Consider the following 247,267-nt stretch of genomic DNA (forward strand, 5'->3'; position numbering starts at 1 on the left):
AGTTTTAGGGAGACTTACATGTTGAAAAATATGTGTCTACCAGAATAAATTCAATGCCTCCCAATAGTTCAAATATTTTAATGAGCTTGGTGACATTAATAAATGCTCATTTTTGAAATTATAAAATGAAATGTGTTGACATTTAGAAAATCTGCATAACCCAGTGGAATAATGTTTTCTAAATGACCAATAAATGATATTACAAAATAGTCTACTTATTATGTAAGATAAAACCAATGAATTTTAGTGTAATAGAAAACAAAAAGTTTATTGATGTCATTTTGGATGTCATGCTGCAGCTACCTTTAAGAAATGATCTGCCATGTGTGTACCTATGCAACAATCTTGCATGTTCTTCACATGTACCCCCAAACCTAAAATGCAATTTAAAAAATCAAAATTAAAAAAAAAGAAATGGTCATTTGTCAAATTTTGGTGTAGTATCAAAGAAAAATATATACATTTATCTGAGAAGGATGTAAAAATATCCTCTCTTTTCTAAACCAATATCTGTGAGATGTTGAGATTTTTCTGTATGCATCGACCAAATGACATGTTGCAGTTGATTGAATGCATAAGTAAAAATATAATTAGTGTTTATATATATGTTATTTATATTAGCATGTAATGATCTATTAAGTTGTTATATGTCAAACAATTAATAAATTAAAACATGGGCTTTTATATTAGAAAGACCTGAATCAAAATCACTTGACATGACATTTGGCAGTTTATTTAATCTCTCTGAGACTTGGGTTTTTCATTTGCACATGAGGAAAATATCAGCAAATCCTTTAGGCTTTCTGTGCATTGCTAGATAACATGTAATCAGCATAACACCATTACAAGCATATAAATGGCACATTACACTGGTGAGATTATTTAAGTATTTCTTCTTTCCAAGATTCTTTAAGTTTTACTCCAGCATAATGTCAAACATTGGAAACAGTGTCTGCACTATGTTGTTTCAGATGTACCTTTATTGTATTATAACATATTACAGTATATTTTTAACCTTTATAGAGATTATATATTCCATATGTGCCAGGGAGAAGTGAAAAGGACAAAGTAATATCTAATGTATGCAACTGATTTAACACAAGGCTAAATCTCAAGACATGGGAGAATATGGTTTGAAAACTTCACTGATCAATTAGTAAATCAGTGACGGAGTTACAGGAGTTCATTTATTCATTCATTCACTTTTCAAGATGAAGTTATCGAGTACATAGAATCAAAACACTGCTAGGTCCTGGTAATCCAAAGGTGAGCAATACAATTTTCGTCCACATGTAATTTATGGTTGCTCAGTGGAAAACACCAATACAAACAAACCAATACCATGTTACACGTAGCATGATACACAGGTCTAGAGTAAAGAGAGAGAGTACCTAAGATAAGGTAGTTATTTTGTCTATGAGTAATGAAGGGCAGTCTGACAAGAGTCCCTAGGAAAGATGGTATTGGACTGATTCTGAAAACAGGATATACTTGCCTAGTGGATAACGGCAGTGGAGGTTGTAGGGGACCTTTCCAGGAGAGAGAACAATGTGAGCAAAGTCACAGAAGTGTGAAATAACATGGCATGTCTAAGGAGATGCTGGAAGTTCCGCATGATTGGAAGACGATTGAAAATAGGATGTGGGAAGAAATAAGCAGTATCCAGATCACAGAGTGCCCTTCCTATTCACAACTGAGTGAGTCACTGAAGGGTAAAATAAAGGTTTGTATCTAGCTGCTGACATTCATCCAAATTCATCTAGGATGTGTTTCCATGAATTTATAAGCAAGATTTCAAAAGTGTCTTTTAGATAAAATTGAGGAAATTCTGTAAAAATACTTCAAAACAATTGAATATCTTCTTCAGAAGATGCGCAGGTATGGTGAAGGAAATTTCTGAAGACTGGATTTGATTTTTATCTTTGTGACTTCAGGTGCTTTTCTGGCAGTTTCATGATAAATATCTGCTGAAAACATCTTCGTTCTTAGGAAAGTTTCCTTATCCACTGGAGAAACACGTACTGTTGGCCCAATTCCAACACACAATTTCTTCCTAAGATTTTGAAAAAAGAACAAAAGTTATTAAATGGCCAAGGTACTGAAAACGCTTTGAAAATATCAGTGAAGGGAATATCTAGGGTTGCATGTTTAGAAATACTTGGAAATTTCATACACAGTAAGACTAACAATTGCAGTAAGGATGGGCCCTTAAATTTTTGAAAGCTGTTTTTGATCATATTTTCCATTGAACAAGAGGCTAATCTTTATAGCAAAAAAAGAAAACAATAATAACAGCAGCAGTAAAACAAACTATAGAGAAATATATAATTCTCTAATATCTTTATACTTGAAAAGGTTTGCTAGGGCCTCAATGAAGTATATGTAAGTTGAGTTAAACATGCTTAGAAAAAAATCTCAATTATAGTTGCCAAAAGTTAAAAAGAAGAAAAAGGAGTCATGGAAAAGGACAAGACAAGTTGACACATGATGTCATTTTACATCTCTTTAAAACTATTCCTTTAGATCTGTTTTACTTTATCAGTGGCATACTGAGGTAAGAACTAGAAACATCAAGGTTTCTTATTGTGGAGAGAAAATCCCTTGAGATTACTGAATACCTAACTTGAATGGTATTTGAAATAGTAGGTTATACGTAGGCATAATGGGTCTCCTTAAAAATGAATGGTAGATGTTCGTCCATTCATCCATTTATTTATTCATTCATACATTTGCTTTAAGATATGTATCATGTATTTACTATGTGCTAGTTTCTGCTCAAGCCAGATTGCTTGAGCAATTTGATATATCTTATGCTATTTTATATTTTATTTTCTTTAAAGATCTATTAATATTTCATTCCTGTGTACAAAAATGAAATACCTAGTAATGGAACTAACAAAAGATGTATGTGACCTTTGCAAAGAAAGTTGTAAAACATTTTGAAACACAATTCCAAATAAAAACAGTGAAACAGCATGGATTACACATGGATTAAATGATTCAGCATACTAAAGATGTCAATTTCCCCCCAACTGGTATTTAGACTCAGTGTAATTCCACTCAAAATCTAATGGGTTTTCTTGTAAAGAATGTCAGTGTGAGCCGGGCGCGGTGGCTCAAGCCTGTAATCCCAGCACTTTGGGAGGCCGAGGCGGGTGGATCTAAAGGTCAAGAGATCGAGACCATCCTGGTCAACATGGTGAAACCCCGTCTCTACTAAAAATACAAAAAATTAGCTGGGCATGGTGGCACGTGCCTGTAATCCTAGCTACTCAGGAGGCTGAGGCAGGAGAATTGCCTGAACCCAGGAGGCAGAGGTTGTGGTGAGCCGAGATCGCGCCATTGCACTCCAGCCTGGGTAACAAGAGCGAAACTCCGCCTCAAAAAAAAAAAAAAAAAAAAAAAAAAAAGGGAGAGAGGACAATTGGAAATTGCGATGTCTTTTATTATGTAGGCTCTGGGATCTGACACCATCATTTTTGTGTATCCTGTTTATTATACTGGTCAGCCTTATTCAGTGAGTGGGGATACCACAGACAAAGTTATGAATATCAGGAGCAGGGATTACTGGTGCTATTGTGGAAGCTGGTTATCACATGCACAGAAATTAATGATAGGTAGATTAGAGAATTCTATAACATTTTATAAGACAATATGAGAAAATTTTTATGATTTCAGAGCAAAGATTTCTCAAAGAAGAAACAAAATTTTTACTCAAATTTCAAAGAATGACTGATTAATTCAGCTACATTAAGAATAAGGCCATCTATTTAACAAAAACAGCATAAAATAGAAAACAAATCACAAATATAATATTTGTAGCAAATATAATTTAAAAGTGTTAATATCCAGACTATATAAGGAAATGAAGATCAAAACTAAAGAGATAAATGATGCAAAAGAAAAATGAGTGAAAGCTTTAAGTTTCTGACAGAAGAAAGAGGAATGGTCGATAAATATATTAAAAGATGGTCAATTTCATTAGTAACCAGAGAAATGCAAAATACAGCCAAATGTAATACGATTACAGACCCATTTGCTTTGCAAAACCTAAGAAATGTGAAACAAAACTAAACAAAAAAAAGAAAAAGAGAAAAATATTAAAAACTTAAAGAATTCTGAGACGATGACATGGAACAGTGGAAAACCTTCCACATGGCCAGCATGAGTGTAAATGGTCCAACCACTGTGAATCGCATTTGGCATTATGTACCATAGTTGAGGATGTGCATACCCAACTATGCAGCAATTCCTCTTCTGGAGAAAATACAACATATATTTGTAGAAACACTGTATTAACAAAATGCTGAAAATAACTCAAACAATCAGCAAAGGAATGGACAAACAAATTGTAGGATACAATGAAATACCGTACAGCTGTGGAAGGGTGGGAGTAAGGCTGCAGGATTTTTTTTTTAATTTAGAGTCATTATAGCATATATACATGCCCATGAGAAGTAACCCATAAAGAAGGGGAGGCTAAAGATATAGAACAGAGAATAAAATAAATGAATAGTGTGAGATTCCTGAAAGGCAAATGATTACAAACATGGAGACAAGGGAAAGGTTTTCTTCATTATACATGATGGAAGAGATAAGGATGGATATGCATTTATTCCGTAAATCGATGGGGATCCTCCCTGCCAGGCCCTGTCATTGCTATGAAGGATGCAAGTAGATTTGAAAATTGGATGATAGGAATATGATGAAATGTCTATTTAATGGCTTTCATGTTCCTTGTGAAGTAGGTGGTAAAGTCTTCTCCTGGGGATGAGGCAAAAGCTTGGGGCTTCAGGTTTAAGGAGAGTGAAGATTAAAAATTGTGTATAGAACAGGAGAGGAAGCTAAAGAAGGAAATAAAACAGCATGGCTGGGCAGTGTTCAGAGCCTAGCAAGGTTAGTGAATTTAGGGACAGAATTCCCAGTTGTACAACTTTCTCCAGCAATGCTCAGTGTTGGTATATATATACAATTTTTTTTTGGCAGGTTCAAACAAGAGGACAACATAGCAGAAAAATGTAGGACATGTAGGACACTGGCAAGAGGTTGTTTTTTTTTTTTTTTAATGACAGATGATAGTCGCCAATGAGCTTGCGGATTAAAATCCTGGAGAGCCATGCGTGGTGGTGCGTGCCTGTAGTTCCGGCTACTCTGAAGTCCTCCTTAAGGTAGCAGCGAGCCATCACTGCACTCTAGCCTTGGCGACAGAGTGAGATCCTGTCTCTGAAAAAAAAAAAAAAAAAAAAGAATTCAGAATGAGAGTGTATCATTTGAGCGTATCCAGGAATCAAGTAATGCTATTACATATTTATTTGATGAGAAATATGAGTGTTTAAAACCACAAGTGCAGAGGAGTTAATGTCCTCTTGGAAGGAAGTCGACCGATGAAAGACAGGAGATGGGAAGGGTCCTGCAGATGTATTTTCCTGCCTCTCTCCCTGAGCTGTTTGGAGTCGCAAAAACTTCCACCTGTCCCGTGATACTGAGCCATCTTTTCTTGTAAAACTACGGCCAGTTCAGTAATGCACCACCTTGCATTTTCTTTTATTCTTTCCCTGCTTCACTTTGCTCTTTACCTCATTCTTGCTTCCCTGGGATTTCACTTCCCGATAAAACAACACTGCAGAAGTTTTGGTTAGGCTGTCTTTTAGGGTACTTGGAGGAAGACAACTTGAATTTCTCTGCTGAATTTGGATTTTTTGCTTTCTCACTTATTCTTTCAGTGACCTTGAAAAACTTATTTAGTATCTTCCTTGGCCACTATATGAGGTTGATGAAGTTCTCTAGATTAAAAAAAGGAACAATTATATAATCATCAAACAGCTACTTTAAATAAAAGTGTTAAAATACATATTGTGGAAGGACATCATACCACTTTGTAGAAATCACACAGATATTTCTTTCCTCTAGTTTTCTATTAAGAGCAAGTCGAATAAAAGTAACAAAAAAAAGTTATTCTTTCTGAGAAACAACATATTGAAGTGATGAATGAAGGTTAATCTTCAAAGATATCCCCTACAGAAAAACACTCCTAATATCTTTTTACTTGTAGAGAGACTTCCTCCAGAAACCCAATATGAACGTAACCATCCTAAGTTACAGTTCTATAAAAGCTGTTAAACTTCAACTTTTACAAACCTTCAAGAAATGAATAGTCTTTTGCCTCTGCCAGCTTAGAAATTAAGAGAAAGAAATCTCTTCAAAATATATCAGCATCCTTTTCTTTAGTCTCTAATCTCAAATTAACTTTTGGGAGGTTTTTCAGGCCCCTGTCATCAAGGAGTGTAAGCATAGGAGTATGTGCAAGAACTAGCATGTATGATTCGACAGAGCTTGGTAATTGTACAGGGACATTCAGGGTTAATTACGCATGTTGCCACCTCGCAGAGATCCACAAGGGGGCACTCTTTTGCTGAACTTTTCTATACATTTTAAGGTAAAAAGAGACTGTGATGAAAGGAATTTGGTGTATAGATATTCATTTCTCACAGTTCTTTGAATTGTATCATCTTAGTCAGTTTCTTCCTTTGCTATCTTTCTTCAAGTGTTTCTTTTTTATTGTGGTAAAATCTACATAACGTAAAATTTACCATCTTAAAGTGTGCAATTCAGTGGCATTAAGTACATTCACATTCTTTTATAACCATCATTACCATCCAGCTCCAGAACTTTTTCATTTTCCTAAACTAAAACTCTACACCCATTGAAAAATAACTCCCCATTGCCCCCTCCCCCAACCCCAGCAGCAACCATTCTACTTTCTGTGTCTATGAATTTGAGTCTAGGGACTTCATACAAGTGGAATTGAAAAATTATGTTCATCCCTGTTCCAGATAATTCTCATATGAACTTTTCTTCAATCTCACTAAGCATCCAAAGTTTTGGGTAACAGTAGGCCAAATGAGGCACATATTACTGGCACTTCTATATTTGTACTTGCTCTTTATTGATCTTTGCTTCCCCATTTGTCCACATTCCTCAACTTCCTAACTGACTCACCATTGTTTAGTGAGTCAGATTCCACCTTTTTTACTAAATTCATCACAAAAAACTCATGTCTTTCTTACCACGGGCTTCAATTCACATTTAAATGACCATTCATCGGACATTTGCAGCTGAACATAGTAGCTGCTTATTTATTTATTTATTTGAGACATGGTCTCACTCTGTCGCCCAGGCTGGAGTACAGTGGCACCATCTCAGCTCACTGCAGCATCAACTTCCCAGGTTCAAGCAATCCTCTCATCTCAGCCTCCTGAGTAGTTGAAACTCAAGGCATGAGCCACCACACCCAGCTTGGTAACAACTTTTATACAAAGTCATAGCACTGAAAAGCAAAAATAATTGAGTATAAGGTGCTTCCTGATCCAGTAATAATGACAATGGCTGGGGGCAGAGTGTAGTGGCACTGCCTGGATTAAGTTTGCTTTAAAGTTCTCTCACCTAATACTATATCCCCTTAGCCAAAAATTGTACATTTCCTTTTAAATTTTTTTTTTTTTGTAGAGATGGGGGTCTCCCTATTTTGCCCAGGCTGTTTTCAAACTCCTGGGCTCAAGGTATCCTCCTGTCTTGGCATCCCAAAATGCTAGGATTACAGACATGAACCACCATGACTGGCTGGTACATTTCTTCATATGGTCATAGAAAAAACTATCAACTGGGAATATTTTAACCAGCTTCACATACATTAAGCCCTATATTGTCTTTGTTATTATCATTTTCCTCTTCTACATTGATGATGTTTTGAAAACAAGGTGAACAAGCAATTAAACAAAAGACCTACAGTGTCTTTTAGGGTCCACTGCAATATGAAGAAAATGAAAGAAATATGTTTGGAATAGCAGATTATTACACTGTAATGAATTTGGCCTGAGAAGAACATAGCCATTTAGGGTATTTGGTGGCTACAAGTATGAGCTACAATGCCCATCCTACCAGCAACTTTTATAGACAGTTACAGATAACACCAAAATGCTAGCGTCTGCTAGTGTGCGCTGTATGCATAAGAGTCAGAGAAATTGTTCCAGAAGAAAGATGAAACATCTGAAGCCTGTATTTAAATGCTCTAATTGGTTGATCCAGACCCTCCTGATAGTCTGTTTTTACAGACATGGCAAATGACACTTGGAAGTCATTTGAGAAAATAGTCTTGGTATCACAGAAGTAAGCAAAAGGACAACTGAAGATCTCTTGGATATTTATGTTCACAATGATTGATTCTTTGAGGCTGAAGAAAGGAGTCTTCCTCCTCTCTAGGCAAAGAGAAGACAGCCATAGAAGAGAGCATCCAACATCCAAAGCACAACACCAATAAGTATGGCCAGGCCAAAGGGCAAGACTCAAACTGATCCTTTTTCTTAAAGAATCTAACCGCAGCCATGTTTTTGACTGTTATTTTAATGGTGGGAAAGAACCCCTGCCTTATTCTTTTTGAAAATCCTGATGGTTTGATAAAATAGTTTCTAAATTATTTCCTATCTACCTGCCCTGCTTTGTTCTGGCTATAATTACTAGGCTAGCCAAAAATAGTCTCTCCCAAGTGTTACATCTAGTTGATTGTTGATTTCCTAGAGGGGAAAAACACATTGTAATTAATCGTGGAAGCTTCTTTTCAGAAGAATGTTTACCTCATGGCTCAAGGCTCAAATTAGGCCATGTTTCTTATAGGGCATATATTTTTGTTCATTTCCTTCCCCTTTCCTCCCACCAAAGGAAAGAAGAAAACTGGTATCTGTTTTAAAGGCTCAAAGGAGAGTTTTAGGAAGAAATACAAACTCTTATTTCTTAATCCCACATTGTATGTGGTTACTGTTTTGAGCTGGTCAAATTTGTTAAACACTTAGAATAGTCATTCAAGAAACAGAGGGGAAAGGATTTTAAAGAAACCAAATAGTGATTTAGATATAGTTTTAAATTTTTAAAGTGTATTTGACTTTACAGTTCTATTGAATGTAGGATAATGCTTCATTCTTTAGAAGATATGACAGTTAGTTTGTTACTGGACCAAATTTGGATTTCCTAGATCACTGAAAAAAATTAATAATTGCTAAGATGTGCTTAACTTGCAAAAGGTGCAGTAACATGAATGCCATGTGGCTTATCTTATGTGGTTTTCCAAATGATACTGTAAGGTAGCATTATGGAAACTGAAATCCCTAAAAGTTAACCTGGTGGTAGTTTGTAATTAAGAACTAGAATGTAAAACAAGGTGGTTACACTCAATGCCTTGTGCTCTTAAAACGGTATCATGCTGCCTTCTTGGAGGAATCCTTAATTTAAGCAGGAAGATTTTTCCTTATTCTGTCTGTGCAACTAAGTTACTGTTTTATGACTTCAGGCAAATCAATTGACCTAAACAAGAAGAGTCTTAGATTCTGTGGGGTTTGTGTGTGTGTGTGTGTGTGTGTTTGTCTGTTTTGTCAAGGGAGTGTCCTCTAGTTGAGTGAAGTCTTTTTTCCTTGAAAATGTCCTGTAATTCAGTTTAGCTGAGCCAGTGTACTGTAAAGTCTGTTTCACTCCACCAGCCAACAAAGAGCAGGCAGCCATTGCTTTCTTATGTTCTGGGGGAAGCTATTTGTCAGTGATAACCTAGATAACTTTGGATGGCTGCAACAACATCTCTCCCTTCGCATACGGAGTGTGTTTAGATGCTAATCACTGCCTCATCTGTGAGCACTTCAGATTTTGTTTTTCACACAAGCCGGGTGAATATAAAAATAGAAGTAAATAAAAAGAAATAACCGAATCAGCAACCTGGAATTTTCTCTTCTCTGGATAAGACTGTTGTAAACTGAAAATGCTCCACTAGTTGTTTGGGGGTTTAAGACTGAAGAAGTGGGATGAAGATGTTTGATAATTTGGTTGCTATGCAACCACTTTACAATTATGTAAGCTCCTACCATATGAGGTGATACAGAAGGGGTGGTAGAGTATGCTGACGCAGTGAGCACACAGAAGACATTTTTCATGTGACAGAGCCAGAGTCTGAGATCTGGAGTTTCAGAATATATAGGTAAGAAGTAAATGTCACAAATTACAAAGGCCTTCATTTAGAGCAAGAATATGGGACTTCTATTCCAGAGTTGAATGGGCAAAAGTCACCAGAAACAGCCTAGTTTCAAGGAAGGAAGACTCACACGCTTGTGCTTTGAATCAGGACTTATTCTAACCAAAATTCAGGAAAGATTTTTTTAAAAAGGACATTAACAGTATGGTATACTTTATTATTATTTAATTAGCCTTGCCCAGTTGAATCTTTTTCAGTAATATTTTAAGGTAGGTGGTACTATTTTCATTATATAAATGCAAAACGTAGGCTTAAGCAGCATGCGGTAATTTGCTCAACATCATATTATAGTTGGGAGTAAATCTGGGCTATGAACACAAAACTTTTAGATCAAGCGCAGTATTGTTTTCATTACATTATGCTTCACAGATGATCATTTACTCTTAGTGTTTCTTTCATATTATAAGTTTTCTCTTTTTTTTTTTTTTTTTTTTTTTTTTTTTTGAGACGGAGTTTCGTTCTCGTTACCCAGGCTGGAGTGCAATGGCGCGATCTCGGCTCACCGCAACCTCCGCCTCCCGGGCTCAGGCAATTCTCCTGCCTCAGCCTCCTGAGTAGCTGGGATTACAGGCACGTGCCACCATGCCCAGCTAATTTTTTGTATCTTTAGTAGAGACGGGGTTTCACCATGTTGACCAGGATGGTCTCGATCTCTTGACCTCGTGATCCACCCGCCTCGGCCTCCCAAAGTGCTGGGATTACAGGCTTGAGCCACCGCGCCCGGCTTATAAGTTTTCTCTTTTATGAAATCCACTTATTCTGTTGAGAATCTTATTTTATTCATTTTTGCTAGCTATCAAGGGTTTCTTTCTGACCCTTCCTGGTGGGTTTACTGAATTTCAGAAGAGGCTACATAATTGATTTTATTGCTTATGTTGCAATTTATTTCATATGTCATTTTCTTAAATATGCAATTTATTGCATATATAATTTTAACATTAACGTAAAGAGAGAAAATGTGCGTAGTCTAAGAAATAAGACAATTGCAAGTTACTTAAAGTGGTCTTTACAATTTAGCCAGTCCAAATCTCTGACTCATGGATAGACTGCCAAGATGACAGCCTCACTAAGGAAATTTCTTGATCTTTCTGTTTATAACTTAGCCAAAGGGCAAGTGGACATTTCTTTTCCAAGGAGTGGTGTTATGCTCTCTGAATTTAGAAAAGATTATTTAACATCATAAAGCTAGAGTTCGGATCGGCGTGATGTTATGTAGAAGACAGTGTTCCCTAATCTTGAGTCACAATAAAGATTAAGTTTATGTGTTAGGACGATGGTTTATCACATTGTGTAACGTCTGTATGGCTTTCACATATCCCGTAGCCATTCATTCTCATTATGATCAATGAAGTAAAGAGGGTATATTTAGTCACTCCATTTTGCAGATAATTGAAGTAATTAAAGGAAAGGAAGCTTAGAGACATTAAGTGACTTACCTGAGGTCCCCCTTACCTGGGCAAGCCAGGCATCAGTTTTATTCTCCAAATAAAGTTCTAGTCTGTTTCTTGTCCCTTTGCTATTAGAATCACTGGTGGCCTTAACACTAACCTTCCTTCTCCTCATGCCTAATATTCAAGTTACTTATTGCAGGCACTATTTGTACTTTTGTAATGGGGAACTAAGCCCACTGAAACTGAATTTGTAATTACCTGCAATTAGATTAGGTTGGTTAGATTTTAAAATTGAACTATATGCAAATAAACATGGGCTTCTGTGTCAATTTCAAACACTTGAATGTGGCTTTCAGAAAAATCTTGGATGAGAATTCTAATGTAGAACTCAAAGGAATTACAATGTAATTATTTCATAATTGTCCAACTGAATTCAACAAACCACATACTGAGTGCTAATTTATGTACAAATCACAGTACTAGATACTGTGGGAGATTAAATAAATAAATAACATACTATTTCTGCTCCTTAGTAGCTTATTATGGAAAAAAGAAGCACATTCTTTACCTTCTATTCCTTGTTCCCTCCCTTGTTGCGTTAAACATTCAAGCAACTCACAATAATAAGCTTTAGTAAAACAAGGTCCCAGGTACTCTGGCCTTCTAAGGTTTTACCCCCTACCTTCTTTTAAATAACAAATACTCTATTTTGTGTCACCACACTACATTTGGCTATAGGAACTTTAGCGCTCTCCTTACCCCTAATATTTCTGAGAATTTTCAGGAAATATTTAAATGTCATGATGAGCACCTCTCAGTTCCTCTTCTTATGAAGTTCTTCTTCTTGCTCGAGATTCTTTTCTTATAAATCACTTCTGACACTCTCTCATCATTGCTTTCACTACAGAATGTTCCAAAGCTCTTCAGTTCACTTTATTATAAAACAGTGCCAACACAATGCTGATGTATCAGCTGAATCAGCTCTCTATTGCCACAGTAATGACTTGTAGCCAGCATGTCATTATTGTGGCAATAGAGAGCTGATTTAGCTTAGTGACACAAACCAATATATGTGTTTTCCTTGTGTGTCTTGGGTGGTCAGCTTTGTGGCTTTGCTGATCTCTTTTGGGCTTGCTGTTATGTCTAGGAGTCAACTGGCTGTCATCTGATTTAGTAGGATCTTGTGGCAACTAGGGAGGCTCACCTATGCTTTCCATTTCTCGTCTACTAGCAGGCTAGCTGGTGCATGTTCCTGTGTCAGAGGAAGAGGACAAGAATAGGCATGCACAGTCACATAGGTGCTTTTTAAGATCTGTCATATCCCATAACCTAATCTTCCATTGCCAAAATGCTGGCAGAACCCAGCATCAGAATGAAAGGGCACTCCAAAATCACATGGAAAAGGCTATGGAGTGATGGATAAATTTAGGAAGATAAGTATCTAAAGTTATAGAGGGGACCGTGTTCTTGACATTTTGAAAAATCTGCCACATACTGAGAACAAGTAAGAATTACTTTAGGAAGGCAGTTACCACCTAAATAACTCAAGTTTATAGTTTCCAAAAAGTGATTGTTCATAGGTGATCTGATATGTAATACAAATAAGATCAAATGTTTTGTTTCCATTTTGGAAAATGCCTAAAGTAACTTTTTTGGACTTAAAAAGTAACTCAAATGCAGTATGTTTATTTCTAATATCGAAAATACTAGAAGGGACAACTGGTTTTGTTTTGTTTTCTTTTACTTTCTTTTCCTTTGCTTTTGTTATTGTTGTTTTCTAAAATGTCAACTGAGAATTTGATATGAGAATGAATATAAATTATGTTCTATTAAGTTTATTAAACTTTTTGATAGAATGTTGAAATTGCAGATTGAATATAATGTGGGAAAATCTATAAAATTTGTGGTTCCAAATATCCAGTTAGATTTAGGAAATGTCCATAGAAAGCAAAATTAAAGTACATTTAGGAAAAAATATATTTAAAAATTTCTAAAACACTATTTCCCTCTTTAGAAAGAAAGATATGTTGTCCCTTTTCTTGTCACTAGAAACAAAGGTTTCTATCATTACTTGTACATAAAAACATATTGGTTCCAGCATCTATTTTTCTTCATTTTTTTTTTTTTGCTTTAAAAAATCTGTTGCCCAGTAAAATAGATACAATAGTAATGACATTTATGTAAATAATAGAATTCAGAATATTTTCTATCCTTAATTTTATTGAAGTGAATTTTGATTTTAAAAATAATTTAAAGATCAGAGAATAAAACCAAACTCAATGTCAACTATTTATTCTTTCAAAAGATTTTGGAAATTTTGTAATATTTAAAAAAATCAGAAATGGGAGAAGAAAATAATTTCCTGTGACAGGAGAGATCAAGTTATAGCAATGGTGTCCCTGGTTGTCCTGTAATTATTAATGTTTCCTGGGTATCATTAGAGTCTATTTAATTTGAAAAATACTTTAGATATTTGTTGTAAATTATGAAATAAGATAGTGGACATCTTTATGTATCAAGTGATAAGCACTACTAGTGACTTCTGTTTTTTAGACTTTTTTTTAATAGATCCATTTTACCTTTACTGTAAAAAATTTAGAAAATACCATGAAGAATGAAGAAAATGAACAACCCTCCTGGGCTGATTGCAGTGGCCCATGCATGTAATCCCAAAACTTTGGGAGGCCAAGGCAGGAGGACTGCTTGAGGCCAGTAATATAAGACCAGCCTGGGAGACATAGTGTGACCCCTTTGTCTTCTGAATCAATCAATCAATAATCCCCTGGAATTCCACATCAGGGAGCAGGAATATATCCTTCCAATTTTTTCTATGAATTGTGAACCCCCGTAATTTGAGACAGTTATCAGTTAATTTAGAAACTTTATTTTTCCAAGATTGAGGATGCACCCATGACAGAGCCTCAGGAGGTCCTGACACCATGTGCCCAAGATGATCAGAGCACAGCTTGGTTTTATACATTTTGGAAAGACATGAGACATCAATCGACATATGTAAAATGAGCATTGATTTGATCCAGAGAGGTGGGACAACTCAAAGCAAATGCAGGACAAGTCTAAGGGCAGAGGGGGCTTCCAGATCACAGATAAATGAGAGGAAAGCAGTTGCATTCTTTTGAGTTTCTGATTAGACTTTCCAAAGGAGGCAATCAGATATGCATTTATCTCAGTAAGTAAAGGGATGACTTTGAATAGAATGGGAGACAGGTTTGCCTTAAGCAGTTCTCAGCTTGAATTTTCCCTTTAGCTTCGTAATTTTTGGGGCCCAAGATATTTTCCTTTCACATTTCCCCCCTTTTCTTTTTAAAAATATTTTGGAGAAAGCATTTTAGAAGAAAACAAGTCTCGGGTCCCAGATTTCATCTGATTTTCAGTGGCGGTGATGATTTACTCCTAGACAGATACATCCTGAGTTACTAGGAAAGCTCATTTTTAGAAGGTTGTGAAGTCTCACATTCTATGAAATGAAAATAGGGGAAGGAAGGGAGAAAAACAGCAGCAAACAAAAGAACAATCCTAGAACGTTGATATAGGCCATTTTACTAGGAAGCCCATATAGCAGTAGGCAGGTTTGAAAGGAGCTTATGTATGTAAATATTTTGCTGTTATTTTCTTCTGAAGTTTAAGTTGCCTAGTTTCAATTCACAGGGCTTTACAAAAGAATAGTTTAGTTTTTAGTGACTCCAAATTAGGGAAATGGGGGAAAAGCACAGAAAAAAATTTTGAAAAAATTATTTTGAAGACTTGTAGCTAAAAATTTTAGAATTTGGTAAAAACTAGAAAATAACAAAAATTGAAAAATGTTAGGCAAGACTAGAATCTAACAACAGGTGTACTATAGTTTTTGAAACATGTTTTTTTCTCTCTCCAGTTTCCCATTTTTACTAAAGACAAATCCTGGTAGAACTGGTTTGCTTTATTACATTGTCCTAATTATTTGGATATAGTGCAGCAAGAAAAATTATTTTTTTTCATAGGCTTTTAAATTGGCTTTGATGGAACTGTATTCCATAGAAGGAATCTCAGATAAGACTATTTTTTCTTAAGCCAAGCCCAGCTATGGATTTGTGCCATTAAATACATATGAGTTGGGTGATCTTTTCCTCTTGATTTCCAAGATAACTTGGGAAAACTGGGCCTGTCAGAAAGTGACATTCTTTATCTACCACAGATCAGGGTTATGTAGACAAAGGTATGAGGCCAGTTTTTCCAAGTAGTTTTTATTGGTTCCGTAAGTCAAGCTTTGACTGGAAGGATGGAAAGCAAATCATTCCAGGCAAAGCCTTGGTAAAGTAACCAGTTTCTCCAGTTGTGTCCTGTTACACATAAAAACAGGTTCTTCTTTTTTGGTTTGGTTTTGTTTTGTTTTTAAAGAGACTAGTTCTCATTATGTTGACCAGGCTGGTCTCAAACTCCTGAGCTCAAGTGACCCCCACCTCAGCCTTCCAAAGTGCCAGGGTTACAGGTGTAAGCCACCACACCCAACCAACAGATTTTTATTGCACTTATGCAAATAACTGTATTGTCATAAATTAAGAATACTCACAAATAGTTTCCAAATTCTGGAGAAATCAGTAGAGAAAAACAAACATACTCCAAATTTTGTTCATAGGAATATACTCAATTGTTCAAAGCTGCGAATAGCTTAAAAGTTTTCTTGACTCTGAGAAACAAAACAAAGAATCAGTAATGTTTTAATCAAAAAGATAAATAGATTACTTCGTCTTCTATTGGTTCAGTTCATGCAGTTTACTCCTGTTCTACTTGATGTTTATGAACATTTCAACTCTCCGTGAGAGTCTTGAAAGGTTTTTCCTCTATTGTAATGTCACAATCTCCAAAGTTATCAGATACTTCCTTCTAAGGACAGTTAGAGTTCTATAGCTGATTATAAAACTACCTTCTAAGGAGAACCAAAACAAGACAACAATTGTCTATGGATGATAAAATGTTTTAGAGCAGCCATAGTCAAAAATACAATTGACAAGGAAATTTGTTACTTCTGTGGCACACAATAATTTAACACAACAATTATAATTATTACTGATAATGAACAGTCATATCAGAATTATAGGAATTTCCTATGACTTTGGACATGTAGCAATGACATATTTATGCAAATACAGCCTAAAGAAAAACAAACAGCATTTCATAGTGGACAATGTTTCCTATGTAATTTTTATACCAAATAAGCCAAATTATGTCATTTTTGGATGTTAAGGAACTCAATATCTTAAAGGATTAGTTAGATCAGAAAAATACATAATTTATAATTTGATTTTGGAAAGATTATCAAATATCAAAGGTGTAAAACACTTGATATCACAGGTCATTGTGAAATAACTCATTCATCTGATAAAAGTGATACCTCAAGGATTTCAAAAAAACTGCAAAAAGAGGATACTTAATTTTCCAAACAATGAGCCCTAATAAAAACAGCATCAAGCGGGTTAAATTTGTTTTTCAAAATTTTATAAATAATCATCGATAAAATTTTACCATGAGATATAACTTCCATATCCTTTCTTAACCTTTTTAACCCTTATTTAGGTATTAACTAATGCTTCGAGAAAACCTTGTTAATCTGAAACAGATTTACCATACAAGATTCTTTCTCATGTGAAATTATTTCTATTTAGGCTTTCTTCCCCCTTCCCACCCCCAAAACCCCAAAAAAACCCTTTTTATTTTTATAACTTTCTTTACATCTCTTCTGTTTTCTGGTTCCTTTTACCTTGTTTTATACATGATCTTGAAATAAGCTTTGAATGAGACAAAAATTGTTCACCTTTTTAGAAAGGACACACTTTTTTGTTTTAGAAAGAATGTTTTCCTACAACTATATTTTATTGGAAAATACCCAAATAATGACATATCTATTATCTAATGTAATATAATTTTAGATTCCAAGTTATGATGAGTTTGTCTACAAGTATTCTATTACATTTACCTAATTATTTTAATTTTTTTACCGAGATTATTTGTGAAAACTGACATAGTCGTCATTTAAGTTACGGAACTAACGTTGCAAAACTATAACTGATACAGTGAAAAAGATTTGACCTAACTGACTTCATCTTGCTTTTAACCTCCAAGCTGTCCTTGTTCATTCCTGGGTGTAGGACGAACTAACTTTGAGAGGAACTTAGTTTATAATTTAGCTCTGAAACAAAGGCGATAACATATTTTACTGCCTTTGGAGTAAACTGCCTAAAGCCACGAGATTAGAAGTTATGGTCATCTTACTAAATTCAAAGTGTAGCTATTTTTATTAACTCAATATCAATGTCTTATCTATTAAAGATTACACAAGCAAAGATAATTCTGTCTTGTTCTGAGTTTATAGTTTCTTAACCCCTTCACTGAATATTTCCACAGAAAATGGTGATGCCTTTTTTCTGCATTCTCAGTCCTTTGTCAACCTCAGGAAATTTTTCTTTAACTGTACATTTAATTATTGTTACTCTTCCGTATTTTCTGATCTCTTCTTTGGAAACACAAACATCTGCATGCTTATTGTCATCATAGCTATCATCTTCTCTTTAATTATTTTATGTCTGTACATTTCCAGTTTACTCTGCAAATTTATTTTTTACAGCTTCTACAATACATGGTGCTTTGACCAGCAGTTGTGACAGCTTGTTAGAAATGAACACTCTTGACCAGGTGTGGTGGCTCAAGCCTGTAATCCCAGCACTTTGGGAGGCCAAGGCAGGTGGATCACGAGGTCAAGAGATCGAGACCATCCTGGCTAACATGGTGAAACCCCGTCTCTACTAAAAATACAGAAAAACTTAGCTGGGCGTGGTGGCATGCGCCTGTAGTCCCAGCTACCCGGGAGGCTGAGGCAGGAGAATTGCTTGAACCCGGGAGACAGAGGTTGCAGTGAGCTGAGATCGCACCACTGCACTCCCACCTGGCACCTAGCAACAGAGCAAGACTCTGTCTCAAAAAAAAAAGGAAAAGAAATGCACACTCTTATACCCAGACAGACCTAATGCATTGGAATCTGTATTTTAACAGGAACTTTGAGTGATTTACATCCACACTAACCTGTGGGAAAACACTGTTCTAAAAGACTGATTACATTTTTATTTTGAGACAGTTTCCCTCTTGTAGCCCAGGCTGGAGTGCATTGGCAGTGATCTCAGCTCACCGCAACCTCCACATCCTGGGTTCAAGCGATTCTGTTGTCTCAGCCTCCCAAGTAGCTGGGATTATAGGCATGCAGCACCATACCTGGCTAATTTTTTTTATTTTTAGTAGAGACCTGGTTTCTCCATGTTTGTCAGACTGGTCTAGAACTCCCAAAGTGCTGGGATTGCAGGCATGAGCCACCACACCTGTCTGACTGATTACATTTTCCACAATATAAATTTTGTTGTTTCTGGCTGTTAGCACAGAATTTAAGTTAGTTGTTATATTTTGAGTTTCCTTGCAGAAACTTTATAACCTTAGCATTTTCCTTTCCATTATATTGCATTCACCCTCCCCTTTTCTTCTATTTTATTTTCATTGCATAGCATTACCTTTTGTTTTCTCTATTATTTTTCTTTGGCTTTCTTTTCATAGAAGCTATGACTCTTTTGATAATACTAACTTATTAAAACTTCTTCAGGCTCTTGTATTATTAGAAATATATTCCTTCTAATCATTTCATTATTTTTAATGGAAGAAACTACAATTACTTTTGCACCAACCTAATAGTTACTACTCTCTCATACAGCAAAATGTTCCTCCTAAAGGTCCAACATTTTCTGTGTATGTTACAAATTCCCATATAAAAGATTCAGTTATAAATCTCAGTGTTTGTTAACAGACTAGGGAATAAATGGCTAAGGTCCTACTCCTGGTAAATTTTTGAAATTTCTAACAGAAATATAGACTCATAGACACTCAGTTCAGCCTCATTTCTAAGTTTTTGCTGATATTCACCAAATGTTTTTATTGTCTTGTGAGATAGTTTTCTTCCCTAAATCCACTGGTTCTCTGATACTTTGAACTAATGGGACACAGGAAGAATTTTTATCTCCTGGTTTTTCCCCCTATCTGTAACCATAGTTTTTTACTTCTGTTAACAATAGATTGTTTTATTTTAATAGGGAAGGGGTCTTGCCATGATGCCCAGACTCGTCTCAAACTACTGGACTCGGGCAATCCTCACACTTTGGCCTTGGAAAATGCTGAGATTACAGGTGTGAGCCCCTGTACCCAGCCCTAGCAGTACATTCTTTGAGTCAAAGAGCTACTGCCAGTTGCCCCTATATAGTGGGAATCTTTGTGAACATGCTGGAAACAAATAGGGGAAGGGTTGGGTGTACTGTGAAGTTGGTTTGGCTGCTGATTTTATGCACAGAGGGGCAGTTGTAAAAGCTCTTTTTGGCCTTTTTTAAAAACAAAGTTCTCCATCTCTTTCAACAAAATGAAGCACATGCGTGGCAAACCTTGAATTATCTTCCCCTAATCATTTGCCACCATCCTTATCACTGGCAGAATTTACTTCAAGATTTAGGCACAAAGTAGTCCAAGATTCTTAGGTTTCATTGTTGTAAGTTTTCCTCTGGTTTTCTGTGTTTAATTAGCAGTTTAAAGGGAAACAGAGTGAGGCTTCCTTGGAATAATTAATGAATTATTCAGTAATTCCAATCCCTTTTACTTTATTTCATAAATTTCATCCAAGGAAAAAGTCAAGCTTTTCTTTGCAAAATTAAAAATTGTCTGCCAAATAGTTTAAGATATTTGATTTTAAATCCTTAGCATCTATCCATTTTATTCCAAAACAAATTGCAATTTTTACTGTGCATCACACTTTTACTTTGTAATTTAAAATTTTATTTTATATGAATCTCCCCTACATCACCTATAAAATTCAAGCTAAATTTATTATATTTTGTATCAATAAAGGTAAAGAAGCAAACATTAATACTGAGATATGAATTGAAGTATTAGAATCTTTTCACTCATTAAAAATACAATTTGTCTTTTAAAAATAAATATGCATTTATATGTACATTAATTTACTTTAGGACAACAATTTTAAACATTAAATTTCTCCTTCAATACAGTTTACCTAAAGTTAACATCTGATGACATGCTCACAACTCCATATTCGGAGTTGATTTCAACCTATGATGTTAGAATTTCCCACATGGAGACAAACATTGGGAAGCAGCTAATCATTCTCTCTAGATTTATAAGGGACAAATGGATAAGTGAAACTTTAAAACAATGGCCAGAATATTAAGAACTAAGGTTTCCTTAAGGAAACAAATACTTTTACTTTAAGAATAGAAGATAAAAGGCCAATGTTTTAATATTAGACAAATTATGGAAATATGTACTTACACATATAGAACCATTCCACTTTTTTTTTTTTTTTTTTTGAGACGGAGTTTCGCTGTTGTTACCCAGGCTGGAGTGCAATGGCACAATCTCGGCTCACCGCAGCCTCCGCCTCCTGGGTTCAAGCAATTCTCCTGCCTCAGCCTCCCGAGTTGCTGGGACTACAGGCATGCACCACCATGCCCGGCTAATTTTTGTATTTTTAGTAGCAATGGGGTTTCACCTTGCTGACCAAGATGGTCTCGATCTCTTGACCTCGTGATCCACCCGCCTCGGCCTCCCAAAGTGCTGGGATTATAGGTGTGAGCCACCGCGCCCGGCCCCATTCCGCTTTTTTAAAAAATCATGCTTTTAAAAGAATCATCTCGTTTCAGTGAGAAAGAAAGTTATCTTAAAAAACAAAAAGAATCTTGAAAAAGAAGCTTTCACATGTATAAGAAAGGCTATGAACAACTAAATAAGGAAAAAAGATCTCTATTTCAACCGTATCAAAGCTCTTTCATTTTTGTTATTTTACTCTAAAGGACCTCCCTGATCTTGAACTGATAATACAGTTAAAATAATTAACAAAAAGAGAGAGGGATAGAAAGGTCAGGTACAGAATCAAGAATAAAGGAAAATTTCTTTCTTATTTTTTTCCTAGTCTTAATTCAAATGAGCAGAATACTCATTTGAAGAGAGAGTGCTCCAAATTAGAACTGTCAAGCCCTAGAACTAATACATTTTGTCAACATATTTATAATTGAACATTTCAGTAGTCTTTCATGTAATGATTGATTTTATCAGTAATCATTTATCTGCATAATTGTAAGTTATAATTAATTTGCTACATGTATTTCATTATTCATAATCTATTTCCAAATGCAGTGTCAATAATCATCTATATACAAAACTTATTTGAGAATGTTTGATAACTGTTTATGAATGTAAAAAACCACATTGATAACAAAATTAACTCTATTTATGAATGTCCCACTGATATATGTAAAAAACCACATTGATAACAAAATTACTTTAAAATACAAACTTTATCATTGTGATAATAGATGTTGTTTATGACTCATCTTGTTTCCTTTCTATGCAATGAACTCTCAGACCTGCTTTTTTAAACTTCAGTTTGATCTCTGAGTTTGACTTTCTCCTCTCTCTTTCTTAAAAAGGACACTTTGACACCTACCAATAATGATACAAAAAAGAAGAAAAGGGAGATTAGCAGGTAATTTTTAAAGTTAAAAAACAGTTACATTTAGGCAGGGCATGGTGGCTCATGCCTATAATCCCAGCACTTTGGTAGGCCAAGGAGGGTGGACCACCTAAGGACAGGAATTTGAGATCGGCCTGCTAACATGGTGAACCCCTGTCTCTACTAAAGATACAACAATTAGCCTGACGTGATGGCACACACCTGTAGTCCCAGCTACTCGGAAGGCTGAGGAGGGAGAATCACTTGAACCTGGGAGGTCGAGGTTGCAGTGAGCCAAGATCATGCCACTGCACTTCAGACTAGGTGACTGAATGAGTCTCTGCCTCAAAAGAAACATAAAACCGTGGTATTTATTCATTATTGTCACAATAGCATAAAATTAATGCAGTCCCTGTAAATCTAAATTTATATATAAATGACACACAAGGAAGTACGTTTGAAATTAATTATGTGGCTTTCTTCCTACTCCAAACACTCCCCCACTCTCCAGATTCTTTAGAGCTCACTTTTCAAAAAGAAGAAAATAACATATTTTTCAAATTTTTTTTTTTAATTTAAGGAATTGAAAGAGCAGAAAATAAATACTAATGATTCTTTTTAAGTTCCAAGCTCCGTTTCATTTCCCAAAGGCATCTACTCTTAGCAGTTTGTTTTTGCTGTTTTTGTGGTTATGGTCATAACTATATATGGTAATCATTTACCTCGCTTTGTTGCTGCATTTACCTGCTATGAAGTATGAGGAATTTCATTTACTTGCACTTCTACTTTCAAAATTATTATTTATACCTGCAATATTAGTTCTCCTTGAATGATACATTTGAACTCCCTGTTTATATTGAAATAGCTACTATCTTCTAACTTGAAAGATGAAAAAATAAATGCACTTACTTTGGCCTTCTTTCCATTTCGCTCCTTGATTGTCTTTTAGTTATATAATCATTTTACACTGTCAAGAATTATAATTCTTACATTCTGCTGAAACTGTTATTCATATTATAAAATGACAAGTATTGAGTACTTGACTTCAATTTGTATAATCAACTTACGTACAAAGCATAGGAGGATTCATCCACTATAGAATTCATGGTGTCTTCTAATTAGAGTCAAAGAAAAGAGAAAATTTGATACTGTGTCATTTAAACTTTACCATTTGAAAAAAAAGTTTAATGAGTATCTGAATATAATAAGCTTTCTTTTAATATTGGTCTAACTTTCTTTACTTCTTTTGGGCCATTTTCAGGTTCTGGCATTTTTGGGGCACCACCTGGTTTTGTTTGGGGCTATATATTTTATTTTTCTGTAGTCTAGCCTAGTCTACTTCTACTTATGATGTATGGGTAGTTTGTTCTCCAAGTTCTTGCATGCTAAAAAATCTTTGATTTTGCTCATATCTGATTAGTTATGTGGATGAATAGAGAATTCTAGGTATAAATGGTTTTCTCAGAGTGTGTCTTACAGTATACTGACGAGGAATCTGGCCTCTCAGTTCTTGTGTTTCTCGTTTAGTGATCTTGTTCTCCACCTCATGCCAACATCCCACTGCTATGGTCTTAGACATTGCCATGACCACCCTCCCATAATTATATTCTCAGATATTTCATTCTCCCATCTTTCCAGCTAAAATCACCGCCACTGCCATCTTTCCACCTAAAATTGCCACCAACAATCCTTTGACCTCAGTTGACCTGCACTCCAATGATCCCCCAACGGTTTCATGGTATATCATTTCCACCCTGTCCTCACTTCTTACCCTCTTTAGATTCCATGGCCTATCAGACTCATCATCTCCTCTCTGCTTCTGCTGTTTACTTCCTTGCCTTGCATTTTTTCCAGTTACTTCTGGCAGAACTCCCAAAAGGGTTCAAACTGGATTCTTAATTCAATGCCTGTCCCCAAGCAGCTGAATGTAGCTGGAGAAAACCACATAATTATTCTGATTTTTCTCACTTTGCATTCATTGTCACTAATTCCAAGGGCCTTTATGTGGCCCAGCAGTCTGCCGCATTTAACTGGGTAATTCCCCTCTACTCTTCTACTCTTCCTTGTTTCTCTTTAAAAACTTTCAGCTTCCTTTGTATGTTCCACCAGTTTGATATTTACTTCCTAGTTTTCAGCATTACTGCATTTTCTTTTTTTCTTCCTTTCTTTCTTTTCTTTTCTTTTCTTTTTTTTTTTTTTTTTGAGATGGAGTCTTGCTCTGTCTCCCAGGCTGGAGTATAGTGGTGTGATCGTGGCTTACTGCAAACTCCACTCACTGGGCTCAAGTGATCCTCCCACCTCAGCCTCCTGAGTAGCTGGGATTACAGGTGCATGCCACTATTCCCACCTAACTTTTGTAGAGACGAGGTTTCACCATTTCACTTAGGCTGGCTCTGAAGTGTCCAAGCTCAAGTGATCTGCCCACCTCAGCTTCCCAAATTGCTGGTACTACAAGGCATGAGCCACCATGCCTGTAATTTTTATTCTTTTTTTTTTTTTTTTTTTTTTTTTTTTTTTTGAGATGGAGTTTCGCTCTTGTTACCCAGGCTGGAGTGCAATGGCGCGATCTCGGCTCACCGCAACCTCCGCCTCCTGGATTCAAGCAATTCTCCTGCCTCAGCCTCCTGAGTAGCTGGGATTACAGGCATGTGCCACCATGCCCAGCTAATTTTTTGTATTTTTAGTAAAGACGGGGTTTCACCATGTTGACCAGGATGGTCTCGATCTCTCGACCTCGTGATCCACCCGCCTCGGCCTCCCAAAGTGCTGGGATTACAGGCTTGAGCCACCGCGCCCGGCCTAATTTTTATTCTTTTTAAGCCTTTTTCTATATTTCTTCTCTCCTTTTTTTTTTTTTTTTTTTGAGATGGTATCCCGCTCTGTAGTTAGGCTAGGGTGCAGTGGCGCAATCTTGGCTCACTGCAACCTCTGCCTCCCAGGTTCAAGCGATTCTCCTGCCTTAGTTTCCAGACTAGCTGGGTCTATAGCTGCATGCCACCATGCCAAACTAATTTTTGTATTTTTAGTAGAGATGGACTTTCACCATGTTGGCCAGGATGGTCTCGATCTCTTGACCTCGTGATCCACCTGCCTCAGTCTCCCCAAGTGCTGGTATTACAGGTGTGAGATACCACACTTGGCTATATCTCTTCTCAAATCTTATAAAAAAGTGAGGAAGAAAGGAAGAGAGAGGCAAAAAAATGGATATATCAGTGTTGTCTACTCCATAATCTTATCTCTTTATTAATTTTCATAATTTACTAATATTTGTATTCATATAATTATATCTATATATAGATATAAATTATCATTATATATATCCATAACTTTCCAGGGCATACATTATAATATTTTTATAAAATCCCTTATTTCCTTTTATGAATATGACAGGAAATGCTAGATCCAGGAATCATTAACAAAACAAAGGAATATAGATGCTTCATGTACTTATTCAACATTTATTGAATGCTCACCAAGTGACGGACACAATGCAGACTCTGAGGCTGTAGAGGCAAATGATCGACCACAGCAATAACAATCTCAGGTCTCAAATTCCAGTAAAGAATTTCACAATCTAGTACATCAAATCATTAGTATGCTTAGCAACTATTGTATTCATGGTGCAAACAGATACAGGTCTCTACACTGAAAAACAATAAAATTATGAGAAACATTTTCCAGGATATATAGGGTTAAGTAAATTTGTTGAAAAAGTTTGGGAAAATATTTTGAGAATGAGATAAATCACCCATTACTAGAATGTTAGATTTATGTTAAATTTTCTTTAAAATAAGTAAGGGATAAAGTAAGTAATACTTTAACATTATGATTTAACAATATGTCCACATCTTTTTGGCATCCTTCCCTTCAATAATTGGAACCTAATTTTCCTTCTCTTGAAAATAATCTAGAATTAGTGACTGGCTTCTAACAAGAATGTGGTAGAAGTAACAGCATCGACTTCTGAGACGTCATAGATGACATTGCTGATGCTATGCCGCTCTCTCTTGGATTGTTTGCCCTAGAGAGAGTCAGCATCTGTGTCATGAGGACCCTCAAGCACTGTGTGGAGAGGCTCACATGGGGAGAAACGGAGGCCTCCTGTCAAAATCTAGGAACAATGTGGCAACCAGGCAAGTGAGCCACTTCTGAGCTGGAACCTCCAGCCCAGTCAAGTCTTCAGATGACTGACACTCACTTTCCGGGCTGCAACCATGTGACGGACCCAAAGTCAGAACTGCCTAGCTCATGTGTTCCCAGATGTTCTGACCCACCATAACTGTGAGGATGATCAACGGCTATTGTTTTATGTCATATAAGTTTAGGGATAATTTGTTATACTCTGATAAACAGCTACATACAAATTGAGGTTTATTAAATTAGAAGTTGAAGGAGAGAAACGTCAAATTCTAGTACTCAGTAAATTCTAAAAGCTTGTGATATTAGTTAGTTTTTATATCATAATTGCTTCTTTTTTTTTCTGAGCAAAATTGCAATGGAAAAACCCAACTCAGCAGTTAGTGAAAGAGAAATACAGTTTTCATTGAAAAGAGAAAGTATAGCTTTGCTGTAGGTCTTAGATAAAAATAGATTGTATAATTTGAACACCTCCCCACAGCTTCTTTTGTGAGTTTCTATTATTTTCTCCTTTTAAAAGATTATTAAACTGCTAACTAAAAGGAATTACAGAAGAGAACTGCCATAAAATAATTTTAACTTCTTGTATAAGGGTTAGTCTTATTTGCTATTTGTACAGTATACCTACTATGGAATATAATTTGCATGATTCAGAATTGTGTAAGTTTTTTGAAAATAACTGTAGAGGTATAAGTAGAAGCTTGACTCCAAAATGAGACTTTTCCTAACTCATCCTCTTTCAACTAACAAAACTGCCTGTTGGAACTGGGTGCATAAGGAAATATCAGACAGAATATGGAAAACTGCCAGGCCTTGTGGTTTTTTTTAAAGACTTGGACAATGACTATGGTTGGTTTCATAATAAAGCACATAGATTTCTCCTTTAAAAAACATTTGTAAAAGAGAGTGGATTAAAGAAGTTCTTTGATCTTAGAAATGGCATGTACCTACAAAGGTTGTTATTATATTTTTAGTTGGCTACCTTTCATACTCGGAATTCCCTCAAAGAAATGAAAGAAAGTTCTCTGAAAAAGCTTTTGGTACTTTATGAAAAATTCCATCATATGAAGAATATGAAATAAAAAGGACAATTGGTTGAAGTACCTGCATCTGAAAAAACACAAAGCAATATCTCTTAACAATAGTGAACTTGGCCGGGCGTGATGGCTCAAGCCTGTAATCCCAGCACTTTGGGAGGCCGAGGCAGGTGGATCACGAGGTCGAGAGATCAAGACCATCCTGGTCAACATGGTGAAACCCTGTCTCTACTAAAAATACAAAAAAAAAAAAACACTAGCTGGGCGTGGTGGCGCATACCTGTAATCCCAGCTACTCAGGAGGCTGAGGCAGGAGAATTGCCTGAGCCCAGGAGGTGGAGGTTGTGGTGAGCCGAGATCACACCATTGCACTCCAGCCTGGGTAACAAAAGCGAAACTCCGTCTCAAAAAAAAAAAAAAACAATAGTGAACTTTCAGCTGAGTGCAGTGGCTCATGCCTGTAATCCCAGCACTTTGGGAGGCTGAGGTGGGTGGATCACCTGAGATCAGGAGTTCAAGACCTGTCTGCCCATTATGGTGATACCCTGTCTCTTTAAAAATACAAAAATTAGCCGGGAATGATGGTGAATGCCAGTAATCCCAGCTACTTGGGAGGCTCAGATGGGAGAATCACTTGAACTTGAAAGGTGTGGGTTGCAGTGAGCCAAGATCATGCCACTGCACTCCAGCCTGGACAACACAGTGAGACTTCATCTCAAAAAAAAACAAAACAAACCAGAAAAATAGTAAACTTTGTACTTGATCTTTATTTCTTTGATACTTTCTTTAGATACTTTTAAATAATGATTTTACATAGACAAATATGTATTTGTACATCTCATAGAAAATGTTAAAGACAAGTCAGATGTGAAAGAAAGTCGTTCTAGCAAGAGTGGAAACACTTCAAAGCACAAATGAAGGAAGTCTTGTTGATAGAACTAAAAGAAACACAAACAATTAGGAAACATGTGAGAACTTAGAGGTCAAGCTGGAGAAGAAAAAACTAAGTTAATGAGATATGCCCATCCAACTGTTTTGAAACATGTTGCTCAGAAAAGGAGGTCAAATTTGTGTCTTGATCAAAATGTGTGACTGGATTCCCTCAAAATCAAACATGGTTTGTAAAGGCAATGTCTTGTAATCGTTAAGCCTGACCTCTGGAGCCACATTGCCAGGATTTGGACCTCAGCTATTGTTATTTGTTAAGTCTCTGTGCCATTGTTTCCTCATCTATAAAACAGGATTAGTAAGAATTGGATCTCCTAAGATTGTTGGAAAGATTAAATGAGATAAAATGTCCAAAAGTCTTGGACTAGTGCCTAAGCATAGAGTAAATATGCTATTATATAAACTATAATAATGGTAATATGACTATTAATTTTAACAATACTACTACTACTAATAATGTCAAGATCACAAGAAACAAATTAGAATGACTTCCTTGGAGGAACCCAGATTCAGAACCTCCTGAGTTGTCCTCTCACCAGTGGGACATGTGAGACTATGTTGGATTAAATCAACTCTTGAAAGATTGAAGGAAGTAAGCCATTCCAAGGGAAGGTATTTCTGGCCATAGGCACCATATAGACCCCGATGCTGAGACTGAGGGGAAAACAGCTTTAGAAAGGAAACAATATTAAGCTTCAATTTCTTTAAACTTAAATTTAAAAAACAAACAGAAACTTTATTTTTAGACTTTCATTTCTTTCTGGGATTTAATAATGGAAGCGAAAGGTTCATTTCAAAACTGGGCTGAGGATGTTATTTCATAATTAATCTCTGAAGAGTATTTTAAGACTAATGGCTGAGTATATTTTGAAATAGAAAATAGAAAACAATTTTTTGGCATAGGTTGCACCATGTTTATAGAATTAGATAATTTCTATCTGTTTCTGACCTATTTCAGAGATCACTGGGGTTCACTGCTAAACTCCCCAGTTCCCTTAGGAGAAGGACATGGGAACAGACATAAGCAGGCTCATGAAGGTGGGGCAGGCAGACCCGGATGTTCAGCTGGTCTCCCCAGGAGAAATGGATGGCCAAGCATAGTCTTGGCTATTTCACCCAGTGGGACAAGAAGCAAAAAATATTGGAGAGTAAGAACTTCTCTGTTTCTCTCCTGCATCTCTGCTTCTACCAACAAGTTTAATAAAACCTTTATAAAAACATATTTCTCCCACTCAGGGGAAAGTTGGAAGGGAAGGAACACTTCCATATTTTCTTTCCAATCCATTCCTTTTTCTAACCCTGCATTAGTTTATTAGGGCAGCCATAACAAAGTACTGCAAACTGGGTACCTTATTATTTCATAATTATTATTTCATCATTCTTGAGACTAGCATTCCATAATCAAGGTGTTGGTAGGGCCATGCTGTCTTCTGAAGGCTCTAGGAAAGAATCCTTCATTGCCTCTTTCTAGAATCTGGTGGGTGCTGGCAGTTGGCCCTCCTCGTTTGCAGTTGCGTCATACCAGTCTCTGCCGCTGTCTTCACGTGGTCTGCTGCCCCCCTGTGTATTTCTGTGTCCTAATATGTCTCTTCTTATAAGGACACAAATCATTGCACTAGGGTACACTCTAATCCAGTATGACCTCCTCTTATGTTGATTACATCTGCAAAGACCTTATTTCCAAAGAAGATCACATCCATAGGTACTTGGATTTATCACTTAAACATATTATTTAGTGGGACACAATTCAACCTACAATACTTTCTCATAGAGGAGATAGTAATTCTGGTAACTTAGAACTTGACATTCATTGGTGCATGTTTAATATTGGGTAGGTTCTTTATGCTTTATGGTTCAAGCTTGAGGATTTGCCATACTTAGTTTACTTTCTGTATCCAGACACAAGTGGCTCTATTGTGCATGGTGTGACTGACTGGTATATATACCTGTCAGGCCTACCCACATAGGAGACAGAACCACTGTTTTTGGACTCAGATACAACTTCCTGCAACTGGGTGATCAATTCATATTGAGCTAAGGCAGCCTCTCAGCTGCCTTCAATTGAGAGGAAAGAGACTAGGAAGTCTCACTTTTGCTTCACATCTAAACTGCATTCTATAATACAGTTTACTAGAAACACTAAATTTGGAGGGGTTGAAGCCTGCTGGTTTGGTTTAATCAGGTAGTGCTTCATTTCACATTTAGGTTGTACTTCTGTGTATGTTCCAGAACTACATACCCATAGCTCACTAATAGAAAGGATTTATGGAAGCAGTGGCACTTGAGCAGAGATCTGGACACAGTGAATTAGCCAGCCATGGTAAGGTGCTGAGAAAGAAAATTTCAGACAGGAAACATCAAGTGAAAATAATGAGAATTGATAATAAAGAGGATTTATGTGAAGGTCAGAGTTAACTGAGAAGAGTGAAGTGGGTTAGAAATGAGGTCATAGAGAGACCCAGGGTCTGGAGTATATAAGGCCTTGTAAGACCTAGCAAAATCTTTGTACTTCATTCTGAGTGTGATGGGGGGATTCAAACAGATTTTGAGCAAAGGGTGACATTCTATGATTGAGATTTCAGAGTCATCCTGGTGTAGTATGGAAGAGAGAATGTAGAGACAAACAGAGAGGTGATCGTGAGGAAAAGTCAGATTCAGAAGGCTAAGATGTCAGGCTGCTGTTGATTGGATGTAGGTGTGACAGCTAAAAACAAATATTGGTTGATTCCAAAGATTGGATGATCATTAAGTAAAAATTTTTGTTAACTATATAGGTTGAATAGCACAAAGTTGTGTCTCCCTGGAACTTCAGAATATTACCTTATTTGGAAATAGAGTCTTTGCAGATGCAATCAAGTTACATTGAGGTCATACTCAATTAGGGTGGTCTTTAATTCAATGACTGGTGCACTTATAAGACGAGGGAAATGTGAACACAGAGATAAACATGCACAGAAGAAAGAACATTGTGTGAAGATGGAGGCAGGAATTGAAGTGATGCAGCTGCAAGCCAAGAAGTGCTAAGTGTTGAAAGAAAAACTTCACACAAATTAAATGTAATACAATTTGTTTGGGCAAATAATGGTTAGTGAATTCGGCAGCCCCACCGCTTCAACCAGAATAAGTTCAGAGAGACGTCAGTGCCACACTACCATGTGGTTGGAGAGGATTTATGGACAGTAAAAGGAAAGTGACCTACAGAAATTGGAAGTGACATACAGAAACAGCTGGATTGGTTAGAGCTTGGCATTTGCCTTATTTAAACAGGGTTTGAACAGTTGGCTACCTGTGATGTGCTAAATCTCTGTGACTGATGCAAGAGTAGGGAACACATACAGTTTACACATTCAGTTAGTTACAGTTCACTATGTTTGGAGACACCTTTAGGCTGAACCTACGGTCACATAATGAGTTCTTCCTGCTTGCTACACTGCTTGCTACACAGATAAAAACCAGTTCCCTGAGATCATGGCATTGCAGTGAAGACAGAGTTTAATTGACACAAGGCCAGGCATGTGGGAGAACTGGAGTTATCATTCAAATTAGTCTGTCTGAGAACTCAGACGCTAGGGTTTTTATGGACAATCTGGTGGGTGAGGGATAGGGAATGGGTGCTGCTGATTGGTTGGGGATGAACTCATAGAGGTGTAAGAAACAGTCCTCATGCTGAGTCCACTCTGGGTGGGGACCACAATTCTGGTTGAGTTGTGAGTCACGGGTTCAGGCAGAGTCAGTCTGCATAACGTCCCAAAAAAACAATATTAGGTTTTACAATAATAATGATTTTTTAATAGCAGCAATCGGGGAAATGACAAATCTTGTAACCTTACTGCTCAGGGGTCTGGCCACATGACCCCTGAGCAATAAGAGATTATAGAAACTTTGCCTACATTGTAGCAGAAGTCAGGATCCTCCCATAATCCTAATCTTGTGGCTTTTCATTAGTTTTACAAAGGCGGTTTCGGTCTTGGATCAAGGAGAGGATCACTTTTAGAGAAGGCCTATTATCATCCTCACTTCAAAGTTTAACTATAAACTAAATTCCTCCTAAGGTTAGCTTGGACTTCATCCAGCAATAAGAAAAGACCACTTAGAAGTCAGAAGCAAGATAGAGTCAGCCATGTCAGACTTCTTTCACTGCTATAATCTTTGCAAAGGTGGTTTCAAAACAGTAAAATATGCCTTAAAATAGGCAACTTTAGGCTAGATTTAAGGCAAGGATTGCCAATAAACACTAGATGCAGAAAGAAAAGAGGATTTTGTCCTAGTATCTTTAGGAAGAGCATGGCCCAGCAGATACATTGACTAGAGATTTCTAGCCTCCATCCTAGCCAACATAGAAAAACTCCATCTCTTCTAAAAATACAAAAATGAGCCGGGCATGGTGGTGCCCACCTGTAGTCCCAGATACTCAGGAGGCTGAAGCAAAAGAATTGCTTGAATCTGGGAGGTGGAGATTGCAATAAGCCAAGATTACTCCACTGCACTCCAGCCTGGGCAATAGAGTGAGACTCTGTCTAAAACAAACAAACAACAACAACAGCAAACACCTAACATGCTAATTAAGGTGAATATTGACGTTTTGTTTTAATTTGCTTTTCTTGAGTGCCAGTGACATGAAGTTCTTAAGCCCTTAAGTCCTCTGAACAGCAGCTCCTCTTTCTAGTTTTCTGTTCGCACCCTTAGCATTTTCACCATTGTTGTCTTTGTGTTTTCTCATTGATATGTGTGAGACCTTTTCTACAAAAGGTTTAATTCAAGGCTACATTTCCTACAGTGTAGTAAGGTAGACTCTGTATGGTAGTCTTTTGCAAACTTTTCATATTTTGTTTTTTATTTAAGCGCAGATAAAAAAAAAAAAAGACATGGATATATTTTAAAGAAATTTGAAAGAAAGTTTCCCCAAAACTAGAATTGCTCATTTCACTTGCATGGCATTATAATATTGGAATGCATAATTGCAAAAATGCTGCTTTTAGTAAAACTAAAAAAGAGAGATTCCTGTGGAATATATATTTTTTCATACACTATACTTGCATATGAATTTTATCTCTTCAAAGAAAAAGCCATGCTTTTCTGGTGCTTCTATTCTGCATGTATGGAGGAGGCAGAAAAGAAAAAGAGACTTCAAAATTAGTGAGTTAGCGTAAGCACTGAATTTAAACTGAGACAATTTTTGGAATGAACTCTAAACTTAATAAAAATAAATATGTATTTAAAAATGGATAGTACATGATATGCACTTTGAAGCCATGTACTTTAAAAAGTTGGCATTTAATGTTTTAAGTATAGAAATCATGTTTATAGTTTTTCTGATTACTTGCATTAAGCTAGAACTGATTCCAACTACTTATACATTAAACTAAACTTCTTAAAACGTATGTTTGTAAATATCATTGGGCTTCATAGATGTGTATACACTGTCTTCCTAATCACATATGAAACCCAAAGTCATGGGCCATACTTACCTACTTCATTTGAATAGAAAACTCTCAACTTTTGGATGGATTCTGTTTCAAGAGTTATTTGTAAGCTGTTCACAAATGTGAGATAAATTAGCCATAACTTAAAGATAAGGCAAAAATGTCACTGAATGTGCTTTCATTGTCATACTAATCAGCTTGTGTGAGAGCATTTAAAGGTTGTAACTTTTGTTGAATTTACTCTTTTTTTTTTTTTTTTTTTTTGAGTCAGAGAGTTGGAGTCTCACTCTGTTGCCCAGGCTGGAGGGCAGTAGCATGAGCTCAGCTCACTGCAGCTTCCACCTCCTGTGTTCAAGGGATTCTCATGCCTCAGCCTCAGGAGTAGCTGGGACTACAAGTGTGTTCCACCATGCCTAGGATTTTTTTCTATTTTTTCAGTAGAGATGTGGTTTCACCATGTTTTCCAGGGGAGACTTGAACTCCTGACCTCAAGCAATCCCTCTGCCTCAGCCTTCCAAAGTGTTGGGATCACAGGTATGAGCCAGTGCATCTGGTCAGATTTACTGTTTAAGTTAACAGGAGCTCAGACTCTGAAAAGTGAGATGTTGCTTTCTCAAAGACTGTTAGATTGTAAGTTATTTTTGTCTGGTAGAGAAATAAATGTTATCTTTCTAGTGAAAGAGATAGAGCTCAAAGGTTGTGGTTTATTGCCCTGAAGGATATTAATCAGTATTTTAAACATATGATTTAGCAATCTTTTTTCAGCATTCTTTCTTTCATTGATTTATATATACCAGTCTCTCCTTTCTTCCTTTGAACCAGCTTTACTATTCTTCCGGTTTCCTCATTAAGCAGGTAAATATCTTTGATATATGCTTAGTAATATTTGTATGAGAGTCTTGTTTTTGATTTTGGAAATGCATACTTTCACAAAATGAGAACCTAGACATAATGGATACTGTGGTTAAGCCCGAACCATGTCTGCCCCAAGTGAATTTCCTCCCAGATGCATCTGGTATAACACACAATGACATTTAAAAAAAAATTAGACTGTTACGATGACAGTAATTTAAAAAAATATATTGAGAATTTCATTTTAATAAACTTTTTTTTCTGTCTTTGGGGATAGGGTCTTGCTCTGTCACCAGGCTGGAATGCAGTGGCGCAATCACAGCTCACTGCAGCCTTGACCTCCTGGGCTCAAGTGATCTTCTCACCTCAGGCTCCCACGTAGCTGGGACAAAGCCGTGCAACATATGCCTGGCTTGCTTATTCATTTATTTATTATTTTCTGGTAGAGGTAAGAGCTCCCTATGTTGCCCAGGCTGATCTCAGTCTCCTGGGTTCCTCCCACTTCTATCTCCCAAAATGCTGGGATTACAGATGTGAACCACTGAAATTGCCTTTGCAAAATTGATTAAGACAGTGAAAGAGATCTAACTTAATTTACTCTGTCTTGCTTCTAACCTCCAAGCTGTCTTTGTTCATTACTGGGCATACGCTAAACTAACTTTGGGAGAAACTTTGTTTATAATTTAGAACAAAGACAGTAACAGCACTTTCCTAAAGCAGACCTTCTTACTTGGGGACTAGATTGCCTTGGTAGGACTAATAACATTAGTTACACAATTAGAAGTTATGGTTGGCTGGGTGCGGTGGCTCAAGCCTGTAATCCCAGCACTTTGGGAGGCCGAGGCGGGTGGATCACGAGGTCAAGAGATCGAGACCATCCTGGTCAACATGGTGAAACCCCGTCTCTACTAAAAACACAAAAAATTAGCTGGGCATGGTGGCACATGCCTGTAGTCCCAGCTACTCAGGAGGCTGAGGCAGGAGAATTGCCTGAATCCAGGAGGCGGAGGTTGTGGTGAGCCGAGATCGCGCCATTGCACTCCAGCCTAGGTAACAAGAGCGAAACTCTGTCTCAAAAAAAAAAAGAAGTTATGGTTTAAGAGTCATGCAGCTGGAGGCTACAAGATTCTAACCCTCCCTAAACTGCTCCTGAGATCAGTCCTTGAGATATTTTGCAGACCCGGCACTTGATGGATCAGGTGGCACTACCCAGATCGAGTAACTGGACCATCTGATCTTGTGGAACTGACACAATACAAGAACACAGCTTCCACGCCCTATTATTTCATCCCTGACCAATCGGCATTCCTGGTTCACTGGCTTTCTCCCATCCACCTAGCTGTCCTTAAAAACTGCTCTGTGAATGCTCAGAAAGACTGATTTGGGTAATAATAAAACTCTGGCATCCCGCACAGCTGGCTTTGCATAAATTACTTTTTCTCTATTGCAATTCCTGTCTTGATGAATTGGCTCTGTCTAAGCAGCAGGCAAGGTGAAACCCTTGCATGGTTACACCACTGTGCCCAGCTTAATGGGTTTTTTGATGACAGATTTGATTAGAGGATGAAAATAAAGTAGTGTCAACTGGAGCTTGACAAGGTTCACAAATTTGGAAAAGAGAACTTTATTTCTCATAAAGGGCTGCAGTCTGCAGGGTGGCCATTCTGATAGGCTGGGAAGCATAGCCTCTGGCCAGAAGCGGGAAACCGCACTTCACAGGAGGAGCAAAAAGGATTGGAATTTTTGCTGAGCAGGGTGGCTGAATAGCCATATTTATTAAACTCTGGGAGGAGCCATTTACTAAACTCTGGGAGGAGCAATGAATATTTATGAAAGGCAAACATGCACATGTCCAGTTGAGCTTCCTGTCCAGTCATGAGTAGTATATACAGAAAATGGCAGCTGATGTCAAAAGGTGAATCACAGAACACAAACTCACTGTGCAGTCACCATACACTGGCTAGAACCTCTCTCTGGTCAGTGGTCTCCTGTCGCTAGAGGAGGTTGGTGGATTGTTTTGTTGAAATCTCAAAAGGGAAAGGTACCATCAGGTGGTTGGTTGAAAAAAGCCATGCAGTGGGTCTTTTGAGAGAACCAGTTTCTGTTTAGACCTATGGAAGAAAGCCGACTGGCAGTTAGTGAGGGAGCAGGGCTGTTCTGTCCTTTGCATCATGGCCAGGAACACACTGAAAGTTTCCCCAGTGTTCCCTTAGCCAAGAGGGAGTCTGCTCAGTCAGTGAGTGTGTGGTGGGGAAAGAGCTTAGGATTTTATTTTTATTTCTCAGTAGCATTTATGGTTATTTATTCTGATGGAACTTTTTAAACATGCTCAATACTTTTAGACATTTGATCCCATTGGTTCTTCATTGTTCACTCTTATCTCAGAGCTTCTGGTGTTTGTTCCTTGATACAGGTTTATTTTCACATCAATGAAATATTATTTTATTATTTTCAGTCACAAGCGGGGTTATTGGGCATAAATATTAACTCAGCATTATGAGGCCAGGGGATCTTATTAACACATCTGCTTTACAAATGAGGAAACTGAAGTATGATAAGCTAAGCAACTCACTCACAGACATGAAACTAGTCATTAAGAAGCAGAATATACACCCAGGCAGGTTGAGGCCAGAGTCCACCTACTTATACTCTCACAAGCAGACCTGACTCTCAATGCTGGCTTTGGAAATGGAATTCCATTATCCCAGGTCACCAGGAGGGAAAATTGAGGTCTAGGAGGCTTCAAGCAATTTGCTCAAGGTTAACTAGTTCATTAGAAGTGACTAGGATTATTCTGTTTCACAATAAAAAAAGAGAAGCAAAAGAGGAAGGCTAGGATACCAAGAGGGCGTGAGATCTTTTTGTGATAATTGAACAAAAGCTGGAAGTGAGTAAATTTAAGGGAGAGGAAATTACTAAAGTGAGTTTACATGTTTAACAGTTGCCTCAGGTAGAATTGACTGAAATGTGCATCAATAAAGGTAGAAGAAGCTGGGTGCAGTGGATCACACCTGTAATCTTTGCACTTTGAGAAGTTGAGGTGGGAAGATCACTTGGGCCCAGAAGTTCAAGACCAGCCTGGGAAACAGGAAGACCTTGTCTCTACAAAAAATTTTAAAAATTAGCCAGGTGTGGTGGCCTGCACCTGTAGCTGCAGCTACTTGAGAGCGGAGCTGGGAGGATGGCTTGAGCTTGGAAGGTCAAGTCTACAGTGAGCAATGATTGTACCAATGCACTACAGCCTGGAAGACAGAAAAAGACCTTGTGTTAAAACATAAATAAAATAAAATAAATAAATAAAAACGAAGGTAGAAGAAAAGGTTGAATGCAATGATAAGGCAGAAGGGAACGAACAATGCTGTGGAAACACCTTTCTTTAAGGCGTTCCCTGTGGTGAGGAATATTGTGCAGCAGTGCTATTCCATCACAGCAGAGGTATTGTGTTGAGACCCTACAGAACAAAGACTAGGGGAAGGTCAGCAGTGCAAAAGATACTCAGAAAGCCAGGTTTCAGGTCTTGAAGGCATCTTCACAGTCATCTATGTCTTTTCATAACTATATTGCTACAGTAAAGCACAGTTTTCATGAATGCTGTTGCTGATAATAAAACTGTAACTTACATAAAATAGGTCATTTTAAAACTACTTATTGCACAAAACATTTTACTTTATAAGCCTTTAGTAGGCCTTTATTAAAGTGTATGGTCCACAAAGCCCATAATTGCAGATTGGTAGCTAGAAGAGTGCAGAGATTTCCAACTCATGAAAATGAGTTTAGGGCATGACAACTAACAATTTGTTTACATTTACTTTTCCTGGTTGCTGTCTTAAAATAAATGAGTTCATTTTATATCTTTATTCTTAGGAAAGGCATGCTGAAGTATTTAGGAGTCAACTGTAATATTTTCAACCAGTTTCAAAAAGGTAAATATACGTGTGTTTGTGTGTGTGTGTGTGTGTGTGTGTGTGTGTGTGTGTGTGTTTGTGCATAGAGAGAGAGAGAGAGAGAGAGACTCCAAATGTGATAAAATATCAATTCTTAGGCCGGGCACGGTGGCTCAAGCCTGTTATCCCAGCACTTTGGGAGGCCGAGGCGGGTGGATCATGAGGTCAAGAGATCGAGACCATCCTGGTCAACATGGTGAAACCCTGTCTCTACTAAAAATACAAAAAATCAGCTGGGCATGGTGGCGCGTGCCTGTAATCCCAGCTACTCAGGAGGCTGAGGCAGGAGAATTGCGTGAACCCAGGAGGCAGAGGTTGCGGTGAGCCGAGATCTCGCCATTGCACTCCAGCCTGGGTAACAAAAGCGAAACTCCATCTCAAAAAAAAAAAAAAATCAGTTCTTGAATCTAGGTGAATGATTATGTATTCATTGTACCACCTTCAATGTTTTCGTAAGCTTGAATTTTTAATACAAATGGAAAAAGATGAAACAATGTTATAAACCAAAAATAAAGTTCTAAGCCCCACAACCAGTTGATGGACCCCCGCCACTCTTGGCCAATGGCATTACAAAGCAAACCTGAAAATCCAGTTCAGGCCATGATGGGAAGGGGTGAGGATGAGACATGCCTCATTATATCCTGCTGTCTTTGGAATCTAAGCACAACCAACCAGCATTAACATTAAAATAGAGACCTTAAGACTGACAAGGCAGACTTTTTGTAGCAGTAAGACATCAAGTATAGCATCACATGACAGATAGCAGGCCCTAAAAGAAAGTGAAATATTTTACCCCAAAATATGTTTCTTGGACATAACTGGAAATGGCCTTGCAAAGCTGTCTCTCATGGGGAAAGTCTTCATTCTGTAGAGAATTCCCCTTCCTTTCCAGGACTTTCTTCTCACCCAGGAGAGACTTAACTAAGAGTCTGGCATCTTCTTAGGTCTAATAAGAGCTCTCAAGCCTGCTACTTGGAGGCTTTATCTGCATGATAAAGCCTTGGTTTCCACAACCCCTTATCTTAACCCAGACATTTCTTTCTACTGATCCCAGGTTTTCAGGTAATAACTCCTTCAACCAACCCATTGCCAACCAGAAAGTCTTTGAATCCACCTTAGACCTGGAAGTCCCACACCCCACCTTCCAATTGTCCTGCCTTTCTGGACCAAACGAATGTACATCTTACATGTCTCCCTGAAATGTATAAAACCAAGCTGTAGCCCAACCACCTGGGCACATGTTCTCAGGATCTCCTGGGGCTGGGTCATGGGTCACAGATTACTCACATTTGGCTCAAAATAAATCTCATCTAATATTTTACAGAGTTTGACTCTTTTCATTTATGGTGCAATAAGTAGAAAAGATTCTTTCAGATTCTGGATTATATTTTATATCAAAAATTGTAGTCTTGAGTGATATTATTTTAAATCAATGATTATTCCATAATTTTTTTTTTTTTTGAGATGGAGTTTCACTCTTGTTACCCAGGCTGGAGTGCAATGGCGCGATCTCGGCTCACCACAACGTCCGCCTCCTGGGTTCAGGCAATTCTTCTGTCTCAGCTTCCTGAGTAGCTGGGATTACAGGCACGCACCACCATGCCCAGCTAACTTTTTGTATTTTTAGTAGAGACGGGGTTTCACCATGTTGACCAGGATGGTCTCGATCTCTTGACCTCGTGATCCACCCGCCTCGGCCTCCCAAAGTGCTGGGATTACAGGCTTGAGCCACCGCGCCTGGCCAATTTTATCTTATTTTTAAACATTTTCTCATTTTAAAATTATTTTTGATAATAGCTACTATTTATTTAATATTTATTAGGAATTTTATACATATTATCACTAAATCTCACAACAGTTCTGAAAGGTACATATTATTATCTCAATTTTTCAGATAAGAAAACATATTTATTTGTCCTTGGTCACATGCAACTTAACTGTTACTGCCATGATTTATGCCTAAGTGTGTTGGAATACAAACTGAACTCTTCTGATTACCTCACCTGCTCCTCATGCTAAGAAACTTCATTTGTAGATAGGTGGGCAGATGGTCCTTTGGAGGTGAGCCCTTTAGGCCAGTTAAAATCTATTAAAACTTACTATTTTATGCCAAATGACAAGGAAAACTACTTCTTGCTGCTTTTATCTGTATCGTAAATCCTTAACCACAAAGTTATCAAAATCTGAAACCCTTTTCAATATTTTCTAATGAAGGTTCCATGCCTTAGTTAATTGGATTAATTATCATAAGAGGTAATATACTAACTACGTGTTTAATAGTACTGTTTCAACATATATTGACATTTGGCTGTTTCTTCATGTTCCTAAAATTTTCGACTTTCAGACATGCATATTGTTATCATTAAGTGGTACTTGCTTCCCATAAGGCAAAGCATTAATCATTCATTCAACAAATATTTACTGAGCACTTATTAAGTTCTTAGCACACCATGTGTTCATTTTATGGAAAATCCTGTTGCCATCTAAACTACATTTTGTTCCTGTTAAAGATAATAACATTACACAATTTTCTTCCCCTTCATGATTTTGAAGTTTTCTGACAATAGAAAAGCTTTTATAGGATAGTTATCTGCTGGACTATTTTTTAACATATTTACTCATAAGCTCCAAATTAGACAATAATGTTTATGTGCACAGTTCAAGAAAATTCACAGAGTTTTTCAGAGATATTGATAAAGCCCCAGGATATTTTCAAATAAAGGATCCTGTAATCCAAGCATTTTGGGAGGCTGAGGAGAGTGTATCACTTGAGCCCAGGAGTTCAAGACTTGCTTAGACAACATGGGAAAACCCTGTTTCTACAAAAAATACAGAAATTAGCCAGGCATGGTGGCATTCACCTGTAGTACCAGCTAGTCAAGAGGCCGAGGTGGAAGAATCACTTGAGCCAGGGGAGGTGAAAGCTGCGGTGGTCTGTGTTCGTGCCACTGCACTGTCATCTACTAGCCTGGGTGACAGAGTGAGGACGTGTCTCAAACAATAATAAGCAAACAAATAAGTAAGGATCTTCTTCACTTTGGGATGACTTCAGTAGAAGAGGACAAATGAGATGATTCCTTGGAATCACCTCTAACACTGTGTGTTTAGATATTTGATGTGTAATAGTAAGTGCAGATAGTCTTGTTTTATTTTTACATTATTGGGGAAAAGTGTATTTGCTTGGAATTTTGCTCATTAAGCTTGGCTATATGACTGCATTCGAGAAAAAGAAGCTTACTTTACCTTGGTACCTAGCTTATCAAGGGATAATTTTCTTAAGCTCTATTTGGTGACGTGAGATGCTGCCAAGATTGTCTTTACCATCAGCCCAGGGGCATTTGAGCCCATTTATCTTCAGATCCTTCTCCCCACTGCAAAGTTAGATTCAATTATTGAATGTGCCTCAACCTGTGTTTGCATTTACTTAAGTTTATTTATTTTTGCTTCTTTAGAGTTTGAATCATAAACACTGCTTTATAAGTAGTATGAATCTTCTTCCCTCCCTCCATTTCATCCATCCCAGGAGGATTCAGAGAGCATTTTTAGAGGTGAATCTGTAAAGGGGAATTAAAGGCAAGCATTGATTCTAGGAAAGATGGAGCAACAACAGCTTTTGATTTTTGGGCTTCAGTGGCTTTGCCAACATAAGAAGAATCTCAGAAATCAAGCAAAAATTAAGAAATGGGTTATTTCTCTTGAGGCACATCATTGGCCACATTTCCAAGCTCTTTCTTCATTTTTAGTTATGAAACTTATCCTTTTCAATGACCTGGTGGCTTAAATCTCAAGGCACCCTTAATTAGGGTTAAAATTTTCGGCTGAGAAATCAAGTTACATCAAGATACTGTTTTTTTTTTTTTCACAGATGTTAGTCTTTTAAATAAATAGTTATGTTGAGAAGGCAAAGGATCGCATATAGGTGACTTTAAGAATCAAAAGGATCCTTTGATATGCTTCTAGTTAAAACATGTTGGCCATTTTCTACTTGATACATTGATTTACTATTGAGGTCATCACTAATCATTAAAAGCAAACAAATGGATGGGTCACTTCTGATCAAATATTGGAGAATTCGTTGGTATCTAGGTTGCACAATTTTAGAAAGTCCAGGAAAATGTCTCTGGCTCTCATTATTCCCCAGATCTGACAGCAGTAATATAGACATTTGATTCTTTGATTTGGGACTTTTACTCTTCAGGAATGATCAATAGAAATCCAAACACTGAGGATGTGATAAGGGATATGGCTATTGCTCTTTTAACCTTAGAATAAGTTACTTCATCTGTTTTCTGAAGGTAGTACTGTCAAATGAGAATGAATGGAACAAGAATGAAAGGGATTATATAGTAATCATCACTTACCAGCCATAGTGCCATATGAAGCCTCTGAACAGAGTTGGGATAGATGGTTGGATAGAGATAGAAAAGCCTACTCTCAGCTTTGCTGTTGTCAGCAGGGCATCCTTGGGAAAGTCACCTCTCTTCTCTGGGTCTCAATTTACTAATTTTTTAAAAACGTAGTAGATTAGAATGATCTCTCAGTTCCTGTATAGTAATGTGAACCCCAAAGATGTGAAGCAGATCTCAGTTAATTTAGAAAGTTTATTTTGCCAGGGTTGAGAACGTGCACCCATGACACAGCATCAGGAGGTCCTGACAAAATGTACCTAAGGTGGTCAGAGCACAGTTTGGTTTTATACATTTTAGGGAGACATAAGACATCAATCAACATATGTAAAATGAACACTGATTTGGTCCAGAAAGGTGGGACAGCTTGAAGCAAAGATGAGACAACTCAAAGCAGAGAGGGGGCTTCAGGGTACTGGTAGGTGAGAGACAAATCATTTCATTCTTTTGAGATTCTGATTAGCCTTTCCAAAGGAGGCAATCAGATATACATTTATCTCAGTAAGCAGAGGGATGACTTTGATTAGAATGGGAGACAGGTTTGCCCTAAGCAGTTCTCAGCTTGAATTTTCCCTTTAGCTTAGTAATTTTGGAGGCCCAAGATATTTTTCTTTCACATTTCCCCCATTTCTTTCTAAAAATCTTTTGGAGAAAGTATTTTAGAATAAAATCAGTCTCTGGTTTCAAGGTTTGTCTGATCTCTCATGGCAAGGATTGTTTATTCCTAGACAGGTAGGTCCTGAGTTATTAGGAAAGCTTGTTTTTAGAAGGTTGTGTTTCCTGGATGAGCCATTTTTAATATTTTTGTTGGGCATTTTCCTGCAAGACCACTGCACGTCACAGGGGGTCAACTCCCCAGACACTCCCATGAGGCCCCCCATCACCCATGGGTGCCTTTCAGGTGGGAGGAGCAAATGCCCTTTCTCTTCAGCAGAGAAAACTTAGTCTCTCATTTACTTATGAAAACAGCAGTTCAGTTTCTCATGTAAATGCACGTAGACAAATAGAATTGAGATTATTTTGGAAGAAAAAGCAATAGGAAAAACCCTTTAGAATGTGTTTCCAAACTAGAATTAGGATCCTTAAACAAACAACTTCCTAGGAGAAAAAAGAAAAAAAAAAAAAAGACAGCCAAGACCTCATCTTGTAAACTGCACTCAGCCACCTGTAAATTTGTAGCTCTCATTCACCATTATACATATTTGCATAAATTTGTTTAAATTTGCATATTTGTCAAGGTCACATCCTCTCAGAGTGCAAGGTTATCTCTGGTATTCCCAAATCCATAGAAGTCATGTCATACAATACAGGAAAACAGAGCTTTACACCAAAGAAGAATCTGCCCATGGCTTTTGAAACTCCACAAAGAAAACAGAACACCCCCAAAGGAGTGAGTGTCACCTTTGTTTTGAATTATTTAAAGGGGTTCAAGTCATTAGATGCCTTCTCTAGATTTTTTTGGTATTGCAGGAAGCAAACATAAAAACCAAGTGCATGATTTTTTTTTCTTTTGCAGCTGGAAGGAATTTTGACCAGATTAGAGAACTTTGTTAACTGTAATTCTGAATTCTCACTCACATTTGAACAAGTCAGGAAGAGTTGGTCAAATCCAATGGGAGAAAGACCAGAACAAACCACAAAACACCACCAGCAACAAAACCTCAACAATATGATCACTGAGAGCTCTAATAGTAAAGAGAAATTGAGACCAGCTTGTTGTTAAACTTTAGCCAAGACAAAATCCCAATTCAGCTGCTGTCTGAGGGATAGGTCTCAGGCTGAAGACTGCTTTCTACCATCCTAGAAGCAGAAAAAACTCAAACTCATCTTCCCTACTGGGAGTGAGCTCAAACTCCATAAAGGAGTTTGCCTTCCATTGTCATTGTCATGGAAACCAGAAATCTTGTCTTCCTGGTTGGAAACAAGTAAAACTCCAAAAACTAAAAAGGTATTGTACAGCAAAATTAGATTTCAACCAAATATGGGGAGATAAGGGATTCTCTGGAGGGTCTTGCCCCAGATTTCAGCAATTGTCCTATTGTTTTGAGCCATAAAGTTAGCTCATGTTGGTACTAAGCACTGATAGATTTGTCAAATGGAAACCCTGAAAATCTGAGACAAGTCTCAGTTAATTTAGAAAGTTTATTTTGCCAAGGTTGAGAACACGTGACTGTGACACAGCCTCTGGAAGTCCTGACAACATGTGCTGAAGATAGTGAGAGCACAGCTTGGTTTTATACATTTTAGGGAGACATGAGACATCAATTAACATATGTAAAATGAACATTGATTTGGTCTAGAAAGGTGTGACAACTTGAAGCAAAAGTGGGACAACTCAAAGTCAGGAGAGGGCTTCAGGACACAGGGGTAGGTGCCAAACAGTTGCATTCTTTTGAGTTTCTGATTAGCTTTTCCAAAGGAAGCAGTGAGATATGCATTTATCTCAGTGAGCAGAGGGATGACTTTAAATAGAATGGGAGGCAGGTTTGCCCTAAACAGTTCTCAGCTTGAATTTTCTTTTTAGCTTAGTGATTTGGGGGGCCCAAGATATTTTCCTTTCATAGTAATAATGTTCCATCAGTCTGTCCCTTCCTATTCTAAAACTTTGTGATCTGGTGAAGAAGTTTACATGTGTCCTATCTTCATCTGACGTCATATTATAATCTTTGATTTTACTTTAATTTGTCTGTTCAGACTAAAAAGTCATGAGTATTTGCTCCTATAGAAGCCACTTTATCTCCTATGCTACTTTAGTATTCTTCTTTGATCCTATCCATATTCATTAAGTCATCTTTAAGGTTTCCTGACTCGGAACTTCTTCTGACTGCCTTAGAGATAAGGTGGACACTAAAGAAGCTAGGCTAAACAATCTGTTTCACAATTTCCTTTCTTCCTGAAAAATGACTGGTGTTTTATCGACTCTTTTGACCGGATAATACACTATACTGATGTTTTGAAGGACTAACTATGCTCCTGTGTTTGTTAGGGGATACGTTACAGTCTCTGTCTTACTAGTAGAGTATGGATTATTTTTCCCTCAGTAGATTTGGTAGCTTTTTTCCCAGTTGAACCTTATTTGTTAATTTAAGTTCTGGCTGCATTGCCCAACCCGAAAATACTTTTCTGTTCTTCCTACCTCTTGGGCACCACCAAACTCTGAAGTACAATATAAAACAGGATGAACAGAACTCAGTGCCTCCCTCAAAGTAAATCATGCTTTTCATCTTTCTTCCTACTTCATGCTCAGGAACATAAATCTCAGTAGGTTCTCTAGAAGGCCTATCCCCCAGTGTAAGCTCTAGGGCTTAACCATTGATGTATACAAGCTTAGTAAATGGAGCCTGTGTTTCTGTGACCAGATTGGGGATGCTGTCTAAATGACACTGGCCCCAGTACATCAGACTCATGAGTCATAGATGACCTATTCTTATGCTGAATGTGCCACTGTCCTCAAGGTAAAAGCTATCCCGCTAGACAGTAGGAGAGAGAAGACCTATAGCCAATGTGCTTTCACCCCTGTTAGGCTGTTGTTGATGCCACTCAGATGTTTTTTCTATCTTTACCCAAACATTCTGTCATCATATTTTCGTAACTATTTCTTTTATTTCTTATTCAACATAATTCTGTAAGGTCAGTAGAAAGATAAGATTCAGTTCTGTAATCTACATTATATCCTTAAATATAATTTGTTGTTTTAAAGTAAATGGAACATGAATTTAGTGACAGTGGGAAAGAAGAAATGCTCAAATCAGTTGGCCCATATTTAGGAAAACTAATTTGGCCGAGCAGCTACATTGGTCATGAGACCTTCGTTAATTGAATAAACATTTATTTAGTCCATAATATGTTCAAATCACTTTTCTATTTGAACAGGCCATCTTGGTACCTCATTCTTTCAGAGGCTTACAAGCTACCAGAAAGGAAAAACAGTAAACTAGTAAATCTAATTACATGTAAGAATGAAGTGAGCTCTAAGAATTCAAGATGTACAAAAACTGAATTTTGATGGAAGCAATAACAATAAGAAATGTATATTGCCAGGCACTTTTTATATATTCACTTTTATCTTCATAACAACCTAATATTAGTTTGCTGGGGTTGCTGTAACAAAACACCACAAATTGGGTAGCTTAAAGAACAGAAATTTATTTTATCATAGTCTTGGATGCTGAAAGTCAAAGAAAAAGATGCCGGCAGGTTAGTCATCTTCTGAGCCTCTCTCCTTTCCTTGCCAGTGGCTACCTTCTCACTGTGTCCTCACATGGTTTTTCCTCTATACATGCATCATCTGGTGTCTCTCTCTCTCTCTCTCTCTCTCTCTCTCTCTCTCTCTCCATATACACCTCTCTGTGTGTGTGTGTGTGTGTGTGTGTGTGTGTGTGTGTGTAAGCATGCATAGGTTTATAAGAGCCTATGAGAGAGAAAGAGAGGAAGAAGAAGAAAGAAGAAAGAAGAAGAAGGGCTGGGCGCGGTGGCTCAGGCCTGTAATCCCAGCACTTTGGGAGGCCGAGGCGGGTGGATCACGAAGTCGAGAGATTGAGACCAACCTGGTCAACATAGTGAAACCCCATCTCTACTAAAAATACAAAACATTAGCTGGGCATGGTGGCGCGTGCCTGTAATCCCAGCTACTCAGGAGGCTGAGGCAGGAGAATTGCCTGAGCCCAGGAGGCGGAGGTTGTGGTGAGCCGAGATTGCGCCATTGCACTCCAGCCTGGGTAACAAGAGCGAAACTCTGTCTCAAAAAAAAAAAAAAAAAAAAAAGAAGAAGAAGAAGAGGAGAAGGAGAAGGAGAAGGAGAAGAAGGAGAAGGAAAAGAAGTAGAAGGAGAAGGAGAAGAAGAAAGAAAGAAAGGAAGAAGAAGAAGAAGAGGAAGAAGGAAGAGGAAGAAGGAAGAAGAAAGAAGAAAGAAGAAAGAAGAAGAAAGAAGAAGAAGAGACCAAAGCAAGATGAGTACCCTGTAAGAAAAGAAAAGAAGGGGGGGGCAATTAGCTCCAAGAAATAAGATCACTTACAGGCAATGACATTTAATACACTAATTTGTCTAGTAAAGAAACATGGGACAATAGATATCAGCTTCTCCCCAGTTTTCCTATTAAATAAATCTTTTTTGTTTTGGGAAGTAAAAGGGTGAAGAGAATGATGGCAGCTTTTTCCCTAAAACATCCCCAAGAAAGGGTAAGTATTGAAGGAAGGTCACTGGTACTTCTTGAAAGGCAAGAAGATTTGGTAAAATACAGTATCTGTTTTATGACCGAAGAAAGAAATGTGTGGAGAGGAAGAAAACAACTTCCTCCACATTTGTCATAGAGCATATTTAGACGTGCATTTATGAGTGCCAAAAAAAAAAAATCAAAGAAACACTAAGCCTTTATAAATCTAGAAAGACTAGTTACCACAACAAGTTAAAATATACTATGTTATGCCCTAAGGGGAATATATCAGAATCACCTGTGGGTCAGGGATGGAAGCTATGTAGTCTGAAAAACCTCTGCTAGTAATTCTGACAGGGCCCTTCAATTCTCCTTCACCCTCTTTTCCTACACACGTAAATTAAGAATCACTGGTCTCAAGCAAGAAGGGAAAAGTGTCAAAAATAAAACCTTGGGGAATATCAATATTTGGGATTTAAGCAAATGAAGATAAAATTATGAAATAGAAGAATAATTTTTTAGAAAATTAGGAGAATGCCAGAGCAGAGTGGATTCCTAAAAGCCAAAGGTACAGATTGTTTCAAGAAAGGAAGAATAGTTCATATCAAATGTTGCTTAATGGTCAATAATATCATTAATATTATTATGATTTCAAATAAAAATGTGGCAGGTGTTTTGAATCTGTTACCTCATTTGATCTCTCAACAATTGCGTGAGGTAAAACTAAAGATTATCAATGTTAAATAACTTGCTGGGATGCAAATTCAGGCCTGTAGAGTTCTAAAGCCCATCCTCTTTCCCCATTGTTCTCTGAAGTCATTGGTGGTCTTGGTGGAAGTGGTTTTGATAGATTATTGGGGATATTAGCCAGAAAGCTTTGAGTTGACACAGTTAATGAAATTGAAGAGAGGATAGGCTGTGAGGACACCTGAGGTTTAACTGACAAAAATGAGAGACATGGAACCAGAGAGGAGAGTTCATCCTATGTTTTGTTTCTATGATGCAGTTTCATATAGTGATTTAGAGCACATGGTCTTCATCCAGACTGCACCTGTTGGAATCCCAGGCTGCTCATCAGCCGTGTATTATTTAATCTATGAGTTATTAAGTGATATTGAGTTATTTTAAAATTTAATTTTCCCAAATGTTTTTGTTTCTTTGTTGTGTTTTGTTTGGAGACAGGGTCTTGCTTTATCACTTGGGTTGGAGTACAGTGACATGATCATAGTTCACTGCAATAAATACTACATTCACATTGTCTTTTACTTTAATTCTGAGTTAGTATCCAGAGACATAATATTGTATAGGATACTTAAGAGCTTTTATGTACACAATAACATTTTTTTTGTTGTTTCCAGACTAACTGTAGTTGACTTTTGCACAACAGAGGTTTGAGCTGCACAGGTTCACTTCTATGCAAATTTCCTTCCACTGCTGCCACCCCTGAGACAGGAAGTACAACTCCACCACTTTCTTCTTCTCCGTAGCCTGCTTAACATGGAGACAGTAAGGATAAAGACCTTTATGATGATCCACTTCCATGTAAGGAACAGTAAATCTATTTTTTCTTCCTTATGATTTTCTTAACGTTTCTTTTCTCTAGACTACTTTATTGTAAGAATACAGTATATACTACATATAACTACAAAATATGTATTAATCAACTATTAATTTTTTTTTTTTTTTTTTTTTTTTGAGACAGGGTCTTGCTTTGTCGCCCAGGTTGGAATGCAGTGACACCATCCTAGCTCACTGCAGACTTGAACTCCTGGGCTCAAGCCGTTCTCTTACCTCAGCCTCCTGAGTAGCTAAGACTACAGGTGAGCACCACCACACCTAGCTAATATTTAACTTTTTGTAGAGACAGGGTCTCACTATGTTACCAGACTGGTCTCAAATTCTTGGCTTCAAGGGATCCTCCTGACTCAGCCTCAGAAAGTGCTGGGATTACAGGCATGAGCCACTATGCCCGGACAACTGTTTATGTTATAAGTAACATAAAGGGTTACTTTCAAAAGTGGGCTATTAGCAGTTAAATTTGGGGGGAGTCAAAAGTTATACATAGAGTTTTTACTGCATAGGGAGGTCAGCACCACTAATCCCTTCAACCTGCATGCCAAAGAAAGACCCTGTCTCAAAGCAAAACATGAAAAAGAAACAAAAAAGAAAACATTTGGGGAAATTAAATTTTCAAATAACTCAGTATCATTTAGTAACTCAAACTCATATAAACAAAACGAAAAGTCAGCTGTACTCAAAATAGGTTTAAGTCTCCACTTTTTATCTTTCCAAATACATCTTTAATACTGCTAAATTCTAGGGCCACTTATTTTGGATAATTTTTCAATTATATTTTATGTATGCTTTTCAAGCATTTACTATAGAAAATATGTCATACTAGATGGTAAAGCCAAATTTCATGTTTCATATTTAAAACTGGTTCAAAGTGCTTTTGGTTTTGGGTTCCTTGCTTCAGTTACAGAGATATGAAAATAAATATACAGAACTTATTTGAAAATATTTCTTTGGCAACAAAGCAGTAAATCTTAAACTGTTGTTGAAGAACAATCAGGAATCAACGATAGATATGGTTTTTTCCTTAGATGCTGCTGAATCATAAAAGCCTATTTTAAAATGTTGCAATGCTCATACTTTACATTTCTTTTCTTCCAAAGATAGTAAAATAAATCAACACCCAAGCAATTTTCATGCATTTTTAGAAGAGTCTCCTGGCAATGGAATGACTGAAGCTGAAGGGAGAATAATGGTCAGCAGTTGAGACACAGGCAGGCCATCAGTGGATGAGCTGAAGCTGTAGGGAGAATAATGGTCAGCAGTTGAGACACAGGCAGGCCATCAGTGGATGAGCTCAGGGTGGGTTCCAGCCAGCAAAAACCAAAGGGTTCCCTATTCCCCAAGGACCAATGTAACTCCCAGTAAATGCTCTCTGCAGAAAGTGTTATAGTCTCAAAGTAAGTCCCAAGCACAAAATATGGTAGTTTCAAAAGAAATACTGGCCAGGCACAGTGGCTTGCACTGGCCCAGCACTTTGGGAGGATGAGGCAGAAGGATTGCTTGAGTCCAGAAGTTCAAGACCAGCCTGGACAAAACAGCAAGACCATATCTCTACAAACTAGAAGAAAACAAATTAGTCAGGCATTTTGGCATGATTCTGTAGTCCTAGCTACTTGGGAGGCTGAGGTGGGAGGATTGCTTGAGCCCTGGAGTTTGAGGCTACAGTAAGCTATGATCATGTCACTGTACTCCAATCTGGGTGACAGAGCAAGAACCTGTCTCAAAACAAAATATAATAAAGAAACAAACAAGAAATATTTTGGAAAATTAAATTTTAAAATAACCAATATAATTTAGCAACTTTTTATTGGAATTATAGAATTTCTGAAATAAGATAGTATCTTTATTATTTAAAAAATATTCATTGAGTATTTGACTTGTTTCATATACACATTGCTTATCAAATATTAGCATTTATTATCCAAATTTTAGAGTGGAAGAACTTAAATAAAGGTTGAATAAACTATTTGATGTTAAAAAAAAAAAAAGAGAGAGAGAGAGAGAGCGAGAGAGAGGGACAGCTGTGGTAGCTCATGCCTGTAATCCTAGCACTTTAGGAGGCGAAGGTAGGAAGATTGCCTCAGGAGAGGCAGTACTTAGCTCAGAGAGGGAACAAACTGAGCTGAAAGTTAGCAGAAGAAAGGAAATAATAAAGATCAAAGCAGAAATTTAAAAAAATAGAACCTAGAATAACAATAGAAAAAATTGATAATAAAAGTTGGGTTTTTGAAGACAAACAAAATCCACAAACTTTTAACTAGACAAAGAAAGAAGTCTCAAGTACAAAAAATCTGAAATGACAGAAGACAGTATAAAGAAATACAAATAATCAGTAGCGACTGCTATGAATAATCATATGCCAACAAACTGGATAACCTAGAAGAAATGACTAAATTCTTACAAATGTATGATCTACCAATGCCAAATCATGAAGAAATGGAAAATCTAGACAGATTTATAATTACTATAAGGAGATTTAATTACTAATCAAAAATCTCTCATCGAAGAAAAGCCCAGGACCTTACAGCTGTACTGGTGAATTCTACCAAACATGTAAAGAAGAACTGTTAATTTTTCTTAAACTTTTTCAAAATATTGAAGAGGAGGAAATACATCTAAACTCATTTTATGAGGCCAACGTTATGCAGAGACCAAAGCCAGACAAGTACACTGTAAGAAAAGAAAATTATAGGTCAATATCCTTGACAAACATACATGCAAAAATCCTCATCAGTTTCTAGCAAAGAGCACATTGATCAAGAGGGATTAATCACTGGGATTAAAGGGTTGTTCAACATACGCAAATCAATAAATGTGATATACAACATTAACAGAATGAAGGATAAATATCACATGATAATCTCAATAGATGCAGAAAAGCACTTGAAAAAATTTAACATCCTTTTCTAATGAAAAATCTGAACAAATTAGGTATAGAAACAATGTTCCTCAATACAATAAAGACCGTACATTACAAACCCACAGCTAACATCTTACTCAGTTATAGAAAGTCGAGAGATTTTCCTTTAAGATCAGAAACAAGACAAGGAAAATTATTTATGTTGTTTTGAGACAATCTTAGGACCTCTTCTAGCTTAACAAGGAAATTTTTTTTTTCATATGGCTTACCTTGGTTTGGAGTTACAACATTTAAGCATCTTTAATATGCTTATGTTAACTAAGATTCGTAAGCTTTCTTTATGCCTCATGTAATTTATTCATCTTTTTCTTTCAATTATTCATACAGCCTTTTAAAGAAATTTAAAATATCCCTTCCACTTAAAAGATATTATGTTATACAAACTTTCAAAACATATGATAAACCCAAATATTTCAATAACCCAGAATAATTATCAGTATTTTGTCACATATGGTTCATCCATCTATTTTTTCCCTTTCTTGCCTTTAACTGAAGCATTTAAAGCAAATAATAGGCATGTTGTTCCACCCTTATATATGAATTTCTAAAACTATAAAACTATAAGTATTTCTGTACATAACCACAGCATGTTCTTTCCATTTGGACAAGATAAAGATGATGTTAGAAACGATTGCTTTTAAAGCTGCTTAACTCCAAACATAGGGAGGAACATCCGCTTAAATAATTCTAAATGTTGTATTATGGTTTCAAGATTCTTTTAGTAGTTCTTTACATTGTTTTTCAATTCTAACTGTATCAGCACCTTGGAAATCTCCCTCTGACACTTGTTATGAAGTACCCATTGAATCACTCTGCTATGTTTTTTTCTTTATAGGCTCAAATCTCAAGAAAGTAGGATTTTTAGAGCTGTACATCATTTGTGAACAGCTTGCTGTTTTTTCTGAATGACTAATGTGAGAAAAAAAAGTTTTAAATAGCCATGGCTCACCACAAGAAGTATAGGGCATAAAGTTAATTGTGTAAAATATAGTATGCTTTTTTTTTTGGAAAGAGGAACAAACAAAAAAGAAACCCAATGAACTACTATTTTTTAGTATTTTATCTATATTCTTCTCCCAGAAGTTTAGTTTTAGGCATTCTTCAATTTTTTTTTTTCAAATTTGTTTCAATCTTTTTTCTACTGTGTCATTTCTTTTAATTGTAAAAATAGATGCCTATGCTACGAAAGTTTTAATGAGCAAAAAAATAAGGAAGAGATAAAAATAATCCACAAATGCCAGCACCCAGAAATAACTAATCTATATCAAGTGATATATAGAAATAAATAATACATTGTTTTTATATTTTAACATCATATTATGCAGTGTTTTGCACATATCATTCTAATTTATACTTGTATCATGATATTGTCAAACCATTTGTATATTTTGAGGGGGGTATTAGGGTTGCTTTTTTATTTTTTGCTATCATACATACTGTTTGCAAACAGCTATATTGAGACATGAGTCACATACTCTACAATTCACTCATTCAAAGTGCACTTTTTTATGTTTTTTATTATAGGTATAAATCTGTGCAACCACCACCACAATCAACTTACAAACATTTTCATCATCTCCAAAACAAACCCCTGTACCCTTTAGTTACCATCCCCCTATCCACTTATCCTAGTCTCTCCCTGTCCCTCAATCCCAAGCATCTACTTCTCTACTTGGTCTTTTGCGACTGTCTTCTTTCCCATAGTAAAATGTTTTCAAGAATTGTCCATGATGTAGCATGTGTCAAAATGCCATTCCTTTTAAAGACTGGTGATCATTCTGTTGCCTAGGCTGAAGTTCAGCGGTGCTGATATGGTTTGGCTGCGTTGCCAGCCAAAATCTTACCTTGAACCATAGTACCCACAATCCCCTTAATCCGGACACGTCAAGGGAGGGAAAAGGTGGAGATAATTGAATCTTGGGAGTGGTCTCCCCCATGTAGTTCTCGTGAGAGTGAGCTTTTTCTCACGCGATCTGATGGTTTTGTAAGGGGCTTCCCCCTTCTCCAGGCACTCACTCCGTCCTGCCGCCCTTTGAAGAAGTAGACTGCTTCTCTTTTGCCTTCTGCCATGATTGTAAGTTTCCTGAATCCTTCCCAGCAATGCATAACTGTGAGTAAATCAACCCTCTTTCCTTTATAAATTACCCAGTCTTGGGTATTTCCTCAGAGCAGTGTGAGAATGGACTAATACAGAGCCCATTGTAGTTAACATTAACCTCAAACTCCAGGGCTCTAGTAATCCTCCATCTTGGCCTCCCAAAGGGCTGGGATTACAGGCAATCTATGAACCACTGTGTTCAGCCTCATTACTTTTTATGGCTGAATAATATTCCATTATATAGATATACAACATTTAGTTTATTTATTCTTCAGTGATGGCATCCCTAATATTTGATCATGAATGCCTTTACATTTAATCTTTGCATTTCTATTATTTTTATTTGATACTAGAGTTTAAAAAGAATTTTAAAAACAAAGGGTATGAGTTATTTCAAGGCACATTATCACATATTAATACATATTATCAAATATTATCAATTTTATAGAAGAAAATTAGTATTGCCCTTGCTGGTTCAATTTGTGTTTATTTGATTACTTGAGAAGATAAATTTTTTCATGCTTTTAAGTTAATATTTTGTTAATATCAGTGTATTTTGCCTCAGTTTATTTTGTGATGCCAGTATTTTTTTATTGATTGCAAAAGCTCATTATGGAATGAAGATCTCACCTTGATACACATGCTGCTATGTCTCTATGTGCAAATCTTGCTCAATCTTAGCTTCTTAACTGAATTATCATTTCTGTCAACTACCCCTTCCGGCCCTCCTCAGTTCTGGTTAAGAGCCCCCTACCCCATATTGCTTTGCATCTTTATATAGTAATTGTTTAATTGACATTTTTGCCTGTTAGGTTGTGAGCAGAACTGGAATGTATCCAAATAGAGCCGTGCAAATTTATTGCCCAGGGGCAAAAACTGAGGACAGCTAGTGGGGTCTGAAATCCATTCCTTCTTAATTCCACAGTCTGCATTCAACAGGGGCGCCTTTTTCTCTAGTTCCCACAGAGGTACCCTGTGGACAGCAGCAGTCCTGGGAACTAAATCTTTGTCTGCCATTGAATGTTAATTTCTACACAGTGTTGGCCAAAACTTAATACAGATTTGTTGAAGAAAAGAAAGAAGGAGAAAAGAAAATAGTAGAAAACTTTTTACTCATCATCTGCTTTTCGAATACATTCCCTCTGTCCTTTGCCAAATAAATTTTAGTATATTTTTATGTACTGACCTTAATTAATTATTTTTTCTTTCATGAATCAGGCAGCCCCCAAAGCAGAATACATTCAGAGAGGCTCCTGGAATTTAATTTTTTAAAATTCAATTAAATGTAATAATCTTTCTGGTGGACTTCTAAGACATTCGTGCTCAGAAAGCAATTCCACATTTTTTTTTTTTAACAAATAGTCGCATATCCATCTGGAATTTAATGATGATGTTTATTTAATAAGATAAGTAAACTTGATCTCCTCTTCCAATAATTTATTGTTTCTTCAGAACTATTTACATAATAATTTGTTTCCCATTTATTCATGATGTTTATTAAGTTCTCATGTATGCTAAACTCTGTTTTAGATCTATTATGTTTCATTGCCTATCAATATTTGCAAAGATTGCCTATTATTTTTGTGATATAATATACCTTAATATAAAGAAAATCTCCTGTAATATTTTTTCAAAATTTGCTTTTCTCATAAACTTGCTTTTCTAGATGAATTTTCAAAATATCATGTTTAATTCCACTAATGATAATATAACCAGTGCCATTTATTTGGAATCATGGTAAATTTGGGATAAATTCATGATATTTTTATGCGTCTTTATCATATTAAATTTTTTGATCCAGAAATGTAGAATACCTACCTATTTAAACTTCACTGCATATTTGAATAGTTTTAGGATGTTTTCTGGGTGTGTATGTATGTGTTTAACAAACTCTGACATTTCTTGTTAGGGCAATTCCTAGAGATTTTTGTTTTGTCTTGCCTAGTAATTTTTTTTTGATTTTTGAGACAGAGTCTCACTTTGTCACTCAGGCCGGAGTGCAGTGGCACAATTACAGCTCACCACAGCCTCAACCTAAAGAGATCCTCCCACCTCAGTCTCCTGAGTAGCTGAGGCTACAGGCGCATGCACCATGCCTGGCTAATTTTTGTATTTTTTGTAGAGGTGGGGGTTTGCCATGTTGCCCAGGCTGGTCTTGAACTCCTGGGCTCAAGCTATCTATCTGCCTTGGCTTCCCAAAGTGCTAGGATTACAGGTGTGAGCAATCATGCTTGGTGTTGTTTTGTATTTATTACTTTGTTCCTATTCATATAAATCATTTTTTCCTTTTTTTTTTTGCAAACTATTGTTGTTATACTGCAAATATTTTAACATAAAGCTTCTATTCTACAGCTTTATTCAGCTCTGTTACTAATTCTAAAATTTTTGTAATTACTCTTTTAGGTTTTCTAGACTCACAAAAATATTAGTTACAAATGATTAAGCTCTTTCAAATAATTACTGCTCCATCTCTCTCTGTTAATCTTATGCCCTTACCAGAATTTCCAAAGGAAAGCTAGGTAACAATCGCTGTTTGCCTCATTAGACACTGAAGCATGCTCCTAATGACAAATTGTAAGAGTGTCTGAGTTCCTTGAGAGCAGAGCTCATGCTTTTTCCTTTTTGGAATCTTCAGCACCTGTCACAATGCCTAGAATAAAGGAGGTGCATGATAAAAGTGTATCTCATCAATAAGCTGGTTCAAGTGAACAGAAATATCTCTAAGGTTTTCCCATTAATTATGATCCATGTTAAGGGTATATCTCTTATTCACAAATTCATGAATTTGTATTTTAATTAATGCTACCTAATTACAAGAGCGAGAATTTCCTAATACTGATTTTTTAAATGTTTCTAGAGGATTATTCTCACTAAATATAGATATTCTGTATGTTCTTTTTTAAGGATATACTTTATAGTAAGAATTCATGCCAATAAAAAGAAACCTAGTAAATACTGTGTTCATGATGTATTCAGTCTTTAAAAATATCTATATTAAAATGGAGGCAAGGAACTGTATCATTTAGTCAAGTGACACAGGTATGTAAACATTCGCTTTTCTTGGAATTATGCCAGACATAATAAATAACCAAAACCATTTTAAGCCTATTTTTAAGACATTGTACTAGGTATTTTACTCATGTTACTTTTTGTTATTTTTGTTAATTTCATCAAAGTACTGTGATAAATCCATTAGACCCACTTTTGTATAATTGCCTTCTAAGGATTCATAATTTCCCAGGTGGCCAGGCACGGTGGCTTATGCCTGTAATCCCGTTACTTTGAGAGGCCAAGATGAAATGATTGCCAGGAGTTCAAGATCGGCCTGGGCAACACAGTGAGATCCTATCTCAAAGAAAATTCCCAGGTAAATGATACTCTCCAAATCTGTCTCTTTTAGACAACTGTGTGGTATGGAATTGTGACTAGTGTATTAATTTGTGATCTCTTTTGTTACCTCCTTAGTGTTCAATACAATTTTTGCTGAATTTGCTTTAAATCTGAAATTCTGCATTTTAATTCAGTTCCACAAATAATGCTTCCTTTCAGTAAAAGACACAAATAATATTCTAATATTGTTATTTATTTCCATATTGCATTAATTTCTATTAAGTCTAACTTCACAATCTCTTTTCTCACTTTTCTGTATACCTCTAGTTTTGCCTAGAGACTCTAAGGCCTATGACTGTCAGAATGAAAGATTGTTACCTCTTTTCCCTTGCTTATTAAGGTAGAGGCCATGAGGATGAGCTCTCCTCAATCTCTTGCTTTAAGTGGATCTTACCTTGGGAGAGTTACAGTAAAGGAATGAGTAATTGCGGTTTGAAGCTTTGCTTCTGTGTCACATAGCAATGCTGCATGATAAAATGTTCAGTCTTGTCTCTTTTCCTGGCAGATGACCAGAGTGTGTGATGGCTCCTACCTCACTGATATAATTGAAATCAAAGACTTGCCAAGTTATACCAGCAACTCCAGCAAAACTGAGCTTACTGGCCTTGGAGGACTATGGATTGAAACACAAAACATCTTTGGCTGTGCATGCCCTTCCCACTGGCTGCCTAGTCCCCTCACAGAAGCCTGTACCGTGTGGTAGTTGATGTAAGAAACCATTCTGTATATGAATTTTGTCATGAGGACCACTCCTGCACATTACAGAACCAGGAAAATACAGTATTTATAAACTCTTCAGCAATCCCTCTTATGGAGCCCAAATTCAATTCACCTAAACTGAAAAGTTCAAATGTAATGAAAGATTAGATTAATTATCAAGCTAAATGAACCCCAAAGCATATTGCCTTCTAAACTAATTTTATTCTCTATACAGCTGTAACATTACTGTGTAGGTGGACTTTGTTTTTTAATTAGCTTTGTGTCACTCAGGAGTATAAAAAATGTTTGAAATATCTTTTTGAATCCATTGTTTGTTCCTAAATATTTACAAACTTCTTTCAATTTTAAGCTATAATTCTGTGGCACACTGTGAATATAAAATCTGCTGAATCATAATGGTTTGTTCATCCAACTTCTTTGAAGGTAGGCATTCAATGGAATCTTTCTAAGCCCTTGGAAATGGAAATTTTAGCTATTGGTTAAGGTAACACTCTTTGCTTCTGAAGTAGTGAATATGATATTAATGCTTAAGCTATCTTAATTTTCCAAATGCTCATGGCATAGTTGAAAGTTTTAATAATATGACTGTATCAGATCTTGACTTTCGGGGGCTTAATTGATCCTATCCTTGGGCAAACCAGCTGGCATTGCTAAGCCCCAAGTTGACTGGGCCTGTGTAGTACTGGGTGGGTTTTAACTCTTTTGTCTCAGCTAGTAAATCATTCAATATGGCTAGTTTTTGAATGTTGGCTTGTTTTCAAAACTGAAATATTAAAAGCTGATGATGTAAACCAAAATTGAAACTAGAAGTAAATTTCTCCTTCCTTATTTTACACAGAAGTGGGCTGGAGCTGCTGCAATCATGGGGATGTTTGATATTGCAACAAAGGAAGCAAAACAGAACTAAATGAATCCTGTACAGTGAGGAGGCATTCTCAGGTAGTGGCCAGTAACTAGAAACTGCTCTTTTCTGGTTAAAAACATTTGTGAACCATAAAACCTTCTCACTGCTTACTGAATGGCACAGTTCTGAGATATAAACCAGCAAGTGTACAAATCACAATGCTTTTCCTGTTGAACCAATAGCTGTAGCCAATATATGTAAAATGCAATGAAGAATGAAAACCTCTTTAAAAGCCTGATGAAAATTTATACTAGGTATGAAAGTCTGAGGAATCACTTAAAAGCCCTAGTCCCTTAACATTGTTGTTAAGGCCATCAGTGTCCTGGATGTTGGTGACTTCCCAGGACTCATTTCTCTGCTCCCCACCTTGAGCTCCATGTTTCTCTTTATTTCTTCCAGTACTTAGTGAACACTCGCTTCTCTCCAAGCCTTTTCCTAGAAGATCATTCTCTTGTCTGACTTCCTAAGTCTGAGTTAAGTGATCTCCTATGTTTCCTCTAAGGAACTTATTTTACCCTGTCATTAGTCTTAGCACACTGTATTTAATTCCCTATTGACTAGCTTATCCTGCTTCTCGGCTTCAAGCTCTGGCCTATCTGTCCAGTTCATCATGGTATCCCGAATGCCTGGCCTTTAGAAAGCCTTCAATAAATACTTGAGTGGAATTCATTGCAGAAGCACTAAAGAATTTTTGCATTTCTTTACATTAAGAAAAATCTTAGTAGTAGGATCAGATCTCAGTCATATAGTAGACTCAGTTGTGCTCACATAATTCCTGTACTTATATTCTTTAAATAAACTAAATTCGAATTCCAAACTACGATTTTACTAGGATGTCAAGAAATTTCATCTCAGTCATTTAGGGGCTGGATCTCACAGAATCAGGGAGCTTCATATATGAGATCCACAAAATGGCTGAAAGGTCTCCACTGTCTTTCTGGCCCTGCTCCTAGTCCATGCATGAGGAAGGAAGTCCTGTCAGTCTCTGCTCCTGAGCTACACAGGGTTTCAAGAATCTGAGCTGCTTCTGAGAAGCGCCTTCCCAGGGCCCCACCTTCCTTGTTATTCCTGGAAGAAATTTGCTCTGAAGCTTGGTCACTGCCCCGCCTTCTCCAGTTCACCCCACCTCCATCAATTCTGACCTTTTTTTTTTTTTGCTCTTAAAAAATTCTTACCTCCTCCACTTCCTTCTCATTTCTTCCCCAAATACACCTTCCACCTTTCATTGACACTTAACCGCTCAAAATAGGACAGGCCTTAGAATAACATATGCCAGGAAGGCATCTTGTTCTCAAGTCCCATAAATCTTGAGCAAGAAACATAAAAGGCATGAATAATCAGTTAGAAATGGGAAGTGGAAGGAAATATACAGAGAAAAAAAAATCCAAAATAATTTTTTAACAGAGAAGACAACTACAAAATCCTGCTACTTCATGATTTCCTTATGTAAAGATTTGGCCGGATGGCCTAAGATGATAATAATATTAGATACAGGATTGGAGATACTGCAGATGGGCAAAGATCAGGATCACTTTCCTCAGGCACAAGCTAAAATGGGCACCAGTTTCTATAGACATTTGGAAATTAATATCTAAAACACGCTGTTTTATTTAGAGTTTATTTTTCCTCTTTTTAATTCCCTTTCAAATTTATATATACACATACACATATATATCAATCATATGTGTATATATAAGTGTGCATGTAATATATATATATATGCATGCATACATATATATAAGTATATAGTATAACATGTTATATTTTGTATTTGTTTATATTAAATTATGTATTATAATACATGTTAATAATATCATTAGATACAACTTGTATATTATATAATATTGTATGTTATATAATATGAAAGAAAAATATCTTGAACCCCCAAAATCACTAAGCTATAGGGAAAATTCAATCTGGGAACTGCTTAGGGCAAACCTGCCTTACATTGTATTCGAAATTAGCCTTTTGCTCACTGAGATAAATGCATATCTGATTGCTTCCTTTGCAAAGGCTAATCAGAAACTCAGAAGAATGCAACCATTTTGTCTCTCACCCACCTGTAACCTGGAAACCCCCCTCCCTGCTTCCAGTTGCTTAGGAAAAAAACTAAAAATTTAAAAAGGTAATAAAATTCAGATTATTACATCAGTGTATCTCTTTTTATGCACTTTCAAAGTACTTATGACATTGAGTTACAGGGCTTTGACTCCGGAGTCTACAAAGAGACAGTAAGTCCTGCTAAATTTTAAACACTGACAGTAATTAAGGCCCCATCTTCAGGCCCAGTACAAGATGCCAATCAAAATAAACTGTATTCCTGAAACACAGAGCCAGAAATTAAAGCTATTCAACTCCTCAAGGCCCAGGGACTATCATGGATAAGGTAGGTGTGTGAGAATGTAAGGGTCAATTTTAAGACATAAAATGAGTTCAGTTTCCGTACAAATTAATCATTAATGTCAAAGGCACACTGATGCAAGACCAGAATATGGGTCTATGTCAGATTAACAAGGTTTTCTTGAAGCATCGACTGACTCCTAAATAAAGGTTATAAAAGGCTTATGAAAGTTGTATCTCAGCTGGGCATGGTGGCTCATGCCTATAATCCCAGCACTTTGGGAGGCTGAGGCAGGTAGATCATGTGAGGTCAAGAGTTTGAGAACATCCTGGCCAACAGGGTGAAATCCGTCTGTACTAAAAATACAAAATTAACCAGGTGTGGTGGCACATGCCTGTAGTCCCAGCTACTGGGGAGGCTGAGGCAGGAGAATTGCTTGAACCCAGGAGGCAGAGGTTGCAGTGAGCCAAGATTACGACAACTGCACTCCAGTGTGGGCAAAGTAGCAAGATTATGTCTCAAAGAAAAAAAAAAAAGAAAAGAAAAAGAAGAAAGTTATATCTCATGATTAAGATGAAAATTTTATAGATTGTTTATAAAATTTTGAAAACAATTTTAATTGGCTTCATGCAGTTTTTATTAGCAGTTATTGTTTGGAAAATTGTCTCCTCTCTCAAAGAATGAAAGTTTTTGCTTCTTTTTTTGAAATTTCTGAGTTACTACTTTTGTCAAATTAATGACTTATTTTATAATGACCTGTGATATCAAGTGTTTTAAACCTTTGATATTCAACAAACTATCCAAAATCAAATTATAAATTATGTGTTTTTCTGATCTAATCAATCCTTTAAAATATTAGGTCCCCTAAAGTCTAAAAATGACATAATTTGGCTCATTTGGTATAACAATAGTACAGGAAATATTGTCAAATATGAATAGTGTTTGATTTTTTTGAGACAGAGTCTCTCTCTCTGCTGCAAATGTAGTGCAGTGGCACAATCTTGGCTCACTGCAGCCTCTATCTCCTTGGGTTCAAGTGATTCTCCTGCTTCAGCCTCCTGAGTAGCTGGAGGTGTGCACCATCAAGCCTGGCTAATTTTTTTAGTTTTAGTAGAGACAGAGTTTCTCCATGTTGACCAGGATGTATTGATCTCCTGATCTCATTATCTGCCTGCCTCAGCCTCCCAAAGTGCTGGATTAAAGACCTGAGCCACCAGGCCCAGCTGATGTTTAATTTCTTTAGGCTGTATTTGTATAAATGTGTTATTGGTATGCATCCCCAAATCATGGGAAACTCCTATAATTCTGATATGACTTAGTGTACATTATCAGTAATACTTATAATTGTTATGTTAAATTGTTGCGTGACACAGAGGTAACAAATTTTCTTGTCAATTGTGTCTTTAGCTATGGCCCTAAAACCTTTTGTCATCCATGGACAATTGTCTTATTTTGGTCCTCCTTAAAATGTGGCTGTATAATCAGCATAGAATTCTGAATGGTGTTCTTAATTACAAATTTCTGTTAACTTTGGAGACTGTGACATTAGAATAGAGGAAAAAACTTTCACAGCTCTCATGGAGAGCTGAAATGTTCATTAATATCAAGCAGAACAGGAGTAAACTACTTGAACTGAACTAATAGAAGACTACAGTAGTCTTTTTACTTTAAATGTTGCTAATCCTTTGTTTTGTTTTTCAGAGTCAAGAAAACTTTTCTTTTAAGCTCTTTACAGCTGTTAACAATTAAGTATACTTCTATAAGCAAAATTTGAAGCATATTTCTCTCTACCTGATTTTTCCAGAATTTAGAAACTATTTATGAGTGTTCTTAACTTACAATAACACAGTTATTTGTATAAGTGCAATAAAAATCTGTTTTCATTTGTAACAGGACACAATTGAAGAAACTGGTTATTTTATCAAGGCTTTAACTGGAATGGTATAATTTCCTTTTAGGAATCAAACTTGACTAATGGAGCCAAAAAAAGCCCCTTGGAAAAGTGAGCCTCATACCATTGTCTACACTGTCACTGAACAGGGTTCCTCACCACTGGTAGATAAGGAATATCACCTTCCAACAGGCCCAGGATCCCTGGTTTATCTTGGAACCTCAAAAGGAAAGGATCACCCAACTCACAGGTATTTAATGGCACAAATCCGTGGCTGGGATCAGCTTTAGAAAAGTCTTATCTGAGCTCCCTCAAAGCCAATTTAAAAGCATATGTAATAAATAATTATTTTTGCTGCACTGTATGCAAATGTTAGGCCAAGAATAACAAAGCAAACAAGTCCTACCATGATTCGTCTTTAGTAAAAATGGGAAACTGGAGAGAGAACAAATACGTTTCAAAAACTATAGTACAGCTGTTGTTAAATTCTGGTCTTGCCTATTGTTCTTCAATTTTTATTATTTTCTACAGCTTGGACAGAATTCTAAGTTTTCTTAGCTATAAGTCTTCAAAATAATGTTTTCAATTTTTTTTCTTTTCTCTCCCATTTTTCCTTATTTGGAATTACTAAAAACCAAGATTTGCTTTCATAAAGCCCTACAGATTGAACTTAAACAACTTAAACTTCAGAAGTAAATAACAGCAACCTATTTACATATATAAGCCACTTTCATACCTGCCTATCAATGTATGGACTTCAGAGTAATGTCACCTACGTTTGTCTCTCACCTCTCCGTGATCTGGAAGCCTTTTCCCTGCTTGACATTGTTCCACTTTTACTTCAAGTAATTCTGCTTTTCTGGTCCAAATCAATGTTCATTTTACATACGTTGAATACGTCTCATTTTCCCTAAAATGTGTAAAACCAAGTTGTGCTCTGACTACCTTGGGCACATGTCATCAGGACCTGACCGTGTTAGTCCATTTTTGCTGCTGTAATAAAATTTCTTAGACTGTATAATTTACTGACAAAAGTAGTTTATTTTTCATCGTTCTAGAGGCTGGGAAGCCCAAGATCAATGTACCTTGTTGCTGTGCTCTCAAATGGTAGAAGGTGGAAGGGCAAGAAGCACCTTGGTTAATTCCATAGCCCTTTTATAAGCCTACTAATCCCATTTATGAGGACAGAACCCTCATAACTTAATCACCTCTTAAAGGCCCCATCTATTAATACTGTCACATTGGGTCTTAGAGTCCAATGTATGAATGTTGAGGAGACACATACATTCAAACCATAGCACAGGCCCTGACTTTCTACCAACTGACTCGTGAACCCTGTGGGCTTGCTTCAGCCCACACCACCCCTCTGTAATAGCTCTTGGCAAGAAAACCATTTTCTCCCTGCCACTAACACTAAGAGACATGGTGACACATAAGCTCCATGAGCTTATTTGTCCTTATAAATGTCCTTTTCTGTCCATTCCTTAAATGTTGGTATTTGCTATGGTCTGAACGTTGGTGCCCCCTAAATTCATATGTTGGAACTTGATACCCACTATGATACACTGTTAATAAGTGGGGATTTGGGAAAGTGATTCATGAGGGTAGAGCCCTCATGAACGGTATTAGTGCCATTATAAATGAGATTGAAAGGAATGCACTAGTTTTTTATACCCCTTCTGCCATGTAAGGACACAGCATTTGTCCCTTCTACCATGTGAAGACACAATGTTCACCCCTTTTGCCTTGTGTGGATGCAGCAAGGAGGCATCACCTAGAGGAACAGGTCTTGACCAGACAACAGATCTGCTGGTGCCTTACTATTGGACTTCCAAGCTTCTAGAACTATGAGCAATGAATTACGTTGTTTATAAATTACCTATTCTAATGTATCTCGTTATAGCAGCCCAAACAGGTAACACAGTATTTCTTAGAGTTCTGTTCCAGGTGTTCTTGTCCTACTCTATAGCTTTCTCTGAGAGATTTGATTTTTTTCCTAGAAATAATTTATTATTTCAAAATTGGAGACGAACCTGCTGGAAGCTAAATTTTATTTTTTCCCTTAACTCCTGACCTGCAGGTGTAGCCGCATACCACTTGGATATGTCACTGACATGTAATATCCAGGATTTTAAAATTGGACTAGTTACTCCTATCCCTTTCCCTCTTCCACTGAGCCTTGTTCCATCTCTGGTGGTTTTTGGCTTGGTGAATAGCACCACTGTCACTTAATTTGTAAGCATTCATATTCCTTCCTTTGCACTCTCACATAAAATCAGAAAACCAATTCAATCCATTCGGTGACTGAAATTTCTCTCAATCCATCAACTGTTTTCCAATTCTATTGCCATAGCCCCATTCTGGCTGCCATCATCTCTCTCCTGGATGTCTTCAGTAGCCTCTTAACGTACCTTCTTTTCCTCCGATCTTGTCATTTTAGCCTCTTTTCCCATCCTAAAAGAATATACACTGACATAGTGATCACTTAAAAGTAGAAATATTTACACATCACTATCTTAAGCAAAACTTTGCAGTGGCCACCTTGTTTAGGTAAAGTCCAAAGCCCCTAACATGACTTAGAAGACCCTTCATGATGTGGCCTTGGGTCACTTTCTCAGCTGTATCTCCCCTTTCCCTTATCATGCTGTCATCCAGCTACCAGATCTGCCTTCCAGACTGAAAGGTTTATTCTGACAGCTACTGGCACTGCGGTGAGTAGTCAGCCCTCAGCTGTCATCCCTTTTCAGAACTGCATATATCAAATGGCTGATATATGTGAAGTTTCTGTAGAGAGCTGGTCCTGTCGTTTCAACTCAGGATAGCACTGAAGGGCCAACTCAGCTTCAGAGCTACTGGTTGGGGTTTGACTGAGGCCTCTGTGGAGACTATCACAGTCCACCTTGTCTCTCCTCTCAATCTTATTTTGTTCCTTTCTCTGCCATACTACCTAGTGAAGGTAAACCTTCTGCTTACTAATTTCTCTCTCTGGGAACCTGCTTCCAGGGAAAAACAACTTATAACAACTCTAGGGTTTGCATTCCTGGATCCAGCTATACTGAATATTATTGAGTTTCTAGAATAAAGTCTTTCTCTCTTTTACCTTCAGGCTTGCGCCAGGAATGCAAGCTAGAAGAAAGCCTTCTCTCATTTATATCCTATTGTAAAAATGTCCCCTTTTGAATGTATTCTCATAGTAACCTCATTTTAATGTATTATCATTCCCTCGTTGCAACACCTGTATTAATCAGCACTATAACATCCCTAGATCATAAACTCTGTGTTAACTTTCGTATCCCTAGTGCCTGGCAAATAACAGATTCTCAATAAACAATTGCTGAATTCATTTATCCATTAATTTTGGTAATAGGGTAGCTTTACCCAAGTGTCCCAAATCCAATAATGAAGACATGCTCTCTAACAGTGCAGTCTCCCTTCTTCCACATTTTTACCAAAATTTATGTTAATAGGGACGTTTCCTAGATGGAAATTACTTGTTTGCTTGTTTGTTATTTTTCTGTGTTTTTGTGGCCAATCCCTTTCAGATAATACACTTGTTCTTTAGATATGTTAATATATTTAATTTGTTAAATATAGTGTTGCCTGCCTGGGTACAGTTGACTTTCTTCAAAGTGATTTTAATGTATTAGTTTGCATCTGATCTGCTTTTGTTGATTTTATCCTTCAATATTTTCCCCAGATCTTGTGGGGGTGAGGAGTTTCTCTCTTTAGTTCCCATATTCTGGCTGCCAATTACAACATACCCCTGTGGTGGAGGGGACTGTGTCAACATTCTTGTTGGTTTAACATTCTTGTTCTTTGTCTGGTATACAGTAGAGCAAGTATGTTTTCGTTTGTTTATAGCAATTAAATTGTTTTTTAGCAGGCTTGTTGCTTATACTTGGAGAGAAATGATCATTTTATGAAAAAGGATCAATGGTAATGTAGAGATGATAAAAAGAGGCAAGGAGTGGATTCAGAAATACTCTTCTTAAAGATAATTCACTGGCCGGGCGTGGTGGCTCAAGCCTGTAATCCCAGCACTTTGGGAGGCCGAGGCGGGTGGATCACCAGGTCAAGTGATCAAGAACATCCTGGTCAACATGGTGAAACCCCGTCTCTACTAAAAATACAATAAGTTAGCTGGGCATGGTGGCGCGTGCCTGTAATCCCAGCTACTCAGGAGGCTGAGACAGGAGAATTGCCTGAACCCAGGAGGCAGAGGTTGCGGTGAGCCAAGATCGTGCCATTGCACTCTAGCCTGGGTAACAAGAGCGAAACTCTGTCTCAAAAAAAAAAAAAAAAAAAAAAAAAAAAAAAAGATAATTCAGTGGGAAAAAAGCCACTTCATTAATTTAAAAAAAAAAAAAAAAAAAAAACACCTGAAGATTAACTTTACCTGTAAAACAGTCATCCATTTCCATTCACAGTCCAGTGAGCATGCTACAGTTGGATTTCAGAGCTCACCACTGTGCAGAATTGTTCTCAGTAAGGTCATCACCATTACCCAATCTCAAGGGCACTTTTTAGTTCTTCCTGCTTTTGACCTTACTGGTAAACACTTCCCCTTTTAAGTACCTGCCTCGGCTTTCTCCTTTTTTCTCCTCTCAGCCTGTCCCTGTACCTCCGGAGTCTCCTCTTACTCTTTCACTTCTTACATTCCTGAGCCCCTCTCTTTCTTCCTTGCTAAGCATGGTGAGTCCAAAACTCAGGTCTTTCTAGGCATGCTTAGGAAACTTTCCCTTTCTCCCCTTATAGCAATTACTTTTATATACTATAATGTAACAGTGTTGTATTGTTTCTTAATTGTTTATTTGTCTCATTAGATTGTCAGCTGCTTCAGGGTAGAGATTAGGTTTTTGGCATTCCCAAGACACAGAGAAGAGTCCACAAACAATAGGTACACAACAGTTGTGGACTTAATAAGTAAATACCCTGGAAGATACTTGTTTCTACATATAAATATACTTCTTTCTATATAAATTCTTGTCAGAATTTGCCTTCTTATTAATTTCAGAAAGTACTCTATACAAAGTAAACAATCACATTTAATATACTGTAGAAAGATGTGTGCTTCTAATAGGTTTAATTAAAATAATCCATATGATAGCAAAAAAAATCTGGATTTTTCAGAAATTCTAGTACCAGTGGTGAAGGATAGAATCCAACTATAGTTTTTTCATTTGGAAAATAAGCATATTTGTGTTTTTATTTTATAATTACCTTTGGTAAAGCCATAAAACTATGTTCTAAAGATATTTTAAAGTTACTGACTTGAAAAAACAATGTTTCTGCAAAAAGAAATTTCAAGTTACTTTTTTTATAAAGATGTGTGATAAAAAGATTCATCATTTTATTCTCATTCTTAGTATAATAGAGATTAAATACCATGCAGAGATTAAATAGCATGACTAATATTTTAATTTAATTTCATCCAATGAATATTTCTTTATGTATAACATAGCTAGCAACATAGAGGCAATGATCTTTTTTGGATAAAATAGACAATGGCTGGGTTTCAGCACCATTCTAGTTCTTTCTGATACACTTACTATACCCATGCACTTTTAAAACTTTTAAACTAGAATATAATATTGCCACATAATTTTGGAAGACTGCTTTTCTGAGGAAGCCAAGCATGAAGACTGTGGACACTCTGCTGTTCTAATCTCAGAGTAACTCATATGTGACTTTAATGAGAGATTATTTCAACTGATATGATAATATCATACCACAGCACAGTTGTAATTTTTATCTCTAGTTCAGAAACTAGCAAATAAGTTTTTTTCATGTATATAAGGCACAGATATAAAGGATAAGTGCAGTTTCAGTGATTTAATAGCTTATCTCTGGTTTAATGAAACTTACCTAAGACTGATAAAGTAATAGAAAAAGTTTGAACCGGGAAACTGGCATCACACAGTATGGTTCTGCCTCTTAGTGATGCCTTTGGGAAGATCATTTTATTCTTTTGGTCTTCCATTTCCATTCATTCAGTTATTCATCTCAGTAACAACTATTCCTCTAATGGCTTCTGTGTGCCAGAAGCTGTTTGAGTTGGTACAGAAAAAAATCCAGGATGTCTTCATGGAATTTTCACTTATCAGTGAAGTACAGTTGACCCTTGAACAATATGAGATTGAATTGTGTAGCTCCACACATAAGCCTTAGATGTCTTCACTAGTGTGCTTCCTCTTCCTTCTCTACCTTTTCCACCTCTGTCACCCCTGAGAGAACAAGACCAAGTCCTGCTCTTCTTCCTCCTCTGCCAACTCAATGTGAAGATAATGACGAAGACCTTATGATGTTCCCCTTTCACTTAATAAACAGTAAATGTGTTTTTTTATTCCTTATAATTTTCTTTATAGCATTTTTTTCTCTAGCTCATTTTATTGTAAGAATGCAGCATATAACATGTATATAAAACTACTTTGACTGGTTTATGTGCTCATCTAGCACAAACTATTGTTATGTATGTGTTTTATCTACTTTCAGTAGTTTTATTAGGCATGCACTTTTTTTGGGTGTTTTTGGAAAACTCGAATCAAAATTCTGGAATTTTATAACATTATTTTCCCATATATCATGAACAAGTTATCATTTCCTTATAAGAAACTCCTGCTTGGCCGGGCACGGTGGCTCAAGCCTGTAATCCCAGCACTTTGGGAGGCCGAGGCGGGTGGATCACGAGGTCGAGAGATCGAGACCATCCTGGTCAACATGGTGAAACCCTGTCTCTACTAAAAATATAAAAATTAGCTGGGCATGGTGGCACGTGCCTGTAATCCCAGCTACTCAGGAGGCTGAGGCAGGAGAATTGCCTGAACCCGGGAGGCGGAGGTTGCGGTGAGCTGAGATCGCGCCATTGCACTCCAGCCTGGGTAACAAGAGTGAAACTCCGTCTCAAAAAAAAAAAAAAAAAAAAAAAAAGAAACTCCTGCTCAAATTTCAAAGACTTCTTTAATAATTTGGTGAATAAAAAGGGTTAATTTGTTGATGTATTACTTTGAGCACCAGTGAAGTTGAACATATGTTTAATTATTTTTATTATTAAATAAGTTAGAAACAGAATATGGGTAATAATATAATAAATACTCATGTACCTAATGACAAGCTTAAAGAAAAAGGAAGTTACAGATACACTTGAAGTCTATAAAATATCCTTCCCAGGTAAATTTCTTCTTTCTTCTCCCCAGAGACAACCACTAGCTACAATTTGGTAAATATTATTCCCAAGCGTAATTTTTACACATACATATATATCCCTAAAGTATATAAAATCTTGCATATTTTATAGCATTGGAGTGCTGATGTCATGCTATATGTATCCTCTGCAACTTTTTAAAAGCCCAATATTACAATTTTTGCTATTTAGCCACATTGATATGGAGCTCTAGTTCAATAATTTTTATAAAAGCCCATTATATGAATATATGCACTTTAAGTGTTGATATTCATATGGTCTACATTTTCGTTATAAGCAAAAAATGATACACTGAAGATTCTTACATAAATGTCCTTAGGTACATTCGAGAATTTCTCTAAGAAATAGCCGTAGAGTGAAAATGTCAGGTCATAGAATAGACATATCAGCTTTCCTAGATTTTGCCATTTGCTCTCCAAGGTGCTTGCTCTGATTTATACTTTTACCAGTTTATTAAGTTTATTGGTCTTTACTCTTCTACATATTACCATATATATATCATTTTTTCAGACAAATTCTCACCCTGTTACCTAGGTTGGAGTACAGTGATGCAATATTGGCTCACTGCAACGTCTGCTTCTTGTGTCAAGCAATTCTTCTGCTTTAGCCTCCCAATTAGCTGGGATTCCAGGCATGCACCCTCACAATTAGCTAATTTTTGTATTTTTTGTAGAGACAGGGTTTCATCATGTTGGTCAGGCTGGTCTCGAACTCCTGGCCTCAAGTGATCTGCCCGTCTCGGCCTCCTAAAGTGCTGGGATTATAGGCATGAGCCACTGTGCTCAGCTATATTTTTGAAACTCATATAGAAACTAGGCTACTTATCTTTTTCTTTATAATTTGTGATAGTTTTTTTAATATATTCTTCTTATTAACTTTTATTTGTTATATGCTTTGCAGAAACCTTCCAATCTATGGTCATCTTTTAACTTTGTTGATTGAGTCTTTTTTATACATAGTCTTAAATTTCAATGTCTCTAAATTTAATAATTTTTTCCTTTGTGAACTGTGATTTTACTTTTTTTTAATTTAGAGACAGGGCCTTGCTCTCTCCATCCAGCTGGAGCACAGTGGCACAATCATAGCTTACTGTAACCTGCAACTCCTGGGATCAAGTAATCCCCTTGTCTCAGCTTCCTAAGAAGTTAGGACTACTAGCACACACTACTATACCTAGTTAATTTTTAAATTTTTTATAGAGACATATAGAGACAGGGTTTCTCTGTGTTGCCCAGGATAGTCTTAACTCCTGGCCTCAAGTAAGTCTCCCACCTCAGCCTCCCAAAGTACTAGGATTATAGTTGTAAGCTATAATGCCTTGCCTGAACTGTAATTTGTGTCTTGGTTTTTCCCTCTTCATGTCAGATAATTTTTTATATTTTTTTCTTTTTTTTTTTTTTTGAGACGGAGTTTCGCTCTTGTTACCCAGGCTGGAGTGCAATGGCGCGATCTCGGCTCACCGCAACCTCTGCCTCCTGGGTTCAAGCAATTCTCCTGCCTCAGCCTCCTGACTAGCTGGGATTACAGGCAAGCGCCACCATGCCCAGCTACTTTTTTGTGTTTTTAGTAGAGACGGGGTTTCACCATGTTGACCAGGATGGTCTCGATCTCTCGACCTTGTGATCCACCTGCCTCGGCCTCCCAAAGTGCTGGGATTACAGGCTTGAGCCACCGCGCCCGGCCCAATTTTTTATATTTTTTTTCAAATGTTTTGTTTTCTTTTTTTTTGAGATGGAGTCTCACTTTGCCCAGGCTAAAGTGCAATGGTGCAATCTCATCGCACTGCAACCTCCGCCTCCCCGGTTCAAGCAATTCTCCTGCCTCAGCCTCCCCAGTAGCTGAGATTATAGCCATGTGCCACCATGCCTGGCTAATTTTTGTATTTTTAGTAGAAATGGGGTTTTTACCATGTTGGCCAGGCTGGCTAGAACTTCTGACCTCAAGTGATCAGCCTGTCTCCGCCTCCCAAAGTGCTGGGATTACAGGTGTAATCCCAGGCCCAGGTGAGCCACCGTGCCTGGCTGATTTTCATTTTTTTATACAAAAATGTTCAGTCTATGTGGAATTTATTTTTTAATATGGTGTGAGGTAGGCATATCATTTGATGCTTTTTCCACAAGCAGTGGGCTCAGATTCATTTATCAAATTGCCCTTTTTTTTCCACTGGTACACAATGTAACATCTCTCATATATCATTTCCATATATGTAAAGATGTGTTTCTGGGTTTTCTATACTCTTTGGCCATTTTGTATAGCTGTATCAATAACATGCCAATTAATTTCTATAGTTTCATAAAAATATAATGCTTCCTATATTGTACAAATTGTGTCCTCCATAACAACACCAGGATGAAGAAATGGGTAGAGGCTGAAATCCAAATCCAAATCCTGCTTGATATACCCAGACACAAAGCTCTATCTACCTTGAATGAGTGGCACCATTTTCTAATTCATGGAAAGACTGCCTGCTGGGTAAACTTTGTGCTTTCAGGGTTCCCCTCTTTCATCCTAGGGGTACATTTTCCTTCTTGGGAAATTGATAGAGAAACGCTACTGCATACTCTGAATCAATGTCAACTGTATGTCAATTGACATTCCAAGACGGAAATTCTCCCATCTTGTCCTTCTTCAAAAGTGTCTAGTCTATATTAGGCCTTTCGATCTTGCTGAAACTTATGTAAATCTTGTTGAGAATTTCACTAATCTTGCATTGTTTTTTATTATTTTGTGGAGAATTGACATCTTTTTGATATTTAATTTTCCCATTAATTCATATATACTATCCATTTATTCATACCTTTTTAATGCCTATTAACATAGTTCAATAATTTATTCAAAAAGGTTTTGTAAATATTTTTTAGATTTATTTTCATGGTTTTTCTCTCATTGTCACACACACACACACACACACACAATTATACTTTATACTTGTGTGTCGCTCATGCTTATGAACACAATTTTTTATAATTATGACATTTAAAAAATAGTTATTGGTTATTCAGAGTGAATTTCCTGTTGAAAACCTTAGTTTATTATATTTTTTTTCCTGGTCTATCTGTGGCATAATACCCTCCTCCCAGTGATTTGTAAGAACTTTTGAAAGCTGAAGGCAAATTGTGTTTCATCATATGTATTACAGCTTTTTTCTTCCAGTTTGCCATTTGACTTTTTGTTTCATTAATGAGTATTTTTTTCGTTGACTGCAGAAAATTTAAATTTGATGGAGTCAAAAATACCAATCTTATGTGATTTCTTTCTTGTTTTTATGTTTTCTTATTCAAGATTAAATAACTATATTTTCTTTTTGAAATTATTTTTAACTTTTTAATCTATCTGGAGTTTGTGTTGATATTTGCTGTAATTAGTATTGTCAGCTTTATTTTTTTTTCTTTTCAGAAAGGTAGTCAAATGTTCTAGCACCATTTTATTCTCCATTGAACACTGCTTCAATCATAAATTTGTGCCTGTAATCTTCATTTTCAGTTTTGTTAACTACCTGAAGAGTTGATCAATCTTGGAATTTTTGCAATCAATTAAACATTTTTGAAAGCTAAGAGAATGCTTTGCCTTAACACTGCAGTAGTTCATGGGAGAATGCTCCCAACAGAGAATTCATATTTTCATATTGCCTACTCACAGTCTGGCTAATATAGAGTAGATGATAAATAGGCAATAGATCTATGAATAAATTGTGGAAATTAGGAGACATTTTAAAATTTAGATTTATTTATATTTTCGAAGGGAGGTAGGTTTTAATTTCTTGCAAGGTTGTAATTAAGTAGAATAGGAAGGGAGAAACTAATGCAGAGGAACAGAAGGAATGCATGAGATGGAGAATTCCCAGAAATATTTGAGACACTGATTAACTCATCAGAAATTTGAAACAAGGTCAGAAACAACTTAGAAAAGAATACACTGTAGGTATGATAAATATTATAAGATTGGGAGTTTTTTGTTAAATTATGGCAAATTTTGTACGGACAGAATAGCAGAACAGACCTCATGAACCCATCTCATTATCTTCAACAATTACCAGTTCAAAAGTTGTTGTTATTATATCTACCTCCACACATTTCATCTTTTCCTCCACCACTGGATGACTTTGAAACAAATCCTAACCATTCTATCATTTCAACTGTAAATATTTCAGCAAGTCTCTGCAAAAGCTGAAGACTCTACAGCAAGACATAGACCCAATATCCAGGTTGAGTAGGAATTTGCTATCTTACTAATCTAATGAATTAACAAAGTCTAGAGCATTCTTATTAAAGTGGTAGAGCATAAGAACCTCCTACCTGGTGTTTTGAGATTTGCCTGGGTTGAAATCCTGGCTCTCAGCTTCCCACTTGTGTGACTCCAGCAAAGCTCTTCACTTATCAACTCCAAATCTCAATTTCCTCATTAGTGAAAGAAGGATACATAGTAGCAGTTTTATCCATTTCAGAATTGTCATAAGGATTGAAGTAACATATGTGAAAACAAATCTAAAATTGTGAAGTACTAACTTCCAGCCCAATCCTCTTCCTTGTAGATGAACTTGAGGACAGACACATCACCTGAAGGACAGATCATCTTTGCTTAGCCTTGTCTACAATGTTCTTGCTAGGTTTCTCCTCCTAGAAAACACATTACTTAGGTACTTAACAGAACAAAAAACAAGCATCAGAAAACAAAAGCAAAAAAAATTTGGGGGTGATAGACACTCATACTCGTCAGTAATTCTGGATACCAAGAGAAAAGTACTTAGGTTTGCTTCTCTCACCTTTTCTCCTTTCATTTAATGTACCCTGTTCTTCGCCTTAGTTCTAATAGCTCTGAGAGCTGATTACTTTTCGGTTGTCCCAACCATCAGGATCCTGCCTAGTGCAACTCAAATTTCCAAAAGTTAATTTAGTGGCCTTGTGGTGACCAGAGCTTCAGATAACTCACAGAGAAACAATGTCTATTTCCTCTCCCACGAACAGTCACCACAATCATAAAAAAGACAGTAGCGGGCAAGTTTTGTTAGCTAACCTCTCTCTCCATCCTCTGGGGGAAATTACTCGACTCCCTATAGGGAGAGCGCTAAAGAGAATGTTTTCCTAAAAGGGGACATCTGGGCGGTGTCCTGTTTTCCCAACGCCCTGATTTCTATTCTTAGATCTGGAGATAGGCGGCTTTCATTTTTCCTGCTCCCAGTTCCCAGACCTTCCGTGGGGCCTCGGGGCCTCAGGAACCCCGGCCAGCGGGCGGCGGAGGGCGGCCGGCCGGGCTGCGCACTGCGCGCCTCCGCTGCGGGGCTCGGGGCCTGGGGCCTCGGCGGAGTCCGTTTTTCTCCTGCGCGACTCGGGCCGCGCCGCCGCTGGGGTGGAATCTGGTCCCGGGAGGCGGCGCCAGCCCGGGGTCCGGTTTAGGCGGGCGTGGGGGCCGCGGTCACGGGCATCCCGGCCAGGCCGGCTCCGGCAGCCGCCAGGGTTCTGGGAGGCCTGGGCCTCCGCCGAGCTTCAGGCAGGCCCTTGAGCTCGTTTTTGGGGCCTGGGTGGGGGAGGAGGAAGCCGAGCAGGAGGGCTCCGGAGAGGGAGGCGGCGCGGGGCGGGGAGCTTCGCCTTCCTCATAAACAGCAGGGCGTGGGTGCCGGGGGGTGGGGGGTGGCCCGCGGGCGGCGCGGCTGCGGGCGGGGAGGGGAGCTGTGGCCGGCGCCCCCGCGGCTCCGGGAGGAGCGCACGCTCGTGCTGGCAGGGCTGCGGGCTGGAAGCAGGGGCCACCATGGCTAGTGGCAGCAGTCAGGGGTGCGAGGAGGACGAGGAAACTCTGAAGAAGTTAATAGTCAGGCTGAACAACGTCCAGGAAGGAAAACAGATAGAAACGCTGGTCCAAATCCTGGAGGATCTGCTGGTGTTCACGTACTCCGAGCACGGTAATCACTTGCAAGGAAGCTGTGCATGTATTTTTGCAAACTTTCACCCCCTCCTCACTTTTGCAAACTTTGTCCTCCTTCCCTTGATGCTGCTCAAACCCGGACTCTTAAGGAGCCTCAAACTCCCATATCCTTTCCTTAGGGCTGAGAGGAGTTGAGAATTCCAGAGAGGTCTTGGCGTTCACCTTTTAGACTTTTTTTCTCCCTTTTTCAGACTTAAAGGAAAGGGGGTGCTGTGGGTTGTGACTTTGCTTCTTTTCCCCGCCCCCTTGTTTTCCAGCCTCCAAGTTATTTCAAGGCAAAAATATCCACGTGCCTCTGTTGATCGTCTTGGACTCGTATATGAGAGTCGCGAGTGTGCAGCAGGTAAAGGCATTGTTTTCACTTCAACTCATTCCCCCTTCTGTTTGGAAGGAGACGTTTTACTGGCAGTGTTATATACCCGGGAGTTCTTGGTTATTCCTGAAATTTGGCCTGAGGAACCTCTGACTGATTTTAAGATGGGAACATTGTTAAATCATTAGACAATGTAAACTGGTAAAGGGCCCCGGTATGTGTTCCCTAAGTGTCTTTCAGAAGTGACTTTATAAAACCCACAAAATGGATAGTGTAGAAAGGGGATAAAAATGGGTTCGTGTTTAGTCCCATTATTGGCAAGAATTCATTAGTGTTTAAGAGTTGACTATTCCAAGAATCTTCCCAATGTAGGGCGTGTCCTAGATGAAAGAATTATGAACATTTTGGAAAAGGGGAATAATTAATGGTGATAAAATGCAACTTAGTCGCTGGCAAACTCTTGTAGAGCTCAGGACTTTTTTTTTAAAACTCAAAGACAGATTCTAGCCTTCAGTTACAGTATACCCTGTGGTCTCTAAAGAAAGCGATGCCTTATGAGTTCCTCATAATTTGCAACTGTTGTCATGTAAAATGCATGTAAAAGTGGAACTTTCACAGCATGTACTATTGGAAACTCAGAAATCTGCTAAATACCTTGGATATGTTTTTTTAAAGGGGCCTTAAAATGGTAATTAAGAATGATTTCCAGTCAAAACAAAATTATAGGCCAAGGTGATAACTTCCTTTGGAGTACTTTGAGATTTGGGGAACTGAAATCAGTTTTGTCATCTACATGTTAACTCATGCAGAGAAAGAGAATTGAACTTTGAATGCCACGGAGGTGGAGTCAGAAAGCTAATGTTTCTTAATGCTTGCGAGGCTTGACTGATGTAAGACATGTCAATCTTTAAATCGGTGTGCGTTTATCTTCATGCTTATCTCTATAGCTAGCTGTATCTAGGCTGAGTGAACCATCTAGCTTCTTTGATACGAGTACATTTATACCTGGAAGAAATATTTTAATTTGTTTTCAACTGTGAAATATTTTCCATCTGACTATTATAGATTTTCCTGCTGATATCAAAACCAAACCAAGAAAAGATGGAGGCGTAATAAAGATGCTGTTCTTTTAAGACTCAAAGTCGGAAGATTGCCTGTGGAATATGACTCACTCTTTGGGCACTGGCCTATTGTGCTTCCTGCCCTGCACTCCCATCATCCCTTCTTACTTGCCTCTGCTTTGGTGTTCAGAAGTGCCTGATTCCGGCCACCTTCATTCCCTAGTCTGTGTACTTGGTAGAGTCACTCCTGCTTGATACCACTCAGGACAGTCAGAACCTGAGTAGGCTTTGGTCTACAGGGTCCAGATAAAGGCAGTGCTAGACTTGAGAACCCAAGAGTGCCTGGAACATACTCACCACCTAATTCTTAATTTAGAAATTGCTCAAGCCTGGGCATACTTGTCCAGAGTAGTTACGAGTGTCACTCAATATTTCTGCCAAGAGGGTATCAGAGGCAAAGTATGCTGGAAAACAAGGAAGAATCTTTTTAAAAGTAATTAATTAATTCATTTTTTGATATATCATAGTTATATATATTTTGGGGGTACATATGATATTTTGATATATGTATACAATGTGTAATGTTCAAATCAGGGTAACTGGAATATCCATCACCTGGAACATTTTTCTTTGTGTTGGCAACATTACAATTCCTTTCTTCTAGCTATTTTGAAATATGCAATAAATTATTAACTGTAATTTCCTTACTATACTATTGCAAATGAACTTATTGCTTCTATCTAATTATATTTTTGTGCTCATTAACCACCTTCTTTCATCCCTCCCCATCCTTTCATTCCCAGCCTCTGGTCACCACCATTCTGCTCTCTCCCTCAATGAGATCCACCTTTTCAGCTCCTACATATGAGTGAGAATATGCAATATTTTATTTCTGTGCCTGGCTTATTTAATTTAACCTAATGACCTCCAGTCCCATCCAGGCTGTTGCAAATGACAGGATTTCATTTTGTATGACTCAATAATGTTCCATTGCATATGTATACCACATTTCCTTTTATTTTTAATTAAGTAATTAATTTAGAGACAGGGTCTCACTCTGTTTCACTGCAGACTTGAAATCTTGGGCTCAAGTAGTCCTCCTGTCTCAGCCTCCTAGGTAGCTAGGAGTATAAACATGTGCCACCATGCTCAGTTAATTTTTTTAAAATCTTTTTTTACTTTTTGTAGAGATGGAGTCTTGCTATGTTGCCCAGGTTAGTTGCAAACTCCTGTCGTCAAGCAATCCTCCTGCCTTGGAGCAACCCTCCATATTTTCTTTATTAATCTGTTGATGGACCTATAAGGTGATTTTGTATCTTAAGTATTGTGAACAGTGCTGCAATAAATATGGAAGTTCAGACATATCTTTGATATACTGATGTTTATTTATTTATTTGTTTGAAACAGAATCTCACTTTGTCACCCAGGCTGGAGTACAGTGGCGTGATCTCAGTTCACGGCAACCTCTGCCTCCCAGGTGCAAGCAATTCTGCTTCAGCCTTGCAAGTAGCTGGGACTACAGGCACACGCCACCACGGCACGCTAATTTTTTGTATTTTAGTAGAGGTAGAGTTTCACCATGTTGCCCAGGCTGGTCATGAACTCCTGAGCTCAGGCAATCCGCCTGCCTTGGCCTCCCAAAGTGCTGGGATTACAGGAGTGAGCCACCGTACCTGGTGTCGTTCTTTTGGATATATACTCAGTAGTGAGATGACTGGATCATATGAAAGTTCTATTTTTATTTTTTTAAGGGACTTCCATACTGCTTTTCTTAATGGCTTACTACTTTATATTCCCATCAACAGTGTACCACCATTACCCTTTCTCTGCATTCTCGCCAGCATTTGTTATTTTTGCCTTTTTGATAATAGCCTGCCTGTGGTGAGATATCTCATTATGGTTTTGATTTGCCTTTCCCTAATGATTAGTGATGTTTAGGATTTTTTTTTCATATAGCTGTTGGCCATTTGCCTGTCTCCTTTTGAGAAACTTCTATTTGAAACTTTTGTCCATTTAAAAATAAGATTTTTATTTCTGCTAATTGAGTTTTTTGAATTCCTTATGTATTCTGGTTGTTAATCCTTTGTTGAATGCATAGTTTGCAAATAAATTCTCCAGTTGTTTAGGTTGTCTCTTCACTTCCTTGATTATTTCCTTTTTTGTGCAGAAGCTTTTTAGCTTGATATAGTCCCATTTGTCGATTTTGGTTGTTGTTGCCTGTGCTTTTGAGGTCCTACCCCAAAAATCATTGCACAGACCAGTGTCCTGTAGCATTTCCCCAATGTTTTTCTAGTAGTTTCATAGGTTCAGGTCTGAGATGTAAGTCTTTAATTCATTTTGAATTGATTTGTGTATATGGTAAAAGCTGTGGATCTGGTTTCCTTCTTTTGCTTAGCAATATAATCCAGTTTTCCCAGCACTATTTATTAAAGAGACTGTCCTTTCTCCACTGTTTGTCTTTGGCATCTTTGGAAATGCGTTGCCTATAAGTTCCTGGATTTTTATCTGGGTTCTCTATTCTGTTCTATTGATATGTGTGAGGAATAGTCTTTTGATTTGGTAATTTAATGGAACAGAATTATTAACTGCAGCACTACATGTGTATAAGCCTATAAAGGACATTGCATATTATGGTATTTGATTCTCACTGAAATCTCACTGCCTTCTCGGGAACTTTGCTGGATGTTTTACTCATAGCTCAGTGAGAGTGAGCTGCTCACTAAGGATCAAATAGCTTGTGACAGACCGAAGACTCAAGTCTTCTCACACCTTCAAACTCTCTTTCTATCATACAGTCTACTGGCTGCTGAATTCAAAAGCTTTTTGTGCAAGCTAGTAAAAAGCAAAATGGTTTGGTACAAATACTGTGGCCATGCTAAGTACAATGACATCCATTTAAATTATTGTTGGTCTTACCAAGGGGATGTAGAAAGGAATTTCCAACTGACGTTTTAATACTGCACTTGAAAGCAGTATTTTTCCTTAAGATTTCTTCATATTGCTAGTATAATAACTGTAGGTACCCTTTAATGCTTTATATCTTGAATTAGCTGGAAGTGCCGAATTAAAAACTCTTAATGATGAATTTAAGGTATTAAGGTAAATTACTCCTTCATTTAATTTAATAGTAATTCTTAATTACTATTTAAAATAAAGATTAAGGTTTGTTTCTAGATGCCATTTAACGTGGTATTCCAGACGGTCAGTTTTATTTTCAAAGTTTATTTCATATTTTATTAATGCTTCTTCATAAACGACAATCTTTAGAAAATTGCTAGTTAGGCAGGCTGTGTTATATGTTTCTCTTCCTGCCCATTATTTCACTATGCTCCTAAATTTTACATCTTTTGGTTCTCACAATTTCAACCTTTGAAGGAGGGAAGCAAAATAAATGGCATTGGCTAAAAAATTTTCTTTAACCCCTAGACTCTTTCCTGATGTGCATTAATTACATGCTTGAGTTTTTACAATAATTATAATGAAGTAAAACTACCCGTTTAATGGTATTGTAACTGTGCAGGATGGGAACCTTCTCTCTTTGAAAGATAAGCTTTTAATTGAATATATTAATGGATCAATTGTTACCTCTGCTTTGCTGCCGGAGATTCTATTTAATCACAGAAGTTCCATGTAGTGCTGGAGAGCTTAGTTGCCTGAATCTTTTTGCAAAGCACTTACTGATGCTGTTGCTTCACCAACCAAAACAAAACAGGATTTTTCCTTGAGTCAGCTTTGTAAGTATAGAGATGAGTTTGGCATCCTACATGATTTAAAAAAAAATTTTTTACCACCAAAAGCTGTTCAGAGTGTCATTTTCTTAAATAGTTTGAAAAAACGTCTTGATATATTTTATGAAAGCACAAAAATGGTTGGTTTCTATGACAGCTGGATTGTCAACGTCTGTTCAGCTTATGTGGAGGAGGATGTACTACTTAAATAGTATAGGTAGAAATAGCTGTCAGAAATTGCTGCCTTTTAAAGCAATTTGAAATTATGTAAAAGGAAGTAATGACGAAATAAAGCAATTTATGTTTAATCTGGAAAAGATCCAAAAATAGTATTGTAAAAAGATCTTGAGTAATCATTTTTATCTTCCTGACATATCTCTTGTTTACTCCTGTAAACACGTAAGAAACTTGTGCCATTATTCCTTATTGGATGCATACAGATTTCTCACCTTGTCATTCAACTCTTTGCAACATTTAACTTAACTTATGCATCCAGTCTTATCCCAAAATAGCCTCTTCCCTGTAGCAGTTTTCTTATCATGTAGCAGCCTACTCTCTTCACCACTCATCAGTTCTTATAAAATCTGGCTCAAGTTCTACCTCTTCATAATATATTCTTCTCTGAGTAATTTCAACTCACATTGAGTCTTACTTTCAGTATTGTTATTATATTGGTATTTATCACACATCACACTTAGGTACTTTTCCATTAATCTCTAGATTGTACATATATATGCATTTTCTCTTTTGTTTTTTATGACCATGTCAAGTATATTTCTATAGTATGATGAAAGAATTAAAGATCTTTTACATTGAGAGAGAAGTCTACAGTAGGAAGAGTAGGTTCATTTTAATCTCTCATTTGAAATCAAGACTTCCCGTTTTATTCAGAGGTAAAGAGCAACTTAGTCAAGTTGGCATCATGTAAACAGTTAGTGAAAATATACTTAAAATGCATCCATAAGTTCAAACTTTATTTCAAAATATGAAAGAGCCTACACCAGGGGTGTCTGTGATCTCTAGACCTTATCAATTAATTCTAGAGAAAGCTAGAGGGAGCCATTGAGTTCTACCTCCTGTCTATATTATACAGCCTTTTCTCTTTTTCTCCTACCAGATGTAGTTTCAATCACTTAAAATGCTATATTGCCTCTATTAGTCCAGCTTCATTACTTGGGGAGCAGCCATTTAAAACTGCTATTAAAATTTCCAACTTCCCCTAATCTTTCATTCTAAGCCACTTCGTTTTTTTCTATAACTAAAATTTTAAATATGTGGAAGAAATTCCGTCAGGTAGATATGACTTAAAACCTATTAAGGGCCAAGTGTGGAGGCTCACATCTATAATTCCAGCACTTTTAGAGGCCAAGTCAGGAGGACTGCTTGAGCACAGGAGTTTAAGACCAGCCTGGGCAACATAGGAATACCCCTGTCTTCACAAAAAATAAAAAAAATTAACTGGGTGTGGTGGCACATACCTGCAGTTCCAGCTACTTGGGAGCTGAAGTGGGAGGATCACTTGAGGCCAGGAGTTCTAGGCTGCGGTGATCTATCATTGTGCCATGGCACACTCTGCGTGACAGAGTGAGACCCTATCTCAAAACTAAAACCAAAACCAAAAACAAAAACAAAAACAAAAAAACAAGAAAAAAAAGTACTAAGGATTCAATAGCCATTCTTGCACTTAATAAACTTGGCACAACCTAAAACTATTTTTTTGTAGTTTATTTTATTTTGCCTTATTTAGACAATAGGCATGTCTATGTCCTTCATAATTTAGAAACGTTATGTTTTTTATATGCCCTTGTGGTATGATTTTTGGAGAAAGGTGTATCCTAAGGATATGGCTTGCTTTTGTTTCTTGGTAAACATTTTAGGATATCATTTTGTTTTATGACAATTATTTACAAGTAAGATAAGCATCTATTTCACTAAGAATGAAGAGATTCACAATTGACTGGGTATGTTCAATGAACATTCTTTAAAACGTGAATATATGTCTTTCTTGTTTTCAGGTGGGTTGGTCACTTTTATGCAAATTAATAGAAATCTGTCCAGGTACAATGCAAAGCTTAATGGGACCCCAGGATGTTGGAAATGATTGGGAAGTCCTTGGTGTACACCAGTAAGTATGATAGATATATAAAAACAAACTGCCTTGAATATTTATCTATACTTACAACAACCTCCCCCTAATACATTGTATTTGCAATTCAAGGCTACTCTTGTAAAATTCTTTAAAATACAGATATTTTTCCTTGATTCAATGATTTACATTTATAGAGAGCTTTAAACTCGGAAGTTTGATTTAGAAAGCTAACATGTAAGGTAACATGTCAGGAGTTATTATTTTAATAATATAATCATACAATTATACAACTGATTAAGTTGTAGATTTTTTCCTTTTTTTGAGACAGAGTCTCGGTCTGTCACTGGGCCAGTGCAGTGGCATGATCTCAGCTCACTGCAACCTCTGCCTCCCCGGTTCGAAGGATTCCCCTGCCTCAGCCTCCCAAGTAGCTGGGACTACAGGTGTGTGCTACCACACCCAGCTAATTTTTTGTATTTTAATAGGCAGTGTTTCACCATGTTGGCCAGGATGGTCTTGGTCTCCTGACCTCGTGATCTGCCTGCCTTGGCCTCCCAAAAGTGCTGGGATTACAGGCGTAAGCCACTGTGCTGGGCCAAGTTGTAGAGTTTTGTTGAGTACTTTTGAATTCAGACCATGAAGACAGTTTGCTTTTTAATAATAGAACTGATACAAACCACTAGTTCTTAAAAAATACGGGAACTGAGAAAAGTTAGTTTTATAATTAGTAATTTGAAAGTTGATGTTCTACCATCTTTAAATAGTATGTTTATATGTTCATATATATACAGTGAGTTTAAACTATGGCTTTCAAAAAGAGGAAATTACCTTTCAATGCATCTGCAGCCAAATCTTGATGGCAATTTACCAGCTATGTTTTTGCAGTTTGCAGCATAATATCTTCTTAGATGAGACTACTTCCTTAGCCAAAATTAATTAAGAAAATGTTTTCTGGAGAATATGTTTTCAGGCAAATACATTTTGGATAGCTTTGTTTCTTGACAGTTAAAATATCTTCTCAGCTACTCGGGAGGCTGATGCAGGAGAATCACTTGAACCTGGGAGGCGGAGGTTGCAGTGAGCTGAGATTACACCACTGCACTCCAGTGTGGGTGACAGAGTGAGACTCTGTCTCAAAAACAAACAAACAAAAAACCTTCTGTCATTAACTTTAAATCTTTTTTATACTGAATGTTACTTTTCTTTACCACAGTAAAGGAAATTGTGAATATTTTTGGCTTCCAATTGTATATGGTTTATGAAAATTTAAATTATGTAAACCTTTTACATGTTTGTATTGCTTGTCAGTATCAAGTAGTGCTGTAAATTTAGACAAATTAGAGCTATGTGTTTGTCCATAAGTGCACATATCTGTGCCTGTATATTTTCCCTTGTTTGATAAATATGTTGCTCTTCTTGTTTTTAGCACATAAAGGATGTGTTTTGGAAAGAATGCTATTTATAATTAATTGGAGTGCTCCTGTCCAATCTAATCTCTGTAATTCTGTGTGTCATTTCTAAAGTGTACAGCATTTGATGAGGAATTACTCAAAATACACCAGTAATTAGGAATTGTAACTTTAAGTGTCCCTTGATTTGGTTGAGAATTTCCAAGATGTCCAAAGATGAACCAACCTATAACCTCAGGGAGTGTTTGGAAAACTCATCTAGTCATATTCCTGTACAAATCAACTGTTCAAATTAAATTACATAAATGTTTATATAGGAAATTTCACTCACTCATTCACTCCTTTGTTCATTCAGTCATTCATCTTCCATTAATTGAATGTTTTTTAAGCCCTCCTCTAGGCCAGAAACAATGCAGTCGTGAAGAAGATAGACACACTGCTGTCTCCAGTGGAGTGTATTAGATCACTCCCAGCAAAAATTGATTTTAAAACATATTTCTCTTTTTTCAAAGTCTTTTTCCCTCCAAAGACTTTCCAGTGCTGAAGAAAAATTTCTTCTGTGGTTACAAAGTCAGAAATAGTGGGAATGGTACAGGGAGAGGTAGGGGCAGGGTGGATAGGAGGAAGGCTGGCAGAGAATTGAAGACCAACTTCATTCAGTTCCTGCAATTGCCAGTGAAGATTATTCAACATTTCTTGAATACATACAAAGCCCTAGATGTGGCCAATTCAGTGTTCTCCCAGCAATGTGAAGCCAAACAATGCTGTGCAGGAATAGACTAGAGATTTTATTTTGGAATTGATAACTTAGGGATTCAAATCTCATGAATTGGAACTCACTAAACATTATTGATATGCTAAGTTCATGTTCTAATATATATTCTTAATTTCTCTTGTAAAAATAGTAGCAACAAATAATTTAAATATTCAAATTAATTCTTAATTTATACACAGAAACTAACCTCTTAATTATATCTCTCTATATTTTACTATATCAACATGTCTAAGATAATTTATAAATTTACACCACATATAAAAATGGGCTTGCTCTCTTGATGAATATAAGGCTTCATAATCTCTTGAATATGGAGTTGGATGAAAATAGTGAATCTGAATATTTGAATTTGAATATTTATAGGAAAATAAGTAGTGCTTCTAACCTTTGAAATGAGACATGTAATAATTCCCTGTTGACTTTTTAACTTTACTGTAAAGTTTAGCTGACAATTAAAAATTATTTATATTTAAGGTATACAGTTGATTTGATATATGTGTACATTGTAAAATATTTACCACAATCAAGCTAATTAACGTTTTCTGTTAGTTTGTATAAACCTGGTTCAGGTTTGTAGAAAGAAAAAAACACGCATGGCTAGGCATGGTGGCTCACACCTATAATCTCAGACTTTGGGAGGCCGAGGCAGAAGGATCACTTGAGCCCAGAAGTTTAGACCAGCCTAGGCAGCACAGCAAACCCCTTGTCTACAAGAAAAAAATTATAAAATTAGCCTGGTGTGGTGGTGTATACCTGTATCCCTAGCAACTCAGCAGGTTGAGCTGGGATGATTGCTCACTGGAGCCCAAGAGTTTGAGGTTTCAGTGAGCTATGATTGCTCCATTGCATTCCAGCCTGGGAGACAGAGCAAGACCTGTTTCTGAAAGCAGAAATAAAAAACACATAAGCTCCACTATAGGAAATTAAATACAATGAAGGTAATAAAAAATAAGTGAAAAAAAAAATTTAAGCAAACTTCTGGGTATGATATTTCATTCTTATCTTGATTTCTGTTTTTAACTCTAGATTGATTCTTAAAATGCTAACAGTTCACAATGCCAGTATAAATCTGTCAATGATTGGACTGAAGACCTTAGATCTCCTCCTAACTTCAGGTAATACCTGTATATGTTTTTTTCCTGTTGATTAAAAAAAAAATAATACCATTAACTAAATGTGTTTTAATTTTTTTAAGGATCAGGATTAGGGTAGCTTGATTTAATGTCCTAAAATTGCATCTATTTTTAGAACTAGTGATGGGACAGCCATAACATAACCTAAGTATCACTTATTTCTGAAATTCATTCTGTTTCCATCTTTTCTCTTTACCTCTTTTCTCTGTATTTTGCCTCTCAAAAATCTCACTCAATACCTTGGTTTTAAACATTACCTTATATATTATCCCGAAATCTCTATTTGTAGCCAGATGTTTGCTCCCAAAATCTGATCCCACATCTCATATTTCCGTAGGTTGGTGGTCATTCATGCCCTTGCCATTATTACACCTTTCTCCATATATGTCTTTAATATGTTTGCCATAATACATGTTCTGAAGTATGGCATCATAGTTACATTTTGAAAATATGTGGCATTACTTTGTGAGTATTTGCTAGATGCCAGGCTTCACAAGTAAAGTGCTTCACGTGCTTTTAAATACGTAAACCTGAAAATACCCTTTGAGATAAGGATTTTTTCTCAGTTTTCTAAGTGAGAAACACTGAAGGGCAGAGAAGTTGCTTCAGCCACTGAGCAGTAGGAACAGTGTCTGATTCTCCATGTCTTGCCTGAGAAAACTTTTGCCTGGAAGATAACAAACCTGGAAACAAAAAAATCTTGAAATGATTCCATGGTTGTTAGCATTGCTGTGCTGAACACTGGCTGTTGTATAAGGTTCAGAGAAGAAAGGCTGCTCACAGGGAGCTAATCTTCAAGGGCTGAGAGGAGTTTCCTTCCATGTAGGGGAGGGCTTTTTAGGTTGAGAGAAGCATGGGTGCAGAGGCCTGGGAGGACAGCATGGCAGAGGCTGGACATGTGGGTGGGAAGGTTTTAAATGTTCTCATCAGTCCTCATCAACCCGGCTAAGAGGTGAAGACCTTGTGGGAGAAAAAGGAAGGAAGACGAGAGCATGAGGGAAAAACAAGGTGGTACTCAGCATTTCACCACAACTTTTCATGAACGTGTTGTACAGCATGCACTCATCTTAACCATCATTTAGTCTAACCTGATCCTTGGGAGGCATTTTTTTTTGTTTTGTTTTGAGGGGGATTCATTCTCCATTTGGCAGTGGACAGGAAGGTGAGGATTTATTAATCTGAAAATCTCCCAACACTGGAATATATCGAAGTTAGCCTCATACAGTACTGTCACTCCTATTCCGGTATTATTATTTTTATTGACAGAATAGATGTTATTTGTGTTATGTTTTGGATTATGATAAAAGATGTTTGGTCTAGCAAAAGGCAAGGGTATGACATGCAGTTCATCCAAGTACAAAGAGATACCAAAGAAAGTGTTTATCCAGCAGAGTGTAGCGTATTTGGAGTGAAGACAATGTGTGGAAGGATGAAGGGCTGAGGAGATACATGTACTGTAGTCACTCGTGTGAAGGGTCTTGTTTTTCATACTAAGGAGTATGGGAAGATCTTAGATTTCAGCAATGGATTTGCAAGTTGCGCATTTGTGTTTTAGAAATACAATGCAGGCAATAAACTAGTTGGGTAGAGACTGGGGCCTGTAGAGCAATTAAGCAGCTGTTTTTGCATTCTAGATGAGAATACAAAACACATTGGGAATGAAGGTGCTTTGTTCAAAAGGAGTTTTGTTGAAAAGGAATTTTCAAGATAGGTAGAATATATACTTAAAGGACTTGGTAATGAATTGATTTGTTATTTGGATAGAGAATGAGAAGAGAAAAGGAGGGTGGAAGAAGGAAGATGACTCAGGAGTTTCTCTTGGGTAGCTATTGGATTATGGTACCATTGATGAAGATAGGGGACCTGAATAGGCTAGGTCTGGGGTACCTGTGGAATATTCAGATGTTGTCTAAGAGGCATAGGAATATATTTCAGGAGTTTGGGACAAGTTGTCTAGGCTAGAAGTACTGATTGGGACTCATAACATTATAGTAAAGTGAACTGGAAGTTTCTCTCATTTAGAAAGATCTAGAGCTTAATAAGTCTCACATCCAGGGCAGTTAAGTGATCTATCAACAAACAAACAAACAAAAACACAAAAACCCATGGGTCTACAAACAATTCACAGTCTTCATGTAAAAATTAACACATTAAATGTTAAAGCAGCTGTTTACTGAGAACATATTAATCTCTTCAAAACAGGTAAAATCACCTTGCTGATATTGGATGAAGAAAGTGATATTTTCTTGTTAATTTTTGATGCCATGCACTCATTTCCAACCAATGATGAAGTCCAGAAACTTGGATGCAAAGCTTTACATGTGCTGTTTGAGAGAGGTATTTTAAAATGTCAAATTCCTTATTTTAAAGTATATATAAGGAAAAAAAACGTATACTGGGAAAAGTAGAACACAGTTATAATAAGAATAAGGTGTCTAAAATCCTACTATTTATTAAGAAGTGGGAGTTGTCTGTCAAAAGTGAGGAATGGGGTTAATTTAGAAGTATTGCTTGTTATTGTGGAGTGAATTTCATTCATGGGTTATAAATCAGGCAATTGGAATAGACTTTCTTAAATTGCTTAACAAGGCATAAGGTTTACTTTGAAAACTGGATGTGTGGGTGTTAGGAAAGAAAAAATAAAACTGTTAAGCCAAGCCTGGGTTACATTGGGTTTATGATGTTGAGTCATCATCAGAAATCTTAGAAATTGCTAAAGGCTCTGCATAAAAAGCCAGGAGGTTTAGGAAGTGTCCCTCAGGAAAAAGACTAATATGCATTTCATAGCCTGGCCCTAGATTGATAACTGAGATTATCATGTAATTTTAGAGTTAGTTGGAGTCCCTGTTTAGCCTTTCCAGTGGCCTGAGAAGGAAGCAGGTCAGAACAGTGAAGTGAGCAACCTGCCTGAGGGCACAGAGCTTGTGACAGTGCAGTTCAATTACCAATTATTTTGAGAGCCCCTTTTGTATCGTTATGAGAGCCAACTGTGCTCGGGGTTTAGGATAAGAATGATTTATGCAGGCCCTGTGTCAGTTATCAGTTTACCAGTCTAATTTCTCGTAGTTTCCAGAATGAGATAGATCACCTGATAACTCTTGAATTCCCTGTCTCCTTCCTGAAGGATATTAAACAGCTTATAGATAATTATAATACACAATAGTAAACACAATGGATGAATGGATGAGAAAATGGGTGAAGGGACAACAGTGTAAAGCTAGGTTAAGTTTACTGTGTTCTTAGGGTCCTGCATATTTGCAAAGGGGTGGGCCACAAATTTGTCTGTTTGCTTCCTATCTGACAAAAAAAAAAAAAAGAGGTTAATATCATTGATTACAAAGTTCCTTAAGATAAAAGTAAATCTGTTACTCAGGAGAAGCAATTTGTCTCCCGGGAGATCTGAGAAACATCTTTCCATGGGTCTCCCTAGATGAGACAATAAAGGACATACATTTTGCAAGGAATACAAAGCATATTGCAGTGAGAGTGACTCTGTCAAGAGTCAGAATAGCATGGGCCTGGTACCCAGCTCTTTGATAATCATACACCGTGAAGTAGAAGATAGTTTATTGCAAGTAAGGAATGTCTTTCAGGCTATCTTGTATGAATGTTATATCTTGCAACTGAGCTTTTAATGACCATTAGGATGAAGTTGAGGTTCTTTTGTTTTGCAGGGCCTATAACCTTGTGTGTGGAAGCTTAGGGGCACATTCTTATTCATGGAAGAAGGGCTAACATCACTCTCTCACCAGTGTTGTTTAGTCCATCTAGGACACTGGAGATAGACCATGGAATGTTACAAAGAAGAATGTTTCTCAGTAGAAAAATCATCAGTTCTGAGAGGGTTATGCTTGTAAATGTAGAGGAGAAAAATTTCTGATTTTTTCCAGGAGATTCAAGTTCTCCAGGACTCAGGGGCAACCATGTAGTTAATTTTCAGAATTTGGAAGTGTACTGTGGAAGCTAGACCATAAAGTGAGAAAGTTCCCTTGATATCCTTCACTTGTTAGAAAAACTTAACCAATTTCACATTACGTATATAAGTATATAGGGACACTCTGACATAAAATTAAAAAAATTAATGTTAATCGCTTAGAGTGCTGCATTTTCTAACATATTTCTGGCTCCATTCTCAGGCTAGATAAACTAGAATTTTATACGTATTTTTGAGGTTCTTGCCCAGTAACAATGATTCCAAATGGAACTTACTGGCTTGATCAAATGACTTTAATCGTGAAAATCAATGATGTGTATTTTACTGTCTGATGGAAAACCGGTAAGAGAGTATTTCAAAGTTTGATTACTTGCCATTTGCTCAAATTCACAATTCTTGCACCGACAGGTTTAGCTGAGCTACCCTTTAGCAGTCTACATTAATGCCTCCCTTTATGTATTGCAATATGTCCAGTTCCAGGTGGCCTTCTTTATTAGTCACTGTCAGTTTTCTTTAGAATTTCCCAAGTGAGGCCGGGCGCGTTGGCTCAAGCCTGTAATCCCAGCACTTTGGGAGGCCGAGGCGGGTGGATCACGAGGTTGAGAGATCGAGACCATCCTGGTCAACATGGTGAAACCCCATCTCTATTAAAAATACAAAAAATTAGCTGGGCATGGTGGCGTGTGTCTGTAATCCCAGCTACTCAGGAGGCTGAGGCAGGAGAATTGCCTGAACCCAGGAGGCGGAGGTTGCGGTGAGCCGAGATCGCGCCATTGCACTCCAGCCTGGGTAACAAGAGCGAAACTCCGTCTCAAAAAAAAAAAAAAAGAATTTCCCAAGTGAAATTGTAAATAATTTTGTTTTTCTGAGAACTGTTTGCTGACTAGTACTTTTACGTTTGAAAACATAGAGTAGCTAGCATAGGCCAAAACAAAATCATTTTCATCTTCATAGCTTGTTTTCCCATTATATCACTCTTAGGAAGGGCTGTTTTTACAAAAATGTATTATATTATTTAAGGAGATCATACTTGATATATCTTATACAACTATCATGAATATTGTAATTTTTGAATAAACTTTTATCTCATCTTTAAGCTTATTCAGTATTTTTGTCTTTCATTTTTTAGTCTCAGAGGAGCAACTGACTGAATTTGTTGAGAACAAAGATTATATGATATTGCTAAGTGCATTAAAAAATTTTAAAGAAGAAGAGGAAATTGTGCTTCATGTGCTGCATTGTTTACATTCTCTAGCGATTCCGTGTAAGTAGCATTTATTTGTGATTTCTTTTTTGTATCTGAAAAATCATGGTATTTCTCTTTCTGAGTATATTTTAACAATATTTTTATTGTTTAGAAACTTGTGGATGGCAGACCCATTCATTCATTTATTCATTTAATTAATTTACATTCATTGACAGTATACTGAAGCTGGCTGTGGGCTTGGTGCTGGGGAAACCATAGTGGAAAATACAAACATGTTCCTTACTTTTTCAGAGCTCCTAGTACAATGTGGGAACACATATAAGTACAGAGGTGATTACAATGACAGAAGTACCTAGAGTTAGAAGAACAAATAGAAACTGAGGCAATGTCTCTTAGCAAAGATTGAATAAGTAGAGTTTCCTGTGCAAGGAGGTATGAGCTGAAGTGAGAATGCAGGCAAAGTGGCCCAGAAAGTGGGCACAGTTAGTGTAAAGATGCTGGCTCAAGAGAAAGCAGAGTACTTTCAGGAAGACAAAAATAACTCTGTACAGGTGTGGGGTTATGAGTGTGAATGTGGCATGCATGTGTGTGTGCCACTGTGCATGCACATCCCCTAATATCCATTTGTGTTTCATTGATGGAGGCAAGGAGCTTGATAAGAGGCAGAGGATGAGGCCAGAGACATGGAGTGGAGAGCATGGAGGGCCTAAAAAGCCAATGAAGGCGTTTGAATTTTATTTTGATTCTTGATGAGCATTTTAATGATGTTTTGAAATCTAGCCAGATTTTTCACCAAAAATATTAATCAGAAGAAACTAATTTGATGTGTATGCCACCAGTGATTGCTAATAGGCTAAAATAATGGCTCATATTCTGTTTTGTTTTCTAAGTGCCCATTAACACTTTGTATTTCATGTGTTACTTGTGTGGGTTTGTACAGAATATATATATGCATTTATCTAGTGATATTTTTATCCTCACACATGTGAAGTTTTGAGGCTTAAATGAGTTAAACAATGTAGAATAGTACGTGGTATGTAGTAAGTATTCTAAAATCACTGACAGGATTATTACAAAATATATATTTTATTTGTATGTTGTTTACTATATGTAATATGCATTTATGGTTTCAGATATGGAAATTACTATGTTAGTCTGAAGGTGTGAGCTTTCAGTGTAGGCAGGGTAAAAACCCAATGCCCTTGTGAAAGAATGCCTTTTTTTGGTGATGTTTATAAAATCACAAAGTTTTCTTATCCAAAGGAAATTAAACACTGGAAAGTGGGTGGGGCTGAACAATAATAGAGAAAGGACATGCTTTTATATCTCTCTGAGTCATCACTGCAAACAAACTGAATGTATTTTTCATTATACTTTTCGTTGGCTATATATATTCATTTATTTATTTATTTTGGGCTGGCGGTTTTAGGAATCCATTGTTTTTCACCCACATCTGACATAACTCCAGTAAAAATGTGTTGATTCATAATGCAAAAGTCAAAGAGAGTAGCAGCTAAAAATTAAGAAGTCAAGAGTTTTTAAAACACTCATTCTAACTGAAAAACATTTGCTTTTCAGTCTTTAAGTCTATTGTTCTGAGTCAAAGCAGATAATTGCTTTAACAGACCATTTCCTTATGTTATTAAATTTTTTTCTAGGTTTAAGCATTATAATACACTTTTTGTGAAAGCAGTTGATTAGTTGGGGCTATGCCAAAAAAGAAACTAAAATGTTTTGCAAACAGCCTTTAAAAAAAATAGTTAACATTTCATGCAGAGATACACCTATTTTCTCTATGTAGGTTCATGTCTCACTCCCGTTAATTGATTAATCGCTTTTCCTGGTAGAGTTTTTCCTTTCTCTCTGTTTCACCTGTGTTTGTCCTTTGGATACGTATTTTAATATTATGCCTCCCCTCTTTCCTTCTCCCATCTTTTCTCCATCTATTTTGGAGCCTTCAGGAAACTTGATTTTGCTGCCTTGTACATTGGTTGCTCTTCTGGATTGGAGGAAATGGGTCATAGTTGATTTTAAATGTTCTGTCTGGTGACTTATTCCTGATTTTATTTCTGTGGTTGGGGAAAACAAACAATGCAAAAGTCATTATCCAATGGGATCGAGCCTCATTAAGAAATAGACCCTCCAATTTATTTGAATATATTTATTTGAAAACTTATGACCAATACATTACATTTTCAGACTTTTATCTCCAGTACTTTTCATTTCATTTTCAGTACTAAAAGTACTCTGAATTTTTTCTTTTTTTGGTCTTAAGGCTTTATGCCAAGAAACAGGAATAGGGCCGGGTGCGGTGGCTCAAGCCTGTAATCCCAGCACTTTGGGAGGCCAAGGCGGGTGGATCACGAGGTCAAGAGATCGAGACCATTGGTCAACATGATGAAACCCCGTCTCTACTAAAAATACAAAAAAATTAGCTGGGCATGGTGGCGCACGCCTGTAGTCCCAACTACTTGGGAGGCTGAGGCAGGAGAATTACTTGAACCCAGGAGGCAGAGGTTGCGGTGAGCCGAGATCGCGCCATTGCACTCCAGTCTGGGTAACAAGAGTGAAACTCCATCTCAAAAAAAGAGAAGCAGGGCCGGGCGCGGTGGCTCAAGCTTGTAATCCCAGCACTTTGGGAGGCCGAGGCGGGTGGATCACGAGGTTGAGAGATCGAGACCATCCTGGTCAACATGGTGAAACCCCATCTCTACTAAAAATACAAAAAAAAAAAATTAGCTGGGCATGGTGGCACGTGCCTGTAGTCCCAGCTACTCAGGAGGCTGAGGCAGGAGAATTGCCTGAACCCAGGAGGCGGAGGTTGCGGTGAGCCGAGATCGCGCCATTGCACTCCAGCCTGGGTAACAAGAGCGAAACTCCGTCTCAAAAAAAAAAAAAAAAAAAAGAGAAGCAGGAATAAAATAATTTTTCCTTAATGATAAAGATGAGTCCTACATCCCATTATGTTATCAATAAACAGCATAGCATTTTTTACAGCTGCTGACAGAACATGATGTTTAAATTTGGAAATGCAATCATTATGTTGCCCTCTATTTATAATCAATATAAGATGTCTTTGTATGCAGATTTGAAAGGAGAAAATGGTTACCTTATTGATAATTATGATCTCTTCAAATTCAGGCAATAATGTGGAAGTCCTCATGAGTGGCAATGTCAGGTGTTACAATATTGTGGTGGAAGCTATGAAAGCATTCCCTTTCAATGAAAAAATTCAAGAAGTGAGTTGCTGCTTGCTCCATAGGCTTACATTAGGTGAGTTTCTTAGTTAATCTATCATCACAATCTGTATGATGTACATATAATATATATGTTTTATATATGTAAACATATATGTTGTAACATATATAAAACATATATATGTTGCATAATGATAGATAAGTAGCATATTGACATACTTTGAATGAAAATATTGTAAAGTCCCAGAAAATGTAAATTAAAAAAAATACTATATAACAAACTGTTCTGCTATGCCTAGATGGTATTTTAAAAAGAGTGTCAGAAATAGAAGTGTAGAATGTAAAAGAAGTATTATCTTGGCTGGGTACAATGGCTCACGCAGGTAATTTCAGCACTTTGGGAGGCTGAAGTGGTTGGATCACATGAGGTCAGGAGTTTGAGACTGGCCTGGCCAACAGGGTGAAACTAAAAATACGAGAAAGCTATCTGTGCGTGGTGGAAGGTGCCTGTAATCCCAGCTACTCAGAAGGCTGAGGTATGAGAATCTTGAACCCAGAAGGTGGAGGTTGCAGTCAGCCATCATGCCACTGCATTTCAGCCTGGGCAACAGAGTGAGACTCTGTCTTAAAAAAAAAAGAAAAAAAAAAAGTATTATCTTAATCTTATTTTTATAGAGGTAGTTCTATAGTTGAGTTTTTTATTGTTATGGTTAAATTTATAATATAATTATGTAAGAATTGATATGTATAAATGTAAAGCATAATGCAAAGAACTCACCATCCAACTTAAATATTGCGTATTCCCAGTAGTGGAAGCTAAACTGGTCTTCTTCCTGCCTTTGCTGTCTCCATAGAGGTTAACACTCTAGAATTTTGTGTTTACAAATCTTTTGCCTTATAAATATGATTTACTACATTTTAATGTTTCTTTAAGTAAAATTGTTATTGTTTACCTGCTTTTGCTTCATCAAAATGTAATCATACTGTATATTGTCTTCTGTAATTTTCAAATATCAATACTATGTTTATAAGAATCGGAAATATTTCTACATGTGGTTGCATGTAGTATTCTATTATTTGGATATACCACAACTTATTTTTCCATTTGTTTATCCATGGATATTTGGGTTCTTTCTTGTTTCATTCTACTACTATCTGTTTTTATAAAAATGTAAATAAGGGTGAATATTAAAAAATATTTATTTGCCATTGGTATGTCCTTCTTTGTTGAAATATGCAATCTGTCATTTATCAATAGTTTTCCCAGGATAGTCTGTCTTTTTAAAACTGATTCATAGATTCTGGATAATAATGTCTTGGTGGTAGATTATATGTATTGAAAATACCTTCCCTTGACTTATAGCATGTCCTTTTGCCATCTTTATGGTGGCTTTTATAATATAGTTAAATTTAATAATTAGTTACTTTATTTAAGGAATCTTCCCTTTCCCTAAGATAATAAATGTATTGTGTATTTTATTCTAACTCTTTCTCGTTTATTAAACTGTTGCAGTTTCTTTTTGTAAAGTAAGAACCCATTCCCCCTCTTTTTTCAATATGGAGAGCTAGCTATCATCATAGCACAATTTATGTTAGAGAGTCACCCATTTCCCAGTGGTGTGGTACATCAAATATATATTTATGTTCTGTTCTTGCTGTTCTGGTGCATTAATCTGATTTGTCTGAATCAATATAACACTATTTATATGAATAGTTATATAAGTCCTGATATCTGAAAAGCTAATAGGTCAAGTCACTATACATTCTTTTTTAGGCACAGCTTGACTTTTTTCTTGGGCCTTTACTATTCTATACAAATTTTAGGATTAACTTGTTCAGTTCTCTGTAAAACACTATTGGGATTTTGACTGGAATTGCACAAAATATGTGGATTATTTTAAGAAGAATTGACATATTTATATTATAATTTCTTCTATACTTGTACATCTTAGTTATTTCTACATATCTTATTTTTGTTATTATAAATGTCTCTTTTAAAATCATATTTTTGAACTGTGTTTTCATGAAGAAACGCAAATGATTTTTGTATATTGAGCTAACCTACCTTTCTGAACTCTTTTGTTAATTCTGACAATTTGTTTCTAAATGCCCTTAAGTTCTCTATGTAACAGTTATATAATTTGTAATAATGACAGTCTGAGTTCTTCCTTTCTGCTTCTTACATTCTTTATTTCCTTTTCTTCTTACATGTTAAATAGAGGCAGTGATAGTAGACATCCTTATCTTACTCTTTCCTGATTTTAAACAGAACATTTTAGTATTCTCCCATCCAAAATAAGGCATCTCATAAAGTTTAAATTAAAAAAAAAATTGTTAAAAAATTTTATTTTATTTCTTGTTTGCTTTTATTTTTACAATGTGGGCTTTAAAAAAATCATATATGAGTATTAAATTTTATCAAATATACTTAAAATGTAGTAAGTCTTTTTTTCCCTTTTCATTTCGTTAATATGAAAAAATACATCTACAGGTTTTCTAATACCAAGCCACTTTGCACTCCCTGATAAATTCAACTTGGTCATTTATTAGATTTTTGAAAACATTTCTAAAACTTTTCTCTCTTTGTTTTCACACATACCAGGTGAGTTTTGGTAGCCTCTTGTTTAATCTTGTTTTTTTCGTTTTTTTTTTTTCTTTTCTATCCTTTCTTTTTTGTTAAAAAAATTCTTTTATTTCTTTAATGATTAATACATAGCTATTTTGTGTTTTGTATCTGTTAACTATATATAAAGTTCTGTGGAGTCTAAACCAACAGCTTCTAGGCCTACTGCCTGTCAGTCATGGAGCCTTGATTTCTTGTATGCTTGTGAGTTTCTCTTTGGTTGAGCTTAATATTTGAGCATCCTGAGGACTTAAAGATGCTCCTTCAGAGGTGTTTTCCAATAGCCAGAGCACAGGACTGACCTGGTAGCAGTTTAGGGTCTTAAGATCCAGGCTTACTGTGGTTTAAATTACTTTACTTTGGAGAGAGTCTGAAACTAGTTTGTTTAATGCAGTGCCAGAATTCATGCTTTCCCACAAGGCTACTCTGGCTTTGAACTCAGAGCTTTTGATTCAACTTCTTTTTTTTTTTGAGACGGAGTTTGCTCTTGTTACCCAGGCTGGAGTGCAACGGTTCAGGCAATTCTCCTGCCTCAGCCTCCTGAGTAGCTGGGATTACAGGCACGCGCCACCATGCCCAGCTAATTTTTTGTATTTTTAGTGGAGACGGGGTTTCACCATGTTGACCAGGATGGTCTCGATCTCTTGACCTCGTGATCCACCCGCCTCGGCCTCCCAAAGTGCTGGGATTACAGGCTTGAGCCACCGCGCCTGGCCTGATTCAACTTCTTTTTGAACTACCCCTGCCTCTCAACACACACACCTTGGAAATTTCCTTGATATTTTTGTGAGTGAGCAAAACAATGCACTTAAAAGTGAGTGGTTGGTGAATAATAAGAAATGATTGTTAACTGTTGGAAATTGCTTCTGATGACATTTTCCCAAAAGAATAACCAGGAATATTTTGTGCAAAATTAGGATTATTATAATAGGCATTTAGTTTTTCATCATTACTATCAGGGAAAATTGTTAATCGTTTGAAAAAACTAATTGGCATGTCTCCATTTTAGCAACTTGTATTTTCACTTCTGGTATCATGACTATATTCCCTGTATAATTTGGAAATTGATTTTACCATTAGGAAAGTTCCTAGTTTCAGTTAAAATGAATTTTTTGTAAGTTGAATTCTATTTTACATGCACAACTTTGGTGGTTTCTTTCCTTGATATGCATTTCTAGAATGTTATTATATGACTAAAACTGTAAGATAATATTTTAATATTTTCACATTTCTTTCATAGTTTCCAAAGTATATGTATACTTATATACTTCATATATATGAATCTACTTGTATACTGTATGTATACATATATATATATACATTGTATATAAATGCATATAAATATATATTTACAAATGTATAGAAATATACATAAAAATATATATCCAAATGTATATAAATATATAAAGGTATATAAATACACATATATACAAATATGCAAAAGTATATATAGATACATTTATATATACAAATATAATATATATACATGTATATATATACAAATATAAATACTTTGTTTGCATATATGCATATGTACACAGTATTTTTAATCCATGCAACAGTCTTGGGAGATGGGATATGGTTATTATTTCCACATTTACGGAAGAGGTCCTCTGGTTCGACAAGTCTTTGTGTTTTATTCAAGATCATCTAAGCAGTAAGGGCTGAAATTAGGCTGATAACCCAGATTTCTTCATCCCCAAAGAAGTATTTCTTCTAAAATATGGTAGCTGATTATTAGTTTATCTCTGTCAGGTGATACTTTCCTCGTTACTTTTCAGGAAAAGGCTGTAGTGGTACAATCTGGCTGATTTCTGATAATTTTTTTTTTTTTTTTTTGAAACGGAGTTTCACCCTTGTTACCCAGGCTGGAGGGCAATGGCGCGATCTCGGCTCACCGCAACCTCCGCCTCCTGGGTTCAAGCAATTCTCCTGCCGCAGCCTCCTGAGTAGCTGGGATTACAGGCATGTGCCACCATGCCCAGCTAATGTTTTGTATTTTTAGTAGAGACGGGGTTTCACCATGTTGACCAGGATGGTCTTGATCTGTTGACCTCGTGACCCACCCACCTCGGCCTTCCAAAGTGCTGGGATTACAGGCTTGAGCCACCGCGCCCGGCCCTGATAATGTTTTAATTCAAAGTCAATTTCTTTAATCTAGGTTTCAGAGTAGCACACTCCTGTACAATTCTCTGTTTCATGTTTTACAATTTACCACAGTCAAATTATAACTTGCACATGTTACATTAAAATGTGAGTTCACTTTAATTTCTTGAAATGAGCCAGAGGAAGAAGTGGTTTTGTTTTTGTGATTAGGGAAATGTTACCTTACTGCCAAATTGGTCTAAAAAGACACATTAAAGGTGCTTGATATCATACTGTAAAAATTAAATAAACCATGGCAACTGTCATGTTATATGTAACTTTTGTATTATTCTGTAACATTTTTTGAAAATAAAAAGTGATCAAATTGATCTTCAGGTAAAGATACTTTTTTCTCTTATTTATTTCTTAGTGGATTATTATTTGTTCCATTTAATGAGTAGATAATTCATTTTTGCTTTATTGTTTCAAAAGAAGCTGAATAAAACTCTTAACTTTTTCTTCATAGTTAAAATTAAAACCTCAAGCAAATAAATAAATACTTAACGTTTTGCCAAATTATGTCATCTAATTATGGGCTTAATGCATTTAAGAGCTTTTGTACAGTTTACTGTGTATTTTCACACAAGTTGTCTGAACATAAAGTTCAGACAATCCTGCCGTTTTCTCGGAGTCACACAGTGAGACAATGACAGAACAGCTCCCAGCAGTGGAGTGGATATAATAGGGTGAAGAGAGTGATGGGGACAACCCAAGTTTAGACAGGCTGGTAAAAGTAGAAGAAAATCTTTTTGAAAGCACTAGTGATCACTAAGGGCTGTGAAGCACGTCTGCTTGGTGGGTGAATGTGGAAGAGGCAACAGCTCGGGCAGACGTTGGTAAAGGCGCGCTCTACTTGGTTCAACTGCCTTTTGACTGCGAGCCCATTGATGAATATTTGGTTTGGGCTTTAGATTTTTTATGATCCAGGATTTTTTCCATTTCTGGCTTTGAATCTCACAGGTCACTTAGTTACACTTATAGCTGAATAAGAGTTTCAGTTTTTTTAGAAAAAAGCTTGGTGACTGTTGGTGAGTTACAAATAAGCCAAATGGAAGAAGGTACATATTTCTGGGATATCAGATAAAGTTTTTCCTCATAAGGATTTAGATTATTGGATATCATATTAGTTCTCAGAAGAGTGGGTATAAATAGATATGGCAGTTCTTCCTGGGCTGAGTTGGAGGTGGTGAAATATCTTGTTATTGTTGTTGTTTTTTTTTCTGAGATCATCATAGACAAGATCAAATAATGGTAAGCATGACAATGAATTTTCTGAGCAGTATTCCTTTAATTGAAAGAAGGGTTTTTCAGCAAAATGATTTAATATTGCCTCTTCTAAAAGATGGATTTAAAAGTTTCATCTTTAAAAGGTAGAAAAATTAAGTTATTTTATACAATGGATATTGTGGTGCCATGTGTAACAGACACGACATGAGAGGGAATCAGACAACATGCAGCTAACACAACCCCAACTAGTCTTATTATTTTTGCTCAGTCACTTCCATTGCCTAAGTAAGATAATTAAATGACAGCATAAAATAAAATTTCAAAACTTTACTCAATCATATTAAGCTATTTTAATTAAAGTAAATGTTGAAATGGCAATAAATATTCATCACTATTCAAAATTATTGATGTAAATAGTGTTATATGTTAAAGGTATTTAACTTCCATGGGTGAGAATTCAGCTAACGTTTCATTTAAATTTTAGGTAATTTTTTTAATATTCTGGTATTAAATGAAGTCCATGAGTTTGTGGTGAAAGCTGTGCAGCAGTACCCAGAGAACGCAGCCTTACAAATCTCAGCACTCAGCTGTTTGGCCCTTCTCAGTAAGTAACTTCACTAAAAAGGAGATTCTCACAGATGCATTTGACATCAAATATGAACATTGTAACAAGAGAATCGTATGTACAGAAGGAAGCATTCAATGCCTTTTCTGTACTGTGTAACTCATTTTCTATGAGAAGATACTTTCAAGGAAACTTAACAGTTGTGACAAGTATACACATCTTGATGTAGAGTTTTACTTTTTATCATTCTTGATTTAGCTTTGTTATTAAGCAGCTGCTCTTTTTTTAAAAAAAATTATATTCGTATTTTAAATTCTGGGGTACATGTGTAGGATGTGCAGGTTTGTTATGTAGGTAAATGTGTTCCATTGTGGTTTGCTGTACCTATTAACCCATCACCTAGGATATTATGCCCAGCATGCATTAGCTATTTTTCCTAATGCTCTCCCTCCCCAAGCCCTGCCCCCCAACTGGCCCCAGTGAGTGTTGTTCCCCTCCCTGTGTCCATGTACTCTCATTGTTCAGCTCTCATTTATGAGAACATGCAGTGTTTGGTCTTCTCTTCATACATTAGTTTGCTGAGGATAATGGTTTCCAGCTCCATCCGTGTCCCTTCAAAGGACATGATCTCATTTTTTATGGCTGCGTAGTATTCCATGGTAGATATGTACCACATTTTCTTTATCCAGCCTATCACTGATGGGCATTTGGGTTGATCCCATGTCTTTGCTATTGTGAGTAGTGCTGCAATGGACTGATCTTTTCAAATAATCCTCCTTTAGTTTATTAGTTTTTTTTTTGATACCCTCTTCCTCATTTTATCATTTATCTGTATATAATGGTAGTATTATGAGGTGTGTAATATATTAAAATTGACCTTTGTAATTGACCAAGGCTTCTGCTAAAGCTTCATTCTTTTGGTAATATTTCAAAATAGGGACTTAAAGTTGGTCAAACTGTTAAGTAGATAATATATATAATATTTTTATTTAATTTTTTTCAAGCTGAGACCATTTTCTTAAATCAAGACTTAGAGGAAAAGAATGAGAATCAGGAGAATGATGATGAGGGGGAAGAAGATAAATTGTTTTGGCTGGAAGCCTGTTACAAAGCGTTAACGTGGCATAGAAAGAACAAGGATGTGCAGGTTAGACTCTTATAAATATTAGTGTTATTCAAAATTATGTTTGCCAATCATTTATATTTTGACAGATTTCTTTTTTCTCTCTTAATTTAGGAGGCCGCATGCTGGGCACTAAATAATCTCCTTATGTACCAAAACAGTTTACATGAGAAGATTGGAGATGAAGATGGCCAGTCAGTAGTTTTGATTACATATGATAGAAATTTTCAGTTATATTTTAAATCTATACCTATAAAATACCTTAACCATAACTTTTATTGTTAGAAATATTTTTGATATGGGTATTTATGTTTTAGATGTTGCTGCAAAATATTAGTGGATATGTAGTGTTTTGATTTTATTACCTTCAGTAGTTAGAAAAGGTAGAATGTTTGAGAGTTATTATTGAGAGATTTAGAATCAAGAGTCATTCAGTAATTCATGAATAATGGCAAAAGACTCTTTCTGGTTTTTGGCTAATTGTTTTTAAATGCTGTATTAATTTATCTTGGGTGATAGAAGTTGCAGAGCCATCTGTGATCTTTTCTTCTGTGGTGATTAGCCAGCAGGTTGTCAATATCAGGAATTAGATTTGGTTAGAGAGCTTCCGATGATAAGTTCCCATCTGATGTGACAAAGTTGACCTGTCTTTTTTGAGAGGGCTATTTGAAACTGCTGTCTCCAGATAACTGTTTCATAAGAATGCTATTCAAATATTATAAGACTGACCCTATCTCCCAAAGATAAAAACTGTAGCAAGGAGTTTTGTGTATATCCGGTTTGTTTCATATCCATGGGCCTTTGTGTTTTATGGCAAATGATTATACTTATGCTATTTGCAGTGGGTATCCTCTGGGTTTTATATTGTGAATGACTTATTTTGGAAACAAGTGGTAGTACTTTACATCTGAAACCTTTACAGTCTATTTGTATAATTATGTATTGCTGATAAGGGAATTAATAACACAAATGCTAGTTAACTAAACATTTTCATTTTGACAAGAAACTGTAATTCTAACTGTGCTAAATTGGCATCTTAATAATCTCATGTTGAGCAAGGATTTTGGAGATTAGGGTAAGGGAGATTCATGTTGCAGTTTTTAGTTTAGTTTATAGGATGCCTATTTCTTGATATCCGTAAGACAACTTTAAAATAAATATAGTATTAAAACAAAGAAAACATATTTATGTTGTATATCTTTAAAACCTACCTTATTTCTTTACAATTTTTTATTTTTCCTTCTTGTTTCCCTCTTCTTTTTTTCCTCACTTACCTTTTTCCTCAGCATCTCTTTACATATCTGCTGAGCTTTTTTTTTCCCTCTGCTATTTATTGGCTTTTGAAAACACATAAAAATACTATTTTGTTAGTATTTAATTGAGTCTTAAAAAATGAACTATAATTCATATAAACAATAAAATATTTTTATATGCTCTTAATTGTTGTTAAAGATATTTCATAATAGTAAGTGAGAATTTGAGATAATTATTTAAAAGATTACTACTAACGTTTTTCTTGAATTTTTGAAAGTTTCCCAGCTCATAGGGAAGTGATGCTCTCCATGCTGATGCATTCTTCATCAAAAGAAGTTTTCCAGGCATCTGCGAATGCACTGTCAACTCTCTTAGAACAAAATAGTAAGCAGTGTGCCATATTTTCAAATAAAGGGGAACACATTTTTGTGGTATTTTAAATTATAAAAGCCATATAGTGTGAAAAATTTATGTAATTAATACAGTTATATATTATGAAAATATCTCTATATGTATAGAGATATATTGACATATGGATTATGAACATATAGGTAAAAAGATGAATAAAATAAACATTTGTTGTATATTTTTCAGGACTTCTTTGTGTAAACTCACACATAACATATACAAAAATTTTATGTATTTTGTATAAATGGGATTATATTATACTCTTTTATAACCGAATTTTATTTTTTTTCTTTTTTATGTTGATAATGTGTATTCTCACATTATCTCCTTTTATTTTTAATGTTTTAAATTAATTTTTGTTTTTAGACATGGTCTCATTCTGTCACCTAGGCTGGAGTGCAGTGGTATGATCATGGGTCACCACAACCTCAAACTTTTGGACTCAGGTGATCCTCCTAGCTCAGCCTCCCGAGTAGCTGGGATTATAGGCGTGCCCCACCATGTCTGGCTAATTTTTTATAGTGGGGTTTTGCCATGTTGCCCAGGCTGGTCTTGAACTCCTGGGCTCAACTAATCCCTCTGTCTTGGGCTCCCAAGTGCTGGGATTATAGGTATGAGCCATTGTGCCCAGCCCAGATTATCATTTTTAGTAGCTTGTAGTTTTTCAATATATGCCTGTATTCTATGTTATGAACCAATTTATTATTGATAAAGTTTTAGTTTTTGTCCAGTGGGATGTTTCTGGAACCCATAATAAACACTAATGATCACTTTCTTCCTCTGTTTTCCTTTATACGTGGTTCCTATTATTTTCTTGGGAAAACTTCGTAGAAATGGAAATAGGTAGAGAGCTATTCACCATTTCAAAATCTGGTAAAATTATCTATTATAAATTTTCACACTATACTTTTTAAAAAATGGTTCTTTAATATGATTCTTACAAGTCTTATAGCTTTGTATAATTAAGAAGAGAAAAATGCCTCATATACCTTTAGAAAGACGTGAGTTCTAAGATGATGGCTCAGGCTGCTCAAATTTCTTCCTCCATAAACAGGAATACTGCCAGAAATCCTTAGGTAAAAACTCGTAATAAAGGCATTGGGACTTGGCAGCTTTTGCAGGATATTTTAGAGGACGAAAAATAGAAACACTGAAAATCAGAGAGAGACCAGTGTAAGCATCAGCTTTTAATAGCGAACCTGGGGAGGGTGGAAAAGAATAAATAAACCACCTCATGCATGTTTCTTTATATTATTATTTAAGTCAAATAAAGAGGAAAATTGTTTCGTCTTCCTATTCTTCCTTTTTCACCCCACCTCGCCAATGGCACTTTAGTAAAATGCTTGGAGTGGCAAGGGGACTGTCAGACAGACAGGGGCTGCTCTCCAGGATAATGAGTCAGAGAAGGAGAGGGAATTGCCGTTCTCAAATCTCTCATATTCTACTGTGTGGTTAAAGAGGTCTGGACAGGGATTTCACTCCTGAAAATGAGGACTGGACTTCGTGGCTTCTGTTGGGCACCTTAGAGTGAAGATAGACTTTTAGTATGTGTTGGTGACATCATTCATAGCCACCTGTAAATCTCCTTTGATATGCAAATCAAACAACCATAATTTTGTGAAATTTGGACTGCTTCTTATTATGGTTCTGAGGTCTGGTTACATTCAGAGTTCACCCTGCTGTCTGTTCAGTTCTCTGCTCTTTCTAGTTCCTTACTTCTTTGTTGTTCCTGACCATCTGTCGTAAAATATCCTCAGATTCCTTTGTATTGTCTTTGGAGTTCTGCCTTAATAAAATATGAGGAACTTGAGCAGCTCATTCATCAACTCTCTTGGGCAATTTCTCATTGAAAGATACTTGGGGTTTGCAGAGTTGGGCATGGCTTTTTTCCGGGCATGGCTTATTTAGAAACATGACTAGATTGGCAGCCAGAAGAACTTGATCCTTGGAGACATGGAGGTCCCAAGATTGTACACAGCTTGTGTGATATTTTCCCCATTCAATTAATTAATTAATACTTATTGAGCTCCCAAGTGTTTAGTGTCTTGGGGTTTGCAGAGTTGGGCATGGCTTTTTTCGGGGCATGGCTTATTTAGAAACATGCTTGGAGACATGTAGGTCCCAAGGTTGTACACAGCTTGTGTGATATTTTCCCCGTTCAATTAATTAATTAATATTTATTGAGCTCCCAAGTGTTTAGTGTCTGTAGGCACTTGTGATACATTCGTTAAGTAGAAATCCTGGGTTCATGGAGTTTAAATTGTAGTGGGGAAGATAATAAGATTAATTAAAATATGTAATATTTGAGGCAGTTAAGAATAAAAAATGAAGCAAGGAAGGAGAATATGTTATGTTAGACATCAGAGGCGATGAAGTTGTGAGTGGGCAGCCACGAAAGAAGGTGACTGTTGAGTAAGACCTGCAGGGAGTTGCATATTGTTTTTTGCCTCTTAAAGCAGATAGCTTCCTGCTAAAATGGAGTGGATGAGATCAAGAGTATTATGTAAATAGCTGATAAATGCATTAATGTGTAAAATATTCTATAAAGTCTAAAGTGACGTTATGATGAAATTTCTTCTCTTAGATCTGTTGCTTGCAGTTTTCAAGTCACACATTGGGTAGCTGTCTAGGACAGTGGTCCTTAAAGTGTGGTCCCTGGACCAGCAGCATTTTCTGAGGAACTTGATAAACAATGTAAATTCTAGGGTCCCATACAGACCTTCTGAGTCATAAACCCTGGAGTTGAGACCCAGCAATCCATGTTTTAACAAGCTCTCCAGGTGATTCTGATGCACACTAAAGTTTGAGAACCACTGATCTATGTCATTTTTTTCTTTTAAAGTGTCTTGTTGGTTAGAAGCTAGCCACTTTGGGAAAGGTTATTACAACTTCTGATGTGATCCAGCAAAGTGACCAACTCTATTGTGTCTCAATGTGTGATATGTGTTTAAAAGGTATGAGTTTTTCAGGTTCTGGCAGTATTTTAGAATGTGTATGTGGTTTCTATTTATTTCCGTGTTTTGTCCTATCTTTTCTTCTTAAAATAGACTACTCATTTTAAAAGCAGTGCTTAAGTTAAAACTTTCTACATTTCTTTTTCTGCCACTTTCAAAGTGTTGAATTGCAGTGTATGATGTTGGAACTATTTTTATAGAGGCTTCAAGACACTTGATATTTATGTGGAAACTTGAAGACAATAAATTTATACTTAGTGAAGGAAGTTTATTACAAAGAGGAAAATTGGCCAGTTGTGGTGGCTCATGCATGTAATCCAGCACTTTGGGAGGTCAAGGTAGGAGGATTGCTTGAGCTCAAGAGTTCAAAACCAGCCTGGGAAACATAGTAAGATCCCATCTCTACAAAATATTTTTTAAAAATTAGCCAGGCAGGGTATCACACTTGTAGTCCCTGCTACTTGGAGGCTGACAGAGGGGGATCACTTGAGGCCAGGAGGTTAAGGCTGCAGTGAGCTATGATCATGCTACTTCATTCCAGCCTTGGCAACAGAGAGAGATGATGTCACAAAAAGCAACAACAACAACAAAATAGGAAAATTATTCCTTAATCATTTTTGCTGGAATATAGTTACTTTCCACAAATGATAAAGTTGTAAAGGATAGCTATCTATTTCTTTTATTTATTTCTTCTTATCTATTTTTTTTTTCCTGCAAAAACACTCCTTTCGAAATGGACAGAGACATGGTGATTACATTAAAACCATCTACTCTATGAATAAAAATGTTACAACCAAAACCTCAACAGAGGGTTAATAAATGCTAAAAAATTGGAAATGACGTGTGTTTTAAAGAAAGAAGCATGAATTATCTTTGAGCTGTCAATGAACTATAAATTATGTGTGAATTTGGACTATATTAATATTCTAAGTCTTATGGTAAAATTATGTAAATATGCTTTCATCTCTGTGAGTAACATTTTAAAAATCTCTCAGTTAATTTCAGAAAGATCCTGTTGTCGAAAGGAATATACTTGAATGTTTTGGAGTCAATGCAGAAGCATATACATTCTCCTGAAGTGGCTGAAAGTGGCTGTAAAATGCTAAATCATCTTTTTGAAGGAAGGTAATACAGATTCATTAACTTGTGCAGAATATATCATAACAGGTCAAGTAGAATATCCATATTTCAAGCATATTTCTAATAATGAAAAGAAAAACATAAGACAGTTGAAAATTGAAGCATTTTGCAATGTAATCTCTTGCCACTAATATCATAGACTTACTTTATCTGAACACTGAAAGCAATGGCAAGATGGTAGAAACAATCTTGTAGAAAGATTGTTGAGGTTTGCTTTTGTACCTGATGCTTGGTGTTGGCTGTGTTTTGAAAAGTGGTAATTGTATAGCATATAGCATATGGCAGTTTTTCTAATTATTGTGTGTGTGAAGGTTCTAAAAGATAAAATCAGCATATGGCTTCTAATTGTTGCTCTTCCACAACAAATATGTTATTTATTATTATTTCTTCATTTGAATTAACTTTGTCTTCTCTTTCTGCTCCCAGTCCTTAGTTAGGGAAATTTTTAACTATATCTAGTCCAAGTGCAGAGATGTTAAGATTATATAGCTGCTGGTTAATGGCACAACAGAGACCAGATCCTTTTATCTATGTGTGGTTGGTGGTGGGGCAGGGTGGGATGAGGGGGGTTAAGGGTGGTAGGAGGGGGCAGAACTTGTGTCTTAAAAAAAAAAAAAACCTGTTTAAAAGACTAAAAATGATGCAGAAGGTGCCTGCTGTAGAATAGGCTTTGTGCCCTTATGCATTTTAAGCCAAAAAATGTGATGTAAATTTGGCCTTGTCTGAGTAAATTTCAAACCAAAAGAGGCTATATAGGAAACTCTCATGTGTAAAAAAATATAATTGGCCCAGAAGTTGCAGTAAAAACTAATTATGTTCCTGGCTTTGCCACTAATTTGAGCCAACTGTTTCATCTCTAAAACTTCACATTCCTCATTGGTAAAGAGGAATGATAATAACAACCTTGAAAGTTGTAAGCTTAGACTGTAAGGATCAAATAAATTAATTTTATAAAGGGATTAGGATAATTCCTGCTGCATTTTAAGCACTCAACAGATTATATCTATTGTTCTTATACTATTATTAAAAGTGAATAAATGAAGTGCATATAGCATGAAATGTAGCATAACTGCAGACTTGTAAGAAATAGGGTTACACTGTTTTTAACATCAGTCTAGATAATCTGTTTATGTTTATATATCTCCGTAAGCTGTATTTCTCGTATTTAAATGTTGTGTTTGAACACTGAGATGAAAAGTTTATCTTAAATATTGATTTTAATGGTATCGGAAGTGTGCAAACCTTTACAAATGAGGCAAAAACACAGTGGAATAAACTCGATCTAGTATTCTGTAGATTCTGGGCAAACCATTTTACATTTCTGGCTGCTTTCTTAGAAGTAAAATGTGTACAGGTGCAGTCCTGGGTTTTCCACATTGGCTCTGATAACTTGTCTGCCCCTACAGAACTCATGTTAGTTGAGGGGCTGATATGTAAATAGATTATTATAATATAGTCTGAGAATGCAGTGGCAGTAAAAGACAATGGTAAGAGTAGAGTGGACCCAGCTGGGGTTACCCAAGAAGGGGAGGCTCCAATGGAGGGATGTGTTTAAATTGGGACTTTAAGGTGGAAAAGAAGGAATATATCTTAGTGTCCACAGAACCATGCTAAGTGAGAACATGGCTCTGACATGCACAAGTTTCAGTTAGTAAGCAAAGCAAGGATTGCCTGTATTAAAGTTCGTGGTACCTACTGCAGTCTAGTCAAGTGACACTTGCTCATACGTAAAAGAAAGAATAGCTTAAATACCTTAGAGAAACCAAGACTGTAAAACAAACTAAAAATACCATGTAAGAAGTCCAGCGATGTTAATATGGAAGGTTAGTGTGATGTAAAGAGGGCCTGTCTCGTATTCAGACAAGTTGGGTCCCAGCCTTGTTGCTGTCACTTTCTAGTGATAAGACCTGAATATTTAACTTCTGTCTGCCTAAGTTCTTCATCCAGAAAATGGGATAATAACACCTGCCTGCTGGGGTTGTTGCCATTATTCCATCCTAGGTCAGAAGGATGTTGTTAGTTTTATGAAACTAAATAATTCTCAAGTTACTATGAATTCTATTTTATGAGTTCAAGGTTCAGACAATTAGAATTATGTATGCTTATATGACTGATTTCAATGCATTGTCATACAGCCTTTCCTGATAAAATATATTGGTTCTGTCCTATACTTATTTCAGTTTGATTTTTATACCATTGAATCAGATTGATCTTTCAATAAACATGCCAATTTTATATCCCCAGCAATGCTTCCCTGGATACAATAGCAGCAGTGGTCCCTAAAATAATAACAGTTATGAAAAATCATGAGGCATCATTAACAGTGCAGCTGGAGGCACTTCGAGCTATTTTACATTTTATAGTGCCAGGTAAGTTACATAGTTGATTGTGGGGAGAAGTAACAATTTAAATGGATTCTTGACTTTGCATGAAATAACAACTTTCTATGCAAATATTAAGACTATTTTCTGTTTACTAAATGCAAATCTTTCTGTTAAAACAAAAACAAAAATAGAAGTTGCATGATAGTGTGGAAGAGTCACTTAGATTAATTTTTATAAGAAAACAATATGAAATTCAGTAATTGGGAAATGGGGGAGGGACGGAGGGATGGGGAGGTGGGAAGAGGTAGCATGGGGAGAAATGACAGATACAGGTGAGGGGAAGGAAGGCAGCAAACCACACTGCCATGTGTGTACCTATGCAACAATCTTGCATGTTCTTCACATGTACCCCCAAACCTAAAATGCAATAAAAAAAAAAAAGAAAAAAAAAGAGGGCCGGGCGCGGCGGCTCAAGCCTGTAATCCCAGCACTTTGGGAGGCCGAGGCGGGTGGATCACGAGGTTGAGAGATCGAGACCATCCTGGTCAACAAGCTGAAACCCCGTCTCTACTAAAAAAAAAAAAAATACAAAAAAAGTTAGCTGGACATGGTGGTGCGTGCCTGTAATCCCAGCTACTTAGGAGGCTGAGGCAGGAGAATTGCCTGAGCCCAGGAGGCGGAGGTTGCGATGAGCCGAGATCGCGCCATTGCACTCCAGCCTGGGTAACAAGAGCGAAACTCCGTCTCAAAAAAAAAAAAAAAGAAATTCAGTAATTTATTTATACAAAAATAACTACAGTGTAAAATACAGAGCTTTTATTTATTTTATTTATTTTTATTTTTTAATTATACTTTAAGTTCTGGGGTACACGTGCAGAAAGTGCAGGTTTGTTACATAGGTATATACATGTGCCATGGTGGATTGCTGCATCCATCCCCCCATCATCTACATTAAGTATTTCTCCTAATGCTATCCGTCTCCAATCCCCCCATGCCCTGCTATCCCCGCCCCCCTGAGAGGCCCCTGGGTGTGATGTTTCCCTCCCTGTGTCAATATGTTCTCATTGTTTAACACCCACTTATGAGTGAGAACTTGTGGTGTTTGGTTTTTCGTTCTTGTGTCAGTTTGCTGAGAATGATGGTTTCCAGCTTCATCCATGTCCCTGCAAAGGGCATGAACTGATCCTTTTTATGGCTACATAGTATTCCATGGTGTATATGTGCCACATTTTCTAAGGAAGGTGTTCATCTCTGATAACTTTTTTTGTTGCCATGACCTGAATTCAAACATTTTTTCTCGTTTGAATTACACTATTAGCTAAATTTCATACCTGTTCTTTTGCTTCATTTCCATTCTTTTTTTACTTTGTGATTGAATTAATCTTTTTCCAATATAACCATGTGGCTTGTACTCATTCACCTCAATGGCTTCTACCTTCCACCCACCTTGAACTCTTAAATCTATCATCTTATTTGTTCTCCAAAGCCCCTTTAAAACACCTATGTCTCTATTCATTCAACACATTTATTAAATTCTTCTTATGTTCTAAACACTGTGATGCTGTTAAGTTTTGAAAGATGAATTAGAAAAAAAGCACAATTTTACTACTGTAGGAGCTTAGAAGTAGATGGACATGTAAATAGTTAATTAACAGGCAGTGTGAGGGGGCCATGATAGATACATGTATAAAAGGCTTTGAGACCATTGATAGAAGCACAAATGATTTCTTCAAAGGAGTAGGACAGAGATTGTGATATTTGACGTGGAAGGGTGAATAGAGTTGGCCTGGTAAAAGGCTAAGGAGGACATTTCAAGCAGAAGAAAGTGCACATGGCCAGGGGTGAGTGAGGCATAGAGGATAAGGAGATGAGCACTTGGGGATGAGTGTGGGAGGACAGGCTGAGTCCCAAAGAAAAGGGCCTTGAATGCAGTGTTGAAAAATCTCTGCCTTTTGAAAGTGGATGTCAATCCAAGTTTATTAAAAGTGTTTACGCATTATAGTGTCACACCTATATGATAGTGACTAAAGACAGTATCATTGTGGTGAAGAGGATGATAGACAGGGAAAGAGACTAGATACAAGCAGATTGGGTTGGGGCTTGGAGGTCAGTGGTACTCAAATGAGACCCTCTGAAGGGATCCTGCAATGGAAACAGATGAGAGGGCAAATTTCACAGATGGTTTGGAGCTCTGTTTGATACGATATCATGATCCCTAAATATGAGGAATGATACTTTGTTCTGTGAAGTGCCCAATCTTTTGAAGGCATTTTTGCTTTGTTCTTTTAAAATGAAATCTTCCTAAACCTATCATTTTCTGTAGTTATATAGACATTTCGTGTTTCTCTGTATAAGAGTATTACTCTAATGGAAGTTTTTTCAAGGACAGAGCTTTCTTCAGTCATTTTTTTTCCAATCCTCTGGTGGCTATTCAATCAGTATTATAAAAATGGAATCATGATGCCCTATTTATAGTTTCAGCTTACTTTTGAAATGCAATTTAACAGATGTAATTTTGCTTGAAATATAATTGCATATTTTGTTGAATTTTTTTGTAGATTATAATTAAAAACGATAAAAAGGTCTTTGAGTATCCTTAAAGTTGACAGCCTTAACTCCTTTGAGGGAGGTTTTGAATTTTAAAGATAACCAAAGGACACTCAAAAATCTTATCCGTTAGTTAATAAAATAATATTCTTTTAGTTCAAAAGCAAATTTTGAACACAGTATTTCTTTTCTTTTATTGTTCTTAAATTGACCCTGAAGCAAAATTGTTAGTCAACAATCAATCAGATGTACTATGGGTGCCCTTAAAAATACTCACTTTAGGACTATACTTTATGTAAAAAATACATGCTAAACACATTTTATAAACAGATCAGTATGTAAGTACCTTCTTCTAGTAGGTAAAGCCTTAACCATTTACTCTATGCTACTGTACTATATACCATATGACACCATACTGTACTGTACCCTACCATAATGTACCATGCCGTGCAGTACTGTGTCATTCTCAACAAGTAACTATAGTAGCAATACTCCAGTAGTTTTGAGGTTGAATATCATTCTGGTTTGAACATGTTAAGTTGAGATTCTTATAAGATATCTAGATGTATAAGTATTCATTTATTAACTAGATTATGTTCAGTTCTTTTAGTGACAAAGATGTACATATGGCAAATGTGTATAATTTAGTGTCCAGTTAAGGATTGTGTATTTCATCTAGTGTATGTAACTTAAGTTTCTTTCATTCTAGTTATAAAGTGGAAGAGAAAATGTACAGTATATACTTTATAATAAGTTGTTATAAAGTGGAAGAGAAAATGTACAGTATATACTTTATAACAAGTTGTTACAAAGTGGAAGAGAAAATGTACAGTACTAGAGCTGGTTGCTTTAAGAAAATAGTAATAAAGACCCAGTTACTTTAATAAAGTATCATTTGACTTGTTTGACTTACTGCTAGTTTTAGAGGAAATAATGTGAAATGTTTAAGAAGGGGTATAGGCAAATTGGGAAATGTATAGAGGAGAGTGATTAGGGATATAAAAGCACATCAAAAAGAGCAATAAGAGGAACTGAGATTGTTTTATCTGAAGAAGAGCTGACTCAAGGGGATATGAAACTCTATTCAAATCTACTCTTTATAACCAGTAGCAGTAATAATGCCAAACAATATGGAGGACTTAAAAAGTATTAGGCATTTTTTGAAGTGTTTGCAGTATATTCACTCTTTTAATTCTCCCATGAGGCAGATATTACTTTTATTTATTTATTTTTTTTGGTATGTACAGATGACAAAAGTGAGGCGTAGAATTATACAGATTTTAAGGTCAGACCTGATACAACAGCACCAGATTTTCGGCTTATGCAGGCTGACTCCAGAGTAGGCATTTAAAAATATTTGTGCAACAAACTTGTCTTGAACAACTGTTGTATTTAAAGCACTATGTCTAGAATCCTTAAGGTCTGGGGAGGTGATGAGGTTATGGATACTGCTCTCAAAAAAGTTTACAGTCCACAAAACCTGAAGGATTATTATGCAGAAAGGAAATTATATCCGTTTGAATAGTAGGACCTCACGTGATAGAACAAAGACTGGAGGTGAAATTTACAGGAATGTTCATTTGGTCTTAATTTAAGGATGATGTTTAATAAGACTCATTACGTGTAACATGATGTTTTTACTACTCAAACAGGCCTAGTTTTAGTGGTCACATCTTCTTAAGGCATAATAGGCAGCCTTAGAAGTTAGTGTGGTCTTAGTCACTGGAAATGATACACAGAGTTTAAGGGACTTGCCCCAGACCACACTGCTGCAGTGAATGTCAGAACCTCTCTGAATACATTTTAAAATAAGAACTGAAAGTTGCAGTCAGGTAGGAATCAAGGCTTCCTTCTTTACCATAGTATTCCTAGCATTTAGCAAAATCCTTGGCATGTAGTTGGAACTCAAATTCTTCTTAAATAAATGAAAAGTTGGTTGTAGCCAGCTTATCATTTGTATTAATGCAGATTATTAAAGTGGAAGATTATAAATGATTATTTATTAATAGTTATGTCTATAGTCTTAGATTTGGAAAACATTATTCATTCATAATAATTTTACTTATATGTTATATTACCACATTTTTGACTTGTTGTTTTTATTTTAGCATAGTTCAGCTACAATGTAGCTTAATATGGAGTATGTTTTCATTAAATAACAATGCCTTGTATAGCCTTCTAAAAAATGACATGTTCTCTACAACCTTAATACTGAAACTCAAATCTTATTTTTTTCCATGATTATTCCAGCTGCTCTCTTTTGCCTGCATTTCATATCTGACCTTTTTATTTTTTAGTCCAAATAACTTTGAGCTTTTCTCAAGTTGTCCATTGTTGCATAAAAATCCTTCAACATCTTAAAGCACAGCCCACTCACACAAAAAAGTGATTGTTTGCTACAGAAAATTTCTTCACCCTCATAATTTTTTCTGCTTCAAATTCAGTAAGCATCCATACGCATTGTATTTATTTTATATTCAATGATGAACGATTTTTGTAGATTCCTTAAAATTTCTGGTTATTTATTTGATAAGAAAACATGTACTAGAAAAAAGTACACATATATTGTGAGATTAATTGTGACAATTTCTAAAAAGTAACAATCTGTTCAACTCAAATGTTTGTAAGAATCTTTATTTGTTTATTTATCTGTGCATTTAGGCATGCCAGAAGAATCCAGGGAGGATACAGACTCTCATCATAAGCTAAATATGGTTAAAAAACAATGTTTCAAGAATGATATTCACAAACTGGTCCTAGCAGCTTTGAACAGGGTATGTTGAATATAAGTTTTCTGTCTACTGTTACCTAAAATATTAAATTTGAAGACCTGGGGGCGCCTCTTCAGCCTAAATTTTCTGTCCTCCGTTTACTATGATAGGAGGAAGTCATGTGGTTAGGGATATAAGAGGAAAATAGGGATGTGGGAAGTGAAAAGATACTAAGTCAATTCCAGCTAAGTATATTATCAATTACAGATATAGGCAAGATTCTTTTGATTGCCAGTAACATAAATCCACTCTAGTTTGCTCCACCAGAAAGAGAACCAAAGAGCCAGATATGCAGCTAGATCCCATGCGTCATGCCAGATAGTGTGGCTGCTGTTTTCTCTGTCTGTCCTCTCCAGGTATTTGTCTTTCTTTTCTGGTCTCATGGCATATGGTTTAGACCATGAAGACCTATCAGGGATAGTGGTAAAGCCTTCTTTGATTCCCTGTACTCCTTTTCTTTTCTTCCTTTCCTTTCCCGTTTTTTTCTTCCCCTCCCCTCCCCTCGTCCCTCTCTGAGGCTTAGCCTGGAGAGTGCAGTGATGTGATCTCTGCTTACTGCAGCCTCCATCTCCTGGTTCAAGCAATTCTTCTGTATCGGCCTCTGGAGTAGCTGGGATTCCAAACATGCATCACCATGCCCAGCTAATTTTTGTTTTTTAATAGAGATGGGGTTTTACCATGTTGGTCAGGCTGGTCTAGAACTCCCAACCTCAGGTGATCCACCCACTTTGGCCCCTCAAAGTGCTGGGATTACAGGCATGAGCCACCGCACCTGGCCACATTTTCATTCACATCTCCTGAGGGATAACCTCTGGAATGATTTGGTATATATTGTTTCCATTTTTTAGCATTTACGTATCTGTGTTCCTACATTATAATTAAAGTATCAATAAATCATACTAAGTATGAAAAAGGGAGAAGAGGGAAATTACATTTAAATTGTGTAATGCCGAAAGTATTGGTGGAATTAAGAAGTTTTGGAAATTTACCATAAGATGAATTGGTTCTTTATTAAAAGAATAAAGACATAATGATTAGCGTGAACGTTTTTTTATAAAAGGAGAATGTTTAATTAATGGAAATGATTCCTTGTGATTTGATATACTGTGATAAATGTCATAAAGTAGCCTCCAGAGAGACCTCCCTTAAAAATTCAATTTAAATTGAACTTTATAATATCACTCACTACCTATAATATATTTGAGTCATTTATACTCAGACTTTAATACAGTCCTTGAGTATAGCAAGAATATGTGTTACAGTGGGTTAAATTTAACTTGAGAAATATTTGTTAAAAATAAGTATATGGAAAGAAGGGGTTAGGCATTAAGAAGACAAATACACATGCTTTGTACTTCTCTCCTGAATCTCATATTCCGGTTGTTGATGGCTATTTTGAAGCCTCTGTTCTTTTCTTTAAACAAGAGACATGCAGCAAAGGAGATGCAGCATCAAGTAATTTATTGCAAAAGAAAAAGAATATTTTGCAAGTTAAGTGAGGAATAGACAGTATACCCTGACAGAGAGAGTTCAGGGCAGGCTTGTTAGTAAGGATGAGACAGCAAAGACTGGCACTAGGAAGACTCCCTTTCTGTGAGTCGTACATGATTTTTCATAAGCGGGGTGGAAAGAGGTATTACTAGCAAGCGTATTCTGGGTGGTCCTCTGCATGCACATGTGCAGTAGCTGCACATGCTTGCTCAGACATCGCATGTCTGATTCCTATCTGAAATCTCCACCCAGAGGTGTGTGTTTTACTATTGTGATGAGCAAAGGGTCAATCTAAGGACAGGTAAAATCAAAATGTGCATGCTCCCTACAGGGGCAATTTTCTGCTGGAGATAGCTTTGCTTGAATGAGCTGGACTACAGTGTGAAAGCTGAAACTTACTATGCTGACGGTAAGATTGCGACAGTTGCTGCATCCCAAGGACATGGTTACATCCTTTTAATACCTATCCTACCTCATTCTGAGAGGAATAACAACTGTGCATAAAACCAATTATTCTCTAGGAGCACTAAGCAGGGATGCCGGCATCGTGAACATAGTCTAAGTACATAGAGGAGGGAAGAGTTAATTTTATTCATGGTGAGTGTTGGTCAAAAGTGGAAGAGCCACCAGTAAAGCCGTATAGATAACTGGTTCCAGTTAGCTAACCTCCTCTAAAGTTATTAGAGAAGCCTAAGTGAAATGTAACATCAGGAGTCTGGAGCCAAGAGAGCAGGTAAGTGCTGTCATGTGGAGAAAATCACTTTGCTCCATCTGAGAAGAAACAGTTGAGCACTGCCTTTTCCCCTCATGCCAGTACTTCAGTAATGATGCCCAGTGTCTCACTAAGCACTGATTATCATTAGGGGTGGGGAGTTAAGGGAAACACAAGTGACAATATTTTATTCCAAAAACCTCTCTGGTGTAATTCTCCTAATCCTTCACCATGGCTGAGGAAAATGGCTCTAAAAGATGAGAGTGATTACTGTAGCTCCAGAATTCTGTGATTCCATGTCTTACTCTGAGTAACAATCACAAAGCATCAGAGGTTTCAGCCCAAATATTGCAGACGCAATAAAGTGAATTACATTTTAAAACAATCTAAACTTGGAGAGCAGAGTTCCAAATAAGGTAGAACTTGAGATTCAACTCTGATTTATAAAGCAGAAACTATTTATGAAATCAAAGCCATGTTTGGATACATAAAAGTGCAATAAAATTCAAGCTGAAGTTAAAATCCCTGTCTGGAGCAGTGATGTTCCATTTATGCCTGATCCTTTTAGCTTTTCCACGATGAAGACTTTGTCACCTGTTCCAGAGAGATCTATTTGTCCAGTATTGTTTCCACAGAGCAAAGCAGAAAATAAGTCTTTGCCATTTTGGCTTCATCTGTGTTTTATGTGCAGTGACACTCCTGTTCTCTTCAGTCAGGAAATCGAGTAAAGTAAAACCAATCTTCTGATGAAATGGGCACAAATCAAAGAACTTGTGAGCTTCACAAAAACCTTGAAGCGAAATACTCAGCTTTAATATTGAATATGTTTATTTCAGTTTTAAATAATATGTTGTCAAAAGAAGAGGTCATCTGTAAAAGCAACAACAATAACAACAACAAAAAGAATTGCATATAAGTAAAATTTAAAGGTTTACAGGATGAATTTATAGAAACCTATGAAGCTTAGGGGTAGAGGAGTTGAATATATGAAAAGTTACATCTTTTTTGATTAAAAAGACTGAAGTTTTAGCCGGGCGTGGTGGCTCAAGCCTGTAATCCCAGCACTTTGGGAGGCTGAGGCGGGTGGATCACGAGGTCAAGAGATCGAGAGCATCCTGGTCAACATGGTGAAACCCCGTCTCTACTAAAAAAATACAAAAAATTAGCTGGGCATGGTGGCGGGTGCCTGTAATCCCAGCTACTGAGGAGGCTGAGGCAGGAGAATTGCCTGAACCCAGGAGGCGGAGGTTGCGGTGAGCCAAGATCGTGCCATTGCACTCCAGCCTGGGTAACAAGAGCGAAGCGAAACTCCGTCTCAAAAAAAAAAAAAAAAAAAAAAAAGACTGAAGTTTTTAAAATGAAAATTGATCTATGGTTATGAACCCTTATTAAAAATAACAATAGTATTTTCTGGAACTAAGTAAGCTAGTGTAAAATTTGCATGAAAAAATTAATATGCATGAGTAATCAGGAGAGTTTTTTAAAAGAGTGTTAATTCATATGGCCTAACTCCAAAAGATAATCAAATGTATACAATTTTAGTAATTATAATGGTGTGCTACTGGCACTGAGGAGACAGATCAGTGCCACATAATGGTGGCTCAGGAAATAGACTCAAATAAAAATGTGCAATGTTATGATACTCCTCAACCACTGGGAGGAAGATAGATTACTCAGTTACTTGCGGTGGAATAACTAACTCTGCAGCCATCTGAGGAAAGCAAAGGAAGCCGAATGTTTATCTTACTCCTTTTGCCAAAACAAATTACAGATGGATAAGATTTAAAGTCTATAATGAAATTGGTGTATGTACATATTAAAAGTTTCAACTATAATTGTTGTTATCAAATTATAATGAAGCACCTTGTTGGAGGGAAATTTGGTAATATCTATCAAAATTAAAATGCACATATTTTCTGATCAGCAATTCTATTCTAAGAATTTTTAATGTAGATATACTTGCTCATGTACAAAAAGATTATTAGACATGAATATTCACTGTGGCATGATTTGTAATTAAAAGTGTGGCAACAAACTAAATGCTTACACGGTAATGATTCGTGTTGTTTGCCACATATTTTTAGTTCTCCACCTTCTGGTGATTCTGGCATAGTATTTAGTAGTTAGGTTGAAACACGTGACTAGTTTTGGTCAGGGAGTTGTAAATGGAGGAAATAGCTGGTGAGGCATCTTACAGAATACTCTCTCAGGTACAACGCCTTGCAGTGTTTGTGACAGTAATTGCGCCAGCGGTAGAGGTCCCTGAGAGACTGCAACAAGCAGAGTTTTCCCTCCTGACCTGTAACACATATGTAGCATGAGCAATAATGGAACTTATTATTTTTTCAGCCTATAAAATTTTGAGATTGTTATTACTGATTAATTTACTCTTTCCTGACATGCAATACCCATCAATAGAGACGAATCAGATAAATTATACAATTTCCAAATTATATCATCCTATGTCAATATTAAAAAACAGTGAGGTGAGATTCTTAATGTGCTTCTATGGAAATATCTTCAATTTTCTATGTGTATGAATGTATTCCCCAGGTATTCACTTTTTCCTTTCTGTGTGTTGACCCATTATATACACTTTTGTATAAAATTAGTATATTTCCACCTCTTTCTGTCCTCTCCCTCTCTTTGATCACCCAATTGTAGCAAATTATAGGTTTGCTTTTTTTTTTTATAGCTTTAGCTATATAAAATTTTCTAATAGTTTGTGGTTCCTGGAGTTAGGATATCTGAATTTCAATCTGACATTACTACTTACAGACTATGCACGATGGGCAAGTACTTAATGTCTTGGTTTTATTATGTATAAAATGGAGATAATAACTGATTTTTTACTTAGAGTTGTTGAAGATTTTATAAAATAATTCATGCAAAAGTATCAGTACAATTCTTGGCACATAGAACACACTCAATAAATGTTAATGTTATTACTATTACATTTGAAAGTACCTTTTGTCTCCTGGCTACAAAAGATGAGGAAATCAGAGCATTTACACTTTCACTATCTCCTGTTTTTCCACCTACTTTTGTTCAATAAATTAACTCCACATTGACAGGGTGGATAATATTTATATTCAGCTTTGTAACTATACTTCCTAAGTTTGTGTTTATCATATCCTACAGCTATTTGAAGTCAGTCTTCATCTCAAGTCCTTCTGTTACTGTTTTCCCATTCATCTTTTAATTGTCTAAATTTCCTTAAAAAGTTTAATTACTTGAATATTGTAGTGTTTATATTTTGTTCTTATTGTTCTTGTTTTTACGTTTAGACTCTTAAAAAAAGTTTCGTTGGTTGTAAAATACTGTTTTTTTTTTTTTCCCCTTGAGGCATTGGTAGGCATTTCACTGTGTTCTAGTACCGAATGTCTTAATGGAGAAGTCTGAGTCCAGCTTCATTTGTTTCTTATTTTCAAGTGCTTTGATATTTTTGCCTGGCTGCTGAAAGGATTTTTTCTCTTGAAGTCCAGGCACTTTATTAGGGTATATCTGAATGTTAGTCCTGGGATATGATATCCTCATTCTAGCATACATTCAATTTTTTTTCCAGGAAAGTTTTCTTGAATTGGATCTTCATACACATATAAACATACACACACACATATATATTTACATATATATGGTAAAGATACTAAGAACAAAAGTAGATGCTTTATAAATATCAATTTGATATAATTTTAAAATGAAAATAAGCCTATGGTGCATTTTGAGTTTGGAAGCAGAGCTGGTTATTATTATTCTTATTATTTTTAATACAAAAATAGAGACAGGGTCTCACTATGTTGCCCAGGCTGGTCTCAAACTCCTTGACTCAAGCAATCCTGTTTTGACCTCCCAACGTACTAAGATTACCAGTGGGAACTACCATGTACAGCCTAAATATCTATATTTTTCTCTTTCATTATTTTAACTCTCTTCTTTGGGGCTATTGGTCATATCATGCTGGATGTCCTTTGTCTTAATCTTTCAGTTTTTCAAAGACTAATCCAGAGACCAGTAGTTATCAGTGTGCCATTTACACATAGACAAGGGCCAGCATTCCACATGTTTAGCTTATTTATCAAAATCAAAGGCAAGATTTATAAGAGAAAAAGAATAAAGGGAGAAAACAAAACACAAATTATCTGGGAATGTGAGTCTGGTTTCTTTTTTTTGGCTAATCTACTTAGCTTGTGGCTAGGAAAGAGGCGAGCGTAGATGTCTTTCCATTGGGCTGGTTAGCTCACCATTTCAGTGTTTATGGAGTCTCTGAAAAAAAAACTTGGAGAGTAGTAAAGCCTAGGTGGTAGGGTGCTGCCATTTTTCTGTTGGCATCTCCAGAGTTTCACTTCAAAAACACCCCTTAAATAGACACTAGTAAATTGATTTTAATCCCTGTTTGAGCACCAATGCAATAAATTACTATTTCAAGATGGAGCATTAGATAAGTGAAGGAAATTCTATTGTAGGCTTGTAAATATCATGGTATTTATTCCTATATAATACATATATGTATATATATATTAATTTTTAAACATTTACTTAGCTATGAAAAATCAAATGCTCATATTTAAAATTATCAGTGTATTAGTTCACCATCACATGTTATCATGTGATACTCTGAATTCTCTTTCTGCATAGATAAATCAGAATTATCTGTTGCAAGTCATTAGTTATCACTGACCTGGACTGAACTGGTTAGAACTGTAGAGATATTAAGGACAAAGACAGGCACTTCGTAAATATCAATTTGATATAATTTTAACATAAAAATAAACCTATGATGCACTTTGAGCTTGGAAGTAGAAGTGGATCCATAATTTTCAGTGTCTAGTATAAAATGGAAAGGGCACACTCCTTGTTTGAAAAGTGTTAAGGATTTTACTAGAGTGACAACAGGACATTGAAGCAAGTGCTCTCTGAGCGTGAAGCCGTGTATGATTGTACAAATACACACCTGTGAAGCAGGCCTTGCTTGCCAAACAGACATGCTGGTACTACGAATCAAGCAGAAAGTTCAGAATGACATTCTGACTTTTTTTGGTAGAAGATACTAAACTTTTGGCCTTGACATTCTGAATTTAAAATGCTGGTATCAAGCAAAAAGAAATCTGGGCTTAGAACTTGGGAAAGCTTAAACTTGTGCTTTGTCTTGTGCGCTCACAGGTCTCTGTGTCATGATTTTTTTCATCTGCACTTCGGGACAGTAGTGTGTCTACATCATAAAGGTTTTGGGAGAATTAAGTAGGTGAATACATATGAAGTACTTAAAAGAATGTCTGGCACAGAGCGAGTGCTACACAGGTTTTGGTATTGTTATTGTGGTCATTGCTATTGTTATTATGACTTGAAGTCATATTAGTGTATAAATTCCTACCCATGAATAGAAGGAAAAAAAGAACTTTGGACAAGATTTGGAGGTGAAGGAAGAGGTTGTAAAGACATGGGTAAAGGAATGGTTTTAAAGATTGAGAGTAATTAGGGGAATACGACGTCGTGGAAATTAAGGGATGAAAAGCACCAATTAAGTTGTTATTGGACTTTTTTCTTTGAATGGTTTTAATTCAGAGTGCTTAGGAAAGAAGTCTGATTATATGAAATTAAAGGGTAGAGTGAACGTGGAGGTAGTGGGAGTAGACTTTTCTACTAATAAGTCTACCTCTTTTATTTAGAAGTAGAAGAAAAGTGGTAGCTTGATGAAAGAGAGGGCCAGTGAAGGGAATGTCTCACATTAACTCTTGAGATTTTCATCTCTGAAGACAGTGCTTAGCTCAGGGCCTGACCTGTGATCATTACTATCTCAAGGTTTATTCTGTAGACAGAGATACCTCATTTCATCCTTGTAACTAACAACCCTGCATTATTAGAATTGTTTTAGAAATGAGGAAGCTGAGACACACATGAAACCATCCTTCCAATTTCACTTTGTACAACTTTGAATGTCTTTATAGTTCTTGAATAAAAATACCACCTTTTACTTACCACTTCTGAGTAGTAATTGTCTAACTGAGTAATTGTTATTTCATTCATTAATGGTTCTTAGATTTATTTAATGGTTTTCAGATTCACAGAATTTAAACCCAAATTTAATTGGTCCCCAAGCTGATGTACTTTTACTACTCAGAGAGTTGGTAAGATGGAAATATTGATGGGAAAAAAAAATGTCAAGGGGGACAGTGTCTTATTAAGGTGATACATGAAATGACGTCCAAGCTGAACAATTAAAAATGTGAGGTAGAAAGACACAGGGTGAGAAATGGATGCTTCTCCTCAGCCTCTGTGAAAAAGATACAGAATAAAGGTAATTGAGAAGCATTAGGGCACTAGAGTGAGAAAGGGATAGGAACTGTTGACTGAGAGTATAAAAATGAGGAAGCTTGGAAGGCAGAAGAATTTGGTGACAGATGTCTAACTTGAAGCTATTTCAGCTCTATGGATTATCTGTAGTGGAGGCCATCACATCTTTGGAGTGGAGGAATCGTGAAACTAGTGTCTGTAAAATATCATCTAAGTGAAAGCAAAATTGCTGAGAAGGATGGCATTTAATTTTTGAAAGAAAAGCTATGAGTTGAGCATCACATCAAGGTAGATGTTTGGAGTGTATTGCTTGTGAGTGAAAAGGCAGAGATGATCAGAATAAGAGTTAGATGCAGCTGGATGCAGTGGCTCATGCCTGTAGTCCCAGCACTTTCGGAGGCCAGGACAGGCGAATGATGAGGTCAGGAGTTTGAGACCAGCCTGACCAACATGGCAAAACCCTGTCTCTACTAAAAAAAAAAAAAAATACAAAAATTTGCCAGGCATGGTGGTGCTTGCCTGTAATCTCAGCTACTCAGGAGGCTGAGGCAGCAGAATTGCTTGAACCTGGGAGACAGAGGTTGCAGTGAGCAGAGATTGTGCCACTGCACTCCAGTCTGGGTGACAGAATGAGACTCTGTCTCAAAAGAAAAAAAGGATTAGATGTATGTTGCAGTTTTTTCTTCTTTGATGAGTACTATGGCTTGGACAAAGAAGTGACTTTTATTAAAATACCTTTGTAATGTCAAATCTTCTGGAGGAAATTCAGATTAAAGGGGTTGGGTGATGTCATAATTAAGATCCTGGGCTTTTAAGGTGGACACATTTATATTCAAGTCCTAGGCCCAATACTTATTAGCTCTGTGACTTGAGCTCTTATTTCTGCATCTTTAAAGTTTGGCAAACCTGTTACGTGAAGCTTTTGAAGAGACAGATGAAATAAGGCATGCAAACCACTTGCAGTAAAGAGTAATTCTCAGTATTTTCTATGTTGAGAGGCAGCATTGCATTTTATTGGTCAAGTATGTAGACTTTGGAGTCAAACATATTTGGTTTGGTTTTATCTCTGCAATTTATAGTTTTTGTGGACATTTGGAAATGTCTCAACCTTTCTAACCCTCAATAAACTCATCTTCTAATGAGAATGATATCAGTATGGATTTCAAGAGATCATGAAAAAAAATGCCTATAAAGTATTTATCACAATGCCTAGCACAGAATAAGTTCTCAATAATTGTTAAAATGCTAGCTCTTATTCTTCATAATGAATATAAATAATTAGTGTTATAAAAAACAAAAGTCAAGGATACTAATTTGTATTTGAATTACTTTATTTTTATTTTGTCAATTTATAACTGGTCTAATTAAGGTAAGCATTAAGACCTCATTTTTAACAGCAAGTAATCTTTTGATTTTAGTTCATTGGAAATCCTGGGATTCAGAAATGTGGACTAAAAGTAGTTTCTTCTATTGCACATTTTCCTGATGCATTAGAGATGTTATCCCTGGAAGGTGCTATGGATTCGGTGCTTCACACACTGCAGATGTATCCAGATGACCAAGGTCAGTATAGTTTGAACTCAGGATTTAGAATAGATTTTTGTAAGCCATTAGCTGGTGAGTAGTTTCTTCAGTTTTGAGATTTAAAACAATTCTTTCTTTTTTTTTAATTCTAGAAATTCAGTGTCTGGGTTTAAGTCTTATAGGATGCTTGATTACAAAGAAGAACTTATGCCTAGGAACTGGACATCTGCTAGCAAAAATTCTGGTTTCCAGCTTACAGCGATTTAAGGATGTTGCTGAAGTACAGACTAAAGTATGTGCGTTATCTTAAAAAGATTTGGAAACTTGTGCAAATTTCACTTTCGGAGCAGTTTGTATAATTCCCACTTTGCATGAAAGGAGTATTCTTTTTTTTTTTTTTTTAATGAAAGGAGTATTCTAGTTAAAGGAAAACCATTTATCATTTTGTAGTACTTAAATTGTACAAGACAAGAAAATTGAATTGAATTTCTAAAGATCCAGTGTTTCATTATTAAATCTCTAAAATCAGCATGATTATTCACCATTTATCTTTCCCATAAAAGTTCAGAGAATGTACTAAGAAATCCCAGCTAGCTGGATTTATTTGCTTATTTTAGATAAATAGAATTTATAAATATTTCAAAGTTTGTCACTCTCTGGTTTTACTGTAGGTTGTTTACTTCTAGTGATTTTGCTTGTCGATTTTTTTCCAAGCAGGGAAAAAATGTTTTTAACATTTTTCATCAGGCAAAATTTAAAACATGATATATAATAACTGTCTTTATAAGGAATTCAAGATATTGGCCTGGAATTAGTTCAGGGGAGATTAAGAAATAAATTCTGCTTTTTTAAAAAAAATGTAGCAAAACAAATAGTATAAAGAGTTTCTTCCTTGGTTATGCAATTCGCAACTTTCATAAACTATAGGAAGGTTTTGGGTTTTTTTTTTTTTTTTTTTTTTGAGACAGGGCCTCACTCTGTTACCCAGGCTAGAGTGTAGCGATGGATCTCAGCTCATTACAACCTCTGCCTCCTGAGCTCAAGCGATTCTCATGCCTCAGCCTCCTGAGTAGTTCGGACTACAGGCATACACTCCCAGGCCTGGCTAATTTTGTATTTTTTGTAGAGATGGTGTTTCACCATATTTCCCAGGCTGGTCTCGAACTCCCTGATTTTAGGTGATCTGCCCTGCTTGGCCTCCCAAAGTGCTGGGATTACAGGTGTGAGCCATGGTGCCCGGCCAACTCAGGAAATATTTTTATAACTGGCAGCATTGACCAGAAATAAAAATATCTGGTCTCTAATCTTTGCACAGTCATTATCAATAAATGAGAGAATGTGTGTAAAGTTTTTTTTTTTAATTATAAAGTTATAAACATACAAAATGCTTAGATTATTAACAGCAATGTGTTTTATAACTGTTTTTCATAATGTGCTTCAGGCTAGGCTGATTAAACCGAGATAGAATTGATTAAAAGTAATCCTAGGGAAAGGAAAGGATTTTATGCTGCTATGGAACTTCCAGTTACTCTGAATTAATTTATCTAGGCATAAATTTTAGAATCTCTATGAACTAAATCTGTCCTGCCAACATGTTTTATTTAACCAGTTCAGTGTTTTGCTTTTTGAGACAGGATCTCGTGCCGTTGCCTAGGCTGGAGTGCAGTGGTGCAATCTTGCCTTGTGGCAACCTCTGCCTTCTGGGTTCAAGCAATTCTCCTGCCTCAGGTGTGCACCACCATGACTGGCTAATGTTTGTATTTTTTAGCAGAGACAGGGTTTTGTCATGTTAGCTAGGATGGTCTCTAACTCCTGACGTCAAGTGATTCGCTAACCTTAGCTTCCCAAAGTGTTGGGATTACAGGCATGAGCCATGGCACCTAGCCTTCAGTTCAGTGTTAAAAGTTTTTAATTTGAGTGATGTGCTCTCTGCATATTTCCATGACCTGTTTTGCTGCAGCATTCATTCGTTTTCAGAGACCTCTGCGCCAGAGGCAGGTGGACCACCTGGCCCCTCAGACACACATAAAATTGAGACTTTTTTGCTTATCAAATGTTAGTATTTTTAGAAACTCAGCATCTGAAGAGCTCGAAGTAATAATTTTAATGTTTAGATGATTTAACTTAATTTAATTTTTTTTTTTTTGAAATGGGGTCTCACTCTGTCACCCAGGCTAGAGTACAGTGGAGCAAACACAGTTCACTGTAACCTCTGTCTACTGGGCCCACCCTCCTTGGGGGGCACAAGTGATCCACCTCAGCCTCCCGAGTAGCTGGAACTACAGGTGCACATGTGGCTAATTTTTAAAGTTTTTTTTTTTTTTTTAAATATAAACAAGATTTTGCCATATTGAGCATGCTGGTCTCGAATTCCTGAGCTCAAGGAATCTCAGAGTGCTGGGATTGCAGATGTGAGCCATGGCACCTGGCCAATTGTATTAATATATATTAGAGGTAATTAAATATTAAGAAGTTAAGATGATCTTCAGTGGGTTTACCCAAGCTAAATAATACTAAGGTAAAAAACCCAATCTTTCTTTAAAACATATAGGTGAAGAGGACAGATTCTGGGGATGTGCTTAAGGTGGTTCTGAAAAGTAATGGTATTCTTTATAAATAACTTACTATTAGAATGTAATCCTCAGAGTGCCCTCAGCACTTCTCACAACACTCAACATAAATGAAATGTAGGAATTCACACTAGTCTCTTTGAGGTAAACATTTCAGAAGACAGCACAAAAAGTTGGGGGATATGCTAGACTTTCTGGAGAACTTAATCTGCAATATTATAATAAAAATTTTTTACTCTATTGACGTATTTGGATGTGTAGCTCTGCTGATCCAACCATTTTAATCCTGTTTAATATTTGGATTTTATCCTATAGCTATAGCTTTAGATAAGCACCTTTGAAAACCAAATTTGTGGGGATTCGTTCTTTTTCCTTCTTTGCTACAGGATGGTTTGTTAACTAGCATTTTATTCTTTGTGTCTGCTGTATTTCTTAGTCATGAGAGAGGAGGGAGTATTTATATATAGGATGAATACTTCAAAGCACAAACCCTATATAGCTATAGTTAAATGAACATTCAAGGTATTGTTTCATATACAGACTCTCTCTGCTTTATACTGTTTATTCTTTTTACCTGTAATTGCTTATTTTATTATTTTTTCTTATACTTTCAGGGATTTCAGACAATCTTAACAATCCTCGAATTGTCAGCATCTTTTTCCAAGCTGCTGCTGAATCATTCATTTGACTTAGTAATATTCCATCAGATGTCTTCGAATATCATGGAACAAAAGGATCAACAGGTACAATGTTTTTCACTTGCATCCTAAATGTTATGTATTTAGCTGACTCTAATTCTCATTTCCACTTTTTTTTTAGTTTCTAAACCTCTGTTGCAAGTGTTTTGCAAAAGTAGCTATGGATGATGACTTAAAAAATGTGATGCTAGAGAGAGCCTGTGATCAGAATAACAGCATCATGGTTGAATGCTTGCTTCTATTGGGAGCAGATGCCAATCAAGCAAAGGAGGCAACTTCTTTAATCTGTCAGGTAGATATTCAAGGCCTCACTTGTGTCTTTGCTTATTATTCTTAAAGGATGTAAGTAAGAGCCCTGCCACTGTGTGTCTCTTACTTACATCATATTATTCTTCACTACAGAAATTTACCAGTTTATTGCAATTGCTTGTGTCTTGTAGTAGGGATTTAGATTTATAGAATTCCAGAAATAATAGGGTCCTTGAGGTGTTATCCAGTCTAATCTTTCATTTTATCTGTTTACTTATCTTGTTAAGTTGATAAATAACTTTGCAAATGTGTTCCTTACTTGGCATCTCTACAACTTGTTCTCCAGATACATTCAACATAACACATAGTTCCAAGTTTTGATGATTTTTTTAACCATTATTTTGGATGTTTTTAGTATTCTAGAAAATTCTCCCCTGAGGGCTACTGCACACAGCTATGCAGGCTGTGGACAGCACACTTTGGTGGGTGCCATTCACTCGGACTTGAGTTGCTATTGGCCAAAGTTGTGTAACACTGTGGTCTTTCTTTCCTTCTCCCTTCCCTCATGATCCATGCAAACACATATCTATATGATTGTTTTGCTCTTCCTTCAAAATATAATTCAAATAATCTTTCTTTAATAAAGTCCTTCCCACACCTCCAAACCTCCAAACAAAATTAAGATTTACTTCTTCTGTCAGTCCATGAAAATACATACCTATCTCTTGTATACTTGGTAAGTTGTATGAAAATAACAATGTGCAGTGTTCATCTTTGTATCATTCAGAATATCTAACTCATTGCTTTATGTACAGTATGTATTCAACAAATACTAAATTCATTGCTTATATTTCAGGTTTGTATTATTTGTTTAAGTGTTAGAGTTTGTATTAGCATTCAGGTAGCACTATGTGTATTTTCTTTTTTCTTTTTTCTTTTTTTTTTTTTTTTTTGAGATGGAGTTTCGCCCTTGCTACCCAGGCTGGAGTGCAATGGCTCGATCTCGGCTCACTGCAACCTCCACCTCCTGGGTTCAGGCAATTCTCTTGCCTCAGCCTCCTGAGTAGCTGGGATTACAGGCACGTGCCACCATGCCCAGCTAATTTTTTTTGTATTTTTAGTAGAGACGAGGTTTCACCATGTTGGCCAGGATGGTCTCGATCTCTTGACCTCGTGATCCACCCGCCTCAGCCTCCCAAAGTGCTGGGATTACAGGCTTTAGCCACCACACCCGGCCTGTATTTTCTAGAAATTTAATATTTCTAACAAAGCAATTATGTAGTGACTTAATACACATTATTAAATAATCAGTAAAGTTCTGTGTTTGCCAATAACTTACTTTTTAAGACGTACTGTATTTAATTTCCTCCTTGCCTATGGATTGAAATCAATTTGTTGACTGTTAAGTTAGTACTAATTAGTAATCAACATAAAAAGAAACAGAATTTGTAACCGATTTTCATGCACCATTTATGCATTAAAAACACATAAACATTCTAATTATTTGAATTTAGTAAAATTTCTTTTAAGCAAGTAACATTAAAAATAGTAGCTTCACTTTATTAAAGATAATTAAGCTTTTCCATTAATAATTTAGTACATTTTTACGTGCATCTTTTACGGGCAGATTATTGCATTTATGTTAATTGAAAATACCAAAGAAGTAAAAAGAAACTCCCCCTTCGAATGTTAATTGAAAATACCAAAGAACTAAAAGAAACTTCCTTTTCCAAGTCCACATTAAGGAAACAACTTACCTAAAAGCACCTGAGTACAACTGTATTGCATTCCCTGTAGTAAATCATTAACTCTTCTTTCAATTCATCCAAATCTTTCTATACAACAAAATTTTGATTTTTTTCCTCTTCCCATATTCTTTTGAACTGTATGTGCTTATTTTTATCTTTTCTTCTTAAAATCTTAAATCCAAGGATTACGTATTAAATTTTTAAAAATTATCCCAGGTGTCAGAGGTTATTTATATCTAGCAAATAATAAATGCTGATTAAATCTTGTGGATGAATTTATTGTATGTACATTATTTGTGCCAGAGCAAGATAAGGTAATCAAGACCATTTATTCACTTACCAAGAGGTTGCATATTGAAGAGGTATACAGAGCAATGGTGGAGTTGTGTTAGGCTTTCTGCAGAGAGTTTAATAATGAAATGTACACGATTGGTAGAAAAGAATATGGAGGGTTAATACTGGGTATGCAAATGCATGGATAGAAATCTCAAGGTAAAACTCATCAAATCATGGTGGAAAAAGTATAGTGAAGTATATAAAGACAATATGAGGCTGGGCATAATGGCTCACATCTGTAATCCCAACACTTTGGTATGTTGAGGTGGGCAGATCACTGGAGCCAGGAGTTTGAGACCAACTTGGGAAACATAGTGAGACTCCATTTCTACAACACAAACCAACAAAGAAAAAACTATGTGTGACGGGACACACATGTAGTCCTAGCTTCATGCAGAGTGGCTCATGCTTGTAATCCCAGTGCTTTGGGAGGTCGAGGCAGAGGATCAGTTGAGCTCAGGAGTTCGAGACCAGCCTGGGCAGCATAGTAAGACCCCCATGTCTACAAAAAATTAAAAAAGTACCTGGGCGTGGTGGTACCTGCCTATAGTTCCAGCTACTTGAGAGGCTGAGGTGGGAGGATGACTTGAGCCCAGGAGGTTGAGGCTGCAGAGAGCTGAGATTGTGCCACTGCACTCCAGCCCGGGGAACAGAGCCAGACTTGTCAAGTATGGTGCGATGCAATGCGATGCGATGTGATGCGATGCGATGTGATGCTATGCTATGCGATACAAACTAAGAAGGCTAAGATAGGAGGATAACTTGAGCCTAGGAGGTCAAGGCTGCAGTGAGCTATGATTGCACCACTGTACTGCAGCCTTGGTAACAGAGCAAGACTCTGTCTCAAAACAAACAAACAATAAAACAAAATACCTCTTTCATACTCATTACCACCTGGGCACTACTCCAATTACTTTACACAGGTTAATCCTCCCAACAACCTATGAATAGGTCGAATAGGTTCTAATGTTATTTCCATTCTACAAGTGAGAAGTTGAGGCACCGAGGGATTAGGTAACTGGCCTAAGAACAAGCTCCTGATAAACAGTGCAAAACCCACCTCCACAGTGCCTGCTGTAATTTCTCGGCTACACAGCAGGTTCATGGTAGTGGTGGTAGTGGTGTTCATTTACTCTAAAATAACAGTTTGAATAATTTGGTTTTGATCACTGCATTTATTGTAATTTAGATGATGAGAGAAAGATTACAGGGATAAGAAATTATGCTTTTGATAATCTTTGGTTATATCATGAATTTTCTTCATTATTATTTAAAAGTAAAAGTAAATATCTGTGAGCAATAGTATTTTCCTGTTGTGAAGTTGAAATTACTTTCACAAATGTGTGAATATTCTAAAGGCAATGACTCTGTGGGATTTGAAGAAATTAACTCTTTTGCTGGCATTTCTTTCTTTTCTCAGATTCACTTTCTCATGTCTCTCTCTCCTCATGGCACTATATGCCTGAAGTCAGCTTGGATAGTTTGGATCCTCAAAGGAAAATTCCTTCCACAATAATGTGCAGAGCATAGTGCTAGATAATTAATAGAGAATGTAAAAGGATTTATTGTTTCAAGATAGTTTACAGGACGGTATGGGTCAGGGGCATTGATGAGAATATAAAACTAAAGAGAATAAATCACTTTAGTACAAAGTAAGGAGTGAGTGGCATATCTTAAAGAAAAAAGGTTACTGGGCTACAGGAGAAGGCATTTGTGAATTGTTCCCTCCCTCCCTCCCTCCCTCCCTCCCTCCTTTCCTCCCTCCCTTCCTTTCTTCCTTCCCCTTCTACCTCTCTTCCTTTTAATTTTGCTATGAGCTCTTAAAGAGAATTTTTATAATTTGCTATTTATATTAAATATATTTCCTAGGTGTGCTAGGCTTCTGGAATACAGTTTGGATTGCAGGCCTTTGCATTCTAGTAAGAAAGCATATGGGTATGTATGTTTGTATGCTTAGTGCTGTATTGAAAGAAATGGATGGGGGCCTGGAGGAGGAAAACGGTGTGTATGGCCTGAGAAGTTGGTAGCAAGGACTTCGCTGCAAAAAATTATGAAGGCAGTTTTTCAAGAATGAACACCTTTTTGCTGGGTGAATCGTAGAGGAAGGCATTTAAAGTAATAGAAATAGCATAAAAGGAAATGAGTTTGAAAAATTGCATGCAGCGTTTGGAAGAATGCTTTGACGCAGCAGCATTTTAGAAGGTTTTTAAAGAGGATGGTGACTTAATCATAGCTCTGTAGTGACTTTGAGGATGGGTTGAAGGTGGGTGAACTCGGAGACTGGTAGGCATTTGGTTGGTGCCCTCCAACCACATACATGAATGTCCCCTTAGATCCCTTGGAAACACTTTAATTGTAGAAAATTCAAAAACTGTATCAATGTTGTTTTCCTCTGAGTTGGTATCTTTAGGTCTTTTCTTTTTCTAGTGTTTAATTTTTGGGCAATGAAAGAACCACAGGTCCTGAAGCCAGCAGATTTGGCTTCACATCCAAGTCTCTGTTGCTTGCCAGCTATAAGTGACAAATTATGTGTTTTCTAAATACTCATCTATAAAATGGGAATAATAATTGCTATGCCATAGGATTTTTTTTTAAAGATTAAAGATCACGTGTGTACAGAATTTAACACAGTAACTGATGGATATTATATAGTTTACATATTATCTTGGTCTTCTAGTTGATAGCTCCTTTCTAGCTTCTATCCCCGTTTCAAAGCTGTTCCTGAGTAGGGCCAGTGTGCATTGCCACAGGTTGCTAAGGCTTCTCCTGGCTTGCTGAGTTGTTCTATTTTTTGTAGCACCTAGCAGGCTGATCCACCCTGAACACATGTTCTGAAAACAACATTCAGAGGAAGGCCAAAGACTGAGAGACAAGGTAAATCTTTGAGGAAATTCAGATGCTTGTCCTGAGGAGCTCAGGAAAACCAGACAGGAGTAATGATTGTCCTTTGCATGTGGCATTAATACATTTCACAGTAGTTATATCCCCATTTAGTTATTCTATGTCACAAATGAAGGCAGGATAGTAGTATTTACTGTGTTAAGGTACTGGTCTCCCAGATACATTACAGTGAGAAGACAGAAGCTCAGAAAGTGTGGATACTTGCTGGAGTCTGGATGTAAACAGAGATCTTGATGCCAAGTCTATGGAGCTTTGTCGCCATATAATATTCTTTGTTTCCTGAAAACTGACTCTCATGTGGCAGATTATTCATGCTATTCTGATATGTATGGCATTAATCTCATTTCATTTCTCAATCCATTCAAGGATCAGTTTTGCCATGTTTTATTTGGTTTCATTCTAAATTGGAGACGTAGAAAAAAGTCACACCAAGTTTGATTTACCAGTCTCCTAAAAGGAAGAAATGTAGGTTTTTAATGTACTTATTGTTTTTTCTTTAAAAGGTATGTGAGAAAGAGAGCAGTCCCAAATTGGTGGAACTCTTATTGAATAGTGGATCTCGTGAACAAGATGTACGGAAAGCGCTGACGATAAGCATTGGGAAAAGCGACAGCCAGATCATCAGCTTGCTCTTACGGAGGCTGGCCCTGGATGTGGCCAACAATAGCATTTGCCTTGGCGGATTTTGTATAGGAAAAGTTGAACCTTCTTGGCTTGGTCCTTTATTTCCAGATAAGACTTCTAATGTAAGGAAACAAACAAGTAAGTATCAACGGAATATTTTTTACAGTTCTTATTTTTACTAGTATTTTTTTTTAAAGTCACTTGTCTTTCAGTGGTTATTCATGCCAGTCTGAGAGCCCGTAAGCAAAAATTTTGCAAATGTTTGGATTTTTTTTCATCTATGAAATACTTCAAAATGACACATTTAAGTTCTTTGTGAGATAGCAAGTAAGTATTTAATAAAAATAGTGCAGGTAGGGCACGGTGGCTCACGCCTGTAATCCCAGCACTTTGGGAGGCCAAGGCAGGTGGACCACCTGAGGTCAGGAGTTTGAGACCAGCCTGGCCAACTTGGTGAAACCAAGTTTCTACAAAAAATACAAAAATTAGTTGGGCTGGTGGTGGGTACCTGTAATCCCAGCTACTCAGGAGGCTGAGGCAGGGAAATCACTTGAACCCAGGAGGTGGAGGTTGCAGTGAGCCAAGATCGTGCCACTGTGCTATAGCCTGAGTGACAAGAGTAAAACTCTGTCTCAAAAAAAAATAAGTAAATAAATAAAATAAAATAATAATAATTAATAGAGCAGAATAGTGGAAGATTTTTGAGGGGCTACTTTTTAATATATTGTATTTTTTATTATTAAGACATCCCTGTTTTAAAAATAAGTAAATATGAAATTATAAAAAGGAAAATAAAAATACCTTATTTTAATCCCTTATAAGTAATTAATATGGATAGTTTTCCAAACTTTTTATATGCTTGCATATACATATGCATTCAAATGTATGTAAAAGCATACATAATTACTTGGCATTTTACAGACATATTTACTTGGCATTTTAAACTGAGAATATACTTATATTTCAATTAATAATGCATTTTCTTTATACTTTCAAGCTCATATGTATTTTCTACATATTATGTGTATTCATGGTAAGTTACCATCCTCTGACACCATCTCTGTCTTTTGAGCTCTCATTTAGTGTGAACTAAACGTGTTTTTAACATGTGAGCTCCCAGCTTACCCTGTGTTAACTCAGTCCCATGCCTATCTCCTTCCCCATGGTCATCATACTCCACGACTCGTCACCTTAAGGATCATCTTGCAAATAACATGTTTGCTTCCCTCATTTTTATGATGTACTCACTAGCAAAACTCCAGTTTTGGTCAGTCTACTAGTCTACTTTTCCCCCCACTTTCACCCAGATAGCTAAGTGCTGCTAGAGAAAAGTACCCATCCATGCAATTTGGTGCCTTTATACTTAGGGTTTCCAACTTCTCAGTGGGCTCCAAAAGTTCCAATCAGGCTGAATTTTCCTTAGCTTCCCAAATACTTCACGTACTCTTACTTCCAGGCTTTTTCCAATGTTACTCTCCCTACTTAACTCTAAATTCTCTCTTTACCTGGCTGTCTTTTCATTCTTCCTGTCTCAGCCCCATCATCTGTCTGAAAGGTTCTATTACATGACCCTGTAGCACTTTATTTCTTACCTGTATTATATAATTTAATTTTTTCATTTTTATAATCTACTTTTTGGTAGGTATTAGTACCATGAAGTCAGTGTCAATTTTGTTCATGATTTTAACCTTACCATAATATTCTAGCACTTTGCACATATCAGATGATCATTTAGAATTAAATATCCAATATTAGCAAAAAATAAAAATTGTGTAATACATTATGTTGATATTGATAAGTACATGTGGAAACATGCTTCATACACTGATATGAATTTAAATTGTACTCTTCTGAGGGCAATTTGGCAATATCCACTAATATCTTTAATATAAATACATACTCTTTGAACCAGCAATATACTGTTATCTATAATAAAGACATTCTCAATGTACACAAGGAATTATATACAAAAATGCACATTAAAACGTTGTTTATAATAGCAAAAGAGTATGAAAAAATCTAAGTATTTCCCAAAAGGAACTATTCAAATAAATCGTACTACATTCATGTTATGGAATGCTTTGTAGGGGAAACATGTAGCAAATTTAACGTGCTGATAAAGATTATGTTACTCCATGGCAAAAAAAAAGCACAGAACAGTGTTTTTAATATTCTAATGTTGATGAAAATGCAATTGGAATATGACAGTCATAAAAGTTTGAATATGAAGTAAAACTCTCTCGAAATGAGTTCTCTGGTTGTCTCTGGGGTCTTTGGAATAGATTGGTTAGATCCCATGTTTCATTACTTAAACTAGTCTCATGCCAGAAACCTGCTTACTTTAATTTTCAACATCTGATGGAGAGGAATTGTGGGCCCGTGGAGAGGGATGGAGGGAGCTGTATCATTCACTGTGTTCTCTTTGTTCTGTATGAAGTTTTTACCATTGACATGTCTTACCCAATTTAAAAAACATAGTAATGTCATTTGATTAATTGGAGGGTATAACTGTGATTTCACTGGCAGCTGGTCTGAGTAAAAAACATTTTGGATCATTGCTTTAAAACATTTTTCAGGTACTATTTGACTGAGTGACATACAAGTGTAAGAGCTCTGACAGTAATATTTGAAGAAAGTTTGCTGGCTATATGTAGAACAATGAGGACTCTGCCAACTCATTTCTTTATAGCAGAGCTAATATAAAATGTAATGAAGTTGTTAGAAGAATGTTAACTTTGAAATTCTTTCAAATTTCCCAACAGAATGAATCACTCAGCAAACTTTATAAAAATAACAACATCCTCTATTTAGCATTGTTTGTGTTCTAAGCATTGTGCTAAACATTTTACATGCATCATTTCATTTACTTTTTCTCATCAGCATATGCTGTATATATCATCTTCATTCTCCAGGTGAGAACACTGACACTCAGGGAACTTATGTCACTCACAAATGGCATTTCTATGACTTGAACACAGGCCTGTCTGGCTTCAAAGCCTAGGCCTTTTCCTGGATAAAATTGGTTCCATAGAGATTCAATTTTGTAATCTACACCAAAGCATTGTATACATTGTTATGTTTTTTTTAAAAAATATGATTTGCCTCCTGCTAATTATTCAGAATTGCTATTGTAAGGTGACTTTGGAAGGAAAAATAGAAATATTCTCTGGAAGCATAGGAATACATAAGAACTTGGTCCTATGTATGCTTATTTTTGCATAATTACTGATTTCTAAGTTGCTGGTGTATCTCCTTATTTTCAGATATAGCATCTACACTAGCAAGAATGGTGATCAGATATCAGGTGAAAAGTGCTGTGGAAGAAGGAGCAACCTCAAGCAGCAATGGAAATTTTTCTGAAGATGTGCTGCATAAATTTGATGAATGGACCTTTATTCCTGACTCTTCTATGGACAGTGTGTTTGCTCAAAGTGATGATCTGGATAGCGAAGGTATTTACTGTAAAAAAATAAATTCTTTAATGTTTTATATTTATACGCTGACATTGAACAATAGGACCTGAAAAAAAACCTGATTTAAATCATTTGGAAAAACTTGAGTAGAAATGTGTTTATTATCTCAAACAGTTATGCTTACTATACTTTGGTTAAAGCAATGGGTCAAGGAAATTTGTCTTGTGTCTCTCTGCTTCTAAATGTGATGCTGACTAATTGGTTAATGGTTAGTACTGCAGGGAATAAACTCTGACTAGACTGAATGGGATTCCACACTCTGTCATTGAGTAGCTAGGCCCTTAACCTTGTTAAAAGTCATGATGTCAACTTTGGAAGGTTATACATAATAATTAGAAAAAAATGTATGTAAAATGTCTGCAGCGATGCTTAGCAAACAGGAAATGCTTAATAAAAATGTTTTATCTTTATTATAGCTTAACACAAGATTAGTATTTTTTTTTATTGCATTTTAGGTTTTGGGGTACATGTGAAGAACGTGCAAGATTGTTGCATAGGATTGACTTGACTATGCGGGCTCTCTTTTGGTTCCACATGAAGTTTAAGGTGTTTTTTTCCAGTTCCATGAAGAGGGTCATAGGTAGCTTGATGAGGATAGTGCTGACTCTGTAAATTACTTTGGGCAGTATGGCCATTTTCACGATATTGATTCTTCCTAACCATGAACATGGAATGTTTCTCCATCTGTTTGTGTCTTCTCTTATTTCGTTGAGCAGTGGCTTGTAGTTCTCCTTGAAAAGGTCCTTTACGTTCCTTGTTAGTTGTATTCCTAGGTATTTTATTCTCTTTGTAGCAATTGTGAATAGCAGTTCATTCTTGATTTGGCTCTCTTTAAGTCTGTTATTGGTGTGTAGGAATGCTTGTGATTTTTTGCACATTTATTTTGTATCCTGAGACTTTGCTGAAGTTGCTTATCAGTTTCAGGAGATTTTGGGCTCAGATGATGGGGTCTTCTAGATATACAATCATGTCGTCTGCAAATAGAGACAATTTGACTTCCTCCTTTCCTATTTAAATACCCTTTATTTCTTTTTCTTGCCTGATTGCTCTGGCTAGAACTTCCAGTACTATATTGAATAGGAGTGGTGAGAGAGGGCATCCTTGTCTAGTGCCAGATTTCAAAGGGAATGCTTCCAGTTTTTGCCCATTCAGTATGATATTGGTTTGTCGTAAATAGCTTTTATTATTTTGAGATATGTTCCATCAATACCTAGTTTATTGAGGGTTTTTGGCATAAAGTGCTGTTGAATTTTGTCAAAGGCCTTCTCTGTATCTACTGAGGTAATCATGTGGTTTTTGTTTTTGGTTCTGCTTATGTGGTGAATTATGTTTATAGACTTCCGTATGTTGAACCAGCCTTGCATCCTCGGAATGAATCCTATTTGATCATGGTGGATGAGCTTTTTGATGTGCTGTTGCAGTCGGCTTGCCAGTATTTTATTGAAGATTTTGCATCTATGTTCATCATGGATATTGGCTTGAAATTGTCTTTTCTTGCTGTGTCTCTGCCGGGTTTTGGTATCAGGATGATATTGGTCTCATAAAATGATTTGGGAGATTAATATTTTAATAGCTCACCTGAGATAAGTTTTTAAAAAATTAATATGGCAAAATACATAATGACAGTGATTAGGGCTGATGTATTTAACACAAGCAGTCTGGTAGAAATGGAGTGAAGGGCTTTCTTATTAATATGATTGAAAACTTTGGGTAATAGAATAAGGATATTTGAGAGGGCAAAAAATGAGAGTTATTCTAAAATATTGTGTCTCATGTCAAATTATTTTTAAAATCCAGTGTGTTAAATTATATAAATATATATAATTTATATAAAATAAAATGCATTCACTTTAAGTATATATTTTCATGTGCTTTGAAAATTAACATATTCATATAGTACTCATTGCTATTAAGTTATGCAATATTTTATCATTCAAGAAAGTTCCTTCATGCCTCTTCACTGTAGAAACATCCCCTTCTTCTTCCCTTGATGCTTGGCAGTCATTTGCTTCCTGACACTGTAGATAAAATTAATGTTTTTTCTAGTTTTATAAATAGAATAATACAGTAAATATTCTTTTGTCTCTTGCTATTTTCCACAGTGGTTTTACTATGTTCTATCCACACCAGCAGTCCATGAGCATTCTGGTTGCTCTAGATCCTTGTTAGTAATTGATATTTTCAGTCAATTTAATTCAAGGTGTTCTAGTGGAGGCTTAACTCCTTTGGATGAAATTTTCATTTCCCTGATTAATTATGTAGAGGATATTTTCATGTTCTTATTGGCCATTCTTATTTTTGTGTGTGAAGTGTTCAAGTATTTTGCTTTTAATTGGGTTGTCTTAGAAATTCTTTATATATTTTATAGAAGTTGTGACAGTTATCTGTATTGCAAATATTTTTTGCCAGTCACAGCTTATCTTTTCATGTTATTAATTCCATTTTTCAAAAAGCAGAGGTTTTACATTTTGGTAAAATGCAGTTTTCCAGTGTTTTCTTTTATGGTTTGTGCTTTTTCTGTCCCACTTAAGAAATCTTTTTTTTTATCCTACATTTTTGAATGTTTTCTCCTATATTTTCTCTTACAAGTGTTAAAATCTCAGGTTTGACGTTTAGGTCTAAAACATTTTAAGTTGATTTTTGTGTGTGATGTGTCAATGAAGGATTGACATTTATTTCTTTCTGTTGGATATCCAGTTGTTCCAACATTACGTGTTGAAAATATTGTATAATTTCTCATTAAATTAATGGAAGCTTTGTTCTCTTTAATTGACTCTTTAATTGACTATTTAGGTATGGTTCTATTTTAGCATTATTTATTCTGTGCCACTGATTTATACCTTATACTTACGCCAATACTACACTGTCTTGATTGATTACTCTAGCTTAATAGCAGGTCTTGAAATCAGGCAGTGTAGGTCCTCTAGTGTTCTTTTTAAAAAATTGCTCTTATTAGTCTAGTTTTTTTTCCATTTCCATATAAATTTTGGAGCAACTAACTTTATGCTGGGATTTTTATTGTAATTAAGTCCACATATAGATTTTATATATCATTAATTTACAAATTAAATCATATTACCTATATATTAATATAATTTATGGCATAATTAATATATAAATTATATAGATTATAAAACAATTTGAGGGAACTAATATATTAATAATTAGTCTTTTGACATATGCATGTGATACATATTTCAATTAGTCTTTAAAAATAACATGTATTGCATGTTTTCTGATACTATTATTAATTGTATTGTATTTGAATTCTAATTTCCAGTAGTTCACAGCTGATGTATAGAAATACAATTCATTTATTTCTACATGAATTTTGTGTCCTCTCAACATCGTAAGCTCACATATAAGTTCCAGTACCTTATTATAGATTCCACAGGAATTTCTTTGTTCACCATTATAACATTTGGTTATAAAGACAGATTTACTACTTCTTTTCTAATATTTATGTCTTTTTTTTCTTATTATATTGCACTGGCTAGGACTTCCAGTACTATGTTGAATAGAATTGGTCAGAGTGGGCATCATTCCCTGGTTTCCAAACTTAGAGGAAAAACATTAAGTCTCTAATCACTAATTATGATATTATCTGTAGTTTTTCATAGATGCCCTTCATCAAGTTGAGGAAGCTCCTTCCTGATCATTTTTTCAGAGTCTCTTTTTAAAAAATCATTAATGGGTGTTGAAAAACACTCTTCAGCATCTGCTGAGGTATTCATATTTTCCCCTTTATTTGATTAAAATGGTCAAATACACTGACTGATGTTCTCTTGTTAAATCAACTTGCATTCCTGGAGTAAATCTCACTTGGTTATGGCACATTATCATTTTTACATAGTATTAAATTTTATTTTCTAAAATTTTGTTAAGAATTTTGCATCTGTGAGAGTTATTAGTCTGTAGTTTTATGCTTCCTTGTAATTATGGGAGTAATGCTGGCCTCTTGAAATGAATTGGGAAGAGTTTTCAATTTTACAGTTTTCTGGAAGAGTTTGTATAAAGGTACTATTTTCTTCTTAAATGTCTGAGAGAATTCACTAGCAAAAGCTATCTAGGTTTTAAACTTTTAGAGGGAGAATATTTAAAATTAAGAATTTAATAACTTTGATAGATGTATGATTATTTTAATTTTCTTTTGCTTCTTAAGTCAATTTTAGTAATTTAGAACTTTCAAAGAGTATGTCCATTTCATATAAGTTGCCAAATTTATTTAATGTTACTTATAATAATTATTTAATTATCCTGTTAATGATTGAAGATATTTCATCTTTCATCCTTAACATTGGTTATTTGTATCTTTCCTTTTTCTTCTGGTTTGGTCTAAATAAAAGTTTATGAATTTTATTGATCTCTTCAAAGAATCAGATTTTTGTTTCATTGATTTTCTCTATTGTTTCTGTTACTTTCTCACTGACTTTTGTTCTTATCTTTGTTGTTCCCTTTTTCTTACTTATTTTTATTTCAATTATAGATTCTTAATCTAGAAGTTAGAACACTGGTTTTTAGAACCTTCTTGTTTTATAACAGAAACATTTATTTAAGGCTGTGTATGTCCTTATAAATACCACTTTCACTGCATCCCAATATTTTGATATGTCATCTTTGCATTCATTTAAAAACTTTTAAATTTCCTTTGTGACTTCTTTGATTTATGAGTTATCTAGAAGAGTGTTACTTGTTTTCCAAATATTTGGAGGTTTTCTGGATAATTTTCTTGTTGCTAGTTTCAGTCTAACTTTTTTGAAGTCAGACAACCTACTCTGATGATTTTTATCCTTTTATATTTATTGAAACATGCTTTATAGATTATCATATGGTCTGTCTTGGTGTTGTGCCATATGCAACTGAAAAGAAAGTGTTTAGCTGTTGCTGGATCAAATCAATAGGTCAAATTGGTAGAATTTCTCAAGTCTTCTGTGACTTAACTGATTTTTCTATTTATGGTATTTGAAAGAGAATTATTGAAGTTGTAATTGAGGAATTGTTGGTCACCCTTTCGGTTTTATCAGTTTATGCTTTATATATTTTGAAGCGCTGTTGTTGGTTGTGTGAACATTAATAACTATATTTAAGATATTTTTTAATGAAGTAACCACGTTATATTAATATAAGTTTGCAATTAGTATCATTTTCTTCTTCGGGTAGTATTCCCTTTTACATTTCTTGTGCAGATCTTCCAGAAACCCATATGCAGATTATTGGAGCTCTTTTTTTGTATCTGCCCCAGAACTCCCAGATATCTCAGTCTCCATAATGTTGATCTCTACCTCCTCATCTCAGGAAAGCCATGAGACTGTTTACGTTTCTTCTTATGTGTATGGCCCTTAAATTATCTCCAAGCAGAAGGCCAGAGTGATCATAGGGCTCACGTAATTTGTTTCCCTTCTTTCCAATATTAAGTAGTCCTATGCTGTCTGTTGACCAGTATCTGCGTTCAGTCATTTAATATATTTGTCCAGTTTTGTTGTTTGTGGCAGTAGGTTAAGTTCATACTTGTTACTCCATCATGCCTGAAAGAACTCTCTTCAAGTATTTTTAAAGAAAGCATTAGAAATTTTAACATAAAATAATTATAAAAGGCACTATGCTGCTTGTACAAATAATGTCCTAATTAGACATTTCACAAATGTATAAAGTGGGATAATTATAATGTAATAATCTTTATAATTATGTAATTGTTATTAAATTATAAATTCTATTTTATTAAAATTTTTAAGCATTAAAATAATTTAAATTATAGAAATAATTAAATTTGTAATGACTCAGGAACTGTTTATATCAGGATTTATACTAAATATTACAAAGGTGATTTTTGGATATATAGATTTTATAATTTTGTTTTGACATAAAATGAATTTTTTGTTCTTCTAAGATAAAGAGTAGGTGAATTAAAAACCATAAATAATTTTTCACAAATGCATTCACATTATTTATCTTTAATATGATTTATTTATTGATTTTTTTTTTCTGGAAAATATATTATTTTAAAAGTTCTGCCTTTTCCTTATTTCATAAAATAATTATTGCCAGCCAAATTCATTGTGTTTATTTTAATATAATTCCATGAAAGAAACCATGAAACGTGAAATTCAAATAGGAATATATTCAAAATTGCTCACTTAAAATAATTTGTGTGATTATAACATTTGAAGCAAGATTTGAAAAATTTATAAGAAAAATTCAGGTCGTTAACTCACTCTCTTTCCCAGGCTGCAGGACCCCATTGCAATGGTACGTATGAAAAAATTCAGAAAAACAGAAAGTCGTCACATTGATCAGATGGCATACAAAGTTTCTCTACTCTCTACACACACAAGTATTTGTTGTAGCATGTGTAACTACTGATTGATTTGGCTCTTTTCTGCTGGACTATGAGCTCCTCTCAGGAATGGATTCATTTTTTTTCCTGCATATTATTATCCAGTGCTTACTCAGTGTCTAGTCTGTAACAGCCATTCCATAAATATTTATGGGCAAAGAAAAATGTTGTTGAATTTTTAAAGTGAAAACCAACATGGCCTATCAATTTCTATTTTAAGGATTTTACAAAGGAAATGGACTGTGAAATTTCCATTAATAAAAATAGGTTTAATCTCTCATGATTGAACTATGATACTAGAATCTTATGATTGAGTAAGTGTTTTGTACTCACCTTCATGTTATTTTATCATTTCAAAATAGGAAGTGAAGGCTCTTTCCTTGTGAAAAAGAAATCAAATTCAATTAGTGTAGGAGAATTTTACCGAGATCTTGCATTGCAGCGTTGTTCACCAAATTTGCAAAGGCATTCCAGTTCTTTGGTAAGTTAAATTGTGATTATGTTGTGTTTTGCTGGTGACATTCTCTTGATAACTAGAATTTATGTCAAACCTAGGAACAATTGGTACGGATTTCCCTGATGCATGAAAACTATAATTTTGAGATGTTTTATATATGTATATATATATAGATATAGATAGATAGATAGATATAAATATATAATATATAAATATATATTTATATATATAAATACATATATGAGAACATATTAGATGTAAATGATGCTAAATTCACATTTGTAGTCTTTTGAGTATAAAGGGCATGAATTTTTTGGGGACATAAATGTATTGACATTACACTTCCAGATGGTTTTCTTCTTTCTTTTCAGAACTCCATTTCCGAAAAGAGCCCAGGCTAGACCTGTACCTAATGATGTGGATTGGTCCCATGAATACTTTAGCTAGAAAGCTTATAGTGATTTCTAAGAAGCCAGACAGAAGTCTGAAGGACACTGAACAAGATGGAGTAGCATAATATCATTCATTGTTCATCAAAAAAAAATATGTGTATATATATATATATATATATATATATATATATATATAAATATTAGTGTATTGAAAGTCACTTAATTTTTTAGACACCGTTATTATTTCAGCCTACTGTCAGTTTTTGAACTATGGCAGGACTATGACATTTGCATGAGAAGTTTGATAACTCCAGTTGAGAAGATTGGGAGCCAGCTTATTTTCAGGTTTACTTTGGAAGATCTAGTCTAACCTATGCTCTAATTTTGATTATAGCTGAGTACTAAACATACGAGGGTTGTTTTATGTTAATTCTGGATCTTAAGATGGGTGAAATGAATGACTATAGTTAAATAGGTTAAATTTGCTCTCAGTCTTTATGTATGCTCTTTCAAATTTATATAAACAGCTTAGTTATAAATAGTAGTTTGATTAATGAGAGAAATTATATGTATATAGCTTTCTGACTCAACCGCTCTATTTTTCAGTTTCCTTATATTTAAAACAAAGGAGAAGGAGTAGGTCTTTCTAAGGTCATTTGAGCACTGAACTGGGTTGTTTTCTTTTATCTTCATAATTGGGTCCTTAGTTTTTATTTGCCTATTTTTTCTCTAATTATAAATATCATTTAACCCCATTAAAATTTTGTGGTTCTTTCCTTATAAAAATGCCCTCTTCTCCAACAAATGACAGCAATTTTATTATAAACATCATTATTTTTTAACAGGGACCCATTTTTGATCATGACGATTTACTGAGGCGAAAAAGAAAAATATTATCTTCAGATGATTCACTCAGTAAGTATTTGGATGTAACCAAAAGTAAATAGATATTTTGGGCAGAGTGAAGTGTTTTGTTGCATTTCCTCCAGTTATTCAAAACTTTTGGTGCCAGTTTCATGTTGCATAATCTTCAGATGTATTTACCTAATGATTCCTTCCATACTATAGAAAAATGAAATATAGATTTAAAAATTTACTTTTCCTAAATATTATATAACACTTTAATACTTTTTTTAACACATTTTCTGAAATGTAAATAATACCTCCACAAATGCCACTCTTTTTCCTCTTCTCCAGTTTTCTTTCTTTTCTTTTTTTTTTTTTTTTTAACATTACTTACACCACCTGATGTAGTGTTCTTTTATTTACTGTTCATTTCTGCCACTGGAATGCAAACTCCATAGTTTGTTTTTCTACTGAATCTTCAATGCCTTGAAGAAAGCCTGATTGTTAGGAGGTGCTCAGTAAACTTTTACCACATGAATTTAAATTATTTGCTTATATTTCCATTGTTTTTGTTTTTGACAAAAGGGCCATCAAAACTTCAATCCCATATGAGGCATTCAGAAAGTATTTCTTCTCTGGCTTCTGAGAAAGAATATATTACATCACTAGACCTTTCAGCAAATGAACTAAGAGATATTGATGCCTTAAGCCAGAAATGCTGTATAAGTGGTCATTTGGAGCATCTTGAAAAGCTGGAGCTTCACCAGAATGCACTCATGAGCTTTCCACAACAGCTATGTGAAGTAAATTTAATTTATCCTTGTAACTCTCAAGACATTTGAAGAGCTTTTGTATTTATATCTAACTTGCATGATTAAGTCTTTCAAAAGAACACTCTACTTTTGTGTCACTGGGCAATAATTCCCCTGTTCTTGTGGTTTTTGCACACCTATCTTAGTCTTTGCAATGTTCAGGAACATCTTTGAGGACAGGCAATGGAAATAGATCTGATTAGAAGGAATTCTAGGTTCTGTACAGAGTACATGTTAAAATAAAGTCTATCAAGTATAATATTGATTATACCTTTAATGATTTAATTCAAGTAAGACAACTTAAACTATTTAAATTAGATTAGGTAAACTAGAATTAGACCTGGTTTGGTAGTGCTGGTTGTGACTCAGCTACCAACTATGTGACAATATGAACATGTCACTCTGCCTGCTTTAAGCCTTCATTTTTCATCTGTAAAATAGAGACTCAATTAAATGATTAATGTGGCATTTTTTTTCAGTTTAAAATAATGTATAACTTAAAAATTTTTCTTTCGGTCAAAGTTCTTGTCTTGTAAGAAGTAAAGTACAACATAGTTTGTTGATAGGATAGCTCTCTGAAAACTGACTTTGCTCACCATTTGTATGTACTACAGATCAAAATAGTTTTGAAAGCCAAAGAAGAAATCATAAAAATTAAAATTATTTTAATACAAATGTTTAAATTGTTAAATTAAATACTCAGGGCTGGGCATGGTGACTCATAGCTATAATCCCAGCACTATGGGAGGCTGAGGTAGGTGAACCATTTGAGAGCAAGAGTTCAAGATCAACTTAAGTAACATGGAAATCCTGACTATCAAAAATAAAAAAAAATTAGCCAGATGTGGTGGGGTGTGCCTGTGGTCTCAGCTACTTGGGGTGCCGAGGCAGGAAGATTGCCTGAGCCTGGGAGGTGGAGGTTGCAGTGAGCCAAGATCGTGCCATTGTACTCTAGCCTGGGCAACAGTGAGACCCTGTCTCAAAAAAAAAAAAAAAAAAAAAAAGGCTTATTGCAAATGCATTTCTCCCTCTTTTATAGCCTAAACTATTTATCATGATTTCTAGATGATTTGAAAGCAACATTATATAAATTTTAAGTGTATTTAAGGAGTGTTTTTCTTTAAGGTTTTTATATCTGGAGACAGAGAGAAGAAAGAAAGGTGACCCACTCCCCCAGTCATGCCCTAATGTCTAAAATGTACCTTTCTCTCTTCTCTATCTTTTTGCCTTCCTAAATACTTTAAGTCGCCCAGGGCTCAATATAAATGTCACTTCATCACTCTCTGCTTCTCTTCCTTTTTCCTTCTACTCTCCAGCCAACCTACGAACCTAGTCTCCATGTGCATAGCACCTGATGCTTTCTCCCTAATTCCCATTCACTCATCCAGCTTGGTTTAAAGTACCTTGCCCTCACTAAGCTGTGAACTCCTTGAGAACAGGACCTGTAAAGGCTTGTTTCTGTCTATTTCCAGTGCCTAGTGAGATCCTAACATATTGTAGAAGCCTAGTAGATACTTATCGAATTGATTTGTGGAGGAATTAATGTCTGAAGCTTGGTAATCCTTCAATTAATATTTGTTAAATGTGCAGGTAAAATAATTCTAGGATTTAGTTTAGTTAAAGAGGATTGGAAGAGACTATGACAGGGTGAGACATGCGGGCATTTGATAACTGGACAAGCTCAGAACCTTCTTTTAGGGAAATTTCAAAACGACACCATTAGATGGCACTTTTTGTTGTTGTTGTTATTGCCAAAGGGGCTCAACTGTGTGTGTGTGTGTGTGTGTGTGTGGGTGTGTGTGTGTGTTTTCAAAATGACACCATTAGATGGCACTTTTTTTTCAATACGAAAATTTTCTGATTAAACCTTGAGAATAATGTTTTAATCTTTACTTTGGAATAAGTTAATAAGGGTCTGAAACAAAGGCAGGAATTTTGAAACAACTTCTGGGGCAAAGAGTTCAGGAAGAAGCCTCTATAATCATATCAAACTCTAGAATTCCTTGTGTGGATAAATATACTGATAAATAAAGAAAAGCATAGAGAAGTGATCATTTTTGGTATTTTAGCTCTTAGTATTACATACCAACGTTTTTAAGAAGTGACACAATATGTAAGTAAGTATAATTGTAAAATTAAAAATTGCTTAAAAATAGAAAGTAGAAACTTGAAACAAAAAGTTCCATAAAAAAGAGGAGGTTATAAAGTGAAACACATATTATATGTAACTATTTTTATGGTTAAATCTTATTATATCAAAATATGTAACATTTTCTGACAGCATTTAAAACGTTTTCCCAGGATTATCTTGTACTTATCATTAAATCATTAATTCAGATATTTGTTGAGGCCTATTCTGCTTCCATTTTGCTCTTTCTGGAAATAATTTACAAAAAAGCCAAAGGAAGCTTTTAATCCTATTTTTGTGAACCTACTTTTGACAGTCTAACTGTTGTAGTTTTTCTGATTTTACCCGTGCTATAAGCAGAGACAATTGAGCCAATCAGTATACTGAAATTCTACTGTGGATTGTGTTTTCAATTTTTTGAAAATTTTTGGTGGTTCTAGTTAGCAGAGATGTGTAATGCAGAAATATTAGCTAGACTTAAGTTCCTCAGATGGTTCACTTTAGAATTTTAAACTATTGTCTTTTCAGACTCTGAAGAGTTTGACACATTTGGACTTGCACAGTAATAAATTTACATCATTTCCTTCTTACTTGTTGAAAATGAATTGCATTGCTAACCTTGATGTCTCTCGAAATGACATTGGACCCTCAGTGGTTTTAGATCCTGCAGTGAAATGTCCAACTCTGAAGCAGTTTAATCTGTCATATAACCAGCTGTCTTCTGTTCCTGAGAATGTTGCTGATGTGGTAGAGAAGCTGGAGCAGCTCATTTTAGAAGGGTAAGAAAGAGCTCATTAAAGATTAAAGGGTTGACTAAATATGCTGATGTTAACAAAATATGCTCACATTTCTATAGCAATGAGTTTAACAACATGGTGAAACCTCGTCTCTACTAAAAATACAAAATTTAGCTGGGCATGGTGGCATGCATCTGTTATCCCAGCTACTTGGAGGCTGAGGAATGAGAATCACTTGAATCTGGGAGGCGGAGGTTGTAGTGAGCTGAGATTGCATCATTGCACTCCAGCCTGGGTGACAGAGTGAGACTTCTCTTTCCCTCTTTCTGTCTTTATGTATACACATAAAATAAAAGACTGAGGCAATGAACATTACAACTTTTATCAATTGACTTACATTTTCACAACTAATTTTTAAATTAATGAATCCTCTTTGATGCTATTCTTTGAAAGCAAATTGTTTTTGATATTTTTTCTTTAAAGCATATGAATTTATGCAATATAATCATTATCTTCTCTCTTGTGACTAGAAATAAAATATCAGGAATATGCTCCCCCTTGAGACTGAAGGAACTGAAGATTTTAAACCTTAGCAAAAATCACATTTCATCCCTATCAGAGAACTTTCTTGAGGCTTGTCCTAAAGTGGAGAGTTTCAGTGCCAGAATGAATTTTCTTGGTAAGTGTTCTGTGTGGGTCTCCTCCTTTACCAGGCCGTCTAATTTGTATAAGATGAGTCATATATGGACCTTTTGATGGGGATTTAAAGGTGGTATTTCAGTTTAAAGATTATGATGCTGAATTTAAAAAATAAAGTTAGCAGGTTGGCAATAAAAAGAAATGCTATCAAACCATGAAAAGACATGAGATTCAGGGGAAGATGGCTGAAAGGCAGCTTCTCTGGAGTACAACTACCACCCAGTGAGACAGAACCAGAGCAATATCACCATCTCCAAGTGAGGTACCGGTTTTGTTGTAAAAGGACTGGTTGAACAGCAGGATTAACCTCCCAAAAAGGGCAGCGAAAGCAGCCCAAAGGTGTCCAACCAAGGCAAGGTGGGACACTGCCCCACCTGGAAAGTGTATCAGGCACAGAGTATCAGAGGGGTATCACCTTCTTGGTTCTCTGAAAGAGGTAGAGCAATTTGCTCTGAGACTTCGGCAGCACACAGACCAGGAAAACGCTGCCTTGCTAAGAACCACCCGGAGTCGCAGACCCAGGCAACAGCCCTGGCTGGCAGCCCTGGCCAGACTGGTGCCTTGTTAACACAGACCAGGGTGTAGATTTGGACTAATACCAAGAAAGCTTGCGAAAAGGAACTGCCCGTCCCACAGAAGGGAGAGTTGAAAGCAGAAGGGGATATGACCAGACAGGCCCCTCCCCTGCAAGGTCCAGCAACTGGAGTCCCTCTCACAAGAGAGTTTCACAGTTAACACATCCTCCACCCGGGAACAGCAGGCTTGGCAGAGGGAAAGAGCCCACCATTGGGAAGGCGGGGCTAACCCCACCATTACAGAAACCAGGCAAATAATAAACAGCAGCTTGGCTGAGACCACGGCAGCCCAGCAGCACCTCCACAGGTATATACAACAGACAGACTGTCTCAAATGGCACACTGACACCTGAATTTCATTATAAAAAAAGCCTCATACAGGAGAAATAACCCCAACTTTAACAGAAAGGACGTCCACTCAGAGAAGATGGGAAGAAACCAGTGTAAAAAGGATGAAAACATCTAAGTCCAGAAAGCCTCTTCTCCCCAGAGAAATCACAACAACTCACCAGTATGGCCACAAAACAAGTCAGAAAACAATTTTGGCAAGCTGACAGAAGCAGGCTTAAGAATGTGAGTAATAACAAACTTCTCTGAGCTAAAAGAACATGTTTTAACCCAATACAAAGAAACTAAGAACCTTGAAAAAAGAATAGATGAAATACAAACTCGAATAACCAGCCTAGAGGAGAACATAAATGACTTGATGGAGCTGAAAAACAGCACAAGTACTTCGTGAAGCATACACAAGTTTCAACAGCCGAATTGATCAAGCAGAAGAAAGGATATCAGAGATCGAAGATCAACTCAATGAAATAAAAAGAGAGGGCAGGAAAAGAGAAAAAAGAGTGAAAAGAAATGAACAAAGCCTCCAAGAAATATGGGATTATGTGAAAAGACCTAATCTATGCTTGATCAGGGTACCAGAAGAGGATGGGGAAAATGAATCAAAGCTGGAAATCACTCTTCAAAATATTATCCAGGAGAACTTCTCCAATCTAGCAAAGCAGGCCAACATTCAAATACAGGAAATACAAAGAACACCACAGATACTCCTCAAGAAGAGCAACCCCAAGGCACATAATCGTCAGATTCACCAGGGTTGAAATGAAGGAAAAAAATGCTAAGGGCAGCCAGTGAGAAAGTTCAGGTCACCAACAAAGGAAAGCCCATCAGACTCACAGCAGATCAGATCTCTTGGCGGAAACCCTCCAAGCCAGAAGAGAGTGGGGACCAATATTCAACATCTTTAAAGAAAAGAACTTTCAACCCAGAATCTCATATCCAGCCAAACTAAGCTTCATAAGTGAAGGAGAAATAAAATCCTTTATGGACAAATAATTACTGAGAGATTTTGTCACCACCAGACCTGCCCTACGAGAGCTCCTGAAGGAATCACTAAACACAGAAAAAACATCCAGTACAAGTCACTGCAGAAACCAACCAAATGGTGAAGACCAACAATGCAATAAGGAAACTGAGTCAACCAATGGGCAAAAAAAAAAAAAAACCAGTAACAAAACAGTAGGATCAAATTCATAGATAACAATATTCACGTTAAATGTAAATGGCTTACACGCTCCAATCAAAAGACACAGACTGACAAACTGGGTAAAAAGTCAAAACCCATCGGTGTGCTGTATCCAGGAAACCCATCTCACATGCAAAGACACACATAGACTCAAAATAAAGGGATGGATGAAGATCTACCAAGCAAATGGAGAACAAAAAAAAAGCAGGGGTTGTAATTTTAGTCTCTGATAAGATCAAATTTAAATCAACAAAGATCAGACATAGAAGGAGACTGCACCATGGTGAAAGGATCAATACAACAAGAAGAGCTAACTATCCTAAATATACATGCACACAATACAGGAGCACCCAGATACATAAAGCAAGTTCTTAGTGACCTACAAAGATACTTAGACTCCTGCACAATAATAGTGGGAGATTTTAACACTCCACTGTCAACATTAGATAGATCAATGAGACAGAAAATCAACAAGGATATACAGGACTTGAATGCAGAACTGGAACAAGAGGACCTAATAAACATCTACAGAACTCTTCACCTCACAGCCACAGAATATACATTCTTCTAAGCAGCACATCACGTTTACTCTAAAATTGACCACATAATAGGAAGTAAATCACTCCTCAGCAAATACAAAAAAACAGAAATTGTAACAAACAGTCTTGCAGACCACAGTGCAATCAAATTAGATCTCAGGATTAAGAAACTAACTCAAAACTGCACAACTTCATGGAAACTGAACAACTGGCTCCTAAATGTTGACTGGATAAACAATGAAATGAAGGCAGAAATAAAGATGTCCTATGAAACCAACAAGAATGAGGACACAATGTACCAGAATCTCTGGAACACATTTAAAACAGTGTCTAGAGAGAAATTTATACCAATAAATGCCCATAAGAGAAGTGAGAAATGATCTGAAATCGACACCCTATTATCAAAATTAAAAGACCTAGAGGAGCAAGATCAAACAAATTCAAAAGCTAGCAGAAGGCAGGAAATAACCAAGATCAAAGCAGAACTGAAGGAGATAGACACACAAAAGACCCTTCAAAAAATCAGTAAATCTAGGAGTTGGTCTTTCAAAAAGATCAACAAAATAGACAGATTGCTAGCCAGATTAACAAAAAAGAAAAGAGAGAAGAATCAAATAGATACATAAAAAAACAATAAAGGGGAAATCGCCGCCAATCCCACAGAAATACAAACTACCATCAGAGATTACTACAAACCACTCTTTGCACATGAATCACTAAACCTGGAAGAAATGGATAAATTCATGGACACTTGAACCCTACCAAAACTAAACCAGGAAGCAGTTGAAACCCTGAAGAGACCAATAAAAGGGATGAAGTTGAGGCAGCAATTAACAGCCTGCCAAGAAAAAAAAGTACAGATCCAGATGGGTTCACAGCTGAATTTTACTAGACTTACAAAGAGGAGCTGGTACCAATCATTCTGAAACTATTCCAAATTACAAAAAGAGGGAATCCTTCCCAACTCATTTTGTGAGACCAACATTATCCTGATACCAAAACCTGGCAGAAATTCAACAAAAAAAGAAAACTTCAGGCCAATATCCATGATGAACACAGATGCAAAAATCTTCAATAAAATACTGGCAAACTGATTGCAACAGTACATCAAAAAGCTTATCTATCGTGATCAAGTAGGCTTCATCCCCGGGATGCAAGTCTGGATCAACATACGCAAGTCCGTAAATTAATCCACCAAATAAATAGAACCAAAGACAAAAACCACATGATTATCTCAGTAGATACAGAGAAGGCCTTTGATAAAATTCAACAGCCCTTTATGCTAAAATCTCTCAGTAAACTAGGTATCGATGGAACCTATCACAAAATAATAAAAGCTATTTACAACAAACCCACTGCCAATATCATAATGAATGGGCATAAACTGGAAGCATTCCCTTTGAAACCTGGCACTAGACAAGGATGCCCTCTCTCCACTCTTATTCAATATAGTATTGGAATTTTTAGCCAGAGCAATCAGGCAAGAAAAAGAAATGAAAGGTATTAAATTCGGAAAGTAGGAAGTCAAATTGTCTCTATTTGCAGATGACATGATTGTATATTTAGAAGAGCCCATCATCTCAGCCCAAACTCTCCTTAAGTCGATAAGCAACTTCAGCAAAGTCTCAGGATACAAAATCAGTGTGCAGAAATCACAAGCATTCCTATACACCAGTAACAGACAAATAGAGATCCAAATCAAGAATGAGAGCCCATTCAAAATTGCTACAAGAAGAATAAAATACATAAGAATATAACTAACAAAGGAGGTAAAGGACCTCTTCAAGGAGAACTACAAACCACTGCTCAAGGAAATAAGAGAAGACACAAACAGATGGAAAAACATTCCATGCTTATGGTTAGGAAGAATCAATATTGTGAAAATGGCCATACTGCCCAAAGTAATTTATAGATTTAATGCTATCCCCATCAAAGTACCAATGACCTTTTTCACAGAACTAGAAAAAACCACCTTAAACTTCATATGGATCCAAAAAAAAAGCCTGCATAGTCAAGACAATCCTAAACAAAAAGAACAAGGCTGGCAGCATCATGCTGCTGGACTTCAAGCTGTACTACAAGGAAACAGTAATCAAAACAGCATGGTCGTGGTATCAAAACAGAGACATAGGCCAGTGGAACAAAACAGAGGCCTCTGCAGCATCACCACACATCCACAACCATCTGATCTTTGAAAAACCTGACAGAAACAAGCAATGGGGAAAGGATTCCCTATTTAAATAGTGTTGGTAAAATTGGCTAGCACTCTGCAGAAAGCAGAAACTGGACCCCTTCCTGACATCTTATACTAAAATTAACTCCAGATGGATTAAGGACTTAAACATTAAGACCTAACACCATAAAAACCCTAGAAGAAAACCTAGGCAAAACCATTCAGGACATAGGCATAGGCAAGGACTTCATGACCAAAACACCAAAAGCAATGGCAACAAAAGCCAAAATGGACAAATGGGATCTAATTAAACTTCAGAGCTTCTGTACAGCAAAAGAAACAGTCATTAGAGTGAACCAGCAATCAACAGAATGGGGAAAAATTTTTGCAATCTACCCATCTGACAAAGGGCTGATATCCAGAATCTACGAAGAACTAAAACAGATTTACAAGAAAAAAACAAACCTATCCAAAAGAGAACGAAGAATATGAACAGTTTTCAAAAGATATATATGAAGCCAACAAACATATGAGAAAATGCTCTTCATCCCTGTCATTAGAGAAATGCAAATCAAAACCACATTGAGATACCATCTCACACCAGTTAGAATGGTGATCATTAAAAAATCTGGGGCAACAGATGCTGGAGATGGTGTAGAGAAATAGGATCACTTTTACACTGTTGGTGGGAGTATAAATTAGTTCAACTATTGTAGAAGACAGTGTGGCGATTCCTCAAGGATCTAGAAACAGAAATTTTATTTGACCCAGCAGTCTCATTGCTGGGTATTTGCCCAAAGGACTATAAATCGTTCTGTTATAAAAACGCATACACACGTATGTTCATAGCAGCACTGTTTACAATAGCAAAGACCTGGAACCAACCCAAATGCTTATCAATTATATACTGGACAAAGAAATGTGGCACATATACACCAGGGAATACTATGCAACCATAAGAAATGATGTGATGAGTTTGTGTCCTTTGTAGGGACATGGATGAACATGGAAACCATCATTTTCAGCAAACTGACACAAGAACCAAAAGTCAACCACCACATGTTCTCACTCATAAACGGATGTTGAACAATGAGAACACTTGGATACAAAGAAGGGAGCATCACACACTGGGGTCCTTTGGGGGTGGCTATGGAATGGATAGTGGGAGAGAGCATGGAAGAGGGGTAACGGGGGGAGAAATATTAGGTATAGGTGATAGGGGGATGGTGGCAACAAATCACCTTGCCAGGAATGTACCTATGCAACAATCTTGCCTGATCTGCACCTGTACCCCAGAATCTAAAGTACAAAAAAAAAAGACGTGAAAGAAACATGAATGCATATTTCTAATATTGCTAAGTGAAATAAGCCAATCTGAAAAGGCTACATACTCTTTGTTCCCAACTATAAGACATTATGGAAGTGACAAAATTATGAGGACATTAAAAAGATCAATTGTTGAGCACCTCCTGGATTCTGTTTTGCTGGAGGCAGCAACCGGGGCCTTGCCGCCACCATGTTTCGAAATCAGTATGACAATGATGTCACTGTTTGGAGCCCTCAGGGCAGGATTCATCAAATTGAATATGCAATGGAAGCTGTTAAACAAGGTTCAGCCACAGTTGGTCTGAAATCAAAAACTCATGCAGTGTTGGTTGCATTGAAAAGGGCACAATCAGAGCTTGCAGCTCATTAGAAAAAAATTCTCCATGTTGACAACCATATTGGTATCTCAATCGCAGGACTTACAGCTGATGCTAGACTCTTATGTAATTTTATGCGTCAGGAGTGTTTGGATTCCAGATTTGTATTCGATAGACCACTTCCTGTGTCTCGTCTTGTATCTCTAATTGGAAGCAAGACCCAGATACCAACACAACGATATGGCCGGAGACCTTATGGTGTTGGGCTGCTTATTGCTGGTTATGATGATATGGGCCCTCACATTTTCCAAACCTGTCCGTCTGCTAACTATTCTGACTGCAGAGCTATGTCCATTGGAGCCCATTCCCAGTCAGCTCGTACTTACTTGGAGAGACATATGTCTGCATTTATGGAGTGCAATTTAAATGAACTAGTTAAACATGGTTTGCGTGCCTTAAGGGAGACACTTCCTGCAGAACAGGACCTAACTACAAAGAATGTTTCCATTGGAATTGTTGGTAAAGACTTGGAATTTACAATCTATGATCATGATGATGTGTCTCCATTCCTGGAAGGTCTTGAAGAAAGGCCACAGAGAAAGGCACAGCCTGTTCAACCTGCAGATGAACCTGCAGAAAAGGCTGATGAACCAATGGAACATTAAGCGATAAGCCAGTCAATATATGTATTATCAAATATGTAAGAATACAGGTACCACATACTGATGACAGAAATTATACTTTGAACCAAAAGTTGCAGAGTAGTGGAATGCTATGTTTTAGGTATCAGTCCAGATGTGAGTTTTTCCAAACAACCTCACTGAAACCATATAATAGAATACATTTTTCTTTGAAAGTGTCTGTATAATCGTTTTCCAGAAAGTATGGGTATCTGTACTAATGTTTTTATATGAAGAAAATAGGTGTCTTTGTGGTTTTAAATACAACTGTGAAATAAAATTGTTTCACCGCCCTGGTTAAAAAAAAAAAATGGTCAATTGTTGTCAGGGGTTGAGGGAGGGAGAGGTGAATAGGTAAAGGACAGATGATTTTTAGGGCAGTGAAACTGTTTTGTACGATACTACAAGAAGGGATATGTGCTGTTGTACACTTGGCAAAACCCATAGAATATACAGTACAAAGAGTGAACCCTGAGGCAAGCTATGGACTTTGAGTGATAATGATGGGTTAAATATTGGCTCATTGATTGGAACAACTGTGCCAAACTAATCCAAATCATTAATAACAGAGGAAAATGTGTGTGGGCTGGTGGTGGTGAGGGGAGAAGGGATATACTGAAAGTCTCTATAGTGTCTGCTCGATTTTTCTGTATATCTAAAGCTGCTCTAAAAATAGTCTATAATTTTAAAAAGTTAGCACATTTTTACTGTCAGAGGTTAAAATGATAGTTACTAGTTACTTGGCCTACTGGGTAGTACACTGTGGTTCCTTTAGTCTTACAGTAAATATGCTCATGGCTGCCTGAGCTGGGTAAGGCAGCCATGTGCATGTTTAGTTTAAAACTAAAACTTAACTGAAATATACAGAAATATTGTTTTTCTGAAATAATATTGTTAAAGTGAAACAGTGTTTTTCATATGGAGGTTTCTTCGGCAATTTTTTGTATGATAAATGTGATTACTCTTATTGCTATTGTTAAAAATAAAATTAATCATTTAATAGTTTTCAATTTAGTGAATTAAATGTATATTCGTTCAGCTCTTGTGCTTTGCAAGGCATTACAATAATGCAAATGATTATCATCCCTTTTATTAAAAGTTGTAGAATCCCCCGCATTTTCTTAGTGTATGAAGTAATAGAGAAAATTATGTTCATTGGTATCCTAACTGAACATTTTAATATTAAGGAACAAAGTACTTTTATGACAATAAACAGGAATTCCCTATATTTTACCTTTCTTTGTAGAGAATACTCACATTTTGCAAACCATGTGATTATTCTATGCCTGAGTCAGTAAAATAATTTTTAGTAGCATAATATCGTTTGACACAATAGCATATTTTAATGTAATATTTAATATAATAATATGGTTTGACATAATACCATAAAATTTTAATTTGTCAGAGCCTTCAGAAACTAATAATGATCAAAGCCATCTTAATTTGCATAGTATTTTCCTCCTTTGCCCCTCCCTCTCTTCCTCCTACTCTCATAAATATTGTCCACATTCTAACCAGAAGCCTGGAACTGGGGATAGAATGATTCACTCACTCACTAGTAAGCAAAGCAAACTCGGTCTCTGTCCTTAAGGAACTTGTGATTAAGCTCAGAGGACAGACAAAAAAGAAATGATGGCACAAATGAATGTAATTTTATATTGTAGTAACTTCTGGAGAAGTTTGAGGATGCTCTGTGATACCTTGGGAGAATCTGATTCAGACTGTGCTTCACAGGGAAGCATTTCTATGACTGTGATATTTAAGTTGGGTATGGAAAGAGGAGCATCCAAAAGGACCATGAAGCTTGTGTATGGTCAGTGTGTCATCTCAGCCGGATCTCACAGTGACCCTAATGGTCATACCTAGGAGGGGCATGACCTCTGCCCAGTTGAGGAAATTGAAGCAGTGAGATTTTGTGTGATGTTTACAAGTGCATGCAATTAATTATCTTGTGAAAGTTTGAATATCTCAGTTCAAAAAGGTGTTTGCTTTGCACCACACAACCTTGATAGTTTGAGAAATGGGGTCTTACATTTGAGAAGATGCCCTGTGGAGGTGATATCTTAGCAGGACCACTAACCATTAAAAATAATCTCATGTTAATGGTGAAACCCCTTCTCTACTAAAAGTAAAAAATTAGCTGGGCATAGTGGTGTGTTCCTGTAATTCCAGCTACATGGGAGGCTGAGGCAGGAGGATCACTTGAACCAGGGAGTCGGAGGTTGCAGTGAGCCGAGATTGTGCCAATGCACTCCAACCTGGCAACAGAGTGAGACTCCATCTAAAAAACAAAACAAAACAAAACAAAACAAAAAAACAGGTCCATGTAAACTAAAATTTTAATTTTGTGGTCTTATGGATGTTTTCCATACAGCAAATGAAACTCAAGGCTCTGAAGTCTTAAGTGGAGAATCATTTCTACTCATTTATTTTGCCAAATAGGTGAAGTAAAATAAATGTATCTTTCTGCTTCTCAGAAAGAGCTTCTAGGAGTATCCTGGAACGTTTTGACCCTTCAAGATTGTCTAGATAAAGCGTAACCCGTATTTTTAACCTTGAAAATGCTATGAACTAATTCCTCAAGCCATTTTCACAGAACTGTAGATTTGTAGATCTCTCAAGTATTTCAGCATTCATCTGATCTAGCTGCACTCTTATAAAGATGAGACAACAGAACTGTAAGATTTTCTCTTTCCCAAATTGGGTTTCACAGAATTTTATTCCTTGGAGGTACCTCACACTGCATTTCCTTCTTAAAAATTCATTAAATCCACCAGAGTATTGAGAACTCAGACGTTTATTTTACCTAATATTTCCCAATCTCTTAAGATTATATGATCGGAGAATAATTTTATTAAATAACACCCATTGTTATCCCATAGAACATTCTTTCTGAGCCAGTATCATAAAGAATTTCTATCTTTATACTGTCCTGTTTATTAATAAGGTGTGGAAAATTGTTTTGCTATAGTTATTTATGAGTAATTTGAGCTAATCTATGTATCACATATAGTTTGAAATGAACATTCTAATAATTTTACTTTGTAAAAATGTTGGGTAGATAAATTTATATCTAACTTTGGCTTTCAGATTAAAAGGTTCTGATAAGCATAGCATATTGTTTTATTGGTTAGTGGAAGTATTAAGGCTATTACCTTCTTTTTAAAAGTGGATTTTAAAAAATTATCAGTGTGAGAAGGGAAAGTAAATTATGTGACACATCATTGGTAGTTCTTATTTTTTAATTTAATGGAAATCTGGCTTGAATGATTAAAATGTTGATCTCATTTTTATTTTCTTTCAGCTGCTATACCTTTCTTGCCTTCTTCCATGACAAGCCTAAAATTATCTCAAAACAAATTTACATGTATTCCAGAAGCAATTTTAAATCTTCCACAGTAAGTTTATTGTTACTTTAATTTTAAAAGCACATCAGCTGGTACAGAACCTTTAAAAACATGATTTCAACTTAGTCGTATAGGAGTAATTGATTCCTGAACCTACTCAACTTAATGTTTTTGTATATATGAATAATTTTCACTAGATAAAAGACCCAACTAATGACTTAAAATTGAAATGTTTACATTAATTTAGTGGATTATTGTGTAAAAAACACTTAGAATTGTTTAATTAATTGACATGTTAGTATAATGAAATGAGATTATACTGGTTATCACTTTAACTTTTAAAATTTTGTTTGTGAATCTTGATATGTTGCCTAAACACCCTTAATTTTGACGTTAAGCTTAAATTATGTTTGAGTGAAATTTTGGGTGAAGATTAGGAAAGTTTATGTAGTTCCAGGCTTTTGAGGTATTTTGGTTAATTTCATAAAACCAGAAGCTTCCTGTTAACTATAAATTCAGGCATTAATTCGAACTTGAGTGTGTTGACATCTCAAATCCTATTCTAATAATATCATACATGATAAACCAAATTCATAAAAGTATATGTGTAAATAGATACATATTTAGGCAAATAATAGTTACAATTTAGCCATAGAAAGTGTGACACAAACCTGTAATAGCTAGAACTTTCGTTTAGCTTTAGAATATGCCAAACTGTTCTAACTACTCTACAGTGGTTCACCTCTTTAATCTTCCTAATAATCCCCTAAGATAGTCATTGTTATTATTGCCACTTCATAAGAGATAAAGTAACTTGCCCAGAGTCCTGGTTCTTCAGCACTGGTGGTTTCAACTTCAGACTCTCAACTCACATGCATACTCATATGTCAGTAATACTAGTTTTGATGTTATGCCTTATTCTCACTGTGGGGAAATTATTTTTTATTTATTTATTTTTTTTTTTTGAGATGGAGTTTCGCTCCTTACCCAGGCTGGAGTGCAATGGCGCGATCTCGGCTCATCACAACCTCCGCCTCCTGGGTTCAGGCAATTCTCCTGCCTCAGCCTCCTGAGTAGCTGGAATTATAGGCACGTGCCACCATGCCCAGCTAATTTTTTGTATTTTTAGTAGAGACGGGGTTTCACCATGTTGACCAGGATGGTCTCGATCTCTTGACCTCATGATCCACCCGCCTCGGCCTCCCAAAGTGCTGGGATTACAGGCTTGAGCCACCGCGCCCGGCCCGACTGTGGGGAAATTATTTGTAAAGTGATTTCATGTATTTTGGAAATGCTCATTTGGTTTGCATCTTTCCATTGTATTGTTTTAGCTTGCGGTCTTTAGATATGAGCAGCAATGATATTCAATATCTACCAGGTCCTGCACACTGGAAATCTTTGAACTTAAGGGAACTATTATTTAGCCATAATCAGATCAGCATCCTGGACTTGAGTGAAAAAGCATATTTATGGTCCAGAGTAGAGAAACTACATCTTTCTCACAATAAACTGAAAGAGGTAAGAGGTCATCTTTAAAATTATTGCCACTTAAAATATATACCTCATGATTTGCATCATCACAAATTATCATTTTAAATGATATTTAGCATTGTAAATACCAGTTTTAAGAAACCAGAAGCTTCCTGTTAACTATAAATTCCTGTTGGCTGTAAATCCAGATTTCCATTCAAAAATAAAGATAGCTGCCAATGGTGTGTCACTTGATTTAGTATCCATTCTCACACTGACAGTGTTTAAAAACCTACTTAAAAAAATAAGGTAATAGCCTTAATACTTCCACTAAACAATAAACAATATGCTATACTTATCATAACCTTTTAAATCTAAAAGCTATACAGCTAGATATAAATATATCTACTCAACATTTGAACGAAGTAAAAATTATTAGAATATTCGTTTCAAATTCTGTGTGATGTTATCATCTAACATATTATAGATTAGCTCAAACTACTCTTAATTATGGCAAAACAACTTTGAACACTTTACTAATACACAGGATAGTATAATGAAAAACATTCTTTATGGTACTAGCTCATAGTATTCTATGGAATAGTAATGATGTCATTTAATAACTATAAATTCAAAATGAGCATTGTAAATATCAATATCATTTGAGTCTTTCATTTTTTAAGTTGTAAGCCTACTGTATGGTAAGTGGATTTAGTAACACAGCCTAATTTCCTTAAAAAATTACTTTTGTGCTATATTTTTGAAGGATTATATGAATATATATCTAATTATAAATTAATATGATGCCGTGGGTCATCATATCACTAAATCTCTGTCCAATCTGTTAGCAGACTCTCAGATACTCCATTTTTCTCAAATTGTTTCTGGCCTGTATACTTTATTACTTGTTTTTCACCTTTCTTTGGTACATTTTAAAATTTCTGCATTGCTCCACCATGCTACATATCACCCCAATGGATCAATCTCCTTTGTTTTGTTCCATTTCCTCTATTATAAATCAGAAATTGATAATCTGTTTGTCTCAGAAAATTTTTTTTTCAAGTTCTAGCCTATTGCCTACAAAAACCAAAAGAATTAAGTTTCTGACACTGTGAGGTTCAGAAAAACTGTGGATGTATTTTGCTGCCTGATTTTTTTGCCAGCAAAGGAGTGTTTTCTATTATGATATATATTGCTTAAAGATCTGAACAGAGAAGAAATCACTCCAGTTAGGATGCGACCTAAATTATAAGCATGTCCCTGTACTTTGAGAACACTAAGTTGCATGCAAGTTTGTAATGACTAGGTTTTCCTGCCTTTACTGAAGGAGCAGAATGAAGCCACAAATAATGGATTTGGATAACCAAATCGTTTTTGTCGTGAGAACTTCCTTACTTTCAATGTCTTGAAGAGATGATGTATGTTACCAAAGGAGGTTGGGATTTTAAAGATTACAGATGAGTGATGTAGATTGTTTGGCAGTAAGGTTTTAGATGTAAGTTTTTATGTTTTTAAACACCTAATGACAACTTCTGACAAGCCTTTGGAAAGTTTTAGAACTCTGTTGAAAGGTTGTGCAAGCTGCTGATGGAATCTGTGAGCCTCTCTTGTTACTTATCATCTTACTTTTTGGCAGAATGCATTTCTTACTTCCCACCAACAGGTTTTGCCCTTTTTTATTCCATTAAGATTCCTCCTGAGATTGGCTGTCTTGAAAATCTGACATCTCTGGATGTCAGTTACAACTTGGAACTAAGATCCTTTCCCAATGAAATGGGGAAATTAAGCAAAATATGGGACCTTCCTTTGGATGAACTGCGTCTTAACTTTGATTTTAAACACATAGGATGTAAAGCCAAAGACATCATAAGGTTAGATAATTTTATTTCTATTTGTTTTCATCAAATTTTTTTCAGATTTCCACTTCGTGACTTTGATGGACATATATTGTTATGCTTTAGGGAAAAAATCAATAGTAATATTGGACATTAATAAGCTAAGTGTCACTTGCCTTTCATTTAGTAAATGTGTTTCTGTGGTGCCACTGTAGAGATTTTTCATTCTTCTTAGCCAGGTAGCATTGAGTGACTTTTCTGCCTTCTCTTTCTTTTTAGTGGAGTAGACTCTAAAAGAAAATACGTGTTGTTATTTGGTCTCTTGTTACCAATTACACAATCTAAAGAAATATAGCACAGTATAATAACTTATCACACCACATTTCGTATAGCAACTAGTAAACATATGCCTCTTACATCTTAAAGCATTATAGTCACTGACATCATGTGAAATTATTAACTTCTATTTTGCCCATTAGAATAAGTAATCTACTCACCTTGATCAATTCTGAAACCACCAAAACTTCTCAAGTATTGCTGTTTCTGGTCTTTACACTTGAAACACTTTAAATATCTTTAATAATGGATTTTATCCGACTTCTTGTTCCCTTTCAGCACATTGATCTTATTATTTTCTCATAAAATCCTTTGCTCCCTTTCCCACAGTTACTGTATTAACATTGCAGACCTCAGCTCTGTCGGCACCTCCCAACTAGACTGTGCACCGAGGCAGAGACCATGGCTGTGTTCACTCACTATTCAAATCTTGGCACCAAACACAGTGCCTGGCATAGAATTAATAGTTGTTTCATTACCAGTGTTTTATATTTACTCATTCTTTTCTGCCTGAAGTCTCTTAAATTTATATTTAACTTCATATCTTTTTATGAGGAAGGGTTTGGTTTTCTGAATTTTTGAGCTTCATTTTATTGTAAAGGAAAGAGTTTAACTTTTGTGCTAAATGTGACTACCCTTCATTTTACACAGTTAGTTTTCCCTCTTGAAACTGGAAAAGTTGGTCATATAAAAATTGGTTCAATTCTTACTAAACATTTAGCAGAACTAGCTTTCAGTGTATTATGCTGTATTATAAAGCTACATAACTAAATATGCTAAATATTTTAAACATGTTTAAGATTTTCAGAAAAGACAGAAAGACCTAGATTGGATTAGAAATTGTAGACATCATTTGCTTTTTGAAGAATGACGTATTTCAAACAGTGCTGCCGTCTTAAGAAATAAAAAGTCAAGGAAAGTAATGTTGCTTTTCAGTCATATCATCAGAAATGTTGATCAGATTCTTATTAGTTATAGGAATGGATCAGTCACTACTCTGATGTAAAATTCATTTTTGATTTAGCTTTTCTCTAATTTGAAACTGTGGCAACACTTTAACATATTTCAAAATATATCTTTATTTTATTTTTGGTAACACTTTAAATCTACTATTAGTTTAAAGTGGTTTTTTAGCTACCTAAACACTTCTATTTAGTTCGGTTTTTACATTAAGATCATTAGGAATGAAAGCATGTTAATATCTGCTGATAGTATAATAGTTTATATTTATTTATGATGTAATATGACCTCACTATTAATATATACTATTATATGCATATGTGATATATATCTATTTATACATCATATATTCTATATATGGCCATATAGACACATATATAACTAATATGACCATATCAAGGTTTATTATTACAGTATACAGATTTCTATCTTGTTTTTATGTAATATGGACTTTGTGAAATTTTACACTTTATAAGGTTTTTCATACTATTAAAAGAAATTCAAATATGTATACACATGTATATATATGTGTGTATATATAGATGTATATATATTGCATATTGTATGCTGATTAGTACTGGAAACATATTTTGGCCTTTAGATTATTTCTGGTGATAGTGTAACATGTTATATTGCTAATTCTACCAAATAGTATCAACTACACTAAAATCTCTAGCAAAATATATGCATTAACAATACACTGAAAGGCATGTACATTATTAGTTACATGAGCTAGGCACTCTTTTGGAAACTATATTTTAAAATAGTGTGACATGCAAAACAACTCACTTAAATCTCAAGTGTACTTTTAAGCAGTTTATTATTTAATTTTTGTCTTTCAAATACTAGGTTTCTTCAACAGCGGTTAAAAAAGGCTGTACCCTATAACCGAATGAAACTTATGATAGTGGGAAATACTGGAAGTGGTAAAACCACCTTATTGCAGCAATTAATGAAAATCAAGAAAGCAGATCTTGGAATGCAAAGTCCCACAGTTGGCATAGATGTGAAAGACTGGCCTATCCAAATAAGAGGCAAAAGAAAGAGAGACCTCATTCTAAATGTGTGGGATTTTGCAGGTATTTCTATAGAATTTTAAAATTCACTTTTACCACTTGTTGTAAACAGGGATTCAAGAACTGAGCTTTCTGTTCTAATATCCAGAGAGCTGGTAGACTGTATGGAATTATTCCAAAGCCCTTCACTTCTCCTCATTTTACTCTTGACTCCAGAATGGAGAAGGACATGGAGGGATCTGCTGGTAACAGTTCAGTGCTAGGTGCTCTGATCAGTCGCTGACACATATGCTAAAAGTGGTCAATCCCTGGTAAAAAAAAAAACCCAGAATAGTTCTCTAAACATTGTCTGTTGTTTTTCTCTTTTTAGTATGGTAAATAATAAATAGTATTATTCCCCCAGATTATTTTTTTTAAAAGGATTCTTGCTTGTTGTTTGAAAGATTTAAAAAATCGGTCTCTAATCTTTATTTAGGTCGTGAGGAATTCTATAGTACTCATCCTCATTTTATGACCCAGCGAGCATTGTATCTTGCTGTCTATGACCTCAGCAAAGGACAGACTGAAGTTGATGCCATGAAGCCTTGGCTCTTTAATATAAAGGTGATTTGTTCTTATCATTTGAAAATAGAAAATAATTTGAGTGTGTGTATGTGTGCACCTGTGTGTGTGTAAGGTAATTTATTTTGGGCAAAAAATTGTTTCAATTTCTTTAAATACTTTATTTTTATTTTTGTTTTTAAGACAGATCTCTCTGTGGCCCAGGCTGGAGTGCAGTGGCTTGATCTTGGCTCACTGCAACCTCTGTCTCCTGGGTTTAAGTGGTTCTCCTGCCTCAGTCTCCCGAGTAGCTGGGGTTACAGGCCCTGCCACCATACACAGCTAATTTTTGTACTTTTAGTGGAGACGGGGTTTCACCATGTTGGCCAGGCTGGTCTCCTACTCCTGACCTCAGATGGTCCACCCACCTCCTTGGCCTCCCAAAGTGTTGGGATTATAGGCGTGAGCCACTGTCTGGCCTCTTTAAATACTTTCTTAAAAGAAGCCCTAAAATTTTGAGTTGAGAAACCTTCAGAGTAATTAAGTCATGACGTGAAAATGGTATGTTCCATAGTGAAAGTTATTGGTAACCCAAAACTCTTTTTACGCTGTAAAACTTGAATATATATAAGTTCAACTGTTTTTTATGATATTATTTCTTAAAGGAAATATAAATTTTTCTAATTTAAAATAAACTACATTAAAGAAAAGCATTCTATATATATCATCAACTTTGTACTCAGGGCCATTGGTGTGAAGTCCTTCAGGTTCTATGCTTTAGGTGGTCCCAGATTATGATGCTGTTAGATCTGGAATTTCCCTTTTGTTGCTTTTCTATCTTTTCCTTTGCTGTCTTGCTGTCTGCTTTTCCTTCAAACACTATGGCTTTTTAGAATTGAGACTAAAATGCTGCTTGCATGATGCTGCAATAAGCTCTTCTGTGAGTAAAGTTCTTAGAAAGGCTTGTGTCAGGACACTTAACTATGTAATTTGGCTGCATACATGATTGTTTTATAATTTGGGGTATTTTTTAACTGCTGCTTTTTTAAGTTTTTACAGCTAGCCAACTTGAGCAAATATTACTACCACTGTGGTAGTAATATTTTCCCCAGTAGCTTTTCTTCTTCTGTTATAGACTCTAAATTGAATGACTTTAAAATGAATTTAGAAGATTAAATTCAAAGATAAGGAAGAGAAAATATAAACTGTATGACATTAATTTGATATAATTTGTGGGTTTATGAAACACTTATTTTGTTTAGGAGTGTGCTTAGCGAATAACTCATTTTAAGGCATTGAAAATGAGAAAGGAAAACTATGCTACTGTTATTACATAGGCCACATAAAAGGAATAAGAATTGGATTAAGAAGACCCTCAGAATGACTTTTTAAAATGTCTTAAGGTTCCATTTTTTTCTTAGGTTTAAGAAAAAAGGGCAGTTGTTCTTTTCTTCTGAGGTCCGTCAGTTTCTCTTTACCACTCAAGTGAATGTCACGGAAAGCAAATATCAACAGGAATGTGAGCAGGCCCAATTTTAAAGCAAACACAAGAGCGTTTTGTGTGCTTCCCTCTAGGCTCGTGCTTCTTCTTCTCCCGTGATTCTTGTTGGCACACATTCGGATGTTTCCGATGAGAAGCAGCGCAAAGCCTGTATAAGTAAAATCACCAAGGAACTCTTGAATAAGCGAGGGTTCCCTGCCATCCGAGATTACCACTTTGTGAATGCCACCGAGGAATCTGATGCTTTGGCAAAACTTCGGAAAACCATCATAAACGAGAGCCTTAATTTCAAGGTAACATGGTAGGCTGGTAGAGAAATGTAATTTATTAATTTTCATGTTATGCCACTGATTAGAAATGCCAGAATTTTTGAGAAGTGAGCAACTCTCTTAAAATTGTGGGGTTTCTTTCCCCATTGCTGTTAGCATTTTTAAGGACTTTCCATTTCTAATTTTTTTATACCAGACTTCATTTCTAATTCATAGAAATGGGAATAAAAAATAAGTAGAGGATCCTGAGAGAAACCAAGAGAATGTTTCTGGGATACTGAGAAAATGTTTCTGAGAGAGAATCTGAGAAAATGTTTTCGATGCCCTTTCTCATCCAGCTTCCTGTAGTAGTGATTCAACTACAAGGGTAAAGGTGAATGCTGAGGCCTTGGGATCATCTTTCTTCTTTTATTTTTTGACTGTTATTTTTCCTTCTGCTCCTTCCTTTTGGACTTCATGTTTTATGGACATCTTGATCTTTTGTGCCACTCCGTGTATTTTGTCACTGTGATTCCCATCCTACTTTTCTTCCCTCTGTATTGTGAGGCAGCTGTTTCCTTTAGTCAACAAAACCACTAACTTAGCTGTCAGAACTGTGCTTTTCATTTTAGGAATTATGTTTTACATTTCTAAAGTTATCTTCTGGTAAACCAAATATTTATAAAACATAAATAAATCAGTTATCAGAGAGAACACTCTTTTTTTTTTAGTAGAGACGGGGTTTCACCATGTTGACCAGGATGGTCTCGATCTCTTGACCTTGTGATCCACCCGCCTCGGCCTCCCAAAGTGCTGGGATTACAGGCTTGAGCCACCGCGCCCAGCCAAGAACACTCTTTTTTAATACTTGCAGGAAAAGGAAATCTTCACTGGGTTCTACAGGGAGCGTGGTATAAACTGTACTAAAAATACCCTGGATAGCTTAATATGGCAAACATAATGATGAATTTCACTTAGTTTCTCCTGGCTTACCTCATTAGCACTAATGATTATATCCTGGCTGATAAGTAGAGTCCTATTTGGCCCAGGCAGTCCCAGCATAATTATTAATAGTGTCCCATTATATTCTCAAAAGCATTCCAATTTGGATGATAAATTATATGGTCACCTTGGTTATAACTCCATGTTGGCCAGTTAGCTTAGTTCTGTTACATTTATATAGATTATTTGTACTTCTCTCCAAAACCTAATGAGCCATCTGTGAAAGTGATGGCTTTTGCAGCGCCCAGGGAGAGAATTTGTATGTTTGTATCCTTCAACACACATTTATTACAGTTATTGATAGATGTTAGTGTCACGTAAAAATGACATACTATTTATTTGTAGATTTTCCCATTCTCTTGTGGAACATGCAGTTAGAAAGTAATATGATTTAGAGAAAAACAAATATACAAAATGTATTCTTCCAGTAATCTCTTAATCCAGGTTTCTTTTTCCCTGAGACTATACCCATACTTCAAGAACTTTGTTGTTACTGAGAATAGTTTGGTAGTTTTTCTTTTTGTCATTGCTGTCAGGGAATGTATCAGATCTTTAAAAAGACTTGTTGGAGGATGAGTTTGTTTTGAAAAGGCCTGAATTTAGTTGAAGCAAAGTCACAGATAAGATGGTTCTTTAGGCTGTATTAATACTGCTTTTGTCTAATAGATATTATCAATAAATCAGACCAGTTTTTCTTTTGGCACTTATCAATCAACTTTGAAGACAACTTTTTACAAGAAAGTAAAACAAATGCTTTGAGAAATACCAGTATTATTAAAGTATGTATTGCTGATGGATGCAGCATTCTGGAATAATGGGTCGAAAACTCATTTGATTGCTTTGTAGACGAGTGACTCTTTAGATGACCAAGGACCTGTGAGCCCACCATAACTTGAAAATTTTTTCTTCCCTAAGATGCTTCAACCTGAATTCAAATAGCAGTTTTAATCTCCTAGAGATAATTTTTTTTGTCCTCTCATTTATTTTTCATCTTTTCCTTTGATCTTAGCTGTTCTCTAATCTTTCCCTGTCTCAACCTCATTAACATCTGTCTGTGCAGATACTTTAAGTTTTATTTTTTGGCTTAGCCTATCAGTGAACTGATAATCATGCTGAAAGGAGAAGCAGGACAAAACAGGGTTCAATGCCGACAATACTCCTTTTAATCTCATCCAGCCCATCAGCAGAGCAGACATCTCTGCAGGCCTTGAGACCTAGCCCTGTAAAATTCATCCTGTTTCTACTTGATTTATTTTCTTTGAGAACCCTTATTTACTTTTATATAGAGGTTCCCTTTTTGGATTAAAACATAAACCTCAATCTGAAGTTCTATTTCATCTTAATTTATGAATGACGAAGAGAGGGAACATGAAAAGTGAAGGTTAGTGAAGTTATCACTAATTCTCTGGGTCAAGAAATGCATGAAAACAGTCTCGAGTAACCATTTGCAGGTAAATATGGAAGTAGTGGTTATGACTGCCTCCTTAAAGTTTTAGTCACAAGTAGAAAAAGAGCAAGTACATTTTTCTTTGTGGGTGCTGAATTTCTATTTGTAATAAGTGTAAGAATTTAAGCAGAAATTTGGATTGGTATTTTCAGGTAAAAAGAATATGTAATTTTCATAGGTTCAGAAATAGGGAGAGTTTGCCATCTGGTGGTTCTTAAAGGCATTCTGGATACTGCTGTTAAGAGTTGAATTTCTATTTAAAATTATATTTTAAAAAATGTTTGGAAATTACTTTCATTATAGAAACTATCTTTTTAAGGCCATTCTTTAAAAAAATCTCATTTTATATATTTCTTATTTTGTAGATAGTGATTAGAATGATCATCTTCTCCTGTCAGAATCACTGGTGTTTAGATGATTTCTTGTTTTCCCAAGTTAAAGTTTCCGTGAAAAATATAGCTTGAGTAGGATTTTATGTCTCCAGGTTTCTCTGTTGATAAATACATCTCACCAATATAACATTTTACAAATAACAAGCACAAAATTTAATGTTTTACCTTGATTATTTAAAACAATGTCCAAAAGCTCTTGTAATTTGTACTAATATCTTATGCTACCTTGTCTATTTCCCATTAAGTTTAATGTCTTAGAAAATAAAAACTATTTCTTATGCTTAGTGATTTATCTCTTTTTTTTTTTTTGCCATGGAGTTTCTGGATAGCAAGAGAAATATTTTCATGCTGTTTTATTTGATATTTTCAAATTTGCCTCTGGATCAGCAATTTTCTTATTTTAATTTCATTGTATTTATTTCTTACAATCTAAATAGCTTTTCATTATATTTTGATTTTATTTAAAAATGTGATTCTGAATAATATGTTTCTGTAAAAACTACTAGCACTGAATTTGCCAACCATTTGACAAATACACAAATAAAATAGATTTTTACAGTTTGTCATTTGTAATTTCACAGATCCGAGATCAGCCTGTTGTTGGACAGCTGATCCCAGATTGCTATGTAGAACTTGAGAAAATCATTTTATCAGAGCGTAAAAATGTGCCAATTGAATTTCCTGTAATTGACCAGAAACGATTATTACAACTTGTGAGAGAAAATCAGCTGCAGTTAGATGAAAATGAACTTCCTCATGCAGTTCACTTTCTAAATGAATCAGGTTTGTGTGTTTCTGTCTTTTTTTTTCAAAGCTCAACTGTAATAATTTATGAAAATATTTCTGAATCTTGAATAGCATTTACATTCAAAGTTGAGAGAATATCCATAAAGTTCTTTAATAGGCCACTGATTTTTTCTTTTTGGAAGATCATCGTGTGTGAATGTCGAATTATGTATCATGTCATAAGAAAACAAATTTAGAAATTATCTAGTAGTAAAGTAGTGGAAAGAGTCTCTGAGTGGGAGTTAAAACATTTGGGTTCTAGAACTTGCCTTTACTATTCAGGAGCTGTGGAACTGTGTGCACAACCATATCTGTCGTAATGTCAAAGGAGTTTAGTGCATGTGAGAGTTATTTTTATATTGCAAAGGGGAATTATTGTTGGGATGGTTTAACTGGGATGCTTGGAGAATCAGTGGTTCCCTGAGATGATGCGGCTGCTGAGTGTTAGATCTAGCTCTGCTGCGTCAAATATTGATCTCAAAAATAAAAATTCTCAAACCAACTTCAATGAATTGTGTACTTGACCATATTAGCTTGCTAGAAGTATGTGAGTTGCTTGGTAGTAGTTGAGGAAGTGACTGGGAAGCTTCTTATGATCCCTAGATTCTGTTGTATAACAAAATAGGTTCCTGTGGATTATGATCTGTTTCTTTTCCCCATCCTTCTTAAGATATTCTGAGATATGCTGTGTTTCTTATCTGTATTTGAAAATAAAACGTGTCTTCATAGTGTCTATTCACCAAGCTAAACAAAATTATGAATTTCTATTTATGTGTGAAATATGCTCTGTAATGCATATCAGTGTCTCAAATATGCGTACTTATGATCATTTTATGTAGTTCAAAAATGCTCCATTATAATATCAGGACTTTAGACCATAGGATGCACAGCTTCTAGTCCCAGCTCTGCCACTAACTATGCTGAAATTTCTTCCCTTGTAAGATGAAGAAATTGGACTAGATTCTTTCTAAATCCTCTTGATATTTGTTCTAGATTCTGTGTTTCACTGTTTGATGAATTTTTACTACAGGAGTCCTTCTTCATTTTCAAGACCCAGCACTGCAGCTAAGTGACTTGTATTTTGTGGAACCCAAGTGGCTTTGTAAAATCATGGCACAGGTTGGTGTCTTTTATTTTTGTGGCACAGGGGTTATGGTCAAAGCATAGAACAGATGGTGCCCAGAGCATTGAGCATTTTAGAATTTAATTAAGGCAGAAACTTTTGGGAATTTAGAAAACTGTAGAACACTTCACATAGAAGACTACTTTAAGAGCTTCACCGAAGAAGGGAAGATGTCTCAAGTTCGCTTCCATGACTTTATTTTCAAGTCACATACAGATGTTGGTTCTGCTCTGCCCTATGCTGCTTTTCTCGATCCTGATGATATCATTGGTTTGGTTATTGAATGATTCAGTTGAATGAAGGCTTTGTGGAAATCCTTGGGGTAAACACATATAAGAAAATTGGGTTCCTGGGCCTGTGAAACCTCTATCTACATAACATGGAGGGGAGTTTTGACTTAAGTGAAATGATCTGAGCTTTAAATACTTATGATTTTGAAAACTTTAGATGGCATTGATTATAGATACTGTTTTCTTACATTTCACATGGAAAATGATTTTTTTCTCCAAATGGTAATACATTACCAATGAGTTAAATTACTTATAATAATCCATCTCTATAGCTTTGACATAAAAGATCATTTGAGCAAAACATACTACCTCAGAGTGTTTCAACCCCAGCATGATGACGTTTGGGCCAGATAATTCTTTGTTGCACATTGTAAGATGTTAGGAGTATTTTTGGCCTTTATATTCTAGATGTAAATAGTATCTTGTAGCTGTGACAAGCAAAAATGTACTCAAACATTGCTAAATATGGCTTGGGGAGTGTGAAAAATTACTCTAGTTGAAAAACATTAAGCTACTGATTTGTTTTTGAATATAATTTATACTTTTGCATGTGGCTGCCCAAGTCCCTAAAATTATTATATATTTTTAAATTAGAAATATCTCTTCCAATTAAACCATAAAGATAATTAAATTTACTTGGACAATCTTGAATAATTGTTCCTAAATTCCATCTAAGGAACAAAGGAAGCTATTATGAAGGGAGATCTCAGTTGAGGCTAAGTCCTATACCATGGAACTCGAGAGCATATTGAAACATTGCAATCAGCAATAATTTGCAGTGTGTCAGTTATTACTATTTTGGTAGGTAATTTTAAATTAGATTTTCAGCCTTCTGCACATATTTCATGGATAGTATGGTTTCACTCAATTTTTAAATAATGGAGACAGTAGTGTGACCCAGAGCACTTGCTCAAGCATCAGCTTGACCTGTGTTTCAGTCTCCTCTAATTACTTATTAGCTTTGTGAAATTTCTTAACTTGTTAAGCCTTTGTTTACTTATTTTTTTTTAAATAAGGAAAATGACAGTTGTCTTCTATATTACCTCCCTAGTTTAGTGTAAGTGAGCGGCAAATGTTAGCTAATTTTAGATTGGATCTATTTGGCAATTTAAGGAATGTTATTTAAAAAATGTCGGAACTATAGAGAAGTATTCATGTAGTTTTGGAAAGTATGTCATGTATGGGGACAAATAAAAAAGATGTGTAGGTAGCTGCATCCCGTATAGCAAAGGAAGTTTTAAATATATCCAGCAATTTTGTTGTCCTGGTTGACACACAATAGCTGTCAGGAAGTAACCCAACTCCATATAGTCAAGGAAAAGCTAAAGTTGCTCCCAAAAGTGATGTGTTTCCTTGTCACTATGGAACATTTGAAGTTACACACGTGTGAACGTTAGGGTGGGCATATCTTGTACAGTAGAATAAGGAAGAAGTTTGTATCAGAATCCCCCTTTTAAAAATAAATAGATTTTTACTATGACTGCAATAAAATTTATGATGATTCTGTGGAGTAATTAAGTTGAAACTCCATGAAAGTTCTTCTCATTAGCATAGTTATAATATAAATATGATAATTTAAGTAAAAATTAAGTTAATTTGAGCCACTCAAAGTTGCTTTAAAAGACAGATTTAAAATGTCAATAAAATAATAATTTAAATTTCTTATTAAGCTAAAAAAGGAGTACCATCATTTTTATTAATGCCAATAAATTGAAATATAGTGTCATTTTCTCACTAAGGTTTAAAGGAAATGAAAGCTCTAAATAATCAAGTGAGACCAAGAGCAACTTGTCTGACAGCTATTAGCAAAAATAAATAGGAGTATTCACCTTCATGAATCAAGGCAAGGACAGGAATAATTTCATGGAGCAGAAGCTCTAATGAGCCCACCCACTCTCTGTGTTAAATTGAGCTGTTAGGTCACTAAACTTATTATAAAAAGGTTCCGTTAATGCATGCAAAAGTTTACAAAACTCATTTAACTGTATGATAAAAGAGATATGAAAGAGACCTATTGAATTAATCAAGTGGAACATTAAAAAGCTTACATGACAATTTAATCTTGATAAAAATACATGGGAGAAATACAAAGAAACCTAGAAAATTCTCTTTCCTTGAATAAGGCATCAGTTAGCTATACAGGTTATTAGTTTGAAAGAATGTTATTAGGAGGTCTCTTAAAGATAGATAAAGTCAAGATAATGTTACAGATTTTATTTTTATTTAATAAGCCCCCTCAAAACCTGAGGCTTAAAATGCTAACAATTTATTATTTCTCATTTTTCTGTGGCTTGACTGGGCTCCGCTGCGTGGTTCTGCTCCACATGGTATTGGCAAGGGTCATTCAGTAGGCTTCATTTGCTGAACTGAGGTGGAAAGTGCAAGAAAGCTACCTGCACCTTTTTGGAATATTGGTGCTCCTCCATGTGGCCTATCATATGGCTAGGTTGGGCGTCCTCATGGCATGGTGATCACAGGGTGATTGGACATCTTTCATGGTGGCTGGTTACCAAGATAAATGAAACACAATTTTTCAGTCCTCTTAAAGGCTAGGCCCAGGACTGGCAAAAATATTAATTCTGCCACATTCTAGTAACAAGAGCAACCACAAGCCTAGCTCAGATTGAAGGGGAAGGGAAATAGACTCCGTATGAATGGCACCTATGTATAGGGATAGAAATGATATGTTCATCTTTGGAAAATATCTACTACAAATAGTGGTAGCATGCTATAGATCTAATAGGAAAATCAAGCACAAACTCTTTAAAAAATAAGTGTATCTTAATAAAATAAATGAGAATAACTAGATAATAATGGCTAACATACATGAGTTTACTATGTGCTTTTCAAAGATTATCTCATGTAATACTCACAGCAACCATTCCAAATGGTACTTTATTAGCCCCTATGATACAGATGAATAAATTGATTGACAGAAAGGTTGAATAATTTATCTAAAGTTACACTTTCAGGAAGAGGTACAGTTAGAATTTCAAACCAAGTAATTTGACTCCAGGGCCTATGAGTGTATACCTTCTTAGGGCTGATATTCAAGTGAGAGAAGAGAACTAATAAACAAACATATAATAGGTTGAGTTGTACAGTGTGTTACAGAGAAAATATAAAGTGTGGCTGGAGTTGAATTGTCAAAAAAGGTCTTAGAACTTAAAAAATGCTAAAACGGCAACCAATTCTCTTCACCACCTAAACTGTAAGAGCAATCTGAGATTTTTATAAAGTACACAATATGGGAAAAGTCTTAAACAACAGTTTTTATTGTTTATAGGACCATTGCACACTGCCATTAAATACCAATATGTTCAATCAATCATGCATTCATTGATTCAATAAACATTGTACATACAAAATAGAAATACAGTGTTGAGTAAGACGAGTCCTTGGGCCTAAGGACTTTATAACCTGGTATTTCAATCAACTGCACGATAGCATAAATAATGTTTGCTTCTGTTTAAGTATTCCTTAAACATTATAGATTGGCCAAAGAAAATAAAATACAAACCTCTTTTTAAAGGGAACTTGACAAAGTAAAATAAATTGGAATATATAGATAAATAGAATAAATTTGTCAAATGTACTTTGCATGCTTTACATGTGTTATTTAAAATCTCAGGGCAATCTAAGGGAGTCACTTTTACTACCTCATTTTATAGAGAAGAAACACTGTGCATTAAAGAAAGCAAATACCTTTCCCCAGAACACAGAGCTAGTAGTAGAGGCTGGATTTGAATCTCGGTTCTGACTGATTTTTAACTGCCATGACAATGATCAAAACTCAAAGTATAATTTCTGTGTGAGAATCATCAGGGTTGCTTGTTAAAAAAGCAGATTCTCCACCTCAACCAGACCCACTGACCTAGACATTGCAAGTAGAATCTATCAGAATGTGGTAGTTACTTTGAGAATCATGAAACTCTACTCCACAGTCTGTCTTCTTTTTCATGGAAACCCTCTCCTAGTATATAAATATAAAGTAATATTTCTATTTCTAACCTGTATTGATAACTGTCTGGAAGATAAATTTCCTGGGAATATATTATTGATGAGACTGCAAAACAGATGTGAGGTACTGGATTGATCTTTTCATTAGAGCTAGGAAAATATTGATGTTCATTGGTTTCAGAGAAGTTTAATAATTTCCGATCTGAATTAACTCCTTAATTTAACTTTTTTTTCTTTCCTTTTTTCTTTTTTTTTTTTTTTTAGAGTGAATGCCCCTCTGGGCTTCTAGGCCACATGGTTGCTAGAGAAATTAGATACTGTGTTGCACTTGAAAACATTAAAATCTTTCTGACTACTTTCACGGGGGAAAGACAGATAAAATGCTTTAAGTTTGCAACATTTCAGAAAATAAATTCTAGTGATTATTTATGATTCAAATCTTTCAGATTTTGACAGTGAAAGTGGAAGGTTGTCCAAAACATCCTAAGGGAATTATTTCACGTAGAGATGTGGAAAAATTTCTTTCAAAGAAAAAGAGATTTCCGAAGAACTACATGTCACAGTATTTTAAGCTCCTGGAGAAATTCCAGATTGCTTTGCCAATAGGAGAAGAATATTTGCTGGTTCCAAGCAGGTAAAGCACGTCTTAAAACAATTGCTATGTAGAAATTCACTATCTATTCTTTTAATTGTCAAAGCAACTTTAGTCTGTAATAAATGTATTAAACAAATAAATATATTTTACTTATAGTCTAAACTTCCTACTGATGTATATCATTTATTTTTAAAGAAAACGTTGCATCTGACACTTTAAAGATACAGTAAATCACTTATTTTATGTATATAGTTACTGATTGGCTTATCACTTTTTAAATTGTTTAAGAAAGGTAAATATTGGCGATTAGTGTGTGTGTGTGTGTGTGTGTTCTTAAACAATATTGAGAGAGTTTATTAAGTAAGTTTTGAGAAGAAAGTGAGTTTTCAACAGAATGTTAAAAGCATTTATGGCATCACAATGAATACCTAAGTTCTAGCCTATACTATAGAATTTTTTCTTACTGTTTTATAAGCTACTAGGAAATGTTATAAAGTGATATGATGTTGAAATGTGCAAATTACATTGATTGATGGAAGCAGCCAGTTGTAAAAATAAATATCCACTTTTTTCTAGGATGCATATTTTTCAGGATTTATATAAGATCTCATTTGTCTATGTATAATTATAATAATTTATGTGTTAGTACATAGGGATTACTGGAAATATTTCATGCATTTACAATGGAGCATGCATTTGAATTGATTAATGATCACTGAATTTTTGGTGTAGGAAAAACATGTAGTGACACAATGTTACAAAAAGACTACAGTTGCTTGGAATGGTTACCTTGTTGATTTTAAGCAGTAAAATCATTTGCTCAACATGATTGGGTATTTTGCGAGGCTGTATAATGATGTCCTTGTCTTTAGTTTGTCTGACCACAGGCCTGTGATAGAGCTTCCCCATTGTGAGAACTCTGAAATTATCATCCGACTGTATGAAATGCCTTATTTTCCAATGGGATTTTGGTCGAGATTAATCAATCGATTACTTGAGATTTCACCTTACATGCTTTCAGGGAGAGGTGAGTATTTAATGAAGACTTAATATTTAGAGAAATTAGGGAGATGGCATATTAAAAGTAATATGCCATTTTCTCAGAGTTTACTTGTTTGGAAGGCAGCTGAAGAATCAGAAAATAAGCTCATAAAACCTTGGAGTAGGCAATGTAAAGACACACAAGAACATACAAACTCATCCAATTTGTCAGGAAGAAAACTCCTCATGTCCTCACTCAGATCTTGGCTGTGATTACATTGTGGGGACTGTAATTATCTCTATTCTGTTGCACAACCACTGAGAAATTTACAAAAAAAAAAAAAAAAGAGCAAATACAGGTGTTTATAATGCGAACTCTTTCTTCTAAAATAAATAGAGACATTTTGTTGCTCCAAAGGGAAAATGTCATTTTGTGGGTTAAAATTAGCTTTACACAGGTGTTACAGGTTTCCAAAATAAACCTTACCTTGATTAGAATTAATCAACATATAGGTAGTTACATTGCATTAAAAAGTTCAAGAAGTTTTGGGTTTAGCATGATCACCTTCTTTTTAAAAATTATGAGGACTTATTTATGATTCCCTTTCTTCATCTATTGAGCATATTAAACTGCTTAACAGCATGATCCTGAAATGTGTCTTAATCTACAGGGCATTTAATTCATTTTATTGTAAAGTTATGGATAAAATATTTAATATAATATTTAATAGATATGGATGGGGACTCAATACTTTCTTTTGAAATGAATAAATCTATATTACAATCACTTGTGGTGTGTGCAGTAGATTTTTTCCCTTTAATTTATGAGGTAGTTAATAATTAATGGCACTATTTGGATCCATTTAAATTTCTTTTAGAACGAGCACTTCGCCCAAATAGAATGTATTGGCGACAAGGCATCTACTTGAATTGGTCTCCTGAAGCTTATTGTCTGGTAGGATCTGAAGTCATAGACAATCACCCAGAGAGTTTCTTGAAAATTACAGTTCCTTCTTGTAGAAAAGGTAAGGAAATCAATTTAAATATTTCAATTTTAACACTAAAAAAAAAAAATCTAAACTTAAAAAAAAACTTTACCTTAAACCTTTTTGACAGTATGAGGTTCAGACAAGGTGTTGAGCTCTGTTTTGAATCACGTAGGCTGTATTCTTTTGGGCCAAGTTGTGGACCACATTGATTCTCTCATGGAAGAATGGTTTCCTGGGTTGTTGGAGATTGATATTTGTGGTGAAGGAGAAACTCTGTTGAAGAAATGGGCATTATATAGTTTTAATGATGGTGAAGAACATAAAAAAATCTTACTTGATGACTTGATGAAGAAAGCAGAGGAAGGTATGTTTTGATAAAACTTAACAAAGCTTTTAAGTGATCCTTCAATACTTATGAAATGACTTTAAATAATGTAAACATTCTTATACATAAGGGATGAGTTAAAATAGTATATTCAATTATAGGGACAGTTTAGAAAACTAGATTATATTTATTACCAATAAAATCTTATATTCTAGTTTCAGAAAATGACTATTTGAGGGTTTGAATGCTGGCTCATTAAGCAATGTAACCTCATCTGTGAAACAGGAATACCAACCACATGTATCTCATAGAATTGTTATAAAGATTAAAATAGATAATACACAGACATAATTTACCAACATGTCTGCCATATAATAACAGCTTCAGCTTCACGAATGTGGCAAAAGTATAGAATAGATAACTTTCGGCCGGGCGCGGTGGCTCAAGCCTGTAATCCCAGCACTTTGGGAGGCCGAGACGGGTGGATCACGAGGTCAAGAGATCGAGACCATCCTGGTCAACATGGTGAAACCCCGTCTCTACTAAAAATACAAAAATTAGCTGGACCTGGTGGCGCATGCCTGTAGTCCCAGCTTCTCGGGAGGCGGAGGCAGGAGAATTGCCTGAACCCAGGAGGCGGAGGTTGCGGTGAGCCAAGATCGCGCCATTGCACTCCAGCCTGGGTAACAAGAGCGAAACTCCGTCAAAAAAAAAAAAAAAAGAATAGATAACTTTCTAGTCAGATATTTGGTAGTCTGCAGCTGTTCAAAATTCTGCTGTCTAACAAGTGAACCTAGGAATAAATTTTTAAAATTCCAAGTAGATACATACTAAGTGAATCTTTAAAATATTCTTAAATTTTCTAGAGAAATCTAGGATTGGTTAGAAAGGAAGGGATTAGAAATGATAGAAAATATTCAGTTGATTTTTCACATCAAACCCACAAATTTACGTATCCCCTTAAATGTTGTTTTCATTTTAAAAATGTTTTTTTACTTCTCAGGAGATCTCTTAGTAAATCCAGATCAACCAAGGCTCACCATTCCAATATCTCAGATTGCCCCTGACTTGATTTTGGCTGACCTACCTAGAAATATTATGTTGAATAATGATGAGTTGGAATTTGAACAAGCTCCAGAGTTTCTCCTAGGTAATTATTTTTGTTAGTTTGAGAATGAAAATTAGGATTTAATTTTCTCCTTATAATTTAGAAAATAGATCTCATAATTACATTTTCATAGATTTTTAGTGTCTTCATATATTTGTTACAATGTTTTTTATTTGGAATGATATATTTTAAAGGAATATTATGTTACAGATCTGGAATTTGCTTTCCACATGATCATGTAGACTAGCTTCGAGATGAGGATGGGATTGTCACAGAAGCACAAATATTTATGAAATATATCCTTGCATTTGCTTTAATTGCCAGGGGTGTGGGAGGCAAATAAGAAGGTTTTCAGGTGAGCTAAGTGAAGCAGCCATATTTTATATTTAAAATGACAGAATAGGTAAAGGAAGCACACCACAGTGTAGTCATAGCAGGGCTTTTATGACTCAGTATGAAAATGCTGAATATAGTCTTTTCAGCATTTTCATACTGAGTCATAAAAGCATTGGAATTCAAAAATCAGAAGTGTTACATGGTGACATACTCAAGTTATTTATTTATTTATTTATTTATTGGTATGCTGAACAATTTATGTTTGTTGGTTCCATGAATTCAGTCAGTGATTTTCAATAGTGATGGAAATCACTGAATTCATGTAGCACATTTAGTGCTCATTGAGAAAAGGTGAAGTCATGGTAACCATGTTCTAGTATTCTCGTTTGTATCTTGACTTCCTGGACCTGTCCTATCATAGCAAATGGAGTTTTAGGTCTAATAGATGTTTTTTAAAAATGCCCATACTTCAAAAGATGAAAAATGTACACGTTATAACTACTTTGGGAAAGAAACAGTCAACAGATGACATGTTACTATATGTCATTCTGTCAGTTACATGTGTGGCTTCTCATGCATCTCAGAATAAAAGTTAATAATGTATTTACAAGGCCTGTGATGCTGTGATCTGTCTGGCTCCTTAGTTATCATTTTTTTAAAAAAATATATTTTGAACACATTTGTTTTTTAATTGACAAGTAAAAACTTGTATATATTTATGGTGCACAACATGATGTTTTAATATGTGTGTATGTTGTGGAATGGAGAAGTTTAGCTATTTAACATATGCATTATCTCAAATACTTATTTTTCTGGTGAGAATTATTAAAATCTACTCTCATAGCAATTTTCAAGTATTCAGTGTAACACTATTAACTATAGGCTGACATACTCAAGTTTTAAACATTCCTGAGAGTCATTGGGACAACTATGAAAAGCATTATATTGATTTAATATAAAGCATTTGAAGACAATTTTAACATGACTTTTTTTAGTTTTTGTTGTGTGTGTATAAATTTAATATTAATTAAATTTCCACAGAGATAATACCTAAAATCTGTCAGTTAGGACATAATATTATTAGCCAAAAATTGTCCAAAATTTGGGACTTGATATTGAAAGCCAAACAAACTGCTTTATATGTTTCTTTATTGGCATTGCTTGGGGAGTTTAGGACGAATTTAAATTCTTTGGAACTCAAGAAGTTAATATATTAGTAATAGTGGGTTAATATAAAATGCTGAATTGTTAATGCTGAATCCTACGTCTTAACCAACCCCAGTGTTCAAGGTATACCGGAAAGTACCAGACATAGTGCATCCTTCCTCTGAAGAAATCTCAAACTGTGAGACACAGATCCATAAAATATTTCTTTTCCCTGCATTAAAATGTGTTTCAGGTGAATGGACAGATTTTGAGTAGTGTATGTAGAAATGTCATTTACAAAGTCTGTTTATTTACACAGATAAGAAAATGTTTGTGATTACCCTCCCTTCTCTAGATCTATGTTCCATAAATCCGTAAATCCCATGTTCACTTACAGAAAGCATTATAGATGGGAGTTTCTTGGTCTTTGAACTGTTGTCATTTTGGCTTGGATAACTCTTTGTTATTGAGGGTCATCCTGTACATTGTAGGATGTTTGGCAACATCTCTGGCCTCTACCCACTAGATGTCAGTAGTATTCCCCTTCTTCCCCCACATGTGACAATAAAAAATGTCTCTAGATATTGCTAAAGAGGCGGAGTTTAGTACCAGTGATTTAAACAAATTTGGTGTATCCTTCTAAAAACATTTTACAGGTAGAGAGAGCTTCCGCTATCTTTATATTAATCTGGGAAAGATCATACCTCTCTCCATTTCCCCTCTTCCCATTTTTCTTGTAGGACAGCAGTGAATTCAGGCTTTTTGATAACTCTTTTTCCCAGATAATTGGGAAAAAGACTAATACGACCCACCTTAATAGATATGAATGTACTTGTTTTGTGAATATATTTTAAAATAAAATGTATGGGATTTTGTTCACACATCTTAGAAGCCACAGGGTACATTTTCTCATTGTGGAGCTGTTTATTTTTCTGGAGAACCAAGGCAGGTACTTCCACTTCAGTGGTGTGATTTGAGGAGTGAGGAAAATTTTCTTGCTTTCAGTATTCTTTCCAACCTAGGTGTCACAAATATACAATAGTCGTCCTTAACTTTATTCTTGTTTTCAGCCACTTGAAAGACATGACAATCCATACTCCATATTAAAGTAGCAGTCTCTCAGAGGAGGACTTTAAAAAATTAGAAACCTTTACTCCAACTTGAAATTTTGATGTATCTCCCTAGAGTATGTTTCTTCTCTCTGCTCCATTACAATTTTTCTTTGTTGTTGATAGCTGTCCAGACTGAGGTGAAGCAGAACAAGGTGCATCTAGCATATGTTTCCATCTCTCCAACCCGTTCTCTCCCTTCCCCCTCTACTTGCTTTCTTTCTCTTTTCCCTCTTCTGTTTACCTGATTCTATTTCTGATTCCAATATGTAACAGTTCTCCCTGAAAATCTCTGAATACCAACAACCCGTGGGTTTTAAAATTCAAATATTTATTAAGTACTGGAGGGATAGAATAAGAAGATACCAAGACTAACAAGATGCAAATAATACTTTCAACATATTTACAATCTAGTAGAAATACAATACATGCTCAAATGAGTTAATTATTTTAATATACTATGCTTCTGACCATAAAATATAATTGTATGTGCTCATTATAGACATATAAAAATAAACAAATAGGTAGAAACTTTCCATAGATGTGTAAATTTACCACTTGGAAATTACAAGTTGTTATACTTCCTTATAGATTGTTTTGTATGTATTCACTTATATCCATCAAGTGACTACATTTCAAGGCACTATATGAGAACCATAAATATTGTACAAACAGGATTTGCTAAATGTCAGTGGAGAGTAACAGTCCATGGGGCTGATCATGGTCAGTTTCTGAGGCTGGCCTCCATTTCTTAGTATATGTATATGGCCCTATAGGCTTGATAAACTCCCGGGAGGTTGAGATGATGGAGTAGCAGAGCTCATCAAGGGTATGGAGGCTTGAAGATACAAAGCATGTTTGGGAAATTTGGGCTATTCCAGTTTGTTTAAAGTACTTGTTTTCAACCTTACCTGTTCATTACTAATTCTACTAAATATCTAATTAAAAGAAGAAAAAATCTAGTGGTCATTTCCTACTGGGACTAATTAAATCAGAAACACTTAAGCCAGACATTAGTGTTTTAAAAAGCTCCTCAGGTATACTGTTCAGCCAGAACTAGGGCTACTGAACTTGAAACTTGAGAATGAGAAGTAGAGCAAGAAGAGAACTTTAAAAGAATTTAGGGGCCACAATATGACTATGGAGCTGAATTTAGATTTGATTTAATAGGCAACATAGAATAATTTGTTTTTGAGCAGGGGAGTGACACAATCAAAGTGAAATGGTAGGAAAATAAATTTTGCAAGACAGAATGAGTTGGAAATGAGGAACTCAGGAGGCCTCCTGGGACTCAGCAGAAGACGCTGAAGTCACCAAATGGGTGTGGTGGTAGGGGAAATGGGGCTGAAAGGAATGTGAATGAGGCTACAGAGTGGACTGCCAGTGTTAGCTGTGGGGTTAGACTGGAGCGAGAGTTAAAATAACTCCTCAATTTTAACTCCAGAAGGACTTCAAAAAGAGTTTTGCCCTTGTTCTCATCAGCTATATGGAAGGTAGAATAAAAAGTGGTTAGGAAAAAAGACAATAAATGTGGCTTCTGATGGGCTGTGATCGAGAGCTGGAGGGACATACCAGTGAAATCTCCAACACAAAGTTGAAAATATAGGAGAGCACTTGGGAGGTGGCTGTAAGTGAATATGTGACAATGTTCTATGTAAAGGGATAAATGAAGTCACAGAAGCGGATGGCGTAATTGAGCAGGATATGTGTAGAGGGAAGACAGGAAGGTTGGGGACAAAAGCTTCAGATGTATCTTTCTTGGAGTAGCAGGAAGAGGAAGTGGTAAAGGAGATTTGATTCAATGAAATGTAGGTCAGGTCAGATTTCTCTTCAAATGTACAACATATATAATTACAGCAGATATAATTTATTTAGTTTTTTTTTTTTTTTGCTTGGACATTAATTTAAGTGCTTTGTATTTTCTTTTCAAAAGGTGATGGCAGTTTTGGATCAGTTTATCGAGCAGCCTATGAAGGAGAAGAAGTAGCTGTGAAGATTTTTAATAAGCATACATCACTTAGGCTGTTAAGACAAGTAAGCAATTCATAATATAATTATATCAAATTATACGTTATTAATCTGCTGGAACTCTTATTTTGCATAGAGTTGTGAAAATGCCAAATAATGACCACATTTCCTTCAAAAGTTTACTTGAGTTTAATTATACAATCCTAGTTTGTCTTTTCTTCGTGGAGTAGAAAGTTTTGCGTTGTTTCTCCTGTTGAGAAAGCACTGTATTTTGAGAATCCTTATAATTGTGATACGTACTATGTTGTAAAACTTTTTGTAAGACTCCCTGATACTCCCCTTTTTACTTTAGAAGCTTGCTGTTCAAAATGTGCTCTGTGGACAAGCAGCTGGGCATTCCCTGGGAGATTGTTAGAAATGCAGAAACCCGGGACTTTTCAATGCTGTAATTTTGTCCCTGGTACTCCACGGTAGTCAGACTTTGAGCTCCCTCCATCTGCTTCCAGACCTTGAAGCTTAGCAACCTCTTGACTTAGGTTTTGTTTTCGTTAGAGTATTTATGTTTTATTTTTCTGGTCCAGGGAGAGAATGATTTTTCTTTTTATTGAGCATGACTTCTATGTGTTCAGGGTGAAAGAAGTTCAGAGCATGATCTCACATTGCTGATTTGACTGAAGGTTAGAAATCTTAATCCAAAACTCTCCCTGATAATCTTGCACCTCTCTTTTCTGGATTTATCTACTTTAATAAGAACTGCTATTGATTACTTGCTGCAAAAGATGGGGAGAGTTAGCACACTTACCCTAACTCTCATTCCATCTCCCTGTCTGCTTCCTAAAATTTAAATTGGTTACATTAGTTTTCCTCATATAGTAACAATTATAACCAGGAATGATTTAGAAAGCTTTTGTTTTTTTAGTACACCACCTCTAAACAGCATGGACTGACCCCTTGCTATGTAAGATGAGGAAAATTACTGCTATTCTTTCTCCTCTCCCCTTCACCTTCTCAAGTTCTATAATTTATTCTATTATTTCTATGTAGTGAAAGTTTATATCACTTACATTCTGTTCTGTACTCATAAATAAGTTGTTCACATTTTGTCTATAGTTTGGTTCTGAGAACAAAACCAATAAATATATATATATATATATATATATATATATATATATATATATATAAATTTTATCTGTACAGATCCAAAATAGAAAAGGAAATAAAGCCTTCTGTCACTAACTTCTTTTCCTACTAGAATAGTAACATTCCAAATATCAAAGTCAAGTGGATTCTCTATTGTTATATATTTATCATCAATTTATAAAAATATAAGGGCATATTTTAATTTGGGCCACATTTTAACCCTGATTTAAAAAAAATTTTTTTAAAGATGGAGTCTCACTAGATTGACCAGGCTGGTCTGGAACTCCAGGCCCCAAGTGATCCTCCCACCTTAGCCTCCTGAGTACCAGTGGTCATTTATTTTACATACTTTTTGAGGTTTTCTGATTTTATATATATATTTTTAAGAAAAAACAAATTTCAGGAAAATATACATATTTTTGTCATGGCTTTAAGTATTTCTAAGTTCTTAATTATAGTTTGTATAACAGAATCTACTTCCTCCTTGAAGACATTCCTTATGCAATGCATGACTTACTGCTCTAAATAGGAGAGATGGATTTCTAGGCTGCTTGTGCAGTGATTAATCTATGAGTTAGTTTCCTCGCCCTTTTCGATTATTCCCAGTATTTCTTGGATTCCATGGCCTTCTCTTGGTTGGATTGTCCTCGGTTTTTGTTGAAGAACGTCTTCAAGTAATTTTTTTTTTAAGAAAAAGTGTTTGCAAGGTAAATGTTTTCAGTCCTTACATGTTAAAAATATCTTAATTTTGCCCTCACATGTGGTAGATATAATACTTTATTTTTTAGGAATCATTTTTCTTCAAAATTTGAAGAAAATCCCTTCAATTTTTAGTGCCCACTGTTGCTGTGAAGTCTGCAGTCAGTCAGATGTTTACTCCTATCTTGGCTACCATTAATTTCATTTTGAAAACTGAAAATTTGATCTTTTGAATTTCATTTATTTTAAGTGTTCTGAAACTTTACAAGTATGTGTTTGTGTGTAGGTTGTTTTTCATTCCATCTAGTTAATTATTTTGTGAAAAATTATCTTCTGTGTATTCTCTTCTATTATGGATTATTTTCTCCCTAACATTTATTATCATTTTTACCGACAGCTACTCTGTACCTTGTTAGGTAATGAGATATATAATATATTTATATAGTAGTAAGCTAAATCCAGTCAAGCCTCTGCTTCTCTGGAGTCTATGTGTAGTTACTTATGATTCATTATTTCTTATCCTTGCTCTAAGAGTATATATTAGATGACAAGCCTTCTAGGTCTATCATCCATGTTTGAATTTCCTCTTCAAATTTTATCTATAATTTGTGTCACTTACTTGACTATCTCTTACAGGTTTCTAATTTGTTTTTCAGAATTGCCTCATCAATTATTTAGCTTTCTGCAGAATTTTTGATAATCATATTTTTCATTTTCAGCAATTCTTTCTGTCCTCTCTAGTTGCTCCTTTGTAGCCATATTTTTGGATGAAGTGTCCTCAAGTGTTTCTGTTCATGTCAACCAGAATTTAATTTTTTGTGTTACTTGCGTTATTGCAATTTTCTCTGAGGTTATTTGGTCTCTGAGTTCATCTTGATTTTTCTTTGATCTTGTTAGCTTTCCAAATTGAGTAGTTTTGGGTGACATCATGTCTATGAGGTAAATACTATATTGATTATCAAAGAAGGACTATATTGATTATTAAAGGTAATTAGAATGGGCATTCTTCACATTTATATAGCTTTGCTTGTTCAAGTTACCACTTTCTGAACAAGAAGGTAGACCCTAGGCTTTTAAGGGCTGGGAACTGCTTGAGGATACTCTATTCTTTAGGTTACATGGACAGGGATCATCAGGACTGCTGAGACCATACTTGCCAAAGGAAGGCAGGCTTTGCTCTGGTGATGTTGGGCTTGAAACTGTTTCCCCTCTGCTTAGTGCTGCATTATATTTTCTCTTCTTAATATGCTGGAGAGTTCTAGATCAGAGGTGTCAAATCTTTTGGCTTCCCTGGGCCATATTGGAAGAAGAATTGTCTTGGGCCACATATAAAATACGCTAACACTAACGATAGCTGATGAGAAAAAAAAAAAAAAAAGCCAAAAAAAAAAAAATCTCATAATGTTTTAAGAAAGCTTATGAATTTGTATTGGGCCACTTTCAAAGCCATCCTGGGCAACATGTGGGCTGTGGACCACGAGTTCACAAGCTTGCTCTAGATACTTCAGACTCTGTTCTACATCTCTTCATAGATCAACAACTTTCTGCAATGAGCTTATCAGATAAATTATCTTCACTTTTCATCTATAAAAAAATGTCATGGGAGGTACGCACCATAGGATTGGTTTAATCCAGTGACTCAGGCCAATTTTCTTTAAAATTCCTTTAACCTTGGTATATTGGTTTAATTCCTTCAGAGTGGCTTTTCTCATTGTGGTAAACTGGTTCCAGGCTTCACAATTACTTATTCCAAGTATGGAAGAAAAAAGGGTATCTCTTTTGAGGACTTGTATTTCAAAGGAACCAGATGGCCTACATAATAACCCATTAAATAAATAAATGTCTCTCAGTCTCAGCTGAGTCATCTGTGCTTTTCTCAACAGATACTACATTCAGGGCTATGCTTTGTGCTGATTGGCTTTAGACCTTTGTTACCAAACTGATCACTATGGCCCTGAGGATGATGTTACTTAGAATATTCTCACCTGTTCTGAGAGGCTGATGTTGGGGTCAGTTCCCCCTGAACTAGAGTCCATGGGCTGCATAGGTGAGGGTTGAGTACCTCAGCAAATATCACGGTACTCTTCAGAGGAAAGGAAGGAGAATATACAACGAACAGTGGTCACTCCTGTACTCTCTCTTGTTTGGATACTACTGGGAATTTATTTCTTTTTCTGACCCTGTATTGACATTAGGAATGAGAGATAGAAACACGATGAGAGAGGAAGTGAAATCCTTCCATCTTATATCAGAACTGAAATATATTTTTGGAACCTATATATCCTTACTTTTCCATTCACTTATTACAAAAAATTCTTAGAGACAGAACTAAGTAAATTTTGTAACTCTTAAAAAATACATAGTTATACTATTTTAGTTACTCTCAATAATATAAAATGTCATGTCTGTAAAAAATATCCTGGGGCATTTTAATTTTTAGTAACAACAGTCACAGTGTTTTTAGAACCAAGTTAAATATTTTGTGTGTAGAAGCATATCTGTGAATCAAATCTGGCACAATCTCTTTCAATGTGTAGGTAATTTGTTATATAATTTGATTTTTTAGCCTTGTTTGATAATAATGAGCATGCATTCAAATTTTACACAATATATTTGGGGAACTCTGGTGGAAATCAGTACATTAAAATGCCTCAGGGCTTATTAGTGTATAGGCAGGGAGGCCAACTAAGGGAATGGTGGAAGAAATTGAAAAAAAAAAAAAAACCAAGTGTGCATAATGTGCTTCTTCTCTTTAAAAAAAAGAAAAAGATGACAACAAAAAGAAAGAAAAAGGACATTTGATGGTCATTCTACGAGTAGTTATGGGGCAGATCTATATTACACTGTGCTATTATGCTGCGTTTTCTTTGCAATCAGTGAGTTGCTTTTCCAGGATAGAATATTTGGATTAGGCCTCTGTCTGTGCCTATGAAAATAAACCAAGCTAACTTAACTCGTTCTCATCAGTTTTAACCAACTGAGCTAACCAGACTTGGGTATTAAAAAAAGATTTTACCTACTAAGCAAATGTGATCACAGTCTGAAGCTTTGTTCTTGGAAAATCCCCTCTCAGGGTATTCTGCCTTTCTTCTTCAGCTTGCAGAATTCTCCACATTTCAGTTTCCTAATAAATCAGTGGGCGCTGCTACTCCACATCTTTGAAGCTGGTTGTTAAGAAGCAGCGCTTCTGCAGTGATCACAGTTTAAAGCATGAATCAATTTAACATCACGTAAGCTGTAAATTTCAACCGAGTTACAGTTTCAGAGTAAAGTGCAACATACAGTATAAAGTGAATCTGGAATTCAACCCCAACAACGTCATAAAAGAGGCTGTGAAGTCTCACATGATGTGGGCCACAGAGAGGATTGTTGCCATTCAGATCTTAGCTCAAATACTACCACATCCTCAGAGTGGCCCACCATGGGCCTCCCTTACTAAGGCAATCCCTCTGTTCAAGCCAGAATGGTATCTCAGATGTTTTTTAGATTGGAGAGAGATTGTTGCAACCAAGGGTTGTCTTAGTAAAGGTGGCCCATGGGCCACTCTGAGGATGTGGTAATATTAGAGCTAAGATCTGAATGGCAAGAAGACTTCAGCCATGTGAAGGGTGAAGGGATTTCTAGGGATTGACGTCAGCACAGGCAAAGACCCTATCATGGGAAGAAGCTGGACTCAACTTGGAATTTGAATGAATGCCAATGTGGCTAAAGGGTGGTGAATGAAAAGGAGGGGAAAGGAGATGGTCTGGGAGGCCTAGGACATGATCAGATCAGGCGGTGAGGCCATGGAAGTAGATTGGATTTTAATCTAAGAGAAATGGGAAGTCATTAGAGAGTTTTCAGCAGGGGATGATAGCATATATTTCTCTGAAGTTGAGCATTATCTTCAGTAAACTTTTGTAGTCATTAAACCAGAGGTTATAGGCAGGTTTTACCTCCTATGCAAGGTACAGTTGATTAGTAGTAGCTTCAGAGAATCCTGTGCTGAGGATTCTGTGGCTAACCAGAATTCAGTAGATAAATTTGACATGGCCAGTTAGTATGACCACAGTGTGTGCACTGTTTCTGCATTAAATGTCTGATAAAAGTAGAGTCAAAGGAAAAATAGAACTTAAAAATTTAATTCTGACAATACAGTTGACCCTTGAAAAACATAAAGGTTGGGCTGCTGACCCCTGGTGCAGTCAAAAATTTGCATATAACTTTTGACTTCCCCAAAAGCTTAACCACTAATAGCTCACTGTTGACTGGAAGCTTTACTGATAACATAAACACTTGGTTAACACCTACTTTGTATGTTATCTCTATTATATACTGTATTGTTACCATAAAGCAAACTAAAGAAAAAAATATTTTATTTAAAAATCATAAAAAAGAGAAATATATTTCCTCTTCATTAAGTAGAAGTGGATCCTTACAAAGCTCTTCATCCTCATCATCTTCACATTGAGTGGGCTAAGAAGGGGGAGATAGGGGAAAGCTTGGTCTTGCTGTCTCAAGATTGGCAGAGGTAGAAGAAAATATATGTATATGTGGACTCATGCATTTCAAACCCACAATGTTCAAGAGTCAACTGTAGTTTTAAAACCAGGTGTTTATTACTGAAAATATGGGGAAAAAAACTCAGAGAAGAAATGGAAAGTTTGCTATGACCAGTCATCTAGAGAAATGCGTGGTCAGCTTGTTGATGCACTCTAAAGAAGAGATAGGTGGGTAAGACCTGATATTGAATTACTCTTATGATTTTTGATTTTTGCAGGAGCTGGTGGTGCTTTGCCACCTCCACCATCCCAGTTTGATATCTTTGCTGGCAGCAGGGATTCGTCCCAGGATGTTGGTGATGGAGTTAGCCTCCAAGGGTTCCTTGGATCGCCTGCTTCAGCAAGACAAAGCCAGCCTCACCAGAACACTACAGCACAGGATTGCACTCCATGTGGCTGATGGTTTGAGGTAAGTGGGTTGTGTTGTTTTCTATTCAGTGCATAATGAGTGTGACCCCAGACTTATTCTCAGGTTCTGAGAACACTTTCCAGTAACTCTGTGCCCCAGTAACAATTTACAAACAATTTAGATGAAAACTACTGGTTTCCTGACCAAATTTTGTCATTTCAGAAATAAGAGTATGAAGACAATGCAGAACCTCATAGCAAGTTGTAATAAATTTTGAACACACATGTTCTGCTCTAGAACCCATAATCTTAACCCTGTACTGGTCCGACTTCTATAAAAATGTATAAGTTAGGCTTTACAGTATCAAAGTAAGTCAATTACTTGATTCCAGTGAGGTAAGATGAGTTCATACTTCTCAAGGGGACTAGAGTGATTCACATTGGCTTCTTCGGCATGACCATGTCACCTATCTCAGAGGCACACCTATCCCTATAGTCAGAGCAAGCTTTGCAGAGGCAGCATAGTGGAGTGGAAAGGCTGTGGTCTTTGAAGACAAAAGCCCTGGGATTAATCACTATTCCACACACTTAGTAACTATGATTTTATTTCTCTTATTCCCATTTTTTAAGTAGTCTATGAACCATGACTAATATTTAATGCATAAAATTGTGGTGACTTCTGTAATAATTGATGACATTCATTCCAGATGAAACTCTTGATTTCCCTCTTCAATTGCTGCCCATCCCAAGGCACCCAGTTGTTATACCTGAGTCACCTTTCATTCCTTTATTCCTTTGTCACCTCACAGCTAATCCTTCAGCAAATCTGTTCAGCCTTGCCACCAAAATATATCTTAATGCTTCTAACAATTTCTCTTACTGAAGTTTAAGTCTGAGCCAGTATCATCTGCTTCCCCTGCTTCCCCTGTCTCATAATATGTTCCATTCTTCACCCAGCCACTGGAGTGATTTTTCTAACATGAAAGTTGGATCAGGCCTTGTTCCTGTTACCAACCCTCTCCTGCCTTATTTCTTGGGCACGGTGCTCAGCCACTTCCATTCCTGAGGTTTTTTGCAAATACCAGAGACTTTATATCTGCCGTTCATTTCACTCAGCAATGTCTGACTCTCAGATGTGCTTTCTGCTTATTATAAAACATTCTCTGAATCCTTTCATTTAGGACTCTCAGCCTAGAGGATGTCTGTGAGGACCCTGTGTCTCTCCAGCCCCTGTAGGACTATTGCTGCCTAGGATTCTTTATGTTGTCATTAAAAAAAAATTATTTATTATCTGTGTGTCTTACCATCATAATCTAAGTACCACGGGAGGAGGGACTTTTCATTTTGTTCACCATTGTATCTCTAGTACCTAAAATAGTAAGCCTTCGAAATTATTGTGTTGACATTAGCAGGTGGGAGGGAGAAGGGAGAAAAGAGGGAAAACAGTGCCTGCCACATAGTAGCCAAGCAGTGTGTGCAACTTTCCTTCTCTTCTTTCCCTTCTGAAGTGCTGTGAATATGGCTTTTAGGTAGTATCCAGAATTGTCAATGGAATCAGCAGTCAGGAAAAAAAATCAACACTCTCATAAACAAACACAACACAATCAGGAAGATATAAACTTTAATAGCTTACAAAGAATACAAGTACATGCTTTAAATGAGTAGATTTCCCTTCCGGTAAGGGTCCAGAAATTACTGAAAACTACAGATTATGAAATGAAACAGGGTGCAGGGATTTGGGTTTGAATTGATGTTTCTGCTTTTGAACACCAGGGGGAACCTTGCGTTAAATTAATCTAGGTAAAGTGCAGCATGGTCTCCTGGATCGCAAAGCTCTCTTTCCTTCGTTTAGCTCACTCTAGGTTCTAGTTTTTCCCTAATTCTTCCACAAATCCCCAAAGTGTTTATTTATAAAGTGAAGAATTGCTGGTTTTTTTTAATTCAACGCTCTTTGAAAAACCTTATCTCTAAAATGACTTATTCTAGTTCTCTGTAACCTTACTTTAAATAACAAATCCAACAGTTTCTGATGAAGTAAATGAAATGTCAGCATATTTTTAAATAATTTGCCTAATTTGTTCTTAGCATAATTCCAGAAGAGCTTTATGGATCTTGCACTACAAGAGGCTAGTAGATTTCAGTAGCTATCAATCTTCTACCAGGACTACTATTTTAAAAAAGTCAGCATTAAGGTTTATTTCCCCAAATACGTTTCATCACAGACCTATAGATACAGATGCAAAAGGAGTAAATAAAATTATGCTCCTTTGATGTCCCTTAAACACTGGAGCTGTTTAGAGTGACATAAAAGAATTTTCTTCATGTTACATGCTCTCTCTTCCTCTGTCTTGCTTTCCACTGTTAGCTTACCTTTCCAATTCTATCCACTTCCTTTGATCTTTTTATCATAATTCTATAAAATCCATGAAGATATATAATCGCCTGCATTTTCTGTATGTTTCTGTGTTTCAATGTCTCCAAAATGGAATGTCTTGCCTTGCTATGTCCTCCCACCATGAATCTGTTCTTTCTGTTATATCCCACACTTGCCAGGCCAGCATACTTGTAGTTCCATCCAGGGCAAACACCTTCCCCCAAAAACATGTATGCATTTGTCCACCAGGTCCTTGACTCTATTTTACATAATCTTTTTATTCAATTCATTTATTTGTATGCCACAATTGCTGGTTCAGTATGTCCAGAGAATTATCAGAGTTTCTTTTCTAAAATAAAACTTGAATTATCTTGCAATTCTGTGGCAGTTCTCAATTATCTGCAAAGTGCGTCTGAACTTCTTGGCACAGCATCAAAACTCTTTCTGTATATCTCTTGCCTCCCTTTGCAGCCCCTGCTACCCCACTGTCCACACTGCATTCTAGCCATGATGACAGGCTTGAATTTTCAGTTATGTTCATGTCTCTCTATCATTGCATTTGCTATTCCTCTCTTTTCACAAAGTTGACTGCCTAGAGAGCTCATTTTCCTTAGGAATTTCCTCACATTCCGTCTCTACTGTGAAGCTCAACTGTGTCAGGTAGTGTTAGCTTCCCCAACGTGTGTTTCGTGCACATGCCTTGTGCAAGACATTGTCTTAGGTGCAAAGTGGGAAAGCCGGATATGATATTGTTCTTGATGTTGAAAGCTTACAGTCTAGTGAGAGAGTCAACTTTGCTGTCTTGACCTCAGTGTGTTTCTCCTTCTGTGCTTCCCTAGCATGTGGTACTCACACATTTCTGGAACCTTGTTTGAACACCTGTTACAGGACTGTTTGAGCACAATCCTTCTGGATTGTGATGTCCTCAAGAGAGCAGAGATAAAAAGATGGCTTTGTGTACCAAATGACCGGCCCTCATAGATACCTAGTATATATTGGTTAAATGAACGAATGCGTTCTATTTTTGGAATAATTCCATTCAGAATGAGATAAAGTTTACTTTAAGCTATGAAGAAAGAAGTTTCTTAGCAACTCTTACAATAATCACCATTAAAGAATGACTGTTTAACTGAATATAAACCAGTTGATTTTAATAAAATATTTGACAATAGTCATGGTTTCACAATACATAAGTTATGGCTAAATTATTGTCAGGAAGGAAAGATCTTTACTTATTATTTCAAAAGCTATTTTGCTATTCTATTAAAAGCTATTAAAACTGCGCTTCTCAAGATTAAATCCTGTAATTGAACATTTTAACTAACCAAGATATTATCTCTTTCCCACTGAAATTATTTCAAATTAGGCTTAACTATTTCTTTTTAGCCTTTCGGAAGTATTCTGAAAGAGTCTGTGTTCTATAAATACACTAAAAGAGGCATGCCTCATGAAGGATTTTGATGCTATTCAATGATGTATGACTTGGCTTTAGCTTTTTTATTCTTAATCTCTCAGCTTTTCTCTTCAGCAGGGCAAGAGTACCTAATGGCCTTTCAGTAAGCCCTTAGTAAATTTTTCTTCCAAGCCCATTACTTACTGTGAAGGTCAACTTCATTACTGTATTTATCTTATTTTTTCCGCCCAAAATAAGTATGCTGAAATGAATGGGCCTAATGTCAAATGTCCCAGCTACATCCTGGAAAAGAGAGAATCTTCTGCTATATTAGTTGATGCAATTAAATATGTACTCTCCAGGCCATCATACAATTGAAAGTTCAGGATATCATTGCCACTCTGCTTCTAATCCTCCCAGAAGTGATTGGTACTAGGTAATGGAGTAACTATTAATTGATATAATGTGAGCCAAAACCAACAGTCATGAATAAGCAAATGATTTAAATTTAACTCCATTAGGTCTTGTGAAAAATTATTTTAAACGTAGATTATAACATACCTGTGTCATCACATGAAATGCTATAGTCAATTTGAAATCATGAGGCAGAGAAGACAAAGTAGGAAATCAGAATTTTGTAGACATCTAATGTGATGATGTTATTACTGTGGAGTGTCTTACTGTGCAGACACAGTAAGGTCTCTGACCATGTTTCCAGAATGGATAGGACCTGGTTGAGATGAAAACTTTGCATTGTTCTTTTTTTATATTAATTAAATTTTGTTATTTGCCTGAAATATCAAACTCTGGTTGCTCATGATTGCATGGGTCAGTCTCCAAAAGAATGGACTTTAATATTACCCATCGTCTTTTCCAAGACAATGTTTCATTCATTCTAAATCTTAGCCCAGATGTTCTTTTTTAACTGTAATATTTAACACGATTAGTTTATGGTAAATTACATACTCAAACAGAAGAGACTGATAGGAAGCAAAAGTCTTATATTTTCATCCAAAAAGTAGAAAATATTTTCCAAACATTGGGAAACATTTTAGTCAGAAAAATAAATATTAATAATAAATGGAATAGAGAAAAATTTTAAACCTGAGATAAACCTCTATATGGTTTTAAGAAGAACAAAACTATTAAATAAATCGCAAGTACAACAAAATCCTATCAATACTTATTTAACATATTTACATTTTGAAATAGTTAAAATAGTCATATGGCCATTGAAGGAATTCAGAATTGCCTTTAAGTAATCATTGACATATACAAAACAAAAGTCTCCCAAAATTGGGACTTTGCCTGAGATAGACTTGTCTCAAAAACCTAAAAAAAAAACCAAACATTGAAATCACTCACTTACCAGATTTGACTCCTTTTTTAAAGCATACTTTGTAATATTAAACTTACGTGTTTTGATTTTCTTCTACAATATCTCTTAACTTTAAGTATCAAAGTGAGCACAAAATTTTTGATGCTTAGCATAATGAATATGCATATTTAAGGAAATTAGGGCAAAAATTATTATCATGTAATCACATTTTAATAAAATTTCCTGTGCATTTTCTGGCAGATACCTCCACTCAGCCATGATCATATACCGAGACTTGAAGCCCCACAATGTGCTGCTTTTCACCCTGTATCCCAATGCTGCCATCATTGCAAAGATTGCCGACTACGGCATTGCTCAGTACTGCTGTAGAATGGGGATAAAAACGTCAGAGGGCACACCAGGTAGGTGATCAGGTTTGTCTCATGTGAAAAGCTGCAAGTTTCACATTGTGATTTTACTGTCATATTTTGTAGGAAAAAAGAAACAATTGAATTTCTCAGGGCAAAAACGGACTAAAAAGAAGAGAATGTTTAATATCAAGTTATATTTTTTAAAAGTTTGATTTTTAGAATCTTTAGATACCCCAGAGGTTGTAAAAAGTAACAGCAAAAACTAATCTAGGTATTGCTGACCCTTGTAAGGTGAATCAAATTTAGGTCCACAAATTCTTTTTCATCACTCTGAAACCAAAAGAACTCTGAAAACCCCAAGTTCTTTCAAGTAACTAATTTGGTGGCAAAACCTAAGCAAACTGACTGGATGCTTATTGCAATCTTTATTTTTCATCCTTAGTATGCATACATTTTGCTGCAGAAATACATATGTTTGAGTACAGGGGGCTGGCCCTGACCCTACTGAGGGTTTCTGTACATATCACTGTCCCCCCCATGGAATCTTTCCTCTCTTTCTCAGTTCCCACTCAATTTCTTCTACTCAAGTTCATCAGAATATCAAGCTCAGATTCCTAAGAAACAGTTATGGAGCCAGTGATCTGCACAGACATCTTGTTTCAGACATCAGTTTGAGCAGGAAATAGAACATTTAGGAGTTGGCATTTGTTTGAAGTGGTAGGAACGCTCCATCTTTAGGGAAGCTTTGTATAGTTATCTGTAAGTAAAAATTACAGGTAGCTGTACAGCATCTTGATGATGGCAGCTTAATTCAAACACCATGCCTGACACAGAAGAAAATATGCTAGAGGATATCTCATTAGGGAAAAGGTTCTAGTTTGTTTCTGCCCACCCAACTTTTGTGTTAAATAAGCAAATGGCCCCAGTTTCCAATGCCTGCTTTTATTTTTGCTCCAAATGCACATGTACTCTGTTGTTTTACATAGCTGCATTTTGGGAGTAGACTGTGTATTCTCATAAACACTTCAAAGTGTATGTTCTGGCTGAGAGTGTGTCTGCCTTGTTGAACGGTAATAAAACTAATTATCATTTTATGAGTACCTGCTGTGCATCAGGCTCAGTGCCGGGTATATCAGAGACACGAGCTCTTATCCTCATGCCAGGGCTGGAAGTTAGCTATTATTTTCTCATTTGCCAAATGAGAAAACTGAGGCTCAGTGAGATTATGTAACTTGTAGAATGTCACGCAGTCATTGGCCAAGGTTAAGAATTCAGTCTAAATTAGAACCAGATCCAGCGATATTTGGCTTTAAATCCTATAGTCTCTGCTAAACCATATGCAACTGTAACTTGAAGAGGCTTATTTAATGTTCATTATTTTAAAAATCAAAACAAAACAGAGCCATGAATAGCAAATATTGTCAATGAGAGTTGGGAAAAACAATCTTAAAAAATGAAATTCCACAGGCTTCATATAGTCCCATATGGAAAAAGTTGGGACAGGATAGTGATTTTCTCTTGGAAGATCTGCTAATTTTTGTCATGGGACATGAAGGTGGACTGGGCCACTCAACTGGGACTTGGAGTTTCTTCCTCTTGCATCCCCCAACCCAGTCTTTCTGTTCATGGAGTGAAAATCTGTCACTGAAGCCTTGTCTACTTAACTGGACAGTGGATCTCCCGGGTCCCTGTGGGCTGTGCTCTTGTACTTGATCTCTGCTTCTCCTCTTTGTGGTCTGGGCCAGCTGGCACCAGCTCCGTTCACCTTGGTTCAGACGCATGGCCTTTCATTTTCAGTATCTGATTTCCTGGTTTTGCTCAAAACCTGTCTAAAATGTAATATCCATCTGATTCTTCGTACTAAGCCACATACTTTTTCCTGATCTCTTTTAATCTCCAATATTGAATGGTGGTAACATAAATATGGAGACAGATCATCATAGAAACCTAGGGTCTAATCTTTTCTCTTCTGCCCACTCTTCCCACAGGCTGCTTAATACTTTGTAAGCTTTTTTTCTAGATTTTCTCTTTATCATTACTCTATTTATTATTGTTGGAGTACTTCTAATTATCTCAGCCCTAAACTCTGCCACCAACTTTAAATAACAGTAATTCTCACTCCTGCTAATACTACTACTGCTACTACCATCGCCAAACTTTTTCTTCTCCAGAGCAGTTCTGTTTGGGAAGACAATACTTCCCTCTCATACAATTTCACTTATCTTCTTGTCTTTTTCCATTTAATGAATCTTCCTGATAATGTTACATCTTTTAACTTGGAAACTTACAGAGAAGCAAAAGACCATGGATTTGGTAAGCTTTTTGAGTGCATTTATATACTAACTCTTACTGCAGTGTGTGTATTATGAGTGTGAGTTTATTACAGTTGTCTTACAGAGGATGGTAATGGGAGCAGAGCCTTCCAGAACATAAGCAATCTGCTGGACTTGCACATAGCTCTATCCATGCATTGAGTATCTCAATTTTTAGGACCTTCTGACATATGTGCTATTACTATTTCTAGTCTAGAGGTACAGAGACTAAAGTTTAGAGAATGTCAGAAACATTTACAAGGTCCTATAGGACAAAAACTGTAGAACAAAATGCAAACCCAAGTAACCTGAGAGCAGAGCCTCTGGTCCAGCACTGTGATAGCTGGGGATGCAGAGACAGAAACAGTGCGATTGTTGACAAGGACCATGGGGCCGTGTCTGTCCACATTTTGAAAATCTTTATAGTATGGATATTTTCAACTTTAAATAATTTGCAGAGTTTCAATGTTAACTCAGTCAAATGGATATATTTATATCTTATTCTGTTGGGAGTGACAGTTAATTCTGGGTCCTGTGGCAGTTGCGCTGTTAACTGAGATGAATGCTGACTGATGACTTTAACATTTAACTGATAAAATGGTAGTTACCACACCCATATAAATACTACAGTCTTTGGTTAAATAAAATGTTTCTCACTGGACATACATGAACATCTGATGGAGATTATGGAACATACTTTACTCATACTTCTGTGAAAGTAAAAAAATAGAATATGTGTTTCAGTACACAATGTGATATATACTCAGACTTAATTCATAAATTTCTCTTTGTCTTCATCTATGGATCTTTTCTTTCTTTACTTATTGCATTTGTTAAAATGCAAACTTCTCTGAAAAATTATTTCTAAAAATAGTTTTTAGATAATAAATCATATTCTCTCAAGTATTTTAACATTGTAATTATTATGATAATTCTACAAGGGGAAATTACACTTATTTTTTATTCATTTATTCATTCACTTGGCAACAATATGTTGAACATTTACCAGGTACCAAACTAGGTCTCCTACTTAATAGTGGCTTGATGTTCATCAAGAAATTGTTAGTGCAATCAAGGACACTAGAAATTCATGGGATGAATTTAAAGAAGCTTTTAGAAGAGTATCATATTATAATTGAGGTACTTTCTGAATATATAAATAATATTATGTTTCCATGGTAAGAGATCATACCAATGGAGATGCTTACTTTGAAAGGGGGAAGATTAGAAGGTGAATAGCATTTCCATATTGAAGCAAATATTCCTTTCCATTATCTTCACAATTACCTTTCTCAGAGTTCTCAGACTCATTGTGAAAAAAAATTCCAGCCTTCTGCACAGCTCTACGATCTTCAGATTGTTGCCTAGAGTGGTAAAAACTATTGTAAACGGATGTGTATACTGGATGAGAATTTAGAAGTAGACATGACCCCTAGAGTCTTTTCCTGCTTTAAAAGCCCGTGATTCCAGATTCCAACAGTATACATATTAAGAAAAAAATATGCTGAACATTTTAATAGTTTTTGAATAGTACCTTGACATAATAGATACCTAATAAATGTGCTCAATGAATAATAAATAACTGGTTAAAATTTTGAAAAGCCTCCCAAATCTCTTTCACATTTTAAGAAGGCAAGCATGAAGGTTGTTAATGAACTAGTGAATGTGTGGGTAGCTCATTATTTTTAAGTACTCTTGACTTTGCTATTCATTATCTGTGTTGCCTTAGGAAAATACATACATTTCTGAAAGGATTACATCATTTGTAAAGTAGAAAGTCCTTATCTGTCTACCACAGATGATTCGTGTGCATATCAAATGAAATGCTCAATAAGATATCTGTAAAATAGGAGAGAGATATGAATTAGGAGCTATTGTGATTTGTTTACATTATGTCACAGGTACACTTTATTAGGGATATGTTTTAGAACTATCTTAATTACACAATTCTTTAACTTAGGTTGTGAGAATGATATTATGATTATATAGGAAAATGCCCATGTTCTAAGGAAATGTATAATATATTTAGGTCTGAAATACTGTATCTGTGACTTAATACAGTATGTAAATTATGCTTATTTACACGATAATTATATGTAATTATATTAATATATATTAATTATATTACCATATATTCAATATATTCACATGCATATATGTGAGGGAATGTTATCGGTTAGCATAGTGAAGGTTATCATGCTCAAATTCGGTGTCTCTTCCTTCTAACTCTTCATGCTTTTCCAGCATGGTGAGGACTGCTAAGCTCCGTCTTTTGCTGGTAGTCTCTCTGTCAAATAGAACTGTTTACACATTCAGTCATTTACTCCTTGAAGGCTGTGAATTCATACCTTGTTAGATTTTTCTGGCTGCATATTTAAATTACCCTAACAATCATATAATTTCATAATTAAAAAGGTGGAAATAAAAAGGAAGATAAAATGTACAGATAATTTTAGCAAATGAAATAATTATATTGGGATGTATTTCTTCCTAGACTTTAATTATGTACATTCCCGTCAACTTTTTATCTTGAAAATGTTTATGCCTACAGAAGAGTTGAAAGAGCAGTACAGGCCAGATGTGGTGGCTCATGCCTGTAATTCCAGTACTTTGGGAGACCAAGGGGGATGGATCACTTGAGGTCAGGAGGTCAAGACCAGCCTGGCCAATATGGTGAAACCCAGTCTGTAAAAAAAAACAGAAAAATTAGCTGGATGTGGTAGTAGATGCCTATTATTACAGCTATTCTGGAGACTGAGGCAGGAGAATCACTTGAACCTGGAAGGGGGAGGTTGTAGTGAGCCAAGATCACCCGATTGCTCTCCAGCCTGGGTGACAAAGTGAGATCTCCATCTCAAAAAAAAAAAAAAAAAAAAAGGAAAGAAAGAGTAATAAAATATACATTCAAATACCCTACACACAAATTCATTGATTATTTGCTTTTTGCCTTACTTGTTCTTTCTTACTGTCTTTGCATATGAAGGAATCCTCAAAATTAAGTTGTAGACGTCATGCCACACATTCTCTGAACATAGTATTTCTTTGGAATAAGGGTGTTTACTTAAATAATCATGATACCATTATCACAGCTTATAAAAATTTCAGTTGATTTTTTTCCCACATATTGATTACTGTCTGTCCAGGATTATATCCTACATTTTCTTATCATTTATGCCATAGCATATCAGCTTAAAAAGTGATATTTCAGTTACTGCATGGCAATCATTGTTTAACTATTTCCCTTTGTGATTGGATTTCTTTAGATTGTTTATAGTTTTATTATCACAAATATTGAAATCACTATTTTTCTGAAGAATTTAAAAGTAATTTGTCTCTCTTTTGGAATAAAAGATGTATTTCCTTTTAAAAGAATTTCAGACATGAATCCAGGAAAGAAGGCTTTTATTTGTTTTAGTTTTAGTTTTTATTTATTGATTTTTAACCGGGTAGAAAGAGCAGAGCGACAAGTTCAGGAAATAATGAGAGTGTTAGAATTTTGGTCAGGTTAAAGTGAGTTGGAGTGAAGTTTAGAAATCTCCTTTCTGCTTATCACTCCTGCTTTTAAAACACTGTCCTGGAAATAGTTAATATTAGGAATGAGAAAAATGATATATGTTTTCCTAGTAAGCTTTATTTCTTAATTATGAAATACTACTTAATAACTTACAATTGAATATTTATCCCTGTTATCCTTCAAGGTGATCTTATTAAAGATTGAAGATATATATAATAAAGGTTGAAGGATTTTATTGTCCTTTGAGGTCAACCTTGCAGGGTGAGATGTTCTGAGACAGGACTATTAATTGACTTGATCCAAGGTATCTGGTTACAAAAATAACACAGCCTGGTTTAGAACATCTCTTCCTGACTCTTCTTTGGCACATAGCCTAAGTATATGCCTCCTTGGATGTACGAGCCCCGATGTTGGGCATATTTATTATTTTGTCTGCTTTATTTCAGGGTTTCGTGCACCTGAAGTTGCCAGAGGAAATGTCATTTATAACCAACAGGCTGATGTTTATTCATTTGGTTTACTACTCTATGACATTTTGACAACTGGAGGAAGAATAGTAGAGGGTTTGAAGTTTCCAAATGAGTTTGATGAATTAGCAATACAAGGAAAATTACCTGGTAAGTTCTGTTTTCTCTGCAATGAAGATTTTTTTTCTTAGTATCAGCAGCTTAATTTTTATTTAATTGTAGTCGTATGCTTAATTCCTTAAACTGCTGATCTTTTTTTGTTTAATGCATAAATATTCTTAAATCCTGTGACATGTGAATAAAAATCACCTGAAAAAGGTAGTGGTTTTAGGCTTTAAAAAAATCCCAAATTAATATTGGTGTGTTTAGTATTATATTTAGAAACGTACTCAGAAAAGGAATTTGCTGTTAGAATGCCACATTTGGTGATTTTTAATTTTCATAATTACTATATGTTCATTAGCCTAGAAAGTTTTCATTTTCCTGGCATGAAATAATTTACATGCAGAAATGAAAGATTGAGTGATCTATAATAAGAAGTTTTAGTAAGAATTAATAAATGTGTATTTAATGTTATCAAAGATCGCTGGGAATGGTTGTCTCACGCTTTCAAGAAATTAGAGGACCTTGTAATTCATCCCTTAACCATTACTTTAGTTCTCACTACAAAATATCCTTTTAAATTTATTTAGCTGTTTCTTGTATTTTCTGCTTTCTCTTTCATTTAAGAAATATTTTTGAGTGTACATGATGTGCCATGTTCAGGACATAGAGCTGTATCTTTCTTGTGTGTGACTTTAAAGATCCTAGCAAAAGAAAACTTACTATAAATTGGGTGAAACTTAGATATAATCTGGGTTATCTGCCTTATTTTACTCATTAGTTTTCTAGTGAAAATATTCAGGTATCTGCCAGGCACAGTGTCTCACATCTGTAATCCCAGCACTTTGGGAGACCCAGGCAGGTGGATCACTTGAGGACAGGAGCAGGAGACCAGCCTGGCCAACATAGTGAAACCCCATCTCTACTAAAAATACAAAAATTAGCCAGACGTGGTGGCACGTGCCTACAGTCCCAGCTACCAGGGAGGCTGAGGCACAAGAAGAGCTTGAACCTGGGAGGCGGCGGTTGCAGTGAGCTGAGATTTTGCCACTGCACTCCAGCCTGAGCAACAGAGTGAGACTCCATTTAAAAAAACTGGGGTCTCTATTCTGCATCTATCAATAGAATAACCTGCCTCTTATAAAAAGCAAATGAGCGCAAACCATCTGTGAGGACATAAAGATTAAATGCTTGCCTACTTTGAGTATTAAAATAAAAAGCAGGAGTCTAATCATTATATAAGCAAAAGTGTTTTCAAAGTCTATTTGAAATGCAGGTATGGAAAGAAAATCCGTTATTTTATTAAATTGGTATTTGGGTCTCTTTTTGTTCCTTTAAAAAAAAACCAAGACATCTTTTTCGTTACCTCTTAGGAGAGATCAAGTCAACAAAATTAGCTTTAATTTTGTGATAAGTAAATTGATATAAACATAGGATTATGGAGATTAATATTTTTCTCTGTAATGTCTGGACCTTTTATAAATATTGAGAGGAAATATAACTGTTCTGATTTATTTAGTATGCTAGCATGATTATTTTTTTGAATGTTTTAGATCCAGTTAAAGAATATGGTTGTGTCCCATGGCCTATGGTTGAGAAATTAATTAAAAAGTGTTTGAAAGAAAATCCTCAAGAAAGGCCTACTTCTGCACAGGTATTCTTATGTAAAATTTCTTAATATATTTTCTACAGAACATGTGCATATATGTATATATATAATCTTCAAATATATATACTTAAACACATAAATAAACACATACAAACAAAATTAAAAATAGTTACAAGGCAAATCTTCTAATTCCCAGCATCCCAGGCCAGAAAAAGGACATTGCCCAAACCCCACATTTCCTGTATGCTTCTCTCTGATTGCATCATGTGTGTGTCCTCTTAGAGATGCCTGCTCATTATTTTGCCCATTTTTCTATTGCATAATTTGCCTACAAATCAAATGAGAAAAAAATTTATATAGAATAGACCAATCCTTTGTTGGTTTTACATGTTGCAAATTTCTTTTTTGAGTTGGTGGCTTTTTAAATTCCCTGTAGGGTGTCTGTTAATGAACAGAATTTCTTAATTTCAATATGTATAAATTTAGTAATCCTTTTTCAAGTTATTACTTTTTGGTCCTGTTTTAAAGGGTCCATCTTTCTTTTAGAGACACAAAAATATTTACCCATGATTTCTTCAAGCATTTTAAAAGTTTTCTTTTGACAAGTTTTTAATCCATTGGAATTAATATTTTTATCTCTATTCAAGATAGAAATGGTATATCTGTCCATTTTAAAAATTTTTTTATTAATTTTTAGGTTTTGGGGAACATGTGAAGAACATGCAAAATTGTTGCATAGGTACATACATGGCAGTGATTTGCTGCCTTCCTCCCCATCACCTATATCTGGCATTTCCCCCCATGCTATCTCTCCCCAACTCCCCACTGCCCACTGTCCCTCCCCTATTTCCCCTCTACAGACCCCAGTGTGTAATGCTCCCCTCCCTGTGTCCAGTAGTGTGATGCCTCCTGCTTTGTTCTTTTTGCTAAGAATTGACTTGGCTATGCGGGCTCTCTTTTGGTTCCATATGAAGTTTAAGGTGGTTTTTTCTAGTTCTGTGAAGAAGGTCATTGGTAGCTTGATGGGGATAGCATTGAATCTGTAAATTACTTTAGGCAATATGGCCATTTTCACGGTACTGATTCTTCTTAATCATGAACATGGAATGTTTCTCCATATGTTTGTGTCCTCTTTTATTTGATTGAGCAGTGGTTTGTAGTTCTTCTTGAAGAGGTCCTTTATGTTCCTTGTTAGTTGTATTCCTAGGTATTTCTCTTTGTAGCAATTGTGAATGGCAGTTCGTTCTTGATTTGGCTCTCTTTAAGTCTGTTACTGGTGTATAAGAATGCTTGTGATTTTTGCACCTTTATTTTGTTTCCTGAGACTTTGCTGAAGTTGCTTATCAGTTTCAGGAGATTTTGGGCTCAGACGATGGGGTCTTCTAGATATACAGTCATGTTTTCTGCAAATAGAGACAATTTGATTTCCTCCTTTCCTATTTGAATACCCTTTATTTCTTTTTCTTGCTTGATTGCTCTGGCTAGAACTTCCAGTACTATATTGAATAGGAGTGGTGAGAGAGGGCATCTTTGTCTAGTGCCAGATTTCAAAGGGAATGCTTCCAGTTTTTGCCCATTCTGTATGATAATTGGTTTAGCTTTTATTATTTTGAGATACATTCCGTCAGTACTTAGTTTATTGAGGGTTTTTAGCATAAAGGGCTGTTGAATTTTGTCAAAGGCCTTCTCTGCATCAATTGAGATAACCATATGGTTTTCGTCTTTGGTTCTGTTTATGTGGTGAATTACGTTTATAGACTTGCTTATGTTGAACCAGCGTTGCATCCCTGGAATGAATCCTACTTGATCATGGTGGATAAGCTTTTTGATGTGCTGTTGCAATGGGTTTGCCAGTATTTTATTGAAGATTTTTGCATCTGTGTTCATCATGTATATTGGCCTGAAGTTTTGTTTTCTTGCTGGGTGTCTGCTGGGTTTTGGTATCAGTATGATGTTGGTCTCATAAAATGATTTGGGAAGGATTTCCTCTTTTTGGATTGTTTGAAATAGTTGCAGAAGGAATGTTACCAGCTCTTCTTTGTATATCTGGTAGAATTCAGCTGTGAACTCATCTGGACCTGGGCTTTTTTTGGGTGGTAGGCTCTTAATTGTTGCCTGAACTTCAGACCTTGTTATTGGTCTATTCAGGTCTTGGACTTCTTCCTGGTTTAGGCTTGGGAGGATGCAAGTGTCCAGGAATTTATCCATTTCTTCCAGGTTTACTAGTTTATGTACATAGAGTTGTTTGTAATAATCTCTGATGATGGTTTGCATTTCTTTGGAATCTGTGGTGATATCCCCTTTATTGTTTGTATTGCATCTATTTGATTATTCTCTCTTTTCTTTTTTATTAACCTGGCTAGTGGTCTATTTCTTTTCGAAAAACCAGCTCCTGGATTTATTGTTTGAAGAGTTTTTTTTGTGTCTCTGTCTCCTCCAGTTCTGCTCTGATCTTAGTTATTTCCTGTCTTCTGCTAGGTTTTGAGTTTTTTTTTTTTAATCTTGCTCCTCTAGCTCTTTCAATTTTGATGATAGGGTGTTGATTTTAGATCTCTCATTGCTTCTCATGTGGGCATTTATTGCTATATATTTTCCTCTAAAGACTGCTTTAAATGTGTCCCAGAGATTCTGGTATGTTGTGTCTTCGTTCTCGTTGGTTTCAAAGAACACCTTTATTTCTGCCTTCATTTCATTGTTTATCCAGTCAACATTCAAGACCAGTTGTTCAGTTTCCATGAAGCTGTGCGGTTCTGAGTTAGTTTCTGAATTCTGAGTTCTAACTCGATTGCACTGTGGTCTGAGAGACTGTTTGTTATGATTTCCATTCTTTTGCATTTGCTGAGGAGTGATTTACTTCCAATTATGTGGTCAGTTTTAGAATAGGTGTGATATGGTGCTGAGAAGAATGTATATTCTGTGGATTTCAGGTGGAGAGTTCTGTAAATGTCTGTTAGGTTTGCTTGGTCCAGGTCTGAGTTCAGGTGCTGGATATCCTTATTAATCTTCTGTCTCATTGATCTGTCTAATATTGACAATGGGGTGTTAAAGTCTCCCACTATTACTGTGTGGGAGTCTAAGTCTCTTTGTAAGTCATTAAGAACTTGCCTTATGTATCTGGGGGCTCCTGTATTGGGTGTGTATATATTTTGGATCGTTAGCTCTTCTTGGTGCATTGATCCTTTTACCATTATGTAATGTCCTTCTTTGTCTCTTTTGATCTTTGTTGCTTTAAAGTCTATTTTATGAGAGATGAGAATTGCCACTCCTGCTTTTTTTTTTTTTGCTCTCCATTTGCTTGATAAATCTTCCTCCATCCCTTTATTTTGAGCATTTGTGTATCCTTGCATGTGAGATGGGTTTCCTGGATATAGCACACCGATGGGTTTTGGCTTTTTATCCAATTTGCCAGTCTGTGTCTTTTGATTGGGGTATTTAGCCCATTTACATTTAGGGTTAATATTGTTATGTGTGAATTTGATCCTGCCATTTTGATGCTAGCTGGCCGTTTTGCCCATTAGTTGATGCAGTTTCTTCGTTGTGTTGATGCTCTTTACCATTTGGTATGTTTTTGGAGTGGCTGGTACTGGTTCTTCCTTTCTATGTGTAGTGCTTCTTTCAGAAGCTCTTGTAAAGCAGGCCTGGAGGTGATGAAATCTCTGAGTACTTGCTTGTTCACAAAGGATTTTATTTTTCCTTCACTTATGAAGCTTAGTTTGGCTGGATAGGAAATTCTGGGTTGAAAGTTCTTTTCTTTAAGGATGTTGAATATTGGCCCCCAGTCTCTTCTGGCTTGTAGGGTTTCTGCTGAAAGATCTGCTGTGAATCTGATGGGCTTCCCTTTGTGGGTAACTCGACCTTTCTCTCTGGCTGCCCTTAGCATTTTCTCTTTCATTTCAACCCTGGTGAATCTGATGATTATGTGCCTTGGGGTTGCTCTTCTTGAGGAATATCTTTGTAGTGTTCTCTGTATTTCCTGGACTTGAATATTGGCCTCTCTTGCTAGGTTAGTGAAGTTTTCCTGGATAATATCCTCAGGAGTATTTTCCAGCTTCGATTCATTCTCTCCATCACACTCAGGTACGCCTATCAAACGTAGATTAGGTCTTTTCACATAGTCTCATATTTCTTGGAGACTTTGTTCATTCCTTTTTACCCTTTTTTATCTACTATTGCCTTCTCATTTTATTTTATTGAGTTGATCTTCGACCTCTGATATCCTTTCTTCTGCTTGGTCAATTCGGCTGTTGAAACTTGTGTATACTTCGCAAAGTTCTCGTGTTATGTTTTTCAGCTCCATAAATTCATTTATATTCCTATCTAAGTTGTTTATTCTCGTAAGCATTTTGTCAAATCTTTTTTGAAGGTTCTTAGTTTCTTTGCTTTGGGTTAGAATATGTTCTTTTGGCTCACAGAAGTTTCTTATTACCCACTTTCTGAAGCCTGATTCTGTCAATTCATCATACTCATTCTCCATCCAGCCTTGTTCCCTTGCTGGTGAGGAGCTGTGATCCCTTGTAGGAGGAGAAGCACTCTGGTTTGAGGTGTTTTCATCCTTTTTGCACTGGTTTCTTCCCATCTTTCTGGATTTACCCACCTGTCGTCTTTGTATTTGTTGACTTTCAGATTGAGTCTCTGAGTGGATGTCCAGTGTTGATGATGAAGTTATTTCTTTCTGTTTCTTAGTTTTCCTTCTAAAAGTCTGGCCCCTCTGCTGTAGGAGTGCTGAGGTCTACTCTAGGCCCTGCTTGCCTGGGGCTCACCTGCAGTGGCTCCAGAACAGTAAGGGTTGCTGCCAGTTTCTTCTTCTGCTGTCTTTGTCCCAGAAGGATACCCACCAGATGTCAGTCTGAGTATCTTTGTCCCAGAAGGATACCCACCAGATGTCAGTCTGAGCTCTCTTTTATGAGGTTACTCTTTGGATATATGGGGGTCAGGGAGCTGCCTGAGGAGACAGTCTGTCCTTTATAGGAGCTCAAGTGCTGAGCTGTGAGCTCTATTGTTCATTCAGAGCTGCTGGGCAGGTACGTTTAAGTCTGCTGCGGCAGAACTCGCTATAAACCATCCCCCGCTTTTTTTTCCCCCAGGTGCTCTGTCCTGGGGAGTTAGGGCTTTATTTATGAGTTTCTGTTGTGCTGCTGTCTTTTTTCAGGGCTGCCCTGCCCAGCGAGGAGGCAGCCTAGTCACTGTCTGCCTGCAGAGGCTTTGCTGAGCTGCTGTGGGCTCCACCTAGCTGCTGTGTGAACTTCCCTGCAGTCCTGTTTATATGGGTATAGTTAGAACTGCCTTGGCAATGGTGGCCCACCTCTATAATGGTAGACTCTCTCTGTAATGGCTGGCTGCCTCAGCAATGGCAAACTACCTCCTTAGTGGTGGACTGCCTCAGTAATGGCAGATGCCCCTCCCCCACTGAGCTGGACCATCCTGGGTTCAGCTGTGCTTGCTGTGAAACTCTCAATCCAGAGCGTTTCCTATTGCTGATTTTTTGTGGGGGTGAGACCAGCCAAGCCTGATCACCTGGCTCCCTGTTTTTTTTTAGTTGAATGGTTGACTGTCTCCCAGGTGTTCCAGTCGCCTGTTGAAAAGGTGCTGGGATCTGTGTGATTTCCCATGCTGCGACCCACTGCATGGGGGGTCTGAAACCGGCAGAAACAGCGGTGCTGTGATTTGTGGCACTTTTTTGCCTGGGAATCTCCTGGCCTGGCTCCTTGTTTCAGTCCCCTTTTTAATCAGATGAATGAGTGACTCTGTCTCCCAGGAGCTCCAATCGCCAGCTAAAATGGTGCTCGGACCCGTGTATTTTGTACGGAGAACCACCGCGCCAGGGCACCAGCAAAACTGCCATGCTGGCCAAAACAGACACATTGGCGACCCATGGGTCTCCTCTGCCTGGGAATCTCCTGGTCTGTGGGCAATAAAAATCCATCTGGAAATGTGGCGTCTACTCACCCTCCGCGCTGTCACTGGGAGCTGCAATCCTGAGCTGCTCCTAATCGGCCATCTTGGATCCCTCATCTCTGTCCATTTTTATCTCTTTTTTCTTTTTTAGGTGGAAAATCATTTTTTTTCAGCTTAATTTACTAGTTTCTTCCCTTTTGTCCTGTTGATCTACTGTGTCCATTTTGTAATGTATTAAATAAAGATATATACACATATCTACATGTACACTGTCTTTTACTAATCAACTTGTTTATTCTTCTTCCAGTATGACCCTGTCTTAATTTCTGTAGCTTTATAATGATCTCCTCTCCCCATTTATTTCTCTCATCCAGGAATATCTTAACTAATCTTAGGCCTAGATTTTCTGTATAAAATTTAGAATCATGCTGTCAAATCTTATGCAAAAACACATTGTTCTTTGGATTGGCCTTGCATTGAATATGTAGACAATCTGGAGAGAATATCCTTGTGGTATTAAGTCTTTGTTTTTTTTTTTTTTTTTGAGACAAGCTTTTGTTCTGCCACTCAGGCTAGAGTGCAGTGGCAGGATCACAGCTCAGTGCAGCTTTGGCCTCCTGGTTTCAAGCAATCCTGTCACCTCAGCCTCCCTCAGCCAATTGTGTGCCACCAAGCCTGGTTAACTTTTCCTTTAATTTTTTTATAAAGAAAGGATCTCACTATGTTGCCCAGGCTGGTCTTGAACTCTTGGCCTCAAGCCATCCTCCCACCTAGGCCTCCCAAAGTGCTGGGATTATAGTTCTGAGCCACTGTACCTGGCCAAATCTTTCTACTCTTGAATGGTATAAATTCTCTCTGTTTACTGAGGTCTTCTTGAGAATTACCAGGCCAAAATCACAGTGAAAAGCAGAAACTAGAAAGGTCAGTTGACTCCTAAAGCCAGGAGTCAAGTGGCTTTCAATAAAGTTTTGTAATGCTACATATAGGTATTGCATATCTTTTGCTTGATTTTTCTTGCTGCAAATTGTTTTAAATGCAATTCATGACTTGAGTTTTTTTTTTTTCAACTGCTCCATTGATATAACTCTTGTCTGTGAATTTTATTGTCCTCAAGCTTGTGAATAGCAATTTTTCAGCAGCCTTTGGCTCCTTCTCCCCCTTTCCTTGCACAATCCCAAAGCAACTTTTCTTATATACCAATGAAGGTGTAAATGTGGACAAGTTGACTTCTGCTTCCTGTTTATGCTGAATATGCAGTAGTCTTTTGGAATCTTAGCTTTATGGGTATAGTCCCATTACTAAGACTGTCTATCTCGGGAAGGCCCTAGACTTTAACGTCTCTCCTATGGGCCCCACAAAGCATCCAAGACTGTATATTAATCTTTTCTCACTTTGTCTTGGCAGGCAAATGTCTTCAGGGCAAGTCTGGCTTTAGGAGTCAACTGACCTCTCTGGTTTCTGTCTCTCACTGTAATTTTGGCTTGATAATTTCTTACAGTGTGAGCTATTCAATGTTTTTATTACATTGTTTTAAAAAATTTTATTTAGCATTTTAAATTCTTTTTAGTTGGACTGTCAACCCAAGTAACCTCTTCCACCATATCATCTCAAAGAGAACTCTTGTGGTGTTTTACACTGATACACATTTTAATAAATGTAGGTTATCTTTATGTTGTGAGCTGTTTAGATTTTCTGATCAAAAATGGTCAAGTACAACTATAATGACTTTATCAAACATTACATAATTTTCTTTTCTTCTTGGCCTGTTTTTTAATTTAGTCACATGAACTTTTATATTTATGTCTATGGTAAACATTTATTCATAACTTATTTTACTTTTTTTTTCATTTTCTATTATATTTCACCTATATATTACAGAACACCTAATAAGTATATATACATGACAGTTTTAAAAAGCTTAGACATGCTTATATTATCTTTAAAATATAACGTATCCTAGGCAACAGGAAAACTCATTATCTTTATGAGATGAGGTGTCAGAGAGAGTGTTGGGCTTTCTTGTTGTCTCCTGAGTGACAGGCAAGTTGCTCTGTCACAGCTCTAATCCGAGTTTCCTGAGTTCTGGTTCTGTTTCCTTACAGTGCCTCAACACTATCTCTCCAGATAATTAGTGTCTGAAGGACAAGAATAAAAACAGAATCTAGGGATGACTTCTAAATGTTGTTATCAAAGCTGCAATTCCTGTTCCTTTTTATTTTATTTTATTTGTGTTTTTGAGAGGGAGTCGCACTCTGTCACCCAGGCTGTAGTGCAGTGATGGGATCTCGGCTCACTGCAACCTCTGCCTCCCAGGTTCAAGCCATTCTTCTGCCTCAGCCTCCTGAGTAGCTGGGACCATAGGTGCGGGCCACTGCGCTCAGCTAATATTTTGTATTTTTAGTAGAGACAGGGTTTCACTGTGTTAGCCAGGATGATCTTAATCTTCTGACCTGGTGATATACCTGCCTGGGCCTCCCAAAGTGCTGGGATTATAGGCCTGAGCCACCGAACCCGACCAGAAGTAGAAGCACAACTAAATTGTTGGCCCAAGGGTATTTCTCCCACTTGCGGTTGCTCTGCAATAAAAAATTGAATGAAGACTACCTCCTGACTCTGCCCAAATCCTGTTTGACACTTGAGATTTTCAAGTTAAACACACACACACACACACACACACACACAAAAGAGTATCAAATACAGTTTAAAGATACATATTTTGTGTTTCATGTAATTTGATCTGTAGTTTAGATTACTACTCGTGATGATCTAGGTGGGTTCCAGTTTAAAAGTTTTGGGTTTTGCTTGATAGAGCTATAGTATTTAGATCTATATTTGATTTTCTGAGGGAAATGAATTAACTTGATAAGTACTGTTGTTATTTCTCAGGTCTTTGACATTTTGAATTCAGCTGAGTTAACCTGTCTGATGAGACACATTTTATTACCTAAAAATGTTATTGTTGAATGCATGGTTGCTACACATCACAACAGCAGGAATGCAAGCATTTGGCTGGGCTGTGGGCACACCAACAGAGGACAGCTCTCGTTTCTAGATTTAAATACTGAAGAATACACTTCTGAGGTAAATCTGAATGCTTTTTAAATCTTTCATAATTTAAAGCATATATCAGTTAGAAAGTTAATTAGGAAGAAATTAAATAAGAGCCAATGTAGGAGTATTATTCAATTAGCTTTCTGTTAGAACAAGAGTATTCAAAGTGTGTTTTGCTTTAGAATCACAGCATATGTCTCATATCAGGATCCCCAGAAACAGAGCCTGAGATGAGTTATCTTGCACAAGTGATTTAAGGAAAGAGATTCTTAGAGGGAAGTAAAGGAAACCAGAAAGGGCAGACGAAGAAACTTAGCAGAAATGTGGTTTCTGAGGAGGTCTAACCTCTGTGTCTGCCACAAGGAGCTCTGGGGTATGAACAGTAGCACAGAATCTTCCCACTGCCAGGCAAGGGGGCTAGTCTTTCATTCTCACATATCACTCAGTCATTGACTGCAATCTGCTGGGAGGTGGGGGTGGTGTAACTTGCAAGGCATTTCTGGGCAAGCTGGCTCCTGTCATCTGAGGGCATTCTGTGGTGAAGAGCACAGCTGTGATCTATAGTAGCCAACACTCAGGCAACCAGGGAATGGCATACCTGATGAATAAAGAAGATGTGGTCATGGCTCCTACAAGTGGATCACTACATCATATTGGCAAATATAAGGTAAATTTCTAGACTTAAAAAACAACCTAATATTTTGACTGTTGCCTGCAGATAAATATTGTGCCTCAATATTAGTTCTGAGGTTAAACAGTCTTCTCACGGGGTTTGAAGGAATGAGAATTGACACTGAAAAATAATTTTTAATTTTAGTTTCAGATATATTTTTGATAGGCAAAACTTGTTTGCCAGTTAACTCATTTATTGTTGAAAATTAAATATAATTGACATTGTTTTTAAAAGTAAATGCAAGAAAGCAAAAAGAGTTAAGTATGTTGATAACAGAACCTTTTATTCTGTACACGTTCTAGTTGCTTACGCTTAAATCAAATCCTTATAAGTGTATTTTCTTTTCTTAACAGGAAGTTGCTGATAGCAGAATATTGTGCTTAGCCTTGGTGCATCTTCCTGCTGAAAAGGAAAGCTGGATTGTGTCCGGGACACAGTCTGGTACTCTCCTGGTCATCAATACTGAAGATGAGAAAAAGAGACATACCCTAGAAAAGATGACTGATTCCATCACTTGCTTATATTGCAATTCCTTTCCCAAGCAAAGGTATGATAGTGAATTTGATCACTGGGAGAAATTGCAGACCTTTTAAATGACTTAATTGTGTGCAGAATTGTTATTGCATCAGGAAAGATCATTCACTTTTAATCTGTTTTCATTGGTTTGCGTATATTAAAGGGAATGGTGGAAGGTCACAAATATATTTGTTACTTTTCTGAATACAGATCTAGTGGACACTGTTATAAAATAAATCAACCATTTTTTCAGGCCTAACAGCCCTGCTCCTGGTATTACCTCAACTGTGACTCTTATCTCTTTACTTCTCCTCAGATCAATGTATCTTTGTAGGGTCTTTTCAAGGATAAATTGTCATTCATCGATTGTTTGAATACATGTATATAGCCTATTGTGTGCCAGGCCTAAACAAACTAGTTATCTAACTACCAAATTGAGAAAAAATTTAAATAAATGAATTAATAAATTCTTAATAGGTGAAAATCACTTAGATCTCATCAGTTGCAGGGTTCTTGTCACAAAGAAATATAGCTACATAGCAGAATTTCAAGTGTGAATCATAGGCTGGTGTCTGTAATATTTGGGGCAGGATGATTTCCAGGAGGCGTTAAGATTATACCCCATATACTTCTCTGGTTTAAGCTAGTATTGGGGAAAAAGTATTAGAAAAACGTGAAGCCTGTTTTTGGTATCTGAAATATCAACTCCACTGGCAATTTGAGAGTTGAAATTATTTGAATATGGTCAAAGAAAACTTTCAGAAGATGGAATTGGGTAAAGAAGACTTTATTCAAGCTATCACAACAAGGAAGAGAGAGCAGATTGAACTAAATTCCACTGAAACAAAACAAAAGGAGGGAGAGTTTTAAGCACAGGGGTGAGCTAATGGAAAAGTATTGGAGGACCTTTTTGAGGGGAAGTGAGGGGAGTTGTCATTGTGATTAGTCCATCTGTGCTTGCTAATTGTCCCTTCTAGAAGGTAGGCTCCTATTCTCCCACTGGGATTAGTGACACTATCTTTGCTGATGATTACAATTCAAAGGGTTGGCTCCCAGGTTCTTGAGAAACATTTCTGGGAAAGAGTCTGGGAAAAGGGGCAGAGAAAGAATGTATAATTGCAAACATTCTAAAGTAAATAAGAAAAGGGAGGTTAGGAATTCATAGTTGAGAAGAAATCTAAGGCCATTTTAATCAACACATGTTCTTTTTGTAACACTTTCAACGTTTTTCTTTTTAGCAAACAAAAAAATTTTCTTTTGGTTGGAACTGCTGATGGCAATATAGCAATATTTGAAGATAAGGCAGTTAAGGTAAATATTGAATGTATGCTACATCTAAATTCATTTTAAGTCTTTGGTTTTATATATATCTCATCCCCCTCTTTATGGGATTATAAACTCCATGAGAGCAAGAATCAAATTATATTTGTATTGCTTCAGAAAGTCTTGCAGACAGTAGATTCTCTGAAATACTTGCTGATTGACTGTATATTTTATAAGAATAAATGTTAAATGACATCTGGTTGATAATGTTAGGAATGGAAATAATTCAATTTGTACGTAACTGAGACAAATAAGATAATTCCTTATAAATATACTATGGAAAAAACAAAATACTTAAGTTTTAAATATGATTTGACATTAATTTTTTCTTAAGGATTGAAGAAATTATTTAATTTTCTGTTCTTCAGATTCTTATTTAGTCCTTAAAGCATTATTCCTCTATCCATCTGTTCATCTTTGGTTCCATCTATTCACTCAACTTCCTACTCATTCATACTCCAATTACCAAAAAGTTTATTATTTGATGAGAGACAGGGAAGTAGAATATAATCTTTAGGTCATTTCTATTTAATTTTTACATGAATGGAACAATATTTTGAATATGACTTAAAAATTTTCTTGATACATAATATTTGTGCCTATTTATGGGGTACATGTGATATGTTATATGCGTAGAATGTGTAATGATCAAGTCAGGGTATTTAGGATATTCATCATCTTGAGCATTGATTTCTGTGTGTTGAGAACATTTCAAGTCTTCTAGTTACTTTGAAATGTTTTTAACTGTAGTCACTTTATTGTACTATTGAACATTAGAACTGATTTCCTCCTATCTAACTGTATGTTTGTATCCATTAACCAGCCTCTACTCATCCTCCCCTTCTCCCACACACTCATATTTTTCCAAGCCTCTGGTAACTATCATTCTACTCTCTACCTCCATGAGATCAACTTTTTTAGCTCCCACAGATGAGTGAGTACACGTGATATTTGTCTTTCTGTGCCTGCCTTATTTCACTTAATATAATGACCTCCGGTTCTATCCGTGTTGCTGTATGTGACATGATTTCATTCCTTTTTATAGTCAAAATATTCCATTATGTAAATACACACATTTTCTTTATGCAGTCATTCATTAATGGGCACTTAGGTTGACTCCAATTATTAGTGTTGTGAATAGTGCTGCAATAAACATGGGGATATAGGAATCTCTTTGATATACGGATTTCTCCTTTCTTTTAGATTAATGTCAGTAGTGACATTGCTGGATTGTATGCTAGTTCTATTTTTAGTTTTTTTGAGAAATCATCCATCCTGTTTTCTATAGTGGCTATACTAATGTACATACCCACCAACAGCATATGAGTATTTCCCTTTTTCCACATCCTTGCCAGCATGTCGTTTTTTGTCTTTTTTATCATAGCCATTCTAATTGGGCTAAAAAGATCTCATTGTGGTTTTCATTTGCATTTTTACTGATGATTAGTTAATGTTCAGCATTTTTTTCATATATCCACTGGCCATCAGTATGTCTTCTTTCGGAAATGTCTATTTAGATCCTTTGACAACTTTTTGTTTTGTTTTGTTTGCTTTGTTTTAAGACAGGCTCTCACTCTGTCACCTCGGCTGGAGTGTAGTGGCATGATCATAGCTCACTGCAGCCTTCTGCCTTCAAGTGACCCTCCAACATCATCTTTACGACTAGCTAGAACTACAGTCATGTGCCAACATACCTGGCTATTTATTTTTATTTTTTTGTAGAGATGGGGCCCCACTATGTTGCCCACACTGATCTCAAACTGCTGGGCTCAGGAAGTCCTTCCACCTCAGCTTCTCAAAGTGTTGGGATTACAGGCGTGAGCAACTGTGCCTGGCACTTGCCCTACTTTTCAGTGGAAATTTTTTTTTTTCCTGTTGAGTTGCTTTTTCGAGTTTCTTGTGTATTTGGATAAATAGTTTGCAAATATTTCCTCCCATTCAATGGATTGTTTCTATAGTGTTTATAGTTTCCTTTGTTATGCAGAAACTTTTTAGTTTATTACAGTCCCATTTCTCTATTTTTGTTTTTATTTCCTGTGCTTTTGGGGTCTTAACCATAAAATCTTTGTCTAGACCAGTGTTCTGAAATGATCCCCCTGTTTTCTTCTAATAGTTTCATAGCTTCTGGTCTTAACATTTAAGTCTTTAATCCATCTTGAGCTGATTTTTGTAAATGGTGAGAGAGAAGGGTCTAGTTTCATTCTTCTGCATACAGATATCCAGCTTTTCCAGCACAATTTAGTGAAGGCAGTTTTCTTTTTCCCATGTATATTTTGGATGCCTTTGTTGAAAATCAGTTGGCTGTAAATATTTAGATTTATTTCTGGGTCCTTTATTCTACTCCATTGGTCTATGTATCTGTGTTTTTGCCAATAATGTGCTGTTTTGGTTACTCTAACCTTGTAATATATTTTCAAATCAGGTAGTGTGATGCCTCCAGCCTTGTTCTTTTTGCTCAGAATTGTTTTGGCTATTTTGGCTCTTTTTAGTTACATTCAAGTTTTAGAATTTTTTTTTTCTATTTCTGTGAGAAGTATCATTGGATTTTTCATAGGAATGTCATTGAATCTGTAGATTGCTTTGGGTAGTATGGTCATTTTAACAGTATTAATTCTTCCAATCTGTGAGCATGGATATCTTTCCATTTGTTTGTGTCCTCTTCAATTTCTTTCATGTTTTGCAGGTTTCCTTGTAGAGATTGTTCATCATCTTGATTAAATTATTCCTAGGTATTTTATTACTTTTTGTAGCTACTTTACATGGGATTGCTTTCTTGATTTTTCATCTAGTTTGTTATTCCTGTATAGATATGCTACTAATTTCTGTATGTTGGTTTTGAATCCTTTATTGTACTCATTTATCAGAACTACGTTTCTTGATGGAATCTTTAGGTTTTTGAATTTTAATTTTAAGATCTCTAATCATGTAAGATGGAAAGTAGTTTCTTGAATGCACAGATTTTATGGTGTTTTATTCTATGGATACTCAATTTGCTCAGGATGTTTTCTTTTTTTGGCAAAGCTTAAAGGAGCTGCTCCTTTGAAGATACTAAATATAGGAAATGTCAGCACTCCATTGATGTGTTTGAGTGAATCCACAAATTCAGCGGAAAGAAACATAATGTGGGGAGGATGTGGCACAAAGATTTTCTCCTTTTCTCATGATTTCACCATTCAGAAATTCATTGAGACAAGGACAAATCAACTGTAAGTTATTTTCTATCTATACAACTACATTTTACTTATGTATATTCCTTATAATCATTAATAATACTGTCGATAATTCATAAGGGAGATCTTTTAAAATGGTAATTTATTTTTCTATCATTAAATTAAACATTCATTATAAACAAATTTGAAAATTCCAGAAAGTAGAGGAGTATTTAAAAAAATCACTCAGCCTAATTACTTTCAGGGATAAATATGTAAACCCATTGTAATCTTAGTAGTATTTATCAATCTAAATTTTTTAGAAATTTATTATCTATGTCTCAAAGTAGACATGAAATTGGAAGGCAGTTAACTCTGTATTTTACCAAATTCATGGACTTTACGTATGCAATTTCGGATACTTTTCATGAAGTATTGATTGTAGGAAAGATAGCAAGAATAAAGTTTTTTCTAGATTTGATAATTATACTTGTATCTACTCACAATCAAGTTAGTGATACCAGTTTCAAACAAGAATAAAATAAAATATTAATATAAACCTCCTCCAAATTTTTTTGTTTTTTCAGTTGTATTTTAATCAAATCTTTGCAGTTGGTTCTTATTTATCACATTCCTCAGTGATAAGCAGTATAGGATGGTCGATAAGAGCATAAATCATAGTTTAGATATTGCTTTGCCATCTGTTGGTTTTGCGAAGTTGGACAATAACCTTTCAAATCTTCAGTTCTCTCTTACTGAGGATTGTAATGTACTGTATCTCAAAGGGATGTTTGGAGGAGTAAATAAGAAAATTAATATATGGAGCTTGATTAATGTAATGACCAGCCCCTGGTAAGCTATCAATAAACATTAGTTATTGTTATGATTATTATTAGCTTTGAGTCACAAATCCCTATCTTGGGGAATAGCCTAGTTTCCCAATATCTATCTAACTGCCCAAGATTGGCACTTGGGAGTAATCTTTGACTCCTTTGCTTTTTGCTGCCTTTATCCACTTGACCCTCCTGTCTTTCAGATCTTTGCACTTGTCACCGTTCTCAGTGTTGCTTCCATGGGCTAGACTGCCATCCATCATCTATGGCCACATTAACAAGAGCATCCAGTTCTCACTCTCTGATTATACTCTCCTCAACCTGTTTTCAGCATTGAAGACAGAGGGAACTTTCTAATGGTCAATCTGATGCGATTCTCCTGCTTAAAACCCTTCAGTGGCATCTGACTGTCCTTTATATGAAGTCCAAATTCCTTAAGATAGCCTACCAGGCCCTTTATATTTCAGTGCTTGCTTACCTGTCTAGAATCATATTTTCATATTTTTTGCCATTTGTGCTTACCCAAACTGAAATTGCCTCAGATCTCTAAGACAGCCTGTTACTTTTCAACCCCAGCCTTTGAATGTGGTCTTCTTTTTGCCTGGATGACTGTTTGCCCCCTGTCTATTTCAGTTCAAACCCCTCTTGCTCTGAGTGGCAGGTTAAGTGACTTTGTGCTTCCATCGCATCTATTGTTGCCCTTCACAATAGCTATTACATTTTTATAATTGTATTTTTTAAAGTAGTTTCTTAATACTGCTAAATCTACTGGTTTTCAACATTGGTTGTGCATTTAGAAACCACTAGGTAGCTGAGAATAATATGATACCTGGGCTCTACCTCAGACCAATTAAATCAGACTAGTTAAGCCTGGGATGGGGATCAGACTTCCGTTTTTGTTTTTTCAGGTTTTCAGTGATTCTAAAGTATATTCAAGGTTAAGATATACTGAAGATTGCAGTGTATTAGAAGTTCTCATGAATGTGGATTTTTATTTCTATCTTGTTTATATAGACATCACATTACTAATCAGTTTACTAGTATGTGGTTAATATTTGGATCAATTCATTCTCCTGTAATACCCACTTTTTAAAAAAATGAAGGTAAAAATGTATTTCATTATTTTTATTTTTCTGTTTTCAACTTTCATTTTAGATTCCAGGGGTACATGTGCAGGTTTGTTTCAAAGGTATAGTGTGTGATGCTGAGGCTTGGAATACAATTGAACTCACAACCCAGGAAGTGAGCATAGTAATCGATAGGTAGTTTTTCAATCATTGCTCCTCTCCCTATCATTTCCACTTTAACCCAATTATACAAGCCAGAAAACCTTTAAAAAGAAATGGCCTCCAATTTATCATTTTTATTTCATAGCACATTTTATGGGATCATGGATATCAATTAACCCCTTAAAGTTCCATATAAGATTTGGAGCATAGACACTTTACTACAGACCATCCAGAAAGATCAGGCTCTCAAAGATGTTCATCTCCCAAAAGAAATTGGGACCAAATTGCATGAACGCCTAGATATAAATATTTGCTCTTTTTGGAACAAGTATCTCCTGTTGCCTTCGTCTCCTCCTCACGAAACAGACATCACATCACTAATCAGGGGTTGCTTCATCATCAGTACCCTCATAGTCAATGCACACTGACAGAGGCATATTAGGTAATGAAAGATGACTGCCTTCGAAGCCAGAAGACTCCAGAGGAGTTTTGGAGTTCTAGGTCTGCCACATGTTTTTAGCCCTAGGTCGGCAAGCATGATATTATTCATGGGACCTTGAGCTAATTATTTACCATTTGTACATATTTAAAAACATTGAGATGGCCAGGTGCAGTGGCTCACGCCTGTAATCCCAGCACTTTGGGCAGTCGAAGGGGGCAGATCCAAGCTCAGGAGTTGGAGACCAGCCTGCCCAATATGATAAAACCCTTTCTCTCCTAAAAACACAAAAATTAGCCAGGCATGGTGACATGCACCTGTAGTCCCAGCTACTCAGGAGCCTGAGGCAGGAGAATCACTTGAACCCAAAAGGCAGAGATTGCAGTAAGCTGAGATAGTGCCACTGAATTCCAGCGTAGGCAAAAGAGTGAGACTCCATCTAAAACAAACAAACAATCAAAGAACAAATTGAAATATATCATATGTTATATGTTTTCATTAAGGATCAAACAAGAGAACACACAAAGGTATTTTACAAAATATGAAAATTCCATGCAAAACTTTGTCCTAATTGGAACTATTTTCTCTTAAATACAGCAAATATCCAGGAAGGAATTACCTAAAATGTAATGGCTGTCTGACAACACATCCTGTTTTTATCTCCCCTTCCAGAAAAGAAAGAAAAGGGGGGAGGTAAAAAAATCTTAACTACTGTAGGATGTACTAATGATTGTTAAATCCTTATGGTGTTTTCATGTTATCTATCTGACAATAATTGTAATTTTGACTATTTTTACTTAGTCCTGGTTGTTCATTCATACTGTAGTGCATTCTTCTATCCCCTCACTTTAACAGACTTCTTGGTATATCAGAGGTGCTTATTTGTGCAACTCTTTGCTGGACGAGGGCTAGTAGAAAATATATTGTCCTCATCCTTATGAAATAACACTCATAATCTAGTGTGAGGGATGCACTAATAAAGAAGATGTTATATTTAATAAGGTCTATAATATAACGGTGACACAAGTGGGTAAAAGGGACTGGTTGGTCTATTTTGATAGGTCAGGGAAGAAATCCAGAGAAACTGACATTTAACGTAATCCTCAAAGGCCAAGTAGGAGTTTGCCATGCTGATGTGGCTCATGGTAGCCAATCTGTTTGTGGCATATGTACAATGTCAGATGTCTTAGGTTGAAAGAAAGATATTTTAAAGTGTTTGTAATTTTTCTTTATGTTTAAAAGGGGAAAATGGCAAATACTTTACTTTCTCTTTATATTTAGATGATGTGGATTCTTCTTTCCTATAATTTGACTGGCTTATCTGCAAAGACATCCCTTGTTTTAAAATTTGAAGACACTGCAACTAAATTTTATTTCAACATTTTATAGTTTATAACTCTAGATGTAAAAAGCTAACAGTTTTCTGAGCATTTTCAACCATTTCTGAAATGGCTGCAAGAAAGATATTTTAAGGTGTTTGTCATTTTTCTTTATATTTAAAAGGGGAAAATGGAGAATATTTTACTTTCTTTTTATGTTTAGATGATGTGGATTCTTCTTTCCTATAATTTGGCTGGCTTCACTGCAAAGATATCCCTTGTTTTAAAATTTGAAGACACTGCAACTAAATTTTATTTCAACATTTTATCTTTTATAACTCTAGGTGTAAAAGGCTCACTTAGTTTTCTGAGCATTTATGAAACAAAGTTTTGCAGCAACATTAAAAAGTTACAGATAGTATAATATTTCCTTCAGAAATTTAGATATAGTATAAAATTCTGCAGAGAGCCACATAGAATTGGAAGTAAAACTAAGACCAAAGTAAACATTGGTCGTAATCTTTATTATCAAGAAAAATTAATACAAAGTAACCCAAAGTAAGTCAAGTACCAAGGGATGTTATATATTCAATTCAGAATGGTTTTAGTTTTCAAAATAGTGTTAATTTTTTACATGAATTAACAACTAATATAAGGTTGTATTATACGTATAAATTTTAAGAAGAAAACAAATAGTGATGAAATTCTATTTTTTTTTTCTCTGTAGGTTTTCTTATGCAGCTTTCAGTGATTCCAACATCATCGCAGTGGTGGTAGACACTGCTCTCTATGTTGCTAAGAAAAATAGCCCTGTTGTGGAAGTGTGGGATAAGAAAACTGAAAAACTCTGTGAACTAATAGACTGTGTGCACTTTTTAAGGTAAATTCCTCGGTTTTTTATTTTCTTCTGTAAGAGTTGCCTTTGCACTTCATGTGTCACAGAGGAAGGATTTTTCTTCCTTTCTGTCTCTAATATAGAATATTTTAAGAATGCAGAAAAAAAAGTTTAATGCTTCTCAGCACCATCTTTTCATATCAGGAAAATTTCATTTTGGGAAAATAAAAGAATAAGAGCATAAAATGCATAGTTTTTTTCATGGTATTCTTTTTTTTTTTTTTTTTTTTTTTTTTGAGACGGAGTTTTGCTCTTGTTACCCAGGCTGGAGTGCAATGGCGCAATCTTGGCTCACCGCAACCTCCACCTCCCGGGTTCAGGCAATTCTCCCGCCTCAGCCTCCGGAGTAGCTGGGATTACAGGCACGCGCCACCATGCCCAGCTAATTTTTTGTATTTTTAGTAGAGATGGGTTTTCACCATGTTGACCAGGATGGTCTCGATCTCTCGACCTCGTGATCCACCCGCCTCGGCCTCCCAAAGTGCTGGGATTACAGCCTTGAGCCACCGCGCCCGGCCTTTCATGGTATTCTAAAGAATGTTCTTGAGTGAAAAATAGTACATTATTGAAAGTGAGTATACTGGAGTCTCTGCTGACTGTTGAATGTAGTAGTGTCACACTGTCAAATATACTATTTATAATTAAATTATGGACCCCAGAATTTTCTGCTCTGAAGAAAAAAAACTAACAAAATAATAGACGAGTATGTGGGAAATGCACTGGACTGACCAATCCATTAACCGAGGAGTGGGGATCAGGATCCCAGAACGAGAGCATGATGCTTAGTCTGATGCAGCCTGTGAGTGACAAGTTTATAGCAAGCACAGTCTTTCTGTGCTGGTGCTGAGAAACAGGACCATTGCCAAGCTTATTTACTAGCCCGTTTATATTTTTACTTTGTTTTGATTTTACCATATAGATTTATGATCCTCTAGAGAATGTTTTAGATTGTACTCTGTATCTGTAAAAGGAGACTTCAAAGTTTTCTTTCTTAGATTCATCTGACAATTTTTCTCCGTGTTGTGAAAAGGGCTCACAGTTTATGTTCAGCAGGTCTCCTTGATAAAGGGTCCTTTACTTCCTGAAGTACCAAAATGATTAGGATTCTTTTATTTCTGAACACTTCATTTTTGTCGTGAATTAGACTATTCTTTGGTTCTGGGAAAAAATCCAGTGGTTTGTGTTGATGCCTTTTACATATGAATGACTGTAATTTTATGTTCTTTTGTTAACATCGACACTTCACGTAAAGCTTTTGAATCTAACCTTTTTTTTTTTGTTTATACTGGGTACATGTATGCTATTCTTACTGAATTAGATAGCTTTGGTATTTATAAAAATTATATCCATCTTCTTTATTTCGTAATTTCTTGAAAATGAAGGGCTGTTGTTATCTTTGATAATTTATGCTTCAAGTAACGAAATGTGGCTCTTTGGCATTCTGTGTTTAGCAAAATTTGCTTTGCATAATTTTAATCATGCATAATGTGTAGTGTCATGTTTTTATAAATTAAAATGTTATTTATAATATGTAAATTGCATTTTATCTCTTAATTGGTGGTAAAATTATTAATTTTTACTTTCTTTTGGTTTTAGGGATTTAATGGTAAAAGTAAACAAGGAATCAAAACACAAAATGTCTTCTTATTCTGGGAGGGTGAAAACTCTCTGCCTTCAGAAGAACACTGCTCTCTGGATAGGAACTGGAGGAGGCCATATTTTACTCCTGGATCTTTCAACTCGTCGAGTTATACGTATAATTTACAACTTTTGTGATTCAGTCAGAGTCATGATGACAGCACAGCTAGGCAAGTTTCTCTCCTTTAGACATTTTTCATATTCTCTAAGTCTTATAAAACATGCCTTTATTTTATGTTTATGTTTTCTCTATAATTTCCAGTGTCATTTGGATGATCTTGCAGGTTCACACAATGAAACATAAGATTGGTGTAAATAGTGAATCGGGTCGTTAAAGAAATGGAGGGAGTAAATGCTGTCAATCCCACAAGAGGCGTAGATTACTGCAGCTGAACCCGCAGTTTGGGTCTTTCATGCTTTTTTCCTTTGTACCTAAGGCAAAAATGGGAAATACATAGTGTTGATTACATTTCACTTTTCTGAGCAAAGAAAATAAAGCAAATGTGTATTTTAATCAGAGTCTAGCATCCACCCTTGTTAAAGAATCTCACTGGTTTTTCATTCTATAACCAATCTATATTCTTGCAGTAACATATGCTGAACTGCACATTCTACAAATATTGACAAACCATGTTTTACTCAAACTTTATCTCATGCTTCTTTTTTCTATTTAAATATGATGAAATCATGATAGCACATAAAATAAATTTTCTGCATAAATATATTTTTGTCTTCCTTTAATAATTGATTTATAAAAGAATAATAGCATATGTATGTAAAGTTTACAACAATAACACTATGGGTCTTAATTTCTGTAGTAAAAATAGAATCTATGCAACTTTAGCAAATAATTGACGAAAGTTTTAAGCATGGTGAAGAAAATAGATTCATTACAGATATGGGAAGAGGAACATGTGTTTCTCTAGCACCTTCACCTGTTTTTCATTTATAGACGTTGGAGTTGCACAGAAGGAGTTAGAATTAGATGCTCTTAATGATTGTGAACTAACAAGATACATGCCCACACAAGCAGAGTAGTAGGTCTCTGATGGGTTGTCATCCTTGTCTTATTCTACCAAGGTTGTTGCATTCTCTACTTAAATTGTATGTACTTTGGGACCCAAAGAGCTTGCTTATAACTGAAGTTATAGTGAAATTTCAATGGGTTATGGCTTGATTATAAAATAAAGATCAATTTGAACATATCCTACAAGGTGCTGCATGAGCTGGCTTCACTGTATCTCTCCAGCTTCCATCATTTACCACATTCCTAGCAGATCTTTCTTCTCTAGATGAACATACAGTTCTTAGTAATTACTGTGCTTTATTTTGCCTCAGGGATTTGTGCATGCTGTTTATTTCTTCACTTAGTTAACTTTTTCTTTTTGTGCTTAGTTAACTCATAAACTTTTAAATGTTAGCTCCTGTGTCAAAACTTCCAAGAAGCTAACACCGATTCGGTCAAAGTTTCCGCTTTGGGTTCTCATAACACCTTTCTTGCATAGTTTTGATCATAGTCATTATTATTATTATTATTATTTTCATTAAATGCTGGTCTCTTCACTAGAATATAAACTCCAAGAAGCTTGGGTCAGTGTGGTTTTTTTTTTTTTTACCCCTTTAGTCCCAGGACCTAGCCTAGGGCCTACATAGAAGACTTTTGATGCAAATTTGTTGAATAAATTAATGAATGATTTGAGAAGAAAATATGATATTGTGACAGTATCAGTATATCCATTCATCATGTCCATCTAAATATTCATATTTGTACCTTACCGTATCCAAAGAACTTTTAACACATATTACCTCATTTAACATTGTAACTTTGGGGAGGGTAATGTATAAATATGAACCTGTTTTATAGAAAGGTTAAGCTGTTTTCTCAGACTCACTTAATTAAGAATTGCAGCAAGGATTGGATCACAGATTTTGTTAGTTTTTTGAAAATACTGGTCTTTAGCCAATATAATTAAAGGGTCACCTAGAAAATAGAATTGTGAATTCAGTTCCAAGGTATTTGTGTCTTAACCTATGAACAACTTTACTTTTTCAGGCCATTTTAATATATAGTTTTAACAGAAAACTTCTATATTTTGTTTTTGTAAAGGAAGCCTTAAAAATGTCATGCTGGTTTTGGGCTACAACTGGAAAAGTACTGAAGGTACACAACACCAGAAAGGTAACGTTTAAATCAATAGGATGCTGTAATTCCAACAGTGCAATGATGTGAATGATGGTAACATGTGTTTTCTAAATTTGTAAAAAATATTACATATGGTATAATCAGCCATTTTAATTGTTAGTTTCTTTATAGTGTAAAGAACTTAGACATAAATTTTCAAAATTACAAGTGATGTGAAGTATTAAATATTTATATTTTCAGATGAAGTAGTAGTGTCAATCACTATAAATTGAAAATTAGCTCAACCTTAATCTAAATGTGAATAATTTTTTAAAACTTACCTGTATCTATGTAATGTCTAATTTTCAACAGTTTGTAAAGCTTTTATGTCTTTTCGAAAATGAAATGTTAATTTATCAATGTCCATACTCTTCTTGAAATTTAGTTTATATAATATATTATAAAAATTTTCCAAGTATAGTTTTTTATAAATGGTAATAATGTAGTACATTAGTTATAGCTGTATTTATAGATACATTTATCTAAGTCAACTAAATATACATGAGCCAAACTGAAATAAAATAAGAATGTTTTATGGTGGATCTTTGAAACATGATTTCATTTTTTTCATTTTGTAGAGACACAATCTTGCTTGACTGTTTGGGACATCAATCTTCCACATGAAGTGCAAAATTTAGAAAAACACATTGAAGTGAGAAAAGAATTAGCTGAAAAAATGAGAGGAACATCTGCTGAATAAGAGAGAAATTGGAATTGCCTTTGGATAGAAAACTATTCTCCTCCCTTGTAAATATTTATTTAAAAAATGTTCACCTAAAAGGGTACTTACATTTTTTGGAAATAGTTCATACATATATGAAGGAATGTTATATTTTTAATTTTTAATTTAAATATGTGTAAAAATACTTACCAGTAAACGTATATTTTAAAGAACTATTTAAAACACAGTATTATATTTCTTATAAATTACTTTTGTCCATTAATTAATGAAAATAAATCTGTGAAGTACCTAATTTCAGTACTCATACTAAAATTTATAAGGCCAATAATATTTTGTTTTGTTTTCTGTAATTAAGGTAAACTTTATTTTAAATTCTGTGCTTAAGACAGGACTACTGCTTGGTGATTTTTCTAGAAATTCTGCAAGATAGAATGAAAATATTAAGACAATTTCCCATGTAATATATTCCCTCTTAGATTGCTTTGAAATGCACTATCACATATGCTTGTAAATATTTAAATGAATTCGCACTAATAAAGCCCTTTGTTGGTCTGTGAATTCTCTTTGTTGCAAACAGTGCATCTTACACAACTTCACTCAATCCAAAAGAAAACTCCATTAAAAGTACTGATGAAAAAGCATGACATACTGTCAGAGTAAACTCTCTGTATCTTTCCTGGATATGATAAAGTTGTTTTTCAACTCTATCTTTGAATGTGGATACCCTGAATTTTGTATAATTTGTGTAAATACAGTGTTCAGTCCTTTAAGTGATCTTTTTATTTTTTATACATATCACTAGCTAATTGTTTCCTAATCTGCTTAATTCTAATGCTTATATTAATCTTTTCCCTAAATTTATGGTGCTGCAGATCCTACATCATTCAGAGAGAAACCTTCTTTTTTTCAGAATTCTGGAATTCTACAGCTCCTACCAAGACCATGAGGACAAATATCTAACACTCTTCAGTCTGCTGAAGATGAAAGGAGCTTTAGTTATGATGGATAAAAATATCTGCCACCCTAGGCTTCCAAATTATCCTTAAATTGTTTACATAGCTTACCCAGTTGGAGTATCAGGGCCATGTACCTATGTATAATTTGAGGTCATTTATGCTTTAGGAAAAGTGCTTTTGGTAAATTCTTTGGCACTGACCAGTATTCATTATTTCACACAATTCCCTGTGATGGGACACCTAGTCTGTTTAATATTCTCAGAACTTAGGACATTTTACTATATGAAAACTTTAAATTGATTTATATTAAGGGTAATCAAATTTTTAACCGTGAAAGATTTTCTGTGTTTTAAAGGAATCTGTGCTTTAAGTTGTTATGTAATTAACAAAATAATTCCTACATAATAGAGCTCTTTGCTTCCAGTGTTATCTCTTTCATTGTTACTTTGTATGTATTTGCATTTTTTTTACCAAAGACAAATACAAAAACAAAAAAAATGAATACTATATTTAAATAGAATAATAAACTTTTTAAAGGATGTTTATGAATGTTTAAACTTTGTGATAGTGTTTTACTTTTCACATATAGGTCTCCAGCTCATAGGAAACTCTGTTTTAATTTGTATTTGTTATATGTAATTTTTGTGTAATTTGTTTATGTAATATGTAAAGGCCAGTAGAAATGTGATTTACTATAATGAGGGTCCAGTGGATAAAATAATGGCAAGCTGATTCTTTCATGTTGGCACTGTTTTGATTTCCTACTATGTTATGTAACACAGATGAGATTGTACATCAGAGTAATAAGGCAACCACTGATAGAAGCTGCATTCAGGCAAAAGAGTATTCTCTGATCATAAGCTTCGTTTGGATGGATCCTTGCTGCAGTCACTAAATTCATAAATCTGTGCCAGTGTTGAATCAGGAAATCTTTGCCACAGCAGATCAATAAAAAATTCCTGCTTTGGCTGGGTGCGGTGGCCCATGCCTGTAATCCAGCACTTTGGGAGGCTGAGGCGGGTGGATCACGAGGTCGAGAGATTGAGACCATCCTGGCTAACATGGTGAAATCTCGTCTCTGCTAAAAATACAAAAATTAACACCTATAGTCCCAGCTACTTGGGAGGCTGAGGCAGGAGAATCACTTGAACCTGGGAAGCAGAGGTTGCAGTGTGCCAAGATGGCACCACTGCACTCCAACCTGGTGATAGAGTGACACTCATCTCAAAATTAAAAAAAAAAACTGCTTTGAAATAACTGCTTTTAGGAAAAGAACGTATATACATTTATTAATATAGCTTGGGATGTGGACTGCTTTGATGAGACTATCCAATTCACAGTAGCCAAAGTATGCATAAAAAGAAACCTAAAATAACTTGTACATTCAAATGGAACACATTCTTTAATAATGTCATTTTAAGGGCCCTGCATTTATTCCACAAATGCTGCCTTTATTGTTCAGTTGTTCTTAATTACCTGCATTCACTATAAAAAACAGAAAAAAAGAGAAACAGTTGCAAAAGAAAGCAGTCAGAAAGAACATACACAGAATTGGAAAAAGACCTTGCTCTGAATCTAGATTTGGCATTTACTAACTTAGTAATGTGAACTGGAATAAGTTGCACAAATGGCCAGAGAACCAGTTTTTTTTTTTCTGTAAAATGGCAAGAGTAGTATACCCACCTTCTAGACAAATGAGTATAAATTAAGAAATTATGCAATTAATTCCCAGGCAAGTAGCACACAACCACCACCTTATGAGGAAATTGGTATTAGACATCAGTGTCACTAAAAATGCATTTCTCTAATAAAGCACGCATTACTGTATGTTTTGTGTCTTTGGAAGTTGTTCCTGGAAATCACTAATAATAAATTCAAGGTTCCAAAGGTTTTAATCTAATTTGCCAAGCAATTCATTTAAAGCCTGAAAAGAAACTACTATCAAGATATTGACTCATTGCATTATGTTTTTATGCTTTTAGTGAAAGCCATGGCCAGATATAGCTAGAAAAGTGATCTCTGTTCTCCACCATGTCCTTACCATTGCCTTCTTATGTGTTTCCATTGTTACGTACTGATCTACTTTTCTATACTACAGGGGTCTAAATTTCAGCTCAGCCTGTAACATCAAGAGGATTTTGTAGTAGGAAACCAAACTGGTGGTTGCAAAGATTTATCCAGGTTTTTAGGTCTGTAATTACTACAATAAACACATTAAACTCATCTCTATTGATAGTATTAACTACAGGCATGCTTCATTTGCTAGTATGAAGAGCAGTGCAATGGATAATATCTATGATTTTTTCTTTAAGCAATTCATTCTAGTGAATTGCCTAAACTTGATGATTTCTGGATAGTACACATCATCCCTTCTAAGTGGGGTAATGTTTTGTGCCACAAGAAGGAGGGTGAGTTTTCTCTGACTTTCTGTTGATTATGGGGGGTGAGATGGGAGAATAGAGCAACACTGAGGTTGAAGATCACTGGATGACAATGCTGCTTTAGTGCAGAATTATTGTTTTTTCATGTAACTTACACACAAACAACCTCTACTTTCCTCTGTGCTCCTTCCTTCCCCGCCTACAATATAGTATTTCGCTATTTATCCATTTCATGTCCACTGTGTATGAATAACATTACTAACTAGTACAATGCATGTGGTACATAATTATTTATGAGAATTAAATTTAACATTAAAAACCATCTATATGTTTCTGATAATTTTGGACAGTTCCTTATTCTTAGAGTGGAAAATTATAAAATAAATGATTTCATTTTGGTTTTATGTGTCTTTGTGCTTAGGTAAAGCTGTGAGTATCTTTGGCTCTCAATAAACTGTATTTAGCAAGAAGGGTTTTATTTAAAAGATACATATAAATTTTTGCCACATACAATAGAATTCATTGATGTATGTTTATTTCAAAAGTAAACATAAATGGTAGCAATATGTTGTAATACCATAAGCTAACTATTATGTTAAGCTTTTAAGTAAATTCAGTCACCTCTTCACTAAATGCTCTCGATTATTTTATACACTTTGGTCTTCCATGAAGATAATTAGTATGTGTCAATTACTGAGGAATAAACTGTCTTTTATTCACGGGCTACTGACATTTTGCATTTTACCTCTTCCTTTTGGATTATTAACATTACTTTAAAGAAAATGATTTTCCAGGTGTTATTTTCTAAATGTCATCATATAAACTGAGGCATAAATTATTTAATTGCTCTCTCAAATAACTTTTATGCTTTCAAGGTAATGTAAACAGGAAAAAGGAAAACACATAATTTGAAACATTGACTGAAGGAGATATTCATAGCACAAGTATAAATTATGGAAAATGAGAAGAAATATTCAACCTAAATCTTTAATCACTAATTGGAATCCTGTGTATCAAAACCTGGTGAAAAATATCTCCCTTGCAAATCTACACAAGCAGAAGAATTCTTTTTTTTTTTTTCATTTTGTGTGTCATACTCAAAGACATCATGGGGTTAGGGACGTGGGCCCTGGGCTGTTGGGCCTGGCTCCCTCTCTTAGTTATGCCGCTTCGTTGCTCAATCTCTCTTTGTATCAATGTCCTCATATGCAAAAAGATAGAAAAATACTACCACAGACAGTTGTGAGGAGCATTTTCTTCTCAGATTGTCGTCATCCCCACGCCTAAAAAGACTTTTAGGTGCTATATATTTGTTGACAAGCAAAAGGAGAGATAGGTGGAGCCGATATTCTGCTGATTATTCGTTCAGCTGAGTTACTTCAGTGAAAGATTAAGGTCTCTGGATTATAGAGCATGAACATCAGTGACCAGGAAAGCTGGTAACTTGGCATCCTTTCAAACTCATACTTTGTGTTCAGCATTTGTTTAGTGGGACCTGGGAGAAACTGACTTCGTGTTAATAAAAATAACATGAAAACAAATTGGCTTTGGTTTCATTTCCAGTAACAACGTAATGATTTGGAGAAGTCCACCTAAAAAGGTTAGCTTAAAAGGAATGGAAGAATATTAAAATGAACATCTAAAATTACCAAAGATCTGATGAGATGGTATGGAACTATCTGGCCAAAATCAAAGTGGAGGTGGGAACACAGACATGCAAGCAGAGCACCAAAGCTGTGTTTTCTTGTGAACGTTTGCTTAACCTAGTGAATCTGACCTTTAGTTTCCCCAGCCTGGAAAGGATTGGATGACATCTCAAGGTCAGGAGTCAAATACATGGGTATTTCCATTAGGCTGAGTCACCAAAGGGATACAAGTCAGTGTGAGAACCAGAAGTAAAGCTGTTCACCTTATACTCACTGACAAGACCCTGAGAAGCCTCACAAGCAATTCTTCCTGGAGTTCCCCAGATTCACATCATCTCTGTTATTTTCTTAAAATAATTACTCAAGCTTTTAACTAAATGAAAGTTTCAGACAGAGAAGACCTCGAGCAAGGAAATTTATCAGGGAAAAGAAGAGTGTTATGTGATGACAGAAATGTCTTTACACCCACGTAGACCAGTTGTTGGATGCCTGAAGAAGACAGAGTGATCTTGGGCATGGCCACATTTTCAGCAGAGGTATTTCTAGGAGAGGGCTGTAAGGTAATTTGACACGCTTCCCTGAAGCTAGGGAAAATGTGTCCCTTCAGGTCTGGGTGGCATTGAACAGTATTTATGAAACAAAACTCATTTACTAAATTAATAAATACATATGCAAATAATTACCTTGAAGACATTTGTTGTTTCTAGTGAAACTGGGATGAGGTTTCAAAGGACTTAAGGAATATATAGATAGAAGACATGAAACATGGAGATACTAATTATGGATTGACTCTTCAGTAAAAGCTGAAACCCGCAATAACAACAGTTGTGTGCTGCATAATGTTTTGGTCTATGATGGACTGCATCTACAATGGTGGTCCCATAAGATTATAATGGAGATGAAAAATTCCTGTCCCCTAGTGACATAACACTATAGCACAATGTGTAACTCATGTGCCTGTGGTGATGCTGGCATAAACAATCCTACTGTACTGCCAGTCGTATTGAAGTTTAGCCCACAGAATTATGTGCATTACTTTTTGTATAATATATATTATGTGCAGACTTGACAATAAATGTGATATTACTGGTTAATATATTTACTACACTATACTTTTAATTATTATTTTTGATGTACTCTTTCTCTTTTTTTTTTTTTTTTTGAGACAGGGTCTCAATCTGTTGCCCAGACTGGAGTGCAGTGGTGTGATCTCAGCTCACTATAACCTCGACCTTCCAGGTCCAAGGGATTCTCCTGCTTCAGCCTCCCAAGTAGATGGGATTACAGGTGTGCATCACCAGGTCTGGCTAATTTTCATATTTTTAGTGGAGATGGGTTTCATTTTGTTGGTTGGGCTGGTCTCAAAAACCTGACCTCAAGTGATCTGCCTGCCTCAGCCTCCCAAAGTGCTGAGATGACAGGCATGAGCCACCGCATGGCACCTGGCCTATTTTAGAGTGTACTCCATATATATATATATATGTGTGTGTGTGTGTATGTATAGATATAGATATATATTTTTATATAATATATAACTTAAATATGTTATAGCACTTTATATATAACATATATGTTACACATATATTATGCATATATCATATAGAGTATGTATTATGCATATATAATATATAGTATACATATATCATATATATTATGCATATATAATATATAGTATATAATATATTATGCATATACTATATATAAAGTTATACACTTAATTTTATATAAAGTTATAGTTTATATATAAAACAAAGTTATATATATAAAGTTAAGCATATAACTTTTTATATAATACATATGTTAAGTGTGTGCATCACCAGGTCTGGCTAATTTTCATATTTTTAGTGGAGATGGGTTTCATTTTGTTGGTTGGGCTGGTCTCAAAAACCTGACCTCAAGTGATCTGCCTGCCTCAGCCTCCCAAAGTGCTGAGATGACAGGCATGAGCCACCGCATGGCACCTGGCCTATTTTAGAGTGTACTCCATATATATATATATATATGTGTGTGTGTGTGTATGTATAGATATAGATATATATTTTTATATAATATATAACTTAAATATGTTATAGCACTTTATATATAACATATATGTTACACATATATTATGCATATATCATATAGAGTATGTATTATGCATATATAATATATAGTATACATATATCATATATATTATGCATATATAATATATAGTATATAATATATTATGCATATACTATATATAAAGTTATACACTTAATTTTATATAAAGTTATAGTTTATATATAAACAAAGTTATATATATAAAGTTAAGCATATAACTTTTTATATAATACATATGTTAAGTGTATAACTTTACTATATATAAATTATATATAAATATAATTTTTATAATTATAAAACAAAAATTTATAATTAATTATAAAATATATTATATATTATATATTTATATAATATATAAATATATTATATAAAATGTATAATGTATATGTGTATAAATTATATAATTTATATAAAAATATATTCATATATAAAATATTTTTATATATTATATATATAAATTATAAACATTTATATAATACATAATATATTTTTTATATTATAATATATATTATGTAACATAAGATAATATATAACATATAAAGTTAAGTATATAACTTTATATATATGTTATATATATAATATAATAACTTTAGATATATATAAAGTTAAGTGTAAAACAGCTTCAGGCAGATCCTTCAGGAGGTGTCTCAGAAGGCAGTACCCTAGGCTATGGTTTGTGTTTGTGATTTAGTTTTTAACCAAAAAGTTTAAAATGTAAAAAAAAAGTTAAAAATAGACAAAACCTTATAGAATAAGAATCTAAAGAAAAAAATACTTTTACAGCTGTAAAATGTGTTACTGTTTTAAGCTAAGTATTTTTACAAAAGAATTAAAAAGTTTATAAATTAAAACATTGCAGTAAGCTAAGTTTAATTTATTATTTTATGAAGAAAAAATAGGATGGGTACAGTGGTTCACAGTTGTAAACCCAACAGTTTGGGAAGCTCAGCAAAAATGATTGCTTGAGTCCAGGAGTTTGTGACCAGCATTGGCAACGTGGTGAAACCTCATCTCTACCAAAAATGCAAAACATTAGCTTAGTGTGTTGGTACATACCTGAGGTTCCAGCTATTTGGGAAACTGAGGTAGGAGGCTTGCTTATGGCCAGGAGGTGAAGCGCAGAGGTTGTGGTGAACTGTGATTGTGACTGTAGCCTGGATAACCGAGAAGGACCCTGTCTCCAAAAATAAAAATGGAAAGAAAAAAGAAAAAAAAAATTGTTTTAAAGTAAAACAATTTTAGAGTAAAACAATTTTTAGTGTAACCTAAGTGTATAATGTTTATAAGGTCTACAGTAGTGTGCAATAATTTCCTAGGCCTTCACATTCACTCACCACTTGCTCACCGACTCACCCAGGTCAACCTCCAGTCCTGCAAGCTCCATTTATGGTAAGTGCCCTATACTGGCATATCATATTTAATCTTTGGTATTATATTTTTACTGAACCTTTTCTATGTTTAGATATGCTTAGACAAATACTAGTGTGTTACAATTGCCTATAGTATTCAGTACAGTAACATGCTTTGTTGATTTGCAGCCTAGGAGCAAAAGCTTATTCCATATAGCCTAAGTGTGTAGTGAGCTGTACTTTGTAGGTTTGTGCAAGTATACTCTATGATGTTTGCATAAAGATGGATTTGCCTAATGACACATTTCTCAGAAGTGCCTTTGTTGTTAATTGCTGCATGACTGGTACTCTTAGAAGAATGGTAGACCAGATTTCACTCATGCCACACTTTCACAGTCTCTCACTGCACAAAGTAAAATAGTTTTGGTGTTGAGCATAGCAAGATAGTAAGAAAAGCATCTGAGTTATTGTAACTGTGAAGTCACAAGAGATTTACATGCCAAATTTATATCACAGATGTTTCCAAAACATTGAAAGGTTTATTCATGAAAAGTAACGCCACCAGTAGTTAGGTGCCTGGAATAAGAAAACCTAAATCTTCTCTAATGAAATATACATTTATCCTATTACTATCTCTCAAATAATATACTTTCTAAAGATAATAAGCAATGTACAATGTACAGTTCAAATAAAATGCCATTTAAGGGGAAAATGACAATGTGAAAGAGAAGCTTCAGGATCAACTAAGAGCAGAAGGAAGCCAGCTAAGAGTTTAAATGCTAGCAGGTGAACCATAGAATCTGAAATAAAGATACACTTGAACATTTCTTCAAGGGGCAGGAAACTATAAATATGATTAAGGGGATTTGAGAAAGAGTAAAGTAGAACTTCTAAAAAGAAAAAATATACTTATAATTCAAAATACTATGTATGGAGTTAATAGTATTTTAGATATAGATGGAGAAAAAATTATTAAACTGGAAGATAAGGCAAAAGGGATTTTCTAGAATGCAACATGGATAGAAACAGAGACGAGCAATATAAACTCAATAGTCAAGACTCTCCAAGGTAGAGTAATAATGTCTAACTTATGTCTGATTGGAGTGCCAGATGAAGAGGGAATATAGAAGAGAAATATGTTTGAAGGAATAATGGCTAGGTTATAACTAAAACTGATGAAAGGTACGAATTTGTATATATATAAGAAACTGCGACTCCAAGTAAAGATATATTAGTACATCCCTACATTGACACACCAAAGTGAAAATGCAGAGCATCAAAACGAAAAGGCATGGATGACTCCCAGAGACAATGTTGGGTGAGAGAAACACAATGCAAAGAATTTACGTGGTTCGCTTCCATTCACATAAAATTAAAAATCAAAACTGAACTTGATTGTTTAAGGATGTATAAATAAGTAGTAAAATTATAAAGCAAGTAAGAAAATGATAATTAGAAACATCAACAGAGTGGTTATTTCTATAAAGAAGGGGAAGAATTGTAATTGAGAAGTAGGCAGGTAGAAGATTCTGAGATGCTAGAAATTGTTCTATTTCCTGACCTAATCTATGGGTAGATGGGTATTTCTTGTATTATAATTCCTTAAACTACATATTTGTGTTTTATATGTTTATTTAGTACATTATGTCTCCAAATGTAAAGATGAAACACACTAATTTACTTTCACTGAATGAACTAAGATTGTCCTGAAAACATTTGGTAATATATTTCCCAAATGCCTGAATTTCTCACTTCCTCAGTTTTAGTTTTCTCCAGCCTGTCAACTAGGGCATATTGTTTAATAGATATAAATGGTTCACAGATAATGAAATAAGTCATTCATTTCCACTTAACATTGCTACATCATGCCTTTTCAGTTTTAACATCACAATTAATGCTATACATTCAATAAAATTCTAAGATGTTAAGCTTAGATTTTTGGGTATAGTTACATACTGAGAAGTAAAGAAGAGCAGCAGGTCTGGTGCAAATAATTATATAAAGTTTGACATATTTGTTTAAGCTTCTTGTAAAATACACAGATGGAAATATTCAATAGCTGATTGTGAATAGGGGTAACAGTGCATTCCTATTCTAGAGTCCATATCGATCCAAAACCTAGAAGAGATTGTGGGGTCAGAAGTAGATTTGTAAGTCATCTGTCGAGAGGCCATCTGTATTTGTTTGCTTGGACTGCCAAACCACAGATTGGATGGCTTCAACAACTGAAATTTACTTTGGCTAGAAGTCTGAGATCACGTTATTGGCAGTGTTGATTCCTTCTGAGGATTGTGGCAGAACTACTTGTTCCAGGCCTCTCTCCTTGGCTTGCAGGTGACTGTCTTCTTCCTGTGTCTTCACGTCATCTTCCCCCTGCACCTGTCTTTGTCCAAACTTTCTCTTCTTAAAAGGCACCAATCTATTGGATTAATGGCCTTACTTTAATTATTTCTTTAAAGATTCTATCCACAAACAGGGTTACTGTCTGAGGTACTAGGGATTACGACTCAACATGTAGATTTTTTTTCAATGTACAAGGAAATTTAGCCCATAAAACCGTCAATTAAAACCTCAGACAAGATGACCTGGCCAATGTGCAGAGCACATTGAGAAAAGAGGGCTCTGAAAAAAGAGCCATATTCAGAAGAAATAGAAGAGGAGAGAGGCTGAGAAGGAGATAGTTTAAAGAGACGATCAGTGAAATAAAAAATGGCAGAACATTCAGTGAGGATCTATCTGGACTTAGTAAAGCAAATGAACTTAGTGAAGCTCTATGGTGACAATTGATAGAACAGAGCTTATAGAGTGGAAAGGAGTGGAAGACCTATTGAAGGAGGTAAAGGAGTACACCTAAGAAGGCAAAATGAAAATGGAAAGACAGCAATGAATGTTAAGAAGCAGAAGGGGAGAGTTAGAAAGAAGGAGCTGATATAATAACTGTGTGGGTGATTGTGCAGGACGAATGATAGAGTGACCATTAAAATACGGCTTATGATTGAGCACGAGAAATCATGTCAATGCTGCAAATGCAGACAGAAGATGCAGGTACAGAATTTTTGTCAGTAATACCGCTTACTATAGACCTATATACCAGGGGAAGGCCAGTGTTCAAATTCCTCCTAAAACGTTATTACGGGAAGTTCACAGGACAACTGCAAGTATCAATACCACTATAATATTCCACTCAGAACACTGGTGAAATTTCCCATTTATAGTCTTATAAAATCACTATCTGAGAGTCCATTTCAACATTGTGAGTTTCTTCTGTGTACTAAATACTATTCTAGGAAAATGCTGAAAATTTGAATTGGAAGAGAAAAAGATTACTGTAGAAAATTATTTCCTGTTTACATCTAATATTAACTATTATTTATATTTTACATAATTATGTTAATTTAAATAATATTTAGCTTAAAATTTAATTGTACTTTTCCTTCTCTTGGAATTAAACTTTCCACATAACAAAAAGTTTTTAAATTTTCAATCCATTTTCAAATATAATTTCCGCTCATAATATATGGAAAATGGGGAGCATCTTGTTCCACCATCCAGATAGATTTTACTTATCATTTTCTGTATTTTCTCCTGGTACAAACATTTCATAAAAACAAACTGACTTACAGGGAGGGGAACAACACACACTGGGACCTGCCGTGGGTGGAGAGGGAATGAGAATATCAGGATAAATAGCTAATGCATGCAGGGCTTAATACCTATTTGATGGGTTGATAGATACAGCAAACCACCATGGCACATGTTTATTTGTGTAACAAACCTGCACATCCTGCACATGTATCCAGGAACTTAAAAATTAAAAAAAAAAAACTTGCCCATACTGATGCTATTGTTCTTTCAACAGTTGACCTTTTCTCTGGCATAGTATCTTTAAGTGTATAGACACTCAAGCCACATCATTTTGAAACAAGAAGGAGACATTAGACTATTGTTCTTTCTGATGGATATGCTTTAAGCTATGTATAGAAGTTATGCAATGTATGTTTTCATATTGTTAGATGATTTATCCAATTGATATACTTTTACAAAAGAGTTAAAATGCTTAATGTTCTTGTAAAACAGGCTACCTAGTGAGAAGATTCAAAACAAAATCAATCTTTTTCCTAAAAAAAAAATTTTAAGAATACTATTTAACATTTGCTAAGTTGATAGTATTAATTCATGTGTACATAATATATACTTTTTCTATTATGTTATTAATTCCACATGCTTTGAAATCTGAGAGGATAAAAAAGCTTTTGTATATAATCATCAGATCAGGATCTTCATGAAAATTTTTAAAAACTCATAGAAAAGCAACAAATGTAAACATAACATGCTGTTATATCATTGCCATCTTGAGTTTTAGTTCCACTGTAAACCAAATTTTATCGGTGGTTATTAACATTGCAATGGAAAAGTTCTAGAAACCATCATTAAAACTTAGTAATTATTTTTCACTACTAGGCAATTGTAAACTGTTAAAATCAAACAAAGACTTAACACCACGAGTACAACATTTGTCCTTTGTACTGACTCCTTGAGGATGAATCTAGGCTAGAAGTTTCTAATGGTGAAATCTCTTCTTATCCATCATGTATTTCCAGTTTATGTATAAAATAACTGCATGTTGTATTAAACTGAATTACATCTTAATGTAAATAGTCGCAATAATAAAACCTATTTAAGAATATGTGTTTTGAATAGACTATTTAAATCTATTTAAGACTAAATGACTATTACGACGATTACTACTGCCATTGTTATTTAATGTAACCTGTTTTTGAGCCCAGTAAAATTATTCACTAAATCAGTTATTCAATATTTACTAAGCACTTATTTGTGCCAAGCTCTCTTCCAGGCATTGGGACTCAGCAGTGAACAAAACACCCAGAGATTCCTGCCCTAATCCAACTTCGATTCTACTGCTAACGACAGATAATAACTACATGTGAGTAAATAGATTACATTAAGATGTATCCATTAGCTGGTGGTGAGTGCTATAGAGAAACAGAGCAGAAAATAGATAGAGGGAAGGAGTACAGTGGGGTGAGATTTATAGCTTAGAGTAAGGTATTCCGGAAAGGTATTCATGTACAGTTAGTATTTCAGCAAAGACATAAATGCAGTGAGGAGGTGGGACCTGGGCCAACCAGCAGTCTCACAAAAGTATAAAAATGTCTGCAAGAAATTTAAGTCTTTTAATTTATTTCAAAATTTAGTATAAAATATTGATAACATGATTTTCTTAGGTTATCTATCCATATTCTTAGACATCTGCTTAAAACATTCAAATTATCCACATTTTAAAACCCTTACATATAGGGAGGATTTAACTCATTAATGCTAAAGTCTAATCATAACTCTGAAAAAGTTATTTTGGAGGAAAAACTACTTAGAGCATATAGAAGTGTGTCAGGCCAGGTCTCAGTGACGCAGGCCTCCGTAACAACTGTTTCAGCACTGACTGAGTGGTTAAGTTAAATATTAAAACCCAGTGCCCTTATACAAAGGCTGGAATGTAACACAAGCCCATCAAGAGTGTTGCCTAGGCCTTTTTTGGGCCTTAAAGCATGACAAAATAATGAAGGAATTCTTAACAGGACCCATTGAGGACTAAAAAGTTTTGCTGTGAATCTAAAGAAACTCCCTAGGCCTCCATAAACAAGTTTATCGGGGATCTGAAGGAACTCCCCAAACCTCCATTATTTAGCAGGAGACAAGTTAGGGGTAATCACCCTAGCACCTGGACCCATTTCGATTGAGTAAATTTACTGAGGCTCCAGAGGAAACCTTTCAGGACTCAGACATTAGTTATAGATTAAAAGAAGTTAATCACTTATGTCTTTAGATGAATGCACACTTAGACGCAGACATATAGCTTACGTGGTATACAGCTTAAGGTATACAAGCTCTGGAAAACTTTGAAATTTTGAGTTGGTCTGGCGATAATTTCTGGGCCTTTTCCCTGTAACTGGTTGCAGAAATTAAAACTCTCTTCCTCCCCAGTTCATCTGCATCTCACTATTCGGCCATGAGAAATAGCATTCCGATGCTCAGTTTGGTCTCACAACAGAAGTAAATAGTAGCTATTTATAAAATATTAAAATATGTATAAAAACCTGAGTTTTAGTGAGGTAAGGGAGCATACTGTGTGGATACCTGAGGAGAGTATTCTATGGACCAGAAGCAGCAGTACAAAGGTGGGATGGTTTATTAGTCTGTCTTATACTTTTAATAAAGACATAACTGGACTGGGTCATTTATATAAAGGAAAGAGGTTTAACTGACTCACCGTTCAGCATCGCTGGGGAGGCCTCATTACAATCATGGCAAAAGGGGAAGAAAACATATCCTTCCTCACATGGCAGCAGGAAGGAGAAGTGCCTAGCAAAGTGGGAAAGGCCCCTAATTAAACCATCAGCTATCATGAGAACTCACAATCATGAGAACAGCATGAAGGTGACTGCCCGCATGATTAAATTACCTCCCACTGGATCCCTCCTACAACACATGGGATGAGATTTGGATGGGGACATAGCCAAACCATATCAGACGGTGAATGTGATTCCCAGGTGTGACTGTACCTGATGAACTCCACCAATGTTTGGGAGGCCTCTGAGGCTGGAATAGAGACAAACAGAACAGGTAGGTAAGAGGTGAGGTAAGAGAGTTGCGTCTGATGGAGCATGGCCTTGTAAGCCATTTAATGGTGTTGGTTTTATTTTGAATGAAATGGGGCCATGCAGAGTTTTGAGTGGAGAAACACATGATAGCCAGTTTGCACAGGACCACTCTGGCTGATGTCCTGAGATCAGCCACAGTAAATAAGTAGATAAGCAGAGAGACTAGCTGAAAGTCCATTATGGTAATGTAGGCCAGAGGTGATGTCAGCATAAATGAGGGCAATTGAGGGTGCTGAGAAGAGGTTGGACTCAAGATTTACTTTATAGTAAAAAGTAAGAGGATTTTCTGATGGAATGAGTAAGGGATGGGTGAAAGAAAAAGAGGAGTCAAGGATGGCTCCAAATTGTGAGTAGAGGTAACTGGAAGAATAGAGCCTCCATTAACTGAGATGAAAAGAC

At 35.8% G+C, this 247,267-nt stretch overlaps 1 protein-coding gene, 2 long non-coding RNA genes and 1 pseudogene across 8 annotated transcripts; 3 read left to right on the forward strand and 1 right to left on the reverse strand.

Moving 5' to 3' along the window:
• Positions 1-707: 707 nt before the first annotated feature.
• LOC120364961 (uncharacterized) lies at positions 708-76,618 on the reverse strand. Of its 2 annotated transcripts, XR_012518534.1 has the most exons (4): positions 75,239-76,618; positions 16,025-16,141; positions 5,135-5,223; positions 708-2,053 (listed from the first exon to the last, which is right to left on the reverse strand). It is a non-coding gene; the product is annotated as an uncharacterized LOC120364961 (long non-coding RNA). The 2 variants fall into 2 exon arrangements; XR_012518535.1 differs by lacking the exon at positions 16,025-16,141.
• LOC141585168 (uncharacterized) lies at positions 47,763-63,885 on the forward strand. 2 transcript variants are annotated; one of them, XR_012518537.1, is made up of 4 exons: positions 47,763-49,445; positions 57,738-57,863; positions 58,392-59,545; positions 63,810-63,885. It is a non-coding gene; the product is annotated as an uncharacterized LOC141585168 (long non-coding RNA). The 2 variants fall into 2 exon arrangements; XR_012518536.1 differs by lacking the exon at positions 47,763-49,445 and having other exon boundaries at positions 57,663-57,863.
• Positions 76,573-233,270, forward strand: LRRK2 (leucine rich repeat kinase 2). 4 transcript variants are annotated; one of them, XM_074403081.1, is made up of 52 exons: positions 76,573-76,839; positions 77,120-77,205; positions 83,980-84,089; positions 87,264-87,352; positions 89,573-89,707; positions 92,434-92,568; positions 95,653-95,784; positions 102,188-102,307; positions 103,273-103,415; positions 103,506-103,585; positions 104,923-105,029; positions 109,003-109,132; positions 111,392-111,516; positions 116,680-116,792; positions 126,702-126,846; positions 126,960-127,099; positions 129,992-130,120; positions 130,197-130,367; positions 135,813-136,071; positions 139,197-139,385; positions 146,103-146,221; positions 147,435-147,504; positions 148,021-148,238; positions 150,904-151,154; positions 151,643-151,791; positions 162,257-162,350; positions 163,631-163,817; positions 165,459-165,640; positions 167,750-167,979; positions 168,392-168,519; positions 170,032-170,250; positions 173,628-173,829; positions 174,863-174,951; positions 179,652-179,839; positions 180,673-180,827; positions 181,660-181,806; positions 181,943-182,134; positions 183,099-183,245; positions 187,728-187,828; positions 194,361-194,551; positions 199,837-199,997; positions 206,219-206,389; positions 207,895-207,995; positions 216,732-216,926; positions 217,923-218,116; positions 219,324-219,396; positions 222,430-222,614; positions 227,105-227,257; positions 228,869-229,084; positions 231,022-231,089; positions 231,671-231,839; positions 232,685-233,270. In XM_074403081.1, exons 1-51 carry the CDS (start codon positions 76,689-76,691, stop codon positions 231,790-231,792), a joined length of 7,587 nt encoding a protein of 2,528 aa, XP_074259182.1. In that variant the 5' UTR covers positions 76,573-76,688; the 3' UTR covers positions 231,793-231,839; positions 232,685-233,270. The 4 variants fall into 4 exon arrangements, with proteins under 4 accessions (XP_074259182.1, XP_074259183.1, XP_074259184.1 ...); XM_074403082.1 differs by lacking the exons at positions 181,943-182,134; positions 232,685-233,270 and having other exon boundaries at positions 231,671-232,332; XM_074403083.1 differs by lacking the exons at positions 76,573-76,839; positions 83,980-84,089; positions 232,685-233,270 and having other exon boundaries at positions 77,119-77,205; positions 231,671-232,332.
• Positions 157,851-162,247, forward strand: LOC101046817 (proteasome subunit alpha type-1 pseudogene; annotated as a pseudogene).
• Positions 233,271-247,267: the final 13,997 nt, after the last annotated feature.

The sequence above is a fragment of the Saimiri boliviensis genome, chromosome 7 (genome assembly GCF_048565385.1).
Source record: "Saimiri boliviensis isolate mSaiBol1 chromosome 7, mSaiBol1.pri, whole genome shotgun sequence".
In the NCBI taxonomy this organism is placed as follows: domain Eukaryota; kingdom Metazoa; phylum Chordata; class Mammalia; order Primates; family Cebidae; genus Saimiri; species Saimiri boliviensis.

Excerpts from the sequence above, each read along its gene's own strand:
- LRRK2 (XM_074403081.1), top strand. The coding sequence starts at position 76,689 with ATGGCTAGTGGCAGCAGTCAGGGGTGCGAGGAGGACGAGGAAACTCTG. Across the intron at positions 126,847-126,959 it reads GATGTATCCAGATGACCAAG|AAATTCAGTGTCTGGGTTTA; the intron begins GTCAGTATAGTT and ends TTTTAATTCTAG. Across the intron at positions 183,246-187,727 it reads AGCTCCAGAGTTTCTCCTAG|GTGATGGCAGTTTTGGATCA; the intron begins GTAATTATTTTT and ends TCTTTTCAAAAG.